Raw genomic sequence first — 288,358 nt, forward strand, 5'->3', positions numbered from 1 at the left:
GGAGTACTTGGTTGTACCATTTCTTGCACATTTGGTGCATGGACAGCTTGCTGTCTATCAACATATGCAGGTGGATTCACATCCTGGAAAGTGATTCTTCTCATTTCCACATCCCTCATGGGTGCCTTATGCATCTTCTTCTCATTGAAGACCACATCATGGCTGCATATGATCTTCTTTGCTTCTGGATCCCAGAGACGATAGCCCATCTCTCCACTTTCACCATAACCTAGAAAGATGCATTTCCTAGACTTAGGATCTAGCTTCTTTCGAAGCTCTTTTGGCACATGTGCATATGCTTCACACCCAAATATACGCAAATGAGAGTAAGAGGGCTTCTTTCCACTCCATGCCTCTTCAGGAATACCACCATCCAAACTCTTACTAGGTGATCTATTGATCACATGCACTGTAGTCTTCATTGCCTCAGCCCAAAAACCACCAGAAAGACTTGCATTGGAAAGCATGCATTGCAACCTTTCTTGAATGGTACGGTTCATCTTTTCTGCAATTGGATTTTGCTCTAGAGTACGAGGGGATGTAAGCTCCCTCTTAATCCCACGAGTATCACAGAAATGCTGAAAGTCATGAGAGAGATACTCTCCACCATTGTCAGTCCATAGGCATTTAAGCGTTCTACTTGACTGATTCTCAACCAAGGCCAGCCATTTCTGAAATACCTGGAACACATCACTCTTCCGAGCTATAGCATAAGCCCACACTTTCCTAGTTGCATCATCAATGAATGTCACATAGTATTCAGCCCCGCCTAATGATCGTGTAGGCATGGGACCACATACGTCTGAATGCACCAAATCAAGCATTTCAATCTCTTTCTTTCCTTTTCTTTTATGGGCTGATTTATCTGCTTCCCATAGAGACAATGCTCACAAAATTCAAAATCAGAGAAACTCAAATGCGGTACATAACCCAAACGGCATAAGAGTTTCATTCCATTCTGGCTCATGTGCCCCAGCCTGCAATGCCACAAAGAAGTGCTTGGCTGCTCGGTTATTGCAACAACATGATCAAATACCCCTGATACATGTAAGGGATACAAAGTCCCACACTTGGCACCCCTGGCCAAAAGCATAGAGCCCTTCTGAATTTTCCAACTTTGAAAGCCAAAAGTGGTGTGAAAACCAGCATCATCTAGCTGACCCACTGAAATAAGACTCTTGGTCAGCTTAGGCACATGTCTCACATGTTTCAAAACAAATGCAGGCCCATTTGCAAAAGAAAACTTTATGTCACTTGCTCCCGTTATGTCACATGTATAGTCATTTCCAAGATGCACACAACCTGTCTTTCCACTGTCATAAGTGGAGAACCATTCCCTATGGGGAGTAACATGGAATGAAGCACCAGAATCCAAAATCCAACCCTGGGAATATGCATCATCTGAAGTGGTAAGCAACTCTGCAAATAAACTAGACATGAAGAGAACATCATTGTCACTATCATGTGTGACTGCATTGATCTCCTCGATCTTCACTTTTCCTTTGTCCTTCCTTGGACTCTCTTCCTTTTGATTTGCACCCCAATTTGCATTCTTTTTCTTATCCTTTTGCTCTCTTTTCAGCTTGTAGCAATCCTTTTTCATATGGCCCTTCTTGCCATAGTGGTAACACTCAATGTTTCGTGCCCTGGATTTGCTACAAGACTTCCCTCTTTCTTGGGACTTCCCCCTGAACTGTGATCTGCCCCTTTGCACATTTAAGGCTGCATCTTGCTTGTTGCCATCCATAGACTTCCGTCTAATCTCCTCGGCCAACAAGCTACCCACAACATCATCAAATTTCAGTACTCCACCAGGTGCAGAGTTACTGACAGCTGTATGGAAGGTATCCCATGAGGATGGCAATGAACATAAGAGAAATATTGCCTTAGTCTCTGCATCAAAATTCATCTTCTGAGCCTGAAGCTGGCTGAAAATAATATTGAATTCATTCAAGTGAGAAGCAATGGAGACCCCTTCCTTCATCTGTAGCTCAAACAACCTCTTCATGAGGTAAACTTTATTAGAGGCAGTTTCCTTCTCATAAGTGGCACACAGTTTCTTCCACAAATCTTTCGTAGTCTGCTCATTTACTACTGTGAAATAAATTGACTCTGCAAGATGAAGTCTAATAGTAGACTTTGCTAATGCATCCAACTCATTCCAATCATCCTCAGACATATTTGCAGGCTTAGCTTCAATCCCTGCCAAGGGTTTAATCTGCTTCTTTTGAATAAGCACATCCCTTATTTGTTCTTTCCACAAAGAAAAGTTTGTCCCATCAAACTTTTTAATGCTGAAAAACTCCTTTTCAAGCATGGAAGAGGATGCCATGATGCAAATGAAACAAAATCCCAAATGCTAGTCCCTGCAAGAGAGAATCACACCAAATACTAGGTGCACCCAAATGTGTATGCCACAATAGACTGAAATATCACAAAAGACTCAAAGCTCAAAGCATCAAAAGATGCATCTGACTCAAGCATAAACACCATCCACTGGCATATGCATCAATAATATCTCATCCAAGAGAGCATAGCACTATCAGTGCATCACCAACAATGTGTCAAAGCTGTCCCTCAGCATAAAATAGCATCCATGTGCAAAGCGTCCATAAAAAATAGCATCCCACAAGGCAATTTGGGCCTATCAGCGCATCCAATAAGGACCGCAATGCATCCAAATGGCCTATAAATCATCCACTGCAACCCAATGCACACCACGAATGAGCGCACACTACTCAAACTACTGCAACCAGAGTGATCTGCATAAGGTATGCTCAAGAAATCATAGTCCCACGGTAATGAGCGCTACTGAAAATAGAACCTGAGATGCCTGAAAACATGGGCGCCATTGCATAATCGGACTCAACAAGAAAATCTGCAAATATCTCTCTTCTGCCAGAACTCCAAAATCCCAACCGATGAGTGAGAAATGGGAGTCAACACTTATCCACTGCCATGTGGCATAAATCTAAGGTTTCAAAACCTTAGAATGAAAAATGCATAACAGAGAGACGAAATCGAATACACAGAGATCTATAACTCTGAAAATCCTCCACCGAATTGCGCAAGAACTGACAGCTAGGGGTTTTTGGGCGTCCGGAACGCAATGGGACAAACGATTTTGGAAACCGTGGTCTCAATCACTGGGTCCAACACACGGACTGAAAAACGTTTTTGGAAACAGAGCTATTTGTAAACTCCACTGGAGTGCGAATGATGAGCAACATAGAAGTATTAGGACCTCCTGAGTCCACTGGAACTGGAAGATATGCAAATGGTTGCTCCAAACTTGAGTTCCAACACCCGGGCAAAAAATGCAGAAACTGACACAGTGAGTCAAAAATCCAATGAAATGATCCTAGATTCAAGAATGAAGGTGTTTCCAAGCTCCTGAAGTAATGTGGACACCAAAAGCAAGCAATAGTTGCCTCTACAAGTCAATACGAAGTCTATGTCATCGAACGGAATAGGGAAAAACCTCAAAAAACGACTTTTTCTTTGAAAGCTCTTAACAGGCTCTCAAAACCACTTCGCAAAGCCAAAGTGACTTTTACAAAGGTTTCTCCAAGGTCTCTGCACACTTGGATGCAAGTAAAGTCGCCCACAAAGCTTCCCACAGAGCTTCTCCTTCCTCCCACAGAGCTGCTGAGCTTCAAGCATTCACGCACGCTCAGCTAGATCACCCGGGCTCTGATACTAGTTGAGAGTGCTCTCAACGGAAGCAAGAACGGAAGAAGGAGAGAGAGAGACAGAGAGCCACACAAGTTTGGTGGGTGCAGAACCACCCTAATCTTCTTTTTCATTCATTTATATATGTGTTTGAGTATTGTACATAATCGGGGTTAAGGCACAGTGACCTTTAGCCCCCACAGCTAGTGAGGCAAGCAAAGAATAGAAAACTTACCCGAAAGAAGACAATGGCAAACCAAAGTCTGCACAAGGTCACGTCGATGTATGTGCAAGTTGTAGGGCGTTTGTGGGGCGGGGGTAGGTTGTAGGTACTCTGCAGGTACTTAATCTTCCAAGATTTGATGGGCGGGAGGCGTGAAAATTCAAAACTTGCGGGAGTAGAAAAATTTCAACCACCACCGATTTTCCTCTCCTCTGTCCGACGATACACGTCATTAGAATTGGATATTCAAAACAATCGCAATGTGGCCTAAAATTATTCAAAACACAAATAGGCCAAAGGGCACGCTATCAAGTTTAATGCTATGTATTATTAAATGCAATGACCTTTGGCATGCTTATGAGCCATATAGAAAGCAAGTGCATGGAAAAATAAACAATTCAAAATTGTAAATAGTGTTGGATTTATTAAAATATATTTTCACATGCGCAAATTGCACTTTTCTAACTTCTTCCATTTTAGGGTGAATCTAGATACCAATATCAACAACTATCAATGTTTTAAGACCACCATGCAATAGTCCCACTAGTTTGGATTCCAAATTTTCAATCCGTTTTGGTTTTCAACAAATTAAAAAGAGAATATGGAGTGTGCCCTTAAATGGGTATGCATCACTTTAGCACAACAATGGAGGCCCATTAATCCATGCCTAATGTTCTCATTTAGGTGTTTCCTTGGGTTGAGGACAAGGAGTGATTACTTGGTTGCATGTATGTATAGAACAAAATTTTGATATTTTTGAATAAATTGCTATATCCTACAGTCTTCAGGATGCGTGCTTCACATGCAACATAGCACTTGTAATGCTTTAACGGTCTCATTAAAAATCCTTATTCCATAATTTTTGGTTCTCATGTTAAAGTTTGAAATGTGTACTACAACTTGAAGATAAATTTTATCGAATTCCATTGAGCAATGCATATGGGTCATGCAAGATACCTATGTACAAAAAGTCCTTGAACCTCACCAAAAATGGCTACACCCAAACAAACAATGACTTAGGGGAGGAGAAGGATGAGGAGGTGTGTGGAAGAAGGGAGGAGGAGGAGTCGTGTGGAAGGAGGAAGGAGGAGGAGGGAGGAGGGGAGAGGGAGGAGGGAAGAGGAGGAGGAGGAGGAGGAGGAGGAGGCATGTGGGAAGATAGAGGAGGTCGAGGAGAAATGGGACGTGTGGAAGAGGAATAGGAGGAGGAGGGAGAAGGAAGGGAGGATGTGAGGAGGGCGGGGGGAGAAGGAAGGGAAAGAGAGGAAATTCAAATTCAAAATTCAAAATTTTGACTTTAGGAGAGGTGCCCCCTCCTAGGTGTAAGAGGTGGCCCCCTCCTAAGGTGCAAGAGGTGCAAGAGGTGGGCTCAAATTCTGGGCTTAACCTACCAAGGTAGGGGGGTTGATGACTCCCTTGGACCCCACAATAGGGCTTGCCTTATGCCTAATCCATTCCTTATGGGGCCCTTTTGAGACCCCAATTCTCCCTTAATGTGAAGATCACATATAAAAAAGGACATAAGAAACCGTTAGGGTTGGTGAAATTTGAAAATATTGCCCATTTGGATTGCATTCCACCTTCCATTCTCATTGTAATATGCCAAAAACCTCCTCTAATCTACATGTACACAGGGTTGAATAGAGATCATGTGAATAAGCTTGATGAAGAATTTGGTTTATAACTACAAGCCTCTTACTCTAGTGGAAGATTTAATGCCCTTTGATCCTTAAAAAAGAAACCCCTGGGAAAAATTGGAAGAAAATATCTGACCAAGTGCAACTCCTATATGCTAAACTACTATATACTATTTGGGAAACATCCAATATATTCTACCATGATATTCACATCCCAATTATGATAAAAGTATCACATAAAGAAAGAGATACTACCCTAGGATTGTGATGAATTGTCTAGAAGGAGATCTATTTTTAAGTATTACAGGAGGAGATTTATGACAACCAGCACATTGGCAAACAGAAGGAGATCTATGAAAGCCACTATGCTGGTTCTTGGAGTTATATATTTGTGTACCAAGGAAAATGTATTCCATTGTGCAACAAAGCAAAATGCAATTGCCGATATGGCCCTTGAGGGGTCCCCTCTAGGGGCAAGGGCCATATCGACATGCCATTTCTATCTAGTGGCATCTTGGATATTGTATAATGCATGTAGATATGGCCCTTGCCCCCAGAGGGGACCCCTCAAGGGCCATATCATCAATTGCATTTTTTGAAAGTTTAATTGTATTTTTCTAGATGTATCTCTATGCAACCACAACGGTGGGGTCATTGGAGTAATTTTAGTGCTTTTTTGGTCATAAACCAAGGAAATTGTAGTTCATCTTTCCTGGTATTTTAGTTCTTGTTATAGTAAATATAAATGAGGGCAAAAGTATAATTTATCGAGTGAAAATTGAGTAAAAGAGATAATAATGTACATCTACATCCAATAATAAGTTATATAAAAATTATCAACTTATACCAAGCAAAAATTGAATAGAGGATCTTGTTGGTAAATTGAAAGGGAAGCAAAGAGTGGACACAAAATCAGAATACTTGCATTATGGAATGAAGAAGAGTGAGGTCCTTAAGTAGGCACCTCATACATGCTCACTGACATCACTGATGACTTCAGAGCTCCATAATCATCTCCTCAATCTGCTCCTAGATTCTCTCAATCATCCTATGTGGCTTTCCACCACCTAACTGTGCTTGTGGGCACCTAACTGTGCCTCTAGCACTCAAACATAGAAACCAAGGTGTGCCTGAGGCATACACCTTGAGATATCCCATCAAACCTCCCCTCAAGGGAATGCCTCAGGCTATGTCAAGGATACATCTAGTCTCATAGTTTCTCATGCCATCTCATGGTGGTCAAGGATAAATCTATGGCTAGGTTCTCATGCTAGCAAGGGTTCTCTTGGGTGTAAGGTAAACAAAAGGGATACAAAAAGACCTTCCAATGGTTATCTCCCCTGCATGTACATGCACACAATGTCTGCAGGAGGTACCATGGAGCAAAACATACACATGGCCTACATCATAAGGTGACCAGAGGTGTTTACAAAACACACAAAAACACAATAGTTTATTTCATTCATTTTGGAGGACTATCCAGGCTGAGTACCTTGACATAAAAAGAGAGATCTGAAGCATACATAGAGATGATTTAAAATGCATAATCTTCAAAGGATGCCTCATCTTGTGGAGGCACATCAACTCTAAGTAGATTGTCTTTGAAGTTGCTTCCTTTTTGGCTCTACAAAGAAACATTGGTGTCAACTATGGGCTGTGTGAGGATCACCATGTCCATTACGTCTTTGGCAGTTGTATCATAGACACCACTAGAAAAAGTAAGAACACTTTCTTGAAGACCATCCGCTATAGCTTGGCACTGCTGTGCAACACCCATACCAGCTAGATACTTGGACTCTGCTTCACCTTTTGCCCGTTTTACTTGGAGAATCTTCTCAGAGTCTCCTTTATACTCAGATGCCACTCGTAACCTTTGAGCGGCATTGATTTCATTCATAGCCCGCCTGACTGCAGCATCAACTATCAAAGTCTGTTCTATGCTGTAACCGTATGCACCCATCTCAAGATCTTCTGAGACAGCTTTAGCAACTTCACGCTTTTGCTCAAAGAGATCATCTAAATTCATTTTCGGTACATAGGCTCTGACAACATCAGACACATATGCTTCACATGCGACTACTTTTGTGAAAACGAACTGCAGCAGCTTCTTGTGCTGTAAGGCGGACGTCAGGAAGCTTTTGGAGCTTGGGCGATCACAGAAGAGTTGACAGCTTCATACAGATATTGAGGCAATGATAGCTGTCTACGAACGTCCCCCTCTAATCCAACGATAGCATCGCTGTTGCACCTTCAACTGTTGCGTGCACATGTGTAGCAAAAGAACATATGCTTTGAACAATGTTCAGCATAGATTTATGCAGTCTTAATGGTCAATGAGAATCCAAAAGCAAAGAACACTGACAATCTTCAATGGAACAACTCAAGAATGGTGATGCCACAATAGCCAGGATAGGGTGCGTGGGCCTCAGGAGCGACTGCATGGGCAACAAGTGAGCAGGGTCGCCAGGAGAAGCATGGGTAGATGCAGCAAATGGTAGCTAAGTGACGGTAAAGATCATGCAACTGAACAAATCAAATCCACAAATGTGCGCAGATCCATGAATGGAACGAGTAGTTGGAGAGCAGCAGGAGCTCACGGACAATTAGCCATTAACGTTAAGTATCTTCTGAGTTGTTCTTCCACGTTGGATCATAGGAAGCTCTTGAATCAAGCTCTTGAAGGCGACAGTGAGTAGAGGTAGCGTGGATGACAGGCATAAGAAAGTGAATGACGGGATGCTGTACATAGGCAGCTCAAACTATGGGTTCCTTCCAAGGAGAAGGAAGGATAGAGGAGAAGCGCTCAAGGTGCACAGGCTAAGGATGAGGGAGGCTATGGAGGGTACTATGGCTTTGATACCATGTTGGTAAACTGAAAGGGAAGCAAAGAGTGGACACAAAATCAGAATACCCGCATTATGGAATGAAGAAGAGTCAGGTCCTTAAGTAGGCACCTCATACATGCTCACTGACATCACTGATGACTTCAGAGCTCCACAATCATCTCCTCAATCTGCTCCTAGATTCTCTCAATCATCCTATGTGGCTTTCCACCACCTAACTGTGCTTGTGGGCACCTAACTGTGCCTCTAGCACTCACACATAGAAACCAAGGTGTGCCTGAGGCATACACCTTGAGATATCCCATCAAACCCCCCCTCAAGGGAATGCCTCAGGCTATGTCAAGGATACATCTAGTCTCATAGTTTCTCATGCCATGTCATGGTGGTCAAGGATAAATCTATGGCTAGGTTCTCATGCTAGCAAGGGTTCCCTTGGTTGTAAGGTAAAGAAAAGGGATACAAAAAGACCTTCCAATGGTTATCTCCCCTGCATGTACATGCACACAATGTCTGCAGGAGGTACCATGGAGCAAAACATACACATGGCCTACATCATAAGGTGACCAGAGGTGTTTACAAAACACACAAAGACACAATAGTTTATTTCATTCATTTTGGAGGACTATCCAGGCTGAGTACCTTGACATAAAAAGAGAGATGTGAAGTATACATAGAGATGATTTAAAATGCATAATCTTCAAAGGATGCCTCATCTTGTGGAGGCACATCAACTCTAAGTAGATTGTCTTTGAAGTTGCTTCCTTTTTGGCTCTACAAAGAAACACTGGTGTCAACTATGGGTTGTGTGAGCATCACCATGTCCATTACGTCTTTGGCAGTTGTATCATAGACACCACTAGAAAAAGTAAGAACACTTTCTTGAAGACCATCCGTTATAGCTTGGCGCTGCTGTGCGACACCCATACCAGCTAGATACTTGGACTCTGCTTCACCTTCTGCCCGTTTTACTTGGAGAATCTTCTCAGAGTCTCCTTTATACTCAGATGCCACTCGTAACCTTTGAGCGGCATTGATTTCATTCATAGCCCGCCTGACTGCAGCATCAACTATCAAAGTCTGTTCTATGCTGTAACCGTATACACCCATCTCAAGCTCTTTTGAGACAGCTTTAGCAACTTCACGCTTTTGCTCAAAGAGATCATCTAAATTCATTTTCAGTACATAGGCTCTGACAACATCAGACACATATGCTTCACATGCGACTACTTTTGTGAAAACGAACTGCAGCAGCTTCTTGTGCTGTAAGGCAAATGTCAGGAAGCTTTTGGAGCTTGGGCGATCACAGAAGAGTTGACAGCTTCATACAGATATTGAGGCAATGATAGCTGTCTACGAATGTCCCCCTCTAATGCTCCAGTGATAGCATCGCTGTTGCACCTTCAACTGTTGCGTGCACATGTGTAGCAAAAGAACATATGCTTTGAACAATGTTCAGCATAGATTTATGCAGTCTTAATGGTCACTGAGAATCCAAAAGCAAAGAACACTGACAGTCTTCAATGGAACAACTCAAGAATGGTGATGCCACAATAGCCAGGATAGGGTGCGTGGGCCTCAGGAGTGACTGCATGGGTAGCAAGTGAGCAGGGTCGCCAGGAGAAGTGTGGCTAGATGCAGCAAATGGCAGCTAAGTGACGGTAAAGATCATGCAACTGAACAAATCAAATCCACAAATGTGCACAGATCCATGAATGGAACGAGTAGTTGGAGAGCAGCAGGAGCTCACGGACAATTAGCCATTAACGTTAAGTATCTTCTGAGTTGTTCTTCCACGTTGGATCATAGGAAGCTATTGAATCAAGCTCTTGAAGGTGACGGTGAGTAGAGGTAGCGTGGATGACAGGCATAAGAAAGTGAATGACGGGATGCTGTACATAGGCAGCTCAAACTATGGGTTCCTTCCAAGGAGAAGGAAGGATAGAGGAGAAGCGCTCAAGGTGCACAGGCTGAGGATGAGGGAGGCTATGGAGGGTACTATGGCTCTGATACCATGTTGGTAGACTAAAAGGGAAGCAAAGAGTGGACACAAAATCAGAATACCCGCATTATGGAATGAAGAAGAGTGAGGTCCTTTAGTAGGCACCTCATACATGCTCACTGACATCACTGATGACTTCAGAGCTCCACAATCATCTCCTCAATCTGCTCCTAGATTCTCTCAATCATCCTATGTGGCTTTCCACCACCTAACTGTGCTTGTGGGCACCTAACTGTGCCTCTAGCACTCACACATAGAAACCAAGGTGTGCCTGAGGCATACACCTTGAGATATCCCATCAGATCTTACATTTATAAAAACTCAGCAATTGCTGAGAGCCTTAAAGGCCAAAAGGTAGTGGCCATTACCATTCAAATACAAATATAAAAGTTAACAACAGTGCATATTGAGAGCCTCAAATTGAACAAAAAGAGATTACATAAATGCCTTAGAGACCAAAACATTGCATCTAGTGAGCCAAAAGATTGTTGAGAGCCCAAAATATTACATCCAACCATTGTTGAGAGCCTCCTCTGAGCAAGAGGAAATTTGTACAACTCTAGTCTAGTTGTTGCATTAAAACTTTTTAGATAGCCAAAGGAGGATACAATGGAGAGGCCGAAGACCATGCACATTGCCAGGACTCAGATTACGGACCCCCAACAAGTTGAGAGTACTCTGCTCTAAAAGTGTTGAGGTCTTCATCGACATCTAGGGGGAACCCATATAGCACAGCCATAAAGAGGCCCTCTATGAGCATGTTATCTAGGTGAGGACATTCAAATGTGTGGGGAATCACCTGTGGGAATGAAGGGTCTCCACTAGTGCTAGCATTTCTACTCCAGGTGAGTGCAAATGCAATTATCTTATATAAGAAGGCAGATATTATTGGGATCACATAGAATCGAGGGGGGTGGTACTAGGCATGCTAAAGAGTGGGTGAGCAAAAGATGAGCAAGGGAGCAGATGCAGTGATGAGAGTTGGAGGAGGGATCGTGGAGCAAAGTAGAGTAGGCACAGAAAAGAGCTAGAGAAGGGGTGTGGAGCAAAGTAGTAGAGCATGGGCGGATCATAGCAATGTAGTAAAATGCCAAATGCCACGGATCTTATATATATTACATAGTTCGAGCCACCACTGTGGTTGGAGTCCAGGGTTCCATCCATATTAATTGTAGGCCATTGCGATGGAATCCCCCAAAAGAAGATGCCATGTGGTGCCACTTCGGTGGTTGGTAATTAACTGCCAGGCCGGTGGAATCTTAGCCATGATAGACGTGGCTGATGAGACCCACCACTACTCTCGAGGGGGTCAGTCATCATATGTAACCCTATCACGTGAGTTCAATAGAATTGTATTTTTTATTTCTAAAATTTACGAAAATAAATATACATAAGGGACTATTTAAAATAGTTTTGGAAAAATTTTATAGATTTGTATAGAAAAGGGGTACATTTATCAATGAAAATTTTATAGATAAGGGATTTTAAAAATAGGCCTTGAATGCACGTGATATAGAGGGTTTATACATAGTTACCTCCCCGAGCCACCATTGGGCTGTAATTCTCATAACCATGTCTAATCACTCATTACCATGCACTCTAGTTCTCTTACTGAGCATGCGAGCCCGGTGACTGGTAATTTTTACTGCACTTGTAGTGATCATGCATGCTAAAGCGTGATGGTGGGTGAGTGGTGGCATAGTGGAATCATAGCCACGACAGACATAGCTGATGACAACCACCACCATCGGACAATAATTCCCACAAAAGTAAATCATGAAGCCTAATTATGTCTAATCCCTCATTACCATAATTTACTGCACTCATAGTAATCATGCATGCAAGCTCGGTGGTGGTAACTGGAAGTTGAGTAATTGCAGGCCATTGCGGTGGCTAGTAATTAACTGCCAGCCTGGTGGGTCTTAGCCACCATAACAGACGTGGCTGGGGATCTTAGATGACACCACCTCTAATCATTCATTACCATGCAAGTCAATACTGTTGCCTTGAATTATTCAAAATTCAGGCCAACCACTATGGTGGCTTTCACCTTGACAATAGTCGGGCTACAACCACTACAGTGGCTCTCACCTTGACAGTGTAGTCGGGCTACAAACTGCTATTCCATTCCCTTAACCTTTTTCTCTTCTATCCCTCTCGAACATTTCATTATCCCTTGCAATCTCAAGCCTCCACTATTCCATTTCCTTCACTGCTTCATCTTCTATGCCTCTCGACCATTTCTTTCCTCCTTGCACTCTTCTTGCAACTTCTATCCCCTCTTGTAATGGTAGTCTGGGAGCTCTTCACACAATCTTTCCTCCCCCTCTGCAACACAGTGCGAGCGCCCCTCCTCCCTTGATCTTGAAATCCTTACTATTCAAAAGCCCAATTTGGATGCCCTCCAAAACTTCACTAGGATGGTGCAGGAGGTGAACATGAAGGAGGGGCAACTAGTCTGTCAAGGTCAAAAGATTACCATCAATGAATGCGTGATTGAAAATGCTCTAGGAATTTTTGGAGATAGTTTGCAACAAGCACACTTTTTCAAGAAGTAATGGAAGAGAGAGGATATTCTACATGTATACCCCAATGCTCAAATTAGTAAAGATCTATGGTGGAGTCAAGATTTCGAGCTTGCAAACATGCCTCCAAGATGTGTTGAAGAAGACCATTCACTTCCTTCCTGATATGAGAGGAACCTCGAAGTTCTGGTAGGTTTAAGAAATAGTAGAGAAACTAAAAGGACGTGATGTATCTTTCTCAAGGGCAATCTCCAAGAGCATGTTAACCAACCTGAAGGATGGAAAACCCCAATTGTCATCTCAGTCCATTGGAGTTGCAATGCACCTGATGGCATCTACCCTCAAAGGGAATTTCGAGCAATACGAGAAGCATATGTCTAAGAAGGTGACTTTTCTACAAGAGAAAGCCACCGATGCAACAAAGACAGCGCAACTTGAGAAAAGTATCAGGGAAGGTGCATAAGCCAAGGTAGAGGACGCACAATCAAGGGCCTTCCAGGCACAATAGCAAGCTAAGGCCGCTACAAAATTGGTCGACATGGAAGGGCATAGAAGAGAAGAACCAGAGAAGCGCATGAAGGAGCTCCAAGATAGGCTCGAAGAAGTGAGAAACGACGGGGACATGGCAAACAAGGAGTGAGAAAATATGCAAAAGGACCTTGAAGATTAGAGAGCCAAAAAGGAGGATCTTTACAAATGGCTCTGCAACATGCAGAATGCATTGAACATTGAAAAAGACCAGACGATGGAGGAGTTGAAAAGGGAGAATGTAGAAACTAGAAAGATGATTCAAGAACTGCAAGAGAGCTTCAAGGCCAAGAAGGATGGGATAGAGAGCAGTCGGGGTAGAGAAGACAACGAGGCAGCTCCCCAAACCAGGAAGGATGCAGAGAGTAGTCACGGTGGAGCAAGTTCTAGCCACCATGGTGGAGCTAGTTCCAGCAATTGCGGTGCAGCAATTCGCAATAGCCACGGTGAGGGTTGTTTTTTTGAAACACTGTTGGAAGTCTAAAGAGAAAGCTACAAGACCCTACAAGAAGATCAGGAGATGTTTACACAAGCTTGCCATGGCTTTCAACAGTTATGAAAAGCAGTCCGTCGTCCCGCGAGATTTCCAAACTAGGGTGGAAGTCTTGGAAACCACCCATTTAGAAGTTTTTCACCAATTTATGTAGCTTCAATAGATGCTGAGGGATTCAGATGAAGCTATTACACAGAGTGAGCAAAAAGTGGAGGAGATGAAGGAGAACATCTGCAGCCTTAAAATGAGGGAGGAAGGAATCAAGAAGCAACTTTGTCATGTATAGAGCAAGACTGTGATCGATGGCCGCAATAGTTAAATCGAATGCCTATCCTGCTATGCAGCAGGGTCCAAAATGCATGGTCTGCCATAACCCCATCATAGATGATTGCTGTATCCAATGGCCTATGTGCTACCACCCTGTGCACGTTTTTTGCTTTGGAGTGTTTGTGCATACAAAATTGCAATGTAGAGAATGCCATTTGCCATTGCCCAAGTCATGGACAGGTCAAATGTGCCTACTTGCTATAGCTATTTATGACGAGAAAGTAGATGTTGCACCCCAATTTGGGGCAAAAGATCTTAAAGACAAGGAGCTCAAATTGAAGAAGGCCAAGACCGAACCTGACTGCAAGGAAAAAGAACCTGAAGGGAGGAACCGGCCCCCTTCAGGAAAGGAGCAAGAAGGGCCGAGCCTGCAACTAGGAAGCTTAAATCAAGGAAAGAGGAAGCAGCATGAAGGGAAGGGCCGAGCCCCTGCAGGAAGAAACCAGCCCCATTTTGGAAAGGAGCAAGGAGGGTTGAGCCTGCAATCAGGGAGAGGAGTCCTTGAGATGTAATCTATAGTAAAGGAGTATTTGAGATTGTAATCTATGTTGAATTGTTAATCTTCTCTAGTGTTTACTTGGGAAATGTTTTCTCAGTTAAGTGACTAGATAGTATCCTTTGATCCACACCACCGTGGTGATAATAATGAGATGAAAGATTTTGATTTGATAAGTAATGTGAGACAAAAGATTTCAATTAGATCACGAATGTGAGACCGAAAGATTTCAATTAGTGAACTTATGTGAGACGAAATATTTTGATTAGACAACTAATGTGAGATGAAAGATTTCGATTAGACAACTAACATGAGACTAAAGAATGAGGTCGAGCTCAATGAACTCTCTCCCTATTTAAGTGCAGAGTGCAGACACAACTAAGAGCCCATTATGAAATCTAGCCCCAAAACTCTGTACACCGATCCACCTACTGCGAATCTATGGCATACCCAAAAGACTTTGGAATGCTTTTGTACTATCTGAAAACGATGTTGGATGGCCTCGTAGAGACAAACCCGAAGAAGGAGGAGGAAAATAGCTGCAAGGAGGACATGCTTTGGTGGTGGGTGTTGTTATGGATAAATTTGTCTAAGGAAAAAGGCATAAATATGAGTGTGTGTTTGTATGTGTGGCAATAGTATAATAAAATATGGTGTGCATAGGGCCCAAGGTTGAGGTGGCAGGGCATGACCATGTGCCACCCTTCCGCATAAGAGGACCCATAAGGTGTGTTGTACATAATCCATGGTAGTAATATTATAAAATGTAAGGTGGCATGGCTCCTCCATGTGCCACCCCTCCACCTAGGCTGCATTTAGTGAGATATGGATCAAAGTCCATGGGAGAAGTAATATAAAATAGGTGGAGATGGATATTATATTGGGTTATTCCCTCCATATAGGATATGCCCATGTGGGGGAGGTATAGATAGTCCAAGGATGCAAGTTAAATAATGGGGAAAGTAGGATGAGGTGGCAAGATTCTTTGGTCCAACCCTCCACTTGTCCTCCTAGAGGTTTGAACATATTATAAAATTGGGAGAGACCAAGGGAGTATCATAGACTTGAGATATGGGGCTTGATTTATGTGGAAAAATGAGGCAAAGGGTTGTCGCACACAATTGACAGTGCGTAACCACCTAGCCCACATGGGAGACTTTTCCACACACACCATACATGTGGGAGGATGCATTTATTGGGAGAGAGCCCCTCTCTTGGCTATAAAAGGAGGGGGCTATTCCTTGATGAGACACGCTCATTCTTGTAAAGCCACCTAGCTAGTACTTTGATTTCTCCCTTCTCTTCCTTTCAAAATAAAGCATAGTCCTCTTCCATTGATGTGTCCATCTTTACATTCCTCCTCCCATCATGTACATGCTTCTCTTCCCCCTCTCCCTTTCCCCTTGTGCCATAGTCTCCCTCTTCATTCCCTCCCCTTCTAATGCCATTTCCCCTCCCATGATAACGTTTTGCCCTCACGTTCTCCTTTCCTCTATGGCCCTTGAGCATCGCCATGCTTAATGTCTAGCCTCTTGTCCTGATTTCTTTTCCGGCTAACGGAAATGGTGTGGCTGCTGGGATCAAAATCTCCATGGCTAGTGGTATAAAATCTGTTACTCCTATGACTAGGTGTGGCACTGCGGCCTCTTCCATACATAGTTCTCTTCTTTTGCGCCTCTAAACTGTGTGCCTTCCCTATCTCTACGGCTGCAAAACCTGGCAGCTTCTGCACTTTCAGTCTGCCTGCTTTTTGCTCACGGTTCCTACGTGTATTCTGGCCGATGAACCTTCTGCTCGTATCAGTCGCATCTGCAGAACTGTACCATCTGTGCTCCTTTTGAGTTCCCGTGCACGCACTCGCTTCGTGCATCTACTGTGTTCACCTGTGCGATAGTTTTTTGGGCTACTACGTCTTCTGGTCATGGATAGTTTTCTGAGTTTCTGCAAAACTGTAACAGCACATCCCGCGCCCCCCCTCTCTCTTTCTCTTTCTCTTCTCCTCTCTTTTTATTAAAGAGTAGGATTTGAACCCAAGACCTTGCCCTTCACAAAAGGGACACTTATCATTGGGCCAACAAGTTGGAAGTGATGAAAATGTAATGATTTTTGTTTATATATTGAAATCTCGGGAATTGTAACTCTCTAACCGTGGGGAGTTTACTCTTGCTGTAAAATGCAAAAGTACTTCATTTCATGTGCTCTATTCACATCTCCTGCTAGATCGCTGATTCGGAACTTTTCCAAGTCCACTTCACAGATGCACGCCACACGAGGAGGGTGGATATTTATGTCACTTCTCGATGCATTTAAGGATTTGGTGCTTGGTCCTCCGCGCCTTACGACTACCAATGCACGAGATCTCTTCCTTGATCTTCATGTCAACCTTCAACGGCTGATTGTCCAGTGCATTGTTCAAGGAGATGATGGGTGGGATGATACACCATGGATGATTCATGGCGAAGAACTACTGATACGCTGGGAGAACTTTGATTTTAATTCTACTCATTGTGCGGTGATCGAACTACTTGTTGCTTCAGAGGTAATTAAAATGGTATCCTTCTTCGAAGGGTGGGATGCTCCCCAAGCTTGGCGGGAGATTTGGTGCATCTTCTTGTTAATTCCTGTGGATAAGCTCGTCCTGAATGGTTTATTCTCAATCTCACTACAAAGGTTTCTAGGCCTCGTTGGTAATGTTTCGACCAAGGAATCCATTTGTATCTAATCAACCTTTTGTGCCTCATTTCGAGCTTCTACCTATCGTGGACTATCGAGAAACTTGGGATGTCCGAATTTTAGTCTTGTTGTGATGACATCTTGGATCCTTCAATTTGATGGAGGTTACAAACCTTCGACCAAGGCTGCTGGTGTGGGTGTGAAGCTCACTTCACCAGGTAGTGAGGAGTATTGTTATAGCAAGTTTGCACCTACAAGTACTTGCAATCAAGTTGAGTATTCGGCGCTCATTTTTGGGCTACAAAAGGCACAAGAACATCACGTCAAGCAACTTGAAGTGCAAGGAGATTCTCAACTAGTGTGTGAACAAGTTAGTGGAAGGTGGAAGGTGCGGAGCAAAGGCTTGGTTCCATGACATCAACAAGCATTGGAACTTTGCAACCAATTTGAAGAGGTAAAAATTCAGCATATCCCTTGAGCTTGAAATCTAGTTGCTAATTTCTTGGCACGTGAAGCTTGTACTTCAATCATGCATGACGCAAGTGGAAGCACCACCCCAACAAAGCTGCAAGCCACGAAGGAGGGTGATCATTTGTAAGGAATGCAAAGGTTGTGGTCGTCATGAAACTAAGTGTTGGGCATACTTGATACGAGTTTACCGACTTCAGAAGATCATCAGAAAGGTCCTCAAGGACATTGCTCAAAAGAAGGATGCCAGACCGCATACCCCTTGAAGAAATAGGCTGGCGACTACAAGAACTAGAAGAAGCTAAAGGTGATGTGCAAGCTCTCCAACTGTTGACATTTGTCATGGCATTCTTGTTTGCCTTGATGAACAACCTCATGCAGTGCCGTGTCTCTAACCCTCGCTTGTAAAGATGGACATGATATCATGAGGGTTGGTCCTTTTAAGATTGTCTATGTGCTATTCTATGCTGAAGATTCTTCATGTGTAGTATTTCACAATACACCAGTCACACCCTACCCTGCCTATGTGTGCTTTGTGGATGTATCTTCACTCGATTTTCAGTTCAAGCTTCCTCTTTCTATTGTTTGTCCATAGATAAGCCTCGTCTTGCCTCTCTCTTTTCCATCTTCCAAGCATGGCTGACATTCCCGTGTTTTGTGGATGGGTGGAAGAAAATCCAAATGAGTATCTTGTGGCCTTCAAGCGCCATTGTGTTTCTCTCAACTTTCTTATTGAAGACAGATGACTGTTGGTTCTTCCCACATTTTTAGAGGGTTTGGCTCAAGTGTGGTATGAGAAGTAGGTCAAAGACGTTTGCCAAAGATGGCCAAGGTTGACAGCACCGATGATTGAGTATTTGGGCAAAGAAGAGGAGCCGAAGAATGTGTACCTACAGGTGGCAAACTTGAAGCAGTTAGAAGGTGAGACAGTGCATCGATATGTGGATTGAGCGGCCGTGCTCTTGGACCGTTTCATTGCCATGCAGGAGGACAATGTCGGATTTCGAGCTGGAATGACTCAGCATGTGTTGGGCTACCTTGTAGCAGGAGCAAGTGACGAATTCCGCCTCAAGCTTAAATGGGAGAATCTAGAAACTATGGTGCTAGCACATGAGATTGCTCAAAAGTTTGATAAAATTTAGTCTGACCCCACTTCAAAGAAGATTGTCCCTCCGCGACCCCCTCAATTCTTGCAACAACAACCTGGGGGGTCTAACTCAGGGGCATACCCCCACCCCTCATCAGAAATGTATCCATCACCTCCACCTCAAATGTATGGTCCTCCCTTAGATGCTTACCCTCAATAAGGTGTATATTCTCACCCTCCGCCTCGAAGATTTCCCCAGCCTTGCCCACGAGCCCCCCTCCTTTCTACTCCCTCGGCCCCTCCAGCTAAAGAGGCTCCCCCTGCAGCAGATGCTGGAGTCAATGACCTAGCCAAGGCCCTGAATGATCTTCGGCTTGAGATGGTGGGCATCAAAAATCAAGCCAACCGCCCTCCAAGAGATCATGCTAATGTTGTATGCTATGAGTGCCACCAGAAGGGTCATTATCGCACAAAATGTCCCAATATCCCAAGGGTGAATCTTCTAAGTGAATCAGGCACTGAGGATTCTGACATAGAGATCCTTGACCTTGGGAAACGAAGTCATACCACCTCGGACCCCTCTCCAAACCATGGACCGGGCTGCCCCAGGAAGAAGGTGTCCTTCTCAGAGCCCTCAGATGCTGAGATGGCAGACCCACCAACAGAGAAGACTAAAAGATCCCACAGGAGTAAGTGGTCACCCTCGGATTTTCCCATCGGCTCGGGGCAAGAGGACTATTCAGTCATTCAGGACCTTGCTCATCGGTCTTTGAGCATCACGCTCCCTTAACTAATAGCATTAAGCCCTAAGGTGAGACGTGAGCTGCATCAAGGTCTCTCAACAAGGAAGAGCAAGAAAAAGGGAAAGGTATGAGAGGTATCTTCTATCTCTAAAGAAATTGATCGGCACTCACATACAGTAGATGTCATCATAGATAATTGCCGTGTCAAAAATGTGTGTGTTGATGGGGGAGCTGCATGTAATATCATGGTGCCCCAAATCATGAAGAAATTGAATTTGAAATGTGCAAGGCATTCCTCCACTCGAATCAAGGTAGCAGATGGTCGACGACTCGCCACCCTAGGAGTCATTGAGGATTTGCCCATCACTGTCAATGGGTTGACCACCACCATCAATTTCTATGTAGTGGACATCGAAGATACAGGCAGGAGTTACCCAGCCATACTCGGGAGACCATGGTTGAGAAAGATTGATGCAATCAGCTATTGGAAGACAGGACACATGCCTTTTGGTGCTTTTAAGGAGAAGATCCCGCTGCAACCAGGTGCCACGGAACCAGAAGAAGAAGAGGAGCAAGACAGTGATACTCTCTCGTCCTCAGCGTTTGAATAAATGGAAGGATCAGACGGGGGGGAGGAGTTCTCAGATGAGGAAGTTTACATGATGGGGATGTCTCCAACCTCACCACCTGCAGAAAAGGTAACAACTAGTCCTCAACAGGTTGAATCTATGCTTTCCCTAGACCTCACTCCAAGTGAGAAAGATGAATTCCTAGAAATGTTCAAAGATTTCCTTGACCTTTTGCAACTAGCTACCACCACCTTCGCCATGTAGTCCCATAGAGCACAAGATAGAGCTGAAGCTTGATGCGAAGCCTGTGGCTCAGAAGTATCAGAGATTAGGGCCCCTGCAAACCGATGCTTTGCGCTTAGAGTTGCAAAAACTTGTAGAAGCTGGGTTTATTGTTCCGGTTCACAATACTGAATGGGTTTCACCAGTGGTAGTCACCCCAAAGAAAAACAACAAGTGGCGATCTGTATCAACTATAAGAAACTCAATGTAGCCACCAAGAGGGATCATCATCCTCTGCCCTTTCAAGACCTCATTCTTGAGAAGGTAAGTGGTCATGAGATGTATACTTTTTGTGATGGTTACTCTAGGTTTTATCAAATCAGAATTGCCAAAGAACATGTGCTTACAACCACATTTTCCACACCCTGGGGGACATTTGCATTCAAAGTAATGCCATTTGGCCTCACCAATGCTCCTGCTACCTTTCAAAGATTTATGCAGATGGTGTTTGCTCCTTATTTGGGGGATTTCTTAGAGGTGTTTTTAGATGATTTCTGTATATTCTCATCACGTAAGGAGCACGTCATGAAGGTCAGATTGGCCTTCCAAAGGGTCAATGATGTAAATGGCAGTCTCAACCCTGAGAAATGCACCATTGGAGCCACTCAAGGGAGGTTACCGGGACATATTGTCTCATTCGAGGGTGTCAAGCCTGACCCCGAGAAGGTAGAAGCCATCCTCAAGCTCTCCCCGCCAACAACCAAATGTCAAGTACGCTCATTTGTCAATCTAGCAAGATACTATCACTGCTTCATTGATCAATATGCTGCTTTGACACGACCCATGACTATGCTATTAAAAGATGGGGTTGATTTCTCTTGGGATGAGGATTGTGATCATGGGTTTGCACAAATCAAGAATGCTCTAGCTTCAGAACCCATTCTACGCAATCCAGATTGGTCAAAGAATTTCTATATCAATCCTGGGTTTGGTGAGCACACTCTGGTAGGTATTCTTCTCTAGCAAGGGGAGGATCGGCTCATGTATCCTGTTTGATTTGCTTCTCGACAATTGCTCGACACTGAGCGATGCTATTCTGAGGCTGACAAGCATGCCTTGTCTTTGGTGTTCTGCATTCAGAAATTTAAGCATTATGTGGCTGGAAAGTCCTTCATTATACTCACTAGCACTGGTCTTCAAAGCAGGTTCTTCAATCACCAAATCCCATGGGCCGGTTGGCCAAATGGTTGGCAGTTCTACAAGAATATGATTTTTCTTTCAAAATTGTAAAAGGGGGTTGTTCCAACTTGAAGAATGCTTTGATTGATTTAGAGGAGTGCCTTAATGTAAACCTTGTAGCCGCCATAGAAGTTGGGGATCCTTGGTATGGTGGTATCTACAGGTTTCTAACTACTTTCTCCTTTCCTCCAGAAAGCACTAGCTATGAGAGAAAGAAGATCCGCAGAGATAGGAGGTGCTACACCCTCTTTGATGGGGTGTTGTACCGTCAAGGCATGGATGGGGTACTGAGATGGGCCATTGATGCAGATGAACTACCTAAGGTATTGAAGCATTATCATGATGGATTTTGTGGAGGCCACTATGCCAGTGACTATATAGCTAAGAAGATTTTACATGCTGGATACTATTGGCCGACCTTGTTCAAGGATGTCACTTTGTATTGCAAAACTTGTGAACCATGCCAATTCTTTGGTAGGAAGGATTTGCGTCCTGGGCAACATCACCCAGTGATGTCCATCCATCCGTTTCAGAAGTGGGGAATAGATTGTGTCGGGCCCTTGCCCATGACTGCCCGCAAAAAGAAGTATCTTTTGGTAGCCACTCAATATGTCACTAAGTGTGCTGAAGCTATCGCCCTCGCCATTGCAAAAGGTAAGGCAGTTTCAAATTTCATATTTGAACGTATCTACACAAGGTTCGGGACACCCATGGAAATAGTCTCTGACCATGGGAGTCCATTCTTAAATGAAGCAGTGGAGTTACTCATGGATCGCATGGGTATTGATCATCGCACTTCTAGCATCTATTATCCAACATCCATGGGTTAAATGGAGTGGACCAATGGCCTCCTTTGTAGAACCATGGGAAAAATGGCCACAGGGAACAGGAGCCAATGGGATCAGAAGGTCACAGAAGCCGTATGGGCTTACAACATCACTCATAAAACATCTACAGGTCACACTCCTTTTGAGTTGGTATATGGTACTGAGGCCGTTTTACCACTACAGATAGAGATTCCAGCTTTGAGATTGGCACAAGAACAGAGGATGATAGAAGATGAACATGTAGAGGCCCGATTGTGGTGCAACTTGAGAAGCTAGATGAAACCTGATGCCTTGCCCTACATCAAACAGAGATCCAAAAGAATCGACAAAAGGCCCACTTGGATGCTAAGATTCGCAAGGGATGGGAAAGACACTTTGATGAGGGGGATGTTGTGCTATGCTTTGATAACAGATTGGACCACCAAATGGATAAGAAGTTTCTGCCACTGTGGAACGGTCCATACAAAGTGATCAAGGAATGTAGCAATGGGTCTATACAAGTTTAGGAGCTACATGAACCATATGGCAAGAAGGTGATCAACAAGCATTACCTCAAGCCCTTCTTTGTGCATGATGGACCCAAGCTGGGGGTGGGGAACTGTTATGGATAAATTTGTCTAAGGAGGTGGCAAGATTCCTTGTGCCAACCCTCCACTTGTCCTCCTAGATGTTTGAACATATTATAAAATTGGGAAAGACCAAGGGAGTATCATAGGCTTGAGATATGGGGCTTGATTTATGTGGAAAAATGAGGCAAAGGGTTGTCGCACACAATTGAGAGTGTGTAACCGCCTAGCACACATGGGAGACTTTTCCACACATAGCATACATGTGGGAGGATGCATTTATTGGGAGAGAGCCCCTCTCTTGGCTATAAAAGGAGGGGGCTATTCCTTGATGAGACACGCTCATTCTTGTAAAGCCACCTAGCTAGTACTTTGATTTCTCCCTTCTCTTCCTTTCAAAATAAAGCATGGTCCTCTTCCCTTGATGTCTCCATGTTTACATTCCTCCTCCCATCATGTACATGCTTCTCTTCTCCCTCTCCCTTTCCCCTTGTGCCATAGTCTCCCTCTTTGTTCCCTCCCCTTCTAATCCCATTTCCCCTCCCATGATAACGTTTCGCCCTCACGTTCTCCTTTCCTCTATGGCCCTTGAGCGTCACCATGCTTAATGTCTAGCCTCTTGTCCTGATTTCTTTTTTGGCTAACAGTGTATTACTTGGAGTCGGCATAGATGGTGAATATTAATTTCCTTGGCTATTTTTTTCATGCTCCTTTAAGGTACTTGCCAAGCTCATGATGTAGGTTTCTTTTGGCAAGACATGACAGAGGCGCGAAGATGTATAGACTGCAAAGACCAGGATGAAGAGGACCCCTGGTGAAAGGAGGAGTTGCTTGACTCTGTTGGCAAAATCAAGCAAGCAGTGTGTAATCCGAGTGTGTGAAGAGGTCTGCCATTGTGTAGCAGACTGGCCTGAAGAGTTGGGAGATGCTTGCTATAGAGAGGTTGATAAGACTGTTGGGATTCTGAAATTTCCTTGAAAAAGCAAAATGTCATTGTGTTTTGAAAGAACAAAAATCTTGCAGACATTTCTTAAACTTGTGGATATTCTCATGGTGCTCCTAATACCTGAATTTGTATCGACCTGCTTCCTTGTTAGTACTTAAATGTTTTAAGTAGCCTGGTGGTTGAAAGACGGTTAACTATACCCAATCTAAAGGGCACTAGCACTATGCAACAAATTTTAGGATAGCACGGCAGTAGTGTAGGGATAGCATGGTAGTAGTACATGATTAGTGCATGATAAGTTATCACTAGCGCGGTGGTTGGTTGCACTAGAATATTAACAGCCACCAGTGCAATGGTTTTCTTCTATTATTATAAATTGAATGGATTCATTATGGGAAACCAACACAGTGGTTATTGGGATATACTAAAAGCAAGCATGCGATGAAATCCGACGGTGGTTAACGAAATGATAAACACTGTTTTAGTATAGCATTATGCAACAAATTTTAGGATAGCATGGTAGTAGTGTAGGATAAGTTATCGCCAGCATGGTTGTTGGTTTGCACTAGGATATGAACAGCCGCCAACACGGTGGTTTGCTCCATTATTACAAGATGAATGGATTTGTAGGATGTGTGGATTCGTTATGGAAAACCAGCATGGTGGTTGTTGGGATATACTAAAAACAAGCAAGGGTTTTACCATTTGGGATTTACAAAAACAATTTAATAAAACCAACACGGTGGTTGTTTGGGATATACTAAAAAGAAGCAGTCTCAATACAAATTCCATTTTGTAGGACAAGTGGACATATTGTTTCCCTGCAATGAAACTACATACATTTTCTGAGTACTATCTCAGTCGTCCTCATCCACCACTCCAAGACACCCTAAGATGTGCTCATGCATGTCTAAATCCAATTTGAAGACACTATTGCCCTTCTTTTGTTGCGGCAAAGGTTGCATCTGGAACTTAATAGATCTTACTAGATGAGAGTACACACATGTTTGTGGACTCTTATGTAGCACTTCCTCTCAAAAGTGTGACAACTGCAAAGTTATCCCCCTCTTCCAAACAGTCATTGAGGTCATCGAAAGTCTCCCCAAACTATGGCGAGTCGTTTGTCTCTCCATTGTTTGTTACTCTATCTGAATGTAGAGGGAAAACTTGAACTCGCTCCCATGTCTTCGCAATTGCAATGTTCTCACAATCGTCATGATCCCCTATGATGCACACACTATAGAAACAAGAAAGTTTTCTCGTTTTAATCAGTTGGTTGTTTAAAAAGCCCCATATGCTGTGCAGACCACGAACTCCTTTAATTTTCTCGCAATCGTGCTAGCTTCTCCTTTGCACTTCATCCACTTTCACTTCATGGAACACTCTGCATTTACAGTATTCATAAGGCTTTCTTTACTATATGTTGAATGCGTGCCTATGGAGAGGTTGGCTATAAGCCATGTTACAGCATCATGGGCATCATTGAGTTTCTCTTGAGGACATGCTAATTGGTGTTTAAACAGAGCTTGCTTAATAACAGCACCGCATCCATCATGTTCACCCTTGCCATGGCTAGAGCCAAAGAAATTCCACATCATGTCTAGACTAGTCAGGGATTTGAACCTAGAGATGACGTAGAATCCATGAGGCAGCACCATCTGACCACACCCAATGTTGTTTTATATTTTTCTGCATGGGGATTTTCATTTTTCAGCCATTCCCAAAGCATTGCACAAATCATGTTCCCTATCATCTAAAATGTAGAAATGGTACGTGCGTTGCACTGACCTAGACTCCTGTGAGTCAGCAAGCAGATTGGCATTAGGTGTGGAAGAATCAAGCAAATGACTATATGTGATATGCACAAGAATTGTTATCTGCTTGTTGTATTAGTGAGCACTTTGTATCTCATCTTGTTCTTGAAAATAATAATTTTTTGCAAAATCTATGATAGATACAATAGTGTCACGGGGAAAATTGGCAAGGCACATCCTGAACTGCTTATCCTGCCTGCTGGCCATGAAATTGTGAAGCACATATTTTGGGATGGATTGAACCACATCACCTACAAGTTCCCTTGGCTGGGTTCTCATATATGATAGTAGCCATCTCTTTTTTATCGGATCCTTCAACATTGACATTTTCAAATCTCCTCCATTTTAGAGCAATGTGGTTGTCTTCCCTCATTTCATTTGGATAGACATTGAATGTCTCCTTCAAACTGCAATGCTTGCATGTGCCACAAATGCATTCAATCCTGTGCCACTCATGGTCTCCCTTGGACAAACCACTGGCTCCCACAGAGACCTCAGGCTACAAAACCTGCCCTTGCTTGCAACATATGATGAGGATCCAGGTGGCCTACAGACTGCGCATTCATTGGGGAGGCATGGGCATTGATCCTCATGGAGCAATGCTCCAACACGACCAGATCTCAAGTCATTCATAGCTTGTCGGGCCAGGTCAAAGTCTATGTGTGTTTTGCAACAACAAACATTCCTGTCTTTGAGTTTCCTGACGTACCAAGTCTTACATGCTCAAAGCTCCTTTGCCCAATTGAAATGTTCGGATTTTGATCCACAAACTGCAATGCTTGCATGGCCACAAATGCATTCAATCCTGTGCCACTCATGGTCTCCCTTGGACAAACCACTGGCTCCCACAGAGACCTCAAGCTACAAAACCTGCCCTCGCTTGCAACATATGATGAGGATCCAGGTGGCCTACAGACTGCACATTCATTGGGGAGGCATGGGCATTGATCCTCATGGAGCAATGCTCCAACACGACCAGATCTCAAGTCATTCATAGCTTGTCGGGCCAGGTCAAAGTCTATGTGTGTTTTGCAACAACAAACATTCCTGTCTTTGAGTTTCCTGACGTACCAAGTCTTACATGCTCAAAGCTCCTTTGCCCAATTGAAATGTTCGGATTTTGATCCACAAACTTGAGATACAACTCTGTCTACTGACCCAACACGCGGGAACAACAGAACAATGAGTCCCCTTTTTGCTACTACTAAAAGAATACAAAACACAGTCTAATTAAAGTATATAATGAAGCAAAATAATTTTCAACCACCGCACTGGTTTACGACAATCACAATTTCAATCATCAGGATGGTTTAGGACAGTCAACCACTGGGTTGGTTTAGGACACATTTAGGACACTCACAATTTCAACCACCAGGATGGTTTAGGATACTGTCATAGTTTCAACCATTGGGATGGTTTAGCTTGACAGTCTCAACTTCACATATTAGACAATAACAAGTATAGTGCTTTTCATTTCTGAATTTTGGCATTAGAAAATAACAATATATTGCTTTTCATTTTTTAATTCCACAATTTAACAGTGGTATATGACCTGAATAGTAGGAAAATAAATTTAATGAATTTAAGTACTAAGAAACACAATAATTTCAGCCATCGGGCTGGTCAATAACTAATGTATGTTCAACCACGTTGGTTCAAGACAATCACATAATTAGTGATTGAGCTGAAGCAACCACAGTTGCATGATGTTCCAACCACCGGGCTGGTTTATTAAAATAACAATATATTGCAAAATATATTGCTGTTAATTTTTGCTCAACCATGCCACCGGGCTGGACAACAACTAATGTCCGTTCAACCATGCTGGTTCAGGACAATCACATAAATGGTGATTGGAGCTGAACTGACCTACCGTTGCATGATGTTCCAACCACTGGACTGGTTTAGGACAATCACATTTAGTCCAAGCCTAGTTTTACAAGTAAACTATCCCAAAGCTCAATCACAAACAACCACCATGATGGTTTAGGCACCACTAACTTGCATTGTATCTAGCATGTGTATGATGTGCTCCTCAAACATCTTGCATCCCATTCGCTTCTTACAGATGTCCTTTCATTTTGGAGAAACTCTCGTATTTTCGTGCCAAGACATCATCACAATAGCAATGACTTCTGCACTTAGGCTGTCTCTCCTTTTCTTGCATTTTGTTGAAGCCCACAGACTTCTCAGATCGGGAAGATCTTGCATTGCTTCTACTCTTTGTTCAACTGTTGGAGCCACGTTGGTCCTTTTGATTGACAGCATCTTCGACATTGTGCACCCAAGCTGTTTCTCCTTTGTTTCAGGGGACATCAAGCTAATGTCTACCTCTTTAGAGCTAGTTGATCTAAGCTGTGCACCCCTTTCACTTTTTGTAGGCCATTTATCAGGCTAGAGAGCATCGCCTCTTGGCCATGCATCTCTCGAGGTGTTGGTAGTGTTGTTACTCTACAAAGTTTAGGGTGCAGGCTAAAGCTTGTGAAGACTCGAGACTGGTAATCACTTGAATCGCCTGATGCTGCTGCCTCGAATGCTCCCACCAATCGTGACACCACATCTCATGCTCTTCGCTCTGATGGTAATGATCGAATGCATGCATCTGCAATGGCTTCTTGGTGCTGCTCTGCAAGGAGTCTTCTTTCTTCTTGTTGTTTCTCCCTTCGCAGATGTTGCAAAGTGTCTTTTGTTGCCAATTCGATATTGTGCTAGTGCTTTCCTTGACCCACACTTTGTTCCTTGTGCCTTGACCTGGATTTTTGGCTTTCATGTCTCGTAGCCTATGTCTACTTATCTTGCAAGCCATGATGAGCTGCATGTTTCCATTGATGCCATGGCCATGATCAGCCCAGAATAGACCCAGAGAAGCTAGTTGGTGAGGCAAGCAAAGAATAGAATACAACTTACCCGAAAGAAGACAATGGCAAACCAAAGTCTATGCAAGGTCACATCGAGGTGCGTGCAAGTTGCAAGGTGTTTGTAGATGGGGACAGGTTGCAGGTACTTAATCTTCCAAGATTTGATGGGTAGGACATGTGAAAATTCAAAATTCATGGGAGTAGTGAAATTTCAGCAACCGGTTTTCCCCCCCTCCAGCGATATGCGTCAGTAGACTTAGATATCTGAAACAAGTGCAATATGGCCTAAAATGCTTCAAAACACAAATAGGCCAAAGGGCATGCTATCAGGCTTGATGATAAGTATTATCAAATGCAATGAACTTTGGCATGCTTATGAGTCATATAGCAAGCAAGTGCATGGAAAAAGAAACAATTCAAAATTGTAAATAGTGTTGGATTTATTAAAATATATTTGCACATGCACAAATTGCACTTTTCCAACTTCTTCCATTTTTAGGGTGAATCTAGATACCAATACAAAAGCTACCAATGTTTTAAGACCACCATGCACTAGTCTCAATAGTTCGAACTCCAGATTTTCAATCCGTTTTGGTTTTCAGCAAATCAAAATAAAGTTACGGAGCATGCCCTTAAATGGGTATGCATCACTTTAGCACAACATTGGAGGCCCATTAATCCATGCATAATGATCTCATTTAGGTGTGTCTTTGGGTTGAGGAGAAGATCATCTAGTGTATTTTAGACTAATTACTTGGTTGCATGTATGTATAGAACAAAATTTTGATGTTTTTGAATAAATTGCTATACCCTAGAGTCTTTAGGATGCATGCTTCACATGCAATATAGCACTTTTAATGCTTTAAAGGTCTCATTCCAAAATCCTTATTCCATAATTTTTTGCTCTCATCTTCAAGTTTGGAATGTGTACTACAACTTGAAGACAAAGTTTGTTGAATTACGTTGAGCAATGCATAAGTTATGGGTCATGCAAGATACCCATATACAGAAAAGTCCCTGAACCTCACCAAAAATGGCTACACCCAAGCAAACAATGACCCTATCAGAAGATGTTAGAAGATCTATTTACATGATAAGTCAGATTGTGAGATATGCCTACTATCACATCACAGGTTATATTTGATTTAAATTTGAAGGAGTAACAAATTTTGAATCTTATCCTACCATGTGCAATAGATGGATCTCTTGAAAAGAGATCTCCTCATCGAGCATGGATAAGGATAGGGTGGAATCCACCAAAGATGTGTTCTTGCTTGAGAAGCAATTTCCCTCAAGCATTGTAGGTCTCCATTTGTAGATACCATTCATAGTCATTAGATAATTTTCCTTGAATGGTTTATGAAAACTTGCAAGGTATTTCAAGGAAAAAATTCAAGACCATGAAAAACACAACACTCGAGGGAAGCATGGCAGAGGGCTAGCTTGTGCAAGATTCATTGGTATATATAATTGAGCTTCTTGCATCCATGGATCTTGATATGCCACTCACTTGGCATAACAAAAATGATGATTGTATCATAGTAGCTGAGGTTTTTCAAGGAAAGGGGATTCAAAGAAAGATGGGCAAAGCATTGAGGGGGAAAATCATCAAGTTTTGTATCCTCAATAGCAATGACATCCAAAAGTGGACTTAGAGATATCAAGAGGCCTTTCTTCCTGAACAATGTGAAAAGTTATGCACTAATGAATTAAGCTAATGTATTTGTTTTTAAACAGTTGTAAAATGTTAATACTTAAGTGTACATTCATGTAATTTAATGGAATTTTCATCTGGAATACAGGTGGTCAAGTTCATTCGTATCGTTTTGATCCAAGATGGTGGTATGTGGTCCAAGTTTCTCCTTGAAGTAAATCGAGTTTCAAAATAGGTATTGAGATATGGAGATGCCAATGGATCTAGGGAAGAAAATGAAGATTAGAAGAAGTTAGAGATAATGACATTTTAAGAGAAGAAGGTGGAGATCATGACATTGCAAAAGAAGGTGTGGATCATGAATCACCTGATATTATGGGAAGTTGGTGCAAAAGATGAAGCCTTAATAGCAAAAGTGAGCTACACAATTGACACAAGATACTTTTCGATCCTTTAAGCCTCTTTAATATCCATTTTGTTGTTTTTGAGAGTCACACAAGCTGAATTTGAGAGTCCTATATTCTCAGAAAAGCATAAAGTACTATGGCATCAGGATCTAGATCAATCTTTTTGTCAAAAAAATCTTAGAAATGTTTTAAAAGAACTGATATAAATCCCCCACAAATTCATGATCATGGTCATTTTTTCCTTTGTAGGACTCACTTTCTCAGGATATTTTGCTTTGCCTTTCTGTGGAGCTAGTGTACACAATTGCTACTCTAAGAAACTGGGCAAGGTTGTGTACAAAAACCATAGGAGATTTTCTTCCCAATGGATCATTCACACCGCATGCATCTAAAAGTTGGCTATCTCTAAGAGTTGGATATTCCTTAAGTCGTGAAATATGGGGATCTCAGGTTGCAACTTCTAATCATTTAAGCAACCCAAAACCTCCACTCAACATGATCCAACTCTTTTACAATTTGTGTTATCATGAGCATTTGAAAGTCATGTACCTTTTGGATCCCATCATGGATGCCTTTATCGAAGGTATGCTTATATATTAATCTAAAATCTTGGCAAAAGTTTATCAAGCTAGCGATATTGATAGACAATAGTACACTTTTGTATATTTTCTTTTGAATTTTGAAGTAAAATATGTAAATCCTAGCGAAACTTCAAAAATGTTCACATTAAAGTTTCAAATCCTAGATAATGTTTCAAAGATTTATTTTTATATCACGGCATACAAACTTTTGACACCAATATAAAAGTTTTGCTTCTTACATGAAAAAGTCATCCCCGGATCTGATGCATACATGCAAGGCATATGATGGGTGATAGGATAGAGACACATTGAAAGCTTGTAAAGGATTGAAGAATGAAGAGGATCTTGTGGACAACACAATACATGGCAACGTGATGGAGACGTGATGTTACCAAAGGATTCATGGGTGTTTACCAAGTTAGAGAAGAAATACATGAAAAACATTTTGCAATATGAAAACCCTAATAGGGTATGCAGATTTCTTGAAGGGTGCCTCTACTACATAAGGGAAACTTAGCAATCTCAAGACACATGATTGGCACAAGCTATTGCAAGTTTTATTGTTTTATTTCAAGCTTTTGCTTGCATGTGAGTTTATGTTGGTCTCATAACTATTGATACTGGCTTTGGCATTCATAAAGAATACTATGTACTCCCAATTGCATTACAAGGTTGTTTAATTTGAAATTCTCATCTCTAGAGATGGGAATCATACAAGACATTTTCCAAGTGACTATTAGAGAATTTAAATTATTCATCTTTGATGTGAAATCAACTCAAGATCATATGAGGGGTGCTCGTGCTATAGTGAGGAAAGATTAGAATGGATTTCTTGCATTGAATCAACAAAATGTTGGGGCAGTCTTATGGAGACATTCATTTCACCCATGCATTGTGAAAAATTAAGCACTTTCTATCATATGGATGCATTTGTTCTATGCAAACATTGTGGATTGTTCTCTTACTCGAACTTAGCCTTGTGATACTCATCCAAGCCAATTGGCTTCTCCATAGGAGTGACATACTTGATAATGTATTTGTATTTTGATTGTATGTTGCTTAAAACTCAAGGTGAGAACAAGGCAAATGGAATAGATTTCCACTTCCAGACATGTACAAATCTACTTTGGTTACCCAACCATCCTATTCCATACTCTAGTGTGCGAAGACTAACAATGTTTAAATCAGGTCTGAGAACTTTGCTTTAGAATTGACATGTGGGTTCTCCAAAAAGGTCTAAGCATGTGCACTTAAAATGTCTGACCAATACCTGGATTCACACTTCACCACATGGGATGAGTTGAAAGCATCCTTTCTAAAAAGGTTCAAGCATGCAACAAGCAAGATATCATGTTGGAGCTCAATCAACTCAACCAATGGGTAAGAGAATCTATGTATGCCTTTGTGGCATGGATGCTCACCAATTAGCTAAATCACATGCACAAGAAAATGGTGTTGCAACCCCAATTATGCAGTGGCCTTGCCAATGGAGTATAGTTACACAACATGGAGATCACCTACCTAATAAAGACATATAATGAATTGCTCCAAAAAGCATTTTCGCTTGAAAAAAAGGGCAACAGACCTTGAAGAAGGAAGAACATGCTATTTTGAGAAGTGGATAGCAAGGAAGAAGAGGATATAGAGAAAGATGAGTTAAAAAAGGAAATGGGAATTGTAGTAGGCATCCCATAAAACGGTGAAGTATGGCACCATAATTGCAAGGTGGATGGCCACATGGTGTTGAGTAAGAATTGCACTACAAGCTCTTTTTGTTGTTTATTGGGAGGCAAGTTAGTATGTACATGTGAATTTAGGCATAACATCAACAACCTCTTTGACAAGCTTGAATCTAGGGAGTAGAGTGCTTGATTGGGTAAGTCTCCCACTCTTTCTTCTTAAACTAGTTTCTTTTCATTGTAACAATGCTACTTTACCTCTACTTTGCTTAAAAAGCTTCCGCTTGATCTCATGTTATAGGTAAATCCTCTTCAAGTATGCATGCTGGTCTAAACCCAGGGCACCTTCGCTATCAATTCCATCTCATCTTACTACCTTTCTCAAAATATCTCATTCAAAAATTTACAAACATGAATCTTTGATGTGATGCAATGTGCTATGTAAATAACTTAATTTTTTAATGAGAGGGGACACTAAAGACCTATGCTTGATTATAATTTACATAAGATTCTTCTGTGGTTCACACTCATGAAGCTTTAGTGTTGTACATAATTTGATTTATTAATGAGATAGGACACCAAAGTATTATACATAACTTCCATAAGATGCCCACGTGGTATGAGTATTGTGACTCATTCATAGTAGTTTCTCATTTCACAATACTTTCGTGGTAGGAATGAGGTAAGAGATCTTAATAGGAGTGCAATCTATAACGTTTTATATTTAAAGGCTATCATGAAATTATGAGATTTTAAGTGGGTTATTGTTAAACCACAATGCAAAAGTTTGACTTGAAAGGTGTCATTCATTTAGAAACATTCTTTCTAAAGCATAGAAAGTACTTAAAAATGGCACCATACAAGCTATGTGATTTGAATAAACTCTAAGTGAGTCTCATGATGCAATCTAGTGCAAGTACGTAAAAGGAGAAGTGTCATGACTCATGCTTTATAAAAGGGTCTGCCAACTCTAAAATGCATCTAAGGACAACTATGCAGGTATGTGTAAAGTCTACAAGCATGTATGTACATTTGGGAACTTTACATAAGCGCACTTTGTGAGGGAATAACGCTATAACATAAGACTCCAAATAACTACATAGTGAGTGTGATTAGGAAGATGCAATTTATTTTATAGGGAGAAGAGAGAAAATTTAAGAGCATCCAAGGCATGTTGTCAAAACTAAGTGCTATGTACAAATGATAATGAGACTATGACACAATTTAGTTGGCCATGAGAGACTTGATAGGGCCACAAGGTAGGCACATTAATGATACCAACATGAGATGAATGGTTATGTGCAACAGCTTGTAGATTTTATGCATTAAAGTTTAGTGCATGTGTGAAAGTGAAGGTACTAACAACATTTGCAAGGGCTGGAGCATGTGAGAATGGTGACAAGGGCTTGCAATGCTTTTAAGTGGGCTATGGTGCCATTGAGTGAGCGACAGCTAGTAAAGCCTAAGAACAATGGGGCTTCTAACCGTGTGACCCATGTGATCGTACCAAGTGAAAGAGCCAAAGACATATTGTGAAGGAGGGGAGGAGGCGCTTTGGAGGGACACTTTGATTTTGAAGGTGTGCTTTTGGGAGTTCCGCGTGAACACAAGCTTGGAAGGTGCCACGTGGACCGTTGTCCCTGGAGGTGACTGGACCGCCACCGTGTACACGCTCCTGCCCGCCACGTTGGTCACCTTCCTCTTCACCTCCACCACCCCACCTCCCTTTGCAACTGCGGTTCGCATGTCCACTGCAACGGACGCCAAGTTCAAATTGCTCGTGCTTCCCTTCCTCTTGCATGCGAACTCCGCAGATCCTACCATGCTCCTTATCATGTCTTCTTCGTACCCTGTGTCGCACAGAAAACGTACATAGTCTTCAAACTCAGCATCGTATACCAGACCCGGATCCGCTGCATGGGTTGGATTCATCTCTCCCGCACCCATCAGGAACGGCGTCGCTACCTCCCCCGTCGCTGCCATGATTGGATTTCCTTCGCTGTTTGTTACTAACGCTGGCAAACGGAGGAATGCACCTGTTAGAGTGCGTCCCATGAAGAAAGAAATGGGGGTAGGCAATGTATGGCCTTGGATTCCTTCTTACCTGTTGTCATGAGGGCGGACTTTATCGCGGCGGGACTCCAAGAGGGATGAATGGCTTTCAGGAGAGCTGCTGTGCCGGATACGTGCGGGCAGGCCATGGATGTGCCGGAGACGATGCTATACTTGACCCTCCGTGTATCGGAGGCGAGCTTTGTAGGGGAATTGTTCCCAGACCAAGCTGCCAGGATATTGAGCCCGGGAGCAGATATATCGGGCTGCCATCAAAAGCGTGAATCTCAGTGGCTACAAACACCACCAAGATCCACGCAGTAAAAAGAACGGAGTGCTCACCTTCATTATCTCCGGAATGAGTGAATTGGGGCCCCTTGATGAAAAGGCTGCAATGAACGGTGACGCCTTCACACCCAGATCAGTCTTCGAGTGACTCAATTTGGCGATAGGATTCCTGAAGTGCAGAACAGCTCCGTCGTTAAAGCGCGGAATTGCGTTAATTCATCACATGAAATGATTGGGATGCGATTAGATCTTATTACTTCGTCACCCGGAGGTACTCCACAACCTCACGTGAAACATCCACGCTGACTGCCGTGGCGGGCACTAGGTGGGCATCGACCGCGATTTCGATTCCGTTTGCCGGACGATTGCCGAGAACCATCCCGGCGCCGCCAACTCGGCGCACCTCCTCGCCTTTGGAAACGCGGGGAGTGACTCCTCTGAAACAGAGAACGATTTTTCCCTTCACCTTTGCAGGATCTAACGAATCGGGAAAACATAGTCTGCAGAGAATGGTCCAAGTTCAATAGAGGAGGAGCGATAGATGTAGGGATAAGCGGAAATCACTGAGAAAAAAACTTTTAAATTAAGGGGAACAATGCATCGGAGACTGACGAGGCTTGGTCGACGCTGGCGGAGGCGTTGGAGAGGGGGGCATCGGAAGCGGAGATGAAGGGGAAGAAAGTCGGATGAAGGGCAGCGGGGGTGACGGATTCGCCCTAGAAAACAAGCAGGAAATAAATAAGGGATCATCAAAAGCAGCGAGGTAGAGAACGGAAAGCACTGAGCTGGTAGTAATGGGCTAACCTGAAGAACGCGGCCGTTGCCGAGCGTGAGGGGCGCAGGGAAGCTGCGGTCCACGCTGGACGCGGCCACGGTGATGATCCACGGCGGCAGATTGGACACGGTGGTGGCGAGGGGGCCGTCGTTGCCACCGGAGCAAGCCACGAAGACGCCACGGCGGACAGCGTGGAGGGCGCCAATGGCGATGACGTCGTGGAAGAAGGGGGGTTGGGGGTTGTGGAAGCCGATGCTGATGCTGAGAATGTCCACGCGGTCAGCCACGGCGTCGTCGAAGGCGGCCAACATGTCGGCGTCGCTACACGTGTTATCGCCAGCTGGCGATTCGCCGGGAATTGGCCAGCAAACTTTGTAGACGGCGAGTCTGGCAAGCGGCGCCCCGCCGCTGGCAGTGCCCACCCCAAATCCGCCCAGCGCCGCTGCTTTGGTCACCTCTCGACCGGCGGCTGTGGAGGCCGTGTGCGTCCCGTGTCCGTCTTTGTCCCTCGCCGACCTGTACTCCCCCGTTGCCTCCCTGTTCAATCGCCCAAATCGCTCCTCGTACGCCTTGATATACGTCCTCGCTCCGATCAGTTTCCTGCACATGATGCAAGAGCGGTCTGTAAGGAAATAATTTCACGCGACAGAACTCGCTGCTGATGATCTCTCGTCGGCTGATCATCCATGAAATAGCTCCTGCGAAATATAGGATGTATGGTTCGAGTTGCTTTCCTGTGTACACAATTCAATTCAAGTTGTTTTCCTGTTTACACAATTGAAGACCTTGCTTCAAATTGCCTTTTTGCCGCCTAACTTTCTTTTTACCGGTGGATCTAGATCTTATTCGCAGGAGCTCTTTCATGAATCAGGATCCTTGAGCCAGCCTCGAGATCATTTGCGAGACAGATTGCACGCTTTCCGTCTTGTTCATCACTGGTGACGGTGTGCAGAATAGCACAATCTATTATCTGATCCGGCTGAGCGCCATGGTTGGCGAGTATTCCGTTTCCATATTCATCGAACTATGCCAACAATTCACAAGCTACGTATCATATTGCTCGTCTCATCATATATTAAGTCATTCGACGGTTTTCGACCCATGAACACCTTGTTACTTTTGCTGCGACAATGAGTTCATGCTTTGTGCTGTATGCAGTGGAATAAGGCCGTACGAGCGCTCTTGCCTGTTGCAATTGGAAGCATTGAACAAGTCCCCATCTTCACAAACACCTCTCCACCACGCGGGCACGGGACCCATGCCATCGTCCTTAAAGCTTTCCGACTCTGGCCAAATTCCTGAGCACGGTGTGGTTTTGATGGGACATCAGCATATCTCTCTCTGTCTCTCTCTCTCTCGCGCGCGCGCGCGCTCGCTCGCTCACAAAACTGCGCCCGTTTTAACTTTTATGCCTTTTATTCTAATATTTCTCTGGTGACTCCCCTTCTCGTATACTTAGATATCATTATTCCGTCGCTAATCTTCGCATACATACATAGGATGCATAAGTTTACAAGTTAAAATGAGTAATTTTTCAGTACTTAGAGTAATATATGCATAAATTTTAGTCAGACTAAATTCTGTTGTCGTTAGCGTGAACTTGTGGATAGCGAAGTTCGAACATGACCGTCTTAGTATTTACCCGTGTCCAGCACTCCAACAACCATGTCTTCCCCGTATGAGGCCTTTTCCCTGAGAGTTCTATCTGCAGAATCATTCCTTGCAACGTGCCTTTCTGTGTTCGTGTCATATAATCCAAGGAATTCCCAGCTGCGGGTTGTGTGCATCGTTCTTTGCTGGCTTAGGAACACGGATGTTACTTCCGGAATTTCTGTAAGAGGGCACTTTCACATGCGTTAGTACATGAAAGACATCACTACTGTAGTGCACACGATATCTTTTAAATTTCAACCCGGTAATCGAAGTCCGCTTGAACGACCTGCTTAACACGGACAAAGATTTGTTTGGACAAAAAAAACACGGACAAAAATTGAATTCTGAAAGCGTTCTTTACTTGATAACGTGGACGCTTCCTCTGAGGTCAGTTTGGCTGAGAAACCGCTGAAACTGTACTTGTAGCTGTAGAGCATCGACTCCATTGCTCCTTGGACACTGCAATGAACACACTCATCTACAAGATTAAACTAACCTCCCAAAGACGGACACGGGAGGAGTCACAATATAGGGCAAATTAACAAAAAAGATCGTGATACCTTCCTTTTACTGACGTAAGCAGTTCATGATGTCTAGCTCTGATCATTTCTGGGTGTAAATTTCCATGGTGGCCCAAGTACACAACGTAAACCTGCGCAAGTGAATTTCAGGTGTCGTTGAACATTCTACTAACAAAAGCTCTGAGAACTCTAGCCATTCCCACCAAAAGCGTGCACATCATGATATTCATACAAAGGAAATATCACTACGGTGTTGTTAAGTTTGGACCATCAAAAGGCGATAAATGTAGGTAGGCAATGAATTTCGGTCTACCTGCTGCTGTTGTGCCAAGGTTAGACCAGAAATTTCGGCAGACTGCAGGAAGAAAAGCTGTAGCAAGGAAAAGAAGAAGATAGTGACCATGGGGTTAAGGTGCGAGGTGAAGGGAGGCTTTCCTTGGAAAGAAAGGGGTTGGTGAGTTCTCATAGTTGAACTAAGGAATACTGAGCTGCGAGCTCTCACGTCTTAAATAGCAAAGTGTAAAGTAAAAATAACACCAAACAGTTTCCCTTACCTTAAGACATAGAAAAATACACAAATGATGAAGGAACATATCAAATTAAACGTCCTACATGATCACCCATCATTGTTCTTAGCTAGTTAATGAAAAGTCATGCGCATGAGGTGTCTTGATTTCATGTTATGTATTTTGTGTACATTTATACGAGTCCCTCTTCTCCATCGAATATTTTCTTGAGCAAATAAATAAAGCACGAACATGCCACTCCCTATCTATTTCCCTATGTTTTGCTAATCTATGTATGTTGGAATGAAATTGAAAGAAGATATGAGAATCTCTACATGTTGTCACAACTTTATTGTGAACATCTAGGCGTTCAGTATTGAGGGGTCATTGCACACAGTTTATATTCTCTTGTTTTCTCAATAGTAGTAAGACACAATCAATTCATTTTTTACTCTATACTCCGTTGTCATATATAAACAAATAAATAAATAAGTGTGTGTGTGTGTGTGTGCAAACCCCATTCTGTCCCACTAATTTTTTTCATCAAAATTCCATAGCATCGATATTTTCGTTGAGTGTTGGTGGAAATATCAACGCTAATACTGTTGCTTCCCGATGAAAATTCCGATAGAAATACTAACATTTTCACCCTTAGCAAAGAATAAAAAATTTATTTTCCATCAGGAATTGGGTCGGATAGTTATTTAAACCACATGACTTTGAGATCTACAAGCTCTACTATAATGGAGAGTGTCATATGTCACACATTTTGAAAGGTGTTTCTAAACACCACATTTATTTGATGGATGTCAGAGATCTACAAGAATCCTATAATCCTATTATAGAAACATATACATTTGTATTAATGTGATATACCCCTTACTAGATGAAAAGTTGCATCTCTAAGTCTAATTTACTTGACAAATCTTCCTGAAGCAACATCTCTTTAGCTTTTTGGCCCGTATAAGTTTGACACGACAATAACAAACAAATTTGAATCAAAGTTCAATCATCATTAGCTAAACCAACATATGTTTTGGCCATCAGCCCAAAACTTTCATCATTCAAAGAGTGGTCACTAAATCTTTGTTATTTATGCTATAACATAAGCTCCCAATGTTTAACATAAGGAATGTCACAACCTAGGAATTGCATCAAATATTCCATCGAAAATGTAACGTTCATGATATAGCCTCCCTAACATCATCAAAACTTCTGTCCTCAATGGATCCAATGTTCCAATCAAAAACATCATATTTTACTCTCGAAGTGGCTATATTTAAATTCATGGGAATTGTGATTTTTCCAAATAATATAATATGGTCTTCCCCAAAAGTATACAAAAAACAAACATGTTCTACATATTTGTGCTGAGAGAGAGAGAGAGAGAGAGAGAGAGAGAGATGACTATCACGAAGCACAACACACAAGATCAAGAGAAAAAGTGGGGATAAAAGAGAGAAAAAGAGAGAAGGAAAGAGAGCAAAAAATAGAGGAAAATAGAGTAAAAGAGAGGAGAAAAAAGAAAGGAGATAAGAGAGAAAAAGAGAGGAGAAAAGAGAAGGAAAGAGAGGAGAAAGGAGAGGAAAAGAGAGGAGAAAAAGAGAGAAAAAGTGGGGATAAAAGAGAGAAAAAGAGAGAAGGAAAGAGAGGAGAAAAGAGAGGAAAATAGAGGAAAACTAGAGAGGAAAAGAGAATCCCTTATTTCCTCACGAATGCAATCCCTTTCTTCAATTATTCTTTCCCTTTCCATCATTTATGTAATCCCTTTCTTCAATCATGCAATCCCTTTCCATCATTCATGCAATCCTTTTCTTCATTCATGCAATCACTTATTCCCATCATTCAATATGCAATCCTTTTCTTGGAAGTGGAAGGGGAGCCTTTGGGGAAGGGGAAGGAGAAGGGGAAGGGAAAGGGGAAGAGAAGGAAAAGGAAGGGGAAAGGGAAGAATACATAACAGACCGTCGGAGCGCGTCTATAGACGCATCTATAGGCACGACTGTTTGTTTTTCCAAAAGACAGACGCACTGTTAGATGCATCTATAGACACGCTCCAAAAGACACCTTTTTCAAAGAAATTGAAAAGGACATATGCCCGACCCCAAAAAGAACAAGACTAGTACCAAAAACATCTGTTCCTTGCATACGACAAAGGACGAAGCCAAAGAGAGCAACTTCCAAAGAAGATCAACTGCTAAGAGACTTACCTTGGATAGAGGTATGGAAGCTTCTTGTCCTTCTTCAAAACTGCTTCTCTTTCTTCTCTTCCTTGTTCACCCTCTTCTCTTGTGTGCTTGGCGATGATTTTGTAAGCTTGGAGATGAGTGGGTGCTTGGAGATAAGTGTGGATGCCCGGAGCTATGTTTGTTAATGGGAAAGCCTCGGGGGGGTCACTATGTATAAACCCTCTATATCACATGCGTTCAAGGCCTATATTTAAAGTCCCTTATCTGTAAAAAATTTCATTAATAAAATGTACCCCTTTTATATACAAATCTGTAAATTTTTTCCAAAACTATTTTAAATAGTCCCTTATGTATATTTATTTCTGTAAATTTTAGAAATAAAAAAAAATCCTTCTGTTGAACTCACGTGATAGGGTTACATATGATGAGTGACCCCCCCAAGGGGAAAGCAAGCCGCGCGATGCTAAAAGTATGTGAAGGAAAGCAAGCGTGCTAAAAGTAGGTTCGAAAATCAGCTCGCAGTCTGTGCATCTAAAAGCGTGTTTATCTACGCATCTAAAAGCGCGTCTATCTATGCGTCTATCAACGCGTCTAAAGTACATTTTAGACCCCTATCCATAGACACGCTCCATAGTACAAACGCGGTGTTAGACGCGCTTTTAGATGCTCCACAGAGTTTTGACATTTACAACTCATGCAAGAATAAAATTTTTAGGTTGTTTATATGTAGGATGTCTTCATCTTCAACAAGTAGCTCCAGTGAGGATGAATTTCTTCGTATCCACCATCACGAGATGTGGTTGGAGCAAAAAATCAAATGTATGTGTGATCGATGTCGAGGAAACATGTATCGTGCACGCAGAATTACACTCAATCACGTCTCAAAGTATGGAGAATGGGATGCGACCGTAAACATGATAAGTGTTAAAGAGTTAAGGTTGAGATCGAGATCCCGTTTCAATTTGATACAGGATGCAGTGCCACACCTGCATATGTTGCCCTATGCTCATCATGTGAGGAGGCGAAGTGTCAGCGATATGAGGTGGGATCTTTAGGAGGGACCGTTACGGATGCATGGAGTGATGGTGATAGTAGCCCTCTGCCATTACCTCATGAGGCCGTGGAGGAGGAGGTGTTTGATGATATGGTACGGGATTTATATGTCCATCAATCCTCAGGTAGGGATGATAGCATGGAGCAGGACGATCTTTTTACCACAACATTGACTCCACTATTTGAGGGGAGCACAGTCTCTGTTCTACATGCCTCCCTTGAGTTACTAAACTTGCAGACCACCTATGGATGGAGCAATGCAAGTTTGAATGCATTACTCAAGTAAGCTTTAAAGTCTATTTTGCAAACATGGTGAATTATGCTAGTGGCTCAATTACTCGAATGCTTTTTCTCATTTATGGTCTTCATGTGCAGGCTATTGTATAAAATGCTTCCAAGGGAGAATAAATTACCGACCTCAAGAGATATGGCAAGGCAACATGTGACCTCTCTTGGAGGATTAGATTACAAGTGCATCCATGCATGCGTCAACGATTGCATTCTGTTTCGTGGACCACATAAGGATGCAAGAGAGTGTCCTACTTGTGGAGAGGCAAGATATAGAGCAGATCTCAAAACTTTAGATGTGCCTCGTAAGGTTCTACGACATTTTCCCATAATCCCTCGCATCCAACATATGTTCAAGTGCAAATCCATTGCAGAGCTCATGTCATGGCATTCCTCCCATCGATCAACCGATGGCAAGTGGAGAACTAGACCTGCAGACACTCCTGCGTGGAAGCATATTGAAGACACATGGCCAAGCTTCAAGGAAGAACCTAGGAGCTTGAGACTTGGATTGGGTATGGTGATGGGATATCTCAAGGTGTATGCCTCAGGCACACCTTGGTTTCTATGTGTGAGTGCTAGAGGCACAGTTAGGTGCCCACAAGCATAGTTAGGTGGTGGAGAGCCACATAGGATGATTGAGAGAATCTAGGAGCAGATTGAGGAGATGATTGTGGAGCTCTGAAGTCATCAGTGATGTCAGTGAGCATGTATGAGGTGCCTACTTAAGGACCTCACTCTTCTTCATTCCATAATGCAAGTATTCTGAGTTTGTGTCCACTCTTTCCTTTCCTTTCAGTTTACCAACATGGTATCAGAGCCCTTTGATCCCCCTTGAGCCCATTTTTGCCACATCATCATCATCTTCTTCATCTTCTTCTTCCCCATTTTCCTCCTTCTTCCCAAAATCTTTGAGAGCTTGGTTCTCCGCCTACAAATGACCATTGCCCAAACCCTCTGAGATGAAAACTCCTCTAGTATGGGCAAACTTCCACCTGCAAGCAATTGAGAAAAAAACGTCTCTGTTGGCTGCCATTCTCCAAAGAGCGAATTTCTTCTATTGCTCAATACTCCCTGCCTGCTCCGCCATTGCCTAAGCCCTCTTAGTAGTAGATGGGCGACCTCAAGACGAAGATTTTGAGCCATTTTTCAGCTCATTTGGTTTAGTAACAAGGGAGAAATCGTCAAAACTCAGGTTCAGTCTGTAGCAACTCCCCCGGGCAAAAGTGCGCACCATTTCGTCCAACCTCTATGCTGGACCCTCTCTGGTATATGAGCTTCCTTTTGCTTCAGAAAGCCCTCTTTTCCTTGCTTTGAAGAGTGAGCTACAAGCCCTCCAAGTTCAGCCTTTTAGTTTTGACAGTTTTGGACAAGTTTTTGAAGATGATGCTACATAAAATGCTACTCTAGCATTTCTGGTTTTTTGAAACTTTCAATAACTTCAGTACAAGAGTGGCTTCAGTTTTGTTTTGAATTGCTAGACCTGGTTTTAATTGGAAAGTATTCATTTTAGCCACTTCTATGAAGCATGTAAGAAGAAGCATCATTGATTGAATATTGGTCACTAGTCTTTGCTACATCAAGTGCTCATATTTTGGAAGTCTTTCAGTTATTTTTTGCCTTGTAAGAGAGATAGACACTGCCCGATATCTGGGTTAGACCCTCTCATGGCTACCCTATTGAATCTAGAGAAGTTCAATGGAAAGGGCTTCCACACATGGCAGATGAAGGTGAAATTTGCATTGATGAGGGAGAACTTATGGGGACTTGTCAAACCTACTCCTACCGCTTCTTCTATGGCCTCCAATGCTGGAGAATCCTCAACTCTGACACGACCGGCAAGGGATCCAGCTAGAGAAGAAAAAGCATACGGTATCATTGCTCTTGCTTTAGGAGATGATTATATTCACCACATCTCTGACTTAGAGTCTCCTTCAGAAGCTTGGCAGAAGCTTGACATGATTTTTGGTGCTAGCTCTCACATCTCTAAATTATCACTTAAAATCACTTTCTTTGAATTGAAGATGGTTAGTGGCACTACTTTGGCAGCTCATGTCAACTACATGTGGAGTCTTATGACTCAATTAGCTTCTATCAATTCTCCTATTACTTCAGATGATGCTATGGCAGTGTTACTTAAGAGTATGCCTGAAGACTATGATCACATAGTTACCACTTTGAAAAATCTTCCGAATCCTAATCTTGAAGGTATTATCTCTACTCTCCAAGAAGAAGAAAGGCATATGGAGCTCAGGAAAGGCAATGACACTGTTTATGCTGTAAAAGTCCAGAAGGGCAAGTATACCCCTTGCAATCACTGTGGAAAGACAAATCACCTTTCAAAGGACTGCTTCAAAATTAATCCATGCAAGCATTGTGGCAAGAACAACCATAATGAGAAGTTTTGCAGAGCCAAAGCAAAGAAAAAAAATGCAAATCTACTTTCAGTTGATGAGCCTCCACAAGATGAGGCATCCTTTGAAGATTATGCATTTTAAAACATCTCTATGTATGCTCCAGATCTCTCTTTTTATGTCAAGGTACTCAGCCTGGATAGTCCTCCAAAATGAATGAAATAAACTATTGTGTTTTGTGTGTTTTGTAAACACCTCTGGTCACCTTATGATGTAGGCCATGTGTATGTTTTGCTCCATGGTACCTCCTGCAGACATTGTGTGCATGTACATGCAGGGGAGATAACTTTTGGAAGGTCTTTTTGTATCCCTTTTTGTTTACCTTACACCCATGGGAACCCTTGCTAGCATGAGAACCTAGCCATAGATTTATCCTTGACCACCATGAGATGGCATGAGAAACTATGAGACTAGATGTATCCTTGACATAACCTGAGGCATTCCCTTGAGGGGGGGTTTGATGGGATATCTCAAGGTGTATGCCTCAAGCACACCTTGGTTTCTATGTGTGAGTGCTAGAGGCACAGTTAGGTGCCCACAAGCATAGTTAGGTGGTGGAGAGCCACATAGGATGATTGAGAGAATCTAGGAGCAGATTGAGGAGATGATTGTGGAGCTCTGAAGTCATCAGTGATGTCAGTGAGCATGTATGAGGTGCCTACTTAAAGACCTCACTCTTCTTCATTCCATAATGCAAGTATTCTGAGTTTGTGTCCACTCTTTCCTTTCCTTTCAGTTTACCAACATATGGATGGTGTGAACCCATTTGGTCTTAAAAGCACCTCTTATAGTGTATGGCTAGTGATATTGGTGAATTATAATCTTCCATCCTCTATGGCAATTAAGAAAGGACATGTTATGTTATCCCTTCTGAGAAGATAAATTCATGACCTCCTGTGTAAGTCTCAATGGTGAGTCATGTGTCATGGGGATGTTGAAGAGATGCCGATGGAGCCTCCACTCCAATTTACTCCTTGTGAGAGCAATGCAAGGCACGAGCCGTATGCAAGTGTCACTCAAGCCTCACTCAAGCGGCCTCCAGATTGTTGCAATGTGTTTCCACATGTGTTTCCACAAGAGAAAGAGGGAATGGGGAGAGGGGAGAAGGAAAGGAGAAGGAGAAGGGAGGAGGGAAGAGGAAAGTGAAGGGGGATGGAGTGGCAAACACAAGGGTACTACAATGGAAACAAGAGAACACCCAAAACACTCTTGGAAGAGAAGAGGGCGCTTGTATTCAAACTTGTGCAAACAACAATGGAGATCAAAGTCAACACGTAGGCCTTTTATACATGTCACCTTTTGAAGGGAGGGCAAACCCTTTTCCTTTTAGCACTCTCCCTCTCTTTACAATAAAATGCTCTTGGGCCCATAGGGTGCCAAGGCATATTGCTATTCTTTCCATCTCTCCCTACTAGCGGAAACGGCGCTTGTGCTAATTCAAACACAAATACAATCATCTTATTTTCCTTGCATCGAATGTATCAAATATTTAAATGTGAGTATTTTTATATGTGTGTACAGTACCTGTTCACATTGTTGTAGTAGTACTAGTGTGTCCTTCTTACTTTGCCAAAACTTTGTGGAGTCAATAGTTACAAAGCCACTTGCATGGCATTTGATTGTTGCATTAGGGCCTCTTTCCACCATGTCCTTAAACCACTTTACATCCAAAACATACACAAAGAAGCATCGAAATTCAAGCTTAATGATATCTTGGATTATGCCACAATAATCATCCATGGCTCCATTGGGTCCCTCAAAGCTAGCAATGACGCCGCAATCTTGTGTGTTTCTCTTATCATCAATCAGTTGTGTTCAAATATGCTTGCCCTCACACCATATAGCATTGAACATAGTGCACTACACCAAGACAAAATCAATTAAATAAGCAATCTAAATTATTGAAAGCTTCTAACTTATGCATAACATTCTATATACCGACCTTGCTCATGCATCCCCTAGCATACTCCCATTCTTCCATTGTGATATGCATCCCCTCGTCTTTCTCTACTTTCTCCATTTTATCAAGTAGCCAATCCACATGAATATCCTTTGGAAGTGCTCTTAGAAACTGAGGGTATGGCACATGAGATCCGTGGTGTGTACAAAAGAGGGCCCTTTCTTCTTGTCTTCTTACCTTTGCATCCTCGTATCTTGTCACCCATCTTTTCATCACATCACTATTAAGCATGCAATAGAGGTTGATATTATTAAGCAACTCCGTGTCTATTACTTTGTTGCATCCTTTCCCTTGAGGCACAATAGAGGTCATCCTTAGGTCTTCATCATCTCTCCATAGTCATGGGAGAGAGCTATCCACAGCAACAAGAAACTCAAAAATATATACAAGTGACTCTTGTACCAACCAACCCTTGGCCATGCTACCTTTGGGTCTTGCATTTTGTCTCACGAAACCCTTCAAGGTCTTCATGAAGCGCTCGAGGAAGAACAACCATCATGCATGTATAGTACCACATCTAGCAATCTCATCCACCAAATGCACTATGAGATGTAGTTGGCTTGTGAGAATAGAACGTGGAAATGTCTCCTCCACTAAACAAACCACCTCCACTGACATAACTCGAGCATTCTCAAGTGTGGTGGGATCTATTTCCTTTGAGCTTACAATATACCTAGAAATGAAAAAGTACACCATATTAGCAATATGAATACCTTGCATGGAGCATTGGTACGCATCGCATTTTGTATCATATAAAGTACCTCACAAGCTTGCCCATCTTGTAAATACAATCCTTCACGTCCTTCGATGCACTACGAGAAATGCTAGTAGGTAGTATGAACTAAACACACGAGGAGGCAGTTGATTAGTTGCTTCTAATTCACTCACAAATTTGAAAGGAAAAAGATATTATGAACATAAAATACTTACTTGGAGCATCTTGTGCCAATCATGAGATTTCAAGCCATATAATGGCTCTACGCCTCTTTTTTGCTCTTTGTAAAGGCCCCCTTCAAACACCTCATGCATCCAGTGGGAGTACGAATTGTAGTAATAGCGCGCTTCACTACCACCATCTCTAGCTTTGATAACCTCCATGGTGCACGAGGTAAAAAAACATGCCCATTTGGTCTCTCTTGTGGCCAAGCTTCACGCATCCTCCCTGTGGTACGTAGATCCTCCCTTATGCCTGTGGAATCTCGTGTCCCTTTCAAATGTTCCCAAATGGAAGATGCCACATTCTTGAAGATATGCATGGGATCAAGCAGGTGATTGATCTTGAGGTGGGACCAATATGGTAAACGATAAAAGATGGAGTATCTAAACAAAAGTTGGTGTTAGCGAGCAATCTTTATTTCCAGCCAATATAGCACACTAGTTACAAACCCTTACCGGCTCATGCCAAGTGGTGGAGAAGTCATGGAACTGTCCCAAATTCTCATCCAATCTCCCGCAGTGAGTGATTGTGGGAGGACTTCATTCCAAGGGGCAACATATCTAGGATGATCAGGTGGGAGAAATCGATGGTGATTCTCATAGATGACCTTATTCAATGCGTCTGCCCGTGAGGCAACAAGTGAAGGACCACAAACAGGACATGCATGGTAACCCGATGTAGTGAGACCTGAACAATAGACGCAATTAAGAGTTGAAGGTGGGTTTAGGGTGCCACATCCTTTACCTACTCATAATTAGAAGTGCAATGCTTACCCAAACACTCGCCATAGCCTGGGAGGTCATGTATCATCCACATCAAGACTTCTTTGTAGTTGAAGTCTCGTGATGAGGGAGGCCTACTCACATCATGCACCTCGATACCTCTCCAAAGTATCTCTAGCTCGTCAATCAAAGGCTCCAAATAAACATCAGGATTTTCGACTTTATGTTTCCCTGGAATTAGAAGGGATAACATAACATGTCCTTTCTTAATCACCATAGAGGGTGGAAGATTATAATTCACCAATATCACTGGCCATACACTGTAAGAGGTGCTTTTGAGACCAAATGGGTTCACACCATCCATACCCAATCCAAGTCTCAAGCTCCTAGGTTCTTCCTTGAAGCTTGGCCATGTGTCTTCAATATGCTTCCACATAGGAGTGTTTGCGGGAGTTCTTCACTTGCCATCGGTTGATCGATGGGAGGAATGCCATGACATGAGCTCTGCAATGGATTTGCACTTAAACATACGTTGGATGTGAGGGATTATGGAAAAATGTCACATAACCTTACAAGGCATGTCTAAAGTTTTGAGATATGCTCTATATCTTGTCTCTCCACAAGTAGGAAACTCTCTTGCATCCTTATGTAGTCCACGAAACAAAACGCAATCATTGACGCATGCATGGATGCGCTTGTAATCTAATTCTCCAAGAGAGGTCACATGTTGCCTTGCCATATCTCTTTGTAAGAAAACAATACAACGTCTATGCTCACCAGATAACAGGATCTCATACACAAGAGAGAAGACAGATAGTATGGAGAATAAAAAATTTGATTACTGTAGAAGTGATACAATAGATGGCATTGCCTCCCAAACCTAATCGGTGGAGCCGACCAGTCAACCTAGTTGGTGGAACCGACTAGTCATCCATGGAATATTGTGTTGAGTCAAAAGATGTTCTTCCAACAATAGCTCACCCTTACTTTTGGGGCTAACCGATTAGCTCAAATCAATGCTTCCCCTCAGCCTTTCTTATTTCCAATGCTAGAGTACAACCTCACCTTTGACGTCTATATCTTTATTTTGATATGAGAAGATAAAGAGTGAGTGTCTCTTTAAGCTTCATCTAATACCCAAATCTCTTCTCTCTTCTTCAATTTGTGGGTTGAGATGCCAAAACCAAACCCCCAGTTTTGTGTCACAGCATCTCTTGAAGTTGCTTAAATTGCTCAAAATCATCAACATGGGCCATGTCTAAGACTCTCAGTCTAGTTTGGAAATATCTCACGATGATGGACTACTTTTCCAAATTGTCGAAAGCCATGGCAAGCTCATGCACAATCCTATTGTAATCTTGTTACAGGGTCTTGTAGCTTACTCTTTGAACTTACAATAGTGTTTCCAAAAAACAACCCCCACCGTGGCTGCTGCAACTTGCTCCACTATGGGGGCTACTCTTTGCATCCTTGCTCACCTCGAGAGTAACCTCATTGTCTTATCCACCTTGAATTCGGTCTGTCCCATCCTTCTTGGCCTTGAAGCTCTCTCGTAGCTCTTGCATCACCACTTTGGTTTCTGCATTCTCCCTTTTTAGCTCCATCATTTGATCTTCTTTAATGTTCAATGTAATCTACATGTTGCAGATCCATTTGTAAAGACCCTTCTTTCTCTCTGATCTTCAAGCTCCTTTCACATCATTGCTAGCTCCTTGTCCACGATGTCCCCATCACTTCTAACTTGTTCAAGCCTATCTTAGGGCTCCTTGATGTGCTTCTCTGCTTCTTCTCTTGTATGCCTTTCCATGTCGACCATTTTGTAGCAGCCTCAGCTTGCTCTTGTGCCTGCAAGGCCCTCACTTGTGCCTCCTCTACCTTGGCTTCTGCACCCTCCTTGAGAATTTTCTCAAGTTGCGCTGCCTTTGCTGCATCGGTGGCTTTCTCTTGTAGAAAATTTGCCTTATGAGACATCTTCTTATCTTATTGCTAAAAAATTCCTTTTAGGTTAGATGTCATCAGAGGGTCATCAGTGCCTCTAGGAATGCCTAGCACATTTTCAATCATGCTTTTAGTGATGGTAATCTTCTAACTTGACATACTATTTGTCCCTCCTTCACATTCACCTCCTATACCAACTTGGTGAAGTTATTGAGAGCATGCAAATTGGGCTTTTGAAGAGCGAGCGAGGAGCTCCTAGATGTCATGATTTCAAGATCAGTGGAGGAGAGGCTCTCATATTGTGCAGCAGAAGGTGAGAAAAGATTTTGTGAGGAGCTCTTGGACTATGCAGCGTCCATTACGAGAGGGGATAGAAGTTGCAAGAAGAGTGCAAGGGAGATATAAATAGTCAAAAGGGATAGAAGATGAGACAGTGAAGGAGATGCAATAGTGGAGGCTTGAGTTTGGAGTCCGAGTGCAAGGAAGAAAGAAATAGTCTAGAGGGATAGAAGATGAAACAGTTAAGGGAATGGAATAGCAGAGGCTTAAGTTTGTAGCCTAAATACACCCTCAAGGTAAGAGCCACCACGGTGGTTGGCCTGAATTTTTATTAATTCAAGGCAACAATACTACCTTGCATGGTAATGAGTGATTAGAGGTGGTGGTGTCTGAGATTACCAGCCATGTCTGTGGTGGTGGCTAGGATTCCACGAGGATGGTAGTTAATTTTATGAGCCAGCATAGTGGCCCACAATTACTCACCTTCCAGTTACCACCACTGGGCTTGCATGCATGATTACTATGAGTGCACTAAATTACCAGTCACCGGGCTTGCATGCTTAGTAGAGTACTACAATATAGTGATTAGAGGTGATTAGGCTTCATGATTTACTTTTGTGGGAATTACTGCCCGGTGGTGGTGGCTCTCATCAGCCATGTCTATGACCATCAAGATGGCAATTAATTACCATCCATCACAGTGGCCCGTAGTTACTCACTTGCTAGTTACCACCATCGGGCTTGCATGTAGCATTACTACGAGTGCAGTTAATTACCAGTCACCGAGTTTGCATGCTCAATAGAGTACTAGAGTGCATGGTAATGAGTAATCAGAGGTGATTATGCTTCATGATTTACTTTTGTGGTAATTACTACTTGGTGGTGGTGTCTCTCATCAGCCACGTTTGTGGCCATCGGGTTGACAGTTAATTACTAGCCACTGTAGTGGCTCGTAGTTACTCACCTACCAGTTACCATCACTAGGCTTGCATGCATGATTACTACGAGTGCAGTAAATTACCAGTCACTAGGCTTGCATGCTCAGTAGAGTACTAAAGTGCATCGTAATGGTGATTAGGCTTCATGATTCAGTTTTGTGATAATTACTACCCGGTGGTGGTGGCTCTCATCAACCACATTTATTGTGGCTAAGATTCCACCAGGCTAGCAGCAGTTAATTACTAGCCATCGTAGTGTCCTACTCACCCACCACCAAACGTCTACTTCATGATTACCATGCCATCTAGGGTGGCGCCTAACATTCCACCATGGTTGCTTGTAATTAATATGGATGGAAACCCGGGCTCTAGCCACCACGGTGCCTTGAACTTTATGATATATAAGATCCATGGAATTTGGCATTTTACTACATTGCACTCATTCGCCCCTGCTCTGCTACTATGTGAAAGGCGTGAATTGATAGGGCTGATTTGCCTGAATGGGATGGTTGGGATGAAACATAGATCTCAAAAAGACGAAGATTCCGATATCAGTTTCATTCAAAATGGAGCTTGGAATAGAAAGTTATGATGGTTTTACGAAAGTTTCTCGAAACTGCTTCAAACAACAGACCCGACCACTCAGATAACAATAACTTTTGTTCTACTAAATGGAACAAATATCTAAATACATCAGTAGATAAATATTGAAAAAGAAAATATTCTGATATAAGCAATCAAAACGGAGCTCGGAGTAGAAAGTTATGACCATTTTACGAAAGACTATCAAAACTGTCCATACCCACGACTGCAGTTATGGAAAGAGCAACGATCTCCTTCAGCAAAGAAGTAGCTTCCAAGATACATGGCAAATTGAGGTCACCCAGGGGAGTAGAGAATACCCTTAAAACAGATCTAGAAATGACTCACTCATGTGGGTACACTAAGCTTTAGAGCGAGGAGAGAGGAGATGAAAGGAGAATGAGGAAAAAGAAGCATGAACTTTATTCAAAACATCAAAAGCAAGAAGAGCGATACAAAGTGAGATCCTAATGCTCTAGGGAGAAGGGAAGAGATAGGCAAAGCTAGATACAAGTGATGGCATAACTACAATGAGAAGAACCAGATGCGGAAAGGGAGGAGAGAGGTCTCTTTTATAGAGCAATTCTCACCCTCCTTCACCTTGTTACATTTTCAGCTAGCAGATTCCTTCACCCCCTGGTGACATAAGGACATGGGTCACCATCAAATGTCCTTTTGGGCACATTTCGACAAGTGTCCCATCACAAGATCCTCATGACTCTTTAAAAATTGAGAAAGTCAAGAGTCTTTCCCCTTGGAGCCCATAGGGACCCTCTCTTTTCCATATGTCAACATCCTCCATATACTACTTTGGAATTCTAGAAGGATTCCTCTTGACTTTACACTATTCCACACTCCTCCACATGCCATCCATGTGCTTGGCATGTGATCTCCATATTATTTTAGTACATTATGGAGGCCATGTAGTCATCTGGCCCACTCAAAATACATGACTCATTTCTATTTTCCTAATTACAAAGAAAATAATATATCTCCCAAACCATTCTATCCCTATACCAAGGTATTTATAATTCATACGCGTGGTATTTACAATGATGCCTTCCACTCATAATCACATTTGCAATCATTTTCACTAATTAGTCTAATTAGTGTCAAATCCACATTAATGATTACATGAAATAAAGTAGTCGACATCAAAAGATTGACAAGCCGCAACGAGTAGCCGCAAAGAGCCATCTCCCACCACCACCTTCTCTGTCACGCTTCTTGGTTCTTTGTCTCCATGGCTAGCTTTTGTCACCTTGCGGGCCCCACAAATCCTCCCACTGGTTTTAAAACAAAATATCATTTTTTGTTGTCACATCTTTCCCCTCCCAGCAAATCCCCATGCTTGGCATGGGGGTCTATTGGCCATGGTATCTGCGGATAAAACACTTTTAACCTGTACTCATTGGCACATCCAGGGACCTCTTGACCATTTCCATCTTCCAAAAGGTAAGTGTTATTTCTTCACCCTGAAGGGACCTTCCCAGTGCCGAAGGAGTTTCTTGCCTAGCCGCTTCACACGACCATCAAACTTCATGACCACAAGCTTCCTTCTTTGAGTTCTGGCTTCTTCTTCTTCTTGGTAAGAGCATCATACCTTGCTTTGCGATGTTGTTGTGTTGCCTCCAAATGTTGAAGTGCTTGAAGCCGCTTCTCATCCAAGGTCTCTAGCTATACTAGACGTTGGGCATGTGTTTCTTCTTCATTGCACAATCGAGAAAAAGACGTGTGAAGGCTTGAGATTTCCAATTCTATTGGCAAGATGGCCTCCACTCCATAAACTAGCTAAAAAGGTGTGAAAACAAGGGAGAGCTTATGAGTGGTTCTATAATCCCACAAATCCTCCGGTATATGCACATCCCACTTCCCTTTCATGGTGTCTACTAGCTTAGACAAGGGCCCACAAAGCAAACCATTAGTTTTTTCCTCAAGACCATTGCATTGGGGATAATATGGAGTTGATATGACATGATTTATTTTCAATTTGTGCACCAAAGATTCAATCAAGTCATTCCTAAAAGAGCTCCCTTCATCTGTAAGGATTTCCAAAGGGCAACCAAAACGGGCACATATAAACTCCCTGATAAATGATGCCACCCTTGTTGCTTTGTTGTTGACAGTAGCTTTTGCTTCTACCCATCTAGTTGCATAATCAGTTGCAACTAATATATAATGCTTCCCTTGTGAAGAATGAGGAAGGGGGCCAACAAAATCCAAACCCCACCTCTCAAGTGGACCATATGCTAGAGTGGGATTCAAGGGCCCAGGAACCAATTGCTTGCGTCCATATGCTTGGCATACCTTGTTGAGAGTTGTGGTGCTATGAGCACATGTAGAGCAAAGGTATGAGTAAAGGGCAAGCTGCCACATGGCATGGAGGACATATCCCACATGTGAGCAAGCATATGGATGTAAGTACCCTCACCTATAAAAGGGAGGTTCATTTGAAGTAATATCAATCAAGCACTTTGCACTATCTCAAGATTCTCTTTATGAATCCAAGCTAATCTATCTTGGAGCCTAATTGACTTGAGGTACATGTCATGAGCACTCCCTTCATCATGTTTCCACACAGGTTCCATCCACCTTAGAGCGCTCCATAGATCCTGAGGCATGCATGTTTTCTCATGGTATCAGAGCATAGGTCTAGTCTCCTAGGTTAGTTCTAGATTTAGATTGAGCGAGAGTTCCGTCCATCTGAGATTGAAAGGTTTCCATTAATCTTCTTCAATTCAATTCATTGTTTCTTTGAGAGACATTGTGTGTGTGAGAGAGAGAGTATCTTCTTCTTCATTTTGACTTGAGAGATGTGAGAATGAGATTTTCAAAGTTTTGAGAGGTGTAGTGTGAGGAGTTTTGCTTCTCTATCTTTCAAACTACAATTAAGGTGGCCTATCTACAACAACTAAGCTCCTATCTACAAAGGAGGAGTGACTAGCAGCATGACAATGCAGGCAACAACAAGCACAAATTTTCATAATCCTCATGAGACAACACGTGAAGGTGATCGTTCCAAACTCTAAAATACATCGTAGATGATGCCCTTCCTTCTACTTCGGTGCTAGGAGAGCCATTAGACTTCATCCGCCCATTGCAGAGGTGCCTCTCTTGAGAGACAATAGAGATGCTAGAAGAAAGCCCCTCCGATAAGCTTTCTGCCTCCTTGATCGTGCTGTTGGCCTCAGAGGCTGCAGAGCGCACTACAGAGCCGCAAGGAGATTTCTGCCATTCAAAGAAATTGTGACGGATCTCAACAAACAAGCCTCTCAATAGCCCATAATGCAAGGCGCACCCAGCGGTGGTTGCTCCTACTCCAAGCTTCCAAAAAGCCCAATGGTCGCTCCACTACATCGCATCTCCTGCGACTCATCTACGACAGCAACCAGGCTCCCACCAGCCTGCTCTCGCTCCATGCAAATCAAGCCTTCCCTAACCCAAAGGCAACCGACGAGCGATCTCCCACAGCATTGCTAGTGGCAAGCTCTCAAGAGGCTCGATCAGTGTATCAAGGCGACTTCAACGAGCTCCTTAACTGACTGAGCCGACTCCACCATAAGAGACACGCCTCTAAAACGGCATGCCAATGACCAGCGAGCGGCCTCCACAAGGAGCTGACTCTATCTGCATAAACTTCAAGGCAGCAAAGCTCCACAAATCTCAACGTTCAGCTCTTCCGACTCACGATGTCTTGCAAGCTCAGTGCAATGCCCATGCCCTCAATGGCTCTTGCAACCTAAAGCAACTCCAACCAAACACACATCTCCATCGACATCGTCCTCGCTCTATCGCTCTCTGCTCAAAATCTTTTCACAAAGTCTCCTAAGGTCTCACAATTGACACATGGCATTTTTGGAACCACCCCTATGAGATAGGGTTGCTTGAGTTATTTAACTGTAGTTAGGTTCAGTTGCCTGGGTTAGTTGGATCATGGTTGAGTTTGTGTAACCTAGGGTTAACGAACTTGGCTTAGAATATTGCCACATCATCATAAGTGCCAACTAAGCACACAAAATCCCTTTCTAAGCACAACCTTGCAAGCAGCATGTGAACAACCAAGCCACATCATCAAAGGCCCCTCTTCTTGTTCAAAACTTCAACAAGCCGTAACTTCCAATTCAAGAAGAATTTGGACACACTCCAAAAAGGAAAAGTGATTGTCTTTTCAAGCTCTACATCTTGTTAGATAAAAATCATTATTAGCAATTAAACACTGCCAATATTGAAAGAAATTAATTGGTAAAACCTTTACAAATCGAAAAGCAACGCATGAATGCACAAGGCATGCCAAAAGCACAAGTGCATGAGATGACCATAGCACAGAACATGGCATCCACACATAAAGCATCAAAGCACATGGAAGAACAAAGCATCATGCATGAAGCTACACCAAGCAAAGAAGTGAATGCCATCATCATCAAGCCATGAGCCAAAAGGTGACATCAATGGAATGTATTGAGAATTTACAAAAACCTTGCCAACCTTGCCTATATTTTGTAAATCAAACTTGACCACCTGAAAGTAGCTATCAAAGCACCCAGGGGAGGATTTGATCTATAACTCACATCTGACCACCTTGTAGTAGCCAAAGGATCATGGCACCAAGGGGAGGTATTGAGAGTTGTGGTGCCATGAGCACATGTAGAGCAAAGGTATGAGTAAAGGACAAGCTGCCACATGGCATGGAGGACATATCCCACATGTGAGCAAGCATATGGATGTAAGTACCCTCACCTATAAAAGGGAGGTTCATTTGAAGTAATATCAATCAAGCACTTTGCACTATCTCAAGATTCTCTTTATGAGTCCAAGCTAATCTATCTTGAAACCTAATTGACTTGAGGTACATGTCATGAGCACTCTCTTCATCATGTTTCCACAGAGGTTCCATCCACCTTAGAGCACTCCATAGATCCTGAGGCATGCATGTTTTCTCATATCTCACAACTTCGGCACCACTCATGGACATCTTTGTTGAGTCGGGGCCAATAATACCCTGTGTTAAGGATCTTTCGAGTAGTGCTAGTTGAAGCAAAGTGACCTGAACATTCATGACATAGCTCCATAATCCTTTTATATTCTTCCAAGCTCACTGTTGAGATATTGAGCTCCACTCATGATATGCCAGGGTGACCGTTGTGCATTTATGTCACCGACTTGTTAGCTGCAGATGCGGTTGGTACACCGCCCATGAATAATAGCTGGATGACAGCTATCCTTATCTACTCTAGTTCATGGCTCAGTTAGTATGCCACCTTAGTTAGCTGAGTTTGGTTTGAGACCCACATATAGGGTTCTTCTATTTCTTTGTACTAGAGTTCTTTTGTCTTTCACAACTAAGAAGAGGAAAACTATTTTCAGCCTCCACCTTTGTGTGTATTCCCCCATTGTGTATGTGAGAAAGCCGCAAGTGAGACTCCTTCCCCCTCTCCCACTATCTTCACATGGTATCAGAGCCTGGTTCATGGTAAGGAGCTCAAGAAAGCAAACCAAGTACACGGTGTCCTGGTAAGAGGACTAGTGTTGCTTTCCTTTTTCGAGTTTGGGAGCAAATCTCTGCAGGTAGCACAGCCGGAACTGCAAAAGTGCACTGTCTCAGATTGAGACGCCCTTCGCAGTGTGGCGAGAGGGTAGTATATGCTACGGGAATGGGCGAAGCCCTTGGTGGCTTTATTTTTCTGATTCCAGGCCATTTCGGGGCCCGTTTTGAAGGCGAAAGTTCTTCGCAGGAACTCAGAAAAAGGCCCTATTTTTGCTGTGCGACCACTGCTCTGCTGGTCGGTGAAAAGTTACCGTAGAAATTGCATCATATGCCTGTGTGCAAAGATATTGGGAGTTGCAGAATCATGTTTGTTGCCTGTTGATGCAAAATCGTCACTAGGAAATGACTGTGTGGTCGAACACCACTTTCGTCAGTTTTGCAGATCTGCCCATGTGAGGCAAAAGCTATGTTTTTTGCAGTGACAGAATATTTTGCAGTGTTCTATAATGGCGTCTGATTCTCTTTCACAGATTGTCACTGAAAATCTTGACAAGAACAACTTCCAGGCATGGAAGTTTAGAATGACGAATTTCCTTATGGGAAAAGGCTATTGGGAGTTCATTATAGGAAATGAAGAAGAACCAGTTCTTCCTAATGTTCCCAATCAACAGGAAATGCAGGCATTTAAAGGATGGCATGAGAGAGCCAGAAAAGTTATGTACTGGCTATCTATCAGTATTTCGGATTCTATGATTGTGCATATTCAGGATGCAAGTATGCCAAAGGAGGCATGGGATACTTTGGCAAAAATGTACAGCACAAATACGCAAGCCAGGAAAATGCAGCTCAAGCAGGAGTTGCACAATGTGCAGAGAGAAAATATGAGCATCAATGACTACCACATGAAGGTGAAGAAAATTGCAAATGCACTTGCTTCCATTAGGTCGCCAGTGGAAGATGATGATTTGGTTTCTGTGGCCTTGAATGTTCTAGGAAAGGATTATGCACAGTTCCGGACATCCATTGCCGTCCATGAAAAATTTCTTGATTTTGAGGAGCTATTTGCTCTTCTAATTTCTGAAGAGTAGAGAAATGGTGGTGCATCTACTTCAAGAGGAACTTCAAAAGAAACTATCTTCTACTCAAATGCTAGAAGAGGTAGAGGTAGAGGTAGAGAAGGCCGATCTGGAGGCCATGGTAGAAATCAGAATATGCATCAAACTCAAGAAAACCAATCCTATGGAGGAGGACGTGGTAACTCTAGAGGCAGGGGGAGCCAAAGAGGCCGTGGTGGATGGTAGAGAGGTCAAAATGCAAACAGCAATGTTGAATGCTACTATTGTGGTAAAATGGGTCATATGGCTAAAGACTGCTACAAAAAGCAGAATGACATTATGAATGGAAAATTGCAACAAGGCAATTATGCATCTTCTAGTAGACAGGGTGATGACAGAAATGAGCATCTATTTATGGTGCAGCACATGACCAATTCAGTGACAAGTGTAGAAGAACGAAATGATGTGTGGTATGTTGACTCAGGTGCGTCAAACCACATGACAGGTCATGCAGAATGGATGCAGGATGCAAGGAAAATGGAAAAACCAGGATTTGTGGAGGCTGGTGATGATACTGTACATCCTATTGTGCAGATTGGTGAAATTCCTTTGTCTATGCAGGATGGGAAGAAGAAATACCTGTCTGATGTATTTCATGTCCCGAATATCACCAAGAACCTAGTTTCTATTGGTCAAATGGTTGAGCAGGGCTTGCAGGTCAGATTTAATCCTCATGGATGCTTTGTTGAGGATATGAAAAATAATGGTCGCTTGATAGTGAAAGGAAAGAAGAAGGGCAGGATGTTTACGTCGGATGAGGACATGCCTGAATTGAGTGCAGCAATGTTTGCACATGGGACCGGTGTAGTTGCAGATATTGATATCTAGCATAAACGCATTGGTCATGTTAATGTACAGCGACTTAAAATCAATGCAGGCCCAAAATATTGTTGCAGGATTGCCTAAATTCAAGGTTGCAAAAATGCATAAGGTATGTGAAGCCTGTTAATTTGGAAAACAGGCAAGGAAACCATTTCCTAGACATGTTCAAGAGAGCAAGAAGCCATTGGAATTAATCCACTCTGATGTGTGGACTACTAAAGCTGCATCTATTGGAGGGTGTCATTATTTTGTCACTTTTATTGATGACTACAGCAGAAAAGTTTGGGTGTATTTTATGAAAAAGAAAAGTGAAGTGTTTGGGCACTTCAAAGCTTTTAAAGCTATGGCTGAAAAAGAAACAGGCCTGCAAATAAAATGCCTAAGTCAGATGAAGAGGGAGAGTACCTCTCAAATGAGTCAGCAAGGTTCCTGCAGGAGCATGGCATAAAGCAACAATATTCATGCAGTCATACCCCACAGCAAAATGGACTTGCAGAAAGGAAAAACAGGCATATTGGAGAGGTATCTCGGGCCATGCTAAATGAAAAAGACCTTCCAAATTATTATTGGGCTGAAGCAGTTGCTACAGCAGTTTACATAATGAGCAGGACTCCCACTAAAGCAATACATGGCATGACGCCGGAGGAGATGTATACTGGTAGGAAACCAGATATTTCTCATTTGAAAATTTTTGGGTGCATTGCCTATGTTCATGTGCCAGATGAGTTGAGGTCCAAGTTGGATCCAAAAGCTGAGAAATGCATCTTTATTGGTTATTCTCTGCAGCAGAAAGGGTATAGATGCTATAACCTTTCTACTCGTAAGTTTACAGTGAGCAGAGATGTTGTTTTTGATGAGATGAGCAGCTAGTATAAACCAATAAATGTGATGATTGATGTAGATGCACAAAATGGTAATGCTGCCCAGAATTCACAACAGCAATCACAAAATATCAGTGGACCTGCAGTGTCCTTTGGTAGTGGTTCACATACTTCGCCATGGACAGGTAGATTGAGATCAGGAGAATCTCATCAAAGCAATGCAGATAGTGGTACGCAGGTATCACGAAAAGGAAAAGAGAAGGTAGATCAGCCCATGTTTGATGTGAATGTAGGTCACTCTTACATGGATGGTGAATCCAGTGGCTCAGAACAGAGCATTGATGATGAGTTGGGTATTCCTTCTGTTGTTACACCTGGAGTAAGGAAGACCAAGGATGTTTTGAGAGCACCTGGAAGTGAGCCTATTTTGCGCAGGTCTACCAGAGCTAGGTATTCTGTGGATAGGCTGAAATATGATGGATTTACAGCCATTCACTATGCCTATATGGTCAAAGTGATACAGGAACCAGAACCCACTTCTTTTGAGCAAGCCATGGGAAATGAAAAATGGGAGAAAGCCATGGATGAAGAAATGGATGCCTTGGAAGCAAATGCTACATGGGAATTGGTGCCTTTTCCTAAAGACAAGAATGCAATTAGCTGTAAGTGGGTTTATAAGATCAAGCACAATTCAGATGGTTCTGTGAACAGATACAAGGCAAGATTAGTTGTTTAGGGGTATGCACAGACATATGGCATTGATTATGAAGAAACATTCAGTTCGGTTGCAAGGATGGCAATTGTAAAGATGGATGTAAAGAATGCTTTCTTGCATGGTGATTTGCAAAAAGAGGTCTTTATGGAGCAGCCACCAGGTTATGTTCATGCTGTTCATCCTGAGTTTGTTTGCAGGTTGAAGAAAGCCTTGTATGGCTTGAAGCAAGCACCTAGAGCATGGTCTAACAAAATAGGACAATATCTTGTCACTATTGGCTTTCAGATTTCCAAGGCAGATTTCTCACTTTATGTGAGAAAAATAGAGAAAGGTATTATGCTACTTGTCATCTATGTTGATGATTTGATCATCACAGGTGATAGTGATGAAGATATCCTTCATGTGAAAATGCTATTGAAGCAGAAGCATCCATTTCTTCTTCCTCCCCCATTGCCACCATTCCCATGCCACATTTCCACCACGTCCCATACTCCTCCCATTTCCCAAAATCCCATATTTCCCCATCTCACCCTCCTCTTTTTCATCCCCTAGTAACTCCCCTCACTCATTTCACTCCCTTATTATCCTACTCCCCTATTACCTCCCCCTCTCCCATTCCATTCTTCCCTCCCCACTCTCACTTCCACTTCCCATTACTCACTTGCCATTTGAAAACTATTAATATATTATTATACTATTTTTTATACTTATTATCATACACCCCTATTACTTCCCCTCTCCCATTCCACTCCTCCCTCCTCACTCCTACTTCCACTTCCCATTACTCACTTGCTATACACATTTGCAAACTATTAATATATTATTATATGATTTTTTATACTATTTGCAAACTTACATGTGGGCAAAATCACAGGTGTCAAAGCGATCCTATTGTGGTCATACAACAACTGTGCTTTTATTCAAGGGTGTATTTATCCTCATCAACAAGCTTATTTCATCTTTTATTTTCAAGGACCGTGTTTTTTTATGGTTGTGCATGACACTAAGGCAAAAATGGTGTTTTATGCTTGATCGACAATGCAAAGCATATCCGCCGATGGGCACAATACTTTGCACATACCTCAAACTAGGTGGAATTTGACTTACATGCAAAGTGGCATTCCCATCCCATAAGTACTTGATCGGAGAACATACCTAGCAGTGTGTTTTTTTCCGGATGTGCATGACACTAGAGCAAAAATAGTATTTAATGCTCGATCGACCATGCAAAGGATATCCGATGGGTACAACACTTTTCCTACGCCTCAACCTAGGTAGTATTGAAATCTTCTCAAAGATGCACACCCATCTGATAAGTACTTGGTCAGATAACACACCTAGAAGGGCGTGTTTTTTTGCGGATGTGCATATCACTATATAAAAAACGGTGTATAATGTATGATCGGCCATGCAAAGCATATCCGATGGTGACAATACTTTGCATGCACCTCAACCTAGTTGAAAAGGACTTGCGTGCAAAGTGGAGCCCCCATCCGATAAGTACTTGTTTGAATAACACACCTAGGACCATGTTTTTTTATGGTTGTGCATGACACTAACGGAAAAACGGTGTTCTACGCTTGATCCACAATGCAAAGCATATCCGATGGGCACAATACTTTTCACACACTTTCAACTAGGTGGAACTGAATTACATGAAAAGTGGTATTCCCATCGCACAAGTACTTGATCGGATAACACACCTAGCAGCGTGTTTTTTTACGGATGTGCATGACACTAAGGCAAAAAATGTATTTAATGCTCGATCGACCATGCAAAGCATATCCGTTGGGCACAATACTTTTCCTATGCCTTCACCTAGGTGATATTGAAATGTTCCAAAAGAGGCACACCCATCCGATAAGTACTTGGTCAAATAACATACGTAAGGGCGTGTTTTTTTGTGGATGTGCATATCACTACCGAAAAAACGTTGTATAATGCGTGATCGACCATGCAAAGCATATCCGATGGTGACAATACTTTGCACCCATCTCAACCTAGTTGAAACAGACTTGCGTGCAAATTGAAGCCCCCATCCGATAAGTACTTGTTTGAATAACACACCTAGGACCGTGTTTTTTTATGGGTGTGCATGACACTAAGGCAAAAACGGTGTTTTATGCTTGATCGACAATGCAAAGCATATCTGATGGGCACAATAATTTTCACACACCTTCAACTAGGTGGAATTAACTTACATGCAAAGTGGCACGCCCATCCCATAAGTGCTTGATCGGATAACATACCTAGCAGCGTGTTTTTTTACGGATGTGCATGACACTAAGGCAAAAATGGTATTTAATGCTCGATCAACCATGCAAAGGATATCCGATGGTCACAACAATTTTCCTCTGCCTCAACCTAGGTGGTATTGAAATGTTCTCAAAGAGGCACACCCATCCGATAAGTACTTGATCAGATAACATACCTAAGGGCGTGTTTTTTTGCGGATGTGCATATCACTAGGGGAAAAACGGTGTATAATGCGTGATCGGCCATGCAAATCATATCCGATGGTCACAATACTTTGCACGCACCTCAACCTAGTTGAAAGATACTTGCGTGCAAAGTGGATCCCCCATCTGATAAGTACTTGTTTGAATAACACACCTAGGACCGTGTTTTTTTATGGTTGTGCATGATACTAAGGCAAAAACGGTGTTTTATGCTTGATCGACAATGCAAAACATATCCGATGGGCACAATACTTTGCACACACCTTCAACTACGTGGAATTGAATTACATGCAAAGTGGTATTCCCATCGCATAAGTACTTGTTCGGATAACACACCTAGCCGTGTGTTTTTTTACGGATGTGCATGATACTAAGGAGAAAATGGTATTTAATGCTCGATCGACCATGCAAAGCAGATCTGATGGGCACAATACTTTTCCTATGCCTTAACCTAGGTGGTATTGAAATGTTCTCAAAGGGGAAAACCCATCGGATAAGTACTTGGTCAAATAACATACCTAAGGGCGTGTTTTTTTGCGGATGTGCATATCACTATAGGAAAAACATTGTATAATGTGTGATTGACCATGCAAAGCATATTCAATGGTGACCATACTTTGCACACACCTCAACCTAGTTGAAAAGGACTTTCATACAAAGTGGAGCCCCCATCCGATAAGTACTTGTTTGAATAACACACCTAGCACCGTGTTTTTTTATGGTTATGCATGATACTAAGGCAAAAACGGTGTTTTATGCTTGATCCACAATGCAAGCATATCTGATGGGCACAATACTTTGCACACACCTTCAAATAGGTGGAATTGACTTACATGCAAAGTGGCATTCCCATCGCATAAGTACTTGCTTGGATAACACACCTAGTAGCGTGTTTTTTTACGGATGTGCATGACACTAAGGCAGAAATGGTATTTCATGCTCCATTGACCATGCAAAGCATATCCGATGGGCACAATACTTTTCCTATGCCTGAACCTAGGTGGTATTGAAATGTTCCAAAAGAGACACACCCATCCGATAAGTACTTGGTTAGATAAGATACGTAAGGGCGTGTTTCTTTGTGGATGTGCATATCACTTCTGGAAAAACGTTGTATAATGCGTGATCGACCATGCAAAGCATATCCGATGGTGACAATACTTTGCATGCACCTCAACCTAGTTGAAAAGGACTTGTGTGCAAATTGGAGCCCCCATCCGATAAGTACTTGATTGAATAACACACCTAGGACCGTGTTTTTTTATGGTTGTGCATGACACTAAGGCAAAAACGGTGTTTTATGCTTGGTCGACAATTCAAAGCATATCCGATGGGCACAATACTTTGCATACACCTTCAACTAGGTGGAATTGACTTACATGCAAATTGGCATGCCCATCCCATAAGTGCTTGATCGGATAACATACCTAGCAGCGTGTTTTTTTACGGATGTGCATGACACTAAGGCAAAAATGGTATTTAATGCTCGATCGACCATGCAAAGGATATCCGATGGGCACAACAATTTTCCCATGCCTCAACCTAGGTGGTATTGAAATGTTCTCAGAGAGGCACACCCATCCGATAAGTACTTGGTCAGATAACACACCTAAGGGCGTGTTTCTTTGCGGATGTGCATATCACTAGGGAAAAAACGGTGTATAATGCGTGATCCGCCATGCAAAGCATATCCGATGGTCACAATACTTTGCACGCACCTCAACCTAGTTGAAAGATACTTGCGTGCAAAGTGGAGCCCCCATGATAAGTACTTGTTTGAATAACACACCTAGGACCGTGTTTTTTTATGGTTGTGCATTACACTAAGGCAAAATTGGTGTTTTATGCTTGATCCACAATGCAAAGCATATCCGATGGGCACAATACTTTTCACGCACCTTCAACTGGGTGGAATTGAATTACATGCAAAGTGGCATTCCCATCGCATAAGTACTTGATCAGATAACACACCTAGTAGTGTATTTTTTTATGGATGTGCATGACACTAAGGCAAAAATGGTATTTAATGCTCAATCGACCATGCAAAGCATATCCGATGGGCACAATACTTTTCCTATGCCTTAACCTAGGTGGTGTTGAAATGTTCTCAAAGATGCACACCCATCCGATAAGTACTTGGTCAGATAACATACCTAAGGGCGTGTTTTTTTACGGATGTGCATATCACTACGGGAAAAACGTTGTATAATGCGTAATCGACCATGCAGAGCATATCTGATGGTGACAATACTTTGCATGCATCTCAACCTTGTTGAAACGGACTTGCGTGTAAAGTGGATCCCCCATCCGATAAGTACTTGTTTGATTAACACACCTAGGACCATGTTTTTTTATGGTTGGGCATGACACTAAGGCAAAAACCGTGTTTTGTGCTTGATTGACAATGCAAAGCATATCCGATGGGCACAATACTTTGCACACACCTTAAACTAGGTGGAATTAACTTACATGCAAAGTGGCATTCCCATCGCATAAGTACTTGATCAGATAACACACCTAGCAGCGTGTTTTTTTACGGATGTGCATGACACTAAGGCAAAAATGGTCAAAAATGGTATTTAATGCTCGATCGACCATGCAAAGCATATCTGATGGGCACAAACTTTTCCTATGCCTTAACCTAGGTGGTATTGAAATGTTCTCAAAGAGGCACACCCATCTGATAAGTACTTGGTCAGATAACATACCGAAGGGCATGTTTTTTTACGGACTACCGGAAAAAGGTTGTATAATGCGTAATCGACCATGCAGAGCATATCCGATGGTGACAATACTTTGTGCACATCTCAACCTAGTTGAAATATACTTCCATGCAAAGTTTAGCCCCCATCCGATAAGTACTTTTTTGAATAACACACCTAGGATCGTGTTTTTTTATGGTTGTGCATTACACTAGAGCAAAAATGGTGTTTTATGCTTCATCGACAATGCAAAGTATATCCGATGGGCATAATACTTTGCACACACCTTAAAAAAGGTGGAATTGACTTCCATGCAAAGTGGCATGCCCATCCCATAAGTACTTGATCGGAGAACATACCTAGCAGCGTGTTTTTTTACGGATGTGCATGACACCAAGGCAAAAATGGTATTTAATGCTTGATCAACCATGCAAAGCATATCTTATGGGCACAATACTTTTCCTACACCTCAACCTAGGTGGCATTGAGATGTTTTCAGATAGGCACACCCATCCGATAAGTACTTGGTCAGATAACACACCTAAGGGCATATTTTTTTGCGGATGTGCATATCACTAAGGAAAAAATGGTATATAATGCGTGATCGGCCATGCAAAGAAAATCCGATGGTCACAATACTTTGAATGAACCTTAACCTAGTTGAAACCAACTTGCATGCAAAGTGGAGCCCCCATCTGAGAAGTACTTGTTTGAATAACACACCTAAGACGTGTTTTCTTATGGTTGTGCATGACACTAAAACAAAAACGGTGTTTTATGCTTGATCGACAATACAAAGCATATCCGATGGGCACAATACTTTGCACACACCTTCAACTAGGTGGAATTGACTTACATGCAAAGTGGCGTGCCCATCCCATAAGTACTTGATCGGATAACATACCTAGCATCGTGTTTTTTTACAGATGTGCATGACACTAAGGCAAAAATGGTATTTAATGCTCGATCAACCATGCAAAGCATATCCGATGGGCACAATACTTTTCCTATGCCTTAACCTAGGTGGTATTAAAATGTTCTCAAAGAGGCACACCCATCCGATAAGTACTTGGTCAGATAACATACCTAAAGGCATGTTTTTTTGCCGATGTGCATATCACTACCGAGAAAACGTTGTATAATGCGTGATCGACCTTGCAAAGCATATCCGATGGTGACAATACTTTTCACACACCTCAACCTAGTTGAAACAGACTTGTGTGGAAAGTGGAGCCCCCATCCGATAAGTACTTGTTTGAATAACACACCTAGGACCGTGTTCTTTTATGGTTGTGCATGACACTAAGGCAAAAACGGTGTTTTATGCTTGATCGACAATGCAAAGCATATCCGATGGGCACAATAATTTGCACACACCTTTGACTAGGTGGAATTGACTTACATGTAAAGTGGCATTCCCATCGCATAAGTACTTGATCGGATAACACACCTAGCAGTGTGTTTTTTTATGGATGTGCATGACACTAAGGCAAAAATGATATTTAATGCTCGATCGACCATGCGAAGCAGCTTCAACTAGGTGGTATTTACTTACATGCAAAGTGGCGCACCCATCCCATAAGTACTTGATCGGATAACATACCTAGCATTGTGTTTTTTTACAGATGTGCATGACACTAGAGCAAAAATAGTATTTAATGCTCGATCGACCATGCAAAGGATAACTTGGCGTGTCCATCTGATGAGTACTTCATCGGATAACTTCTCCCACCAATAAATTAAGTACTAATTAAAAATTATAATAAATGAGTAGATTATTAAAAAGAGACTAATATTTATGTAATTGTTGCTACTGCAGCTTGCTTGCAAAGGACTCTCACAAAGGAGATGGCTATAGATTTTGTTCCAAGGATGGATGTGATTTTATGTAGCAAAAGAGAAGTAGTTGCATTTGCTACAATCCATGATAGTGATCCCAATTCAGTTTGCCACTTTCAAAGACGGCGAAGATAAGGTGGCAGTTACTGTATCAAAGATTCTTAGCGCACATGTTGAGCTAAAGTATAAATGTGGAGATATGGAAACACTTGGAGATGTTATGCCCTACAATACATCCAACAAATCATTTATAGCATGGGACAAAGATGAGACTTATGCAACAGACATTATCAAGAATACAAAGTGCACCACCTTGGATTTTACTATAGGGGACATTTTACAAATGAGATCATTTGCAAATAAGACTGTAGCACAAGGTGAAGTATTTGGATTTGAACAAGTGGAGCAATGGTCATTTGCACAGATGAGGATTCTAAAAGTCACTGATGATGGTATGGTTGATAACATAACATCCTTATGTGATCCCTACTATGAGGTAGGCAATAATATGAGATGGAGCATGAAATTTTTAAACATGAGAAAGAGGCACGTGGTTTTCAATGATAAAGACAAGGTATACTAAAATATCAAAGGACCTAAAAAGAGTGCCCATGTGTTAGGCTCTATCACTTCAAATGTGGATGATTTCAATGTACTCAATTATAGAAGTGACATCTTATCTGGAGTGGATGAGTTCATTGGTTCTGAGAAACAAAATGATTTTAGAAGTGAAGCCTTATCTGGGGTGGATGAATTCTTGCACAATGAGAAGGGCAAAGGTTTCAATAGTGATGTCTTGTCAAGTGTGGATGAGTTCATGCATATTAACAAACCTAGTGTCAATCAAGATTGTGGATTTGTGAAAGCCATACATATATATATGTGTATGTATGTATATATGTATATACATATATACATACGTACACATACATACATACATACATACATACATACGTACGTACGTACATACATACATATATATATATATATATATAAGGTTCTCAATACTCTCATAGAATATTGAATTCATTGAATGGTCCTAAGAGTATGTTAAAAACGAGGATGAGATCAACAGAGGATTATTCAATATTTAACTTTGATTGTGATATGCCCAAGGATGCAACGACCAATCATGGATGCTTGGTTACAAACAAATGTGAGGAGAAGAAGTGCATAAATAAAGATAACAACGTGCACGATGAACGAAAACGGTCATACATATGCATGAAGAGAAAGCGAATCCAGGCAGATCCACAAAAGCAACCAAAGAGGAAGAGAGTAATGAAGGAGGAAAACATGTTAAATGCATTGGGATATCTATGTTGCAAGCGAAGATGTATGCACTTCATTGATCTTGCAGACATCAAGGAATGTAGAGGACACGTGTGGCAAAGAAGAGGAAGCAAAAGAAATGAATACCTTCTCACAAGTCTCTCTTGCTTTCTTCAGAATGGCAATAAAAGGCTAAATTTAAGACAAAAGGTAAAACCTCTCGTAAATGGAAAAAAGATTTGCAATAAGGCATATCGCACTATTACTGGATTATCCCATGGTACATATTGGGATTTAGTCACCAAGGCAAAGGGCGGCAACAAATTTAGCATTCACGGTAATAGAGGAAGGTCCAAATCAAGAATCTCAACTGTCAGGGCAGCAACAATTTTGCAAGACTTCATACATGAAAATGCTTTACCTCAACCCCATATATCTACCAAACTCCCTAAGGGTGACGCGATCATTGAAATGCACCTTCTAATGGGCTTGACAAAGCTCAAAGTATTTGACTCTATTGCAAAAAAGCAAAGGCAAAGAGGGGATGCCATAGCTTCTTCTCATACTTTGTATACTCTTTGGAAGAAGAACTTTGGATATGCTAAAATCCCAAGGAGACAGAAAATGTCAAAGTGCAATGTCTGTGATGATTTAAAGTGAGCGATTGAGAGTGCAACATGTCCAAATCAAAGGGAATTATACAAAAAAACCAAAAATCTCATCATGACCTTATTCGACATTCCAGACAAAAATATTCATTTTGGAAGGAGCAAGCTATTTCGCATCCCGATGACTACATGTGCCTTATTGTAGATGGCATGGATCAGAATACAACAACATTGCCTCGTTTTGTTGCCACTCCACCTAAATTACAAGGAAAGCACTTTCTAAAGACACATCTATGTGGAGTGTTAGTGCATGGAATTAAGTTCTTTGCAGATATATGGATTGATTCCTTGCATATACATGATAGCAATCAAGTTGTAACATCTATTATGAAGGCAACTCGCAATGTACATGCAGAAAAATGTCGCCTACCACCGACTTTGAGAATACAAGCTGATAATTGCTGGTGAGAAAATAAGAATGTACTCATGTTTGCATTCTGCTCCATGCTAGTTGCTCATCGAATCTTCAATGAGGTCGAATGTGGATTTTTGTATGTTGGGCATACACATGAGGATATCGATCAGGTTTTTAGCACAGTCTCAAGGGAGCTTAAATGCAAGGATGTGGAGACAATAGATGACTTGGTAAGAAGATGTGTAGGCAAGTTGGTGGTCGTAAGGAAAGTACAGTATGTGAGAGGCTCGAAAGAATGTATGATTGGAAGAGCTTCATTCTACCTTTCATACAAACGGGTGGTGATGCATTGACAAGTCATACCAATCCACACTACTTTCGTTTTTTTTTTAAGATGAAAAACCCGTAATGCAATGGCAACAGTATTCTCATGATACAAAATGGGAACCTAAAGAACCTTACAGTCTCTTAACTTCAATTCCTAGCAAGGAAAGGTATCCAACATGGGCTCCTATACAAGAATTCAATGAGAGGTCTAACTGTGAAATAGAAGGATTAAAAGCATTTATTACATACAAAGAGGAAATGCTCTGGAGATATCCTTATTCGAAGCCTACTTGGATAGAACACACTACCACTATAATTAACAAGACATGAAATTTAATAAAGGACCTTGAGAGAATGCGAGGCTCAAAGGATGTCAAGGAAGAATGCAATATGTTTTTGCCAAATATTCATAACGATTTGCGCCCAGCTCCCCAATCTTTGAAAATGAATTTGTATCGTTACTCCCATGTCCATATTGTGGACCGAAGAAGAGAGAGTTGATGCCACAAGTAGATATAGAGGTTGATTGTTTTGTTGTGGTTTAGCCATCGGATGATGAATATGAGAATGTGAAGTTTTTGGTTGCAAAAGTAGTTGATGTGCAAAGAGATGACCAAGGGAGAGCTACAACATTTACAGCGGTATGGTATGAGCCAAAGGGTAGGAAGGAGAATATGGATAACAACACATTGTATACTAATTGTATAATGAAGGAGTGGGTCCCAAATGATGAAGCGCTCTCTCAAGTTTCGACGGAGACAATCATAGTGTCTTGGCATTCAAGGGCAAAGAAATCAAAGAAGCACATGGGATATGAGGTAGAAGGAAAAATAAAAATACCACAGCAAAGTATTTCTCATATACACGAATTTTTAAGGATGCTTGCCATGGAGGAAGTAGAAGGAGATAGCGCAAATGAAGAATGTCCATGATTAAAGCTTTGTATTGAAGTCCATTGAAGGATTTTATTTGGGTACTAGGCAAGAAGCCAATTCAAGACAATTATAATCAGAGTCATCACCTCCTATGTCAAATGAGAGTCAAAATATGCACTGGATGTCACCCAAGGGTCAAGGCTTGTTGGCAAGACAATAGGGAGTTAATGCAGATGGCACCTGGCAAGGGACTGTCACATTGAGCAATAAGACAATGGGGAGTCAATGCACCCAAGGGGCAAGGCTTGGCAAGACAAGTGGGAGTTAATGTAGATGGCACCTGGCAAGGGATTGTCGTGAGATTGAGCAATAAGACAATGGGGAGTCAAATTATGCAGATGGCACGAATTGAGGCTCTTTAAGAGCAACAATTTAAATTGTAAACATATGTTCAATCTATATCATTTTGGATATAAAGACTCTAGCTGAGAGCAACGTCTCTCAATGTAATCATATAATGATAGCTATAATTGCTATTATAATTCTTTGGTTCAATACAAAACTTGGGTCTTATGGCATCATGTCTTTTTTCTATTTATTAAAAGTTTTAAAAATTTTGTACATATTGCGAGTGACAATGTTATTTTCATGAAATATTTAAGTCTCCTTTCATGGATTTATAAATTTATCATGTCAAGGAAAAATATTAAAAATAATTAAATTAACAAATAACTTAGGTATAGCTAGAATTTCTAATATAGGATTATTTCAAATTCTTGCATGTTGGTGCAAAAGTATAGATTGAAAAAATAATATTTTTATGTGAATATGATAGTGAACACTATATTAGAGAATTTGGGAAAATCCCAATTCCCACGAAATAAAATATAGTCACTTCAAAAGTAAAATTTGATGTTTTTTATTAAAACATTAGCTCCATTGAGGACCATGCACAATACTTTCCCAATTCCTAGAAACCCAAGCAAAAATCTTCCGTATGTTGCTATGGCAAAAGTCCTTAATAGATGTGAACATGGCTCCATGGCCAAAACATTTGTTGATTTGCTAGTGAAAGAAAGATGTTTGTTGTTTCGTATGCATCAAAACCACAAACAAAAGCCAATTTATAGATGTTGCATTAGGAAGATTCATTGGAGTAAATTAAATTGCAGTATTGATATATGCAATAGGATTGTTATAGATCTTTGACATCCATCATATAAATGTGGTCTTCAAAAACAAAATTAAACTTGCAACAACTGTTAATTTTTATTTGGTATATTAGATGTATCAAATTAATGTCAAATGCATATGTTTCTATGTTGATAAATTGCAGTATTGACATATGTAATAGGATTATGGTAGAGCTTTGACATCCATCATATAAATGTGGTGTTCAAAAACACCGTTCCATCACAATAGAGAGCTCATGAAACTCTCCATCACAATAGAGCGCATGAAACTCAGAGACATGGTCTTCATAAAAACCTTTTTTTTAATTACTTTCTTGTACTAAATATAATCAAAACCATTGACACATAGCCGATTTTGCACCACATCGTTTAACATAATCATTAACAATTCCATACTAGTATTCATACTCACAAAGTAGCTCATCTCCGAAGGAGATATCCTTTATGGTTTGCACAGTAATGTAGCCATGGGCACTCAAATTTCCTTGTGACTTTTGAGCCCAAGGTGGCAGTTTAGGGATGTATACAAATATAACATTTGTTCTTTCTTTATAATACATTGAGCTATTTATATATCTAGCAATGTTTCCATACAATACATCTCCCACAATACATTTCACATCTGTCAATGGTATGGATCTTCAAACATTCCATAAGTCTTCATCCTTGGGAAAAACTTGAGGAGAGATCTCCAAGTATCATAATCATACTTTGGACCATTATATACCATTAAATCTTGTTTTTTCTTGATGCTCACGTATGTACAAAAAGACCATATCCTGCCCCAGGTATTGTTGATTTCTTTACTTCATAACCATTCATTTCGAACACGTGCTCAATGGGTATGGGCAATTTATGTTTCCATAAGCCATTGGATGCAGGATCAAAATTTGTAATAAGATAGCTCTTCAACTTTTCAGGACAATCTGCAACACCTATCATATGTTTAAAATCAAAGAATCGTTCTTTTAGTGGAGGAATACAAACTCACATCACAAAGCACATAGCATGTTTTGGACAAGGTACTAACTCAATGTCTATTAATTCTTTCACAAAACAAATTGAAACATAATGTTTTGCAAATCGAATCTAACCAAATAGTGTCCAAATATAAATCAGAATGTAGGTACAAATGTTTTAGTTGAGCATTTGTGTCTGCAACTCTAATTAACAAGATCACTCACATTCCCTAAGTGTTGTCTATGCAATAAAATCGAATCAAGTTGGCTAAGAATGCCCTTGCAGCATCGGCAGTGATTCCCCTTTCCTTGCATCCAAGAACCATAGCAAAGCGTTTTGCCTCACTATCTTTCAATGGCAATTTTTCCTAGCATGCATTCTTCCTCTTCATTCAATGTAACATGTTGAGCATGCACCATACTTCTTGTAGTAGGACAAGTCCCTCTCACTCTAGTTTTGGTTATAGGTGAAGTAATACCTTTCTCTGTGTCTTTTTTTGAACTACGAGTAGACATATCAGATTCGACATTCATCTTTTCGAGAACTTCTTTGTTTTTTTCTTTGAATTCAAGGATCACTGGTTGAAAATAATAGAACATATCATGCCCTTGGTGGAAGCAAGTAGTAGTTAAAATAATCATTAGGGCACATAACTTGCATATCCTAGCACTTCACGAATTGAAAATAATCAGAGCTTGACCAAATCTGTTAGAAGAGATGGCACTGCGCACATCTATTGCATCATCTAGCATCTGTAGGTATGGTAATAACTCATGAAGCAAAATAGAATCACCACAATCTATATCAAATTTTGTAGGGAAAATGCAATTTTCTACTAGATTAACACAACCCGTATAAGGCGAAACATCAATGAACATTATTCTTGCTGGTTTGCATTCCTCTTTAAAACAACACCACACTCTCATTAAATTGTTTAAACTCTGCTTCCACATTCATCCTATCTGGTCGAATGATTCTACTCTTTGTATGCTTGTGGCATGCCATCGCATCCCAAACCATGAAGAAATGTAACTTTCTGTTAACATGATGCTCCAAAGTGTCCAGCATATGTTGCACCATGTCCTTTTCTCCTCCAATGGACCAAATGCCAACATGGTAGTGATTGAGCAACCATTGTAGAAACTCTAAACACCCAGGATGGAGAACAAGCCAATGCTTCCCATTGTGCAAGATCATATATTTATTTGACTTTGAAAAACAACGCTCGAGCAATAACCCTTTCAAATCTATTATCACTGCTAGTCTTATTTTTGTTATCACCTCTTTTGACATTATTTCTGAGGGTGACATTATGTCTTCTCCTTTACCTTCTAAGATTTCTTCCTACACCTTGGCTTCATACAATGACATTGCATCTTCTCCTTTACCTTCTAAGCTTGCATTCACATTTATCAATGGAACATTAACTGCAGACATTGCATCCTCAACATTTTCAATCAACCATGTTGAGCTTGGAACTTGCATGCTAATGTTCAAATTAGGCACATAATGAATCATTGGATCAGGTGTCACATGTACAGGCAATGCTTCTAGCGATGTGAAATTGAGATGGCCAATATCTGTTGATAAACAAGGAAATGAAATTCATAAGTAGAAACAAACTGAAGATTGAGATGGAAAACCAAATTGTCAAACTTTAGGTTGTGTGCTCTCAATGCAATTTGTTTGTGTGAAAGCATTCATGTTTTTCTTTTTCAAAACAAAATTGGAATACTAAAAAAAAGAAAGCATTCATGTTCATATGCTTAGTATACCCCCTAAAGTTGTTGAATCTATACCCTTTCAAGTTATTTTAATCCCCAAAACTACATATCCTTACAATGCCAAAAACCTTTGCGTAATAGATAGACTGGAGTCCAACATTATCTAGCATTGCCCGAGTGTTCCCACTAAGAAAAGATTTGGCCAAGCGGCCAAAACATATCTGAGCATTCATATGAAGTGAATAAGGATAGAAACAACAATTTACACTAATTCATTCATCATGATCAAGACTCAACACACTTTTTAACATTTAATAAATTTGGATGTGTATCACACTCCGAAGGTATTACAACATGCAAACACATCTTTTCATGAAATATAGAAAATTAAACATATTCAAGAATACATATGAATGTTTGAATTATGGCAATGAGATATAAGAAATTTTCAAGTAATATTAAAAGATCTTTGGAACAAAATTAATACATCATATGGAGAATATAGCAAGATAACATATGAAAAACACGAACACCGTATAAAAGGACAATTTCAAGGACCTGTTGCTTCCTCTTCTATTTCCCAAAACTTTGAAGCGTGTTTTTGTAAATGCTCACGCTGCTCTTCATTGAAGGGTTGAAGCTCTTTTTGTCCTGGTATGGTATCAATTTCTTTATCCCCTCCACCTTCAATTGTATCATCTTCTTTTGGTACCCCCTCTATTGCCAATATTGGTTCTTGCAAGCTAGCCCATTGTCGAATTTCATGATTACTGTAAGCATATGTGCAACATATACTTTCAACCTTTGCCAACTCCTCATAAGTCTCAACAACTGAAACAACACGCCTCTTACAAGAAAGAGACTCTATTGCAGCAAGCCCCTCACAGAACAAGTCCAATACATACTCATCTTCTCGACAGAAACCCATGATCATGTCTTTCATGATACTTGAACGTTTTCTTTTCAAGGACAATTCAATGTCAAATTCATCATCATCATCCTCGTCATCATCATCCTCATCACCTGATTCTTCTGCACCACTTGATTTTTCATATTTTTCATCTGCAACATATATTGATGGCTTACATTGTGCATTGGTATAGTGCTCAATATCGTTGAAATGCTTTTCCTTGCGTACCAGTACACAGGCAATTAAGCCATCCATAGATCCAGTGACAAATATATCTGCAGTTTCAAAATTAAGGCAACCGAAGTGTATTTTATATTGTCCGCATGTCTTATTTAATGCATTCTTCAAACATGATACATGATCCATGGTCAAGAACACCACAAGAAAGAATTGCACTGGGGGAGAAGCGATTGTCATCAAGCTTTTCAACAAACACTCAAAGCGATCCTCATTCCAATTTCTACTTCTGCTTGGTCCATACATTACATCCAAAAAGGCAACCCCTATTGCCATTGGCTCTTGGTACACATTATGTATAAATTCCATTCCCTCCATGTTTAAACTGGCTGTGTAGAACCTCCAAGGCCGGGTGGAATTTGGTCCATGACTTGCACCTTCACTTTGTCCCATAATCCACCTCAGATACCTCTTTGCAGCATCAGGCAATGGTGGAGTTTCCTTGCCCTGTTGAAGCTTCACTTTTAACCATGAGTCAGAGCAACCACGAATCTGATGATACAATTCTGGAGTAATTTTAAAATGTAATCTGCACTCATCCCAATTTTTTAACATTAAAGAAGGCAGTTCTGCCGATATAAACATATAAAGTTCTTCTTGTAGTGCAGCATCTCTCTTGATCTGCATAGCTCGTCCTCCAATATCAAGAATCATGGCATCAGTCTTTGTTTTAGCTATGACTACTCTACCTTCTTTAATGTCATTTTGAATTTGACCAATTTGATCATCACTCAATCCATGCAAGCATCTAAACATTGAGACTGTGGGTTGCCTACAGCATTTTCCATCTTATGAATATTTGTCTGCAATGTAATCCTCAAGGATGGAGATCTAACCATCATAAATGGCATTGCTTGTGATTATCATATGTACATCCTTCATGGCAAAGCTATTGCCCAATGTTACCTTGCCAGTGTCAATGAAAGCCTGCAAAATATATGAATCCATTAGAATGCAATAATTAAGAAAACCGACTTGTAAAAAATGATTCATAATTAAAATCTGTACTTACATCCCAATTCTCACAATCTGGATGTCCTTTTGCAAGCCCTTGTTGTGCTTTCTTGGGTCTGTTAAAGAGAATCCATTGTCCCCTCACTTGCTTAAGTATATCAATGTATGGAGATTGTCTCAAGATATTTTGAGACTCCAGGTTTGCCATCTTTGATATCTCCACACAAAAGCGTGCGGGACAATTCACTACAATCCTCGCCTGGCGGGTGCGGTAGTAGTTCTTTCTTTGGGCCGTGCTATTATCATCATTAGATGTGAATATTTTAGCAGCATATATTGAATGTTGTCCAGATAGTATCTAGTAGTGGCACTTGGTTAAATCCTTTTTATCTACCCTTTCCAGGGGCTGCTTTGTTTCAGGATCGAAAGGCATTAAATCCGCTACAGCAGCAGGAGGCCTAGAGTTATAACCGAAGTCTGCAGCAAGCTTCTCCACATCCTCTTTGTTCAACCCTCTATATACATAGCTTAGAGGAGCTTTTTGACATCTTGCAACTGGAATTGAAAATGTTGCATGCAACCCGAATGGGTAGTATTTTTCATATTCCACCAAGCCTGATGGTTTATTTTGCCCTTTTTTTCCATGACCTTTCCACTTGGCTCTAATTCACTACCACTGCTTCTTTCCACAACTGCTAGCATACCCTCTGGAGGTGTTCCTTCTTGCGGTACATCAACTATAGTTAGCTTTCCTTTCTTTGCCCCTTCTCCGCTACCATCTGGTGCTTGAACCATAGTCAATTTTCCTTTCTTTGTTCCTTCCCCACTATCTTCCCCACTCTTACGCTTCTTTAATGTTGCTGAAACTTTGCGATATGATTCAATGATTGTTGTCACTGTGTGAATTTCATTTCCATCAATTGATTCAACACTTATCCAGCCTCTTGAGTGCATGTTGTCATCTACATCAGACTTCATACGAGATGCTTCATAATCGCTAGGATCCAAGAGAAACTTCTTATTTTGATTTATAATGATCAAGAATCCAATATCTCCCTCTTTTCCAACCACATCTTCAGTGATTTGATGTACCGATCCAACACAAGTGTATGCACTTTTATTAGGTAACAAAACAAATAAGTGAACTCGTGTCAACTGTGCTCCCTCAATACTATATATGTCAAAGTACCAAGGTATGCTTTTTTCTGCAAATCCACTTACAACTTTCTCAACCTTCTTCACATTTGTGTCTTTCTTGTAAAAAACCCAAGCAATATACAAACTATCATCTTTATAATCTTTAATGTTAGACAAAACACATTATCGATAAACATATCTGAAATAGAATCTAGAATTGACGCTAGACATAGTAGTAGATTTGAGAAAGCACTAGATTCTAGGGAGATTTGGTTGTGCGGCCAAATCTTATGGGCTTCTTTTAAAGCACTGGAAGGGGAGGTTTGGATGTGTGGCCAAATCATATGGGATTCTTTCAAAGCACCAAAGTTTGGGGAGATTTGGCCTTGTAGCAAGATCTTGTGGGCTTCTTTTAAAGCACTAGGGTCTGGAGAGATTTGGCTGTGCAACCAAATCTTGCTAGCTTCTTTTAAATCAGTCAAATCTTTCTAGCTTCTTTTAAATCACTTGGGTTTAGGGAGATTTGGCCGTGCGGCCAAATCTTGCTAGCTTCTTTCTAATCACGAGGGTCTATGGAGATTTGGCCATGCGACTAAATCTTTTCAAAGCAGCAGGGTTTGGGGAGATTTGTGTGCGGTCAAATCTTGCTAGCTTCTTTCTAATCACAAGGGTCTATGGAGATTTGGCCGTGTGGCCAAATCTTTTCAAAGCACCAGGTTTAGGGAGATTTGGCCGTGCAGCCAAATCTTTTCAAAGCACCAAGTTTAGGGAGATTTGGCTGTGCAGCCAAATCTTGCTAGCTTCTTTCTAATCACGAGGGTCTATGGAGATTTGGCCATGCAGCTAAATATTTTCAAAGCACCAGGGTTTGGGGAGATTTGTGTGCGGTCAAATCTTGCTAGCTTCTTTCTAATCATAAGGGTGTATGGAGATTTGGCCATGCGGCCAATTCTTTTCAAAGCACCAGGTTTAGGGAGATTTGGCCGTGCAGCCAAATCTTTTCAAAGCACCAGGTTTGGGAAGATTTGGCCATGCAACCAAATCTTTTCAAAGCACCTGGTTTGGGGAGATTTGGCCGTGCAACGAAATCTTTTCAAAGCACCAAGTTTGGGGAATCTTTTCAAAGCACTAAGGTTTGGGGTCGAGATTTGGCTACGATGCCAAATCTTTCTAGCTTTTTATAAGTCATGAGGGTTTAGGGAGATTTGACTATGCGGCCAAATCTTGCTAGCTTCTTTCTAATCACAAGGGTCTAGGGAGATTTGGCCGTGCAGCCAAATCTTTTCAAAGCAGCAGGATTTGGGGATATTTGGTTGTGATGCCAAATCTTTCTAGCTTCTTTTAAATCACCTGGGTCTAAGGAGTGCGGCCAAATCTTGCTAGCTTCTTTCTAATCACGAGGGTCTAGGGAGATTTGACCATGCGGCCAAATCTTGCTATCTTCTTTCTAATCACGAGTGTTGAGGAAGATTTGGTTGTGTGGCTAAATTTTTTCAAAGCAGCAAGGTTTAGGAAGATTTAGTTGTGATGCCAAATCTTTATAGCTTCTTTGAAATCACCAAGGTCTAGGGAGATTTGGCTGTACAAATTTTGTATGTTTTGAAAGAAGCCAGAAGATTTGGCCGCATGGCCAAATCTCCCCATTTGAAATTTAAAATTCAAATCTTAATATTCAAATTTCAAATCTGAAAATTCAAAATCTTAGATTCAAAATTTAAAATTCAAAATTCAAAATTCAAAATCTTAGATACAGAATTCAAATTTTAAATTTGAAGATATGAAAGTCAAATCATATACTAAAGATCCTACTTTCAAATCACACTTCGAGATTCCTACTTTTACAAGACTCTTTCTTTCAAATCGTGGTGTTTAGAAATGGAGAAAATGGAGAACATGCATGAATTAGGTACACTTTCGATTTCTTTCGTTTTCTTACTTGGATGATTGAGTAGCCATTGTTGTTTGTGAGCTTGTGCTCTTTGGATTTCAAGCAATCGTAGGAGCTGTAGAGAGAGTAGCTGTAGCATCAAGAGAGGATTTCGTCCAGCAGAGGAGTGGAGCTATAGCTATACTAGGAGAGAGGAGCGTCAAGAGGGGATTTCGTCCAGCAGAGGAGTGGAAGGAGAACTGAGGGGGTTTTGTGCAAGAGGAGAGGGGATTTTGTCAAGAGGAGTGGAAGGAGAACTGAGGGGATTTTGTCCAAAGGGGATTTCGTAAAGAGGGGATTTCGTCAAGATGAGATCTCATTTGGAAAGAGTGGTCGTAGGAGGAGACTATCATGGCAGAAGCGAGGAGCAAGTGGGAAAATTAACTCGGAAAAGGAGAAGCTCTAGACTATTGTTGATGACACAGAAGCGTCGCTAACAGTCACGTTGGTGAAGAAGAATGGGTCTGCTGAGGGGTGCGAAGAAGAAATAGATTTGTCCTTTGTGCTTACCCAAGGAGCGTCGTCGATCGAAGGAAACGAGTATGCCAAAATTGTGCGAAGAAAGAAGAGACAGGCCAAAACTGTGCGGAGGAAGAAGAGACAGGCCGAAACAGTGCTTTGCAGAAAGAAACAGGCCGAAACAGTGCGGCACAGAGGAGGACGAAATAGTGCGGGTGGAGGAAAAGAGTGCGAAGGAGGAAAAGAACGCGGAGGAAAGGAACGCTCTCAAGACGTGGAGGACGAGGAAAGGAACGCTTGCAAGATGTGGAGGAGGAGGAAGGAAGGGCAAGAGATAAGCATGCCCCAAAAAAGCATACTTTGGGGGGAAGAAGCAATCCCCCCAAAAAAGCATGCTTTGGGGGGAATTGAGCAATCCCCCCAAAAGCATGAAGAGCCAAAAAAAAAAAAAGACCTCTTTCTAATCCAACTATTGTTGTGGAATCTATGGAGAGTTGAATTGGTAATGGAAGTTTAAAACCTACATAGTTAAGCACACATTGTTAGGACAAAACTGGGATGGGGAGCCTCCCGGGACCTCTTATTTTGACATAGTTTTGAACTTTTTTGCTTGCAATTAGCTAAGCAAGGGTGGAGGAGTGTTTTCCAAGAACTACCCCATCTAAGACATTGTCCTAAAGCTCTCAAACCACCCTAGGTACACATTGGAGATCTAGGAAGGGAGAGAACAAGGTGAGCCTAGCACTTGATCCCCCATGAAGACGAATTCAATTCCTTCTCATAGGTTTACTTTTTATGCTTGGTTTAAAAGGTTTGTTTAGCTTTGCCTTTTAAAGTTTTGGTTTTTTGATAGTTTTAGATTTTCTAGTTTGCTTTTAAAGTAATAGTATGATTTTAAAGTGTAATAGCGTGAATCATGAAAAGCATGTACGATTTTTTTGAAAGTAGGATCTCTAGATTTGAATTTCAAAATTTGAAACTTGAAACTTGAAATTTGATTTTTTTATTTTAAATTTTGAATTTTGAATTTTGAACTTTAAATTTTAAATTTTAAAATCTGGATTTTCAATTTTTAAATTTAACGTTTGAAGATTTGTCCATGTGGCCAAATCTTCCTAGTGATTTGAAAGAAGCTAGCAACATTTGGCAGCACGGCAAAATCTTCCCAAACCCTAATGCTTTGAAAGATTTGGCCACATGGCCAAATCTCCTAGAACCTAGTGATTTGAAAGAAGCATGCAAGAGGAGGTTGCACGGCCAAAACTCTCCATACCCTAGTGCTTTGAAAGAAGCCTACAAGATTTGGCCACACGACCAAATCTCCCCAAGTTTGAAAGAACGCCACAACCAAATCTTCTCAGTGCTTTGAAAGAAGTCACCAAGGTCTCGAAGGATTTGGCCGTGCATCCAAATCTTGCTAGCTTCTTTGAAAGCACCAAGGTTTGAGCAGATTTGGCCGTGTGGCCAAATCTTATTGCTTCTTTCAAAGCACTAGTTTCTTAGAGATTTGGCCATGTGGCCAAATCTTGTTGGCTCCTTTCAAAGCACCAGGGTCTAGGGAGATTCAACCATGTGGCCAAATCTTGTGGGCTTCTTTTAAAGCACCAAGGTCTAAGTAGATTTTAATGTGTGGATAAATCTTGATGGCTTCTTGAAAGCACCAACGTCTCGAGAGATTTGGTTGTGTGGACAAATCTTGCTATCTCCCTTTCAAAGCACCATGGTCTGTGAAGATTTGGCCATGTAGCCAAATTTTGCTGCTTAAAATTCAAAGCACCAAGGTTTAGGAAGATTTGGTCTTGCAATGAAATCTTTCATATATCAATATTGAACTATAACAAATGCTATGTACTATGCAGGTGCCACATTGAAAGTGGGGGTTAAAGTCAACTTGCTTGTTGTCAGTGGAAAGATTGTTGCCATTGGGACAATATTCTCTACATCACATGATGACATGTGCCAAGGTGTGCCCTTGGGAGAAAACAATGTATCAGTGGCGATCGATATTTGTATGGATGAAAGTGCACTTCTTCCATTTCCTACAATGGATGCATTCTCAGTCTATGGGGCTTTGGGTAGTGTTGTTTGTTGGAAAGCACGATCAATGAGCTGTGTGGACAATGTCAATGGAGCTATTGTACCAATGAATGATATAACATAAGATACCATTGACGTTGAACCTCTATGTGAATATGATGAGTTTTCCATTCGAGAATCATGGAAGGACAAGAAAGTCTTAGTATGGGATGAGCAGAAAACCAAGAGCATTGCAAAGGGTGTTGTTTTGTATGTCTACCCATTTGAACCTATAAATTTTGAGATACTTGGTGAAGGTAATCTAGGTGTGGGAATTGAAAAGTATCATAGTGATGTATCAGGCATCGATACCATCCACTTAATAAAATGGCCTATTGCACAAATAACCTTTTTAGATGGAACTTCATTAAGAATCGATGACACCATGAATTCTTCAAGTGGTTCTGGGAAAAAGCACATGGAAGATGAGGACCCAATGGAAAAATCCACAAAAAAGAGGCGACACTGCATGATAAAGAGAAAAGCTAAAAAACATGGCATGCCATTAGCATCATCTAGACTCACAAGGGATGCAGTCATAAAAGTATCTATGATTTATTGTTGTAAACAAAATTGTTGTCAAATTTCTGATCGTCAAATGATATCCAAATTACGCATAGAGTATTGGGGCCAAAGTTTGGAGGCTCGCACCAATTATGTATATGACACTCTTGGGGTTGCTTGTCGAAAAGATGACAATGGGCAGTTCAAATATGTCTTTTCATTGAATGGTATTCAAGTTTTTTGTAGAGCAAGGTATGAAATTCATGGTATTCCAAAAAAAACATTTTATCGATACAGGGAGCAATTTGAAATTGGTATACGAAGGTGCATACATGGTAATAAAGGAATCGTGTGGAGAGGTTGGGACCACACAGAACTGGGTAGAGCCATAATCCAAGATTTTGTGGATAACAATTCTGAGCGTATGCCACACAAAAGTAGAACACTTCAGGATGGATCAAGGGAAACACAGTTGGTGATACCGGATGTATACAAGTAGGTTGATATTCTCTATGAAGTTAACATGCAATTAAAGCATAGTTTGGGTTGTAAGGAGATGTCAACTTCCACATTCAACCGCATATGGAACTCTGAATTCAAGCATGTAACTTTGTCAAAAACAAGTGAATTCTAAGTGTGGTTTATGTAGTGCAATCAAGGCTCAGCTTGCAGCGACAAAATGCCAAAATGAACGTAATAAGTTGATGGAAGATAGAAGAAAGCACATATTACAACAAAAAAGTTGTAGAAATGTGTACTACACTTGGCGCAGATTTTCTGAAATGTATCCTCAGACATACTTGTGCATTATCCATGATAAGATGGACAAAAAGAAGATAGACATCCCTAGATTATGCAATCGTTCAAAGGACACAGACAAATCCTTTCAGCTCCCAGTGGCTTTGACTGGCATGATAACACATGGACATGGTCAAGGACGTTATGGTCACTTTTCTTTATCCTTGTGGCCGTCGGATCCTAACTTCACAATTGGTTCATTGGCTTTGTGTTTGAGAAATCTTGAAAGATTTGATAACCATGCACTTGGAGATTTGGTACATGATGGGATGCCAAGGTCTGACAACGCTTTGCTAAATGCACTAACCTCAAGAGAAGCATTGGATTCTCACTATGTTTCTAATGGCAAGCAACAACTTCATCTTGGAGCAGTGGGTGGAACATTCAAAGACCTTGGACTTGGAAGTTCCCATCAAGAAAATCCTTATAAGAAACTGCCCGAACACCTATTGTTGCAGTTGGATAATTGTGGTTCTGAAAACAAGAATAGGTACTTGTTTGCATACCTATCGTTACTTGTTGCTCGAGGGATTTTCAAGTCAATTCAATTGGGATTCTTGATGGTTGGGCATACACATGAGGATATTGATGCAATGTTTAGCAGGTTTTCAAAGAGGTTAAGAACTAGCCAAACATTGACATTTGCACATCTCATGGATACTTTTAGACAATGTGAGGAGTCTTCTCCAATGCCATTTTTGGTAACGGAAGTCCCTGATTTCAAGAGCTATGTTGATGGATCCCTATGCGATGGGAAAGATTCTTTAGTGGGACACTCAAAGCCTCTCCAATTTCGGTTCTTTATGCGAAATGAAGTTCCTATCATGCAATATAAAGTGCATCCACGATCATTAGATTGGCAACCAAGTGAAGGTGGCATTGAGTTGTGGAAGAGACATCCGGATGGTCATCCAATGCTACCAAGTGGAGAGCCGGCTTATGTAACCATGTTCAAGTATGTGAAGAATCACTTAGATGTGATAGTTGGTGTCAAGGAGTATGTATGCTTTTGGGAAAAATGGGCACACCTGCAAGGTCCAGAAGCATCTTTCACAAAGTTTTACAAGCCAGTAGTGAAGTACTGGAAGAGCATGATTGATGAGCTTGATAAACCAAACAATAGTGTAGAAGGCATGTACGAGAGATTTTGGCCAAAGACGCAACATATTGATTGTGTGCAAGTAGTTGATAATGAAAACGATGAGTTTCAAGGAAATGAAGAGTTGAATGATCATTACTGTGGACCTCAAAGGAAAAAGCCAAAACAATCATTTGATCCAATGGTTGATGTACAAAAAGGACACTTTCTTTTGGTCCGACTAGCAGAAAAAATTTACCCAATTTGGCTAGGCATTGCTCAAACTGATGTACAAAAGGATAATAAATCTAAAAATTTCAAGAAGGTTTTCATACAATATTGGGCACCTATATGCAAAAGACACAATGCAAAATTGAGGAGGTGTATGAAGATTGTTGGAACAAGATTTGGATGTGCAATAAAGGTGATCCTCCACATTGGGAATCTGTTGATGCTATTGTATGGTCATGGGTTCCAAAATGTAACCTCTCAAAGAAGGTTTCCTCGAAGAGCAGCAACCTCCCCATCAAGGTGAAGATACCAACCATTGCACACAAGTGAGCTTTATCCAATTTGTCTCATAGAACAGATTTCGACTTTGATGCTGACTCCACAATGGAGTGAAGGTACTTGAAAAGCATGACTTTTTTTTCCTTGCACAACAATAATTTAATTGAATACTGACAAATATTTGGAAGGTATGACATTGATCTTTTTTCTTTATCTTTTTTTTTGCAGACCATTGCTTTGTGGTTGCAAGTTCTGCACACTCGACAAAATATCAAGGACTAGTGTTGCATTCTTACTTTTTCTCCAACTAAACTAAAATGGTGTTTTTGAACACCACGTTTTTTCGAGAAGAGGCAAAAAATGCTTCGTTAAACTCAAACTTATGATGTTTTTTTCTCGGCTAATGCAGAACACGCACACTCCAAATTGTGAGTTTCATATACACGGCCAAATCTAGGGAGAAAGTCAATGGAGTGCACTCAATGCATTGTAATTGTAACCCCTCAAAAAATACCATGCATTGGTCGAAACCTCAACATTTGACATTTTATTTATGTTGATGCAAACCATGCACATTTGCGAGATTTGGATGGACTACCAAATCTATGGGGAAAATCAATGAAAAACATTGAATGTTACATAATTACAACCCCTCAAAAGTTCCCAAATTATCAAGATTTTCCCAAATTCTCTAATATAGTGTTAGTGCCACAAAGTGAACTTTTGATTTGGGAAGAATATTTTTAGAAAGTAAAATTTTGATTTGGGAAGGATATTTTCACAAAGTAAACTTTTCATTTGGGAAGGATTTTTGGGCTTCGTCCAAAAACAACAGAAAAGGTCCAAAATTAATGAAATAGGTGTTTATTGCCCCAAGATGATATCCGCATGCGTCATATGCATAACTTGGAAATCCAACGCCATCTCATGACCTTGGATAACCAAAGGAACACCTTGGACCATCGTGTCCCATACATCTTTATCAAATCCATTTACTAGCGAAACCACATACTGGTAATCGCTAGGACTTTCCTCCATTTTAAACTTCTTGACCAATTTATAATTCAAGGAGTTGTGTGTTGCATTATCATCGATCATGACCCGCAATTTTCGGCCATGAATGGTCCCATGCATACAAACCAAAGCATGTGGACCAAAAGTGGGAAGCGACATCAAAGACGTAACAAAACACTCATGGGAAGCATCAAAATGCTCAACTCTTGCCTAACGACACTTACACGAAGTCTCAAGGGGTAACACCTGAACGGTGTGAACTGCCTTCTTAGAGCCTTTTCTTTTATCTTTGTTTGGACTTGCCGAATCCGACTTTCCCATTTGCAATTTAAGACATTGAGCATGTTTATGCCCAATTTCCATACAATTAAAACAACTTTTCTCATTTTTAGCCTTCTCGAAATCAATAGACTTCAAGAAGTGATTGGGTCCCTTAGGCTTCTTGCCTTGATTAAACTTTTATTGAGGTTCTTTGCGTTTTTAGGAACCGCCACAAAATGTAGAACTGCCAGTTGCACCTTACGACTACTGAGGGACAAACCCCCAAGTACGTTGGCCAACCGTATCATCATAGATCTGTGCATACTTGATGGATTCTTCTAGCATCTTAGGTTCGATTTGCTTGACATAGTTTTTATAGGCCGTGTCAACACTGCAAATAAATCCATGTAACTTTTGAAATTCATCAATGCTTGTAAGCTTTAATGTAACTTCTATGTAATTGGCAATATATTGGGTCAGTGGAAGAGTATGCATCCTACACTGATCCCAATCATCCCAATTACGCTCTAATTCATTTTCAGGAAAAAAATCCTTTAGAAAGAGTGTTTGAAATCCTGCCCAAGTAGTGGGAATTGACTCTTATAAGCTTTGCCCCAAGGGACAAAATGGCTTCCAAAGCCCGAATATGGCTAGGAGTTTGACGTGAAGCATGCACATCCTACCACTTCCATAAAAAATTGGTCACTGCATCTTTGTTATGGTCCTTCTGCTGACTATTTTTTTAATTGTTTTATTGTCAAACCCAAGGTTTTTGTTAGATATCATGCAAAGCTTGCATGATATTATCATATTTTATTTCTAAACAGCTATGCCGATGTTCCAAATCTCGAAACATCGCCATACCAACCAACTGATCATCCAAAAGATCAACTTCTTTTTCAGCCTCATGCATAGACACATCTGACTGAGCGGAACTAATGCCCGCATCCAAACCACTAGACACTGGAATACTCGGAGAAACCATAGGACTAACGATAGCCATAGTCACAAGCAAACACGAATCCTCCATGATGAAAAAAAATGCGGAAGATTAAAAATAACTCAAAAGAGAAATCAAATAATGGAATTGCAACACCTAGAAGGCTCTCCTGCAACCGTAGAGTCTGCAATCCGTCACTCTACAACCACAAATACCACAACCGTGTCACGGAAGTGCCTCCATCGATGAAGACCTCAATCCCGAACAAACAAGCCAAGGAAGCAAGCAACCACTTGCTGTTTTTTTTTTCTGAGATATGGTTGGAAACTGAGGAAACCAACTAGTACTTCAAAGATAGCCTGCTCCTTTGGCAACCCACGGGCTCTGGGGAACCCACGGGCTGAAAGGAGATAAAAAACAGCAATAGGTGGCTGAAATCACAAGCAGGGAGATGGCAGGAAAGAGAACTCAAGTGGGCGATGCAAGAAACAGCCTCCGCAAGCTGAATATCAGCTTCCCCAGGGTGGGCGATGTGGAAAGAGGAGGCGTTTTGCTGGAAGACAGTCCTGCTAGAGTGTTCATGGAAGGTGGGCGATGGGATAAAAGAAGGGACCTTGCCCAGAAAGAGGCCCAAAAGCCAAGAGATGGCTCCAAAAACGTGATTTGCTGTTGTTTTTCTAGCATGCAAGGACACCTTCTGCTAATTTGGGCAAAGGAGCCACCTTTGGCTAATCACCCCTGCTTTATGTGTGTGTGCACACTACCTTAGTGTACACCACCCCTTGTGTCCACAACTTAGCGAGCCGAACTAATGAACCCACTCAACCCCGAATAATGGACACCCACGTAATAACTTAACGACCGCAGTTCATTTACGTGCCCATTATCGATCATGCTCTCACTTGGATTTCTAGAATTAACATTGTCGTAATAACAACAATTAACCAGTGGCTTCATTTTTCTTTCTTTTTCTCGAAATGAGCTATAGGTTGCAAGCATGCACAAAAACTCTCATTGATGGAATGAGAGGAGGGGGAGGAGGTGGATCCTCTATTTCTAGATTAAAAAAAAAAAAAAAGCTAAGTGTTAAGGGCTTTCGCTACTCAACTGTTGTGGGGACTTGGGACAAGTGCCGATGGAGGCCTCATGTCCATCTAACCTTTGGTTATGGGAATCCTTCGCTATGCGGTCAACAGGTGTCAATCCGTTGCTCCCGGTCTTGCTTAACACGCATCCACAACTAAGCAAACAAGGGAGAGAAGAGGAAGAGAGGATACAAGACTTGAGCGTGGTGAAGGGTGATCATCAACGTGGCACGCATGAAGGAAAGTAAACAAGCATAAAAGCAACAACATCCAACAACAATGCAACAATGGAGGAGGAGGAAGAGCTTGAGCTTGAACTTTCTATTGCAAGAAGTGTGAGCCAAAGGCTAAAAAGTTGGCTTTTATACATGACCTTTTGAACGGCTAGTCTAACCCTAATTCCCCAAGCCCTAACCCTAATTAGCCCATTTTTCCCTCTATGAGGCCCTTTTTACAAGTGAGTGTGTGAGTGAGATGTGAGATGTGTTCGGTGGTGGTGTTTTCTATTGTTGAGTGGGTGTCGGGTCAGTGGAGGAATTAGGCTGGTGAGTTTCCAAAAATTATGTTTTGGGGGGATTAGAGGAGCTACTAGGTACGCGTTGCTGATATTTGAGTGAAAGCAAAATTGTTTCAACAAAATTGGCTTCTTCAATGTTGGGTGAATTTGGATGGATATGCCATGTGATCATTATTATAGATGAATTGATCTTGTCCTTGTCTATTATGAAAAGCTTTGATAATGCAGGAGTAGAGTACCACAATCCCATTTGGTTGATAAACCATTGAATTATGGGATTGGAGGGTAGTTCGTACTTGGTGGGCCAAGCACCGGCCTTCCGTCTCCATCCAACCCAAGCCTTCGGCTAAATTAGGTCCTAGGGTACAGATAAGTCGATAATACCCTCCACATTATAATCATTGGATACGGCACCAGGCTCGAAAGTTTAGCAAAACTGGGTGGGCTGATAATTTGTATATCCTGGGAGATCCTATATGCAGGCTATCGGACGCAGATAGAGGCCATGAACACGGAATTTGACAACCTGTCCGTAAGGAAATGGACATAGCACGAACGACGCATCATCACGCTGGAGAGCTGTGGATCCGGCCTGGAGTTCCCTTTTTTAGCTCTTGCATTTGACGGCCTTTGTTGATTGCCTCGCACATCCTTCAGTGAGCTGTTGAGCTTGAGCTTGGAGCTGAGTGGCATGCATGTTGGCGGTGGCGAGGGCAGCCTGTTGTTGCTCGGTGGCAGAACGAAGATATCACAAGTCTTCATTTCGGCATTGGAGGGTGCTCGTTGGCACTTGCTGTAAGAGCCTGAAGGCTGTGTCTTACGCGCGTGGCGGAGAGCGGTGGGGTCCTGAGTTTTGGTGGAGAGGTAAATGGAGGGGTCAGAAAAGGTAGCGGTAGTGAAAGCCAAGGGGGTTCTGAGGAGAGTTTGGAGGTGATGCTCTGGAGGGGGAGGCTATTGGTGGTGAGGTGGTTGTTCAATTGGTGGATTTGATGATCCAGCCTACTGAGGGCTGTTCATGTGGAGGTCGGGGATGTCCTCAATGTGTGTATTCGAAGTCATTAGAATCCTCGAGGTCCCCTTGAGCAGACGGAATGGGCGCGTCTGGTTCCTGGCATTGGCGGAGTCGCTTCATTAGTTCCTCTATTTTCCGCTTTCGTTCCAGTTGCTGGACTTGTTTCGCATGTTCGAATGTAGTGCAAATTTGAATGCCGGGTTCTTCCTGCTCTGTCGTGCTAGCATGGCTCTGGCCTCGGCTTTGTACTCGGGATTCTTCTTCTTGTGAGCTGGGCGGGCCACTTCAAGCAGTGCTGTGGTTTCTCTTTCCTGGCGTTCCTGGTAGTGCTATTTGGCGGATGACGAGAGGGGTGCGAAGGTAGTGCGGGAGCTGCTGCGTGTGGCTGGTTTCTTGGACTCACCTTCTACGAGTGTGTTGGCTTTGGTCTGTGCTGCCGAAGCTGCCATGTTCAGTGGTACATCAATGGGGATGTTCCACTTGGCCACACTGTAGAGCGACACCATAATGATCCTGGGGTTGCCGATCACCCCTTTGTGGTAGCTGCATACGCTGATGATTTCTTTGAAGAAAGACATGGCCCAGTTGGCCGACTGCTTGTGGTACAGTTTTGGTAAGCAGATCCGCTAGGATCTATTGATCGGTGATCGGTTGGTAGGGGGAGTGCTTTGGCTGCTTTGATGAAGGCATGGTGTTTGATTTCTGAGAAATATACTCCATTCTTAATGGATTTTTAGATCCGAGGTGGGGGTGATCAATCCTGCCAGATCCTTCTTGATGTTTCTGAAGACTTTGTAAGGTTCGGAGATGGTTTGAAACCATAGAGCTGAGCGGACACTCTCGATGGTGAGGTGTAGATCTAGCCAATTGATGCCATCTACTGCCCGGACTTTGTTGGTGTGGCTATTGATATTGAACTGGGACACAAACTGGCAAACCCTGTGCAGTGTATTCGCAAGGTTCCCCAGTCCCATTGCTTCGAGGTGAACCATGACCTCGAGGTTTTGGAGTGCTTGCAGGCATTCCGGAGTACGGTATATGAGCCGGAAAGATTCCTCGGAGTCTTGATGGTACGTGATGTACTCCAAGCTAGAATGGACCACATGCCCTTTCGTTTGCTCGATCCATTCCTCCCCCAATGCAACTCCTTTCTGAATTGATAGTTGCTTTGTCATTCATCACCAGCTATGGCCCGGTATTGCTGGACCTTCTTCATTTTTTTGGCTGGCCGCTTGGCAGATCTCGATCGGCGGATGGGCAGGGTTGCTGGTACTATCGAGGCTATTTGGGAGCTGTGGAAGCTGTAGGTGGGGCGGCGGAGGTCGATGGTGTGGTTCGAATCTCTCCTTCCTCAGAGACTGCAAGAAAGATTTCCTCCATGGTGATGGTTCTGCGGACAGGGGGTCGATGGTGATTTGTGAGAATTATGGGAGCTGGGGTTTGAGGGTTTCAGGAGTAATTTTGGCAGAGTTTCAGTGTACTGTCAGAATCCTCATGAGGATGAAAATGAGTCGCGCGTGGCTACGAAGAACTTAGTGAAAAGTACTCCATTTTCTGTGCTCTTCTGCCCTAGTGTGATTGTGCTCTTCTGGCCTAGTGTGATCATGATTAGAATTGATGTGATTATGTAGCCACACGTGGCTACATAGGTAGCTGATCTAATGATTCTAGAGCCAGTTTTGGGTGTCTTGGAGGTGACTCAGACCCTAATGGATGAAAGTATGTAGCCCCTAATGGATGAAAGTATGTAGCCACATGTGGCTACACAGATAGTCTCTTCTTGACTACTAGGTGATTTCTTGTTATTTTTTGAGTTGGAGCTCTTACAAAAAAAGTGAAGCAGATGCTTGGGGTTGGAGCTTGGTTTGGTCAAGGTGCCAATTGGGTAGGTTCTTGTAGCCACGTGTGGCTACACACGTGGCCACACGTGGCTACATACTTGGCTATAGCCACACGTGGCTACATACCTGGCTAGTTTGAGTGCTAAGAACTAGTTTTGGGCCAAGCTGAGGTGTCCTAGAGAGTTGAAAGCCATGTTCTCTCGTGCCCATGCGTGGCTACGTGTAGCCATGTGTTTAACAGTTAATTGTTCTCTGTGGGTAATTGTTCTCTGTGGGCTTTATGGTGGGGTGGCCATAGGGAAAATCGATGTTCTTGTCCTAAGGTGAGATCCTATCTTGTTGTATCCAAAAGGTGAGTACTTTGTGTAGCCACACGTGACTACCTTCTTGACCAATATGGTGATGCCAAGGTCATTAAGATGGTGAAATGTGTGCTCTGAAACTTCTGGCATTTTTCATGTAGCCATGCATGGTTGCATGTGCCCACATGTGGCTCATCGTAGCCACACGTGGCTATGAAGTTAGACAGTTTTGTTGTCTTATTTAGACTTTGAGAACCCTAATACATTTTGCCAATGTTGTTTCTGATGGAATCTTGCCCCCTTGGATGATGATGGCTATGTTTGAAGTAGCGAGTTAATCTTGCTTGTTGCCCATCGAGAGCATGAACTAAATGTGGAGGTTAAGCTTGGAGTGATTCTGGAAGGTTATTATGGAGCTTCCAAGCTCACTTTGGTGGGGGTGCCTTTTGGTCCAAGGGATAACATGTTGAAAGATATATCTGATGAGTTAGCTTGCTTAGTGCGTTCTTGTGTGACTAACCCTTTTTGGGGGCTAGGTTCTTGTGTAACTACTAGGTTTTCCTTGGATGGAACAATTACCTTGTGAGTAGGTTCTTGTGGTTCTACCCTTGGATGGAACAATTACCTCGTGAGTAGGTTCTTGTGGTTCTACCCAAGGCAAGATTGTGGTGAGATTTGATGCCTTGTCTTTGAAGATGGAAGGTTCTTGTGGAGCTTCCATGGAGAGGTTGTTTTGTATTTTGTAGGCAATTTCTTGTGTGACTACTAGTTCACTTGAGGATGATGCTATGGGTCCCATGGTGTTTTGGTTAATCGTTGGTTGAGTAGGTTGTTGTGGCACTATCCCTTTTTTTAGATGATGCGGAGGTGAAGGAAAACGAACACGAGAGAGGTTGTCATTGTGAGGGGAGGAGAGAGGGGGGACGAAAGATGAGGGGAGGGGAGGCAAAGCAAGGGGAGGTGTCGAGTGCTAGCAAGGGGAGAGGAGCCCAGAGGAGGGAGGCAAGGAGGGGGGTTGCCAAAGTGACGAGAGGGCCGCTCGTATGGGAGGAGGGGTTGGAGAGGGGAGCAAGGGGGTTGCTCGAGAGGGTGGGGGAGCAGAGAAGGGGTGAGGGGATGGTTACAAGGCGAGGGGAGTGAGGGGTGGTTGCAGCAAAGGAGGGGGAGCGAGGAGGCCAGTTGCAACAAGGAGGGGAGCTTGTGGCCAAGGAGGGACGGAGGAGAGGAGCGAAGGGGGTAGCGACAGTAAGAAAGAGGGCAGATAAGGATGGAGAGGGGCGACGAGAGAGAAGGGGTGGTGCTAGGGGTTGGCATTGGAGGCAATAAGGACGACGAGAAGGAAGGGGGAGGTAGAAAGGAGCCAGCAAGGGTGGAGAGGTAGAAAGGATGGGGAAGGGTGGCGAAGAGGAGAGGGGAGGCGGAATGGAGGGAAGGAGGCGACGAGGAGGGGGTTGGTCGGAGGAGGTCGAGCAAGGGCGGCGAGGTGTGGTGTTAGGGGTTGGCACTGGAGGCACCAAGGATGGCGAGAAGGAAGGGGGAGGCAGAAAGGAGCTAGCAAGGGTGGAGAGGTGGAAAGGAGGGGGAAGGGTGGCGAAGAGGAGAGGGGAGGCGGAATGGAGGGAAGGAGGCGACGAGGAGGGGGTTGGTCGGAGGAGGTCGAGCAAGGGGCAATAGCACAGCAACAACGTGCTCCTTTTGTAAACCAAGTTAACTTTTTGTTCTTTGTTACTTTTAGACTTGTTAATTTTTCATGAATTCGTCTATACTTTTGTAAAATTATTTTTTGATAGTCATCTAATTAGTTTTGTGTTCATGTCCTTCCTTATAGGAGACATTGAAAGTGTCCCTCCTCGAAAGAAGCTGATTATTTTTTATATGAATGGCATATTGATAAAGAGGTGGTGGAAGAATGCAAGCCCAACAAAGAAGTTGATTATTTTTTATATGAACGGCATATTGATAAAGAGGTGGTGGAAGAATGCAAGCCCAACAGCCCAAGGAGGGACATTTTTGTGGTGGAAAACCATGTCGTGTCCTTGCGACTTGGCCGAACAAAATTTTTGGCAAACTTGTGGACTCGTTTTGAGCTTGCTATGTGGAGTAGCATGACGAAGAGGAATATAGAACCATTGGTTGTTGCTTTGATAGAGAGGCACATGGCTTAGGAAGGTGAACTGAGTTGTTTCAAATTTAAGTTAAACTTTTCACAAGACGAATGTTGCACTATGAATGAATATCACCATCCCACTCAACTGAATGATTTGTGTTACTTGAAGTCCTTAAGTGCAATAGCTGCTCACGACATTGACTTCCATCCAATGCAAACATTGCTTATTGATGACATGCCTTTGAAGGCAATTCTAAACCGATTCGAAACATGCAACACTCTAAAAGAATTTGATGGAGATCCCAATGATGAGGAGCTCTTAAAGAATGAGGCAAGCCCGAGGCACATCCATATAGGGTTTTTATGGGAGGAGTCGGCCCAGGGCCGACTAAATGTTGGCCATATTTGGCCGACCCAAGCAACCATAGGGCTGCCTATTTGGTTGCCCAATTAGGGGGCAATCTGCCCCAACCTAAGGGGGGACTATATACCTATTTAAAGAAGCCCCCCTCCCCCTCCATTTCATACAATTCCTCAACCCAACAATTGCCCACCCTCAGCTCTCTTGTGCGTACTGTTCCTAGCCCTCTGGCAATGGTCTATTGACGCTCTATCGGTCGTGTGGAGTGCTCTTGCTTTTTATTTCTAACAGCCTGGATCTTTCTGCCCTACAGTAACTAGAAGTTGAGAGTATGTTTCCAAGAAGATCTAAAACACCTCGAAGAAATGGTGCAACAAACCTGGTCCAAATTTTGTTCTAGGTCTACTACAAAGCTGCTCCAAAAAAAGTTCAAGAGTCCTGGAAAGAGTACTTGAGAAGTATGCAAACATATTTTGTACATACACACCTAATAAAACCATACAATGGCTTCATCGACCATGGAAAGCTATAGCACCATATATGACTCCTCTTTCCATTTAAGAGACATCTACAATATGTCAATATTCTACCATATTTAGTATAGAAGATAGATAATTCTCAAGGATTTGAAAACATACATAACAGATTTTAACAAGATCTTTCTACATACATGCTACCAAAACATGGTACTTGCCACCAAAAGAGATTATTTATAGCTCTTCAATACAATGCTTCCATACAAAAGCCTCATTCAATTATGAATGCTTGGAATACATTTGTCCAAGAAGATTTAGGACAAGTTCCAACAGTGGCACTTCAATGTAAACTCTTGCAAAATGTGCCTCTCAAAATAGAACAAGTCCTTTCAGCTACTGCTAGACCTTTTATAGAATTCAACCTGAACTAAACAAGCATCTAGGACATAAACAAATCAGAACTACGGACATTAAAGTGCTACCAAAAACATGAAGTAATTAGGTACATAGTTTGAAAACAACCTTCCAACACATGATGCTTTCAACACAATCATGGTATTGAGAACAAGCTTTGGAAGCACCGAGGTTTGAACACATGATACTTTCAATAGAGGATGTCATACTAAGTGGGAAATAAGGGGGCACTATGTGCCTCAGTGATATTATTACAAAAATGACAAATCTTTTTGATGTAAGCTTTCCATGCTTGCCTCACTCAATGACCTCACGCTTACTGATAGTGATGCAATCCTTCTATTTGCCCACCACAACTTGCGAGAGACATCTTGTAGCTCAATCTTTGATTGTGCCATCTGTTGTGAGATAATCCAATCTTCTTCCATCTCTAGTTCCTTGTTCACCTCTCTTTACACATGAAAGTCTCTCTCTATAGAGCCTCATTCGAAAATCATTACACTTAGGAATATTCATGCAAAAGTGACACATAAAGCTTGGAAAAGGTTGCCCAATTTTTGACATACGTACACATTCAAAGTGTCAAAAGCAAATTTTGATAGAATACTTCTCAAGGCCATCAATAATTTTACCTTGTGTATGAGGCTCACAATACCACTCTCATCCATTTTTTTGGTCATGTAGCAATGATTTAACATTTACAGCCTCACCTCCTACAATTGTTGTCTCATTCCAAAACCCCCAACACAGCATGATCAAAGGATCCACCAAAAAAGATGATGTATGTGTGGTAAAATGAAAATCATACTCACACTGCTCATTAGAGGAGAAAGTGGGCTTGGCACTTTCAGATGCCAATGTGGAAACCAAGTATTTGCTCAAAGATTGTTGATTTGAGTCTCTCCCACTATCTTTGCATGGGCCGCCAGAAAGTCCTGTAATGACTGGAACTATTGGATTCTCTCCTTTTTTTTATGGCCTTTGCATGCAACTTTGACAAAGTGTGTTGTCTCATAATCGTTGGCAAATCTGATCGTGGAGGACACAACGGAAACCATGCATTGTCATGAGTGCACCTGATTCTTACTAGCTTCTTGTCCTTGCAATCATGAAGTGTCCCTCCAACCAACTCAAAGGATGCACCTGCACAACACAATTACCACATAAACAAAGAGATAAATTTTAGAGGAACAATAACGTGGCTCTAATTATTTCAAGTTTAAAAACATGTAGCATCTTACCATCCATTTCAGCATTGAATCTCTCCACCAGCTCTAATGAATGCTGAATGCAAACTGCATCGTCCTCCTTTGCCACATCCCGTTTCACATTTTTCTTTGTTAGACCTCGTTTTGATTGTATCTCTTCTCATGGCTTTTACGTAGGATGTGACTTCGAAAAAAGTTGGAGAGGCAATTCTAAGCTATGAATTTTCCATCAAAGGAGCCCAATCCATATGCCTATCCACATTCATTGCACCATACTCGTATGATTCCTTTTCCATCCAACTACTTTACCTTGAGTTCAAAGCTGTCATCCCTTGGGACTGTAGTCTCTGTGCCAACATGGACTTAGGTAGAACAGAATGTCTGTGTAGAGTAGCAGCAAAGCTCCACTTGTACTTACATGAGACTGGAAATAATCCCTCTTAGAAATCCAACTTTCGTGTTCTACATGCAAGTTCTACATACGATTTCTACATGCAACTCCTAAATGTGAGTTCTACATGCGAGTTCTACATGCAACTCCTACATGCGAGTTCTACATGCAACTTATACATGTTAGTTCTACATGTGAGTTCTACATACAACTCCTACATGCGAGTTCTACATGCAACTCCTATATGCAAGTTCTACATGTAGAGAGAGAATGTGTTACAATTTCTACATGCAGAGAGAGAAGCTCTCCAACTTGTATAAATACCCCATAATGTAATGAAGGCCACACTCTTTGGGGCATTGCGTTGAGTTCTACTTTGGTATTCCAAGCAATTTCCTCAAGTGTCCATGCTTCCTTGCACTCCATGTCCAAAAGCATGTCCTAACCTTGCAACTCCTCCTCCCCTCTCCTCCAACCTTGCAACCCATCCTCTCCCTCTCCTCCTCCCTCCTCCTCCTCCCTCCTCCTCCTCCCTCTTCCTCCTCCTCCTCCCTTCTCCTCCTCCCTCCTCCTCCTCCTCCTCCCTCCTCCTCCTCCTCCCTCCTCTCTCTTCTTTCCCCCATGCTCTTACACCTTCTTCCTCTCCCACTCCTATGCTCCCCCAAAACTCTTAGTTTCTCAACCCTTAAACTCCATGATCTATGAGGGAGATGAGTTCTCCACCATGTACTCTACCCTAAACCTTGGATTCTCCTTCTAACCTTGGAACCTCCTTCTAAACCTTGGAACTCCTTCTAAACCTTGGAACCTCCTTCTAACCTTGGAACCTCTTCTAAACTCTGGAACCTCTCTCTAAACCTTGGAACCTCCTTCTAAACCTTGGAACTCCGTCTAACCCTTAAACTCCTCCTAAACCCTGCAACCCCCAATGAAGGCAAAAGCCTTCATGACCTCAACCATGATGATACACGTTCCTTTTACACATGCATGCACTATGTTTGCTTACCACACTTAAGCCTATGTCTCTCAATGGAACACGACTCGAGGTCCTAAGCTACACGTACACTACAAACGACAACCCCAATATATCTATAGGTGACAAAAAGCCTCGGAACCCTGCATACTGAGAATACCCTGCTCTTCCTATGGAAGCTTTAGGAAAGAGCCAACATTTGGTGCCACTGCAGGGGAGACTAGCATCTCAAGTAACGAGTAAACATACGCAGGTATGTGTAAAAAATAAACTACTTCGAACTTTCACGAACATAACACTCAAGGGTAAGGAGAATATATATTTTTTCCATTTCTAGCCAAACATATCAACCCCAAGCATCGACCTTGGGTTACTACCTTAAGAAATTTTCTTTATTTCTTAAAAAGAAGCCACTTGATAAACAATCAAGCTAGGTAGTGGACATGAATGCGTAGAGCTTGCAATTTCGATCATTTCACCTTTTTGCAGAAGAGCAAACTGAGCTATCTATAAAAAGTTACGGCTTGGGAAGAGTTTAGGGTTTAACCCTAAACCTAAACCCATTTCCTATAAAAACCCACTCCACCCCCTCATTCTTCATCTTTCACATCTTGCCTCCATCCTCTTTCCCATTCCGAGCCCTATGCAAGACACTCCTCCCTCTCCATCGACCACCACCCTACTCCCATCCTCACATGGTAAGTGACTTTGAGCCCATCCCGCAGCGATAACCTAGCCATCCACCCACCCTACATTGGTCCTGAACAATCCCTTTACATCGAGAAAGACTTGGAGAGCGTTCAGGTGACCACCTCTTCCTCCCTTTGGATTTCCGTCAGTTTTTTTTCCGTCTGTCAAGTTTTTTTTTCTTCTCTCTTTCCCCCCCCCCCCCCTTCCACCACCACCAGTTCCCCCCTTCCACCCCCTTCCCCCCTCCCCCCTCCATCTCCATCTCCACCACCCCCTCGCCCCTTCCCCTCTCCATCTCCACCACCACCACCACCACCACCACCACCACCCCCTCCCCCTTTCCCCCCCTCCATCTCCACCACCCCCTCCCCCATTATCCTCACCAAGGTAGTAGAACCACAACGTTCTGATTGGGCAGAGGTATGGACATACAGAACCACATTCAAGGTCAGTACAAGGAACACACCTTTTCAATTGGTGTACGGCCTTGAAGCTGTGGTCCCACTCAAATTTGTAATACCAAGTCTACGCATAGCAGTACAGGAATGCATGGGAGACCATGAATCCTTGCAAGAAAGGATCTATCAGTTAGAGAAGCATACAGAGACAAGACTAGTCACCTACCATTACAATAGAAAAATGCAGAAGAAAGGCATGGTTTGACAGAAATATGAAAGCTAAAGACATCAAGGAAGGCGACTTAGTCCTGTTATACAATGCCAAAGCACACAAGGGGAAACTGAAGTATCTAGGTCAAGGACCCTACTGAGTACGAAAGATGAATCCCATTGGAGCTGTGCTACTAGAAACATTGGATAGAGTCCAATTCAGCACAACAATAAACGAGAGCCACTGAAGCGCTACTACATCAACATGCAAGCCATCCCCGATAAAAACGAAAATTTGAAAAACTAAGTCTTCCTTAGTTAGGATTAGATTGTTTCATGAGCACTCACTTGCATATATACGTCTTCACACATATAGATAGCATCAATTGATTTTAACCTAGGGCTCAAAAGTGATGCTTGAGTTCTAGCTGCCCTATGAAAATCCCAGCAAAAAAAAAACAGCATATAGTTAGTCCCTACCTAGCTACTAGGTCACGTGCACTCACACACTTTCGTTTAGACACATAGATGATTGCATGAATAATTGTACCACACACTTTCATTCCACACTCTCAAAGAATGTATAAAAATAAGATCTCTCACACTCACACAGAAAGGTCATACCGGCATGCCAACCAATCTAATGATTAACGGTAGACCACATGCACATGGATGCAGGTTCAGAAAAGATGCCGCCATTAAAGAGGATGCACAGAAAGAGCCCACTGCCTCAACCACTAGACCCCCTCTAGAGTTCGCAGCCATCTGCATCCTCTCAACCAAGGCATCCACAGCCATTTGTGGTCCAGAGCAATAGCTCCAAAGAGGATTTAGTGCATGACCAAGAAGAACAAATGCCACCCCAGTCACCACTGGCCTAGACAGCCATTAACATGGCCCAATCATTGGAACTTGTTTGGCCACCCACATCGACTTATGCTCTTTTCCAAAAAGCAACATCTTACTTAGAGCAAAGGGGTCTAGGCAGTTTGCATGAGAGCCTAAAATCCTTGGAAGACAGTCCTACAATGACCACATACATCAAGGACTTTCTCAATTCTTACCACTCCAGCAATGCAAAGGTTGCCCATTACGGTACAATCACTGTATATCAGAGCCCACTAAACATTATCCTCGATAGTACAGTCATTCAAAGGGCTTTCTCACTGCCAACACAAGGTACCAAATACCCTAAACGGCCTGCCAATGCAAAGTTTCTCAAAGTACATTCTCTCCTCACCAAGGGCACACTGATCCATAGAGACAGCATATTGCTTTGCACAATCTTTGACCATCGCCCCAAGGAAGCAGCCCAATTCCTATCCACAATCTTGGGGGTTAAGTGCGGCAAGAATCGATCCCTTCCACTCTGCACATTTGTCTTGCTGGGCAGGAAGCTAAAACAAGACTAGGTCCAGCACTTCGTCAGCTTCTTTATAAAGAAACTAGATGGTTCTTCAGGCCAAAAATGTAAAATTCCACACTTATTGGCTATAATCATCAAAAAAGAACTACAAGAAAGAGAAATGATTCTGCCCCAGTCACCAAAACCAATTGAGGAGTTGGACATAGCCTTCTCACCAGTATGAAAGCCGTCACCAACTTCTCCTACTATCACATTGATAAGTGCAATTGCCTTAGAAGAAATACCTATTTTGGAGATCAAGATTGCGGCATTGCCCCAAGAGATGCTACAACTCGGTGCACAACTGCAACCGATATCTCATAGCAGCAACCAGAGCTCAAGGCAAGATCGGAACCCAAACCTAAGGAAAGATCGGAACCATAGCCTGAGGCTACATCGCCCATTGATGCCATGCCAATCGATGAGCCAAAAGGGGAGCTAGTGCTAGATCAACAGTATGACTATTGTACACAAGGGACTAAAATACCATTGGAACAACCTCCCCTAAGTACTATAGAATCATCGGGTTAGCTACATGGGCACCACTTGTATCATCAGTATCGCCAGACCTCATCACCATCTGTCATTCTCCAACATCAAGCTAGCCAAATGATCCAAATGTCAAAACCTAGATTATCATGTGTATGATCAGGAAATGTTGGCTGTCCTCCATGCATTTGAAAAATGGCACCACTACCTATACGGTAGCAAAATCAAGGTTAAGATAGATCATAGGACACTCAGGTATTTTCTTATGCAGCTGTCTTGATGAATTAATGTGTTTGAATGGGGCCAAGACTAAGCCCAAAGAGATCTCTCTCCATGAACACCTCCACCTTCTCCATCAGTGTTTTGAAATTTGTAAGTAGGGATTCTAGGTTCAAGTTGAACCCCCTAAAGTGGAAATTTCATGTCATAGTGGAACCCTTCTTAGCCACATCTTCAAAAGGTTATCGCCCCCATAAATGCCACCCCCCATCAGTCTAAGTGTGTGTGGGGTACCATAGGAAGTTTATCCAATTACTATGCCTAAAGAGTGGTACACATGTTGAATTGCTTCAACAAGATATCATGTTTTGTTGAACATTAATATTATTTTGATTTACTTTCCAACAAGTTGTCTTCATGCTCTTGTTTTGTTGTCTCCATATTGTTCTTGGTGGACTTTTTCTAGTGAACTCAATATTGTGTTTTTTATTTTCTTACATGAAATCACACATCTATCATTAACGATAGTGCCCTCCTTGCCCTTCATTTATCAATTTGATAAGGATGAGGATAGAACAAAACCATTTTCCAATGCCACCTACAAACAAGTGAAACCAATATAGATGAGAATTTTCCATGTCTCCAACTCCACCCACTGATAATGTAGAGCCCTCTGTTCATTGGGTTTACAAACTCTTTAAGCACTCAATGGTGGACAAGACAATGAAAATGGAAGACATCATTATATAATGTGAAGAGAGTGGGAGAGAAGTAAGGAGTCTCACTTGCAGCTTTATGGTTCACATACATAATGGGGGAATACACACAAAGGTGGAGGCTGAAAACAGTTTTCCTTTTCTTAGTTGTGAAAGCCAAAAGAACTCTCCAAGTACAAAAGGAATAGGTGAACCCTATATGTGGGTCTCAAACCAAACTCAGCTAACTAAGGTGGCATATTAGCTAAGCCACTAACTAGAGTACATAAAGATTGCTGTCATCCAGCTATTATTCATGGGTGGTGTACCAACCGCATCTGCAGCTAACAAGTTGGTGACATAAATGCACAATGGTCACCCTGGCATATCACGAGTGGAGCTCGACATCTCAACACTCCCCCTCGAGCTCAATCCCAATTCTTGCACACCAAGCAGGTCTCTGAACTTGCGTAGCTTCTCTGCGCCCAATGCCTTCGTGAATATGTCAGCTACCTGATCCTCTATGCTGACATAAACTAGATCAATAAAACCTACTAGAACCTTCTCCCGCACATAGTGATAATGCACCTCAATGTGCTTTGTTCTAGCATGATAGACTAGGTTATTTGCCAACTGTATACTGCTCATGTTGTCACAATAAATGACAACTGGCCCATCTGTAGACTGATGCATATCATAAAGTAGCATATGCAACCAAGTTGCCTCACATGCAGCCATTGCTCCACCCTTGTACTTAGCCTCTGTGCTCAACAAGGCAACTATAGACTATTTCTTGCTATTCCCAGTGACTGTAGCACTCCCAAAAGAGAACACATATCCACTGGTAGATCGTCTATCAAAAATACTACCAGCCCAATCAGCATCAGTGTATCCATGCAATTGTATCTGAACCCCAGTCTCATAAAATAGTCCATACTGCAATGTGGACTTCACATACCTCAGTATGCATCTAGCCACATCTAAATGCGGTTTCCTTGGACCCTGCATAAACTGACTTACCAACCCAACAGCATAGCTCAAATCTGGCTTGGTAATAGTCATATAAATCAAACTTCCTACTATGTGTCTGTACATAGTAGGGTCTTCCAAAAGCTCACCTGCATCTGCGCTCAACTTCACATTCTACTCCAAAGGAACTAAAATAGGCTTACAGCCTATCATCCCATATTTGGATAGCATGTCCAATCCATACTGCCTGTGTAAGAGCCATATCCCACATGTGGATCTAATCACCTCAATGCCCAAGAAGTAACGTAGCGCTCCCAAATCCTTCATCTCAAATTTCTACTTCAATAGCATTTTCACATGAAGGATATCTTCATCACTATCACCTATGATGATCAAATCATCAACATAAAGAAGATTTCTATAAAAAGCAGAATGACATCATGAATGGAAAATTGCAGCAAGGCAGTTATGCATCCTCTAGTAAACAAGGTGATGACATAAATGAGCATTTGTTTATGTGTTGGGATATCTCAAGGTGTATGCCTCAGGCACACCTTATGTTTCTATGTGTGAGTGCTAGAGGCACAGTTAGGTGCCCACAAGTACAGTTAGGTGGTGGAGAGCCACATAGGATGATTGAGAGAATCTAGGAGCAGATTGAGGAGATGATTGTGGAGCTCTGAGGTAATCAGTGATGTCAGTGAGCATGTATGAGGTGCCTACTTAAGGACCTCACTCTTCTTCATTCTACAACCAAGTAATGCAAGTATTCTGAGTTTGTGTCCACTCTTTCAGCTTTCCAACATTATGGTGCAGCACATGACCAATTCTGTGACAAGTGCAGAAGAAAGCAATGATGTGTGGTATGTTGACTCAGGTGCATCAAACCACATGACAGGTCATGCAGAATGGATGCAAGATGCAAGGAAAATGGAAAGACCAAGATCTGTGGAGACTGGTGATGATACTGCATGTCCTATTGTGTAGATTGGTAAAATTCCTTTGTCTATGCAGGATGGGAAAAAGAAATACCTGTCTGATGTATTTTATGTCCCGAATATCACCAAGAACATGGTTTCTATTGGTCAAATGGTTGAGCAAGGCTTGCAGGTCAGATTTAATCCTCATGGATGCTTTGTTGAGGATATGAAAAATAAAGGTCGCTTGATAGCAAAAGGGAAGAAGAAGGGCAGGATGTTTACATTGGATGTGGACATGCTTGAATTGAGCGCAGCAATGTTTACACATGGGACCGGTGTAGTTGTAGATATTGATATTTGGCATAAACGCATTGGTCATGTTAATGTACAGTGACTTAAATTAAGGCAGGCCCAAAATATTGTTGCAGGGGATTGCCTAAGTTCAAGGTTGCAAAAATGTATAAGGTATGTGAAGCTTGTCAATTTTTGAAAACAGGCAAGGAAACCATTTCTTAGACATGTTCAAGAGAGTAAGAGGCCATTGGAATTAATCCACTCTGATGTGTGGACTACTAAAGCTACATCTATTGGAGGCTATCATTATTTTGTCACTTTTATTGATGACTATAGTAGAAAAGTTTGGGTGTATTTTATGAAAAAGAAAAGTGAAGTGTTTGGGCATTTCAAAGCTTTAAAGCTATGGTTGAAAAAGAAATAGGCTTGCAAATAAAATGCCTAAGGTCATATGGAGGGGGAGAGTATCTCGCAAATGAGTTTGCAAGGTTCTTGCAGGAGCATGGCATAAAGCAATAATATTCATGGTCATACCCCACATCAAAGAGGACTTGTAGAAAGGAAAAACAGGCATATTGGAGAGGTATATAGTGCCATGCTCAACAAAAAAGACCTACTAGATTATTATTGGGCTAAACCAGTTGCTACAGCAGTCTACATAATGAACAGGACTCCCACTGCAGCAATACATGGCATGATGCCAGAGGAGAGATATACTGGTAGGAAACCAGATATTTCTCATTTGAAAGTTTTTGGTTGCATTGCCTATGTTCATGTGCCAGATGATTTGAGATCCAAGTTGGATCCAAAAGCTGAGAAGTGCATCTTTATTGGTTATTCTCTGTAGCAGAACAGCATAGATGCTATAACCCTTCTACTCCTAAGTTTACAATAAGCAGAGATGTTGTTTTTGATGAGATGAGTAGCTAGTATAAACCAGTAAATGTGATTGATGATGTAGATGCACAAAATGGTAATGCTGCATAGAATTCATAGCAGCAATCACAAAATATTAGTGGACCTATAGTGTCCTGTAGCAATGGTTCACATACTTTGCCATGGACAGGCAGATTGAGATCAGGAGAATCTCCTCAAAGCAATGCAGATAGTGGTATGCAAGTATCACAAAAAGGAAAAGAGAAAGTAGATCAGCCCATGGTTGATGTGAATGCAAGTCACTCTTATGTGGAAAGTGAATCCAGTGGCTCAGAACAGAGCCTTGATGATGAGTTGGGCATTCCTTCCATTGTTACACCTGGAGTAAGGAAGATAAGGGATGTTTTTAGAGCACCTAATAGTGAGCCTATTTTGTGCAGGTCTACCAGAGTTAAGTATCCTGTGGATAGGCTGAAATATGATGGATTTACAGCCATTCACTATGCCTATATGGTCAAAGTGATACATGAACCAAAACCCACTTCTTTTGAGCAAGCCATGAGAAAACAAAAATGGGAGAAAGCCATGGATGAAGAAATGGATGCCTTGGAAGAAAATGCTCCATGGGAATTGGTGCCTTTGCCTAAAGACAAGAATGCAATTAGCTGCAAGTGGGTCTATAAGGTGAAGCACAATGCAGATGGTTCTGTGAGTAGATACAAGGCAAGATTAGTTGTCAAGGGGTATGCACAGACATATGGCATTGATTATGAAGAAACATTCAGTCTAGTAGCAAGGATGGAAACTGTAAGAGTAGTCATTGCTATGGTTGCATCAAAGGGATGGTCTTCACATTAGATGGATGTAATGAATGCCTTCTTGCATGGTGATTTGCAAGAAGAGGTCTATATCGAGCAGCCACCAAGTTATGTGCATGGTGTTCATCCTGAGTTTGTTTGCAGGTTGAAGAAAGCCTTGTATTTTGTTTTCGTGTTTATGTCTATATTTCTCCAATTCCCACGTCGCATGTCCGACGAGTATGAAAACCCTTATAAGAGGAGACATCATAATCTCTATTCTCCAGAGGACTTTGATTCCACTTAAGTGACACCTCAGGGGCCTACCCCTGCAACTACCCTTGGCCCACTGACTCCTCTCGAGCATAGCACTTTGACTACCCCTCGGGGAACTCCTTTGCTAGTAGCCCATGGCTTTGTCGGGAGTCTTGACGAGTTGGTCGCACAAATGACCGATGCGGAGGTAGCAAGATTCTTCTCTCTGCTATCCTAGAGGACCTCAGCAAATCCCTCCCCTACACCGATGGCTGGACCTACTATCCAGCCATCCCCTCTAGCCCGTTTGACTAAGGGGTCATCACCTAAGCATGCCCATCGTAGGGAAGGAAGAGTAGGAGGAGTCGCTTATGTTGTGCTAACTCAAGAGATGTAGATGAGTCAGCACACTCACATCCCTATAGGTCTCCACTTGGTCCCAAAATCCAGTACCAGTCACATCCTTTGCCCTCTCCTACTCCCATTGCTACTCCTCACTCCATAAGCGCTCGCACAAACACCACTCGCTCTGAATCTGCCACTACCATGACTCTGCGCTAGCTAGCAGTGATGGGCATAGGAACCCTCTCTTTCCCTCTCCTCTTATTCCCTATTCTTCCCCTCTTTTCCTCTTTTCCTCCCTCTTTCCCCCCCTCTTTCCCTCATATGCTCATGCATACGCATAAGCATAATCTTTCTCTCTTTTTCTCTTATGCATATGTTTTTCCTTCTCTTGTGCTTATGCTCTTTTCCCCTCTTCTTTTTTCCTTCTTTCAATCTCTTTTCCCCTCTTCCTTCTCTTATTTTCCACTCTCTTTTTTCCTCTCTTTTTCTCCTCTTTTCATAAGGATATGTATTTGCCTATATGCTTATGCATGAACATATGCTCGTATGCTCATGCATAAGCACAAGCTTATGCTTTCTCTCTTTTTCTCTTATGCTTATATGCTCATGTATAAGCATAAGCATAGGCTTTCTTTCTTTTTCTCTTATGCTTATGCTTTTTTTCCCTCTTCCTTCTCTTATGCTTATGCTCTTTTCCTCTCTTCTTTTTCCCCTCTTTCGATCCCTTTTCCCCTCTTCCTTCCCTTCTTTTTCCCTCTTCTTTTTCCCATCTTTCAATCTCTTTTCCCCTCTTCCTTCTCTTATGCTTATGCTCTTTTTCCCTCTTCTTTTTTCCCCTCTTTCAATCTCTTTTCCCTTCTTCCTTCTCTTCTTTTCCCCTCTTCTTTTTCCCCTCTTTCAATCTCTTTTTCCCCTCATTCAATCTCTTTTCCCCTCTTTTAAACATATGCTTTCTATATTTTCCTCTTATGCATATGTTTTTTCTTCTCTTATGCTTATGCTTATGCATGAGCATATGTCTCCTTCTCCTTCTCCTTCTCCTTCTCTTCTTTTTCCCTCTCTTTTTCTCTTCTTTTCATAAGCATATGCCTATGCTTATGCCTATGCCTATGCCTATGCCTATGCCTATGCTTATGCTTATGCTTATGCATGAGCATATGCTCATATGGTTATGCATAAGCATAAGCATTTGCTTTCTCTCTTTTTCTCTTATGCATATGCTTTCTCTCTTTTTTCTCTTATGCATATTTGGTTCTTTTTCCCTCTTTCAATCTCTTTTCCCCTTTTCTTTCTCTTCTTTTCCCCTCTCCTTCTCTTATGCTTCTCTTATGCTTCTCCTTCTCTTATGCATATGCTTTCCCTCATATGCTTTTTGCTTCTTACGTGCTCTTGTTTTTTGTTTTTTGTTTTTGTGTTTATGTCTACATTTGTCCAATCCCCCCAAATAAGACATGGGATCACGTCGCACGTCCGATGAGTATGAAAACCCTTGTAAGAGGAGACATCATAATCTCTATTCTCCAGAGGACTTTGATTCCACTCAAGCGACACCTCAGGGGCCTACCCCTACAACTACCCTTGGCCCGCTGACTCCTCTCGAGCATAGCACTGTGACTACCCCTCGGGGAATTCCTTTGCTAGTAGCCCATGGCTTTGTCGGGAGTCCTGACGAGTTGGTCGCACAAATGACCGATGCGGAGGTAGCAAGATTCTTCTCTCTGCTATCCTAGAGGACCTTAGCAAATCCCTCTCCTACACTGATGGCTGGACCTACTGTCTAGCCATCCCCTCTAGCCCGTTTGACTAAGGGGTCATCACCTAGGCATGCCCATCATAAGGGAAGGAAGAGTAGGAGGAGTCGCTTATGTTGTGCTAACTCAGGAGATGTAGATGAGTCAGCACACTCACATCCCTATAGGTCTCCACTTGGTCCCAAGACCCAGTACCAATCACATCCCTTGTTCTCTCCTACTCCCACTGCTACTCCTCGCTCCATAAGCGCTCGCACAAACACCACTCGCTCTGACTCTTCCACTACCATGAGTCTGCCTTACTCGATCGAGGACCTGTCCTATGAAATCACAATTGCTGGAGAGATAATAGAAAATAAAAAGGGCTCAGTAGCAATGATGGCCACCATGAGGCGGTTGATAAGTCACCACTTCAGGAGTGGCATAGCTATTGACTGGCGGTACCAAGATGAGGGAAAGAAGCGAGAAGTCATCGATGAATTGAAAAGACAATATCATAACCCTCCAAATTGGGAGTTCAATTCGGATTACATGAAAGAGTGCATGGGGGTCCTCTTGAAGCATCGTAGGTCAACCTTGCGTACTTCCATCACAAAGGGAAAGGCTAAATTTAGATGGGCATACAAAGCTGATTGGAAGTTTTTCAAGAAGCAGTATAGGGACCATCCTGAACTAGACTCCGTAGGTACTTCGCACTTTGGTGCAGGCGGACGGTTGGCATTTGAGGCAACTATGGTAAGTCTACTTCTTCTCATTTAATGTATTGTTATATTTGTTTTACTACATATTGCATGCACTTTATCTAACTCATATAATTTGGAAGTTTTTGAGCTATGCCTCCCCCAAACTTATTGTACCAGCTACTGTCGAGTTGGGTGAGAGCTCTAAAGCACGAGAAGGTGTCATACACCTTGATGACACAAATGAAGCTGATGTGGTGCCATAGGAACAAGGACCTAGTCCTGATGAGGAGAAGCCACAGGAACAAGGACCTGTTGCTGATGTTGTTGAGGAGAAGATGGAGCAGTAGAAAACAGATGCTCTAGGGGTAGTAGAGGAGACAATGGAGTAGCACCAACATACTGTACAGGACAGGATGGAGCAGCAGAAAATAGATTCTCCAAAAAATGATGATACGGAGAGCTTGGACCATGTAGAGTAGCCTCTGGATCAAGCTGTAGATAAATAGAAAATGGTTGTCAAGAATATGTTCTACATGTACAATTAAACACTTCTGTACAAAATTTTACTTTATTGAATACAATACCTTTGTTTATGGAGTCTATGTTATCTCAATTTTCAAATTTTCAATGTCTGCATTTTATTGAGCTCTCTCTTCTCTTGAGCACTTGCAAAAAAGCAATATGAATCAATAGGATAAAGTAAACTAATAGCAGTGCTTAATAAGATGCTTAATAAGACTAGGATAAATCAGATGGTGTACCTTTTTATTGTTGTAGATAAATAAAAAGTCATTTGAAATAGAACTTTTTGTCTCAAATAGAATGTCATTGTGCAATTGAGCTAGGGAGCAACATTCTCTTAATGAGATATTGACTAGCACATCACCATTCTCAACAACATCAATATCAAGAATTTTATTTTCTGCACCAAAAGAATCTTCATCTTGATCCATTGGGACTAGTTTTGTGCCTACCATTCGACTGCGCTTATAATAAAAAGAAAAAATAAAATTTTGTGATGCAACCATGTACTTTAGTTGCATAGAAGGTTGGACAACCTCACAAAACACTGAACTACATGTCTTCTTATCCCAACCTTTATCCAAAAATTGTGGCATGCATGCCAAACTTGTTGCTTTAACTGTGAACATTGTTTTTGAAACCTTCACTGGAAAGTTATTAAACAAGTCCACAAAAACTGTGAGAGGCATGCATAAAGAAATTTTTATTATCCTTGTGGCAATATTGGGCCTTAGAGCTTTCTATACTTCATTGAAAAGCTTGGCCCTATATGCCTCTGTAACACTAGAATGTGGGTGAGGCCAATCCACTAAACTCCATGCCAGAAGGTCTTGTTTCCTTAACACACCATGTGTGTTAGCATTGTCCAGCAACTGATAAAAATGATTAGTAAAAAATATACCTGATTGAGCTAGCTCTCTTGCACATCGACCTTGGTATTGTTGTTCTCCTATCGATCCATGCAAAACATCTATAAATCCTAGAATACAATCGATGTTTTGCCATGTCTCATACGATGAAGGGTATAAATATGAAATAAAACAACACAAGAATGTCAATAAGCAAAGAAAGAAAGCTTCATCTTAAAAATCCATACACCTCGTAAAGAAAAAAACCACAATAGAAAAATATACAATTAGGCCTGTGTTGCGAAAGATCATTTGGATAGTCTCGCAAGACAAGTTCTTTATGCATGTACACATGCTGAATCAAAACTTCTTTCACTAATATCTTCCCTCTGGTGATTTTAAAATCTCGTACTCTTCCCTTCCATGATGCCAAGAAAATGTTTTTTGTCTGGGGTCTTTTTCTTTTGCTAGGTTGCATGAGCACCCATGCTTCTTTCGAAACACTAAACCTTTCCCAAATTCCTTCCGTTTTGATTGTACTTGAATTCTCTACCGAAGAAATAGAAGAAGCAGGTTGAGGGGTAAGGATGTGTGGTATAATTCTACCTTCGTAGCATTATCATCCACAGAGCGTTTTCCACAAGAACAGCCATGGTTTTTATTCACCATGGAGACCTTCTGAATCTGTAACAATAGCAAAGTAATGTAAACAAGATAACAAATTGAAGTTTCAAGAAAGAGATACCATTAGATTGTTTTCATCACTTGTCATGAGTACTAACCTCAATTGGCATTATGTATTTGGGTCAAAATAGTTTTTAGTATAGGATATAATGGAGCAATACATTTATGTAATATCTAGTGATCATAGTTTTTAATATAGGATAAAATGGAGCATCGAGTAATCTTGTCATTCAAAAATGATAATATACCTTCCTTGACCATATACAAGTATCATGCATTCATAAAAAAAGTTAGTCATAAACTACAATATAATGTGCCCATAATGCATGTACATTAAATCTTCACATGTTAGAATGTGAGAAAGGGAATAATTCAACTATGAAATCAGGGATCAATGTAGGAAATGGTCTTCTATGCACACATATATGCTAAGGGTCCATCTAATACAATATTGGAAATTGATGTGAGTATAGGTGTATGCATCCATCGGTGATGTATATGAGTGTATGCATCCATTTGTGATGTATATTGTTGTACTAATCCATGGTGCTTTACCGTTTGAGTTGTTTGTAGCCCAATTAATCACAACAACGTTGTATTTTTTAAAAGAAAAATGCCATAAAAAAACACACAAAAAAAAAAGGCATTTGTAGCATTAATCCAAGCATTTCCTACAAGCAATCTCCATCCCTCCCTTTCCTGCATACTCTTTTGGCCACCTCCACCCTCTTGTTGCCCTTCAAGACTGCCTCTTGCCTCCTCGCCTCCTTGCTTCCTCACCTCCTCACCTCCTTGCTTCTTTGCCTTCTCACCTCCTTGCATCATGCTTGTTGCTGGCAATTCCAAGGCTGTCCCTCCCCTCATTGGCCAGCTCCTCTACTCCTCATGTCATCCTTCTCCTCATTTTGGTGTCTCTAATGAATAGCTTGGGGATCTTGTTTTTGGAGGGGAGAAGCATAAGAATGGCAACACCTTAATGCGCTGTCATTTTTCGTGCTTTTGCCACCCAAAAACAAGACCTGCAAATCCCTTGCTTAAGCTTGAATGAGCCTCTTGATTTTGGGCGTGTTAAGCCATTTTTGACCATCATACCCCCAAAATCAAGAGGCTCATTCAAGCTTAAGCAAGGGCTTTGCAAGCATTGCAAGTCCTGTAAATGAAATCAATTAGATTAGGAATTGGCAAACTCAATTTGGGAATGGTCAGAAATACTTTGTCTTTGAATAATGCCTTGGATCATGGGATGGGGTCCCATGAACTTGCTGCCTGTGATGACGAATGGTTCTGCCCTCGACTATGATGTGTGTAGTAGTAAAAGGATAGCCCTCATGGAATCTCTAAGGGGTCTTGATTTTGGCCATGATTTGCACATTCTAGCACTTGAGCCATACATCAATATCCAACACTTGAGGCATATAGTGGCTTTGCCCACGCAACGTTTCCAACTGCAATCCAAGCATCAAGCAATCTCATATTCTATATCCAGAGACATCATGAGGGGTAGAGCCTCTTTTTGGTAGTCTCACTAGCAATATGTATTGAAAAAAAAATGTATTCAATTATTATATTCTTCCTTGCTATATGAATGCTCTTAATGCATCCAAATTGTAGAACTACTTCAATACTACTTCTTAGTTATATTGTATAGTAACCTCCATATGTATGCTCGTGAGACAACAAAAAGAGACCTGGCAACCCAAAAATGATAGCGCATTGATGCGCTGCCATTTTTGGGCTACCAGGCCTCTCTTTTAATGTCTCCTGAACATAAGAACAAGCACTTGTGTTCCTTACCTTTCTTTCCAATGGGGGTCTTGATTTTGGGGGTGTATGCCAAAAATTGATAAACAACATTATTTGATGCATATAGCTTTATTAAATCGATAAAATAGGCATGAAAACATCTAAATTGTCTCTTGCATTTGATTTGATGTATGACATGAGCCCATTTGGATTTGTAATTCCAAAGATACGGGGTCTTACTTTTAGGGCTTGAATGCCTGAAAAAGTAAGACCCCATTGTGTTGCCAATGGGGTCCTACTTTTGAGGCCTAAATGCATGAAATAGGCAGCGCGTTAACGCGCTGCCTATTTTAGGCATTCAGGCCCTAAAGTAGGACCCCATTGTGTTGCCAATGGGGTCCTACTTTTGAGGCCTAAATGCATGAAATAGGCAGCGCGTTAACGCGCTGCCTATTTCAGGCATTCAGGCCCTAAAAGTAGGACCCTGTATCTTTGGACTTACTAATCCAAATGGGGTCATGTTATATATCAAATCAAACGGCAAGAGCCAGTTTAGATGATTTTCATGTCCATTTTCTCCATATATCAAAATTGTATGCATCAATATATACATATATGCATCAACATATACATACATATATATATATATATATATAGATGTATGTATGTATGTACATGCATATCTATACATACATACATAAAAATTAGGACCCCATTGGTTTCCCATGTCATGCATTTTGTTGTCTCATGAGCATAAGGACAAGCACTTGTGTTCCTTACCTTTCTTTGCAATGGGGGTCTTGATTTTGGGGGAGGTATGCCAAAAATTGATAAACACCATTATTTGATGAATATAGTTTTAGTCGATGGAGAAAATGGACATGAAAACCATCTAAATTGGACGTTGCCATTCGATTTGATATATGACATGACCCCATTCGGATATGCAAGTCCAAATATGCAGGGTGCTACTTTTAGGGCCTAAATGCCTAAAATAGGCAGCGCGTTAATGCACTCCCTATTTCATGCATTTAGGCCTCAAAAGTAGGACCCCATTGTGTTGCCAATGGGGTCCTACTTTTGAGGCCTAAATGCATGAAATAGGTAGCACGTTAACGCGCTGCCTATTTCAAGCATTTAGGCCCTAAAAGTAGGACCCCATATCTTTGGACTTACAAATTCGAATGGGGTCATGTCATATATCAAATCAAACGGCAAGAGCCAATTTAGATGATTTTCATGTCAATTTTCTCCATATATCAAAATTTTATGCATCAATATATACATATATGCATCAACATATACATACATACACACACACACACACACACACACACACACACACACACACACACACATATATATATAGATGTATGTATGTATGTACATGCATATATATACATACATACATACATACAAACATCAAAAGTAAGACCCCATGGGTTTCCCATGTCATACATTTTGTTGTCTCATGAGCATAAGAACAAGCACTTGTGTTCTTTACCTTTCTTTGCAATGGGGGTCTTGATTTTTGCGGGGTATACATACATACATGTGTGTGTGTGTGTACATACATACATGGATGCATGCATGCATGCATACATATATACATACATACATACATATTGATGCATATAGTTTTACTAGATGGGGAAAATAGGCCCCACTTCGATTTTTGTGGAGAGACACAACTAGACAAATAGAGCAAGTCCAAGGGGTTGCTAGGGACACCCCCCCAGCAAATGGAGATGTCTGGTATGCAATTTTAGCACCAATTTTGGGATGTAAGCTGCATAGTCATGTCGAAAAAAAGTTGTCAATTCTTGCATTAAATGTAGGGTGGTGAATATATCCTATTCTGTCATGGGGCCGGAGAAGACGGAGGCAAAAAATTGAACCTCCAAAAAGACTTCTTTTACCGGTCTATGGGGACCGGCTCTTACTAGTGTTGAGAGTGGACAAGACAGCTACCATTGGTGTGATATGGGAATCTCCCAGTCTGCAATTTTAGCACCAAGTTTGAGATGTAAACTACATAGTCAAGTCCAAAAAAGTTGTGTCAATTCTTGCATTAAATGTAGGGTGATGAATATATCCTATTTTATCATGGGGCCTGCAGAAGACGGAGGGAAAAAATTGAACCTCCAAAAAGACTTCTTTTACGGGTCTATGGGGCCTAGCTCTTACTGGCATTGAGAGTGGACAAGATAGCTACCGCTGGTGTGATATGGGAATCTCCAAGTCTCAAGTTTTGGGGTACATGAAATTAGATCATGCTAACGGTAACTCTAAGAGGTTCCAAAGGTAGGCAACATTCTTCATCATAGCTAACTCAAATGCAAGGCAGTGAAAATGCTAGGAGAGTTGCTAGGTAGCATTGATTTTGGGAAGGGATATGATGATACTTTGTTGTGTTATGTAGGATATTAATTTCCATTAAATTTGGGACATGTTAGATATAACTTCATAAAATCCTAAGTCATGAAATTAATACATTACAAGTTCAAGCATAAATAATAGTCGTGAAGTTAATGCATTAAATATTCAAGCCTAAAGAAGAATTAATCAAGACCTAATGCACTGTACCAGAGACTTTGGCCTTACCCTCATTCCATAGACTTGCCAACATAAGGCCAAAATTTTCATTCTTAAGAATATGTGAAAAGACCTTACATTTGGCCCACTTTTGGCGAAAAAATTTCATTCTAAAGAATAGGTGGAGTGAAATTGTGTTTGATAAATACAAATCAATGCTCAAGTTTGGACATAAATAAAGGTATTTTTTTGAAGATATTGGAACACATGAGAGAAATAATATTGAAGATACATGAATTTTTAGACATACTATTAAAGACAAATGAGCATATAATGGATGAAATCCTATTGATGATACATGAATTTTCAATAGAACTGTTATTCAAAGATTTGATGGATTGAATGTAGCTTTAATACATTATCCCTTTTACAAGGGTGTTTGATTTTGAGGCTTGAAACATAAGAATGAATCTGTGTTGAAGCCTAGTGGTTTGTTAAGGATATGTGAAACTTAAAGTAAAAGTACTTACAATGGAAGGGATTATATCAAGATCCTATTAAGGACATGTGAACATATAGTAGAATAATTCTACATAAAATCAGTGGATCAAACTTAATGGCTCAAAAGCAAAAAAGGATGATGGTGCAACCTAGGGGCTACTCTACGGCACTATGGCAGCAATCTTTGTAGTTACTATCAAAGGTAGTGTAACTTTTTTGTCAAGGAAAGAGACGCGAACCACTCCACATGACCTAGATCTGTATGACCTAGGTTGCACCGACTTGTTTCTTTCATGGATAAAAAGTGACCCTTAGATGATGCTATAGCACTCCCTTTTTTGGTCCATTATTATAGCACAATTGGGGCCTTTTGACCTAATACTAGCTACCCATCAAATATTTGTTGTAGATGTTAGGGGTAATTACCAAACTACTAGTGGTAGTTTTATCACCACCATTAGTAATTTTATTTGAGTGTTCCTTAATGGTAGTTCTCCTACTACTACATACAATATTACCAATAGTAGTCCTAATCCCAATGATAGTACACATAATATTATTACGACCATCCAACTTTAATCATCATTATATCTATGAATGCATATATATAGGTCTATCTATATCTATACCTATTTATTCCTCATCCAATATGTTTGCATTTATTTTTGGTGCTTTGATTACTTTGAAACTAAAGATAATGTGATTTCATTATTGTTTGCATTCTTGTCAAACATGAGGAGCTGGAATGCATAAGAGATGGGAGGCACATTATAATTTATGTGCAGATTTGAGCCATTGAATAGCCTATTGATTCTGATTGTTTTCTTTCTTATTAAATCCTTAATTTGGTTATTTCACACCGAACATCGCCATATCAATTCATATTTTTTTTGTTCTAGTAATGTCCTATCGCAGCATAGTCTAGGGTTGATCATACAAGATAAATGGGTGCTCACATTTAATATATTTTTGAGAGTCAGAGGATAGTGGATGTAGACTACAAAATCATCACTTTGAATAAATTTGGCAAGATTCTTCTGATAGAAGGAATAATTTCTATTGCACTAATGATGAAAGAAAATTATCAAAAGGTTGATACAAGGCTCAAAATCACACTGGTGCTACTAGGCTTAATAGTCATAGGCTAGTAGTAGTACTAGTGTATTTACTGAGTAGTGTGCGTGCCTCTCCTCATTAAAATTCATAGTCTTCAAAAATGTATAATACATAAGTCAAAATATTCTAATTAGTTTTATCATCCTAATGTTGAAACTGACTTAAATTCATAGTCTTCAAAAAGGTATAATACATAAGTCAAAATATTCCAATTAGTTTTATTGTCCTCATGTTGAAACTGACTTTCTCTTTCTTTGTCTCCTATGAGCTTCAAACCTTTAATCCATTAATCTCTCAAATAGTAAGAATGGTCTTGTATTAAGAGGCGATGATATCTAAAGTGATCTACAAATACTAAGAATGGTCTTATATTAAGAGGTGATGATATCTCAAGTGTTATACAAACCGTAAGAATGGTTTTGTATTAAAAGGTGATGATATCTCAAGTGTTCTACAAATAGTAAGAATGGTTCAAGTGTTCTACAAAAGTATTAGGTACCTCTTAGTGGCTGAAGGGAAGGAGTGATGATATCTCAAGTGTTCTACAAATAGTAAGAATGGTCTTGTATTAAGAGGTGAGGATATCTCAAGTGTTCTACAAATAGTAATAATGGTTTTGTATTAGGAGGTGATGATATCTCAAGTGTTCTATAAAACTATTAGATACCTCTTAGTGGTTGAAGGGAAGGGGTTGGAAGTATGGGCAAAATCTCTAGGAACTACAGGATGGTTGCAAGAACAATTTTGAATGTCATAAATGACACTTGGGTTTTTCAACATACGGGTGAACTTTCATGGTTGATAACACTTTTAATAAGAAGAACCATTTTGAATGTTATAAGTGTTGATGCAATCCCATGCTATGAAGTCTACAGACAGTTTTTTTCCCTGCATATGGGTGAAGTGATGTTTACATTACTAAGTTCAACATATCAAGCAACACATTTGTTTTGATTATTGAAGGAGTTTGATAATAAGACCCATTTCAAATGCAAAAGATTTGTTGTATCAGTAATGGAATCCGCTTTGGAGTGGAAATTCGGTTTCTTTCAAACCCACATATTATTGTTGCATAATGTGAGTATGGCTCCAATTGGAAGTTTAGATACACTATAATTCGCAATATTGGTATAGTTACACATAGTAACATAAGTTTTATTTTCGAGAATCTTCCCAAATAGTGGTTTCCACAAAGCTATGTCGAATACCTCGATAAGGAAATTGTAGAAAAGCTCGCTCGCTTTTTTGGGCCCGCTCGCTTTTCCTCGCTCGCTCTATCGACTGCCTCTTGCACAATGAGGCAGTGGTGTAGAATGGTAGACCTTTCGAAGGAAAGGAAGCACAACATTTCAAAGTTCAAAGGAAGGTGGAAGCGGGAAGGCCCTTGTCAGATAAAATGTTAGACTAGATTCTATCTTCATGTCCAAAGATCTTGTCAGAATAAAAAAGAAATCTCCACATTAATGTAGCACGCTTGTACCTACATAAAGTATTGTTTCTTTTTTCTATTTTCTCTTATTTTCGTGAATTTCCAACGTTATGTTGGCCCTCTATTGATTGGATGAGAGCTTATTTTTCCAAACCATAAAAGGCCCCAAAATGAGCTCCCTTTTTTCCTAATGCCAAGAACATTCTAAGAAATTAGACTCAAAGATAAAAAATGAGACTCAAAATTTGCTTTTATTACATCATTGGTAACAAATTTATGCACAAAGAATTTGTATATATAAAGAACTTGTCCTGTATTACTTGTTCGCAAGCTTTAGAGCAAGAATCATCTCTTGGATTGGTTGGAAAGAAAACTTCCATCATAAATGAACACGAAAGAGTTCTCGCATTATATCTTCAAGTGCAAGCTTGCTTGATGGGTTTTTTGTCATCATCCTATGACTAATGTGTAACACAATGGACTGCAAAAGTAATTGTTCAAGCATGCAAACACCCGATTTGAAACTTCGAAGGCATCAAAGAAAAAGTACACCATTTTGGTGACAATCCAACCAAGGGAAATCATGTCATATTGTGAAATCTATCTCTCTTATAGTGAAAAAATTCATTACTCTAGTGCAAGCCAGTGTTTTTGAGCATGGTTTTGAATCTATGCCCAATCCTCGCCATTCTCGCCTTACAAGAGTTGAATCAATTTTTTGAATGCCTTTCTATTCTCCTTTGAAATATCTTGTGCCCTTACCCAATAAAATGGAAATTTACCAATTGAATTAATATATACCAAGATGTATGGGACCATTGGGCCAATTGCAAGTGTGCTAGGAGAGCAGGGGATGAAATGGTGCACATTTGCACAAAAGAAATTGTTCTCTACATCACATGTACTCCATTGATTGCATCCTGTAGATCTCCTTCTATAGCCTTCTAGCTTTGCCTTCATTTTTTTTCAGTTCTTCAACTATGTAGCAATGTAATTCTTGAAGGGACCTTCATCAAATGGCAACCCAAGAAAAATTTAAGAAAGGCTCCTAGCATTGGAGTATGGTGTGATGGTCTCGATGGTCTCCTCTTGAGTTGTAGCAATAACTCAAATGAGGAATGAGGTGTGCTATTTCCATGGGCACATCTCTTTATGCTTCTTGTTCTTTAAGATGTCCTTGTACTGCTTGCCAGCATATTATGTCTATTTTAATAGGCCAAGATAGCCTATTAGATGGATGCAATAGATAGCCTTGTTTGTTCCATATCCAACCTTTTCACCAAGCCATATCTATTTCTATATGATGAATGTCACAAAAGTAACATCTCTTGTGTGGATAGCTTTCTCTACTATAGAGTTTTCATGCCATCTCACTGCACCTTCCCTTTCAAGATGGTAGTGATTGCTTAGCTTGCATGGTCTAGTATCATGGATTGTATAATGAGTTGGTTTGGAAACTATGGAAGTTGGCCTACAAGGACTAAATTAGGAATTAACTTTTTTCTCAAGATAGAAAATCATATTTATTATATTAATCTAATTGAATTTACTGAAATAAGGTAACTTTGGTAGCTAGCTAACTTAGAATAGTGCAACACTTTAGGATGTAAGACTAGAACCAACACACACTATAGCTAACCTCTCAAATAGATAGAAAGAGACAAAAAGATACATATGACCCAAAGTTTTGGAGCTAGATTGATAGGGGAATAGACTACAATAATAGTTCAATAGGATATCCATAGTGACAAGATAAATATAAGTGGCAAGTTCAAGGTCTGCTAATTGTGCAACTTGCCGCATGCTTTTCAATAAAATAGTATATAATGCAACTAATTGGGAACCAGATGCATTGGTCTAACTATCTCAAAGAACTATGATGAATAAGAGCATGTTAATATGGTGATCACGATGCCTGATCAAAATCCCAAGACCAATGTAAAAAATTAGCATAAAATTCTAATCTAAACCTTTCCCAAGTTCCTTCCGTTTTGACTATACTTGAATTCTCTACCGAAGAAATAGAAGAAGCAGGTTGACGGGGTAAGGATGTGTGGTATAATTCTCTCGGGGGGGTCACTATGTATAAACCCTCTATATCACGTGCGTTCAAGGCCTATATTTAAAGTCCCTTATCTGTAAAAAATTTCATTAATAAAATGTACCCCTTTTCTATACAAATCTGTAAATTTTTTCCAAAACTATTTTAAATAGTCCCTTATGTATATTTATTTCTGTAAATTTTAGAAATTAAAAAAATCCTTTTGTTGAACTCACGTGATAGGGTTACATATGATGAGTGACCCCCCCGAGATAATTCTACCTTTGTAGCATTATCATCCACAGAGCGTCTTCCACAAGAACAGCCATGGTTTTTATTCACCATGGAGACCTTTTGAATCTGTAACAATAGCAAAGTAATGTAAACAAGATAACAAATTGAAGTTTCAAGAAAGAGAAAGTGGGCAGATAGACAATTGACAAGAAACATCTTACTCTATGCCAAACAGGATCAAGGGAGCAGTTTTGGAAAAGAAGAGGCTGTTGCACAATGAGGCAGTGGTGTAGAATGGTAGACCTTTCGAAGGAAAGGCAGCACAACATTTCAAAGTTCAAAGGAAGGTGGAAGCGGGAAGGCCCTTGTCAGATAAAATGTTAGACTAGATTTTATCTTCATGTCCAAAGATCTTGTGAGAATAAAAAAGCAATCTCCACATTAATGTAGCATGCTTGTACCTACATAAAGTATTGTTTCTTTTTTCTATTTTCTCTTATTTTCGTGAATTTCCAACGTTACGTTGGCCCTCTATTGATTGGATGAGAGCTTATTTCTCCAAACCGTAAAAGGCCCCAAAATGAGCTCCCTTTTATCCTAATGCCAAGAACATTCTAAGAAATTAGACTCAAAGATAAAAAATGAGACTCAAAATTTGCTTTTATTACATCATTGGTAACAAATGTATGCACAAAGAATTTGTATATATAAAGAACTTGTCCTGTATTACTTGTTCGCAAGCTTTAGAGCAAGAATCATCTCTTGAATGGGTTGCAAAGAAAACTTCCATCATAAACGAACACCAAAGAGTTCTCGCATTATATCTTCAAGTGCAAGCTTGCTTGATGGGTTTTTTGTCATCATCTTATGACTAATGTGTAACACAATGGACTACAAAAGTAATTGTTCAAGCATGCAAACACCCGATTTGAAACTTCGAAGGCATCAAAGAAAAAGTACACCATTTTGGTGACAATCCAACCAAGGGAAATCATGTCATATTGTGAAATGTATCTCTCTTATAGTGAAAAAATTCATTACTCTAGTGCAAGCTAGTGTTTTTGAGCATGGTTTTGAATCTATGCCCAATCCTCGCCATTCTCACCTTACAAGAGTTGAATCAATTTTTTGAATGCCTTTCTATTCTCCTTTAAAATATCTTGTGCCCTTACCCAATAAAATGGAAATTCACCAATTGAATTAATATATACCAAGATGTATGGGACCATTGGGCCAATTGCAAGTGTGCTAGGAGAGCAGGGGATGAAATGGTGCACATTTGCACAAAAGAAATTGTTCTCTACATCACATGTACTCCATTGATTGCATCCTGTAGATCTCCTTCTATAGCCTTCTAGCTTTGCCTTCATTTTTTTTTCAGTTCTTCAACTATGTAGCAATGTAATTCTTGAAGGGACCTTCATCAAATGGCAACCCAGGAAAAATTTAAGAAAGGCTCCTAGCATTGGAGTATGGTGTGATGGTCTCGATGGTCTCCTCTTGAGTTGTAGCAATAACTCCAATGAGGAATGAGGTGTGCTATTTCCATGGGCACATCTCTTTATGCTTCTTGTTCTTTAAGATGTCCTTGTACTGCTTGCCAGCATATTATGTCTATTTTAATAGGCCAAGATAGCCTATTAGATGGATGCAATAGATAGCCTTGTTTGTTCCATATCCAACCTTTTCACCAAGCCATATCTATTTCTCTATGATGAATGTCACAAAAGTAACATCTCTTGTGTGGATAGCTTTCTCTACTATAGAGTTTTCATGCCATCTCACTGCACCTTCCCTTTCAAGATGGTAGTGATTGCTTAGCTTGCATGGTCTAGTATCATGGATTATATAATGAGTTGGTTTGGAAATTGTGGAAGTTGGCCTACAAGGACTAAATTAGGAATTAACTTTTTTCTCAAGATAGAAAATCATATTTATTATATTAATCTAATTGAATTTGCTGAAATAAGGTAACTTTGGTAGCTAGCTGACTTAGAATAGTGCAATACTTTAGGATGTAAGACTAGAACCAACACACACTATAGCTAACCTCTCAAATAGATAGAAAGAGACAAAGTGATACATATGACCCAAAGTTTTGGAGCTAGATTGATAGGGAAATTGACTACAATAATAGTTCAATAGGATATCCATAGTGACAAGATAAAAATAAGTGGTAAGTTCAAGGTCTGCTAACTGTGCAACTTGCTGCATGCTTTTTAATAAAATAGTATATAATGCAACTAATTGGGAACCAGATGCATTGGTCTAACTATCTCAAAGAACTATGATGAATAAGAGCATGCGAATATGGTGATCATGATGCATGATCAATCCCAAGACCAATGTAAAAAATTAGCATAAAATTCTAATCTATTGCAAGCGATTAGTTAGTACAACAGTACTCAGCGATGAGGCTAGATGTCTAGAGCATGTCCACTAATCTCTACAATTCTCTCTCTCTCTCTCTCTCTCTCTCTCACACACACACACACACACACACACACACACACACACACATGCGTGCATGCGTTCCCTTCCCTCCAGTCCCTGTTGACACCTACACCATCATGAGGTCACATTCTACTTATGACGATGATGTGGATGACACCATGGATGCTATATGACTATGTATTCTTAAGACTTAGCATTTAGCATGGGTGATGATGCTTGCTTAGTAGCTCCACACTTATACTTGTTTGTATTAGGTTTTTATTAGTCTCATAGACCCATCGGTCTTTCATAGACTTTAATAAGATTCCTTTCTTTGTTTGTTTCTTTCTCTCTCTCTCTCTCTCTCTCCCCCCCCCCCACACCACCCCCCATGTGAGTGTCCCAACATGCAGTCTCATTCTAAGGGGTTCACTCAACCAAGCAAGTAAGGACCTATAGGCAAAGATGTCAACCTTGCTGGGTCACAAAGGCCTTACTCTACGAGCCCAAGTGTACTACGGTGGCAACTCACAACTCTGGGCACCAAAGCTGTCACACATCCATATGCAATTGTCCCCTTCCTGTTGATTGGTCATTGCCTCCCATCTTGCCCATATGGCTTCTCATAGATCATTGCCATTGGTTTTGGTTGGTTCATAGTTGAGAAGTTCTTAGAATTGTGGATAATTGGTTCACTTTTGGAATATTTTGGCCCCAACAAGCTACAAGTTATTTTAGTGCACCTGAGCTTTTGCCAATGGGCTTATCTATTATTTTCACAATCCATTTGTTTTGAAGACTTTGGCTTGAACACGTTGATGACTCCCACAACGCCAATCACCATGATATAGCAACAAACAATACATTAGAGAGATAAGAGAAAGCTAACAACTTCACATCCAAAAAGTGATGAATTTTTTGACAAAGCCGTAAGGGAAAAACACAAGTGTTGTGGAGGTGCTGTGACACATCCATTGTGAGACTAAGAGAGAATAAGAGGGAGATAACTAGTGGACATCTCAAAATTGGTGATCTTCTTATTGCTGCAACACATCTACTGTGATGGGAATCAACAACCTGTGGATACTAATGAAAAGGGATTCAATTCAGCACAGGGTAGGAGGATGACACAACAACACAAAGCAACTATAGACGCACTTGGTAGATGCGCAAAATAGCAGGCGCGTCTATAGGTGTTGCTTTAGTAGAGAAATTACGGGCGCGTCTAAAAGCTCGTCTATTTGCGTGTAAATTACCGTGTCTACGTGCACATCTAAACTGAGAAAATACGGGCCCGTCTAACATCGCGTTTATTAGCGCATCTATTTGCGCGTGTATTAGCGCGTTTATTTGCTCGTTTACACTGAGAATCAGACGCGTAGATAGACGCAAACCAGAGAATATAAAAAGTGAGATTTTGGTGTACATCATTTCTTTCCAAACATTGCCCATGATTACCAAGGCACATAATTTTTTGCAAGCCCACATATACAAGAATTAAGTGAGATGAGGAGAATGAGACAATATGTAAAATAGTTTTGCCAATATCAATTATGGGGCTACGGTTCAATCTCATCCTCAATGAGATCAACCCTTGCCAAACTATCTACTTCAAAATCCAAACAAGTGTTTAGATCTACAAATACATTCAACCCACTACTACTTGTGCCACTCATGTGCTCATCGAAATCAGCATCTCAAATGGTAGGCTCGTCCTCATGGGTAATGGCCTCAATATCTATATCCCCTATCTCATGATCATCCTCCTCTCTCGTATCACGGTCATCATCACGTCCATGGCCATGATCATCCTCCATACGCTCCATATTAGTAAATGTACTATACATCACTTTGGAACGTGGCATAATAGGTATGACATGCCACCATCCATTATTATCCACCATTGGTTGATAGACAACCTAATTCAAACACAAATACAATCATGTTACTTTTCTTGCATCAAATATTTAAAAGCGAGTATTTTTATATGTGTGCACAGTACCTGTTCACATTGTTGCGGTAGTACTAGTGTGTCCTTCCTACTTTGCCAAAACTTTGTGGAGTCAATAGTTACAAAGCCACTTGCATGGCATTTGATTGTTGCATTAGGGCCTCTTTCCACCACGTCCTTAAACCACTTTACATCGAAAACACACACAAAGAAGCGTCAAAAGTCAAGCATAATAATATCTTGGATTATGCCACAATAATCATCCATGGCTCCATTGGCTCCCTCAAAGCTAGCAATGATGCCGCAATCTTGTGTGTAATTTCTCTTATCATCAATCCATTGTGTTCGAAAATGCTTGCCCTCACACCATATAGCATTGAACATAGTGCACTACACCAAGACAAAATCAATTAAATAAGCAATCTAAATTATTGAAAGCTCCTAACTTATGCATAACATTCTATATACAAGTTGCTTCTCCAAACTCCTTCTTCTAACTAGTTATCTGAAAAATGGTATGTTTCCTCTCTTTTGTAAACAAGAAACTCAGAAATATATACAAGTGACTCTTGTACCAACCAACCCTCGGCCATACTACCTTCGGGTCTTGCATTTTGTCTCACGAAGCCCTTCAAGGTCTTCATGAAGTGCTCCAGGAAGAACAACCATCGTGCATGTATAGTACCGCATATAGCAATCTCATCCACCAAATGCACTATGAGATGTAGTTGGCTTGTGAGAATAGAACGTGGAAATGTCTCCTCCACTAAACAAACCGCCTCCACAGACATAACTCAAGCATTCTTAAGCGTGGTGGGATCTATTTCCTTTGAGCTCACATACCTCACATACAATCTTTCACGTCCTTCGATGCACTACGTGAAATGCTAGTAGGTAGTATGAACTGAACCCGCGAGGAGGTGGTTGATTAGTTGCTTATAGCTATTCACTCATAAATTTGAAAGGAAAAAGATATTATGCACATAAAATACTTACTTGGAGCATCTTGTGCCAATCATGAGATTTCAAGCCATATAATTGCTCTACACCTCTTTTCTTGCTCTTTGTAAGGGCTCCCTTCAAACACCTCATGCATCCAGTGGGAGTACGAATTGTAGTGATAGCGCGCTTCACCGTCGCCATCTCTAGCTTTGATAACATCCACGGTGCACGAGGTAAAAAAACACGCCCATTTGGTCTCTCTTGAGGCCAAGCTTCACGCATCCTCCCTATGGTACGTAGATCCTCCCTTATGCCTGTCGAATCTCGTGTCCCAATCAAATGCTCCCAAATGGTAGATGCCACATTCTTGAAGATATGCATGGGATCAAGCAGGTGATTGATCTTGAGGTGGGACCAATATGGTAAACGATAAAAGATGGAGTATCTAAACAAAATAAAGTGTTAGCGTGCAATCTTTACTTTCAGCCAATATAGCCAATCTTTACTTCCAGCCAATAGTTACAAACCCTTACCGACTCATGCCAAGTGGTGGAGGAGTCGTGGAACCATCCCAAATTCTCATCCAATCTCCCGCGGTGAGTGATTGTGGGAGGACTTCATTCCAAGGGGCAACATATCTAGGATGATCAGGTGGGAGAAATCGATGGTGATTCTCATAGATGACCTTATTCAATGCGTCTACCTGTGAGGCAACTAGCGAAGGACCACAAATAGGACATGCATGGTAACCCGATGTAGTGAGACCTGAACAATAGATGTAATTAAGAGTGGAAGGTGGGTTTAGGGTGCCACATCCTTTGCCTATTCATAATTAAAAATGCAATGCTTACCTGAACACTCGCCATAGCCTGGGAAGTCATGCATCGTCCACATCAAGACTGCTTTTTGCAATTGAAGTCTCGTGATGAGGGAGACCAAATGGGTTCACACCGTCCATACCCAATCCAAGTCTCAAGCTCCTAGGTTCTTCCTTGAAGCTTGGCCATGTGTCTTCAATATGCTTCCACGCAGGAGAGTCTGCGGGAGTTCTCCACTTGCCATCGGTTGATCAATGGGAGGAATGCCATGACATGAGCTCTGCGATAGATTTGCACTTGAACATATGTTGGATGCGAGGGATTATGGGAAAATGTCGCAATACCTTACGAGGCACGTCCAAGGTTTTGAGATCTGCTCTATATCTTGCCTCTCCACAAGTAGGACACTCTCTTGCATCCTTATGTAGTCCACGAAACAAAATGCAATCATTGACACATGCATGGATGTGCTTGTAATCTAATCCTCCAAGAGAGGTCACATGTTGCCTTGCCATATCTCTTGAGGTCGGTAGTTTATTCTCCCTTGGAAGCATTTTACACAATAGCCTGCATGTGAAGACCATAAATGAGGAAAAGCATTCGAGTAATTGACCCACTAGCATAATTCACCATGTTTGCAAAATCGACTTTAAAGCTTACTTGAGTAATGCATTCAAACTTGCATTGCTCCATCCATAGATGGTTTGCAAGTTTAGTAACTCAAGGGAGGCACGTAGAACAGAGAATGTGCACCTCTCAAACAGTGGAGTCGATGCTGCAATAAAAAGATCATCCTGCTCCATGCTATTATCCCTCCCTTGATGGACATATAAATCCCGCACCATATCATCAAACACCTCCTCCTCCATGACTTCATGAGGTAATGGCGGAGGGCTACTATCACCATTACTCCATGCATACGTAACGGTCCCTCCTAAAGATCCCACCTCATATCGCCGACGCTTCGCCTCCTCACGACGAGCATAGGGCAACATATGCGGGTGTGGCACTACATCCTGTATCAAATTAAAACGGGATCATAACTCAAACATATGAACACCCATAGGTATCTCAATCAACCTTAACTTACAAACCCTTACCTTGTTTACAGTCACATCCCATTCTCCATACTTTGAGATATGATTGAGTGTAATCCTGCATGCACAATACATGTTTCTCGACATCGATCACATAGACATTTGATTTTTTGCTCCAACTACATTTCGCGATGGTGGATACGGAGGGAGTCATCCTCACTGGAGCTACTTGTTGAAGATGAAGACATCCTACAAACAAACAACCCACCAAATTTGCTCTTCTTCAAATGTTTAATTTAAACTCTGTGGAGTGTCTAAAGGCACGTCTAAAAGCGCATCTAAAATCGCATCTAAAAGCGCGTCTATAGGCACGTCTACTCTGTGTATTTAGACGTGCCTATAGATGCGCTATTAGACGCGACTATAGACGCGGCTTTTAAACCTGCTTTTTAGCGCGCCGCTCGCTTTGCTTTTCTTCACATTACTTATACTTCGCGCGGCTTGCTTCCTTCCTTATTAGCAGATCCATAGTTTCGACGCTTAAGAGGAAGGCTCCCATACTTACTTCCAAGCTTACACTCAAGAGAAAGGCACCCACACTTACTTCTAAGCTTAAAAGAGAGGAGGACGAACAAGGAGGAGAAGCAACTTTGGAAAAGAAAGAAGAACATTCCATACCTCTATCCAAGTAAGTCTTTTTGCAGTTGATCTTGTTTGGAAGTTTTCTCTCTCTAGATTTGTACTTTCTCGTATCCAAGAAGCGCATGATCTAGGTATCAATGTCACGTTTTTGTGTCGAGCGCAATGTCCTTTTCTACTTTTTAGAAATCCTGTCTGTCGGAGCATATCTATAGGTGCGTCTCATAGCGCGTCTAAACGCGCATCTACAAGAGCATCTAAACACACGTCTGGCCTGTTTGCAAACACAGATAGACGTGTCGATAGACACTCTTTTAGACGCTCTGTTAGATGCTCTGTTAAACACTCTATTAGATGCTCTGTTAGACGAGCTGTTAGATGCTCTGTTAGACGCATCTATAGACACGCAAATCAGATGCATCTATAGATGCGCTCTGACAGTAAGCCTCTCTTTTCTTCCCCTTTCTTCTCAGCTCATCAGTAATAGATTTTTTTCCTTTTTTCCAGTTCAACATGTGGCCAGAAAGTGCTTCCAGCTCACCTGATCCTCCGGAATCTATTTGGAAGGACTTATATAACCTTTTAGGGCACCCTCCTAGTCCTGCGGAGTTATATGGGTATATGACGGGTACTCTAAACACTCCCTAGGAGTCGACACTACAGACTCCAAGCCACTCCACACCGCCTGAGATCACCCCAGTGGAGTCAGCACAGCCGTCTTATGCCCCTTCTTATGCCCCTTCCCCCGTACCATCTTATGCCCCTTCCTCCATGCCGTCTTATGTCCCTTCTGCCATCCCATCTTATGCCCCTTCCCCCATGCCGTCAGGAGGTCTTTCTGTCTCGCAGAGCCGTCGACGTACTCCTATGCCGTCGAGACTCGGTTCTCCAGCTACGAGTGGTCAGCGTTGTCCCGTGCATTCTCTAGCTACGAGTGGCCACCGTACGAGCTCGACACGACAGGGTAGCAGACGTAGTAGCAGGGAGAGGGGTGGGGGATGCATGGCACAGTGCTTTGGGCCATGTGGCGGTGGGAAGGATGATGATTCAGATGATTTAGACGTGCCTCTAGGTGATGGTACGATTTATTATGACATCACTCAGACAGGAGGCATCTTGATGGATGTGCGGGGGAAGGACATCATGGCCTTCATGCGCTCTGTAATTGCTAACAATTACAGAGATTGCTTTATCCACTACAAAGACCACCCAAAGAGGTTGGCTGATGAGACCCTCGCTACTGTTCGCTCTAGGTATCCTAACCCCCCCAATCACCAGTTCACAGATAAATGGGCCAAGTCAAAGATTGTTACGATACTTGGCAATAAAAGATCTTCGCTGAAGAGGCAAGCACTAGTGGAGCTTGCCAGGCTTGAGGCAGGTCAACCACCAAGGGGCCCGCCCCACACCGCTCATAAGCGTGAGTGGAAGAAGGCAATGAAGTCAGCGAGGGAGGACCCTAGTCTGCAGCACGTGGAGGCATGGAGGATCTAGATGGAGGAATATGGAAGCGCGCATTTTGGAGCAGGGGGTGTTGAATCATGGGAGGCCCAATTTGTAAGTATCGATCTCAAATTATATTGCTTATGTAGTTTATTAGGAGGTTGTTTCTTTGTACTAATCCCTCCGCAAAGTGTGTCGCGGTCATGCAGCTTGAGATCGTGGGCAAATACCCTACTCTTGTGGAGATAGCCTACCACCACCACCATCGCAGAGGAGATACATGGAGGCACTTCTATGATGACGGGTTGATTACTGAGGAGCAGTATACCCGAGCTACTGGAGTGGCCCCCCAGGTATTTGAAAGTAATTAAATAATGCCAAAATTATAAGTAAAGATTTGATTTTTCATACATTAATATATGTTGTCCCTTGTTTACAGGCCCGTGCACAGGACGATGAGGAAGAGGAGGAAGGAGGCACAAAAGGGAGCGCAGAAGGGAGCGTGGAAGGGAGTGAGGACCTGGAGAACATAGATTAGTCGTACAGGTAGTGCTAGCTACTCTTTTTTGTACTTAAAGCCACTGGCTTGGCTTTGTGCCTCTTGTATATACACTCCTCTTATTTTTTGTACTTGAAGCCACATGACATGGCTTAGCTTCGTGCTATATGTATATACAAGCACTTTTTGAGCTTTCAATTTTATTGCGTTTTGGAGTTGTAATGTTTTATTTGGAATTGTAATTAAAATGCGGTTGGTTGTAAGAATTGAATTACACAATGTGGATATGGGATTCTTGTAACTATATAGCATACACAACATACACAGCATTCTGTAAAATTTTTTTAAAAAAAATAAAGCGCGTCTATCAGTGCGTTTAAAAGCGTATTTATATACGTGTTTGTCTATTCGACTTGCGTCTATATGAGCGTCTATAAACGTGTGTATAAGCGCGTCTATTTATGCATCTAATTGCGCGTCTATACGCGTGTGTCTGATATATAGACGCGCAATTAGATGCGGGTCTCCATATGTGAAAATAGACGCACCCGTAAGTCTTTTATTTAGTTCATGAAATGCGTCTGTGAGTGCGTCTATGGGTGCTTTGTCTTGTTGTGTGAGTGTAACGTTTTGTTGATGAGAGAGAGAAAGAGAGAGAGAGAGAGAGAGAGAGAGAGAGAGAGGGAGGGAGGGAGGGAGGGAGGGAGGGAGAGTGAGACCATGTGGGAAAGAAGATGGTATGTCAAGTATTCGATTGGTCTATGAATCCTAGTGATGCACATGGTAGGAGGAAGAGTATACCTTTGTGTGTGTGTGTGCATGCGCATACGCACACACGCGTGTGTGCATTTGTGTGTGTGTGTGTGTGTGTGTGTGTGTGTGTGTGTGTGTGTGTAGATTTAACTCGGGGGGGTCACTCATCATATGTAACCCTATCACGTGAGTTCAAAAGAAGGATATTTTTAAAATTACTAAAAATTAATTTACATAAGGGTGTATTTAAAATAATTTTGAGAAAAAAATACAGATTTGTATAGAATAAGGGTACATTTTATCAAGGAAAATTTTACAAATATGCCTTGAATGCACGTGATATAGAGGGTTTATACATAGTACCTCACTGAGAGATTTAATAATCTCATCAATAAATGAACCATACAATTAATTCAATCATTTGGATAATTATAAAAAGATGCATTTGAGAAATGGATTGAAATTCTTTAAGAAAACTAAATTGAAATAACTTTTGACAAAATTGTAATCCAAAAAATTGGTATGAAAAACAACAAGAATGGCAATAGATTTTTTCTTTATATTGAGTTTGCAAACTTAAGCAAAGAATCTGTACAACAATGTCAAATCTGTCAGGTAGTCTAGGCTCTGATGTCAAGGTCTACTTACCTATGCCACCATCCAAGAAAAATGAGGTATTAGAATATCATCATTTCAAATGGGCAGACAGGTAATGCCTATATCTCCTGGCATGTTATTGCTTTACCAAGGAACATAGACAACCGTCTAGATTCACAAGGAAATTTTTGAAAATACCATTAGAACATAATGCCGAAGTAGCATCACGTGTCACATGAGGGGTATTCTATATCCATAGTTGATAGACTTTTTAAATTATCATAAATAAATGAATAACCTCCTATACCTAAAGGAAAATTTTCCAAGAGATACAAGAGCAAAATTGAAACCAACCATGGGAACCACCACAAAAAAAATTATTGAGGGGGGTAGTCCACACCCTTAAATTTAGGAATGAGAATCAAGAAGATTCAATTATCAACATTTCACAAGGAAGGTGATCTTCATCCTTGAAAGATAAATCACAATTAAATGCCAGGAACAACTATAGAAAAAGTATTAGTGACTAAGAAAAAATAAAGTAATTAATTTAATAAAGTAAGCAATAAATTTTAGTAAAAAAAGTTAGCATTAAAGATAACTTAAAAGGAGAATTAATTGTGTGAAAAAAAGGGGGGAATCTGGAATGTAAATACGGAATTTTCTTAATAAAACAAATTAAAGACTAAAAGGTAAGAAAAGATATATACACGAGAGTCTTATAGAGAGAGCCTTTAATTATAATTCCATAAACAAAAGAGAGAATTATAACGAGAGCCTAATAAATATAATTAAGCATATAAATTTAAGAAATAAGAAGAAATAAACTAGTGGAACAAACCAAGGACTCTAAGGGGAGTTACAAGTAGGTGACTAAGGGTCCGCGATCTGTGAAGCAACAATTAGATGATAACTACAAAAAGCTAAAGGAAATACAAAAATGTGAGGGGGGTCATCCATATACTCCCTAAAAATAACCTACAAGCACTAATTAAGGAACGATCTTTCATCAACGTTTTACCACATTATTATAATAGGTTATACGTATATATTAAAAAAGTGAAAGAAGGAAAAACTTTTAACTCCAAAGGGAGTTTAATGATTAAAAGAAGGAAAAAAAGGGGCAAAAAACGAGTCAACCTTATAGTTGACTGCATAAAAGAACCTTAAAAAGGGAAGAAAACTAAAGCAAACTTTTAAGAAAAGGTTTTTTTAAGGGAATTACACGTGTCTTTAGTAGGTGAAACCATGCCTAATCACACGACATCAAAGAAAAACAAGACTCAAGCCCAGTTAACACATAGGCCTAAGAAAGTGAAGAGGGCGATGGACAAGGAGAGATTGTGCACTAGCTAGGAGAAGCCCGCTACCTAGCAGAGTTGTTGTAGAGGTAAGTGAGTCCGCAAAGGTTGGAGGACGACAAAAACAACAACTACTATGAATAAAGGAGATGCAAGCAGGGAAGGCGATGCAAGAGTAAAGGAAGAGCAAGGCAGCTAACCGAATTCTGGAGGGCAAGCGTTTGCTTTGCAAGGAGAGCAGCTTGAGAAAATAGTGTGGTAATACATTTCCATAAGTGGGAACTGAGGCAATCGACCATGTTGTAAAGGAGCTGGCGCAATCAAATGGTGGGCCAATGAGACAACCAAGCTACCAGCAATGAGACCCATAGTACTAGTAGTAGCAAGCGAAGGAAGAAGGCCAAGACCTTGTGAGTTGAGTGGCGAGCTTGAACGTGCAGTACGTATCCAACTTGCAAAGGACAGAAGGCAGTAGCCAAGAGAAGAAGAACCATGGCAAGGTTGGCGCACTTGTGTTGTAAAAGGGAAGCAACAGAGCCCGTAACCTCAGGTACCATCAAAGGCAACATGCAAAGGGAGCTGCAACCTATGTAGAGGCTAATAAGTTGTGCTGGGAGGTAAGGGTCATAGTAGATAAAGTGAGTAGAAGAGCAAATCACGGAGGAGCCAGCACAATGGAGAATTAGTGGATCACATGTAGTAAATGAAAGAAGGAGAAAGCGGTCAGCTCATGATCACATGTAGTGATCAAAGTAAGGGAAGGTGGTGGCAGTGGTCGTTTAGATAGGGAGGGTGATTTGGCATAATGACATAAGGGGTAAGTGCCACCAACAACTTAGGTAGATATTTAATATGATAGTACAGTGTTTAAATAAAGATGAGTAAGCCAACAAAGGGGATGTTATGAAGGTTTAAAATGAACCAAGTATGCAGATAATAGAAAATCATATAAACCAATCACCTCTTAGTTATCCATCAAATGTACAAACAAATTCCTAAGGTAGAAACACTTAACATGGGAAAAGAAGGGAATTTTTTCTTTGGGTTTATTACACAATAATGGAGATTTTTTGTTAAAAATAAAAGGAGAAATTTTATTAAGAACATGTGTGCATACTTTTATTATATATATATATATATATATATATATATATATCATAAGAGTGATGGGGAAGGGGAGGAGGGGAATAATACCACATTATTTTTCAACAATATTTCCAACTGGGCAAGTTTATGAGTGTTTTAATTCCAGGGCATACATAATTATAAAGAGAAAGGGGATGAGTATGCTTCATGTGTAACAAATTGAATCATAAAAAGGGTGGTTATTATGTGCATGTGTAAGGGGATTGTGAGTGTGTGTTTAGATTTAAAAGTCCCATCAATAAATGAGCCATACAATTAATTCCACCATTTGAATAAAAAGTTGTATATGAGAAGTACAAAAATAATTACAACATCTAAGTTGGAACATGAAAAAATTTGAAAGTTTGCAAAAATTCTAACAAAATTGAGAATTTATAATCATATTGAGTTTGAAATAGAAACACAAGATTGGAAAAGGGCATCGAATCCATCAGGTAGTCCAGGTTCCAAGGTTAGGGTCCACTTACCTGCCACCATCCATGAAAAATGAGGTATTAGAATATCATCATTTCAAATGGGTAGACAAGTAATGCCTGTATCTCCTGGCGTGTTATTGCTTTACCAATGAACCTAGACAGTCGTCTAGATTCACAAGTAGATTTTTGAAAATACCATAAGAGCATAATGCAAAAGTAGCATCACATGTCACATGAGGGGTAAACCATATCCATAATTGATAGACCTTTCAAATTCTTGTAAATAAATGAATAACCTCCTACAACTAAAGGAAATTTTACCAGAGTTAATAGAGATAAAAGAGCAAAATTGAAACCAGCAATGGGAACCACTACACAAAAAATATTACTGAGGAGGGTAGCAAACATAAGCAGCCAAACAATATATAAAGGTATTGTAACAAGAAAAGAGAGGTTAACCATATATATAACCAATCCACTATAGCCATGTCATAAGATTAAATGTTAAGGCTATAAATACAATTATGAAAGACAAAGAGCTAAACAAATGTAGAATTATGTAGACAGGAAAAAGGTGCCTAAGGGAAAATTTGCTAGCATAAGGAAATAAATAAGGGCATTAGAAGGAACAGCAAATATTGAACCTACATTAAAATATATATATATATATATATACATAACGTATATAAATTATATATATATATCATGGGAATAAAAGTCAAAAACAAGTTTAATTAGGTTACAACCCGTATTACTCTGAGGGGGTTAAAGGGGAGTTAAAGGGTTAGGAAGGAGCAAATGCGTGTTTATATATATATATATATATATATATATAATTATGTAAGACAAAGAAACGTCACAACGGGGATGGTCGAAGCACAGAGAAGCATGTAGTGGGCTACGAAGGAACAAGAAACCATGCAGAGTGCATGAGTGTGAAGCAAGGTCACCAAGAGAGCCTGCAGCCAAGAGGCGCAGCCAAAGAGCCACAAAACCCAATGCTATAACCCAGCGATTGAGAGCTTGCTGGCGCACTGAGTTGGGAAACCTGAGGAAAAAAGACAAGAGCCAGAGCCCAAGGTGGCCAGTCACGTCAACACTGCCAACCTGAAAGCCGTGAAAGCTCAGGTAGAGCAAGAAAGCGAGCCAGGAAGCGGAGAATGAGGAGGTGACGTTGAAAAACGTGGACCTGCGAAGTAGGGCTAGGAGAGCTCAGTAAACCAAGAAAAGGTGCTCAGAGTTGTCGAAAGGGAGGCAACTAGCGTGGAACAAACGATGGACTACGAAGGAAAAGTCGAGAGGAGTAGAGGAAAAGGCAACAGAACAGGAAAAGTTATAAATGATCAACGGTTACCGTAAGAAACTAGAAGAGAGGAGGGTCGTAGCAACCAAAGAGCCGAGCTAAGTCACCTCTGCCAGCAACCCATGGAGGAAAGTGATAGTGTCGACAAGAGGTAACAACGCAAATGAGATCCAAAGTCACAACCAAGAAGACTACTAAGAGTAGGAGGCAGCTCCGTTGGTATACGGCTTTGCAAGGCAGCAAGGTAAACATTGTGCAGTGTGAGCTAAAGCAGCACCAGGTTTTACAAAGGGAATCATGCACGTTTTGGAGAAAGCCTAAGAAACGTGAAGAGGAAAAAACGCAGAGTCGTTGCGGAGCTATGAAGGCCAAAGAAAAAGCCGTGATCGATCGATAGACCATGCAAGTGTCTCGCTGGCTATTATAACGGCCAAGGTTGTGTGGGGTAAGAGGTGGGCTTATTATAAACAAAGGTGGCAAGTGCATAAAGGTGGCGGTGCCTAACGGTGTTAGGTTGGTGGGGAAGGCGTTAAAAAGATCGACATGGGCGGTGGTACAAAAGTGGGAAAAGGGGAAAAAAAGCTTAGGTTAGGTTTTAAGTATAAGTGTAGTTGAAAGTGGGTGATGTAGGGTAGTTGGGTTGGGAAAAGAAATGGGTGGGGGAATTACGTGTAAGGGTTAAGGGGAACTTACTTAGGGGGTTGAAATAGTTAAGGGAGCTTAAGATAAGGGGGTTTTTTGGTTTTAGGGTTTGGAATGGTAGGGCAAAATTAATGGGGGGTTTGAAAGGTTAAATGTTGTTTAGATGAGGTTTTATAAATGAGCACGCCCATCATCGCACAAATCAACTAAAAGCCAATGCCACAAATTCTCACAAAAGAACCAAAAGTGCCAATAAATTAAGAAGGGAACTATTAGCAAAAAAATTGAGGATAAGTAAGCTAAAATCAATATGTGATCAACAGATTTAATAGTTCACCCAAGAAGCTCATGCAAACTTGAATAAGTGATCAACAATTAATAATTAAAGGCCATATAATTATTTTAAGAACAATTACATAACTACATAATTAAATATCTATATGAATACATATAATTATATATATATGATATTTATAGATATAAAAGAAATTAAAAGGGATAAAGTAAAAGGGTAGCTTTTGTTAAATTACACGGCACAGTAGAACTGAAACTGAACAAAGAATAGAGAGTACACAGCAAACTGGAGAGGAATAAAGTTTTCCTTCAATACTGATGTAGTACAGATGATGGCTCCGTCCACCTGTGCTCTCCCATAGTAGAGCATAGATGGTGATCCAGACAGATACTAGGTGAAGAGCTACTAGCTGGAAGATCTGATTGTGAAGATAGTGGGAGAGAGGGAAGGAGTCTCACTTGCGGCTTTCTCACATGCACAATGGGGGAATACACACAAAGGTGGAGGCTGAAAACAGTTTTCCTCTTCTTAGTTGTGAAAGCCAAAAGAACTCTAGTACAAAGAAATAGAAGAACCCTATATGTGGGTCTCAAACCAAACTCAACTAACTAAGGTGGCATACTAACTGAGCCACAAACTAGAGTAGATAAGGATAGCTGTCATCCAGCTATTATTCGTGGGCGGTGTACCAACCCCGTCTGCAGCTAACAAGTCGGTGACATAAATGCACAACGGTCACCCTGGCATATCGTGAGTGGAGCTCAATATCTCAACACTCCCCCTCGAGCTCAATCCCAATTCCTGCACACACCAAGCAGGTCTATGAACTTGCACAGCTTCTCTGCACCCAATGCTTTCGTGAATATGTCAGCTACCTGATCCTCTGTGCTAACATAAACTAGATCAATAAGACCTAGTAAAACCTTCTCCCGCACATAGTGATAATGCACCTCAATGTGCTTTGTTCTAGCATGATAGACTGGGTTATTTGCCAAGTGTATACTACTCATCTTGCTAATCACCTCAATACCCAAGAAATAATGCAGCTCTCCCAAATCCTTCATCTCAAACTTCTGCTTCAATAGCATTTTCACATGAAGGATATCTTCATCACTATCACCTGTGATGATTGAAAATCATCAACATAAATGACAAGCAGCATAATCCCTTTCTCTGTTTTTCTCACATAGAGTGAGAAATCCGCCTTGGAAATCTGAAAGCCAATAGTGACAAGATACTGTCCTATCTTGTCAGACCATGCTCTAGGTGCTTGCTTCAAGCCATACAAGGCTTTCTTCAACTTGCAAACAAACTCAGGATGAATAGCATGAACATAACCTGCTGGCTGCTCCATAAAGACCTCTTCTTGCAAATCACCATGCAAGAAGGCATTCTTTACATCCATCTGGTGTAAAGACCATCCCTTTGATGCAGCCATAGCAATGACTACTCTTACAGTTGCCATCCTTGCAACCGCCGGACTGAATGTTTCTTCATAATCAATACCGTATGTCTGTGCATACCCCTTGACAACTAATCTTGCCTTGTATCTGTTCACAGAACCATCTGCATTGTGCTTGATCTTATAAACCCACTTACAGCCAATTACATTCTTGTTTTTAGGCAAAGGAACCAATTCCCATGTAGCATTGGCTTCCAAGGCATCCATTTCTTCATCCATGGCTTTCTCCCATTTTTCATTTCCCATGGCTTGCTCAAAAGAAGTGGGTTCTGGTTCCTGTATCACTTTGACCATATAGGCATAGTGAATGGTTGTAAATCCATCATATTTCAGCCTATCCACAGGATACCTAGCTCTAGTAGACCTGTGCAAAACAAGCTCACTTCCAGGTGCTCTCAAAACATCCCTGGTCTTCCTTACTCCAAGTGTAACAACAGAAGGAATACCCAACTCATCATCAATGCTCTGTTCTAAGCCACTAGATTCACCATCCACATAAGAGTGACCTGCATTCACATCAAACATGGGCTGATCTACCTTCTCTTTTCCTTTTCGTGATACCTGCATACCACTATCTGCATTGCTTTGAGGAGATTCTCCTGATCTCAATCTGCCTATCCATGGCGAAGTATGTGAACCACTACTAGAGGACACTGCAGGTCCACTGATATTTTGTGACTGTTGCATTGAATTCTGTGCAACATTACCATTTTGTGCATCTACATCAATCATCACATTTACTGGTTTATACCAGCTGCTCATCTCATCAAAAACAACATCTCTGCTCACTGTAAACTTACAAGTAGAAGGGTTATAGCACCTTTACCCTTTCTGCTAGAGAGAATAACAAATAAAGATGTACTTCTCAGCTTTTGGATCCAACTTGGACCTCAACTCATCTGGCACATGAACATAGGCAATGCAACCAAAAATTTTCAAATGAGAAATGTCTGGTTTCCTACCAGTATACATCTCCTCTGGCATCATGCCATGTATTGCTGCAGTGGGAGTCCTGTTCATTATGTAAACTGCTGTAGCAACTGCTTCAGCCCAATAATAATCTGGTAGATCTTTCTCATTTAGCATGGCCCTAGATACCTCTCCAATATGCCTGTTTTTCCTTTCTGCAATTCCATTTTGCTGCGGGGTATGACTGCATGAATATTGCTGCTTTATGCCATGCTCCTGCAAGAACCTTGGAAACTCATTTGAGAGGTACTCTCCCCCTCCATCTGACCTTAGGCATTTTATTTGTAGGCCTATTTCTTTTTCAACCATAGCTTTAAAAGCTTTAAAGTGCCCAAACACTTCACTTTTCTTTTTCATAAAATACACCCAAACTTTTCTGCTAAAGTCATCAATAAAAGTGACAAAATAGTGACAGCCTCCAATAGATGCAGATTTAGTAGTCCACACATCAGAGTGGATTAATTCCAATGGCTTTTTACTCTCTTGAACATGCCTAGGAAATGGTTTCCTTGCCTGTTTTCCAAATTGACAAGCTTCACAAACCTTATGCATTTCTGCAACCTTGAATTTAGGCAATCCTGCAACAACATTTTGGGCTTGCATTGATTTAAGTCACTGTATATTAACATGACCAATGCATTTATGCCAGATATCAATATCTGCAACTACACCAGTCCCATGTGCAAACATTGCTGCACTCAATTTAGTCATGTCCGCATCCAACGTAAACATCCTGCCCTTGTTCTTTCCTTTTGCTATCAAGAGACCGTTATTTTTCATATCCTCAACAAAGCATCCATGAGGATTAAATCTGACCTGCAAGCCCTGCTCAACCATTTGACCAACACAAACCAGGTTCTTGGTGATGTTTGGGACATGAAATACATCAGACAGGTATTTCTTTTTCCCATCCTACATAGACAAAGGAATTTTACCAATCTGCACAATAGGATGTGCAGTATCATCACCAGTCTCCACAAATCCTGGTTTTTCCATTTTCCTTGCATCCTGCATCCATTCTGCATGACCTGTCATGTGGTTTGATGCACCTGAGTCAACATACCACACATCATTTCGTTCTTCTACACTTGTCACAGAATTGGTCATATGCTGCACCATAAATAGATGCTCATTTCTGTCATTACCCTATCTACTGGAAGATGCATAATTGCCTTGCTGCAATTTTCAATTCATAATGTCATTCTGCTTTTTGTAGCAGTCCTTAGCCATATGACCCATTTTACCACAGTAGTAGCATTCAACATTGCTGTTTGCATTTTGGCCTCTCTACCATCCACCATGGCCTCTTTGGCTCCCCCTGCCTCTAGAGTTACCACGTCCTCCTGCATAGGACTGGTTTTCTTGAGTTTGCTGCATATTCTGATTTCTACCACGGCCTGCAGATCGGCCTCCTCTACCTCTACCTCTACCTCTACCTCTTCGAGCATTTGAGTAGAAGACAGTTTCTTTTGAAGTTCCTCCCGAAGAAGATGCACCCCCATTCCTCTGCTCTTCAGAAACTAGAAGAGCAAACAACTTTTCAAAATCAGGAAATTTTTCACGGACGGCAATGGATGTCCGGAACTATGCATAATCCTTTCCTAGACCATTCAAGGTCACAGAAACTAGATCATCATCTTTCACTGGCGACCCAATGGAAGCAAGTGCATCTGCAATTTTCTTCACCTTCATGTAGTAGTCATTTATGCTCAAATTTTCTCTCTGCACATTGTGCAACTCTTGTTTGAGCTGCATTTTCCTGGCTTGTGTATTTGTGCTGTACATTTTTGCCAAAGTATCCCATGCCTCCTTTGGCATACTTGCATCCTGAATATGCACAATCATAGAATCCGAAATACTGATAGACAGCCAGTACATAACTTTTCTAGCTCTCTCATGCCATCCTTTAAATGCCTGCATTTCCTGTTGATTGGGAACATTAGGAAGAATTGGTTCTTCTTCATTTCCTGTAATGAACTCCCAATAGCCTTTTCCCATAAGGAAATTCGTCATTTTAAACTTCCATGCCTGGAAGTTGTTCTTGTCAAGCTTTTCTGTGACTATCTATGAAAGAGAATCAGACACCATTACAGAAGACTACAAAATATTCTGTCACTGCGAAAAGACACAGCTTTTGCCTCACACGGGCAGATCTGCAAAACTGACGAAAGTGGTATTTGACCACACAGTCACTTTCCTAGTGACGATTTTTCATCAACAGGCAACAACCATGATTCTACAACTCCCAATATCTCTGCACACAGGCATACGATGCAATTTCTGTGGCAACTTTTCACCAACCAGCTGAGCAGTGGTCGCACAGCAAAAATAGGGCCTTTTTTTGAGTGCTTACAAAGAACTTCCGCCTTCAAAACGGGCCCCGAAATGGCCTCGAATCAGAAAAATAAAGTCATTGTGGGCTTCGCCCTTGCTCGCATCATATACTACACTCTCGTCACACCGCGAAGGGCGTCTCAATCTGAGACAGTGCACTCTTGCACTTCTGGGTGTGCTACCTGCAGAGATTTGCTCCCAAACTCGAAATAGGAAAGCAACACTGGTCTTCTTACCAGGACACCGCGAACTTGGTTTGCTTTCTTGAGCTCCTTACCACGAACAAGGCTCTAATACCATGTGAAGATAGTGAAAGAGAGGGAAGGAGTCTCACTTGCAGCTTTCTTACATGCACAATGGGGGAATACACACAAAGGTGGAGGCTGAAAACAGTTTTCCTCTTCTTAGTTGTGAAAGCCAAAAGAACTCTAGTACAAAGAAATAGAAGAACCCTATATGTGGGTCTCAAACCAAACTCAACTAACTAAGGTGGCATACTAACTGAGCCACAAACTAGAGTAGATAAGGATAGCTGTCATCCAGCTATTATTCGTGGGTGGGCGGTGTACCAACCGCGTCTGTAGCTAACAAGTTGGTGACATAAATGCACAACGATCACCCTGGCATATCGCGAGTGGAGCTCGATATCTCAACACTGATCTGATCTAAACTAATGTGATACAATGGACTGGGGAGGTCGCCTCTTCATAGTTATGACGTCGGTAGTCTGATCAACCTAGTCAGTGGAGCCGCGACTAGTCAACCTAGTCAGTGGAGTCGACTAGTCATCCATGGAATATTCAGGGAATAAGGGGCTCCTACACAATCACCTTTCTACCATCAACAGTCTCATTGATGAGACCTCAGCTGACATGCAAGTCAGGATCCAAGTCAGGATCCATCTAGTGTCTCGGGCTCACACATGGCTTCTCCTCATATGGGGGCCTTACAATTTGAGCACCTTGAACCACTGGTGGTTACCAGGAGGGTGGGGCATTGAGCATATCTAACACCCCCCCTCAATGTCCACCCATAGGTGAACTACCTTCTCGGCCCAATGCCGAGTCTCTAAAGATGATCCTAAAGCTGTCTTCCAGAGTGCCTTGGTGAAGATATCTACTCCATTTTGCTCTGTTAGATAGTAGATCAATTAGACTATCTCGTCCTCGATCAAATCATGCACATAGTGATAATGAATCTCTATATGTTTTGTGCACGCATGAAACACTGGATTTTTAGCAATGGCCATACAACTTTGATTGTCGCACCTCAGCACAGTTGCCTCATCCTCTTGCACTTCCATGTGCCATAAGATCCTCCTCAGCCACACTACTTCACAAGCGGCAAAACATGCTGCCTTGTACTCAACCTCAGTAGAAGACAATACCACTGTTAGTTGTTTCTTACTAATCCAAGAGAAGATACCTGAACCTAAAGAGAAACAATATCCAAAAACTGATTTCCTGGAATCAACATCTCCAGCCCAATTCGAGTCACAATGACTAGCCAAGGAAGTGCCCGTACCATAAGTGATGCCATAATCAAGAGTGCCCTTCACATACTTGAGCACCCACATCCATGCATTCCAATGATTCTCCCGGGGCTTATTGGAGAACCTGCTCAAAATGCTAACAAAACTGATGTCCGGTTTGGTGTTGTACAGATAGATGAGACTGCCGACCAACTTCCTGTACCTCCTGATGTCTGCTGGTGGTGAGGCATCCTCCATAGACAACCTCACATTTACCTCCATAGGTGTAGCTATCTCCTTGCACTCGGACATACCAAATGCCTTCAAGATCTCCCTTGCATATTTCTGAGAGATGATCTTGCCTGGCTCTTGCCAGACTTCAATCCCCAAACAATAGTGCATCAAGCCTATCATCTCAAACTCAGTGCTCAATGCCTTTCTTATTTGCTGGATCATGTCTTCATAGTCACCTATAATAAGGAGATCATCCACATATAGAACAATAATAGCAAATTTTCCACCTTTCCTGTACACATACAAGTGTACACATACAAGTTAGCATCTGAGGCACATCTTTTGAAGTTTAATTTATGAAAAAATTTGTCTATCCATTTGGTACCATGATCTTGGGGCCTGTTTCAGCTCGTATAAAGCCTTCTTGAGCATACATACCTTGTTCTTAGAATGGGGGGCCTCAAACCCTGGTGGCTGAGCCATGTACACCTCCTCCTTGAAGTCACCATTTAAGAATGTTGATTTAACATCCATTTGATAAACTAACCACTTTTTATGAGCAACCACTAATAGTACTGTGCGAATAGTGGTCATTCTGGCAGTCGGAGCGAAAGATTCTTGAAAATCAAATCCTTCAACCTGTGAAAATCCTTGTGCAATCAATCTGGCTTTGTACTTTTCCAAAGTCCCATCGGCCTTGTACTTTACCTTCCAAACCCACTTGGTGCCAATAACCTTTCTGTTAGGTGGTCGATCTACCAGCTCCCAAGTTTCATTCTTCATGATGTTGTCATATTCTACTTGCATAGCGTTTTTTCAATCTCGGTCTGCAAGTGCTTCCTCCAAACTCATGGGCTCCTTTGCTTCTGCAATAATCTCAGCCATCAAGGCCATATTGACTATGTGAGCAGAAGCACTCCTTTGCTCCTCGATTCTTTGAGACTGCCTTGGTCCATCTGCATGCTACTCAACAAACATAGGCATTTGGTTGTCATGGATGATTTTTTCAAGTTAGTTTCATTAAGAAGCTAAACTTTTATATTTCCATCGAAAATTTGTATAGCCTTACTTAAATAAAAGTGTGAAACATTCGCCAAGATTTGAAACTTTTATGCAAAAAAATTTAAAGTTTCGCCAGCATTTACATTTTTGCCTTCAAAATTCAAAAAAAAATATAAAAAAGGGTACTACATTCTATCAATATTGTGAAAAAAAAATGAGCTTGAAAACTTTTGCCAAGATTTTATATTAATATATAAGCATAGCTTCGATAAAAACATCCCTGCTGGTTCAATGGTCATAGAGTTGCCTTACCCATCGCGCCAATGGCTTTTCCGGTGGTGTAACAACAGGTTGGTGACTTATACCTTCATCATCTGATATTTCCTCCTTTATAGCTCCTGGGACAGGTCTATAGTGAATTACCTCTTCGCTTGATGATAAAGTGGAAGAGCTCTTCTTTGCCTCCACTACATGTGGCTGCTCCCTGAACACCACCTCGCGACTCGTTATGATCTTTTGCCTCTCAATCATACAACTTATAGGCTTTCTTCTCATCAAAATAGCCTAAAAAGCTATATTTGGTGCTTTTTGGTTGTAGCTTGTTTCTCTCTTTGTCTAGTACATGCGCATAGCATTCACACCCAAACGTTCAAAAATGGGAGATAGATGGCTTCTTACCGATGTAAGCCTCATGTGGTGTTTTACCTTTGAGTGCCTTTGTATAGCTGCTGTGATTAAGGATGTAAATCGTAGTATTAGCAGCCTTAGGCCAAAAGTAGTTTGGCAGTCTAGCACCTTTCGACATACACCTCCCCATCTCCACAGTGATTCGCATTTGGCGTTCAACAACTGAATTTTGCTAAGGCGTATGTGGTGTCTTTGTTTGTCACTTGATCCCTTTGCTCTTGCAAAAATCTCCAAACTCTGTAGGAACAATCTCACCACCACCATCCAATCTGATTTTCTTCACTTTTCTCCCTGTTTCATTTTCAACAAGCTATAGCCATTCTTTCAATTTACCAAAAGCTTGAGCCTTTTCGTGAAGAAAGTACACCCACATCCTCCTACTATAGTCATCGACAATCAATAAAGATCCCCCCAAGGCCTGTGTAGGCATCTTACCGCACAAGTCAACATGCACCAACTCTAGAGGAGCGTTTGCTCTATTCTTGCTTTCTTGTGGGAATGCGTTTCTCTGTTGCTTGCCCATCATGCAAGCTTCACATCGTTCTTTGATTTTCGCTACTGCAAGTAAGTGAGCAACCATACCTTGCTTCTGCATCTCCTTCAACACTGCAAATCTGGTGTGGCTGAATCTTTCGTGGCAAAGTCTGCTTGTGCCCACTCTAGCAGTGGTTGTAAGAGCACTTAGCTCATACAGGTTGTTCCTTCTTACTCCTATGCCAACAAGATTGCCAGCACTATCCAGAATTTTTGCTCCTGTCTTATTGAACCTCACCTCATGGTGGTCAAGGTCAGTTATGGAAGCAGCTGATGGCAAATTTCTCTTGATTTGTGGAACATATAACACATTAGATAGTTTCTTAACATCTCCATTTACAGAAAGAAATGAAATCATACCTGTATTCTCAACACGGCATTTTACGTTCTTACCAACCGTCACAATGATGGGTTCCTATAGAGGCTACATGGAATGATATAGACCCTTCTTGCAGGTCATGTGACGGGAGGCACCACTATCCAACACCCATGAATCAGTGGTTGAAGCTTCTTGAACTGAGAAACACTCTTCCTCAATGGCTAGAAATAGATCCAACTCTGCTTCCGCTGTGTTAGCTGTCTCTTTTCCCTTATCTGTCTTCTTCAGGGTACCATTCTTTTCATCTGCTTTCTTGACCTGGCAATCTGCAATCACATGGCCCTTCTTCTTGCAGTAGAAGCATTCTCCCTGAAACTTCTTCTTGCCACCCTTCTTCTTTTTGTCACCACTAGTAGAGGACTTACCTTTGGTGGAGGAACAACTTTGCCTTTTGCACTGGTAGAGAATGCAGCATCCCCATTGCCGCCTCCATCTCGAGCTTTAAGCCTCAATTCCTCCTCTATAAGGAAAGCACAGAACGCCTCAAATGACAATGGTTGGGGTCTCACCTGAGTGTTAAGTGCTGTTACCAGTCCATCAGACCTTGGTGGACATATTCGGAGACACCGTCGAGCTAGCTCTTTGCTAGTCTTTTGTATCCCAGCGCCAGCCATCTGGTCACACAGATTTTTGATTCGGGTTATGAACGCCTCTGCTATCTCTCCTTCATTAAACTTCTCAGCTGTGTGAGCTGATTCTCCAGGTTCTAGATCCTTGTTTGATTTCGGACTCTTCAATATGTTCTAGGCCACAGTTGCCTTAGATGTATGCTGAATCAAGGTCAAAACACTATCAGTAGTACTTCTAACTAGGGCACACAGAGCATCTACGTTCTTGCATTTCCAAGCTCATAGAAGGTCGGCATTAGGAGGTATCGTACTCCTCGGATTTGTTGGGTGGGTCGAGGGTTCCTTGTGGTTTTGGGTCAGTCCCCAGTACTGTCTCCAAAAGCTCATATGAATCCAAAATAGCAGTAATTTCAAACTTCCAAAGAGTGTAGTTCGTACCATCTAGCTTGCCTTTAATGAAGGCTAGTGGGTGAATCCTCAACGCCTGGATTGTTGGTGCAACCAGTGCTGAACTTGAGCCACTTCTTGTTGCCACATCACTCTGTATACTGTTAAAGCCCTTGCCTCTCTTCTATTCTTCGATCCTTAGAGTCGCCTGGGCTCTGTTAAATTACACGACGCTGCGGAATAGAAACTGAACAAAGAATAGAGAGTACATAGCAAACTGGAGAGGAATAAAATTTTCCTTCAATACTGATGTAGTACAATAGATGGCTCCGTCCACCCATGCACTCCCACAATGGAGCTTAGATGGCAATCTAAATAGATACTAAGTGAAGAGCTACTATCTAGAAGATCTGATCTAATCTGAACTGCTCTGACACAATGGATTGGGGAGGTTGCCTCTTTATAGCTATGAGGGCGGTACCTTCCTTTCCTAGTTCCTCACATTAATTATTGCTAGCATAGCATGTTTAGGCAAGATCTTTTCCTCACTCATCTGTAATTTTGCATGAATCTTCATTTCTACAGGATGGGATTGTGAGGTATCTTTCACTCCCCACTTAACTTCATTTCCTGCATTCACCTTATCAAGAGCTTTAAGAATAGCTTACCAAACTCTATTTTGCTCATTCCAATCAATTGGATGCTTACCTTTTACTACCCTAGAAGAAATTTCTATTCAACTGGGACAAGTCAAATGGGACAGGACCCTTGGATCTTGTGATGCCATGAAATATTCAGGGAATATTTCTTATACTGTCGCCTCGGGGGCTCTCGCCCCCAAACCTCCACCAGGGGGGCCAACTAGTCCTTAGGCCCCATCAAGAATAAGGGGCTCCCACACAATCACCTTTCTACCATCAACAGTCTCATTGATGAGACCTCATCTGAGATGCAAGTCATCCAGTGTCCCGGGCTCACACATGGCTTCTCCTCATATGGGGGCCTTACAACTTGAGCACCTTGGACCACTGGTGGTTACCAAGAGGGTGGGGCATTGAGCATATCTAACAGCTTGCAAGTGGGGGAGTAAATCATAAGTGGGGGGTGAGGGAGTGGGTGTGGGGACCAATTTGTAAAGTAAAGAAAAAGTGTGTGTGTGTGTGTGTGTGTGTGTGTGTGTGTGTTGCCTAATAGAACAGTAAAATCTATATCTCCCTTACTATAGTCCATTGGCTCCTAAGTACAAAATTGCCCTTTTCTTATTGCCACTTCAATCCCATGCAAATAATACAACCAATGTTGCAATTTATACCAATAAACCTACATATGTTAAAGGACAGCTTCAAAATAGAGTTCATTATATTATATTACTATTGTTTTAATCCATCTGCCATCAACTGAATTTTGCAAAAAGAAAATTCTATAGTTTTTCTGCTACTTTGAATAGCCACATGGAATACTTCAAGGGTATCTAATATCTCTGCCCTGTTTTTGTATTATAAGAATTACAGCAGATATTCCACCCCTCATCCAACTACATCTAACAGGGAGTCTCCCAAAAAAAATGTCATGGGGAGTCAAAATGGAATAAGTAGCCGGCTCTGTATGAGAGCCAATCCTGCCTTTGGAATATCGCATAGTGGACCAAATCTTGCAGGTGTGTCAACTATCCTCCTTCTCCATCAACCAAAAATCTGAGATAGGTAGTTGGACTCACCTGTGTCAATCAAGGTAAAACAAAAGTTAGAACTATCATTTTACACTTGTAACTGTAAGCTTCAATGCCCAGCCATGGTTGTCGTCCCTGTCCATCTAAGTAAATTAGCAATAAGAAGAATAATGACGGAGGATGAAAAAGGTGTACAAATAGTTCCAGTAAGCCTTAGTCCGTATGAGTTTCAAATTCATTCAGAAAATTCCATGGGAGCCTCTAACTCTGTTAATATAGTGCAGATATAGTGTGCTTATGAGCAAAAATATGTACACAATCCTAGGGATGTTACCAAGATACATAGATTGATCCTGCTAGTCTTTGCATGCAAAGTGCTTAGATTCAATTACGTCCTTCTTACCATGCCCTTCCAAAAAATTGTGTAGAGAATCGATGCAAATATTTTCAAAAGAAATGCGTCTAAGTTCTCAATCTAGTGCATTTGTCAAAAACATAGTGGAGCTGATCTGTAATCTATCATGTATTACATAAATTGGCATGGGGAGGAAACAATGGTTAGCTTCCCATTTGTTCGGGATATAGACATTTATATTGGGCAAATGTATAAATCTACTTGTTGGACCTGTAAGGAAGGACAAGTATTACAAGCGAAGTATGGCGCAATTACAGATATGAACTAGGGCCAAGAAACGTCTAGCAAACTCCATCAGTCTTGAGCTAGAAGTAAGGAAATACTTGGAAGTAAGAAAGTGTTATTAGTTTCCAGCAATGGAAGCGCAAGATAAATGAAAATGCCTTAAGCCCGTCCATGCTACATCACAGTTTAAAATTCTTGTGAGGAGCTTCTTCCATCTCGTGGGTTATCTCTGCTACAAGTTCTTTCCTTGCATACGAATGTTCCAGACCTTTTCCTATTGCAAGGTAATAGGCCTAGTTGTACTCGGTTTCGTTATTTGGAGACAGGCATATGATAAATACGCATATGATCCTCTTTACAATCGGATGTCCATGCAGTCCTGACCCGTCTCGACTGCTACAAATGATACGTTCAGGTCTGGGCATGACTGTATTCGACGTAGTGATCAGAGAGCTAAATGGGGTAGTGTAATCTGGGGGGGGTTTACGAATCTTGTTATAGGCATTCTGTTGACCGACGGAGAAGCTTCACAAAACGACGTGGTGAATATAAACATTGGAAGAGTGTTATTAAAGAATAGTTTAATGATACGTATAACACGCAAACGAGCGGGGGACTAAGATGAGGCTACATGTGTTTCAGGCAATATTTCCACAGCCCCATCCAAGGAATCCCTGTGCTCTCCATTATCTCCGTGCAGCTTCCTCCTGCTATTCCTAGCGCTCAACGCCTCGAGGTGGCCTTCCGCATACTCGGGTATCTCAACTCAGAATGAGGAGGACCGTGCCTTATCTGCATCTAGACGACCAGTCCTGGCACGGTATGCTCGTGCGCATGCATTCACCGTGAGCCAAACTGCGTTTTCGGGTAGCAACCGCAAGGGAGAGCTGTAGAGTCCTGCCGCCAGTAACGTTCCATGCTATATGCATTCCCAAATCTTAATGGTGGTCATACAGTGTAGGAAAACAACGGGTTCTCGTCAATTTTTTCTTTTATTTCTTGGCTAGTCGAACTCAAGAGGATAGCCGGCTACGCAGCAAAACTCAAGAAAATGTCCTAAGCATGGGACTCGAGATTGGTCCTCCTGGATGTGCTGTTGATCGAAGCTTCCCCGGGCTCGTTTATGCCCTTAGCCTTCGTAAGCCAGTAATCGACGCGCTACATCTACGCAAACCCTTCTGGGTCCATTCACCCTCGAAGGCTTCCTTATGCTCTGTTGAGCATTTGGCCGATGGCTTCTTCCTAGTATCCTTCCGTCGTGCATTATCAGTGTAGGGATTCTACCAAGACAGGCTCAATACTAGTGAAGGGCGGGAAGTAGGAGGCGTGGAGCTGTCCTTTGGTGCTTCTCAAACTGGAGGGAGCTATGCAAATGCTATTAATCATCACTGACCTGGGCGGCCTCCATGGTCTTGCAGGGTCGGTGGTGCGAGTAAGTAAATGTATAGTGTCTTTTCTACGCAGCTCCGTGGAATCTCCGCTCCCTCGTTTCTTGTGCACCCTCTTCAGTGGTTCTCCCTCCTTGAGGGGGCGCCTCGGATACTCTTCCTCGCACTTTGTGCTATGTATTGCCTGTGGGCTCAAGTCCCGAGTATTCTGAGTGCGCTGGATAGAGGGGCTTCCTGTCTTCCTCGAAGTTGGAGCGTGTGCATTTTACTCCCTTTCCTTTGGCGGGGAACTCCTTGGCATTGAATAGCCATATCCACAACCATATGTCCTCTCAATCCCTGCTCGTGTGAGTTCCCCTCAGCCGTGATGGTGGGGGCTCGATGCTGCGGGCATTAAGTCCCAATTCTTTAAAATTTATCTCATAGGGGTTCTTTTTAGATATATGCTCGCATGTGCATATTCCCCTAGTCCAAGGGGGGTAAATCTCTTTTCGAATATCCTTCTCCTTTTGAACCTACATATCCATGTCTCCCATTCTCCAAAATTATTCGGGGATTTTATATCCCTTATCTATCCCTTTTTCCATCTATCCAATCACCCCATTCAACCACTTGGGGATTCTCCCTATTCTATATGTTTTGCTTCTAGGGGCGTATATCCAATTATTTATTCACACATGCCCGCCTGCTTTCGTGGGTGTGGGTTGCATACCACATAGTCCCATGGGTGTGGGGTGCATACCACACAGTCCCATTTGGGGTATTGTATATCATACATTCTCTTTCAGAGTATTGTATGCTCTAGCACATTTTGGGTTCCAGTCGGAGAGTTCCCCTTGGCTACTCCAATATTTCTGCTTCAGGAGCAAGGGGAGGAAGGTGTGTGTGTGTATGTGTGTGTGTGTGTGTGTGTGTGTGTGTGTGAGAGAGAGAGAGAGAGAGAGAGAGTCCATGCTTTAGTGGGTTGTAAATGCCTACTTTCAAAAGTTTGAAAAAAGAACTCATATATGGGTGATAGTCACTCAGTTCAAAAATCGGCTCAGTTTGAATTCTTTTTGGTGCGAAAGTAAATGTCATGTATATGTAAATTGGTTTTGGTTAAAAGTGGTATTGAAAAACCACTCTTGTTGTTTGATATGCAAGTTCTAAGTCATATATTCCTTAGTGAGACAACTTCCTTGATGGAGTGCCAAGTCTACGAGACCTCATTGACTAGCCAAGTCTACGAGACCTCACCCCCACCACGCGTCCACTAACAACTTCCAAGTTTGACTGGTTGCTCAATTATTATGGACCCGACCATGTGTCCTCTGCCTGGTGACTAGCGATTGGCCATGGACAACCAATTGCATGCCACAATCCTCCACAAACCACTGAGAGCCCTGGTTAGCCATCGCAGATCGGATTGCCTTGACCAAATTGAAGGTCCAGTTCGAGGTATGTTTGAGCCATCACCTATATTTATAGCATTCCCATTGATATTAGTTAAACATCCTATCAGTATCTAGGCTATTACCTCCAATTGTCCTACAACTTGTAGAATAAAGAGTACTTGCCTTTCTTGCAAGCCCTTTGTAAGTAGGAGATCAGTGGTGGGAAACGAAAAGATATTACTTTCAATAAATTATACACTATCATCAAGATAATCATTTACTAGTGGTATTTATAGCATTCCCATTTATATTAGTTAAATGTCCTATAAGTATCGAGTGTATTACCTCCAATTGTTCCATTCTTTTGATAATGTTGAAATGACTGGTAGTATATTTATTTATGTTACCATCGATAATGTTGATATTATATTGTTACCACCAATGATGTTGAAATTATTGATAGCATATTTATTCAGTTTACCGATTGTTTTTTTGGCTACCAACATCATGACATTATTCTCATCTTGTCGATCCCTAGCGTGTTACCTCCAATTTTCCTATTATTAGGTCATCGATGATAAGTTTGAAATTATTGGTAGTATATTATTCGGTCTATCGATTGTTTTTTTGGGTTACCAACATCCTTGCATTATTCTCACAATATTTTGGACCAAAAATGGAATTCTAGAATCACGCATTAATGTAAATGTGGAAACACGAACAAAATCTCTCCACATCCTTATGGATTTTATCTTCATACATGCATCATATCTCATTCTATGTCACATTTCCCATAGGGACAATATCAAGCGTCTCCAAATGAACTTATATTGTACTCATTTTTTATAGTTGTGGGCTTTACCTTGGTCTTCCAGCAATAGCTTCTTACATATATATTGAAAGTTATTGATGACTAATTCAAAATTTATGATTAGGCATGCATTTAATAATGTGGGCAAGGCAAACATAGCCCCATTTAAAGAAGTATGGATTTATGTCCACCTTTAGTCTACAATTGCAAGGTGATTTATTTCTCCATTTTTACAAGTTCATGGATTCTTTTACTGACATATTGCTTCCTACATTTTCCAAATACTTTGTCCATGACAAAAGCATATTGATCAACCATCCATAAAACAAGCATAAATGCTCCATGCCTTATTTTATTTTTTGACATTTCTCCAAACAGAACCAAACGATAGAAATGTGTGCATCTATTTCCAATAGCCATATATTTTCTTCTTAATAATCAAATTTGCCATCATGCAGTCTCAACAACCTTCTTCGCATGCAACCATATATTTTCTTCTTAATAGCCAATTTTGCCATCATGTCTCAGTTAGATCTTCAAGAGATAATACCATTTTTGAAACTAAGATCTTGAAGAGTTAGATAATACATGTAAAAGCCCTTTACTTGGGAATGCATTAAAAGAGAAAAGATAAGAGATGTGGCTCTCCTCCCAAAAAAAATACATCAAGTTCAACTGGGGTGGGTCCTTGATTTGTATAGTCCATCAATACCATAAATGGATTAGGTTGTCTATAAACTTATCGCTTCAAGTGATCTTTCTCCTTCTTTGGAAAGTATAAATGCCAAAACCATTGAATGAGTCGTTTGCTTACAAAAGTAGTGATGGATTCAAAGCCTTGATTGTGAACGTTCTTAATAGTGAGAGTGCTAATGTTGGTAATGAAACATATAGTTATGTGAAGAGAGTGGGAGAGAAGTGAGGAGTCTCACTTGCAACTTTCTCATGTACACAATGGGGGAATACACACAAAGGTGGAGGCTGACAACAATTTTCCTCTTCTTAGTTGTGAAAGCCAAAAGAACTCTCTAGGTGAACCCTATATGTGGGTCTCAAACCAAACTCAGCTAACCTAGGTGGCATACTAGCTAAGCCACTAACTAGAGTACATAAAGATAGCTATCATCCACCTATTATTCATGGGTGGTGTACCGACACAACAAGACAAAGCACCCATAGACGCGTGCACAAACGCGTTTCATGAACTAAATAAAAAACTTACGGGCGCGTCTATTTGCACGTCTGGAGACCCGCGTCTAATTGCGCGTCTATATATCAGACTCACATGCGTATAGACGCACAGTTAGATGCATAAATAGACGCGCTTATAAACACATTTATAGACGCACATATAGATGCAAGTCGAACAGACAGACGCGAATATAAACGCGTTTTTAAACGCACTGATAGACGCGCTTTTTTTTTTTTTTAAATTTACAGAATATTGTGTATGTTGTGTATGCTATATAGTTACAAGAATCCCATATCCACATTCTGTAATTCAATTCTTACAGCCAACCGCATTTTAATTACAATTCCAAATAAAATATTACAACTCCAAAACACAATAAAATTGAAAGCTCAAAAAGTGGTTGTATATACATATAGCACGAAGCTAAGCCACGTCATGTGGCTTCAAGTACAAAAAATAAGAGGAGTCTATATACAAGAGGCACGAAGCCAAGCCAGTGGCTTTAAGTACAAAAAAGAGTAGCTAGCACTACTTCTACGACTAATCCTCACTGCCTTCCAGGCTCCCTTCTGCGCTCCCTTCTGTGCCTCCTTCCTCGTCTTCCTCGTCGTCTTGTGCATGGGCCTGTAAACAAGGGACAACATATATCAATGTATGAAAAATCAAATCTTTACTTATAATTTTGGCATTATTTAATTACTTTCAAATACCTGAGGGGCCGCTCCAGTAGCTCGGGTATACTGCTCCTCAGTAATCAACCCGTCATCATAGAAGTGCCTCCATGTATCTCCTCTGCGATGGTGGCGGTGGTAGGCTATCTCCACTGGAGTAGGGTATCTGCCCACGATCTCAAGTTGCATGACTGACACACATTGTGGAGGGATTAGTACAAAGAAACAACCAACCTCCTAATAAACTACATAAGCAATATAATTTGAGATCGATACTTACAAATTGGGCCTCCCATGATTCAACACCCCCTGCTCCAAAATGCGCGCTTCCATATTCCTCCATCTGGATCCTCCGTGCCTCCACGTGCTACAGACTGGGGTCCTCCCTCGCTAACTTCATTGCCTTCTTCCACTCACGCTTGTGAGCGGTGTGGGGCGGGCCCTTTGGTGGTTGACCTGCCTCAAGGCTGGCAAGCTCCGCTAGTGCTTGCCTCTTAAGCGAAGATCTTTTATTGCTAAGTATCGTAACAATCTTTGACTTCCCCCATTTATCTGTGAACTGGCGATTGGGGGGGTTAGGATACCTAGAGCAAACAGTAGTGAGGCCCTCATCAGCCCACCTCTTTGGGTGGTCTTTATAGTGGATAAAGCAATCTCTGTAATTGTTAGCAATTACAGAGCGCATGAAGGCCATGATGTACTTCCCCGGCACATCCATCAAGATGCCTCCTGTCTGAGTGATGTCATAATAAATCGTACCATCACCCAGAGGCACGTCTAAATCATCTGAATCATCATCCTTCTCACCGCCACATGGCCCAAAGCACTGTGCCATGCATCCGCCACCGCTCTCCCTGCTACTACGCCTGCTACCCTGTCGTGTCGAGCTCGTACGCTAGCCACTCGTAGCTGGGGATTGCACGGGACTACGCTGACCACTCGTAGCTGGAGAACCGAGTCTCGATGGCTGGGGAGTACGTCGACGGCTCGCCGAGACAGAAGGACCTCCTGACGGAATGGGAGAAGGGGCATAAGACGGGATGGCAGAAGGGACATAAGACGGCATGGGGGAAGGGGCATAAGACGGTACAGGGGAAGGGGCATAAGAAGGGGCATAAGACGGCTGTGCTGACTCCGCTGGGGTGATCTCAGGCGGTGTGGGGTGGCTCGGAGTCTGTAGTGCCGTCTCCTGGGGAGTGTTAAGAGTACCCGTCATATACCCGTATAACTCCGCAGGACTAGGAGGGTGCCCTAAAAGATTATATAAGTCCTTCCAAATAGATTCCCGGGGATCAGGTGAGCTAGAAGCGCTTCCTGGCCACATGTTGAACTGGAAAAAAGGAAAAAAATCTATTACTGATGAGCTGAGAAGAAAGGGGAAGAAAAGAGAGGCTTACTATCAGAGCACGTCTATAGACCCGTCTGATTTGCGCGTCTATAGACATGTCTAACAGAGCGTTTAACAGTGCGTTTAACAGTGCGTTTAACAGTGCGTCTAACAGTGTGTTTAATAGTGCGTCTAACAGTGCGTTTAACAGTGCGTCTAACAATGCATTTAACAGTGTGTCTAACAGGGCGTCTGTGTGAGCGTCTATAGACGCGTCTGTGTGTGTCTGCAACAAGCCAGACGCGTGGTTAGATGCACCTATAGATGCGCTTTTAGACGCACCCTGAGACGCGCCTATAGACACGCTCCGACAGACGAGATTTCTAAAAAATCAAAAGGACGTTGCGCCCGACACAAAAACGTGACGCTCATACCTAGATCCTATGTTTCCTGGATACGAGAAAGTACAAAACTGGAGAGAGCAAACTTCCAAACAAGAACAACTTCAAAAAGACTTACTTGGATAAAGGTATGGAAGGTTCTTCTTTCTTTTCCAAACTTGCTTCTTCTCCTTGCTCGTCCTCCTCTCCTTTAAGCTTGGAAGTAAGTGTAGGTACGGTCCCTTTCTCTTGAATGAAATCTTGGAAGTGTGTACGGGAGGCTCTCTCTTAAGCTTCGAATCTATGGAACTGCTAATAAAGAAGGAAGAAAGCCGCGCGCGAAGTTTAAGTAATGTAAAGAAAAGCAAAGCGAGCGGCGCGCCGAAAAGCAGGTTTAAAAGCCGCGTCTATTAGCGCGTCTATAGGCGTGTCTAAATACACAGAGTAGATGCGCATTTAGATATGCCGTTAGACGTGATGTTAGACGCGACTATAGATGCGGTGATAGACGCAACACAGAGTTTAAATTAAACATTTGAAGAAGAGCAAATTTGGTGGGTTGTTTGTTTGTAGGATGTCTCCATCTTCAACAAGTAGCTCCAGTGAGGATGAATCCCTCCGTATCCACCATCGCGAAATGTGGTTGGAGCAAAAAATCAAATGTCTGTGTGATCGATGTCGAGGAAACATGTATCGTGCACGCAGGATTACACTCAATCATATCTCAAAGTATGGAGAATGGGATGTGACCGTAAACAGGGTAAGGGTTTGTAAGTTAAGGTTGATTGAGATACCTATGGGTGTTCATATGTTTGAGTTATGATCCCGTTTTAATTTGATACAGGATGCAATGCCACACCCGCACATGTTACCCTATGCCCGTCGTGAGGAGGCGAAGCATCGGCAATATGAGGTGGGATCTTCAGGAGGGACCGTTACGGATGCATGGAGTGATGGTGATAGTAGCCCTCCACCATTACCTCATGAAGCCGTGGAGGAGGAGGTGTTTGATGATATGGTGTGGGATTTATATGTCCATCAAGGGAGGGATAATAGCATGGAGCAGGATGATCTTTTTACCGCAGCATCGACTCCACTGTTTGAGGGGTGCACATTCTCTATTCTACGTGCCTCCCTTGAGTTACTAAACTTGCAAACCATCTATGGATGGAGCAATGCAAGTTTGAATGCATTACTCAAGTAAGCTTTAAAGTCGATTTTGCAAACATGGTGAATTATGCTAGTGGGTCAATTACTCGAATGCTTTTCCTCATTTATGGTCTTCACGTGCAGGCTATTGTGTAAAATGCTTCCAAGGGAGAATAAATTACCGGCCTCAAGAGATATGGCAAGGCAACATGTGACCTCTCTTGGAGGATTAGATTACAAGCGCATCCATGCATGTGTCAACGATTGCGTTTTGTTTCATGGACTACATAAGGATGCAAGAGAGTGTCCTACTTGTGGAGAGGCAAGATATAGAGCAGATCTCAAAACCTTGGATGTGCCTCGTAAGGTATTGCGACATTTTCCCATAATCCCTCGCATCCAACATATGTTCAAGTGCAAATCTATTGCGGAGCTCATGTCATGGCATTCCTCCCATCGATCAACCGATGGCAAGTCGAGAACTCCCGCGGACTCTCCTGCGTGGAATCATATTGAAGACACATGGCCAAGCTTCAAGGAAGAACCTAGGAGCTTGAGACTTGGATTGGGTATGGACGGTGTGAACCCATTTGGTCTCAAAAGCACGTCTTACAGTGTATGGCCAGTGGTATTGGTGAATTACAATCTTCCACGCTCTATGACTATTAAGAAAGGACATGTCATGCTGTCCCTTCTAATTCTAGGGAAACATAAAGTCAAAAACCCTGATGTTTATTTGGAGCCTTTGATTGATGAGCTAGAGATACTTTGGAGGGGTATCGAGGTGCATGATGTGAGGAGGCCTCCCTCGTCATGAGACTTCAACTGCAAAGCAGTCTTGATGTGGATGATGCATGACTTCCCAGGCTATGGCAAGTGTTCAGGTAAGCATTGCATTTTTAAATTATGAATAGGCAAAGGACGTGGCACCCTAAACCCACCTTCCACTCTTAATTGCATCTAATGTTCAGGTCTCACTACATCGGGTTACCATGCATGTCCTGTTTGTGGTCCTTCGCTAGTTGCCTCACGGGCAGACGCATTGAATAAGGTCATCTATGAGAATCACCATCGATTTCTCCCACCTAATCATCCTAGATATGTTGCCCCTTGGAATGAAGTCCTCCCACAATCACTCACCATGGGAGATTGGATGAGAATTTGGGACGGTTCCATGACTCCTCCACCACTTGGCATGAGCCGGTAAGGGTTTGTAACTATTGGCTGGAAGTAAAGATTGGCTATATTGGTTGAAAGTAAAGATTGCACGCTAACACTTTATTTTGTTTAGATACTCCATCTTTTATCGTTTACCATATTGGTCCCACCTCAAGATCAATCACCTGCTTGATCCCATGCATATCTTCAAGAATGTGGCATCTACCATTTGGGAGCATTTGAATGGGACACGAGATTCAGCAAGGATAAGGGAGGATCTACGTACCACAGGGAGGATGCGTGAAGCTTGGCCTCAAGAGAGACCAAATGGGCGCGTTTTTTTACCTCGTGCACCGTGGATGTTATCAATGCTAGAGATGGCGACGGTGAAGCGCGCTATTACTACAATTCGTACTCCCACTGGATGCATGAGGTGTTTGAAGGGAGCCTTTACAAAGAGCAAGAAAGGAGGTGTAGAGCAATTATATGGCTTGAAATCTCATGATTGGCACAAGATGCTCCAAGTAAGTATTTTATATGCATAATATCTTTTTCCTTTCAAATTTGTGAGTGAATAGCTATAAGCAACTAATCAACCACCTCCTCGCGGGTTCAGTTCATACTACCTACTAGCATTTCACGTAGTGCATCAAAGGACGTGAAAGATTGTATTTACAAGATGGGCGAGCTTGTGAGGTATGTGAGCTCAAAGGAAATAGATCCCACCACGCTTGAGAATGCTCGAGTTATGTCAGTGGAGGCGGTTTGTTTAGTGGAGGAGACATTTCCACGTTCTATTCTCACAAGCCAACTACATCTCATAGTACATTTGGTGGATGAGATTGCTATATGCAGTACTATACATGCACGATGGTTGTTCTTCCTCGAGCGCTTCATGAAGACCTTGAAGGGCTTCGTGAGACAAAATGCAAGACCCGAAGGTAGCATGGCCGAGGGTTGGTTGGTACAAGAGTCACTTGTATATATTTCTGAGTTTCTTGTTGATGTGGATAGCTCTCTCCCACGACTATGGAGAGATGATGAAGACCTAAGGATGACCTCTATTGTGCCTCAAGGAAAAGGACGCAATGAAGTAATAGACGCGGAGTTGCATAATAGTATCAACCTCTTTTGCGTGCTTAATAGTGATGTGATGAAAAGATGGGTGGCAAGATACGAGGATGCAAAGGCAAGAAGACAAGAAGAAAGGGCCCTCTTTCGTACACACCACGGATCTCGTGTGCCATACCCTCAGCGTCTAAGAGCACTTCCAAAGGATATTCATGTGGATTGGCTACTTGATGAAATGGAGAAAGCAGAGAAAGACGAGGGGATGCATATCACAATGGAAGAATGGGAGTATGCTAGGGGATGCATGAGCAAGGTCGGTATATAGAATGTTATGCATAAGTTAGGAGCTTTTTATAATTTAGATTGCTTATTTAATTGATTTTTTCTTGGTGTAGTGCACTATGTTCAATGCTATATGGTGTGAGGGCAAGCATTTTCGAACACAACGGATTGATGATAAGAGAAACACACAAGATTGCGGCATCATTGCTAGCTTTGAGGGAGCCAATGGAGCCATGGATGATTATTGTGGCATAATCCAAGATATCATTATGCTTGACTTTCGACGCTTCTTTGTGTATGTTTTGGATGTAAAGTGGTTTAAGGACGTGGTGGAAAGAGGCCCTAATGCAACAATCAAACGCCATGCAAGTGGCTTTGTAACTATTGACTCCACAAAGTTTTGGCAAAGTAGCAAGGACACACTAGTACTACCGCAACAATGTGAACAAGTACTGTGCACACACATAAAAATACTCGCTTTTAAATATTTGATGCAAGAAAAGTAACATGATTGTATTTGTGTTTGAATTAGGTTGTCTATCAACCAATGGTGGATAATAATAGATGGTGGCATGTCATACCTATTATGCCACGTTCCAAAGTGATGTATAGTACATTTACTAATATGGAGCGTATGGAGGATGATCATGGCCATGGACGTGATGATGACCGTGATACAAGAGAGGAGGATGATCATGAGATAGGAGATATAGATATTGAGGCCATTACCCGTGAGGACGAGCCTATCATTGGAGATGCTGATTTCGATGAGCACATGAGTGGCACAAGTAGTAGTGGGTTGAATGTATTTGTAGATCTAAACACTTGTTTGGATTTTGAAGTAGATACTTTGGCAAGGGTTGATCTCATTGAGGATGAGATCGAACCGTAGCCCCACAATTGATATTGGCAAAACTATTTTACATATTGTCTCATTCTCCTCATCTCACTTAATTCTTGTATATGTGGGCTTGCAAAAAATTATGTGCTTTGGTAATCATGGGCAATGTTTGGAAAGCAATGATGTACACCAAAATCTCACTTTCTGTATTCTCTGGAGCACGTCTATTTACGCATCTAAATGCACATCTGATTCTCAGTGTAAACGTGCAAATAAACACGCAAATACACGTGCAAATAGACGTGCTAACAAACGGGATGTTAGACGGGCTCGTATTTTCTCAGGTCAGACGCGCAAATAGACGCAGTGATTCACGCACAAATAGACAAGCTTTTAGACGCGCATTTAGACGCGCCCGTAATTTCTCTACTAAAGCAATGCCTATAGACGCGCCCGCTATTTTGCGCATCTACCAAGCGCGTCTATAGTTGCTATGTATTGTTGTGCAACCGCATCTGTAGCTAACAAGTCGGTGACATAAATGCACAACAGTCACCCTGGCATATCACGAGTGGAGCTCGATATCTCAACACTCCCCCTCGAGCTCAATCCCAATTCCTGCACACCAAGTAGGTCTTTGAACTTGCGTAGTTTCTCTACACCCAATGCCTTCGTGAATATGTCAACTACCTGATCCTCTATGCTGACATAAACTAGATCAATAAAACCTACTAGAACCTTCTCCTGCACATAGTGATAATGCACCTCCATATGCTTTGTTCTAGCATGATAGACTGGGTTATTTGCCAAGTGTATACTACTCATGTTGTCATAATAAATGACAACTGGCCCATCTATAGACTGATGCATATCGTAAAGTAGCTTACACAACCAAGCTACCTCACATGCAACCATTGTTGCACTGCTATACTCAGCCTCTGTGCTCGACGAGGCAACTGTAGGCTATTTCTTGCTACTCCAAGTGACTGCAGCACTCCCAAAAGAGAACACATATCCATTGGTAGATCAACTATCAGAAATACTACCAGCCCAATCAGCATCAGTGTATCCATGCAACTGTATCTGAACCTTAGTCTCATAAAATAGTCCATATTGCAATGTGGACTTCACATACCTTAGTATACATCTAGCCGCATCCAAATGCGATTTCCTTGGAGCCTACATAAACTGACTTACCAACCCAACAGCATAGCTCAAATCTGGCCTGGTAATAGTCATATAAATCAAACTTGCTACTATGCATGTGTAGAGAGTAGGGTCTTCCAGAAGCTCATCTGCATCTGCCCTCAGCTTCACATTCTGCTCCAAAGGAGCTAAAATAGGCTTACAGCCTGTCATCCCATATTTGGATAGCATGTCCAATCCATACTGCCTCTACAAGAGCCATATCCCACATGTGGATCTAATCACCTCAATGCCCAAGAAGTAATGTAGCTCTCCCAAATACTTCATCTCAAACTTTTGCTTCAATAGCATTTTTACATGAAGGATATCTTCATCACTATCACCTGTGATGATCAAATCATCAACATAAATGACAAGCAGCATAATGCCGTTCTCTGTTTTTCTCACATAAAGTGAGAAATTTGCCTTGGAAATCTAAAAGCCAATAGTGACAAGATACTGTCCTATCTTGTTAGACCATGCTTTGAGTGATTGCTTTAAGCCATACAAGGCTTTCTTCAACCTGCAAACAAACTCAGGATGAACACCATGCACATAACCTGGTGGCTGCTCGATATAGACCTCTTCTAATTGCAAATCACCATGCAAGAAGGCATTCTTTACATCCATCTAATGTGAAGACCATCCCTTTGATGCAGCCAAAGCAATGACTACTCTTACAGTTGCCATCCTTGCACTGAATGTTTCTTCATAATCAATGCCATATGTCTATGCATACCCCTTGATAACTAATCTTGCCTTGTATCTACGCACAGAACCATCTGCATTGTGCTTCACCTTATAGACCCACTTGTAGCCAATTGCATTCTTGTCTTTAGGCAAAGGAACCAATTCCCATGTAGCATTTGCTTCCAAGGCATCCATTTCTTCATCCATGGCTTTCTCCCATTTTTCTTTTCTCATGGCTTGCTCAAAAGAAGCAGGTTCTGGTTCATGTATCACTTTGACCATATAGGCATAGTGAATGGCTGTAAATCCGTCATATTTTAGCCTATCCACAGGATACTTAACTCTGGTAGACCTGCACAAAATAGGCTCACTATTAGGTGCTCTAAAAACATCCCTAATCTTCCTTACTCCAGGTGTAACAATGGAAGGAATGCCCAACTCATCATCAAGGCTCTATTCTGAGCCACTGGATTCACTTTCCACATAAGAGTGACTTGCATTCACATCAATCATGGGCTGATCTACTTTCTCTTTTCCTTTTTGTGATACTTGCATACCACTATCTGCATTGCTTTGAGGACATTCTCCTGATCTCAATCTGCTTGTCCATGGCAAAGTATGTGAACCATTTGTTGAGATATCAAGCTCTACCCCCGATATATCTCCTGGATGACTATCATTTATGTCACCGCCTATGTTAGTTGTACTCGTGGTGTAGTTAGACTACCACGTATGTTTTTGGTTTGGGTTCACATATGAACCACGTATTCTAGGGTTTGACATATAGGGTATTTCCCTCTTCTATTGTATTGTTGTTGTGTGCAAAAGTGAAAAAAAGGCTTCACCCTCCAACCTTGTGTCCTCTCTCTTTTGTGTGTTGTGAAGAAAGCTGAACTTGAGTCTCCTATCTCTCTCCCTTATTCTTTACATGGTATCAGAGCCTTGTTCGTGTAAGGAGCTCAAGAAAGCAAGCCAAGTTTATGGTGTCCTAGTAAGAGGACCAGTGTTGCTTTCCTATTTCGAGTTTGGGAGCAAATCTCTGTAGGTAGCACAGCCAGAAGTGCAGGAGTGCACTGTTTCAGATTGAGAGGCCCTTCGCGGTGTGGCCGTTTCGGGGCCCGTTTTGAAGGCGCAAGTTCTTCGCAGGCACTCAGAAAAAGGCCCTGTTTTTCGCTGTGCGACCACTGCGCGGCTAGTCGGTGGAAAAGTGCCACAGAAATTGCATCGTATGCCTGTGTGCAGAGATATTGGGAGTTGCAGATTCATGCCTATTGCCTGTTGATGCAAAATCGTCACTAGGAAGTGACTGTGTGGTGAAATACCACTTTCGTCAGTGTTGCAGATCTGCCCCTGTGAGGCTTTTTGCAGAACTTTTGCTATTTGCCCTTGTGAGGCATTTGCTGTGTTTACAGGTTGCTGTTGCAATTCGTGATTTGTAAAATGTCTGAGAATCTGTCTACCATTGTCAGTGAGAAGCTTGACAAGAACAACTTCCAAGCATGGAAGTTCAGGATGACAAACTTCCTTATGGGAAAGGGAGTTTGGGAGTACATCAGTGGTGAAACTGCAGAACCAGTTTTGGGTGCTGCTCCCACTCCTGCTGAATTGAAGGCCTTTAAAGAATGGCATGAAAAAGCCAGAAAATGCCTGTATTGGCTGTCTGTTAGCATTTCAGATTCTATGATTGTGCATATACAGGATGTAGAGACGCCTAAGGAGGCATGGGATACATTGGTGAAGCTGTATATAGCACAAATACCAAAGCACGAAAGATGCAGCTAAAGCAGGAGTTGCACAATGTGCAAAGGAAAAATCTGAATATAAATGAGTATTCCTTGAAGGTGAAAGGCCTTGCAGATTCTCTTGCCTCCATTGGAGCACCTGTTGATGATGAGGACTTAGTGTCCGTGACCTTGAATGGTCTTGGGAAAGATTATGCACAGTTTCGGACATCCATTGGAGTCCGTGAAACATTTCCTGATTTTCAGGAACTTATTGCTCTCTTCCTGAGTGAAGAGCAAAGGAATGGTGGTTCAGCCACCTCAACTTCTCAAGAGACTGCTTTCTACTCGAATACAGGTAGAGGCAGGGGTAGAGGAAGAGGCCGTTTTGGTGGCCGTGCAGGAAATCAGAGCCAACAGCAACAACAGGAAAACCAGTCCTATGGAGGAGGACGTGGTAGTTCTAGAGGCAGGGGGAGCCAAAGAGGCCGTGGTTCATGGCAAAGGAACCAGCAAGTAAATAGCAGCACAGAATGCTATTATTGTGGAAAGCCTGGACACAAGGAGAATACATGCTATAAAAAGCAGAATGACATCAAAAGTGGAAAGCTGCAGCAAAGCAACTATGCATCATCAAGTGGGCATGGTGACGACAGAAATGAGCACCTTTTTGTGATGCAACATATGGTTAACTCCATGTCAGGAGATGCTGCAGCTTGCAATGATGTTTGGTATGTTGATTCAGGTGCCTCTAACCACATGACCAGTCATGGTGAGTGGTTTCATGATGTTAGAAATTTGGATAAGCCAGGTTATGTTGAAACAGGTGATGATACTGCGCACCCAATTACGCAGGTTGGTGAAGTGCCATTGGCTATGCAGGATGGAAAAACGAAGTACTTGGCAGATGTACTTCATGTTCCAAAAATCACTAAGAACCTGGTTTCAGTTGGCCAGATGGTTGAGCAAGGTCTGCAGGTTAGATTTAATCCTGATGGATGCTTTGTTGAGGACTTGAAAAATAAGTGCCGCTTGGTTGCAAAAGGCAACAAAAATGGCAGAATGTTCACCTTGGATGTTGATATGCCTGAGGTGAAAGCTGTGGGGGTTAAAGGTCACTGTGCCTTAACCCCAGTTATGTACAATACTCAAACACATATATAAATGAATGAAAAAGAAGATTAGGGTGGTTCTGCACCCACCAAACTTGTGTGGCTCTCTGTCTCTCTCTCTCGCTCTCTCTCCCTCTTCCGTTCTTGCTTCCGTTGAGAGCACTCTCAACTGGTATCAGAGCCCGGGTGATATAGCTGAGCGTGCGTGAATGCTTGAAGCTCAGCAGCTCTGTGAGAGGAAGGAGAAGCTCTGTGGGAAGCTTTGTGGGTGACTTTACTTGCATCCGAGTGTGCAGAGACCTTGGAGGAACCTTTGGAAAAGTCACTTTGGCTTTGCGAAGTGGTTTTGAGAGCCTGTTAAGAGCTTTCAAAGAAAAAGTCGTTTTTTGAGCTTTTCCCTGTTCCGTTCGATGACAGAGACTCCGTATTGACTTGTAGAGGCAACTATTGCTTGCTTTTGGTGTCCACATTACTTCAGGAGCTTGGAAACACCTTCATTCTTGAATCTGAGATCATTTCAGTGGATTTCTAACTCACTGTATCAATTCCTGCGTTTTTTGCCCGGGTGTTGGAACTCAAGTTTGGAGCAACCATTTGCAGATCTGTCAGTTCCGGTGGACTCAAGAGGTCCTAAAACTTCTATGTTACTCATCATTCGCACTCCGGTGGAGTTTACAGATAGCTCTGTTTCCAAAAACGTTTTTCAGTCCGTGTGTTGGACCCAGTGATTGAGGCCACGGTTTCCAAAACCGTCTGTCCCATTGCGTTCCAGACGCCCAAAAACCCCTACCTATCAGTTCTTGCGTGATTCGGTGGAGGATTTTCAGAGTTATAAATCTCTGTGTATTCGATTTCGTCTCTCTGTTATGCATTTTTCATGCTAAGGTTTTGAAACCTTAGATTTATGCCACATGGCAGTGGATAAGTGTTGACTCCCATTTCTCATTCATCGGTTGGGATTTTGGAGTTCTGGCAGAAGAGAGATATTTGCAGATTTTCTTGCTGAGTCCGATTATGCAATGGCGCCCATGTTTTGAAGCATCTCAGGTTCTATTTTCAGTAGCGCTCATTACCGTGGGACTATGATTTCTTGAGCATACCTTATGCAGATCACTCTGGTTGTAGTTTGAGCAGTGTGCGCTCATTCGTGGTATGCATTGGGTTGCAATGGATGATTTATAGGCCATTTGGATGCATTGCGGTCCTTGTTGGATGCACTGATAGGCCCAAATTACCTTGTGGGATGCTATTTTTCATGGACGCTTTGCACATGGATGCTATTTTAAGCTGAGGGACAGCTTTGAAACATTGCAGGTGATGCACTAATAGTGCTATGCTCTCCTGGATGAGACATTATTGATGCATATGCCAATGGACAGTGTTTATGCTTGAGTCATTTGGCACTTATTGGCATTTTCTTTTGGGCCAGATTTGCTCATATGGATGCATAGTATATGCACATGAGTCAGATGCATCTTTTGATGCTTTGAGCTTTGAGCTTTGGTGATATTTCAGTCTATTGTGGCATACACATTTGGTGCACCTAGTATTTGGTGTGATTCTCTCTTACAGGTACTAGCATTTGGGATTTTGCTTTATTTGCATCATGGCATCCTCTTCCACGTCTGAAAAGGAGTTTTTCAACATTAAAAAGTTTGATGGGACAAACTTTTCTTTGTGGAAAGAACAAATAAGGGATGTGCTTATTCAAAAGAAGCAGATTAAACCCTTGGCAGGGATTGAAGCTAAGCCTGCAAATATGTCTGAGGATGATTGGAATGAGTTGGATGCATTAGCAAAGTCTACTATTAGACTTCATCTTGCAGAGTCAGTTTATTTCACAGTAGTAAATGAGCAGACTACGGAAGATTTGTGGAAGAAACTGTGTGCCACTTATGAAAAGGAAACTGCCTCTAATAAAGTTTACCTCATGAAGAGGTTGTTTGAGCTGCAGATGAAGGAAGGGGTCTCCATTGCTTCTCACTTGAATGAATTCAATATTATTTTCAGCCAGCTTCAGGCTCAGAAAATGAATTTTGATGCGGAGACTAAGGCAATATTTCTCTTATGTTCATTGCCATCCTCATGGGATACCTTCCGTACAGCTGTCAGTAACTCTGCACCTGGTGGAGTACTGAAATTTGATGATGTTGTGGGTAGCTTGTTGGCCGAGGAGATTAGACGGAAGTCTATGGATGGCAACAAGCAGGATGCAGCCTTAAATGTGCAAAGGGGCAGATCACAGTTCAGGGGGAAGTCCCAAGAAAGAGGGAAGTCTCGTAGTAAATCCAGGGCACGGAACATTGAGTGTTACCATTGTGGCAAGAAGGGCCATATGAAAAAGGATTGCTACAAGCTGAAAAGAGAGCAAAAGGATAAGAAAAAGAATGCAAATTGGGGTGCAAATCAAAAGGAAGAGAGTCCAAGGGAGGACAAAGGAAAAGTGAAGATCGAGGAGATCAATGCAGTCACACGTGATAGTGACAATGATGTTCTCTTCATGTCTAGTTTATCTGCAGAGTTGCTTACCACTTCAGATGATGCATATTCCCAGGATTGGATTTTGGATTCTGGTGCTTCATTCCATGTTACTCCCCATAGGGAATGGTTCTCCACTTATGATAGTGGAAAGACAGGTTGTGTGCATCTTGGAAATGACTATGCATGTGACATAGTGGGAGCAGGTGACATAAAGTTTTCTTTTGCAAATGGGTCTGCATTTGTTTTGAAACATGTGAGACATGTGCCTAAGCTGACCAAGAGTCTTATTTCAGTGGGTCAGCTAGATGATGCTGGTTTTCACACCACTTTTGGCTTTCAGAGTTGGAAAATTCAGAAGGGCTCTATGCTTTTGCCTAGGGGTGCCAAGTGTGGGACTTTATATCCCTTACATGTATCAGGGGTATTTGATCATGTTGTTGCAATAACCGAGCAGCCAAGCACTTCTTTGTGGCATTGCAGGTTGGGGCACATGAGCCAGAATGGAATGAAACTCTTATGCCGTTTGGGTTATGTCCCGCATTTGAGTTTCTCTGATTTTGAATTTTGTGAGCACTGTCTCTATGGGAAGCAGACTAAATCAGCCCATAAAAGAAGGGGAAAGAAAGAGTTTGAAATGCTTGATTTGGTGCATTCAGACGTATGTGGTCCTATGCCTACACGGTCATTAGGCGGGGCTGAATACTATGTGACATTCATTGATGATGCAACTAGGAAAGTGTGGGCTTATGCTATAGCTCGAAAGAGTGATGTGTTCCAGGTATTTCAGAAATGGCTGGCCTTGGTTGAGAATCAGTCAGGTAGAACGCTTAAATGCCTACAAACTGACAATGGTGGAGAGTATCTCTCTCATGACTTTCAGCATTTCTGTAATACACGTGGGATTAAGAGGGAGCTGACATCCCCTCGTACTCCAGAGCAAAATCCAGTTGCAGAAAAGATGAATCGTACCATTCAAGAAAGGTTGCAATGCATGCTTTCCAATGCAAGTCTTTCTGGTGGTTTTTGGGCTGAGGCAATGAAGACTGCAGTGCATGTGATCAATAGATCACCTAGTAAGAGTTTGGATGGTGGTATTCCTGAAGAGGCATGGAGTGGCAAGAAGCCCTCTTACTCTCATTTGCGTATATTTGGGTGTGAGGCATATGCACATGTGCCAAAAGAGCTTCGAAAGAAGCTAGATCCTAAGTCTAGGAAATGCATCTTTCTAGGTTATGGTGAAAGTGGAGAGATGGGCTATCGTCTCTGGGATCCAGAAGCAAAGAAGATCATACGCAGCCATGATGTGGTCTTCAATGAGAAGAAGATGCATAAGGCACCCATGAGGGATGTGGAAATGAGGAGAATCACTTTTCAGGATGTGAATCCACCTGCATATGTTGATAGACAGCAAGCTGTCCATGCACCGAATGTGCAAGAAATGGTACAACCAAGTACTCCCACAGGTATACAATCAAGGGTAGATGATGGATCATCTATTGGTGGAAATGATGAGCCAAATGTGGCTGATATGCAAGTGGGACAGCAAGCTGAAATGCCCTTGAGAAGATCATCTAGAGTGTCTAGACCGCCTAATAGGTTTGTTCCAGGGGTAGACTATGTGATGCTTACTGATTGCGGGGAGCCTTCTTGCTACAGAGAGGCTATGATGCGTGAGGATCAACGCAAGTGGGAGTATGCTATGCAATCAGAGATGAGTTCACTTATGAAGAATAAGACTTGGGACTTGGTTTCTTTGCCACATGGAAAGAAAGCATTGCCATGTAAATGGGTCTACAAAATGAAGGTCACAGGTGATGATGTGCCTAGATACAAGGCCCGTTTGGTTGCTAAAGGGTTCAAGCAAGAGAAGGGTGTGGACTTTGATGAGATATTCTCTCCGGTTGTGAAGATGACCACACTTAGATGCATCCTTGGACTAGTGGCAGTAGAGGATATGGAGCTTATGCAAATGGATGTCAAGACAGCTTTCTTGCATGGGGATTTGCATGAGGAAATTTACATGGTGCAGCCGGAAGGCTTTGAAGAAAAGGGCAAAGAGCATTTAGTTTGCAAGCTGAAAAAGAGTCTCTATGGTCTTAAGCAAGCACCTAGAGAATGGTATCAGAAGTTTGATGCTTTCATTCGGTCCCAGGGTTTTAGAAGGAGTGAAATTGATCACTGCCTCTACACTAAAAGGGCTAAGGATAGTAGCCTAATAATCCTGGCACTATATGTGGATGATATGCTATTGGCTAGCAAGAATACTTATGAGCTAGATGCATTAAAGGCCAAGTTGCATGAGGCCTTTGATATGAAGGATTTGGGACTTGCAGGTCATATTCTTGGTATGCGCATCACGCGTGATCGGAGTAGGAAACTCCTTTGGCTTTCACAAAAAGAGTATGTTACAAAAGTATTACAGCGTTTCAATATGGAGGGGGGGAAGGCAGTGAGTACTCCATTGCCTCCATATGTGAAACTGAGTCATACAGATAGTCCTAAATCAGATGAGGAGAGGGCCATGATGGCCAAGGTTCCTTATGCATCAGCAGTTGGGAGTCTTATGTATGCTATGATAGCTACTAGACCAGACATTGCATTTGCAGTGGGAGTTGTTAGCCGGTATATGGCTAATCCAGGAAAGAGGCATTGGGAGGCAGTTAAGTGCATCATGAGGTACATGAAGGGTACCAAGGAGATGTGCATCTGCTTTGGTAAAGGAGACATGCGTGTACTTGGGTACACAGATTCAGACTATGCAAGGCATGTGGATAGTAGGAGATCCACTTCTGGTTATGTGTTCACCTTTGCAGGTGGTGCAGTGTCGTGGATGTCTCGCGCACAGAAGTGCGTTGCTTTGTCTACCACAGAGGCTGAGTATGTTGCAGCCACAGAGGGTTGCAAGGAGGCTATATGGCTTGATCGGCTAGTGGGAGATTTGGGGATTCATACAGGTGTACCGACATTGCATAGTGATTCCATGAGTGCTATTCAGCTAGCACGGAATCCGGTCTTTCATGCAAAGACCAAACACATTGAGGTCAGGTACCATTTCATCAGTGAGGTACTTGAGGACAAGCGCATAGAGCTTGTCAAGGTTCATACAGATGATAACCCTGCAGATATGCTGACGAAGAGTCTACCTAGTCAGCGGTTTGAGTATTGTCGTGTATTGATGGGCATTGGATAGTATGCTCACTGGTTATTCTCCCTTAAAGGCACATTGTCCTTTAAGTGGGAGGTTGTGGGGGTTAAAGGTCACTGTGCCTTAACCCCAGTTATGTACAATACTCAAACACATATATAAATGAATGAAAAAGAAGATTAGGGTGGTTCTGCACCCACCAAACTTGTGTGGCTCTCTGTCTCTCTCTCTCGCTCTCTCTCCCTCTTCCGTTCTTGATTCCGTTGAGAGCACTCTCAAAAGCTACTATGTTTGCGCATGGGAGAGGTGTCATTGTAGATATTGAGATATGGCACAAGCGCATTGGGCACGTGAATATACAAAGGCTGAAATCTATGCAAACGAAAAACATTGTTGCAGGTTTGCCTAAATTCAGAGTTGAGGGAATGCAAAAGGTATGTGAAGCATGCCAAATGGGTAAGCAAGCCAGACATGCATTTCCCAAAAATGCTAAGCTGAGTAGAAGACCTTTGGAAGTGATCCATTCAGATGTTTGGACAACCAAAGCTGCTTCTATTGGTGGATGCCATTATTATGTGACGTTTATTGATGACTACACTAGGAAGGTGTGGATTTATTTTATGAAGCACAAAAGTGAAGTGTTCAGCCATTTCAAGGCTTTTAAGGCCATGGTTGAAAAAGAGAAAGGTGTGCATATTAAAGTGCTAAGATCTGATGGAGGGGGAGAGTACTTTTCAGAAGAATTTTGTGAATATCTGAAAGAACAGGGAATTCAAAGGAAGTACTCATGCAGGTCTACCCCTCAACAGAATGGGGTTGCAGAAAGGAAGAACAGGCATATTGCAGAAGTAGGACGGGCGATCCTAAATGAGAAAAACATGCCTGATTATTTTTGGGCTGAAGCAGTAGCAACTGCTGTTTATATTATGAACAGAACCCCCACTGCAGCTGTCCATGGCATGACGCCTGAAGAAATGTATACAGGCCAAAAACCAGATATTTCTCACTTGAAGGTATTTGGTTGCATAGCTTATGTTCATGTTCCTGATGAGAAGAGAACAAAGCTGGATCCAAAGGCAGAAAAATGCATCTTTATTGGATATGCTCTGCACCAGAAAGGGTATCGCTGTTATAACCCTTCCACCCACAAAATGCAAGTGAGCAGAGATGTTGTTTTTGATGAAATGAGCAGCTGGTATGCACCAACTGTTATGGTAGGAGATGCAGATGCAGGAAATGGGAATGCTGCAATAAATGCAGAGCAGCAATCTCAAGCCTTGAGTGGACCCAGAGAGTCCTCTACTAGTGGATCTAATGCATGGACAGGGAGATTGAGATCTAGTGAATCGTCACATGGCAGCCCTGATAGTGTTGTGCAGGTATCACATAAGGGAAAAGAAAAAATAGACCATGCTCCAGTGTTTGATGTGTCTGCTGGTAGCTCTCATGTTGATGGAGAGTCAAGCGGCTCTGAAATGAGCCTTGATGAGGAACTTGGGATTCCTTCTGTTGCTACACCTGGTGCAAGGAAAAGCAGGCATGATTTAAAGACTCCTGCAACTGATCCAGTTGTACGGAGGTCCACTCGTATTAAGTATCCAGTTGACAGGCTGAGATATGATGGGTATACAGCACATCACTATGCTTATATGGTCAAGGTTCTAGAGGAGCCAGAGCCCACATGTTTTGAGGATGCAGCAGGGCATAAAAATTGGGAAGCAGCTATGGATGAAGAGATGGCCGCCTTGGATGCAAACCACACTTGGGATTTGATGCCTTTGCCTCATGATAAGAAGGCTATTGGCTGCAAGTGGGTTTACAAAGTAAAGCACAATGCTGATGGGTCTGTTAGTAGGTACAAGGCAAGATTGGTTGCCAAAGGTTTTGCACAGACATATGGCATTGACTATGAGGAAACTTTCAGCCCAGTTGCAAGGATGGCAACCGTGAGAGCAGTAATTGCTATGGCTGCTGCAAAGGGATGGTCTTTGCATCAGATGGATGTGAAAAATGCCTTCTTGCATGTATGTTGAAACATGTGATGACACGACGCACAGGTTGGCACTTCAAGACAAATATATTTTCACACTTGGACACCTCAAAGTGAGCAACACACTTCAAGACAAATATATTTTCACACTTGGACACCTCAGAGTGAGCAACACACTCATACATTGTGTATCCTGGTGTTGCTACATGAGGATACACTCTGGGTGTATCTGGGCTACCTGGCCTCACAAAAATTATTTTTGACTAATCCCAAGTGCTAGGTGCCTCAATACACACTCAATCTTAGAATTTGGCACCTCAAGGTGAGCAACACACTCACACATCTTGTATCCTCATGTTGCTACACAAGGATACATCTCGGATGTATCCACACTACCCCATCGCCATCCCAACAATGCCCAAAAAGTGCTCTTTCACATAGGCACAGTAGGATACAATGGGACATCACCCCCAAGGCCTCAGACCATTCAAAACCTTCACCAAAAGTATATCCTTGTGTTGCTACATGAGGATACAACTGCCTGCCACCAATAGTTGCCCAAACCCACATGTGAAGGTCAAATTTTCACCAACCAAAAAACTAGGGCATCTTGCATACACTGTTGCCCAACTTTTGACACCTCTAGGAAGTGATCACCCTCACATATTTTGTATCTTTGTGTAGGTGCATGAGGATACACAGGCTAGGGTCTCCAACATCCTGCTAGGTGCACTTAGTGACTTGTGGATACCACTACTTACACCTCCACTTAACCATATCTTCTGGAAGCAGTTGAGTTATCCACCCCTTCTATCTGGTTGAGTCCTAGACATTGATCCAACTCCAGAGGATAGTGCCTCCAACTATACCTTTTCTAGTTTTCTGCCAAGCTTTACTGCACTAAGATCTAGAAGTTCCAAGACTAGTTCTTACTCTATGCAGGACTTGTACAAGTCAATCAATCCACTTCTAATGACTCGATGAGCATGGAGAACAACAAAGAAAATCTTCAAGAGGCACCAGTCTCTATGGCTCCAAACACCACAGGGACCAAGCCCCAATCACCCACACAATCCATGGCAAGAAGATGGTATGGTAGACTGTCAAACTTGAGAGAAGGTTGCTTTGTATTATTAATCCAATCACCTGATATGGAGACAATGTTTAGTGTGGTATGTGCTCTGGAAACCATGTGGCCAATGAATGTCCAACCTTACAACTGAAATAACTATAGTTTTGTGCTCATCACCAAAGATGGGGAAACCATATCACTTCCCAATGTCGAGCACCTAGAATGGAGGTACAACTGCCCATTTATCCATCGAGACCACAACTCACTCTGCTTGCACCTCCAGGGGCTCCTACCCAAGGAATAGCTCTAGGTGCTACACAGTCTGTGTCATCTCCATATAGACTGCAAACCTTGCCTCTACCTCCTCCAGTTCTTGGACCTCAACCACCTCCTCCAAGGATTACACCAATGAACCAAGTTATGGTGGAGGAACTACCAGCCGACTAGTCTAAACCAGAGATGGACTCGGATGCTTGTCTTAATGTTATGATGCCTATGGATGAACCCATGGAACCAGTGTCTGTGCTCAGCCACCACTATGTCATGCATGGGGATCAATATATTCTAGTGTATCAGACTACTATCATAAATCCTAGAGCTCGCTCGTGACATGAATGTAACTCAAAATAAAGGACCAATCCAATGTTACACATGCAAGGGTGCACATAAAAGAAGTGAATGCCCCTACTGTGTGATAGGTGCCCAACCAATTCAATGTTATACATGTAAGGGATTTCATTTACAAAAGAGATTGCCCTTATCGAACCACAGTAGGTAACTCCCCCACAACTGTTCCTATCAGCCCGATAGGAGATAGGGGTTGTCTTGGACAATGCTCTCTAGCTACCATGAGTTCTCATCCTCAGGGAGCCCCTACCACTTGATAAGATACTCAATGTAAACTTTGTTTCAGAGTACGTGATCCCTGAAACCCATGATGCACTCTAGAACATATAGTATGTGGCCCTCCTCATCCGTAAGTGGTAGCTCAAGAAGGACTTGCACATGCTGTCTAGACATGTGGCTTCAGCAAGGATACATGGAAAACATTATGAGTCCTAGAGGTCTTGGGTAGCTCCAACTCATACGCCACCTCGCCAACTTTGCAAATAATCCTGTAGGGACTGTAATACCTGTGAGCAAGCTTCGTGTTGGTGTTACCCTTCAACGAGGCATAATGGTTCTTATGGAGGTGTAAGTGCACATAATCCTCTTATTCAAAAGATAGATACCTCTTGCATTCATCCGCATACTTCTTCTTCTTGGCTTGGGCATCCTACATATTTTTTTAGCCAATTGTAGAAGGGCATCCATACTCTCCAAGTCATTTCTTGCTTGCTAATTTTTCATAGCCATGTCTGCAACTAAAGATGGCATACCCACTGTGCATCCATACATAGCATCGAACAGGCTCATGCCAATAGAGATGTGCTTGGTACCGTTGTAACAAAATTCAGCAAGCGCCAACCACTTATCCCAGGACTTCTGTGTGTCATGACATAAATGCCTCAAATACTCCTCCAGCCATTTATTCACCCTTTCTGACTGTCCATCCATCTCAAGGTGGTAAGCAGTGCTAGGTATAAGAGAATTACCCACTACTGTAAATAATTCCTACCAAAAGTGACCCATAAATTTTGCATCTCTGCCACTTACAGTCTCCCAAGGGAAACCATGATGTTTAAAAACATGCTCAATGAACTAACCATCAACCTGTGATGCTGAATAACGAGTCTTAATGGGTATGAAATGGGCCTGCTTTGTCATTCTGTCAACCACCACAAAAAAGCTATCCCATCCCCGCTCTGTGAAGGCAAGCCTGTGATGAAATCCATAGCGATGTGAGTCCATTTGCCTTCTGGAGGAATAGGTGAAGGCTGCAAGAGACCTGTGGGTAATCGGCTGCCCACTTTGTTTTGCTACTGGCACGGCAAACATTCACTGACAAACTTAAATACATCCCACCACAAGCCATCCCAGATAAATCTCTGTTTGACCTTTTCATATGTCTTAGTAATACCCGCATGTCCTGCCATAGGAGATGAGTGCATTTCCTATAAGACTAGTAGTTGGTACCACAACAACCCATTATGCAGCTTAAATTCAGCATGCCCCTGGCTCGATGGCCTCTGTAACTCCACAAATATGGAATCTGCCTTAGAATCGTGCATATATTCTTCTTGAATATGAATCTACTCCTAGTAAATGGTAGAAATGGTAGACAAACTACAAGCCCACATACAGGATAAGGCATCTGCAACCATGTTTTCTTTCCCTTTCCTATACTCAATGTTAAAATCATAAGATTGAACCTTAGCCAGTCATCTCTTCTGCTTCATTGATAAGTTGGGCTTCGATTTCTGTTGCAGTCTATCTTTCCAATTCTCTTGCATATTCTTCCTTGGCCAAGCTAGTGAATAGTTTTGACATTTGGATCAATTGGCTAACTTGATGTTGGAGAATGACAGATGGTGATGAGGTCTAGCGATACTGATGATACAAGTGGTGCCCATGTAGCCAACCCGATGATTCTATAGTACTTAGGGGAGGTTGTTCCAATGGTATTTTAGTCCCTTGTGTACAATAGTCATACTGTTGATCTAGCACTAGCTCCCCTTGTGGCTCATCGATTGGCATGGCATTAATGGGTGATTTGAGTGCTGATGTAGCCTCAAGCTCTGGTGTCGATCTTTCCTTAGGTTTGGGTGCCGATCTTGCCTTGAGCTTTGGTTGCTGCTATTGTTGGAGAGATATCGGTTGCAGTTGTGCACCGAGTTGTAGCATCTCTTAGGGCAATGCCACAATCTTGATCTCCAGAATAGGTATTTCTTCTAAGGCAACTGCACTTATCAATGTGATAGTAGGAGAAGTTGGTGACGGCTTTCATACTGGTGAGAAGGATATGTCCAACTCCTCAATTGGTTTTGGTGACTGGGGCAGAATCATTTCTCTTTCTTGTAGTTATTTTTTGATGATTATAGCCAATAAGTGTGGAATTTTACATTTTTGGCCTGAAGAACCATCTAGTTTCTTTATAAAGAAGCTGACGAAGTGCTGGACCTAGTCTTGTTTTAGCTTCTTGCTCATCACTGGGCTGGACTTTGCGAGGGAGCCATGCAACTTAGATCTTGGGCTTGCCATGGATGGCGTGAATCCTTTCGGCTTATGCTCGACATCTTGGTCGACATGGCCCATAGTCTTGGTGAATTACAATATCCTACCATGGCTAACAATAAAGGAGGGACACCTCATGCTTGCACTACTTGTGCTAGGGAAGTATAAGGCCAAAAATATGACATGTACATGGCACCTTTGATAGAGGAGTTACAGATCTTATGGAGACGAGTGTGGATCTTTGATATTTCCAGAGCTCCTAGACATACCAATGATATTTTGGTCAGGGGCATCTTAATGTGGGCCATGCATGACTACCCAAGGTATGGAGAGTGCGCAGGTACATGGTTGTGTCTTTATATGTATAATATAGGATTATGCTTTTATGACTCTCTTTCACATGCATGTCTTATACTAACACATTCATGCACACGTGCAGGACTTGTTACAAGTGGGTACCATGCTTGTCCTATTTGTGGACCGGGTTTGAAATCTCTTGCACGATACTCCAAATGTTTATGAAGGTCATGCTCGATACCTTCCGCTGGACCATCTCGCACGTGGAGGTCAGCCTGATCCACCACCACCATATTTGAAGGCAAGTGACTGGATTTAGGCTTGGAGGGCAAATGGAGAGGAACCTCCTCGTGGTATGAAGAGGCTATCGATCTTTCACGAGTATTGGGGTCAATTACAAATCAATCATCTCTTGGATCCCATGCATACTTCAAGAATGTGGGGGCTACTATTTGGGCACACTTGGTTGGTTCCAAAGGCTCGAGAGGAGTGTGAGAAGACTTGCATGATATGAATAGAATGTCTCGTTTGTGGCCCCAAGTGCGTGCTTCGAAAAAAGTTGTCCTCCCAAAAGCAACATGGATCCTCTCCACGAGAGAGGAGGTAGCGATCAAGGCACACATTGCCTCTTTTCAAACACCCATAGGGTACATGCATTGCTTGAAAGGAGCATTTTCAAAGGACAATAAACTGTGGGCTCAAGTCCCATGATTGGCACAAGGTCTTACAGGTATTCTAAGCTGTAGGATTAGTGTATTGATAATCGTGATGTGTTAGTGTAATTATGATTATGTTATATTATTGACATGACTTCTTTGTTGCTTTGATAGTTCATCCTCCCAATTACAATAAAAGGGTGCTTACAAGAAGATGTTAGAAATGCTATATTCAATATCAGTGGTATTGTGAGGTATGCTTACTATCAAATCGCATTGATTGCATTTTCTTCAATTTAGGTTGAATAGTCTGTAGAGTTATTATGAATATATCTTACATGGGCATGCGAAATAGGTGGATATTTCAAAAAGAGATCTCCATATCGAACATCGAGAAGGCTAGGGTGGAATCCATTGAAGCCGTATGCTTGCTTGAGAAGCATTTTCCCTCGAGCACTATGACAACTCAAGTGCACTTGCTTGTGCACATAGTTGATGAGGTGGCCATTGCAGGTACCGTTCATAGTCAATGGATGTTTTTTCTCGAGCGGTTTATGAAAACTTTGAAGGGATTTGTAAGACAAAGAGCAAGACTAGAAGCAAGCATGGCAGAGGGATGGATTGTGCAAGAGTCATTAGTATATATCACAAAGTTTCTTGCATCCACGGATCCCGATATGCCACAAGCTTAGCATAACCAAGATGATGATCGTATCATTGGTGAGGTTCCCCAAGGAAAAGGGATTGAAAGAAAGATGAGCGAAGAGTGAATGGAGAAATTCAATAAGTTTTGTATCCTCAATAGCAAGGAGATGCCAAAGTGGATTGAGAGATATGAAGCGGCTAAAGCAGAAAGAATAAATACAAGGACGAGATTCAGAGTAATGTACAGGCGATCGCAACCATATCCATAGGGTCTCACCCTTCTCCCCACTCACATGTCACTTGATTGGCTACAACTAGCTCTACGTAAAGCTGAACGCAATGGAGAGACAATAAACGAGCACGAGTGAGAGTTATCATCTGGATGTATGATGCATGTAAGTTTCTTACCTCTTGATGTAATTAAGTAATTATTTGTGGCAATATATGCATCTTCATTGTTTTAATATTGCTCTTTTGCAGTACAAAAAGTACAGTGCATTATGGTCATATGGACAACATTTTCACATGGAACGCATCGATTCAAAGAGAGTCACGTATGATTGTGGAGTCATGGCTAACTTCACACAAGATAGCTGAGCAAGTGCTTCGGATACCAATCTTCTCTCCTCACAGTTGGATTATTATGGAACCATATGCGAAATCTATGAAATTGATTTCAAATGATTTAATATTTTCATTTTTGATGTAAAATGGTTTAGAACTATTTACAACGGTCCCCATGCGACAGTGAGAAAAGACAGTAGCGGTCTCTTTGCAATAGACTCCACCAAACTTTGGACCGATGAAAGTGATACTTTTGTTCTTCCTGAGCATTATGAGTAGGTGCATACTAATGATTTAATTAATCGAAGCTTTTGTTTTTAAGATCCATTGATACATGTACTTAAGCATAATTTTATATATGTAATTGATGGCATTTGGCACCCATCTTCAATATAGGTGGTTTTTGATCTGGATCGTTCTGATCCAAGATGGTGGTACGTGATCCAAGTTGTACCACGAAGTAAGCAAATTTTTGAAGATAGAGATGTCGATATGAAGATGCCACTACCAATGTCGGATCCAATTGATACGGATGGATCTAGTGAAGAAGATGAAGATCACAATATGAGCCAAGAGGAAGATGTGCATAATGACATTGTATGGGAGAAAGATGGAGATCACGATATTGAGGAAGAAGATGACGATCATCAAGAATCACCACACTTTATCAAAGAAGATGATCAAGTCTTAAGTGACGATGCTAGAGTATGATGATGATATAGGAGATCAACTCAGTATAGAGTTAGAGATAGACTTGTTTGGCACGTTAGGCTTGGCTCAGGATGAAGCCGTTGATGTAAATGCTCTTCATTGATTTTTTTCATCTCAAACTTGGACATGAATACATGAGCTTCAAAGGCTTGATGTACATGCTCTTGTACTTTTATTCTCTCAAAGGATCAAACATGTATGAAAAGGAAAAAAATATTATCATTGGGAAAAACTATCCTTTAAAGTCGGTATGTGAAAAAACACTCTCTATAAAACGTTGCTATAGGAAATTGTCTCAGTGTTGCTACATAGCGACCATTCACAAGTCTAATAAGTGTTGCTATATAGAGACCATTCAAGTCTAATAAGTGTCGCTATATAGAGACGCCCTTTAGACATCGCTATATAGTGACACTTGCCTAAAGTTGCTATATAGCGACACTTAATGAATCCTCCTTGGTTACCAAATGATTGGTGTCCCGTGCACGCTAAACATCGATGCTTAAGCATTAGAATAGGACCTGTGTGTAGTAGTGTAGCCCTCATGAAATCTCCCCTTTACACTCTCTTTTTAACCACCCCACTCACCAAGCACACTAATCCTCCCATACCTCATCTTATCCCTTCTCAACCCATACAACTCATTCGTTCCTTACTCTACTTATGACATAAAATTTTTTTCAATTATCTAAGAATCTATATGGTTTTCTATATTCCTAGGTAAAGTGATAACAAGCCAGGGAAAGCAAGCATTACCTATCTACCCAAACGTAACTATGATGTTCTAACACCTAATTTGTTTGGATGGTGACAGGAAAGTGGAACCTGAACTCGGAACCTGGACTATGTGAGGATTCGACATTATTTTCAATATTGTGTTCGTCAAACTCGACATTATTACAAATTCTTAATTTTGGTGGAAATTTTTACAAACTCTAGTTGTTGCATTTTACAACTTAGATGTCTCAAACATTTTTTCATTTAATTTTGAAATCCTTTTCTCTTCCCATCACCAAGTTTTGAATCCTTTTTTCTTCCTATCACTTAAAAATATCACCAAGTGTTCAACTTTTCTTTAGACATTTAAAATGAGTAGTCATCATCACCCAATCACATATTATTTATAGTAATCATAGCTATTTACAAAATAGATTCACGTAATGTATATATTGGAAAATAGAGTACCTTACACATCAAAACTGATGATGTGATCTTCAAGGGATTGATATGCACCACTTATTTTCATCTAGCTGTGCATGTTGTTTTGATCATGTGTGTGTGTGTGTGTGTGTGTGTGTATGTGCGTGCATGTGTGTGACACCACACATGCATGCTGTATGCATGTGTATGCACACACAAATATGCATGCATGCACACTATAAGGATTACTATAGCCTTGTACAACTTACTTCAAGACACACATGTGTGCATATACACATCTGAGCCCGAAATGCTGGAAAAAAAAGACAAATTATCAAGGCAAGAGAGAGAGAGAGAGAAGGATTTAAAGTAAAATTTTTAAGCCCAAAAACGTACATGTTGTCATGTTTTACTACCTTAATTCATATAAGATGTGTTATTAATTCATATAAGGATGCACGCAAGTGCACATCTGTGCATGTGTATGTACATGCACTCATTCACACATGCACGTGCCCATGCACATACACATACATTCATAGACACGTGCACAAGTGCACACATGCACATGCATGTGTGCACAGACAAGCATATGTCCGAGGATGCATGCATGGATGTGGTACACTTGTACAAGAAATTGTATAGCAATGTATAACTTACTTCGAAATACATGTGTGCATATACACATTCTATGCATATTTATGTATGCAAGAATTCATATGAAGTCATGCTTTTGTGTCTTCATTCATATAAGAAGATTTACTAATTCATATAATTAAAATCATTACTAAGGAACAAAAATAGTCTTTAAAGTTTAATGACAACTATAAATCAAGTGGACTATAATACGTCATGTTTTGATAAATAATTCAATAAGAACCTTTCCAAATAAACTTTTGATAGTGAAAAAGGAGAAATGAAAGATGAATACATCCCAAAATATCATCATGTTAATATTTGATGGGACGGTTTCATGTTAATATTTGATGGGACGGTTTCACATGCAAAAGAAATGTATAATGAATTATATTTGATGGGATGGTTTCACATGCATAAGAAATATAAATTGAATTATCTTTCTCAATAATTTCCTATAGTCATCTAAAAATCTAGGTACAATACTGACCCAAGATATTTGATAATCACAATGAAAGAAAATTAGCCATCCTTGAACTCATGTACTGTTGTAACGGTGATGTTCTCCATTTGAAGATAAACATGACATACGATGTAAATAAATAAAACACAACAACACAAAGCAACTATAGACGTGCTTGGTAGATGCGCAAAATAGCGAGCGCGTCTATAGGCGTTGCTTTAGTAGAGGAATTACGGGTGCATCTAACTATGCGTCTAAAAGCTCGTCTATTTGCGCGTAAATAACCGCGTCTATGTGCACGTCTAATCTGAGAAAATAGGGGCCCGTCTAACATCCCGTTTATTAGCACGTCTATTTGTGCGTGTATTAGCGTGTTTATTTGCGCATTTACACTGAGAATCAGACGCGCATTTAGACGCGTAAATAGACGCAAACTAGAGAATACAGATAGCGAGATTTTGGTGTACATCATTGCTTTCCAAACATTGCCCATGATTACCAAAGCACATAATTTTTTGCAAGCCCACATATACAAGAATTAAGTGAGATGAGGAGAATGAGACAATATGTAAAATAGGTTTGCCAATATCAATTATGGGGCTACGATTCAATCTCATCCTCAATGAGATCAACCCTTGCCAAACTATCTACTTCAAAATCCAAACAAGTGTTTAGATCTACAAATACATTCAACCCACTACTACTTGTGCCACTCATGTGCTCATCGAAATCAGCATCTCGAATGGTAGGCTCGTCCTCACGGGTAATGGCCTCAATATCTGTATCTCCTATCTCATGATCATCCTCCTCTCTTGTATCACGGTCATCATCACGTCCATGGCCATGATCATCCTCCATACGCTCCATATTAGTAAATGTACTATACATCACTTTGGAACGTGGCATAATAGGTATGACATGCTACCATCTATTATTATCCACCATTGGTTGATAGACAACCTAATTCAAACACAAATACAATCATGTTACTTTTCTTGCATCAAATATTTAAAAGCGAGTATTTTTATATGTGTGCACAATACCTGTTCACATTGTTGCGGTAGTACTAGTGTGTCCTTCCTACTTTGCCAAAACTTTGTGGAGTCAATAGTTACAAAGCCACTTGCATGGCATTTGATTGTTGCATTAGGGCCTCTTTCCACCACGTCCTTAAACCACTTTACATCCAAAACATACACAAAGAAGCGTCGAAAGTCAAGCATAATAATATCTTGGATTATGCCACAATAATCATCCATGGCTCCATTGGCTCCCTCAAAGCTAGCAATGACGCCGCAATCTTGTGTATTTCTCTTATCATCAATCCGTTGTGTTCGAAAATGCTTGCCCTCACACCATATAGCATTGAACATAGTGCACTACACCAAGAAAAAATCAATTAAATAAGCAATCTAAATTATTGAAAGCTCCTAACTTATGCATAACATTCTATATACCGACCTTGCTCATGCATCCCATAGCATACTCCCATTCTTCCATTGTGATATGCATCCCCTCGTCTTTCTCTGCTTTCTCCATTTCATCAAGTAGCCAATCCACATGAATATCCTTTGGAAGTGCTCTTAGATGCTGAGGGTATGGCACACGAGATCCGTGGTGTATACGAAAGAGGGCCCTTTCTTCTTGTCTTCTTGCCTTTGCATCCTCGTATCTTGTCACCCATCTTTTCATCACATCACTATTAAGCACGCAAAAGAGGTTGATACTATTATGCAATTCCGTGTCTATTACTTTGTTGCGTCCTTTTCCTTGAGGCACAATAGAGGTCATCCTTAGGTCTTTATCATCTCTCCATAGTCGTGGGAGAGAGCTATCCACATCAACAAGAAACTCAAAAATATATACAAGTGACTCTTGTACCAACCAACCCTCGGCCATGCTACCTTCGGGTCTTGCATTTTGTCTCATGAAGCCCTTCAAGGTCTTCATGAAGTGCTTGAGGAAGAACAACCATGGTGCATGTATAGTACCGCATATAGCAATCTCATCCACCAAATGCACTATGAGATGTAGTTGGCTTGTGAGAATAGAACATGGAAATGTCTCCTCCACTAAACAAACCGCCTCCACTGACATAACTCGAGCATTCTCAAGCGTGGTGGGATCTATTTCCTTTGAGCTCACATACCTCACAAGCTCGCCCATCTTGTAAATACAATCTTTCACATCCTTCGATGCACTACGTGAAATGCTAGTACGTAGTATGAACTGAACCCGCGAGGAGGTGGTTGATTAGTTGCTTATAGCTATTCACTCACAAATTTGAAAGGAAAAAGATATTATGCACATAAAATACTTACTGGAGCATCTTGTGCCAATCATGAGATTTCAAGCCATATAATTGCTCTACACCTCTTTTCTTGCTCTTTATAAAGGCTCCCTTCAAACACCTCATGCATCCAGTGGGAGTACGAATTGTAGTAATAGCGTGCTTCACCGTCGCCATCTCTAGCTTTGATAACATCCACGGTGCACGAGGTAAAAAAACACGCCCATTTGGTCTCTCTTGAGGCCAAGCTTCACGCATCCTCCCTATGGTACGTAGATCCTCCCTTATGCTGCCGAATCTCATGTCCCATTCAAATGCTCCCAAATGGTAGATGCCACATTCTTGAAGATATGCATGGGATCAAGCAGGTGATTGATCTTGAGGTGGGACCAATATGGTAAACGATAAAAGATGGAGTATCTAAACAAAATAAACTGTTAGCATGCAATCTTCACTTTCAGCCAATATAGCCAATCTTTACTTCCAGCCAATAGTTACAAACCCTTATCGGCTCATGCCAAGTGGTGGAGGAGTCGTGGAACCGTCCCAAATTCTCATCCAATCTCCCTCGGTGAGTAATTGCGGGAGGACTTCATTCCAAGGGGCAACATATCTAGGATGATCAGGTGGGAGAAATTGATGGTGATTCTCATAGATGACCTTATTCAATGCGTCTGCCCATGAGGCAACTAGCGACGGACCACAAACAGGACATGCATGGTAACCCGATGTAGTGAGACCTGAACAATAGATGCAATTAAGAGTGGAAGGTGGGTTTAGGGTGCCACATCCTTTGCCTATTCTTAATTAAAAATGCAATGCTTACCTGAACACTCGCCATAGCCTGGGAAGTCATGCATCATCCACATCAAGACTGCTTTGCAGTTGAAGTCTCGTGACGAGGGAGGCCTGCTCACATCATGCACCTCGATACCTCTCCAAAGTATCTCTAGCTCATCAATCAAAGGCTCCAAATAAACATCAAGGTTTTTGACTTTATGTTTCCCTGGAATTAGAAGGGACAGCATGGCATGTCCTTTCTTAATAGCCATAGAGGGTGAAAGATTGTAATTCACCAATACCACTGGCCATACACTATAAGATGTGCTTTTGAGACCAAATGGGTTCACACCGTCCATACCCAATCCAAGTCTCAAGCTCCTAGGTTCTTCCTTGAAGCTTGGCCATGTGTCTTCAATATGCTTCCACGCAGAAGAGTCCGCGGGAGTTCTCCAATTGTCATCGGTTGATCGATGGGAGGAATGCAATGACATGAGCTCTGCAATAGATTTGCACTTGAACATATGTTGGATGCAAGGGATTATGGGAAAATGTCGCAATACCTTACGAGGCACGTCCAAGGTTTTGAGATCTGCTCTATATCTTGCCTCTCCACAAGTAGGACACTCTCTTGCATCCTTATGTAGTCCACGAAACAAAATGCAATCGTTGACACATGCATGGATGTGCTTGTTATCTAATCCTCCAAGAGAGGGCACATGTTGCCTTGCCATATCTCTTGAGGTCGGTAGTTTATTCTCCCTTGGAAGCATTTTACACAATAGCCTGCACGTGAAGACCATAAATGAGGAAAAGCATTCGAGTAATTGACCCACTAGCATAATTCACCATGTTTGCAAAATCGACTTTAAAGCTTACTTGAGTAATGCATTCAAACTTGCATTGCTCCATCCATAGATGGTTTGCAAGTTTAGTAACTCAAGGAAGGCACGTAGAACAGAGAATGTGCACCCCTCAAACAGTGGAGTCGATGTTGCAGTAAAAAGATCATCCTACTCCATGCTATCATCCCTCCCTTGATGGACATATAAATCCCATACCATATCATCAAACACCTCCTCCTCCACGGCTTCATGAGGTAATGGCGAAGGGCTACTATCACCATCACTCCATGCATTCGTAACGGTCCCTCCTGAAGATCCCACCTCATATCGCCGATGCTTCACCTCCTCACGACGGGCATAGGGTAACATATGCGGGTGTGGCACTGCATCCTCTATCAAATTAAAACGGGATCATAACTCAAACATATGAACACCCATAGGTAACAAACCCTTACCTTGTTTACGGTCACATCCCATTCTCCATACTTTGAGATATGATTGAGTGTAATCCTGCGTGATACATGTTTCCTCGACATCGATCACACAGACATTTGATTTTTTGCTCCAACCACATTTCGCGATGGTGGATACGGACGGATTCATCCTCACTGGAGCTACTTGTTGAAGATGAAGACATCCTACAAACAAATAACCCACCAAATTTGCTCTTCTTCAAATGTTTAATTTAAACTCTGTGGCACATCTATAGCCGCGTCTATAGTCGCGTCTAAAATCGCGTCTAAAGGCGCATCTAAACGCGCGTCTACTCTGTGTATTTAGACGCGCCTATAGATGTGCTATTAGATGCGACTATAGACGCGGCTTTTAAACCTGCTTTTCAGCATGCCACTCGCTTTGCTTTTCTTTACAATACTTATACTTCGCGCGGCTTGCTTCCTTCTTTATTAGCAGATTCATAGTTTCGATGCTTAAGAGGGACGCTCCCATACTTACTTCCAAGCTTATACTCAAGAGAAAGACACCCACACTTACTTCTAAGCTTAAAGGAGAGGAGGACGAACAAGGAGGAGAAGCAACTTTGAAAAAGAGAGAAGAACCTTCCATACCTTTATCCAAGTAAGTCTTTTTGCAGTTGATCTTGTTTGGAAGTTTGCTTTCTTCAGATTTATACTTTCTCGTATCCAAGAAGCGCATGATCTGGGTATCAGTGTCATGTTTTTGTGTCGAGCGCAATGTCCTTTTCTACTTTTTAGAAATCCCATCTGTCAGAGGCGTCTATAGGTGCGTCTCAGAGCGCGTCTAAAAGCGCATCTACAGGCGCGTCTAAACACGCATTTGGCTTGTTACAAACACAGACAGACGCGTTTATAGATGCTCTGTTAGACGCGTCTATAGACGCGCAAATCAGACGGGTCTATAGACGTGCTCTGACAGTAAGCCTCTCTTTTCTTCCCCTTTCTTCTCAGCTCATCAGTAATAGATTTTTTTCCTTTTTTCCAGTTCAACATGTGGCCAGGAAGCGCTTCTAGCTCACCTGATCCCCGGGAATCTATTTGGAAGGACTTATATAACCTTTTAGGGCACCCTCCTAGTCCTGCGGAGTTATACGGGTATATGATGGGTACTCTAAACACTCCCCAGGAATCGGCACTACAGACTCCAAGCCACCCCACACCACCTGAGATCACCCCAGCGGAGTCAGCACAGCCGTCTTATGCCCCTTCCCCCGTACCGTCTTATGCCCCTTCCCCCATGCCGTCTTATGTCCCTTCTGCCATCCCGTCTTATGCCCCTTCCCCCATGCCGTCAGGAGGTCCTTCTATCTCAGGGAGCCGTCGACGTACTCCTGTGTCGTCGAGACTCGGTTCTCTAGCTACGAGTGGTCAGCGTAGTCCCGTGCAATCCCCAGCTACGAGTGGCCAGCGTACGAGCTCGACATGACAGGGTAGCACGCGTAGTAGCAGGGAGAGCGGTGGGGGATGCATGGCACAGTGCTTTGGGCCATGTGGCGGTGAGGAGGATGATGATTCAGATGATTTAGACGTGCCTCTGGGTGATGGTACGATTTATTATGACATCACTCAGACAGGAGGCATCTTGATGGATGCGCGGGGGAAGGACATCATGGCCTTCATGCGCTCTGTAATTGCTAACAATTACAGATATTGCTTTATCCACTACAAAGACCACCCAAAGAGGTTGGCTGATGAGACCCTCGCTACTGTTCGCTCTAGGTATCCTAACCCCCCCAATCGCCAGTTCACAGATAAATGGGGAAAGTCAAATATTGTTACGATACTGAGCAATAAGGAATCTTCGCTTAAGAGGCAGGCACTAGCGGAGCTTGCCAGGCTTGAGGCAGGTCAACCACCAAGGGGCCCGCCCCACACCGCTCACAAGCGTGAGTGGAAGAAGGCAATGAAGTCAGCGAGGGAGGACCCCAGTCTGCAGCACGTGGAGGCACGGAGGATCCAGATGGAGGAATATGAAAGCGCGCATTTTGGAGCAGGGGGTGTTGAATCATGGGAGGCCCAATTTGTAAGTATCGATCTCAAATTATATTGCTTATGTAGTTTATTAGGAGGTTGGTTGTTTCTTTGTACTAATCCCTCTGCAAAGTGTGTCACGGTCATGCAGCTTAAGATCATGGGCAGATACCCTACTCCAGTGGAGACAGCCTACCACCACCACCATCGCAGAGGAGATACATGGAGGCACTTCTATGATGACAGGTTGATTACTGAGGAGCAGTATACCCGAGCTACTGGAGCGGCCCCCCACGTATTTGAAAGTAATTAAATAATGCCAAAATTATAAGTAAAGATTTGATTTTTCATACATTAATATATGTTGTCCCTTGTTTACAGGCCCATGCACAAGATGACAAGGAAGACGAGAAAGGAGGCATAGAAGGGAGCACAGAAGGGAGCGCAGAAGGGAGCGTGGAAGGTAGCGAGGATTAGTCGTAGAAGTAATGCTAGCTACTCTTTTTTGTACTTAAAGCCATTGGCTTGGCTTCGTGCCTCTTGTATATAGACTCCTCTTATTTTTTGTACTTGAAGCCACATGACGTGGCTTAGCTTCGTGCTATATGTATATACAAGCACTTTTTGAGCTTTCAATTTTATTGCGTTTTGGAGTTGTAATGTTTTATTTGGAATTGTAATTAAAATGCGGTTGGCTGTAACAATTAAATTACACAATGTGGATATGGGATTCTTGTAACTATATAGCATACACAACATACACAGTATTCTGTAAAATTTTTTTTTAAAAAAAGCGCGTCTATCAGTGCATTTAAAAATGCGTTTATATTGGCGTCTGTCTATTCGACTTGCATCTATATGTGCGTCTATAAACGCGTTTATAAGTGCATCTATTTATGCATCTAACTGCGCGTCTATACGTGCGTGTGTCTAATATATAGACGTGCAACTAGACGCGGGTCTCCAGACGCGAAAATAGATGTGCAAATAGACGCGCCCATAAGTTTTTTATTTAGTTCATGAAACGCGTCTGTGCGCACGTCTATGGGTGCTTTGTCTTGTTGTGAAATACCGCATTAAATTGAGAGTATACCATATCAAGTTCACTTTAATTTTTATAATTAAAAGCAACATACCAAGTACATTGCTTGCAAGTGTTGAAGTAAAGGAAATCATGACATTTGTACTAGATATTTAGATTGGTCTTATCAAGAATAAAATTCAAACTAATATTTGTATTCATGGTTAGGAATTTTAAAGTTTATTTTGAGAATATGGTACCTTATAGATCTATTTGTAAGCTAGCAAGTACATTGCTTGCAAGTGTCAAAGTAAAGAAAAGCATGATACATTTCTACTAGATGTTTAGTTTGGTCTTATCAAGAATCAAATTATAACCAATTTTTGTATTCATGGTTAGGAATTTTAAATTTTATTTTGAGAATATGGTACCCTATAGATGAGATAGTATATATAGTCTCCCATTTAGCTCTTGGGTTTGCAAACTTATGAAGAAGAGATTGATGTTTTTACTAGACAATTAGTTTGGTTTCATCAAGCATAAAGCAATACCTAACACTTGTATTCACGAATTAGGACTGTTTCATATTTATTTTAAGAATTAAGTACTCTATATGTGTTGTGTGGACATTTCTTCATATGTAAATTTATGTGCCTAAATGATTTCCAAAAGCCAATGCATTGTCTATTATATTACCTATAGGATGGTATAGAAGCTTTAATGTGTAGGAATTGCAAATTGAAAAAGATGGTTTGTATTTTAATCTTCATGTCCATGTATGAGCTTCAACTACCATTCTTATTACATGCATTGGAACTTTGACTAAAGTTACAAGTTGAATGATTTTTCCTCATTCTTGGTTTCAGTAATATAATTATCCAAAATTCACATATTGAGGACAAATATAAAAAATTTAAGCCAAAGATCACACCTATGCTTAGAATCTAGAGAACACATATTGATAATGGTTGTCCTAATTCCTTAATTTAGGAAGGAGATATGGCCTTTACACTTTTAGTATCCACTTTTAAAGAATAGTATAGATTCTATGAAAGAAATACGTATATCTTTTAAAGCACATTTCTCAAATCCATAGAAGAAAAAGATCCATGAGTTGTACTTTAGTTAGATGCAATGGACTTTTCGACTTGATGATTAATAGACTTTTGGTATAATAGTGTTAATGATATGGGCTTTTCGACTTGATGATTAATAGACTATTGGTAGTAATAATAGTGTTAATGATATGTCAATCTTTGATACTAAGTATAGATAATTCATGCTAGTATTTACCTTGGTATTATACTATAGGGATGATTCTTGAATCGCTAATTGAAGGAGAAAGAGATTCCAATTTCGAGCCGATTTCAAGCTTTTAACGAAATGAGCACCATTGTATACTCGTTGTATTCTATTTCTTTTAGATGTTTTAATTATCATTAGCTAATAACTTTTATGCTTTAGCATTAAAAGAAATAAATAATGAATGGTAGAATGGATTTCTGTGGGAAATTATTTGTCATTAGAGAAGCTTCCACATTGTTTTGGTCTTATAACACTATTAGTACACAATTGGACTCTAATTGCTTGAGTTAGCATCATTAATAGGAGTATCCATCTAGGTTGTGACTTAGTGGGGTCTTGTTCCAATTATATTTCTTGATAGCTGGCTATAAGGGTTTTCAGGGGTCCACTATGGAATATGTAAGATAGGACGTGCAATCATCAAAAAGGGTTTTCAATTTGACAATTTACTAATTTTTTGTAGAACCATACTTAAAGAAGGAATTTCAAAATGGAATTTACAAAAACATTAAAAGTTTATCAAGGGTTAGGAGTACATATATAAGATAAGGGTTTTTACATTGGTTTGAATGCATGTGCTATTTAGGGTTTTACTAGTAATCGGGTTAAGACTAGTTAGTCACACTCATATGAATGGATGAAAAGAGCGATCTTAAAAGAGTGCAATCTATACTATAAAAAAGCTTCTTGTCTTAAAACTATTGCTGCAAAGGCCCTTAAAGTTTTTGCCTTAGTGGATTAAACTTTGCTGTGAAATTAGACCATCTATCGACTCATTGGACGCTTGTCATATCCCACAGATTGAAGTCTCGAAAGCGAAAGGGAAAGAGGCATGTTTCAAAAGTAATTGAATGGTGGATTTGCCATACTTCTAGCCTTGGTTGCAAGCAAAAGGACAAACAGTTTCGTGTCTGATTTTGGTTGGCAAAAGGAAGCAGGTTACGGTGGATTGATAAACTTCTAGCATTGCTTGAACTGCGTGCCGTTATGGCCACACACAAAAAATGCAAAGACCTACGAGAAGAGCAGATGGTCTCGTGACTGACTTTCTTCTGTTGGTAGGCAATGGCATGGGTTTCACATGATCAAAAGGGCGATAGGCTGGCCGGCACCGCTGTGTTCAAACCAACTTTTGTCGCATCAAATCGTCTAAATCGCCGTGGCTCTCAAATCGTATCGAATTGTCGTGGCGCTTGACATCTTTTGACTTAGACGTTAGTCAAGGCGCCCACACTAAATGCCAGCGGCAAGGATGTCTCAGCTTCGCTTCTACGTACTGGGCAAATTATAGATGCAAACTGTATCTCTTGCAATTGCAAGTCTCTATTCTTGTGCGTTGCGGAGTCCGGACTTCTACAGGGACCGTAGCCGAGGTTCCTACATCATAGAAAACGTGAACAAAAGCTTTGGGTAGTGCGCCAGATGACAGAGAGAGACTCGCTTTTTGCGCCGGCTGACAGAGAGAGACTCGCTTTCTTTCAGGAGGTCCACCCTCGATCTTCTTTGGACGATCATGCGTGTGTTGGATCATGGACCCTGGTTCCTGTGCTGAGTTGTTCGTCACGCTTCCGCATGCAGGATTTAGCACGATTCACACACGTCCTCACAAGCCGAGGGTGTCAGCACGATTCACAGATGTTGTCCTGTCACACATCTGGTTGACGATCTCTCTTCATGAAATGGCTCTTGGCAAGGATCACAGGCTCAAGGGGGGCGTTGAATATTATGTGCACAAAATAATAATTGGATGAATTTCATGTCCATCACATTTGTTAGCACTACCCCGTCACCTATAGAGCTCTAGCTACTAGGAACTTCCTATTTCAGATGCCCTTTGAAAGCGTAACAACTACAATTTTACTCAACCACATGGGGGTAGCGCTTTAGGCATGTGTGCCTCTTGTTTTCGTCGCGCCAGAGTATGGATAACCCATCTCATGTTGATCCACTCAAATTGGGTAGAAGTTGCTACAATGAACGGTCATGTGTGCCACCCAAACATCATGTCCCAGCCCAAGTGTCTAGATATGTGTGAATCCTGCCTTATTATTTCCTTGAGCTTATGCTCTGTAGATTGGATCATTATGTCATGCACCAAGGGAAAAAAGTTCAAAATATGCTCTTCTAAGGGAAAACATCCAAAATAGCCATCCTATTTCCCCCCCTTTTTATTTCCATGACTTATCTCTCAATATTTAAGATGTAATTTTCCACATGTTTTCTTTTTTCTATGTTTCATAATAAGAAACTCGAGGTCCACCCAAAAATGTATAAGTATTTAATGTGGGTTCAAATGGAGAAAATTTTTAATCCAAAAATCTATGTAAATGTATAAATATATTTTTATGTTAATTTAGAAAATAGGTAATTTTATCACAACTTGCCATGCCCCTCATCCAGATTTTAGCATTTAGAGCGAGTGCCCATAAAACAAGGATCCAAAGAAAGTACAGAGGATTTAGAGCTAGGTGGGCTAGCATAACACATCCCTAATCAACCCCAACAAGCCCTAATTCTTTATTGAGGCATGTTCCTTCTGCAGATTCAAATCCATTTGAGAGAGTTCAAGGGGTGGGCTGAGGCACCCCTTGGCAATAAGAGAAAAATCATAGGCTCTCCTGTACCAAAAGAAGAAGAGTTAGTCTATGAAACATGGAGTTACAGACGTCCATGGGGACTGATCTAGATTGCAAAAAATGCAGTCGTAGCATATAGAGGGACCAGTGGTTCAGTAGAGGTGGCAGCTAGCAATTGAGAAGGTGCCTAGGCAATGCAAGAATTCAATCCATGGGGACTAGCTGCCATAAGGGAAGGAGACAAGCAAACTTGATTTGAACTTAGGAATTGATTCAACCTCTCTTCCTCCTATCTGCCCATTAAAAGTGACTTTAGGAGCTTTAGCCAATATGCTTGCAACCTTCAGCATCCAACCCTCCCAAATGGTGAGCCTCTAAAGAATTGGCCTAATGGTGAGTCTCCACGGAATTGGCCCAATTATTTGGGCTAGAGGGAGAGGTATGTTCAAGCCCACTCTTGGGAGGCCTACACTCAAACAATGTGGGTGCTTTCGTTCCGAGCATGCCATGGGGGCGAGTTACAAAGGGAAAAAAAAGAATTTTGATGGTATATGAATGTAATTAGGATGAATAGGGAACCAGTGAAACAACTCACATGGACTCCTTGGTATAGAAAGTGTGAAAAGGTCCATTATTATTCAGCTATAGACATAAGGGGAATATGATGCTTATGTTTCCTTTCCACAATCTCAATACCATCAATTATGAGTCAATTATGAGGGTCTTACATACTCATTTGCCTAACCAAATAATGTGTAGCCATATAGAGAAATGGACCCCTTGGTATTTTAAAGGGGGTCCTCGCCACTGGGTGTTTATTTTTTGCGAGCATTGATTGTGAGCTTTTCTTGGGATAAGCTCAAGGGACTTGATTTTTTTTAATCCCATTTTTGAAAAAATTATACAACACCACTCTTAGGGACTTCGCATAATATAAGACTCACACATGTTGAGCAACACTTGATCCGTGATCACTTGAGAGGTAAGGTTAGTTGGCAAGGTTCTTAGACATGAATTTAGAGGAGTGAGAGATCATGAAAAGAGGGTAAGGGTTCAAAATGATAGATTCTTGTGCGGTTGCATATTCAGAGTATTCTAAACATGCATTAATCTTCTAAACAATGTAGTGACTGGAAGCATTTGACTGATTGGAAGCATGCACATCTTCAAAGCAATGCAATGATTGGAAGGATGCATTTTTTATTTAAAGGTAATAATTTCAAAATTGTATTCTAAAAGAAACCTTCAAATCATTGATATTCAAACTAATGCAATGATTAGAAGGATGCCTTTAAAGCATCTTTTTGGTCATGCATAAAAAGCATCGTGTATAGATCTCAACCTCCATCTAGAAACATCTTTATTTCTTTGGTTGTACCTTAGGTTATGAGCCCTTCCTTTTCACCCCTCTCATTTTCTCCCAATAAATTAATGGAATTTTTCTCTCATTAGCCCCCCTATCTCTCTCCACCCCCTTCCTCCTACCATTTATCTACCTCTCTCTATGCCTCCTTCCTCTCTCCACCTCTAATCTCTCTCCACCCCCTTCCTCTCTCCACCCACCTATCTCTCTCCACCCTGTTCCTCTCTCTCCCCACCATTCCCTGACCTCTCTCCACTCCCACCATCCCTCTACCTTCCTCCACCCCACCATCCTCCTACCTCTCTCTACACCCCCTTCTTCTCTCCACCCCACCAACTCCCTTTCTCTAGTCCCCCCACCACACACCTCTCTCTACTCCCCCTACCCCTAGCCTCTCTCTGCTCTCCTTCTACACCCCCTCTCTAACCTCTCTCTACCCTCCCCCCTCACCACTCTCCCCCCTCTATCTGGCCCCCCACCCCCCTCAAATCCTCCTTGGGCACCATAGCACGGCTACCCATGAGAGTCGTGCGCCCTTGGTCAATGATCCTCAAGCACATAGCACCTTGGGTGCCGCCCGCAATGCGCACACATTCGAGCACTATAGTCTACCAACCTCCATCCATGATGCCATCACCTTGACCCCGATGCACACTACTATGTACCTGCCCACACCATACATTGAAATCCACGTTGAATTTCACCCGCCATCACCCATAGAGGAGAGAGGGGAGTGTGAGGTCGAGAGAGTGAGAAGAATTAGGGGTAGTGTGAAGAGAGAGAGAGAGAGAGAGAGAGAGAGAGAGAGAGAGAGAAACATGTGGTAGGATCAAAACTAGCCTCCAATTAGGGATAATTGTAGGTTAGAATCAACTAACTATACTTAATTAGGCTTACCTCAACTAACTTGGGGTTTAAATAATGAACCTTAAGTTTGTGCAATCCAACTATAGTCACACTAACCAAATTGCACTCCCCCAATTCATTTAGCTTAAACAAATTGTGTTGACTTTTCTTAGGACTAGGGTTTGGTTTATTATCACTTAGTCTTACATGCTTAAAGTCTCTTCACATTGAAGATTAAGTCCAAAGATCCCTTAAGAAACCTAAGTTTCACCATATATTTAACTAACCATATCTTTGTCAAATTGGTGCCCAAACTAGACCAGATTAAAACCCACCTTTCACACACTAAAAGAGCATAATGTGCATACAAATTTCAATACATTTGATATGAATATGGACATTATTCACATGGCCAATAATTGCACCAATATGAGGCTCATTTTGAAGGAAAAATCATCACAACTTTAACAAAACATATTAGAATTGTTTGTAGTCTTTAGTAATAGGTTTAGCCATTAAAAGGAAACATCTCTACAACAATTCTAAAGATCATTGGGCAATTTGTTGTACTACTCAAATGACAACACTTCATTAACAAATTGGCATTGTTCGATGATGTCATCAATTGAAGACTTTCAACATGAAGACCCAACGAGATCAAATGACCACTCAATTGGCTCTTCAAGCATTGTGACAATCCATTAGGAATAAAATCAACAAGCTATTACCTCAGCTATACTCTATCGGTTCGAAGCATAAAGGCAAAAAAGTATCAAATAGAAAGAACATGCATTTCTAATAATAGGAAAGTTGGCATGTGAGACTCCTCTGAACTCGAGATATTAGGGTCTAGAGCTACTTGCTTCGAGGAGCAACTTGGACCACATACCACCATCTTGGATCCAAACGATCCGGATGAAAGACCACCTATGTTGAAGATACAAATTAGGTGCTAGTAATTATATTCATTTATGCTTAAGCTTTAAAAATATATATATTATATGAACATCTCCCAACATTTGTTTGAAATGAAGATATTAGCTTTTAATCAATTCATTATTAGTAAGTACCTGTTCACAATGCTCTGCAAGAACAAAAGTATAGGTCCAGGTCTAGTGGAGTCAATGGCAAAGAAACCACTGTTGTCTCTCCTGGCTATAGCATTGGGACCATTGTAGATAGTTCTAAACCATTTGACATCAAGAATGAAAATACTAAATCATCTAAAATCAACTTCATAGATATCACGTATGGTCCCATAATAATCTAACTACAAGAAGAGAGGATTGGTATCAAAAGCACTTGCTCGGCTTTCTTGTACAAAGTTAGCCATGAGTCCACAATCATATGTGACTCTCCTTGAATCGATGCATTCCATACTAAAATGTCGTCCATGTGACCACGATGCATTCCATATGTTAGCCATGAGTCCACAATCATATGTGACTCTCCTTGAATCGATGCATTCCATACTAAAATGTCGTCCATGTGACCACGATGCATTGTACATTTGTACGACAAAATAACATGATTAAATCAATGAGGATGCATCTTGTAGTGATTGTGATCATAAATACCCAAATTAAGTAGAAAGGTTAAACAATTACATGTGGCAGACATCCGACTGCAACCTCCCGCTCTCAATCGGTAGTTACATCCTCTCCATCATATTTGGCTTCACAAAGAGCTTCTTGTAGCCAATCATGGGACATGTGTCTAGGGAGAAGAGCAAGGTTTGGTGGATATGGAACCCTCCACTTGTGCATGACTCTAAATCTCATCCTCTTATTTATTCTTTTTGCTTTGGCCTCTTCATATCTCTCCACCCATCTTTGCATCTCTGGATTATTGAGGACACAAAACTTATTGAATTTCTCTCTTTGATCTTCACTCATCTTTCTTTCAACCCCTTTACTTTGGGTAACCTCCGCAATGACACGATCATTATCCTCGAAGTTCCAAGAATGTGGCATATCAGGATCCATGGAAGAGACTATGTGATGTATACTAATGACTCTTGCACAAGCCATCCCTCTACCATGCTTGCTTTGGGTCTAGCTCTTTGCCTGACAAATCCCTTCAAATTTTTCATAAACCGTTCAAGGAATAACATCCAACGACTATGAACACCTGTAATGACAACCTCATCAACTACGTGTACAAGCAAGTGCACCAAAGTCGTCATGATGCTTGAGGGAAAGTGCTTCTCAAGCAAGCACACAGCTTCAATGGAGTCCACCTTATATAATGGTCATATGAACTTGGCAATGCCATTGATCTTGTAGTAGATAGCTTTTCTAATATCTTCTGATGATAAGCCTCCTCTAACTTTTATTGGGAGAATAAACTACCCAAGCAACAAAGGAGTTGTAACAATGTGTCATAATCATATAAGTTACACAAAAGTATCACAATCTTAGTTCATGACAAAACAAAGTACAATCATTAGGGCAAGTATGGATGGTTGCATAATCTATCCCAACCATCTTAACATCTTCTTCAATTAGTCTCTGGAATTTGGCATGGTATTTGGGACAGGTAACATCTTCTAAAGCAACCTATTACAATTTGCATATCAAAGAAACCATGTGAATGAGATACTAATCAAACTAAAACAATTAGGAATGAGATACTAAGATCAAGGCTCCAAACCTCATGAAGGCTAAGACACTTGTGTTAATAGAATCCTCCAGGATTTCATGATCTGTCTTGTCCTGGTTGGAATAATCCATGTCAATGCCATATATGGAGGGACACATATGTGCCCTAAGGAGCAATGGCACATCTACCTCCCCATCCTTTATATAATACTGAGACGGTACAACTCCTCCAAGTATGCTATTATAGCTTCTTTTCTTGGGGACATTGGGAGTAGATATTGTAAGAGAATTGGGGAAGTAGCAGTCAGGAGAGGAGAAGGGAACAACGAGAGGAGTAGCAAGGTAGGAGAGGAGTAGTTGAGTAGGAGGGGACCGATGCAACAGGAGTAGCATAGTGGAAGGAGGGTAACGATGAGAAGGGAATGATGAGAGACTGACGAGGAGTTGCAGAGTGGAAGGAGGGCAACGATGAGAGAGAGAAGAGAAGGGAATGAGAAATAGACCGGAAGGGAACAGCGAGAGATATAGTAGGGGAGTGGTGTGAGACAAGGAAGAGAGGAGTATATTGTTTATGAATACTCTTTGGAGAAAAAATTTGTATATGAACACTCTTTCGGAGATAAATTTTGTATTTGAATACTCTTTTTGGTACATATGGTAATGTATTTTATGGAGATATATGATAATATATGATAAAGTCCTTTTATGAAGACCAATGTTGTTATTAATACGAATTTCATTTGTCAATACAAAATTTTCGTAGTTTTAGTAAATTGAACTTGACTTTTAAGTAGTAAATTGTCTTTTAAGTAAAGTGTAAGTATTTATTGCTTTTTTTGCTTCTTACCCACTCTTGTGTTTGTGTTTATGTTTGTTTTCTTGTTTGTGTCTGTGTTTGTCCAATCCCCCCAAATTAGACATGTCATCACGTCGCATGTCCGGAGAGCACTTACCCCTTGATCATGGGACCCCTCATAGGAGGAGACGCCATGGGCTCTACTTTCCAGAGGACTTCAATTCCACTCAACTGACTCCTCAGGGGACTACCCCTAGGCGGCACTCCCCAGGGGCCACTCCTTAGGGGATTACTCCATCGGGAAACCCCTTTGCTAGTAGCCCATGGCTTGGAGTCTTGATGAGTTTATAGCAACCATGAGCGACACGGAGGCAGCAAGATTTCTATCTTAGAGGACCTCTACTGTTCCCTCTCCTACGCCCCTCAAGGGTAGATCAGGGACATTGACAGCTTTACCTACTCGTCGACAACCATCCCTTGTAGCCCCTTTCAAGGGATCATCACCTGAGCATACCCATCGTAGGTCTAAAAACAGTAGTAAGGGTTGAGCTTGTTGTGGTGGCATGGGAGATGTAGATGAGTCTGCACACTCCCACCATTCTAGGTATTATGAGATGCAATACCAGTCTGGTCCCTTGCCCTCTCCACTCATAGGCCACAGCACCCTAGAGATCTCACGCTCCCCTACTCCTCACTCCTTAAGCACTCGCTCCACCCCTTTGTCTAGCTCTGCTACTCCATCCACCACGCATCCTTCGGACTTTGTTTTGCTCGAGGTCCTATCCTACATAGTGAACAACGTTGGGAAAGTTTTACAGGATGATGACAGGAAGGTCACAAGATACATGAGGAGGTTGATGAGCACCCACTTCCCCAAGGATATATTCAAACCTGGAAGCAACATGACAATAGAGCCAAGGAGGCTGTCATAGATGCCCTCAAGAGACAATTTCCAAACCCCAAAGCTCCCCTAGAGGGTATGAGTTTGATCAAAATGCCATGCTTACATGCATGGGGGAGCTCCTTAAGTCTTGTAGATACAACTTAAGGAACGTTGTTGAGGAGGGTAAGCACAAACCAGGGTGGGCCAACCCGAAAGACTCGGGGGGGTCACTCATCATATGTAACCCTATCACGTGAGTTCAACAGAAGGATTTTTTTAATTTCTAAAATTTACAGAAATAAATATACATAAGGGACTATTTAAAATAATTTTGGAAAAAATTTACAGATTTGTATAGAAAAGGGGTACATTTTATTCATGAAATTTTTTACAGATAAGGGACTTTAAATATAGGCCTTGAATGCACGTGATATAGAGGGTTTATACATAGTGACCCCCCCGAGCCGAAAGATTGGAGGAGAGCGAAAAAGAAGCACAAGGATAATCCAAGTGCATTTGAGGATCAGCAGAGGGCAACAAGGATATGGCTAGAGACCGTAAGTCCTTCACACCTCGAGAGTGGTGGCAAACTAGGCAACGAGGCATGGTTGGTAATTATATATTTATCTTCTAGTTATAACTATTCACTCACAAATTTAAAAGGAAAAAAATATTATGCACATAAAATACTTACTTGGAGCATCTTGTGCCAATCATGAGATTTCAAGCCATATAATTGCTCTACACCTCTTTTCTTGCTCTTTATAAAGGCTCCCTTCAAACACCTCATGCATCCAGTGGGAGTACGAATTGTAGTAACAGCGCGCTTCACCGTCGCCATCATAACATCCACGGTGCACGAGGTAAAAAAACACGCCCATTTGGTCTCTCTTGAGGCCAAGGTTCACGCATCCTCCCTGTGGTATGTAGATTCTCCCTTATGCCTGCCGAATCTCGTGTCCCATTCAAATGCTCCCAAATGGTAGATGCCACATTCTTGAAGATATGCATGGGATCAAGCAGGTGATTGATCTTGAGGTGGGACCAATATGGTAAACGATAAAAGATGGAGTATCTAAACAAAATAAAGTGTTAGCGGGAAATCTTTACTTTCAACCAATATATCCAATCTTTACTTCCAGCCAATAGTTACAAACCCTTACCGGCTCACTCCCGGCTCATGCCAAGTGGTGGAGGAGTCGTGGAACCGTCCCAAATTCTCATCCAATCTCCCGCGGTGAGTGATTGTGGGAGGACTTCATTCCAAGGGGCAACATATCTAGGATGATTAGGTGGGAGAAATGGATGGTGATTCTCATAGATGACCTTATTCAATGCGTCTACCCGTGAGGCAACTAGCGAAGGACCACAAACAAGACATGCATGGTAACCCGATGTAGTTAGACCTGAACAATACACGCAATTAAGAGTTGAAGGTGGGTTTAGGGTGCCACATCCTTTGCCTATTCATAATTAGAAATGCAATGCTTACCTGAACACTCGCCATAGCCTGGGAAGTCATGCATCGTCCACATCAAGACTGCTTTGCAGTTGAAGTCTCATGATGAGGAAGGCCTGCTCACATCATGCACCTCAATACCTCTCCAAATTATCTCTAGCTCATCAATCAAAGGCTCCAAATAAACATCACGGCTTTTGAATTTAAGTTTCCCTGGAATTAGACATCACTCAGACAGGAGGCATCTCAATGGATGCGCGGGGGAAGGACATGATTCATGGCCTTCATGCACTCTATAATTGCTAACAATTACAGAGATTGCTTTATCCACTTCAAAGATCAGCCAAAGAGGTTGGCTGATGAGACCCTCGCTACTGTTCGCTCTAGGTATCCTAACCCCCCCAATCGCCAGTTCATAGATAAATGGGCCAAGTCAAAGATTGTTACGATACTTGGCAATAAAAGATCTTCGCTTAAGAGGCAAGCACTAGCGGAGCTTGCCAGGCTTGAGGGAGGTCAACCACCAAGGGGCCCGCCCCACACCACTCACACGCGTGAGTGGAAGAAAGAAATGAAGTCAGCGAGGGAGGACCCCAGTCTGCAGCACACGGAGGCACGGAGGATCCAGATGGAGGAATATGGAAGCGCGCATTTTGGAGCAAGGAGTGTTGAATCATGGGAGGCCCAATTTATAAGTATCGATCTCAAATTATATTGCTTATGTAGTTTATTAGGAGGTTGTTTCTTTGTACTAATCCCTCCACAAAGTGTGTCATCTTGCAGCTTGAGATCATGGGCAGATACCCTACTCCTGTGGAGACAGCAGCCTACCACCGCCACCATCGCAGAGGAGATACATGGAGGCACTTCTATGATGACGGGTTGATTACTGAGGAGCAGTATACCTGAGCTACTGGAGTGGCCCCCGAGGTATTTGAAAGTAATTAAATAATGCCAAAATTATAAGTAAAGATTTGATTTTTCATACATTGATATATGTTGTCCCTTATTTACAGGCCCGTGCACAAGACGATGAGGAAGACGAGGAAGGAGGCACAGAAGGGAGCACAGAAGGGAGCGTGGAAGGGAGCGAGGACCTGGAGAACATAGATTAGTCGTAGAAGTAGTGCTAGCTACTCTTTTTTGTACTTAAAGCCACTGGCTTGGCTTCGTGCCTCTTGTATATACACTCCTCTTATTTTTTGTACTTGACTCCCACATGACGTGGCTTAGCTTCCTTATTTTTTGTACTTGAAGCCACATGACGTGGCTTAGCTTCGTGCTATATGTATATACAAGCACTTTTTGAGCTTTCAATTTTATTGCATTTTGGAGTTGTAATGTTTTATTTGGAATTGTAATTAAAATGCGGTTGGCTGTAAGAATTGAATTACACAATGTGGATATGGGATTCTTGTAACTATATAGCATACACAACATACACAGCATTCTATAAATTTTTTTTAAAAAAAATAAAGCGTGTCTATCAATGCATCTATAAACTCGTCTATATACGCGTCTGTCTGTTCGACAAGCATCTATTTTTGCGTCTATAAATGTGTTTATAAACGCGTCTATTTAAGCATCTAAGTGCGCATCTATATGCACGTGTGTTTGATATATAGACGCACTGGTAGACGCGGGTCTCCAGACACGAAAATAGATGCGCAAATAGACGCGCCCGTAAGTTTTTTATTTAGTTCAGTAAATGCATCTGTGTGCGCGTCTATGGGTGCTTTGTCTTATTGTGCAAGAAGACGAGGAAGACGACGAGGAGGGAGGCGGAGAAGGAAGCGCAGACACAACAACACAAAGCAACTATAGACGCGCTTGATAGATGCACAAAATAGCGGGCGCGTCTATAGGTAGTGCTTGAGTAGAGGAATTACATGCACGTTTAATAGCGCATCTAACAGCTCGTCTTTTTGCATGTGTATTAACACGTCTATTTGCGCATTTAAACTGAGAAAATATAGGCCCGTCTAACATTGCATTTATCAGCGCGTCTATTTGCGCATGTATTAACACGTCTATTTGCGCGTCTAAACTCACAAAATATGGGCCCGTCTAACATTGCGTTTATCAGCGCGTCTATTTGTGCATGTATTAGGGCATTTATTTATGCATTTACACTGGGAATTAGACGCGTATTTAGACACAAACCAAAGAATACAGAAAGTGAGATTTTGGTGTACATCATTGCTTTCCAAACAATGCTCATGATTACCAAAGCACATAATTTTAACAAAAACATCAATGCTTTTTTGCAAGCCCACATATACAAAAATTAAGTGAGCTGAGGAGAATGAGACAATATGTAAAATAGTTTTGCCAATATCAATGATGGGCTACGGTTCAATCTCATTCTCAATGAGATCAACCCTTGCCAAACTATCTACTTCAAAATCCAAACAAGTGTTTAGATCTACAAATACATTCAACCCACTACTACTTGTGCTACTCATGTGCTCATCGAAATCAGAAAATATACCGACCTTGCTCATGCATCCCCTAGCATACTCCCATTCTTCCATTGTGATATGCATCCCCTCGTCTTTCTCTACTTTCTCCATTTCATCAAGTAGCCAATCCACATGAATATCCTTTGGAAGTGCTCTTAGATACTTAGGATATGGCACATGAGATCCGTGGTGTGTACAAAAGAGGGCCCTTTCTTCTTGTCTTCTTGCCTTTCCATCCTCATATCTTATCACCCATCTTTTCATCACATCACTATTAAGCACGCAATAGAGGTTGATACTACTATGCAACTCCGTGTTGATACTACTTGCCTTTCCCTTAAGGCACAATAGAGGTCATCCTTAGGTCTTCATCATCTCTCCATAGTCGTGGGAGAAAGCTATCCACATCAACAAGAAACTCAAAAATATATACAAGTGACTCTTATACCAACCAACCCTTGGCCATGCTACCTTCGAGTCTTGCATTTTGTCTCACGAAGCCCTTCAAGGTCTTCATGAAGCGCTCGAGGAAGAACAACCATCGTGCATGTATAGTACTGCATATAGCAATCTCATCCACCAAATGCACTATAAGATGTAGTTGGCTTGTGAGAATAGAACGTGGAAATGTCTCCTCCACTAAACAAACCACCTCCACTGACATAACTCGAGCATTCTCAAGCGTGGTGGGATCTATTTCCTTCGAGCTCACATAACATGCATTCAATCTTGCATGGAGCATTGATACGCATCATATTTTGTATCATGTAAAGTACCTCACAAGCTCGCCCATCTTGTAAAGACAATCTTTCACATCCTTTGATGCACTACGTGAAATGCTAGTAGGTAGCATGAACTGAACCCACGAGGTGGTCGATTAGTTGCTTATAATTGTTCACTCACAAATTTGAAAGGAAAAAGATATTATGCACATAAAATACTTACTTGGAGCATCTTGTGCCAATCATGAGATTTCAAGCCATATAATTGCTCTACACCTCTTTTCTTGCTCTTTGTAAAGACTCCCTTCAAACACCTCATGCATCCAGTGGGAGTACGAAATGTAGTAATAGCACGCTTCACCGTCGCCATCTCTAGCTTTGATAACCTCCATGGTGCACGAGGTAAAAAAACATGCCCATTTGGTCTCTCTTGTGACCAAGCTTCATGCATCCTCCCTATGGTACGTAGAACCTCCCTTATGCCTACGGAATCTCGTGTCCCATTCAAATGCTCCCAAATGGTAGATGCCACATTCTTCAAGATATGCATGGGATCAAGTAGGTGATTGATCTTGAGGTGGGACCAATATGGTAAACGATAAAAGATGGAATATCTAAACAAAATAAAGTGTTAGCGGGCAATCTTTATTTCCAACCAATATACCACATAATAGTTACAAACCCTTACCGGCTCATGCCAAGTGGTGGAGGAGTTGTGGAACCGTCCCAAATTCTCATCCAATCTCCCGCAGTGAGTGATTGTGGGAGGACCTCATTCCAAGGGGCAACATATCTAGGATGATTAGGTGGGAGAAATCGATGGTGATTCTCATAGATGACCTTATTCAATGCATCTGCCCGTGAGGCAACTAGCGAAGGACCACAAACAGGACATGCATGGTAACCCGATGTAGTGAGACCTGAACAATAGACGCAATTTAGAGTTGAAGGTGGGTTTAGGGTGCCACATCCTTTGCCTATTCATAATTAGAAGTGCAATGCTTACCTGAACACTCGCCATAGCCTGGGAAGTCATGCATCGTCCACATCAAGACTGCTTTACAATTGAAGTCTCGTGACGAGGGAGGCCTGCTCACATCATGCACCTCGAGACCTCTCCAAAGTATCTCTAGCTCGTCAATCAAAGGCTCCAAATAAACATCAGGGTTTTTGACTTTATGTTTCCCTGGAATTAGAAGGGACACCATAACATGTCCTTTCTTAATAGCCATAGAGGGTGGAAGATTATAATTCACCAATATCACTGGCCATACACTGCTCATACACTGTAAGAGGTGTTTCTGTGACCAAATGGGTTCACACCGTCCATACCCAATCCAAGTCTCAAGCTCCTAGGTTCTTCCTTGAAGCTTGGCCATGTGTCTTCAATATGCTTCCACGCAGGAGAGTCCGCGGGAGTTCTCCACTTGCCATCGGTCGATCGATGGGAGGAATGCCATGACATGAGCTCTACAATAGATTTGCACTTGAACATAGGTTGGATGCGAGGGATTATGGAAAAATGTCGCAGAACCTTACGAGGCATGTCCAAAGTTTTGAGATCTTCTCTATATCTTGCCTCTCCACAAGTAGGACACTCTCTTGCATCCTTATGTAGTCCACGAAACAAAACGCAATCGTTGACACATGCATGGATGCACTTGTAATCTAATCCGCCAAGAGAGGTCACATGTTGCCTTGCCATATCTCTTGAGGTCAGTAATTTATTCTCCCTTGGAAGCATTTTACACAATAGCCTGCACGTGAAGACCATAAATGAGGAAAAGCATTCGAGTAATTGACCCGCTAGCATAATTCACCATGTTTGCAAAATAGACTTTAAAGCTTACTTGAGTAATGCATTCAAACTTGCATTGCTCCATCCATAGATGGTTTGCAAGTTTAGTAACTCAAGGGAGGCACGTAAAACAGAGAATGTGCACCCCTCAAACAGTGGAGTCGATGCTGCAGTAAAAAGATCATCCTTCTCCATGCTATCATCCCTCCCTTGATGGACATATAAATCCCGCACCATATCATCAAACACCTCCTCCTCCACGGCTTCATGAGGTAATGGCGAAGGGCTACTATCACCATCACTCCATGCATCCGTAACGGTCCCTCCTGAAGATCCCACCTCATATCGCCGACACTTCGCCTCCTCACGGCGAGCATAAGGCAACATATGCGGGTGTGGCACTGCATCCTGTATCAAATTAAAATGGAATCATAACTCAAACATATGAACACCCATAGGTATCTCAATTAACCTTAACTTACAAACCCTTACCATGTTTACATTCGCATCCCATTCTCCATACTTTGAGATGTGATTGAGTGTAATCCTGCATGCACGATACATGTTTCCTCGACATCGATCACACATACATTTGATTTTTTGCTCCAACCACATTTCGCAATGGTGGATACGGAGGGATTCATCCTCACTGGAGCTACTTGTTGAAGATGAAGACATTCTACAAACAAACAATCCAAAAAATTTTGCTTTTCTTCAAATATTTAATTTTAAACTCTGTGGCGCATCTAAAACCGCGTCTGTCTGTTCTGTGGTGCACGTCTACAAGCGCATCTGTCTGTTCTATGGTGCACGTCTAAAACTGCGTCTAATTTGTGTATTTAGACGCGTATATAGACGCACTATTAGATGCGTCTATAGACGTGGCTTTTAATTCTTTTAGCACGCTCGCTTTGCTTTTCTTCACATTACTTATACTTCGCGCGGCTTGCTTGCTTCGCTATTAGTAGAGCTACAATTTCGACACTTAAGAAGAAGGCACCCACACTTACTTCTAAGCTTATACTTAAGAGGAAGGCACCCACACTTACTTCCAAGCTTAAAGGAGAAGAGGGCGAACAAGGAAGAGAAGCAACTTTGAAAAAGGAGAAGAACCTTCCATACCTCTATCCAAGGTAAGTCTTTTTGCAGTTGATCTTTTTTGGAAGTTTGGTCTCTTTGGATTTGTACTTTCTCCTATCCAAAAAACGCATGATTTGGGTATCTGTGTCACGTTTTAGTATCGGGTGCATGTCCTTTTGTACTTTTTAGAAAAGTCTGTCTGTTGGAGTGTGTCTATAGGCGTGTCTCAGAGCGCGTCTAAAACCGCATCTATAGGCGCGTTTAGACGTGCGTCTAAGCCTGTTTGCAGACACAGACAGCGGCATCTATAGATGCACTGTTATACGCAAAAATAGACGTGCTAATCAGACATGTCTACAGATGCGCTCCAACAATAATCCTTTCTTCCCTTCCCCTTTGTTCTCAGCTCATCAGTAGTCGTCTTTTTTTCTTTTTTCCAGTTCATCCTAGAATTCCAAGAAAAGATCCAGAGCTGGAAGTGGATCTAAGCCACGGGGAAAAACGTATAGAAAAAGGCACACAGGACAATCAAGAAGGGGGAAAAACCATAGGGAAAGAAGGAAAACACCAAGAAAAAGAAAAGGTAAAAGAGTGGACAACAGTAGCAATGAATATGAGGAGCGGCCCCTCGACGTTACGTCCACGGTTCATGGTGTTTCTCACGGATGTGTGTCAATGATCCTTCCTCAGGTTCACCTACCGAAACCTTGTTACGACTTCTCCTTCCTCTAAATGATAAGGCTTAATGAACTTCTCACAACGTCACCGGCGGTGAACCACCGGCGTCGCCGCAATTTGAAAACTTCACCACAAAGGGTAGGGACGTAGTCAACGCGAGCTGATGACTCGCGCACGATCGCTTCAAAGTGCTCGTACTGGAGGATGGCAACGACGACGATCTCAAGGACTTCTGCGAGCGCTTCGAATCATGTACCTACGTCGCCAGAAGGTACGACGTTAAGGCAAACTGCTTGACGAAGCACGATATTTAGCAAGCAATCAGTAGAAAAAAATTGGTTTGGATTGGCATGCAACGCCAGATGTGCAAGAACGTAAACGATGGCACTATTTTGGTCGCCCGCAGATGGAAGGCGTCCCGCATCATTTCAAATGCGGGAACTTGAACTACGGGCTGAAGAATTGCGACGGAGACTATGTTGTAATGATGGACGCCGATATGATCCTTCACCCTTGCTTCCTGCGCAGAGTGTTGCCTCATATCATCACCTCCCCAGATGTAGCCTTTGTTCAGGTTCCTCAGTACTACTACAATCTGCCGATTGGAGACCCTCTCAATGCGGCCTCTGTTTTCAGCTACGAGAGAGTGTTGGCGCACAGGGATAGTCTGGGATCCGCCAGCTGCATAGGCACCGGTGCGATCTTTAAGCGCAAGCTTGTCGATAAGATTGGAGGCTTCCGGCCTGAATCGATCACGGAGGACACAGTAACTGCCTACGCGTTGTTCAGCCGGGGATATAAGTCTGTTTATTTGAGGGAGAAGCTGCAAATCGGGTTGGCGCCTTGGACGTTGGAGGGATACATAAAGCAGCGACAGAGATGGGGGCAAGGAGCGTTTCAGCAGTTTGCCACCACATGGAAGAGCATGCTATGCAAGGATAGCAAGCTGAATTTCTTGTTGAGGGCGTGTTTCCTGTGGCAAGCAGGGTACTACTACCTTTCTGTAGTCAATGTGACGATGGCGATGATCATGCTCAGCGCTCTCGCCTTCTGCCACAACTTGACCGTTGGCAGTGCCGAAGACAACAGGCAACTCCTCGTGTATCTTGCTACTTCGATGTTGGTATGGCGGTTTAGTTGGTACGCGCTGTGGGTGGAGATGCCGGGCTCCATCCAATGCCGAAACCGGGAAGAATCACAGTTCTGGTGGATGACTCCCTTCTTCTTCAAAATGGTGATGCAATGCACTTTCGCCTACGGGAGCACCTTCAAATTTGTACCCACCAGTACCAACGATCGCGTAGCAAGTGGCAAAGCTAGTCATCACTCCGCTCTTCTGAAGCAACTGAGCCAGCTGAAGCATGTGCGAGTGCATCTGGCTTATGTACTTCTCGCGATGGCCGTAGTGAGCGGACGAGTTTACGTCGTCGTGGCCAGCTGCAGGTACTAATCAGCCCAAAATTGCTCTGTTTCTTTCACATAAACCGATCTTCCTCAGGTACGAAGAATCGAAGCGCTTCCACACTCGAGCTTCTCAATAATCGCTAGCTTTCCCACAAAGCGAAAGACTGTATCCTTGACAACACGGTAGTCTCGTAATATAAATCAATGCTTCCTTGTAAGGAGAAATTTTAAACCTGACGTTGTCACGTTGAACATACTGAGCATGATGCATTCTCAAGCTCCAATGTAGATGTATACCGTCCGGTGGGAGTAACTAGAGCGTTTTTGGTGGCTTTTTGGCGGGTTTTTGGTAGGAGTATCACTTAGTAATGTCTTACGCAGATGTAGAATCTCACGCCAAACTCCGGATTGACGGAGAAGCTGGTGAAACAGAGTATCTATATACATGTTGTCAGATTGACATTTGGCAATTTGCTTCATATAGAAGTACTGCCACTGTGACAGGAGTATTTGATCGGTTCTCACGAGGCTGAGCATGAATTCTTGTGCAGGTATGGACAGGCGGAGGACTGCAAGGAGATGGCAATATATGTGGCGGGACTATCAATGTTCCTACTATCGACATGCGCCCATATGTTGGTGCCGGTGATGTATATCTTGTGGCCGACCTGCAATTCGAAGGCGGAGCAACTGCTCCGACACGATGCGCATGGAGCGTTGCAATTCAGTGATGCTGATTGCAGAGCAAAATGGCATTGGCCCGTAATTTTGTACGAGCTCTTGTCGTGGCAACAGTGGCGTCCTGGACAGCGGCGCTCTGCTTTGCTTATTATTTTCACAAATAATGTAGCCCATCCATGAGCCACCTCAGGAAATCCATGTTTAATGATATAGCCTCATACTAAAGAAACTACAATGCTTGCATTCAATCCACAGCTCAAGAAAACCCCCTGAGCATGTAAAATTCGCAGTTTGAAATAGAAAAACCCCAGCTCCAATTGAAGGTTGGTTTTAATTATAAGGGATAGATCTTACATCTTTTAGTTATAAAATCCTTGTAATTGTATTAATTTTAGGGATTTTTATAATTCAATTCCTTAATGTTACCTCCATTTTTGTCGAGCACTAATTCAATGTCGTTTTTTACCGGTTTCATTGGTTTGACTATGAGTTGAAGTCTTTGACATTCGAATGGATAGTATCTAAATTCACTCAAGAGCATGAGGCGCAACATTTTAGGAGTTGTAATCATCATGTAGTGTCATGGTGCTCCTTACATAGCATACGTATAGTTTGACGTATCAAAAGTATTCTTTTAAATTTTAGGTTTTTAAAAAAAGCTTGTTAATGACAAATTAAATACATTTTTGGCATGCCCTCAATGGGTAGGCCTTAGTAATCATTTGGCCTCCAAAGAGAAAAATAAGTATTTAGTTCTTTTTATGTTCACTTTTTTTTGGCATCCATTGATTAGAGGAGCATGTGAGAATCCGATTAAATTCTCCACACCTCTCTCTCTCTCCTCTTCTTCTTCATCCCTTCAATCCTCCACTTTTTTCTCCACCCCCCCCCTCTCTCTCTCTCTCTCTCTCTCTCTCTCTCTCTCTCTCTCTCTCTCTCTCATCTTCTTCTTGACCTTCTCTGTCTCCCACTCTCAGCTTCCAATTTGTCCCCTTTTTTGCTCACCATCTAGGGCACGCCACATGAATGAAATTTATCTTGTTAGAATAGTATTCTTTTACAATTTAATGTATCAAAGGTGAATCAAATACAAATTCAAAATATTATGGAAGTCTAGCCTTTCAAAAAGAGCAAATTTAAATGAGCATTAGAGTAAAGACAAATCTATGGTAGCATAGATACTTCAATGAAAAATACCATCTTCATTGAGTATCAATCTTGGATTTATGGCACAAGAAATTTAAATTGTTCTCTTCATGACACAAGAAATCATTGTGATGATATTAATCCTAATGGCTTTTTTTCGATGGCCGCAAGTCAAAGTTATATTTGTTATCATCAATGTTCAAGAAAGGCACATTCCTATGGCCTAGAATTAGTCTTGTTTGCATGGTAAATCTATATGTAGCTTTTCTCTTTCTCACCACCACAATGACTTCATAATCAACATAACTTCTCTATGATCTCTATGAAAGACACCTTTTAGTATGGTTGATTCTCTCAAAATTGTGCTTAAATTTTCATCAAAGAATGCTTTTACTATGGCCCACATGTTTGAGATTACTCCTAGCTCTTCACAAGATGGAGCATTTTCTTATGTGCCATGTGTTGTCAAACCATTCAATATGATTGCCATGTGTCATTACCTCATTCAGCTAGCTTCTTTTTAATATGAAATAGATGTTGATCAAGTCTCTTTTACTATTGAAACAACATATGATTAATTTGGAGGAGGCTTTAAATAATAAAACCTTACTAATGTCTATGATCCTCCTATGATCCCAAGGCCAATGATGGCCTATGTGAGTGATGAAAGTCATTAATTATAGTAATGATATGAAATGGGACATTAAAGACGATGGAACACAATGCTTATGGCTTGAGGAAGGATGAGAGCAGGTCACAAATGCACATCCACAATCTAAGTTCACTCTTAGGATTTGTATTAAAAATTGTACTATTGGCCAACACAACATAATTTGTTTTCAGATTTTAGGCATTGGGCCCATGGGCCTTGCTTGTCTAAGCCAGCACATCTATGTAGTTATTGTTGTAGTTGTAGAGATCAAGTAGAGAATATAGACACTACTATGGGAGAGTGGGCAATGAAGCCATCCAGATCCTCAGGTCATATTAGAGGCTCCCAATAAGTCTTGACTTTCAACTTTGCTTAAGGGACTATAAAACATCAAGGATCTATATGGTAGGACTTATAGCAAGCAACATGGAAAGACAGAGTAAAAGAAGTCATAAATGGACTTTCAACAGGGAGTTTAATGGTGTGTCTTCATTGCATATAACTTGTGGTACTTATATCACTACTACACACGGGCCTTGTTCCGACAATTATGCGCCGACGTTTAGCGCGCACAGTGCACTAATCATCGATATGTACAACAGGATTAAAAAGGTCAGTGTACACCAACCTTTTATAGAAGTGTTAATGGTAGGTATATACTGACTCAATATAAGGTCGATATAACTTTAATAAAAGTATAATGGTCGGTATATACCGACCAATGACAGAAGTGTAAAGATCGGTATATACCGACTCTAAGACACTTTCCTATACCGACCTTTAACAGAAAGTGTTTTGCCTTATACTGACCTTAAATAGAGAGTGTTTCCCAATGACAAAAAAAATTCTTTTCATACATGTTTGATCCTTTAAAAGAATAAAAACACAAGAGCATGCACATCAAGTTTGAAGCTCCTATATTCATGTCCAAGTTTGAGATTAAAAAATTTAATCAAGAGCATTTACATCAACGGCTTTATCCTGAGCTAAGTCGTGCACACTAAACAAGTCAATCTCTAACTCTATTATTACAAGTTGATCTCCTATATCATCATCATACTCTAGCATCGTACGTTCTTTAAAAAATTCGGGTGATTCTTGATCGTCATCTTCTTCCTCAATATCATGATCTCCATCTTCCTCTCGTAGGATGTCATTATGTGCATCTTCTTCTTGGCTCATATTGTGATCTTCATCTTCTTTGCTAGATCCATTTGGATCAATTGGATCTAGCATTGGTAGTGGCATCCCCATATCCACATCTCTATCTTCAAAAACCTATTTACTTCATGGTGCAACTTGGATCACGTACCACCATCTTGGATCATAACGATCCGGATAAAGAACCACCTATATTGAAGATGGGTGTCAAATGCCATCAATTATATGAATTTATGCTTAAGTACGTACGAACATGTATCGATTGATCTTTAAAAATGAAAGCATTTGATTAATTAAATCATTAGTATGCACCTACTCAGAATAGTTGGAAAGAACAAAAGTATCACCTTCTTTGGTGGAGTCTATCACGAAGAAACCACTACTGTCTTTCCTCACTGTAGCATGGGGATGGTTGTAAATAGTTATAAATCATTTTACATCAAAAATGAAAATACTAAATCATCTAAAATCAATTTCATAGATTTTGTGTATGGTCCCCAATAATCCAACTACAAGGAGAGAATATTGGTATCCGAAGCACTTGCTCGGCTATCTTGTGTGAAGTTAGCCATGACTCCACAATCATATGTGTCTCTTTTTGAATCGATGTGTTCCATGTGAAAATGTCATCCATATGACCATAATGCAATGTACTTTTTGTACTGCAAAAGAGCATCATTAAAACAATGAGAATGCATCTATTTTATAGCATATATTGCCACAAAAAACTTAATTATGTCAAGAGGTAAGAAACTTACATACATCATACATCCAAATGAAAACTCTCACTTGCACTTGTTTATTGTCTCTCCATCATGTTTGGCTTTACGTAGAGCCAGTTGTTGCCAATCAAGTGACATGTGAGTCGGGAGAAGGGTGATATCCCGTGGATATGGTTGCGCTCACCTGTGCATGACTCTGAATCTCATCCTTGCACTTATTCTTTCTACTTTGGCCACTTCATATCTCTCAATCCACTTCTGCATCTCCTTGCTATTGAGGATACAAAACTTATTGAATTTCTCCATTTGCTCTTCACTCATCTTTCTTTCAATCCCTTTTCCTTGGGGAACCTTGCCAACGATGCGATCATCATCCTTGTTATGCCAAACCTGTGGCAGATTGAGATCCATGGATGCAAGAAACTCTGTTATATATACTAATGACTCTTGCACAAGCCATCCCTTTGCCATGCTTGCTTCTGGTCTTGCTATCTACCTTACAAATCCCTTCAAAGTTTTCATAAACCATTCGAGAAAAAACATCCACCGACTATGAATGGTACCTGCAATGGCCACCGTATCAACTATGTGCACAAGCAAGTGCACTTGAGTTATCATAATGCTCGAGGGAAAGTGCTTCTCAAGCAAGCACATGGCTTCGATGGAGTCCACCCTATCCTTCTCAATCCTTAATATGGGGATCTCTTTTTGAGATATCCACGTATTTCACATGCCCATGTAATCTTCGTAATCTTTCTATGGATTTTCAACTTAAATTGAAGAAAATGTAATCAATGTGAGCTGATAGTAAGCATACCTCACAATACCATTGATCTTGAATATAGCATTTCTAACATCTTCTTGTAAGCACCCTTTTAATGTAATTGGGAGGATGAATTATCCAAGCAACAAAGAAGTCATGTCAATAATATAACATAATCATAATTACACTAATATAATGCATCACCAATATCACTGGCCATACACTGTAAGAGGTGTTTCTGAGACCAAATGGGTTCAGACCGTCCATACCCAATCCAAGTCTCAAGCTCCTAGGTTCTTCCTTGAAGCTTGGCCATGTGTCTTCAATATGCTTCCACGCAGGAGAGTCCGCGGGAGTTCTCCACTTGCCATCGGTTGATCGATGGGAGGAATGCCATGACATGAGCTCTACAATAGATTTGCACTTGAACATAGGTTGGATGCGAGGGATTATAGGAAAATGTCGCAGAACCTTACGAGGCATGTCCAAAGTTTTGAGATCTTCTCTATATCTTGCCTCTCCACAAGTAGGACACTCTCTTGCATCCTTATGTAGTTCACGAAACAAAACGCAATCGTTGACACATGCATGGATGCGCTTGTAATCTAATCCGCCAAGAGAGGTCACATGTTGCCTTGCCATATCTCTTAAGGTCGGTAATTTATTCTCCCTTGGAAGCATTTAACACAATAGCCTGCACATGAAGACCATAAATGAGGAAAAGCATTCGAGTAATTGACCCGCTAGCATAATTCACCATGTTTGCAAAATAGACTTTAAAGCTTACTTGAGTAATGCATTCAAACTTGCATTGCTCCATCCATAGATGGTTTGCAAGTTTAGTAACTCAAGGGAGGCACGTAGAACAAAGAATGTGCACCCCTCAAACAGTGGAGTCGATGCTGTAGTAAAAAGATCATCCTACTCCATGCTATCATCCCTCCCTTGATGGACATATAAATCCCGCACCATATCATCAAACACCTCCTCCTCCACGGCTTCATGAGGTAATGGCGAAGGGCTACTATCACCATCACTCCATGCATCCATAACGGTCCCTCCTGAAGATCCCACCTCATATCGCTGACGCTTCACTTCCTCACAGCGAGCATAAGGCAACATATGCGGGTGTGGCACTGCATCCTGTATCAAATTAAAACGGAATCATAACTCAAACATATGAACACCCATAGGTATCTCAATTAACCTTAACTTACAAACCCTTACCATGTTTACAGTCGCATCCCATTCTCCATACTTTGAGATGTGATTGAGTGTAATCCTGCGTGCACGATACATGTTTCCTCGACATCGATCACACATACATTTGATTTTTTGCTCCAACCACATTTCGCAATGATGGATACGAAGGGATTCATCCTCACTGGAGCTACTTGTTGAAGATGAAGACATCCTACAAACAAACAATCCAAAAAATTTTGCATTTCTTCAAATATTTAATTTTAAACTCTGTGGCGCATCTAAAGCCGCGTCTGTCTGTTCTGTGGTGCGCATCTACAAGTGCATCTTTCTGTTCTATGGCGCACGTCTAAAACCACGTCTAATTTGTGTATTTAGACGCGTATATAGACGCGCTATTAGACGCATCTATAGACGTGGCTTTTAAATCTTCTTTTAGCATGCTCGCTTTGCTTTTCTTCACATTACTTATACTTCGCGCGGCTTGCTTGCTTCGCTATTAGTAGAGCTACAGTTTCGATACTTAAGAAGAAGGCACCCACACTTACTTCCAAGCTTACACTTAAGAGGAAGGCACCCACGTGCTTACTTCTAAGCTTAAAGGAGAAGAGGGCGAACAAGGAAGAGAAGCAACTTTGAAAAAGGAGAAGAACCTTCCATACCTCTATCCAAGGTAAGTCTTTTTGCAGTTGATCTTTTTTGGAAGTTTGGTCTCTTTGGATTTGTACTTTCTTGTATCCAAAAAACGCATGATTTGGGTATCTGTGTCACGTTTTAGTATCGGGTGCATGTCCTTTTCTACTTTTTAGAAAAGTCCGTTTGTTAGAGTGTGTCTATAGGCGTGTCTCAGAGCGCGTCTAAAACTGCATCTACAGGCACGTTTAGACGTGCGTCTAGCCTGTTTGCAAACACAGACAGCCGCATCTATAGACGCGCTGTTCTACGCAAAAATAGACGCGCTAATCAGACACGTCTATAGATGTGCTCCGACAATAATTCTCTCTTCCCTTCCCCTTTCTTCTCAGCTCATTAGTAATCGTCTTTTTTTCTTTTTTCTAGTTCATCATGTGGCCAGGAAGCGTTTCGGGCTCACTTGATCTCCGGGAGTCTATTTTTAGGGACTTATATAACCTTTTAGGGCACCCTCCTAGTCCTGAGGAGTTATACGGGTATATGACGTGTACTCTAAACACCCCCCAGGAGTCGGCACTACAGACTCCAAACCACTCCACACCAGCTGTGATCACAAATTATATTGCTTATGTAGTTTATTAGGAGGTTGTTTCTTTGTACTAATCCCTCCGTAAATTATGTCGTCTTGTAGCTTGATATCGTGGGTAGATATCCTACTCCTGTCGAGACAGCCTACCACCGCCACCGTCGCAGAGGAGATACATGGAAGCACTTCTATCATGACGGGTTGATTACTGAGGAGCAATATATCCAGGCTACTGGAGCGGCCCCCGAGGTATTTGAAAGTAATTAAATAATGTCAATATTATAAGGAAAGATTTGATTTTTCATACATTGATATATGTTGTCCCTTGTTTACAGGTCCCTGCACAAGACGACGAGGAAGAAGACGAGGAAGGAGGTGGAGAAGGGAGCGTAGAAGGGAGCATGGAAGGGAGCGAGGATTAGTCGTAAAAGTAGTGCTAGCTACTCTTTTTTGTACTTAAAGCCACTGGCTTGGCTTCGTGCCTCTTGTATATACACTCCTCTTATTTTTTGTACTTGCAGCCACATGACGTGGCTTAGCTTCGTGCTATATGTACATACAAGCACTTTTTGAGCTTTCAATTTTATTGCGTTTTAGAGTTGTAATGTTTTATTTGAAATTGTAACTAAAATGCGGTTGGCTATAAGAATTGAATTACACAATGTGGAAATGGGATTCTTGTAAGTATATAGCATACACAACATACATAGCATTCTGTAAATTTAAAAAAAAATATTAGCGCGTCTATTAGTGCGTCTATAAACGCGTCTATATATGCATCTGTCTGTTCGAGAAGTATCCATTTGTGCATCTATAAATGCGTTTATAAGACCGTTTAAAAACACATCTATACACGTGTTTAATGATGCGTCTGTCTGTTTTTTAAATTTTTAAGCAGAGCGTCTATTTATGCGTCTATACGCACGTGTCTACTATATAGACGCACTATTAGACGTGGGTCTCTAGACATAAAAATAGATGTGCTCATAAGTTTTTTATTTAGTTCAGTAAACACGTCTGTGTGCGCATCTGTAGGTGCTTTGTCTTGTTATGAGAAGGGAGCATGGAAGGGAGCGAGGACGTGGAGAACTTAGATTAGTCATAGAAGTAGTGCTAGCTACTCTTTTTTGTACTTAAAGCCACTGGCTTGGCTTCGTGCCTATTGTATTATACACTCCTCTTATTTTTTGTACTTGAAGCCACATGATGTGGCTTAGCTTCGTGCTATATATACATACAAGCACTTTTCGAGCTTTCAATTTTCTTATGTAACGTTCTATCAATTAATGCCTTGTGAACTAAACATTTTGGAGTTGTAATATTTTATTTGGAATTGTAATTGTCGGCTATAGACGTGCTTGCAAGAGTGCTATTTAAAATGCGGTTGGCTGTAAGAATTGAATTACACAATGTGGAAATGGGATTCCTGTAACTACATAGCATACACAACATACACAGCATTCTGTAAATTTAAAAAATATTATGTAGCACGTCTATCAGTGCGTCTATAAACGTGTCTATATATGTGTCTGTCTGTTCGGGGAGCGTCTATTTGCACATCTATAAAAGCGTCTATAAGACCATTTATAAATGCATCTATACACGCGTTTAACGATGCGTCTGTTTGTTTTTTAAATTTTTTAGCAGAGCATCTATTTATGCATCTATATGCACGTCTATACGTGCGTCTGTCTATTATATAGATGTGCCGTTAGACGCGGGTCTCTAAACACACAAATAGACGTGCAAATACATGCACCTGTAAGTTTTTTTTTAGTTCAGTAAATACGTATGTGTGCACGTCTGTGGGTGCTTTGTCTTGTTGTGACTAATAAGACTAATGACATCAATATTGCATGAAATCACCCATATTACTATCTATATATCATGGGAAAAAACACAAGCTTAGTTAAGCGTCCCAAACTAAATATTTTCTCAAACCCTCATGGCATTATGGATTACTTTGCCAAAATTTCCAACTATGACTTCATATGAGGAATTAATTACCTTAAAGAAGAAATACAAAATCACAAATGTGAAAAGAGTGATCTCTCTTTCATTCTATCCTGATCTCTACTCCGCCTGCCCACTTGTGAAATCTCTATTTCACCGCCGCTTGACATTCAGTGTATCGAACGAAATATGATTAGGGACCTGTTAGGCAACGAGGAAGGAGACGGAAAAGAAGGGGGCATCGACTGGGTCACGGGTGGAACTTCGAATACTGAAGCTACTGTGCGATCGAGGACGACGGAGGGCCATGGGAGAGTATGTTGGTGCCATGATGACGAGCAATATAAAGGTCGGTGGCCGGCAAGTCCGTAGGCTAGGCAAAGAGTCGACGAGGACTGCGGTAGGGGGCCAGCAGCCGAATGTGAGAACAGTACAGCACGAGATGTTAAAACAGTATTGGGCCATGGTCTGATTTGGCAATGGGCAAATGGAAGGGAAGGCATCATCTGAGAGCTAGATTCTGGAGGGCAGGTACGTAGCCACGAAGGGAAGCAGCGGTGAGGTTCTGCGATTTTCAGCGGCAGGTGATCAATACTGATGATTGATGAAGTTACATGGGGAACAGAGTCAACAGACAATCAGTGCTCTATGGAAGACTATGGTAGATAGTAGATACTGCTCATGATCGTTGCGATGATGAGGGTGATTCAGAAACATCATCTACGGCAACAAGGAAAGATCAGTCGTAGAGCCGTCACCTACAGTGATGCTGAGTCTGCAAAATGCGCACCATCAACTTTTACGGCAATCTCTTTTGCGACAAATCAGTGATGGATGGTAGGTAGATAGCTATAGATACTTGTGATTATCGTTGTAGCATTAATCACAGATCATCACTTATAGCAGCTGCAAGGAAAGAAGAGTTCGTAAAGCCATCAAATACAGTGATTCTTATCTGCAAAATGCGAATCATCAACTTTTGTCGCAATCTCTTGTACAAGACCACCTAAGTCCTCCACTGTAGAAGCTGCTTTTGCTCAGTCTCCTATCCACAGCTGCTTCCGGCCAAGCTTTCCCTCCCTTTATATAATACCCTCAACCTCGCCTTACCAATCACCCTCACCCTCGCCTTACCAATCTTCATCCGGAATCAATTCCTTTCTCATTAGTCTTTCGTTACCATTCCGGAATCCGTCCTCCTTTCCCGTTTTCCTCGCTTCTCCTTTATTCTGTTCCCACCTCCTTCCAACTTGCATTCTTCATCACACGTCCTATCTCTAGTCATCGCGCGCCGTCCGTTCCCTCCTCGATCCGGCCAGTACATGATTTGCCTTCATTTTTGACGCGTGAATTTTCGTTTGCTGCCTTCCACAGCCTCGTGCCCGTTCCTTGGGTTCTCTCTCCGGTCCAGAAAACCAGCCGTGGTGGAATCTTGCTCCCTGGATTTTGTTATTTAGCTCAGCGAACCATGCCGCCGTTTAAAATCTTGAACACTTCACCCGACAATGCGGCACAGCAATTCGATGGAAGTAAGCATAGCCAAGGATATGTAAACGATCTGGCCCAAGATGGCTCCGTTGACATGCAAGGCCGGCGTGTTAGCCGCTGCAGGACGGGTGGTTGGAAGGCCTGTGTTTTTGTCATAGGTAGACTTTGAGAAGATCAACCAATTCGTCTCTGATAACTTATAAGCTTCTTTATATTGCAGTCCTTTTAGATATCCAAAGCACTTTCGAAAATTATTAAAAAAAAGGCGCGGAGGCCCTAAATGTACAGCATACAGCGAATCAATTTTTCTTCGTAATGAATGTCAATTAGCATGCAATGTGAGACATACAGAGTCTAGTGTTTGAATTCAAACGTCTTTTATTGTCTGCGTGCAGTGTTCGAGCTAAGCGAACGGCTAGCCTACTACGGCATTGCAGCAAATTTGATAATCTATCTGACGAAGGAACTGCACCAGGGCTTAGCTCCATCAGCAAGAAACGTGAACAACTGGGTAGGAGTCACCTATATCGTGCCTCTGGTAGGCGCTTTTGTTGCAGATGTATTTTGGGGACGATATTGGACTATCGCAGCCCTTTCGATTGTCTATGTGCTGGTAAGAGCCTCAATCTAGATTGCATCAGAGAATTCAATTGGCAATACACTCGAGTGTTTGACCTACTCGGAGATGAGTACTCACCTGTTTCATCCTCTTGCCATCCGCAGGGACTGGTTTCTTTGGCTCTCTCAGTATCAATCCGGAGCCTGAGGCCCCCGAAGTGTACGAATCTAAAGGCAGCATGCCCAAAAGCAAACTCAGCGCAGCTGGGCGTGTTTTTCTTCTCTTTGTACCTCATCTCCGTTGGCACGGGCGGAGTGAAGCCATGCCTCGAGGCCTTCGGTGCAGACCAGTTCGACGAAGCAGACCCCTCCGAGAGAAGAAAAAAGAGCTCATTCTTCAATGCGTGGAATTTTGGAATCACGCTTGGGGCGCTGGCAGCGTTCAGTGGGCTCGTTTACGTCGAAGACATAAGCTGGGGGTTAGGATACGGGATATCGGCCGGAGTGATGGGGTTAGCGGTGTGCATCTTTTTCGCCGGAACGCGACGCTACAGACACAAGAGACCCGGGGGGAGCCCGCTAACGAGAGTACTTCAGGTGTTCGTGGCCGCCATTCGGAAGTGGAGAGTGCAGCTACCGACGGACGGAAGCCTGCTGCATGAAGTGAGCGCGGACGAGGAGTCTTTGAGGATTGGGAGACGCCAGCTGCTGCATACTTCCGGCCTCCCGTCAGTATTCTTTTCTACCTTCCATAGCTCTGATGCAGTGGAGTACTGGAAGGGTCGCCGCTCACAGATAGCTAGATAGATCGAGAGAGAGAGAGAGAGAGAGGGGGGGGGGGGAGAGATTTGTTTGGCCTCGTGAACATCCACGCTGGTGAATTAGAAGCTTTCTCATCATCCAATTGAGCTGTTGGTATGGCTTTCTCTGTTCAGGTTTCTCGACAAGGCAGCTGTGAAAGAATCCGAGCTCGATGGAACCAAGAATGGCGCAGCAAGCCGCGACATCAGTCCCTGGAGATTGTGCACAGTGACACAGGTCGAGGAGGTGAAGCTCCTCGTGCGGATCGTTCCCATATGGCTGTCCACCTTCATGTTTGGAGTTGTAGTGGCGCAAAACAACACGTTCTTCACGAAGCAGGGCAGCACCATGGACAGACATTTGGGTCCGCGCTTCATCATCCCCCCGGCCTCCGTCCAAACCTTCATCACCATCGTGACCCTCGTCTCCCTCCCCCTCTACGATCGCATTTTCGTCCCGGCCGCTCGTCGCCTCACCGGCCACGAGCGCGGCATCAGCATCCTGCAACGCATTGGCGTGGGCTTGTTCATCTCCGTGCTGTGTCTCGTCGTTGCAGCGGTGACTGAGGTCAAAAGGCTCAAGGTCGCTGCTGATCACGGGTTGTTGGACAACCCAAAAGCAATCGTGCCGCTGGGCATAGCGTGGCTACTACCTCAGTACGCATTGATGGGATTGAGCGATGTGTTTGCGATGGTCGGGATGCAAGAATTCTTCTACGATCAGATGCCGGATGGGTTGAGGAGTTTGGGGATGGCGCTGTACTTATGTGCAGCGGGGATGGGGGGGTTCTTGAGCAGCGTTCTGATAAGCATGGTGGAGAAGGTGAGCAGCCATGGCGGCAAGCAATCTGGATGGTTTGCTGCAGACAATCTCAACAGATCTCATCTCAACTATTTCTACTGGTTGCTCGCTGTACTCAGTGCTCTCAATCTGCTGACTTTCCTGTTGATTGCCAGCTTCTATACCTATAAGAAGCCAGAGAACTTGACTCTCACATATTCTTCATCTTCTGGCTATGATCCAGCTGCTCCTCAGGACCTCCCTTTGAACCACAAACACTGATCACCCTCCCAATCATTCACTAAAGAATATGTAATATAGCACTTAGCATTCAATAGAAGGGCTTTTACGTGCCTTTACACAAAATAAGTTTGTTGCTAATAAGGATCTTCTTTTCCATCACAAAGCTCATCGCCCTTAGAGTCCACTTCTCAATATATATGATACACTTACATTAAATACAAGGGGTTTTATATTCTTGTGCAGTCACAAAGCATATGTGCTCTGATCAGCTCAAGCGTAAGGGTTTGATTTTTCTTGTGGAGTTACAAAGAATATACTTCCTATGAGCTCAAGCCTACATTGCTCTCTCTTGAGGACCTTGCTTTCAACCATAAACATTGATCATGATCACCCTGGGGTTTCACACGAGAATATGTAAGAGAGCACTTGCATTCAATGGAAAGGGTATGTAAGATAGAACTTGCATTCAATGGAAGGGGTTTAGCTCTCTTGTGGCAATTACACGAGGATTACACATAGTATATAACCGTGATATATAAATATCCCCTTGAGCACACTCATGCACTATATAGGATTTTTACATGTGAACCGCCAATGACTCATCATCTTTTAAGCACTATTGTAGTTGCGACATCCCAAATTTGGACTAGTCACTTGATTTGATGAACATCCTAATTCATCGCTCCTTAGTCTCAAACTTCCACTTAGGGTTTTTTCTATAATGTTTCTTTTTTTTTTTTTAATTGTATTTAATTCCATAAATCCCGAATTAATTCTTTAAAAATGTTATTTCTTATCAGGTCAAAGAAAACCTAAAAACTTACTACCTTCCACAAGGGCTTTGCAAATCCCTTACGGGATCTGATCTAATCATATAAGGGACCTCTAAACTCATCTATGGGACTTCAAATCCCTTGTGGGGCATGGATCAAATCTCATAAGGGACCCAAAACTCCTATGTGGGACTTCAAATCCCATGAGGGACCCCGAACTCCTATATGTAACGTTAAATCCCTTGTAGGATATGGATCAGATCTCATAAGAGACTTTGAAATTCCTATGTGGGACTTGAAATCTCATAAGGGACCCAAAAACTCTTATGTGGCACTTCAAATTCCAGTGGAATTTAAATATCCCATTAATTCAAATATTTCGTGTGAGATATTGGTTTACTCCCAAAGTGGACTTCTAAACTTTAAATATGATGTTCAGGACTTCAAACAAACATTCCATGTGGGATACTGATCCATTCTTATATGGAAGTACCAAACTCAATTAACCCTTTAAATAACAAGATTTCAAATCTCTTTAAATAACCCTTTTGGAAATTCAAATATTTCATGTGGGACATTTATTTGCTCCCAAATTGGGCTTCTAAACATTTATGCCAGAGTTTAAATTGATGTTTAGGACTTCAAAGATTCCATGTGGAATATTGATAGACTCCTACATGGGAGAACCAAAGTGATATGTGGGACTTTAAATGTTATGTTAAACAAGATTTAAAATATTCATGCAGGATTTTGATTTAATCAATCAAGGGCTATTGGCTAAAGACTTCAAATATTCACACCGGATATTGATTCAAATGTTATGTTTAAGAGTTCAAATATACATGCGGTATGTTGATTCAAATTTCATGTTTTAGACTTCAAATTTTCACGTGGGATATTGATTTAAATGTCATGTATGATGTTTAAGACATCATATATGGGGGCTTCAAATTTCATGTTCAAGACTTCAAATTCATGTTTAAGACTTCAAGTGTTCACATGGTATAGTGATTTAGTCCATCAAGGGCTATTGGTTTATTTCCATAAGGGAGTTCTAACTACCATGCAAGAGATGACACAAAAAGGAAGAAATCCCATGAGGGAGCTTGAAGTCCCATATGGAAGCTAGAAATGCCTAAAAAAGGATATATTATTCAGAGATTTTTTTGTATAGGGAGGTTTATTTCCATAAGGGAGTTCTAACAACCATGCAAGAGATGACACAAAAATGATCAAATCCCATGAGGGAAGTTGAAGTCCCATATGGAAGATAGAAATGCCTAAAAAAGGATATGGATTGAATATATTATCTAGGGATTTTTTGTGTTGAGAGGGCTTAATATTTTATTTATTTTCCCCTTCAAACGTTTTCAATTCTTGCAAGATTATAAAGAACATACTCATACAAATTATATTACCAAGCCAAAGAACGAAAAAGTATAAGTACTTGATAAGGAGCTTATGAATTGATTCAATATTTTAAATAAGTCATTCTAGTTGATTAACCATAATAGTTGTATTGGTTATAAAAAAACCATCAACAATATCATGTATAATACATATAGCAATGCTTGGATACCAGAAACCTATATGCTCATTATCAGACGTTGTTCGGTTTGTTGGCAAAGGACATGCTGGATTGCTCGGTTATTGCAATCCATTGAACCATTCTCAAACATTGGCTATGCAAGCAAGCCAAGTACAGAGAGCCCAACAAGAAGAACTAGCACATTTGGAAAATATTACTATTGTGGCAATGCATAGTAGTATGCAAGATCTCTAATTGCAAAACAAGGAACTCAATGAGACAAAGCATGTGCACTAGACTTGGAGCGATAGGAATTGGAAGAATCAATCCATAAGCTCGCTCTGAAAGCAAACAAGATTTAGAAAGGTCTATCTATGGCCAAATTCAACGTGTTGTGGAGAAGGAATGAGAGAAGTCGATAAAACAAGTACAAAAGTTGAAGGGAACACCTTTGGGACTGAAGGAGAGGAAATGACAATTGCAATCTATTGATGCATTGTCAACCAATAGTGGTGCCCGAAAGAGAAGACTCTACAGGCTACAAGGTTAGTTCCCCAATTTTTCAATGAAATTTCTTACTCCAAAATATTCGTGGTGTTGCATTGTTTCCACTAAGACTCATTTGTACTCTACTTTAGGAATTTCATGGAGGGTGTGATGGGAACAATGGAAATGGATGCATTAGGGGAGAATTGGGGTCTCAAAAGGGCCTCCAATTAGTGTTTCCTAATTTCAAGGGATTAGAGAGAGATTTGACGTGTACCAATGAGAGTGCTAGAAGGTGTGGGGCAATGGTATGTTGAGGTGGAGTGTGGGCAGGCCTACAGAGAGCCCCTATTGGTTGCTCCCCTTACACTAGGGACCACCCAAACCATCCCCCACCTCTTAACCCATGTTTGACCCTCCTACCAGGTGCACCTCCCCCACATGAGCCCAAATTTGCCTTCAATGGGATGGTAGGGCCCTTGTGGCAAATTTTTCTTCTCCCCTCCCTCTTTCTAGGACCTCTACCCCCCACTGTTCTGGTCCAGCCTGCCAAATCACTCAGATTTGAACCAAATCCCACGCATTTTCCCTCTCCCCCTCTTTCCCTGCTCCCTCCTGCTCTGGCCTGCTGCTTGCTACAGGTCCTCTCTCTCTCTCTCTCTCCCCTGTGGGAGCTGCTTTGTCCCTCTTCTTCTCCCTCTCCTGTGCCTCTGTTGTTGTTGCTCTCTCCCTCTCTTTCTCCCTCTCCTGTGCCTCTATTGCTGCTACTTTGTCCCTCTCCTTCTCCCTCTCCTGTGCCTCTGTTGGAGCTGCATTGCCTTGTGTAGGAGTCCCATTCTTGCTGTTGCAACCTCTGCAAGCATGGTGAGGAGAAAGGCTATAAGACCACGCAATGCTGTGACCTCTTGTGTCTTCGACAACACCAGAAATGCATTGGATGAGTGGATCCCTTGCACCTACAGCTTAAATGATTGGATAGTGATGAAAGGATCAGCAAAAGGTCCACATAAGCTTCCCAAGAGTAAGAGAGGTGACATCTTGCATGAGTGGAAGGGACGCATCTTGAAGTTCAAGTTTGGGAAGAAAGGATGTCTCGCAAAAGTGCAACATGTTTACATGGGAAAAGATAAGCAGCTTCCTCCATCATTCAATCAATCTAGGATACCATCACATTGTGAGCCTTTCTATCTATGTACCTTTTTCACCTGTAAGTGTAATGAGTCCATTTGGAAATTTTGTGTTTGGTTTCTAAGAGCTCTTATTCATGGTGGCAGATGTTTTCCCTTCGGACCTTGAGGAGTGGGAACCAGTTGAATCATTCATAGGCAAGTTCAATGCGATTCATGAGGATTTAGGTAAGCAAATGCATGCCGGGGAGAAGTTGGCCTCCTTGCGAATGAAGAATGTGTATTGGTATAATGCAACATACATCACTCTAATGACATCATCAAGCTATGGCCGTCTGCAAACCATTGCACCACCACAACTTCAAGACATGGATTACAGCAATGTGGACTCGAGGACATTGTAATCGTATAAGGACAAGTTTGCAAAGGATGTGGGCATGGCCATGAAGCTTACATTTGGATCCAAATGGGCAAGGTTATCTTGGTTTATACCGAGCTACACATTTTTGCTTCTTCATTTCAGAATATACATATGCATAGAACAAAAACTATGTGGTCCTACAAGCGTGTAGATGAAAGTGCTCTTGAAGATCTACTTGGGATGAATTGGGGAACCAAGTCAGGTGACCAAAAGGGTGATGTGTCTCAATGTCACGCATGTAAAGACAATGTGGTTATTAGATACCATTTGTCACGCCAAATGTTGTATTTAGCTTTTTAGTACAAGCACTAGAAGAAAACAAATGGCCGGTGGCTTCCCCTAGACTCTAATGATGAAGACAATACGGGGGTAAGTTTGTCTATTGATGTTGAAGAGGGAGATGTCAAGAATGTGAATGTCACATCACAATGGACATTAAGGGATATGCAAGAACACCTATTGGTCATGGAGGATGGCATGTCAGAGTCCTAATTTACCTTAAATGATGGTAAGATCAGCCACCATGTGGAGAAGTGCATGCATAGTGCCAATTTCATTCCTCCTGCAACCTTGAAGATTGCTAACAATGTGTTTGACTAGTGCAGCATTTATTTTTTTTCTGTCAAGTCCTAGTTATTGCTTCAAAAGATGATGGACAATTAAATTAAAATGTTATTTCTTTTAATGTTTTCTCCTTTCAATTCATGGTGGTAAATGTTTTTCAAAAAATTTGGGGATTTTATGATTAATTTTAATTTTTAGGGTTTTGATATGTATTAAGGGGTAAGAGACCCTTTCACATTTAGAGAGCCATAGAAACTCCCGTCCTCAGAAGTTACTCCCTGCATCAACTGCCATGATTTGATGCATTACATGAGAAAATATATATTTTGAAGAGGAATCTTTAAAAAACAATTTCTATGTTTTCTTAGTCATGGAGGTTGGCTATGTCCATGTATCTTTTATTTTAATTTTTAGGTTGGCTACTATTTCACCTTGTAAAGGATTGATGCACTTCATGATTTCCTATGAAGAAATATAGATTTTGAAGAGGTAGATGAAGGAGTTTGACAACTTCGGCCATTTTGATGTCCATTTTTTGCAAATAAAGGAGGAATTTGACCATGGCGCGAAAGGCAAAGTTGGTCAGGACATCATGGGGTGTCCAAAAATGCACAAACCCACCATGGTGCAAATTTGGCCATCTGGACAACATCAAATTCGCGCCGTGACGGGTTTGTGCATTTTTGGACACCCTATGATGTCCTAACCAACATTGCCTTCTGCGCCATGGTCAAATTCCTCCTACATTTGCCAAAAATGGTCACCAAAATTACCAAACTTGGTCAAGAGTATTATTTTGACTTGGAATATTCATAATTTTTTCCTAAATTAATTTTGCAAAAATATATATACAAGTAATAGAATTTAATTGCATGGAATATGAAGAGAATAGTAAAATAGCTATAACTTTTGCACTATAACTCCGATTGCAAATTTTTTTAGTTCAAAATCGAGAGCATGAGTAGCTCTATGATATTTGACTGGAAAAATATTCCTCGAATGTTCAAATTCAATGTAGAAGACATTCAAAAATCAATCACAAGTTGAGGGGGTCATAGATTTGTAATTACTTTCAAAACAAATGAAGGAAAAGGGACAAGTTTGCATCTAAAAGGTTCACCTCTCTACACAACAAAGTTGGAGGTGGTGTATTCAATACTCTACAATTCAAAGCGACATTACCTTATATTGAATTAACAACACATTCAAAATTCCAATCATGACTCAATCAAAATTATTGCTTATGACATGGTATCTTGCAAGGAAGAGAATGTGATAAAATGTACATTTTTGTATTATAACCTCTCCATTAAAATACAAAGAGTCTTCATAGCATGTACCTCCCCTTTGCTACCTCTAATACATAGAAAAAAGAGGCTTTTGAAATCCCCAAGTAAGATCCTAATACTAATACCATTAAGGCTCTCCTCTCAGGGTAGCTGGGCACAAAGTTTTTTACACCATTGCCAATGGGATACAATGCAATAGGGGAAGCCATGTGATGTGGATCACAATGATCAAGCTGTCAATACTTTGATGCACTCCAGTAGTTAAGTAGGCCATTCTAAAAATTGGATGTGGAAGACCACAACGTATCCTCTTGCTCAACTAATATAGTGCACCAATGAGAGATTTCAAATGCCTCTTGCATAAATTCAACAACCATTACATTAGCAAACCTAACAAAGCACATTACATTAAAAGACCATAAAATATAAATCAATACATAGGATCCTTACCATCATGGCATTGTCTCCTTTAATGATGCAAGTAAGGAGAATAGGTATAAACTGTAAACTTTAGACATGAAAACTTTAGGCATGAAAACTTTATACATATTACCTGAAAACTTTGGACACGAAACCACACAAAAACCATCAAAATAAAATTCATCAATGCTTTTAATGTCCTCCAAGTCATGAAGAAATCCTATGCAAATTCCAAAATGCCCAACCTACAATTTATGGACAGCTTGTACTAGTCAAACACATTGTTTGATGTTGCACGAGGGATAAAATGGACATTTTCATGCATTTCTCTAGATTCTTGCCTGCTATTTCACCATTTCAAGTAAAGTTGAAGGACTATACATTTCATTTTCCATGACTAAAAGGTATTCTTGCACATAACTTATAGACAGTCCATTATCAGTTATATCAAAGATTCCACTACTTCCCACTCCTATGTTAAAATAGGATCTTGTAAAGAAGATACGCAAGGAAGGTACATAGTCTAAGAAATACATCCTTCCTCTTGGGAAGCTTATGTGGACCCTTGGCAAAACAATCCATGACTATCTAGTTAGTCAATCTGTAAGTTCAAGTCATCCAATGCATTTTTCATGTTCTAGAACACACTAGAGCTTACAATATTGTGACCTTCTATCACTTTCTTCCTGACCATGCCTCTAGAACACACTAGAGCTCACAATATTGCCATCTTTGGCCACTTTGGTCACTTTGTTATTGGTCACCATGCCTCTACAACACACTAGAGCTCACAATATTGCTAGCTTGTGTCACTTTCTTTCTGACCATGCCTCCATAACACACTAGAGCTCAGAGCATTACCACATTGTGTCATTGTGTTCCAAACCATGCCTGTTGGGAAAACAATAGCTGTAGGAGAGGAAAGAGCAGTTGTATCCTATATGAGAAGGAAAAGAAAGAGGGAAAAAGCTCCTGTAGGAGAGCAAAGAGTTACTGTAGCAGAATCGCAATGAACTTGCCTATGAATGATTCAACAGGTTCCCCCTCCTCGAGTTCCGAAGGAAAACATCTGCCACCATGAATAAGAGCTCTTAGAAACCAAACACAAAATTTCCAAATGGACTCATTACACTTACAGGTTAAAAAGGTATATAGATAGAAAGGCTCACAATGTGATGGTATCCTAGATTGATTGAATGATGGTTTGCATGTTTCCCATGTAAACATATTGCACTTTTGCGAGCCATCCTTTCTTCCCAAACTTAAACTTCAAGATGTGCCCCTTCCACTCATGCAAGATGTCACCTCTCTTGCTCTTGGGAAGCTTATGTGGACCTTTGGCAAATCCTTTCATCACTATCCAGTCATTTAAGCTGTAGGTGCAAGGGATCCACTCATCCAATGCATTTCTGGTGTTGTGGAAGACACAAGAGGTCACAACATTGTGTGGTCTTGTAGCTTTCTCCTCACCATGCTTGCAGAGGTTGCAACAACAAGAATGGGACTCCTACACAAGGCAATGCAGCTCCAATAGAGGCACAAAAGAGGGAGAAGGAGAGGGATAGAGCAACAACAACAGAGGCATAGGAGAGGGAGAAGGAGAGGGATAGAGCAGCTCCAATAGAGGCACAAAAGAGGGAGAAGGAGAGGGACAGAGGAATAGCAGCAATAGAGGCACAAGAGAGGGAGAAGGAGAGGGACACAGCAACATCAATAGAGGCACAGGAGAGGAAGAAGGAGAGGGATAGAGCAGCTCCAACAGAGGCACAAGAGAGGGAGAGGGGGCAGAGAGAGAGAGAGAGGAGCTACAGCAAGCAGGCCAGAGCAGGAGCGAGCAGAGAAAGAGGGGGAAGAGGGAAAATGCATGGGATTTGGTTCAAATCTAAGTGATTTGACAGGCTAGACCAGAACAATGGGGGCAGAGGCCCTAAAAAGAGGGAGGAAGTGCCCTACCGTCCCATTGAAGGCAGTTTTTGGCTCATGTGGGGGAGGTGCACCTGGTAGGAGGGTCAAACATGGTTAAGAGGGGGGGATGGTAGGAGGGTCAAACATGGGTTAAGAGGGGGGAGCAACCAATAGGGGCTCTCTATAGGCCTACCCACCCTCCACCTCAACATACCATTGCCCCACACCTTCTAGCACTATCCTGGCACTATCATTGGTACAACTCAAATTACTCTCTAATCCCTTGAAATTAGGAAACACTAATTGGAGGCCCTTTTGAGACCCCAATTCTCCCCTAATGAATGCCTTTGGATCGAACATTCATGGCAGGGCATTGACGGCAACAACTATGTCTTTGGCAGCAGGAGAGGAGGATGTTAATGTTCTTGCAGCTAGATTTATATCTAGGAATCCACTAGGGGATTCAAAGACCCCTATTCTCGATATACTCAAACTAGCCAAGAAGAAAGATAGCCTGTGAGGCCTTTTGTATATATAAACATATATTTAAATGGATATTTCAATGGATACATGACTACATGTCTTTATTATTTGTTTTAAGTTATCATTGCTCGTCATGAATTCCATTGTATTTTGTTTAAGTCATTGATGATATATTTTCTCCATCATTTTAATTGTGTTAATTTAATCAATTTCTAGCCAATTTAGTATCATTTTCACCAATTCTGGGTATCAAGAGTTTATTTCTATCAAATCCTGAAGGAATTTCACTGTGGCAGGTTTTGGGCTTTTTGGGGTCCTGGCGATGTGCCAGACACTTTTCCCTTCTGCGTGACGGTGAAATTCCTTCAAGACTTGACAGAATTCAAAACTTAACTTAAAATGATCATTTACTGCAAGCATTGAAATGGAAAATATACAACAATGCAAGAGTGTAGAGAATGTCGATATATTTTATTTAAAAAAATCAACCCTTGGGCCTTAGATACAAGATAGTGCCTTCAAGGGCAAAGGGTGGTGTAAGTCCTAAGAGTGAGCTATAAGAGAATCTAGGGCTTCAAACTTGGGTCACTCCGTAGCCGCTTCGCTAGAGCAATGTCCTTGTCCATGACCGTGATGCACTTTGCATGGATGGCACACAAGTTAGCATCCTCAAACAAAGCGGTGGTCACTTGCTCTACAGCCTCCTGGAGTGCCCCCATAGCTCCTGTGCTGAAGCACACATCATCCTTGTATCCCTGTGTGATCTCCCATACCACACGTTGGAAGGGAGCATGTGGGATCAAGTTGTCAGTGGTCTTCTGCATTTTCTTAATCTCCCTCAGGGCCTGCGCTCTTGGTTTTACTTGGTATAGCTTCCTGACTCTTAGTGGGGGCCTTACAGGTACTCGAACACCTTCCCACGACCTCCTATCTACCTTAAACTTCTTCTACTGCTCTTGCCTGCATTGGTCCTCCTCCGAGTCCTCCTCTCACTGACGTCTGGAGCTTTGGCCTTCTTTGGGATGGGGCTTCCTCGGAGTTTGGTTTACCCTCCTCATGGGCACAGGGGTCATCTCTGCCATGGGGTGTATCTCCGGGAGAGGGAAGATAGTGCTCTTCCTGGTAGTCTGTTGACCCTCAGGAATCCTCTCTATATCCAGGAGGTTATCGAACACATTTTGTTCGATCGAGAGAGGGATCTCATGGGGAGGGGAAGGCCGAGGGGAAGGCTAAGGGGAAGGTTGAGGGGAAGGCTAAGGGGAAGGCTGAGGGTCAGGCTGAGGCTGAGGCTGAGGCTGAGGCTGAGGGGAACGCTAAGGGAAAGGTTGAGGGTCATGCTGATGAGGCTGAGGGGAAGGCTGAGGGGAAGGTTGGGGAGAAGGCTGAGGGGAAGACTCATGCTCTTGGGGCTAGGAAGTGGGCTCACAGGACTTGGGAGGAGAAGAAGGCTCAGGAGACTAGGGAGTGGGCTCATGGGACTTGGGGGAGTTGGGGGAGGGCTCACGAGAGTCGAGGGAGGCACCGTCGGACCCGGATAGGTTCATGTGCACAGATGCCATGGAGGTGGTGGAGCTAGAGGAGGAAGGGTGGAGGCGGCATCCAGTGGGTCTAGTAGTGTTCTTCACTCTTGCCATTGAATAATGAGAGTTAGGGGTTTTTTTTACTTTTTATAAGGGCCCATCATGTTTTGACATCCCTTTTAATTACATTTAGGGTTTCATCGTGCCCCTTGCCCCTGCCCTCTAACCCCTCCAACCCCAACCCCACCCTCGTCGCCCTCCTGCGCCCTTGCCCTCAGGCCTACTTGCCCCGCCCACACCCATCGCCCTCCCCCATACCCCCATCCCCCCCTCCCCCCACCCTTGCTACCACTCCACCCCTCCCCTTGCCCCGCCCCACACCCCTCCCTTCTCTCCCCCCTCCTTCACCATGTCCCCACTTTCCCCAATGTTGTGTGACTACAAAAATTGTGGTCAAAATAAGCAAGATATTAAAGAGTGAGTACACAAATTGTGGTCAAAATAAGCAATATATTTATTTCATATTTGTATACAATTACACCATAGCTTTTGTTGGTGGTTGGACCCATCTACTCCCTTCTCTCACTCTAGCTTGCAACCAATGTGCGACTCCTTGACTCCCTATGGATGCTTTCCAAGCACTATGTCTTCTATTCTTTGATACAATTTGAACTGCTTTTGCAAGTTCTGATGCCTTTGCCTTTTCAAACTTCAAAGTCCTTCCTAGTAAACATCTAAAAAACCAGTCGAACATCTCATGCAATGCATTGTTGTGAGTGACACCACCACCGTTTCTTGAGTTCTTGAAGTAGGCTGCCTTTGCTCTATAGTGCAACTTCTCCATGCCTTGTGTATTCCAAATTGACAAAGGACCCCAATTTTGTACAAACCATGGTCCGTATGCATAGAGAATATGCTGCAAATAGGATGAGAATCAAATCAGCAAGAACAACTGTTTATAAAGCAAGTGCTAAATATTACGATGGTGACAAGATTACCATGTAATGTGTAATCTGCGACTCCCCCCATGCTTCCACCATTAATTGCATAAACTCTTCACAGCCTTTCATAATACATCTCATCGATTTGAACCTGGCGAAGCAATTTTATCAACGCATCTACCTTTGTCCATACTTTAGCTCTCAAAGTCGCTACTTGAGGATGAGAAGCCTTATTGGTCGTGCATTCACACACTGCTTTCCAGTATTCCCAACCCAAACTACTTTGAGACAATGTATGTTTGTCTTTGTCGAGATTGTGGTTTGATAGCAATCTCCTTGCCTTCCCTTCACCCATGGACACTTTTACAGGAAGATTCTGTGTTGCCCTAGACATTAACTTATCCTCCTTAAGTTTGACATGTCCTCCATGGAATCCCATCTCTGACAACAACTTCTCAACTTTTGCAATGCACCGTGTGGATACTTCTTGTGGAATTAAATTCCAAGCATAAACAAGATGCAAATACAATAACTTATCAAGTACGTGTAGTTCTACATGAAGTACATATGTGTACTCTCTCAAGTGGGATGGGCAAAATGGGATCCCAATTTGGATCCTTCTTGTTGCGATTTGGAGCTTGCATTTGGCTGCAAGATAGAATGACATTCTCCCATTATAAGCCAACCTTTTGCTTACGTTGCAAACACATGCAATAAAGGCATGTGTTTATTGCATTTGCCCCTATATCACAACCATGCAAGCACTTGAGGATTTTCAAATCACCAGCAAGATGCCATTCAACTTGAAAGGTTCCATGGCCATCGACTGTCAATGTTTGCCCTTCCTCTTGTCTTCGGATGGTCGATGGGATTCTTATTCTATCTAGAACCCACTTCAATGTCTCATGGCACTCTTTCGAAGTCTCAAATGCTGCAAGCCACCATATATCTTTCTCTGATTGCACTAAGAAATCTTGCTCTACTTCTTCATCCCCTTGAACAAAGGCTAAGGCTTTATTCATAATGCAGATGCTCACTCTCTCTAACTTGTATTCTTTCACCAATTGAGCTTCATCCATTTTAATGACAAATATGAGCTTTCCATTGCAATCTGTACAACAAAAGAGAAAAATCGTTAGGATAAACATGATATAGGAAATGAACTAAGTAAAGTGCAATGCTATAATGGATTGCCTCTTACCATCTTCTCTCATGCCATAGAATTTGACCATTGCTTATTGCAATTTCTCAACATCTAAGTAGACATTGTTGAAAGCATTCATCTTAAAGGTTTGCAAGCCAGATTTCTTTTTACTCTTCCAAGTCATTGTGCCCCTTATGCAATGGTACCCTCCAAGCATTTCTCTTGCACATTGGTTTGTTTCTCGCGGTGCACATCTCATAGACCAAGGTGTGGGTAGGGGCACTGTAGACTTCTTATACTTTCCCAAAATAGCAGACTTGAAAATTTTAAAAATGGATGTGTAAGCTTCACGACTTACACCGACAATATCACAAGCTGCAAGCATCTCCTTTGCATCCACAATATCCTTAAAGTCCTTCATCACTCCTTAGCAACTTGCACATGCAGGTGCTTGTGTCTTGGGTCCCTTAGTATCCCAATGACATCGCTTTACTTCAATAAACTAGCTAAAGCATATGAACACTCAATATCATCCCCATCCGTTCTTCCCATCACATCTTCCATGAAGTTCCTAAAGAAGAACACAATATAAACTTAGTCACAAGCAGTGTAGCATAAAAGAGTGTAATCTCATTGGAACATTTGATAACCAACCTTGTAGCCTGGACTCTCCTCTTTCTAGCACCACCAGTGGGTGCCAATGCATCCATGTTATGTAAGTACCTTCTTTTCCTCTCCTTCAAATCCCAAAGGTGTTTCTTTCATCTTTTGCACTCGTCCTTCTGCCTTCTCTTGTTCCTTCTCTACGGCTCGTTGTACTTAATTGTATATAGATCTTTCCAAGCCTTTTTTAGACTCAACTAGCTTATAGAGTGACTCTTCTAATTTATGTCGCTCCAAGTCCAATGCTTTGGCTTTATCATAAAGATCCTAGTTCCCCTTTAAAGATCCTGCATAGAGTTATGCATTGCAACAATGGTGCTATTTCTTGAATTTGCTAGCATCTCTCCTTGGGCTCTGTGCATCTCGCTTGCTTGCATAGCCATTGACTTAGCATTGTTTAACCAATTGCAATAACCAAGCACCCCACATGTCCATTTCCAACAAACCGAACTAGCTCATGCATTGTATGGAAAGGAGGGCTCTTTTTGTTGGCAGGATCTAAAGGATACAAGGAACCTTCTACCCAAAGGTCAAGATGCTTCTTTCCTTGCGAACGAAGACTGTGGATTTTAGAAGCTCCCCTCAATCGTAGACTACGTGTGCTTGCATATTCAGCCTCCAACTCTAAGTGAACCTGGTACTTGTTGGAGACATCCTTGAATGTTGCCATGACTAAAGGAGTGTAGAGAAGGAGAAGGTGTGGAGATGCAGGCTTGAAGGAGTAGCATGCAAGAACAAGGAGGGCGAGGAGGAGGAGGGATGGGGGAGGGAGGACCAGTAGTTAAAGAGGAGGAAAGGGAGGCAGACCAGTAGGTGTGGAGGGTGAGGAGGAGTAGGCGTGGAGGAGAAAGGAGGGAGGAGGGAGGGGGGAGGAGGAACAACAGTGGAGGAGGGAGGGGGAGGGCAAGAGGAGCAGGTGTGGGGGAGGGAGGGAGGGGGAGGGCAGAAGGAGCAGTCATGGAGGAGGGAGGAGGAAGGGGAGGAGGAGGAAGGGGGAGGAGGGAGTGAGGAGGGGGAGGGGAGCAGAGGGGAGGGGGAGGAGGGAGGGAGGGAGGGAGGGAGGGGAAGGAGGGAGTGAGGAGGGGGAGTGAGGGAGGGGGAGGGAGGAGGGGGAGGGAGGGAGGGAGGGACGAGAGAGAAGGAGGGAATTCAAAATTTGAATTTTTGAATTTTGAATTTTTTGGTTCCCACCTAGGAGTAAGAGTTACATAAGAGGCGTAAGAGGTGGGGTCACTTGTGGGCTTAACCCACCTAGGTGAGGGGGGGTTAGGACTTTTTGGGACCTACCTTGGCCCTTTCATTAGGACTAATCCATTTCTAAATCCATTCCTTATGAGGCCCTTTTGAGACCCCAATTCTCCCCTAATGATAGTGATCCTCTATATGTTCTAAGAAGTTTAATAAAGCCAAATGATGCCATTGAAGTGTTGAAGGACCCTAGATAAAAAGGGCTACGTGAACAAGTTGCTAGAGAGGTAATGAAGGACTTCAAGGGCCATATGCAAGAAAAGGAGGTGCTTGGAGCTTGTGATGTTGCTAGTGTAACTCGTGAAACTTACAACTCTGTTTTTAAAATTTTCAAGTCTACTATGGAGGAAAAGTATAAGATAGCTACAATGCCATTGCCAACATTCTGGTCTCTGTAAGACTTGCACACATCAAGAAACAAACCAATGTGCTAGCGAAAAGTTTGGAGGATACCATTGTGTAAGTGGCACAATGACTTGGAAGAGTTAAAAGAAATCTGGCATCCAAATGTTTGAGATGAATGCTTTCAATAATGTTTATGTGGATGTAGAGAATTTGCAAAGAGCCATGGTCAAATTCTATGTGATGAGAGAAGAAGGTAAGAGAAATTTCCTCTTCGCATTCAACTTTACTTCTTGTCATTTCTTATCCTTACTGTATTTCTCTTTCATTGTACAAATGGCAAGCTAGTATTTGTTATAAAATTGGATGAAGCTCAGTTGTGGTAAAAGAGCACAAGCTAGAGAGGATGAGCATTTTTGTATTATGAACGATGCCTTGCATTTTGCTCAAGGGGATGAGGAAGTTGAGCAAGGATTCTCAGTCCAATCTAAGAAGAACATATGGTGTCTTGCAGCCTTTAAGACCCCAAAGGAGTGCCACGAGACATTGAAGTTGGTTTTGGAGAGAAACGGCATCCTGTCGATTATTCAAAGACAAGAGGCAGGAAAACATTAACAATGGATGGGCATGGAACGTTTCAAGTTGAATGGCATCTAACTAGTGATTTGAAGACCCTCAAGTGCTTGTATGGTTGTGATACAAGTGGAGATGCAAAATGAACATGCTTGTATTGCACCCACTCTCAGAAGATGGCCTACAGTGGGAAAATTGTGGGGGTTAAAGGTCATTGTGCCTTTACCCCGGTTATGTACAATACTCAAACACATATATAAATGAATAAAAAAGAAGATTAGGGTGTTCCGCACCCACCAAAACTTGTGTGGCTCTCTATTTCTCTCTCTCCCTCTTCCGTTCTTGCTTCTGTTGAGAGCACTCTCAACTGGTATCAGAGCCCGGGTGATCTAGCTGAGCGTGTATGAATGCTTGAAGCTTAGCAACTCTGTGGGAGGAAGGAGAAGCTTTGTGGGAAGCTTTGTGGGTGACTTTATAGGCATCCGAGTGTATAGAGACTTTGGAGGAACCTTTGGAAAAGTCACTTTGGTTTTGTGAAGATGTTTTGAGAGCCAATTAAGTGTTTTCAAAGAAAAAGTTATTTTTTGAGCTTTTCCCTATTCCGTTCGATGATAAAGACTTCGTATTGACTTGTAGAGGCAACTATTGCTTGCTTTTGGTGTCCACTTCACTTTAGTACTTGGAAACACCTTCATTCTTGAATCTGGGATCATTTCATTGGATTTCTGACTCACTGTGTCAGTTTCTGTGTTTTTCTGCCCAGGTGTTAGAACTCAAGTTTGGAGCAACCATTTGTAGATCTGTCAATTCCGGTGGACTCAGGAGGTCCTAAAACTTCTACTTTGCTCATCATTTGCACTCCGATGGAGTTTACAAACAGCTCTATTTCCAAAAACGTTTTTTAGTTCGTGTGTTGGACCTAATGATTGAGACCATGGTTTCCAAAACCGTCTATCCCATTGCATTCTGGATGCCCAAAAACCCCTACCTATCACTTCTTATGCGATTTGGTGGAGGATTTTCAGAGTTATAGATCTCTGTGTATTCGATTTCATCTTTCTATTTTGCATTTTTCATTCTAAGGTTTTGAAACCTTAGATTTATGCCACATGGTAGTGGATAAGTGTTGACTCCCATTTCTCACTCATCGGTTGGGATTTTGGAGTTCCGGTAGAAGAGAGATATTTGCAGATGTTCTTGGTAAGTCCGATTATGCAATGGCACCCATGTTTTGAGGCATCTCAGGTTCTATTTTCAGTAGCGGTCATTACCGTGGGACTATGATTTCTTGAGCATACCTTATGCAGATCACTCTGGTTGCAGTTTGAGTAGTGTGCGCTCATTCGTGGTGTGCATTGGATTGCAATGGATGATTTAAAGGCCATTTGGATGCATTGTGGTCCTTATTGGATGCACTGATAGGCCCAAATTGCCTTGTGGGATGCTATTTTTATGGACGATTTGCACATGGATGCTATTTTATGCTGAGGGATAGCTTTGACACATTGTAGGTGATGCACTGATAGTGCTATGCTCTCTTGGATGAGATATTATTAACGTATATGCCAGTGGATGGTGTTTATGCTTGAGTCATTTGGCACTTATTGGAATTTTCTTGTAGGCCAGATTTGCTCATATGGATGCATAGTACATGCACATGAGTCAGCTGCGTCTTTTTTTTTTAATGCTTTGAGCTTTGAGTTTTGGTGATATTTCAGTCTATTGTGGCATACACATTTGGGTGCACCTGGTATTTGGTGTGAATGGATGGGCATGAAACGTTTCAAGTTGAATGGCATCTAACTAGTGATTTGAAGACCCTCAAGTGCTTGTATGGTTGTGATACAAGTGGAGATGCAAAATGAACATGCTTGTATTGCACCCACTCTCAGAAGATGGCCTACAGTGGGAAAATTGTGGGGGTTAAAGGTCATTGTGCCTTTACCCCGATTATGTACAATACTCAAACACATATATAAATGAATAAAAAAGAAGATTAGGGTGTTCCGCACCCTTCAAAACTTGTGTGGCTCTCTGTTTCTCTCTCTCCCTCTTCCGTTCTTGCTTCCGTTGAGAGCACTCTCAACTGGTATCAGAGCCCGGGTGATTTAGCTGAGCGTGTATGAATGCTTAAAGCTCAGCAGCTCTGTGGGAGGAAGGAGAAGCTTTGTGGGAAGCTTTGTGGGTGACTTTACTGGCATCCGAGTGTGTAGAGACTTTGGAGGAACCTTTGGAAAAGTCACTTTGGTTTTGTGAAGTGGTTTTGAGAGCCAATTAAGTGTTTTCAAAGAAAAAGTCATTTTTTGAGCTTTTCCCTGTTCCGTTCGATGATAAAGACTTCGTATTGACTTGTAGAGGCAACTATTGCTTGCTTTTGGTGTCCACTTCACTTTAGGACTTGGAAACACCTTCATTCTTGAATCTGGGATCATTTCATTGGATTTCTGACTCATTGTGTCAGTTTCTGTGTTTTTCTACCCAGGTGTTAGAACTCAAGTTTGGAGCAACCATTTGTAGATCTGTCAATTCCGGTGGACTCAGGAGGTCCTAAAACTTCTACGTTGCTCATCATTTGCACTTCGATGGAGTTTACAAACAGCTCTATTTCCAAAAACGTTTTTTAGTTCGTGTGTTGGACCCAGTGATTGAGACCATGGTTTCCAAAACCGTCTGTCCCATTGCATTCCGGATGCCTAAAAACCCCTACCTATCAATCTTATGCGATTTGGTGGAGGATTTTTAGAGTTATAGATCTCTGTGTATTCGATTTCGTCTTTCTATTTTGCATTTTTCATTCTAAGGTTTTGAAACCTTAGATTTATGCCACATGGCAGTGGATAAGTGTTGACTCCCATTTCTCACTCATCGGTTGGGATTTTGGAGTTTCGGTAGAAGAGAGATATTTGCAGATTTTCTTGGTAAGTCCGATTATGCAATGGCACCCATGTCTTGAGGCATCTCAGGTTCTATTTTCAGTAGCGGTCATTACCGTGGGACTATGATTTCTTGAGCATACCTTATGCATATCACTCTGGTTGCAGTTTGAGTAGTGTGCGCTCATTCGTGGTGTGCATTGGATTGCAATGGATGATTTAGAGGCCATTTGGATGCATTGTGGTCCTTATTGGATGCACTGATAGGCCCAAATTGCCTTGTGGGATGCTATTTTTATGGACGATTTGCACATGGATGCTATTTTATGCTGAGGGATAGCTTTGACACATTGTAGGTGATGCATTGATAGTGCTATGCTCTCTTGGATGAGATATTATTAATGTATATGCCAGTGGACGGTGTTTATGCTTGAGTCATTTGGCACTTATTGGAATTTTCTTTTAGGCCAGATTTGCTCATATGGATGCATAGTACATGCACATGAGTCAGCTGCGTCTTTTTTTTTAAATGCTTTGAGCTTTGAGTTTTGGTGATATTTCAGTCTATTGTGGCATACACATTTGGGTGCACCTGGTATTTGGTGTGATTCGCTCTTGTAGGCACTAGCATTTTGGATTTTTGCTTCATTTGCATCATGGCATCCTCTTCCATGTCTGAAAAGGAGTTTTTTAGCATTAAAAAGTTTGATGGGACAAACTTTTCTTTATGGAAAGAACAAATAAGGGATGTGCTTATTCAAAAGAAGCAGATTAAACCCTTGGCAGGGATTGAAGCTAAGCCTGCAAATACATCTGAGGATGATTGGAATGAGTTGGATGCATTAGAAAATCTACTATTAGACTTCATCTTGCAGAGTCAGTTTATTTCACAGTAGTAAATGAGCAAACTATGGAAGATTTGTGGAAGAAACTGTGTGCCACTTATGAAAAGGAAACTGCCTCTAATAAAGTTTACCTCACGAAGAGGTTTGAGCTAAAGATGAAGGAAGAAGTCTCCATTTCTTCTCACTTGAATGAATTCAATATTATTTTCAGCCAGCTTCAGGCTCAGAAGATGAATTTTGATGCAGAGACTAAGGCAATATTTCTCTTATGTTCATTGCCATCCTCATGGGATACCTTCTATACAGCTGTCAGTAACTCTGCACCTGGTGGAGTACTGAAATTTGATGATGTTGTGGGTAGCTTGTTGGCCGAGGAGATTAGATGAAAGTCTATGGATGGCAACAAGCAGGATGCAGACTTAAATGTACAAAGGGGCAGATCACAGTTTAGGGGGAAGTCCCAAGAAAGAGGGAAGTCTCATAGCAAATCCAGGGCACAGAACATTGAGTGTTACCACTGTGGCAAGAAGGGCCATATGAAAAAGGATTGCTACAAGCTAAAAAGAGAGCAAAAGGATAAGAAAAAGAATGCAAATTGGGGTGCAAATCAAAAGGAAGAGAGTCCAAGGGAGGACAAAGGAAAAGTGAAGATCGAGGAGATCAATGCATTCACACATGACAGTGACAATGACGTTCTCTTCATGTCTAGTTTATCTGCAAAGTTGCTTACCACTTCAAATGATGCATATTCCTAGGATTGGATTTTGGATTCTGGTGCTTCATTCCATGTTACTCCCCATAGGGAATGGTTCTCCACTTATGACAGTGGAAAGACAGGTTGTGTGCATCTTGGAAATGACTATGCATGTGACATAGTGGGAGTAGGTGACATAAAGTTTTCTTTTGCAAATGGGTCTGCATTTATTTTGAAACATGTGAGACATGTGCCTAAGTTGACCAAGAGTATTATTTCAGTGGGTCAGCTAGATGATGCTAGTTTTCACACCTCTTTTGGCTTTCAGAGTTGGAAAATTTAGAAGGGCTCTATGCTTTTGGCCAGGGGTGCCAAGTGTGGGACTTTGTATCCCTAACATGTATCAGGGGTATTTGATCATGTTGTTGTAATAACCGAGCAGCCAAGCACTTCTTTGTGGCATTGCAGGTTGGGGCACATGAGCCAGAATGGAATGAAACTCTTATGCCGTTTGGGTTATGTATCGCATTTGAGTTTCTCTGATTTTGAATTTTGTGAGCACTGTCTCTATGGGAAGCAGACTAAATCAGCCCATAAAAGAAGGGGAAAGAAAGAGTTTGAAAATCTTGATTTGGTACATTCAGACGTATGCGGTCCCATGCTTACACGGTCATTAGGCAGGGCTGAATACTATGTGACATTCATTGATGATGCAACTAGAAAAGTGTGGGCTTATGCTATAGCTCGGAAGAGTGATGTGTTCTAGGTATTTCAGAAATGGCTGGCCTTGGTTGAGAATCAATCAGGTAGAACGCTTAAATGCCTACGGACTGACAATGGTGGAGAGTATCTCTCTCATGACTTTCAGCATTTCTGTGATACACATGGGATTAAGAGGGAGCTCACATCCCCTCGTACTCCAGAGCAAAATCCAGTTGCAGAAAAGAACCGTACCATTCAAGAAAGGTTGCAATGCATGCTTTCCAATGCAAGTCTTTCTGGTGGTTTTTGGGCTGAGGCAATGAAGACTGCAGTGCATGTGATCAATAGATCACCTAGTAAGAGTTTGGATGGTGGTATTCCTGAAGAGGCATGGAGTGGCAAGAAGCCCTCTTACTCTCATTTGCATATATTTGGGTGTGAGGCATATGCACATGTGCCAAAAGAGCTTCGAAAGAAGCTAGATCCTAAGTCTAGGAAATGCATCTTTCTGGGTTATGGTGAAAGTGGAGAGATGGGCTATCATCTCTAGGATCCAGAAGCAAAGAAGATCATATGCAGCCATGATGTAGTTTTCAATGAGAAGAAGATGCATAAGGCACCCATGAGGGATGTGGAAATGAGGAGAATCACTGTCCAGGATGTGAATCCACCTGCATATGTTGATAGACAGCAAGCTGTCCATGCACCAAATGTGCAAGAAATGGTACCACCAAGTACTCCCACAAGTATACAATCAAGGGTAGATGATGGATCATCTATTGGTGGAAATGATGAGCCAAATGTGGCTGATATGCAAGTGGGACAGCAAGCTGAAATGCCCTTGAGAAGATCATCTAGAGTGTCTAGACCGCCTGATAGGTTTGTTCCAGGGGTAGACTATGTAATGCTTACTGATTGCGGGGAGCCTTCTTGCTACAGAGAGGCTATGATGCATGAGGATCAACACAAGTGGGAGTATGCTATGCAATCAAAGATGAGTTCGCTTATGAAGAATAAGTCTTAGGACTTGGTTTCTTTGCCACATGGAAAGAAAGCATTGCCATGTAAATGGGTCTACAAAATGGTCACAGGTGATGATGTGCCTAGGTACAAGGCCCGTTTGGTCGCGAAAGGGTTTAAGCAAGAGAAGGGTGTGGACTTTGAGAAACAAAAACCTTGCCAACCTTGCCTATATTTTGTAAATCAAGCCTGACCACCTAAGAGTAGCTATGAAAGCACCCAGGGGAGGTATTGACATGTAAAAGCCTCACATCTGACCACCTTGTAGTAGCCAAAGGATCATGGCACCAAGGGGAGATGTTGAGAGTTGTGGTGCCATGAGCACATAGATTAAAGGGCTAAGGTATGGTATAGGAAAGAATTAAAGTAGCCACCCTAGGATGTGGACTACATGATGTGGAGATGTGGACTAAGGATATCCATAAGGAGGGATGTGGATGAGAAAATCCCACAGATGTTGACTATTCAAAGGGCACCTTCTATATAAGAGGCCTATCATGTATTGTTGAGTACAAGGAGAAATGCACATTCACTCAAGATTCTGTTTATGAGTCCAAGCTGATCTATCTTGGAACCTAATTGACTTGAGGTATATGTCATAAGCACTCTCTTCATCATGTCTCCACATAGGTTCCATCCACCTTAGAGTGCTCCATAGATCCTGAGGCACACATGCTTTGTCAAACTAGACATTGCATTTGCAGTGGGAGTTGTTAGCCAGTATATGGCTGATCCAGGAAAGAGGCATTGGGAGGCAGTTAAGTGCATCATGAGGTACATGAAGGGTACCCAGGAGATGCATCTGCTTTGGTAGAGGAGACATGCGTGTACTTGGGTACATAGATTCAGACTATGCAGGGCATGTGGATAGTAGGAGATCCACTTCTGGTTATGTGTTCACCTTTGCAGGTGGTGCAGTGTCATGGATGTCTCGCGCACAGAAGTGCGTTGCTTTGTCTACCACAGAGGTTGAGTATGTTGCAGCCACAGAGGGTTGCGAGGAGGCTATATGGCTTGATCGGCTAGTGGGAGATTTGGGGATTCATACAGGTGTACCGACATTGCATAGTGATTCCATGAGTGCTATTCAGCTAGCACGGAATTCGGTCTTTCATGCAAAGACCAAACACATTGAGGTCAGGTACCATTTCATCAGGGAGGTACTTGAGGACAAGCGCATAGATCTTGTCAAGGTTCATACAAATGATAACCCTGCAGATATGCTGACGAAGAGTCTATCTAGTCAGCGGTTTGAGTATTTTCGTGTATTGATGGGCATTGGATAGTATGCTCACTGGTTGTTCTCCCTTAAAGGCACATTGTCCTTTAAGTGGGAGGTTGTGGGGGTTAAAGGTCATTGTGCCTTTACCTCGGTTATGTACAATACTCAAACACATATATAAATGAATGAAAAAGAAGATTAGGGTGTTCCGAACCCACTAAAACTTGTGTGGCTCTCTGTTTCTCTCTCTCCCTGTTCCGTTCTTGCTTCCGTTGAGAGCACTCTCAAAAATGACATCCTTTCTCGCAACCAAAGTGTAGCCACTAATTGTTAGAAAAAGGATCCTAAGTGGGACCCCATTCTATCGATTCCATTGGAGCGGGTACACGTGTGTACTTTGCATGCTGATTTGCATATACTTGATAAATTACTCCATCTCCATCTAGGTTATGCTTGGAATTTGAGGCCACAACAAGTCTCTACACAATGCATTGCAAAAGCTGAAGAACTACTCTCACTAATGGGACTTCATGGAGGCAATGTGAAGCTTAAGCAAGACAAGAAACAATCAAGAAAGACACAAAATCTTCCTCCTAAAGTGGCTATGGGTCGAGGAAAGGCAAGGAGGTTCTTGTCCAACCACAATGCTAATAAAGAAAAACATACATTGGTCAGCACACTCACATCCCTACAGGTCTCCACTTGGTCCCGAGACCCAGTACCAGTCAAGTCCCTTGCCCTCTCCTACTCCCACTGCTACTCCTCGCTCCGAAAGTGCTTGCACAAACACCACTCGCTCTGACTCTACCACTACCATGAGTCCTCCTTACCCGATCGATGACCTGTCCTATCAAATCACGACTGCTGGAGAGATAATAGAAGATAAAAAGGGTGCAGTAGTGATGGCCACCATGAGGCAGTTGTTGAGTGACCACTTCAGGAGCAGCATAGCTACTACTGACTAGTGGTACCAAGATGACCAAAAGAAGCACGCAGTCATCGATGAATTGAAAAGAAAATACCCTAACCCCCCAAATTGGGAGTTCAATGAGAATTACATGCGAGAGCGCATGGGTTTGTTGGTCTTGAAGCATTGTAGGTCAACCTTGCATACTTCTATCGCAAAGGGGAAAGCTAAACCTAGTGGGGCAAACAAAGCTGATTGGAAGTTTTTCAAGAAGCAAAACGGGGACCATACCAAAATGTTCGAGGGTCAAAGGAGGGTTGCAAGGAGACGGCTGGACTCCGTAGGTACTTCACACTTTGGTGCAGGCAGACGGTTGGCGTTCAAGGCAACCATGGTAAGTCTACTTCTTCTCATTTAATGTATAGTTCTATTTGTTTTACTACATATTGCATGCACTTTATCTAACTCTCGTAAATTAGGCCCATAGCAAGCTGCGATGGGTCACCTTCCTACAGACGCAGAGACGAGATGCACGTTTTGTGTAGGAACAAAGCCGTGGTTTATTGAGTAGGAGGCAATGGGAGCGACGGTCGATTGGGCTGAGGTGGCTGCTCGCACGGTATAAGTACTTTTGTAATCTCACTTTGTAAATTGTTTTCTTTAAGTTCCAATCTAATTTCCAATTAATATGGTTTTACTCTTAAAAACGTCCCATCAACAGAGGTGAGCAGTGATGATGAGGGATTAGGCTTACACGGCTTCGATGAGGGCCAGGGATTAGGCGCATCTCATGAGGACCAGGGAGCAGACGTAGCTCACAAGGGCCAAGGATCATGCCAGCAAGATGAGGATGAGGATGACGACGATGGTTCGGATGAGCAGTAGTAGTAGTAGTAGTAGTATTAGTGGTGGTTTGCAAAATTTAAAAAAGGCTGATTATTTATTTTTTAATTGCACATGAGATATCTAAAGTCAATATCATGTTGTCAAAATGTGTTTTCAAGTAGGGCACCTTCCAATTAAACTGAAGTACCTTATGGTACTTCAAAAGATCCCTTATGGTATCCCAAATAGTCCCTAAGGGACCCTAAAAAGTCTATTATGGTATCCCAAAAAGTCCCTTGTGGGATCTCAAAAGTTTCTTATGAGACCCCAAAAATTCCATTGTGGTACCCCTAAAATTCCCCTATGGTACCTAAAATATTCCCTTGTGGTACCCTAAAAAGTCCATTATGGTACTCCAAAAGTCCCTTGTGGTACCCCAAAAGTCATCTTATAGTACCTAGAAAGGCCCTTGTGGAAACCTACAAATTACCTATTGGTACCTCTTTAATGTACCTGATTGTACCTTTCAAAGTATCTTATAGAGTCAAAGTGCCCCAACATACCATCCAAAGTACATCGTAGAGTACCCCAAAAAGTCCCTTGTGGTACCCCTAAACCTTCCTTATGGTACCTTAATAATTCGTTACGGTATCTCAAAACTTCTCTCATGGCACCCTAGAGATTCCCTTATGATACCCCAAAAAGTCCCTTATAGTACCCTGAACGTTACCTTGTGGTATCCAAAAAAACCCCCAATGGTAATCTACAAATAACCTCTTAGTACCTCTTCAGGTACTAGATTGTACCTTTTGATGTACCTTATAGAATCAAAGTACCCTAACATACCATCTAAAGTACCCACCCTCTTGTATCACTCAATGGAAAAACTCATGTTAAGTAACACCACATAACAAATTCCAAAGATATAGGTGCATAGTTCCAAAAAGTAATCAAGTGATACCCATACGTTCTAGCACTAATCATCTTAGTAGATAGACAAACACAATCCAAACATATAGTGAAGTGCAAGTGCTCATTGAGTGAGCAACCCTTTTGAGTGAGTGTGTAGCCCCTAATATATGGAATTGGAAATAACAAGCAAACAAAAAACTTGACCCTCTCATTAGGAATGTGGATGTTTTTATTGATGCTATACTTTTATATTAATATAAAATCTTGGCGAAAGTTTATCAAGCTAACTTCTTAAGTTTCACAATATTGACATAATATAGTATGATTTTATATTTTTTCTTTTAAATTTTATGGAAAACATGTAAATCTTGGCAAATCTTTTAAAATTTTTGCATAGAAGTTTCAAATCTTAGCGAATGTTTCAAAATTTTAGTTTTATTAGGGCATATAAAATTTCGATGCCAATATAAAAGTTTCACTTCTTAACGAAACTAAAATGAAAAAATCATCCATGATTAGGACTTAACCCTAATTGCAACTCCAACATAGTTTTAAGTCACTACTAATTACATTTGTGTCTCTTGCTTGCATGAATTTGTTGTTGAAAAGATACAAGAAGACCAAAGTCCATGGTCATTCATGGTTGATCAATTATTTCAATGTGAAAGTGATGCCATAAGCCCAAAACTACCATACACATGTGCGTGTACTAATATTAAAGAATGTAAGCTATAAGACAGAATGTAAATTATCATAGACCCAAGTTAAAAGACGAATGTAAATAGAGAGATGTGTAAATAAACAATTTGACTTACATGCCAATCATATCCTAATGACGTCTCTTGCGTGAATTGCTTATAGCATATTGGCACCAATTAGAGTACCACTGTTTGGAAGTATATCTAACTCAAGACGATATCTAACTTTCCTTCTACCCATTTTCTTTTTTTGATCCTTTTTCTCTCTTATAGCATCATATTTGTACGGAGATCTATCCGTTTTTGCATATTCTTTGAATTATAATGTGGAAATTTTCTCTTGAGTTTCATGAGAAATTGTCTCCCTTCCTTTGTCTATTAACATAGGACCTATCACCTTCTTTTCATCTTGGGATCACATTTGTCTTGTAACATAGGACCTATCACTTCTCGTCATCCTCATCATCCCATATCCTTGGAGATTCTCGGTCTACTATATTTTTCAAATATTCGATAACATAAAATAGAGATTCATGAACAAGCCATTCTTCTTCCATAGACCCTTTTGGTCATGATTTTGGACAAACAATCCCCTTAATGACTCTCATGAATCTCTTCAAAAAGAACGTCCATCAACAAGTGACAACACCTAGAGACATCTCATCCACTTGAAACCGTCCACTTATACAATGCACATGTTTGCTGATTGGTCAAAATAAGACATGATGGAAAATAAAATAAACAATTTTGGTTCTCATATGTAACCATATTACCACTCTCATCATACTCTCTACAATGCCACTTAGACACTAATGAGAAATGGGTCTAGCCGTAGTAAAAAGTCTGCGAGACACTAAGGATGGCCAAAACACTTCCAACCACCTTACCTATAATGATTAGGATATAGTCTAGCAAATGTACACAAAAAATGGTTCATGATCATAAAAGCATCCAACCACACCAAAAACCCTAGAATGAAACATTTCAAGTACCAACAAATCAGCACCACGTGCACGCATAAAATATCAAAAGCTGAAAATAAGGGGTAATTAAGCAAACCAAAACCATGCAGACCTAACTGGATCCCAAAAATCTATAGACCACAAGATCTAGAAGTTAAACTTCAATTTTCAAAAGATAAGTTAGTACTATTGATGGAGCTAAATAGACTATAAGTGGGTGACATTGACATCTTCCAAGAGGTAGGAAAAATTAGACAAAGATAGAAAGCAACTCATCTAGTGGAGTAGAACTAACTCTAAAGATATCATGGAAGAGAAAAAGTTAGGAAAGCCAAATATGACCATTAGCACTAAAAACCTAGCCAAAGTCTCACGATCTAAACTTAGGTACAAAGGAAGGACCTTGGAGCGGAAAAGGAAGTCAGCATGGAGAGGTTCTTGTTGGAAGATAAAGGTCATGTTCATAGACTTCAAGGATGTCTTTTCATGGGACTACACTAACCTTTAAGGAGTATCGCTTTAGATCTATCAACATAGAATCCCCTTGGTGCATTAATATTGATGCACACGCTTGGTGCCAGACACTAAACCGGTGCATCAATAGAGATGTAGGATGATTCACAATTATGTTGAATAGTTAAAGGACAAGCTTAAATAGATGATTATAAGAAAGATTCATTCATGCAATCAACAAAAGTGATTGGTTATTTTTTATTATGGTGGTTCCAAAAAAGAATGGAAAACTCCAAGTCTATGAGAACCATAGAAATCTAGATGAAAACACTGTCTCAGGGTCATTTCCTTCATGGATAACATCCTGATCAAGTAGAAGGCCCTGAGATGGGTACAATGGGTATAAAAAAATATCATTGGCCCCTAAATGCTAGCAAAATATGTCTTTGAACGTCACCATGTGAGGCACATATGCATGTAAAGTCATGCCTTTTGGATTGAGGAATGTGCCATGAACTTTTCAACGATTTATGGTAGAAACCTTTAAGGAGTATTTGACTGAGTTTTTAGTAGTCTAATGGTTTTTGCTCGGTTTTTGTGTGGTATATACAAATGAAACTAGCCATATATATCGCCTAGAAAAGATCTCCAAGAAGTTTTGAGATGTGGGAATCTCACTAGGAATGCCTAAACTTTTGGGTATATAGATCATGCTTAGAGCATCATGCTTTGTGGTGCATTAATTATACTCAAGATGTGTCATTATTCAGCTAGTGTGGTAGACCAAGTAGTTCAATTTTCCATCTAATTGTGCCAAGATACTCCCAACATAATGCCAACAGAATAAGCCAAGGCATCAACATGCACATGAAAAAATATATCCCATCTTGGTTGGCAGGACAATGGGTGTTGTTGATGCTCCGCTCTTTAAAGCTTGGAATATCGAAGCTAGTGAAGGTAATCATACTATCAAAGAAGCACAATTGGGACAAATTTTTTGGTTTTGATCATCTTATCTATAGCTATGATACTCGATTGCTCAATTTTGATTCCTTGCTTAGAGATAACAAGCCGAGCAAGATTCTAGTACTCATACAAAACACCTCTTTGGCCAAAATTATTGGAAACCCCTTCATTTTTAATGTTGAACACTAAGAATTGATTTATCTAGTCAACAAAATAGGCATCCAAGGAATATCAGTGTGTTGTATGCTATTACGGTAGGAATTCATATTTTGAATAATACATAATCCCTAGAATCCATATGTCAAAGTGGACTTGTACCTCTCTAGACTTTTGAATAATACATAATCCGAGGAATTACATGTCAAAGTTGATTACCTCTCCAGAAATTTGGCAAGCAGAGAGGAATGACGATAGTGCGTTGAGATGCCAAATGCACATCTATTTGTGGTCAACATCCATGAGAATTAATATGAATAAATGCTCCAACACCTCTCATGGTTAACATTTACTGACATCATGCCCCAAGATAGATAGAGTTGTTCAATTAGTACCGTGTCTCTTAGTAATACAATCTTGTAAAAGGTGTGTTTGATAAAGGCTTCTATTTCTTTATCATGTGATGAAATGCATTACTTCTCTCTCATTTGGCATTGAGGGAAGGTGTTGAGGGAGTAATCCAATCTTCAAGGTGATTTGAGGTTTATATATTGGATAGAGATTGAATAAAATTGTGGAGACTTGGCTGCCTATCTATTAATAGGTAGAACCTTGGTGTATTGTGTGGAGCACCTAGGAGCATTATCATTACAAGGATGATAGCTAATGTAAATTGGTCTCTTGAATTTATCCTCTTTGTGTGGTCTCCTCCATATTCTTCCTCATCTCACTCTTCCTTGTGCATGATCTCTCCTCTCTTCTTCTCTCATTCTCAATAGGTTCGCGTTTTTACTTCGCAAGATGCTATGCAAACCATGTTGTTTCACATTATTGACATCAAATGAGACCCAAAATTTGATAACCCAAGTCTCTAAACCCTAATTTGGATCAAAGCATAGAGAGCACAAAGCCAATAAAGCATTGTATCACTTGTCTTCCCTTCCATCATAGCCAAAGAAGCATATAATCATGGCATGCCATCTTAGCACCACACTTTGTTGTTTTCTACTCTAACCTAATTCTAGACTAAAATATAAAAACATTACCTTATACAACTCTTGATGTCTTGTTTGGTTTCGAGTGCCTTGATTTGTTGTTGCAGGGTATCCCTCTTTGTGAAAACTTTATCAATTTGGGCCTAAGATCACCCTTGCTCCTCCTCTATTTTGTCAATGTTGCCACTCACTTTTTTTAAAGGATGGCCACACTCTCTTCGACATCTCTTATCTATTTCTCATACTCTACAAGGGTTTCCCTACATGAATTAATCATGTTTATCATCTTAGCAAGCTTCTTTTCCATCACAAACATTGATTTGCACATTGCTATAGATCAATTTTTCTTCTAGGGCTGGATTCGAGATGCTTCTTCCTCGTACTCAACCTTGTTTTAGGATGACTTGAATTTTTGTTTGTCATCTTGGCCTCTAAACTTCCAAGCATGGGTACTAAGGAACATACCTACTTCCTGGAGCTTCCCAAGATACTTTTCATTAGATTGAACCTCTTCTTGGCACCATTTAAGAAAGGCCTTGCTCATGGTGGCGCCTTTCAAACTAAGGCTTACTCCATGTTTTTCATCAATTTATTATCCCAATGACACGAATCAAATGCCCTTTGTACGTTTCTGAGGAACAATTCAAATTATTCATTGGACAGGTCCTCTCGGGGCTTTGTTATCAGACAATTCCTCATTAGACTCCACATTAGAAGTAGTAGATGAATTATCTCAACTTGCTTCCTCCTTTTCCTGTGGATTACCCTATTTGGTGAGAAATAGGAGCAACTCTACCAAATAGGCATTCTCCCGAGTTATCAGCTTGGGAGAATCAAGAGTGCACCTTAACCAACTCATAGCCAGCTTGTGACCAATTTTCTCAAGGGCCCTAGCTTCATTCATCACAACCTAATTTGTCTTTATTACACATTCATCTTTATCAAAGATGAATCTATAGGTATGTCCTATCATTTGTCCAATTAACAAAAGATTCTTATTAAGTTTGCGAACATAAAGTACATCTTTCACTGACTCCTTTCATAATGGTTGCAGTATTCATAGGGATTATTTGAGCTAGATTTAGTGTGTTCTCTGTTGTAATGATAACATTCTTGGATCCTTCCAATGGTTTGATCTCTGTAAACCATTTCATGAGGTCATGTCATGTGAGATGATGCACCACTATAAATGTACCATGGATCTTGATCTGCATGGTTAACATGATAACAACATTCTTCTTTAGAATTGTTGTCAGACTTTTGCCTTCCCTCAACCACATGATACATTGTATCAAGTTCATTGGCATAACAACTATCTTTGATGTCCACCTCAATTATTCCTATTCCACATAAATTTCCCCGATTGCTACTAGATTGACGTCCTTTGTCATACTATTTCTTACAGCATGAATCCCTTTCATAATCTCCTAACTTGTGACACAAGTTGCACTGTACGTTTGACATATTGGTAGATGCATTACCTCTTCCTTGAAATTCTCCTCTATTAGAATGATTTCATCTTGGATGCTACTGATGATGTTGATGTTGATTCTGCTACTGATGTCCATATGCTTTTCCTCTTCCTCTACCTCTATTTGAGGCTATGAATGCTTGCTCATTGGGTTGACCTTTCCTTGCTTGAATGGCCTAAGTCCTGAGTTCCTCACTAAGTAACACTCTTCATTTAGTCCATTGAGGATGACTTTAACCATCTACAGGCTTGATAGTTTCTCTTGCTCTACAAGCTGATGGTTGATGCCTTTGATCCTTGGTACACAAGCATGACCATATTCATTAGTGTTGCAAAAACTCTGATTGATATGGTTTCTCAATGTCTTTTGGAAGTAATATTGAACACATAAAGAGTTGAGAACATATGCCACGATGCCTTTGATGTCTTGACCACATATAGAGTTGTCCAAGCATGACGTCTTGAATATTTTGCTTGATCAAGACCGTGTAGAGTCGTCCAAGCATAATATCTTGAACATTTTGCTTGATCAAGTAATAGGCATAGTAGTTTTTCTCCTTATGAAATCGGGCAATGGTGGGATCTGCTGGCAAGGCTGGCAGCACATAACCTAGCTATAGACCCATCTACATAGTCCTACTTATCTTGGAGTACAAGTACGGTCTCAGTTGGACACTTTCGTGTACTATAATTACAATTGTCTAGTGGCAGATGCCTCTAGATTGAGGTTCCTAGATGTAGAAATGATGCAAAAAGAGCTCAAAATAGCTTGCGAAAATGAGATCTGTATCAACGATATAATATGCTCTGGTAGTGCAGATAGAAATTGCAATGTATCTAATCTATTACAAGGCTTGAAATGATAATAATATCAAGAATAGCCTAGGAAACTTTAGGTGGCTCAAAAGTGTACACAAATGCTAGAAAAATAGTAGATAAGGCTTTACAATGAAAGTGTGAAACCCCATGTGAGCAGAGGGACCGACTCCAATAGAAACTAATTGAGTGGAGTTGAATTTCCTTTGAGATAAACTAGTTTATGGTATACTAACTATCATAGTGCTTAAAAGCAAGAAATAGTTTCTTTTTTTTGTTCTTTCTAATGTGCTGGTTCAATGAAGAGGCTTAAAGAAGAGGCTAAAAATTATCAAATCCTGGTGTTGAAACTTGCATGTGATGTGATGACCATGCATAGCTCAAAATTGGATCTTTTTCCTTTTGGACCACCCTCGAATTCTTCTTGGATCAAAAGTTATTGCTTGATCAAGAAGAGGGGTCAAAATGGTGATGTTGAAGCTAGGTGCACATGCAATGTGTGCCTAGTGTGGAGGTGTGTTTGTGAAGCACAGTGATGATGTGGCAAGTGTATGCCCATGCAAAGTGCACACTGTGCCTATCAAGGGGTAACAGTGCTTAGTTAGAACGGTGTGGCACATGGCATTGATGACATGTTAGTTGACACGTTCATGATAACATGGCCTCATAATGTGGCCTATGCTGACATGGCACTATGGCCACTTGTGCTCTGGTAGATAAGGGAAATGTGATAGTTGTGCCACATGTCGAGTTCCTAACCAAGCCTTATCTTGGGTGAACCTTATCCTATCTAGGGTGACCAATTTGCCAAGTGGTGGTGGCCAAGTGGCTCATCCTCTCTTGGAGCTTGTATGTGCCTAGAGGTGGTAGAGAATCCCATCAATGCAGATGTGTGCCATTCCGTTGACTGTGTCATTTGTTCATTCAGTTAGCTGAGTCGTCTTGCATTATTCTACAATAGTCAATGTAGAAGCTATATTGTCTACTTTCCATTGATGTATGCTTCATTTAGCTTGTCACTAGAGTCTGGCTCCGATTGTCCATTGTTGGGCTATTTTTCACTTGTTCATCATGTCTTGGTTGAAGTCCACTGCTCCTATGTCGTTTTACATCTCATTGTTGCATGCATCACATCATCTTGCTGCCTTACATCGTCGAGGCTTGTGCTAGCTATTCTATCCTACCTATTAGTTGTAGGATTCATGTTGCATTTTTTCTTGTAGTGTTCTTTCGCATCAATTGGGTCTTCTACTATATCGCTGAAGTTGGAAACATTTGTTGTAGTCCATTGCAGTTTGTTTCCCTTGATCGCCTATCTCTACAGCTTTGTTTTATGTTGTTCAAATTGCCTAGGTTGTCACACGAATTTAACTTAGAAGTTCTCTCTCTATCTCTATTTTTATTTATTTATTTACTGAAAAGTGGAATAAGCTAAAGAAAATTTTAAAAAACTTCCTTCTCTCTCTATCAATAAATGAAAAAACTCTCTCAAGAATCACTCAAGAGAAAAGAATAGATAGGAGAGGGACAACTATCATATCTCTCACAAGATGATAACAAAAAGAAATGTATGAATGGAAATCTCTTCAACCAGAGTGAACTCTAAAGAAGGATCACTCACGAGAAGCTCTCAATTACCTACTCTCACAAGGATCTCAATGTCTCAACGAAAGATACCAATGAAAAATATGAGAAGGAAGAGGAGGAGGGAGAAGATGAGAAGAGAGTTACTACAACTAAAGAGCACACCACAAACGACTAACTGTATGCTATATAAGCTTGAAAATTTAAATATTTACATACTCCTCTAGGGTTGGGGTTTCCAATCCTTGTGCCCTTTAGCACTCTTCGTGTTAGTGCTATGCACAATATGAACACAAGACATTGAGATCAATCCTCAACAAAAGATTTGGAAGTGACAGCCAACCCCCAAACTAGGTTGTTGACACCATTGAGAAGATCCCATTTCCACAAACCAAACACGATATTATTGTGTACATGAAGATTACAAAGGAACAATACTAAAAAATGCACCACACTTCAATAGTTCTAGTAAGTTTTAAGTAGCACTCTATGTACTATTAACTAGTGCTAGCATGTGCTAACTAGCAAACTATCTTCTATTAAAAGGTGCTATATAGCACTTCAATATTGCTAGCAATTGTTAAGTATTACTCTATGTACTGTCAAACAATGTATTTTGTGCTAGCATATGCTAAATAGCAATACATATTTTGTTAAACGATGCTATGTACCACTTTAGTAGTGCTAATAAATGTGTCAAAAGCATTTCAATGTCAGACTAATGGCACATATCCTACTTCACGAGTAGGTGCAAACAACTGTAGATGCTATGCCGTATCAGAAGGGAAATTCAAGGAATGAATGAGAGGTGGATAGGATCATCCCTATTGCTATTGCTATTGCTATTGCTATTGCTATTGCTATTGCAAGTAATGAGTGTGTTGTGCTTCATCAAAGAGCCAATTGTACTACCAGTCTAAGAATATAAAAAAGCATGCATGCCATTCCATGTTCACATTGTTGACTTCGTAATAAATTTTGAAGAAACATATTGGACAGGTGTGCCTCCAAAAATCAAGCAAATGAATACAACACACTTGCTTCACGATCTCACTAAATGTCAGGGGATATCAATGCAAACCCCTCACATTGCTTCAACTAAAAGATCCTTCAAAGATAGCCGATACATAAATTTCCGAACTGCCCACAGATGAAGTTCCATACTCCAGCCATAAATACAGCCTTGTTTTGTGTACTCCATGCAATGGCCACACTAAAACCAGGGAGAAACTGCATTTTCAACGCTGACCAAAGCACATTCCCTCATATTTCCCTTGATTATTTTTCATCATTAAAAAGTCATCTTAAAAGTCTTCATCTAGCCTAAATACATGGTTGCCATTAACATTCCGTAAGCCTGCCATCACGGATGCCTTTTGATAATCACCAACCCTCCTCTCAAAAAAATTCGTTTTCCCCCTGCATGCATTCATACTTTTAGGCGAGAGTACTTGAATCATAAAAGCTAATCTGCAAAAGAGGAGATACGATGCTTACTGAAGGGATATGAGCTCCATCCAATCAAAGGGGTTCTGGGCTCTGTAGACTTTAGAATAACCAAGTGCCACCTGTACAATGTGTTAAAACCATTGCAGCACTTACAAACCTCAGAAGATAATGAAATTTAATGTAAGCAAGGCTTCAGTTACCATCAATCGATCTGCAACAAAGTCGATGTACTGGCTCATGAGGCTGGCATTCATGCCAACAAGATCACAAGATAGAGCCTCACAAACAAACTCTCTTTCAATGTCCACAGCATCGACTACAATCTCTCTTACTCTCCCTTCAGAAAGCCTAGTAGACAACAACCTGAAAACATAACAATTGAAAAGTCAAACAATAAAACACACAGTAGGATGGATGCTTAAGTCAAAGATCTCATGGGAAAGATAACGAGGCTTGCCTGTATATTAAGCAGGCAAAATCGCAATGCAAACCCTCGTCCCTCGATATCAACTCATTCGAAAATGTCAGGCCAGGCATCAATCCTCTCTTCTTCAACCAAAAAATTGCACAGAAGCTGTGTTCACAAGGGCAACCAAGGTGAGACACATTATTTAGTCTTCTCTACAATACGTAACGAGTTCCATGTGTCATGGGTCATTTAAAAAACATGCTTCCTGCATTGCACTCTCTCTCTCTCTCTCTCTCTCTGTGGAGCTATCATGTGTCGTAAGTGCAAGCAAAAAATGCCATAACTCAAAATGCCTCCCACCAATTCATTGCGCCATTTGCATCCTTTTCTTTTCTTTTCAAGGACAAATTATATATCTCTTGATTATTGTTGTACCGTTCTATAATTGTCATCCATCCATTCTGCACCTCTCCAGCTACCTCTTGTCCCTTTCCTCTCCAAATAGGGTGGGGTGCGCAAGGGAGGATGCATCATGTCCCACTTGTCCACACAATGAGCCTTTACTCCTATCAACTTCTCAACATCAACTCCCTCCATTTTCTCTATTTTCTCCACCATCCTATCCGGAGCCTATTGATGAGTCCCACTCTTGCTCCCTTCTTGTCAGCCAGCAATCCAAAACTAATGAAAATGGACGCTGTATTTCAAAACTTGTTTTACTTCCTACCAAAACAAATTTTCCAAAATTCTCTGTGCTTGTGGCTCACGTGATGTCTTCAAAAGATCACATAACTACCAGTTTCCTCAACCCATTAAAGCCCCTCTTATCCAACAAATTAGCTAGTACTATGTAAGTGTCTGCAAACCTTGCCTCAACTGGTTTCAAATGTTCCTTCTTGCTATGATTGCAGAACATAGCCAAGCCCTTCTACTTCCTGATGCTAAAGGTAATAATTTTCTTTCCTTTCTTTAACATACTTGCCACCCACTCTACCCTCCCAATGTCCTCAAACAACAGGTCCAAACAAATAGCAAGTACAACGAGTGTGAAAGATAGATGGCCATGTTTCCTCTCTAAGCGCATTATCCATGCATACTTAGACTACATTTTCAGGCCCAATCTCAAGAATTCTCTCTTTCGAGATGCTAAATATAGAGCAAGAACATTGATGATGGGTCTTCCCCTAGTTTTAGACCAGCTGAAACCGGCCTCTAATCACTCAGAGGGCAGTGGAACTAACCTTTAATCACTTCAGCACTTATTTACAGCTCACAAAGCATATATCACAACCATTAACCATTGCATGATCACCATTTGGCATTTACCCATTTGTTCACAAACAAAACCACTGAAAAAGGGATGGAGGCTAGAATGCCCCTGCTCAACAGACATAGACAAGTGCACCCGATTGGCCCCAAACACCGTGGCGCCCCTTTCGGTATTTCTTTATATTTCACAGTGAAATGATTACAAGTTGCATCTGGGAGACCTTCCCTGCAACTGAGCACGCAGCCCCAATTCACTAAGCCTTCGCAAGGCTTTCAAGCATATAACACCATCACATAAGTGCACTTAACCCGTAGGCTCAACCCAAAGGCATTCTCTTTTCCGAGTGCAATTCCATTGGCTGTCCAGATGCAATCACACTGATGCAATCACACTGCACCCCAGCTGCACTCTCTTTGAGTGGTTTCCAGATGGCATTCACAAAGCTTTTCAAAGCTCCAAAATAAAATCAGCAAAGTACCCAACCAAAGAATGACTCATATAGCACTGCCTGGGCACTTGTGAGCCAAGAAAGAGGCGGCACACGAGGCCAACCAATAGCTTATGGCAAAAAGAAATTGCAGTAGCAAAATCACAACTCACCAAGCCCTGAAGACTCAAACCAAGTCCTCAATCGCCAAGAGGACATAGTAGCCAATGCCCAATTGCATTCTCAGCCAAAGAGGAGTGCAAAGGCACGAAGAAAGAGCATTTACAAGAGCCAACCAGCAAGAATTCCACTGAAAAATGCGAAAAGAAGCACTTCTGTCGCGAAGAAGTGGAAGTTCTTGGGCTCAAAAGAAGCGTGCTTCAGAGAGGAATGCATTGAGAAGGTTTTGGAGAAGTTTCATCGCCGGAAAGTCCTCCAAAACTAAGAAAAACCTGTCAACCAGCGCGTCGGACCACTCGAAATTCAACAGAAAGCTGTAGCTTTGCAAGAGGAGAGGCCTAGGAGGCGGTAGAAGAAAAAAAGTCCAGAAAAAGCCACTTTTGCAAATTCGACCAGCAAAAGAAGTGCTCAGCTCTGCCCGTTCTACCAAACGCACGGAGGGAAAAGCATATCACTACGAAGGGGAGGCAGAGGGGAAGCCATCGGGCCAAACGGAAGTCGAGGAATCCAAACGGGTGAGGAGTTATGAAGAAAAACGGAATTCAGCTGAAGGAGGCTGAAAAACCAGTCCAAAATCTCAACAAAGGGAGAAGATGAGAGAGAAAACCACGCATGTGAAGTTTAGAAGACCCAGGAAGGTCCAGGAATGGCAAAGGAGCATGTAGAAGGCACTAGAGCCACCTGGAACTCTAGGGGGGCCACTAAAGGTACATGGCCCTCTAGGGGGCCCATTAAAAATGCCACATCATCATTTCCCAACAACCACTCTTTTAATTCCTTGGAATGCCTTTGGGCCTAGGGATTAATTACGCTTATGTGCTAGGCACCATGCCGCGTTTAATTACACATTATTAAGCCCACGCTTGGACTTTTAAAACCAAAGTTGTCACGGTCTTGTAGTACATTAAAGTACTTAGAATTTCACGCCCCCGTGACATACCCCTCTCTTGAAACAGCAAACCACAGTTTGCTGCCCCAAAACACAGGAGCGAGCATGAAATATAGCATAAAAGAGTATACAAGAAAGCCGCAGCTATAGTATACAGAGACAGTGAAAATATGGCTAGGAGAGGCATGCATCCATACATATATACTGCTCAAAATCTATGTGATCCTCGGCGATCAATAGTCAAGATGCATCAATATCATGAAGTCTCACAGCAGAAATACTGTCAGCTCAGTATCTCGGATGAAACATATAGTGTCATCAAGCGACCTCATGATATCATAGTGAGCCTGTCTGTACTGAGGGAGTGGAGATGCTACCCCCCTCTCGAACATCAGGTAATGCTCCAGACGCTCGCTCTGCTGAACTACCTGTAGGAGCCCGGGCCGCAGTCGGCTCTAATTGGAAAGCATCAAGGTAAAGCTGCAATATCCCAGGTGAATCTGCCAGTTCACCTTCCTCCATCCATTTCGCATCAAGTGATGGGTAATTTTGAAATTTTACCAAGTAGCGACGGATAACTTTACCCTTGAGCTTTCTATCTCTGTGTGCCAGAATCTGCTCTGGGACCAGAAGTTCACCCTGTTCTTCCACTTCAGGCTGCACCTCATCAGGTACATCCTCGGGAATATCTCCATGATATTGCTTTAATAAACTCACATGAAAGGCATTATGTATCTTCCAATGCGGAGGCAACTTCAGCCTGTAAGCTACCTCGTTTATCTTTTCAGAAACCTGGAAAGGACCATAGTAACGCATGTTCAGCTTTGTGTATAACCTTTCCTTGCCTTTCTTATTTTTCAGCCTTGCCTTCTGAAAACGCAGCAAAACCCAATCACCTTCTGTGAATGCCAATTCCCTGCGGTGCTTATCTGCTGCTCTTTTCTGCTTGTCTTGACTTCTTTGCAAGGCATATTTGATCTTCTTGTAAGCCTCTTCAAGGCTTTCCACAAAACGATCAGCTTCGAAGATTTTCTCTTTTGTATGCAAAATGGGAGGTATCTTCCTGGCACCTTCCACTATTTCAAAAGGTGCTTTACCTGTGGATGTGCGCACCGTATTATTGTAAGCATATTCCAGCAAAGGCAAATAATGCTCCCATTTGCTTTTGTGGTCTGAGACATAGCATTTAAACATATCCAAGATGGTAGAGTTTTCCTGCTCCGATTGTCCATCAGACTGAGGGTGAAAAGATGACGAAAAATTCAGCATAGTGCCCATATTTTCAAACAGTCCTCTCCAAAAGAGGCTGGTCATCCTCGGATCTCTATCACTGATTATGGATTCAGGCATCCCATGATACTTGAAGACATGCTGCAAAAACAATTTGGCCATTTGATCTGCTGTAATTTTCTTTCTTACTGGCACAAAGTGGGCTTGTTTGCTAAACCTGCAAATTATTGTCCACAATCCATCATGTCCAGTAGGAGTACGTGGAAGATCAAACACAAAATCCATAGCTATGCTTTGCCATGGTCTATCCGGAATTGGCAAAGGGTGTAACAACCCAGGTCCCTTCTGCCTGTCAAACTTTACTTTCTGACAAACCATGCATGTTCTCACATATTCTTCCACATCTTTCCTCAAAGATGGCCAATAAAAGTATTGCTCCACTGCTGTAATTGTTGCTGTAATTCCCCTATGTCCTGCATATGGAGGAGCATGACTTTCCATTATGACTTTCTGTCGCATCTGATCAGTGACACAGAGTCGTCCATGCATCAAAATGAAACCCTCTTTCAACATATAGTGATCATGCCTTTGACCATCAGAAAGCTGTTCATAAATAGTTGAAAAATCAGCATCATTAACATACTGATCTTTCATCACATCTAACACATTGTTATAAGCAATGCTCACTGCTGAAACACTGGGTTTCTTGGAGACTGCTTCAGGCTGTCGTTTCCTGGAAAGTGCATCAGCCACGACATTTTTGTTACCCGGCACATGTACAATTTGAAAATGAAACATTGAGAGAAAGTTAGCCCATCTCATGTGCTTTTCAGATAATTTTCTCTGCGTGAGAAAATATCTAAGTGACTGATGATCAGTTTGCACATAAAAATCAGCTCCAAGAAGGTAATGTTTCCATGTGGTCAAAGCATGTATCACTGCTAACATTTCCTTCTCGTATGTCTGCAAGTACAATTCAGCATCTTTGAGAACTCTACTCTCATATGCAACCACTCTGCCATCCTGCATCAAAGTGCCTCCTATGCTGTTCCCACATGCATCACAAGTTACAGCGAAGGATTTTGCAAGATCTGGCAAGATAATAACGGGTTCAGAACACAATTTTTGCTTCAGCTCTTCAAAAGCTGCATTTTCCTTTGTTCCCCACCGAAACGGTACAGCTTTGTTTTGTAGGAAGCAATTTCTGCAAAGTACTTTATAAACCTCCGATAGTATGAACACAACCCAAGAAAGCTTCTGACTTCATGCAGATTCTTCAAAATTGGCCAACTCCTTATGGCCTCAACTTTTGCAGGATCCATCTTGACTCCATCCTTTGACACTATATGACCGAGAAAATGAATCTCATACATAAAGAACTCACTTTTCTTGGTGTTTATTAATAGCTTGTGTCTTTTCAACTCTTGAAACACAATAGTGAGGTGTTTCCTGTGCTCCTGCTCATTTTTAGAGAACACATGATGTCATCGAAGAAAGTGCCCACAAACTTTCTGTGTGCTCTAAAAATTATGTCCATCATTCTATTGAAAGTGGCAGGTGCATTAGTCAAACCAAAAGGCATCACAAGGAACTCATATAAGCCAAATGAAGTGCGGAAGGCAATCTTGTAGACATCTTCAGGCCGTATCCTTATCTGATGGTATCCACTTTTAAGGTCAATACGACTGAACATTGAGGAACCTTCCAACCGATCCAATATATCATCAATGCGTGGAATTCGAAAACGGTTCTTAATTGTGACTTATGTATCAATGGACTTTAAAAACGAAAGCTTCGACTAATTAAATCATTAGTATGCACCTGCTCACAGTGCTCGGGAAGAAAATCTGAAATAAAAGCAGCCCTTTCTCTATCTAAAGCAGAAAGAGTAGAGCCTTCCTGAACTGGTTGGCTGTCCTCTTTGACAAAAATCAAGTACGCTGAAATATGACGCTTTATTACATTGGAAATACAAGAAGCTGAAACTACAGGGATGGACTCCCCTTTCAACTTTACATCAAGTACATGATTTTTGCCTCTATGAGTTAAAGAAATCTTCTTGTTTCTCATATGCACATCAGCCCCCACCCTGTACATCCAAGGCATCCCAAGCAAAGCATCGCACTCTGGCAAAGGCATAATGTAGAAGTCCTCTGCATCCTGATATCCCTGGATATGCATCCTCAACTTGCCAATGATAGGAGTGACAGGTGTGTTGAGTTCAGGGTTGGCCATATCACACATGCCAGATGGCCCCATTTCCTCAGGCTCGATGCCAAGCCTTCCTGCCATATCAGGAATTATGAAATTAGCCTTTGCCCCAGAATCAAAGAAAAACAAACAATTCTGATTTCTGATTTTTCCCCATGCTCTGCACATCTCAGTCTTTTTCATTTCCTCTTCATCATGTGCGTGTGGCAAACTCCCAATCACATAGAAGTCCTGCAGAAGGTTTAGGCTTTTTGCCCTTCCGATCAGCCTGTTTATCACCATTCTTATCATCATCTGACCTGTCTCTTTTCTCGAATGGGCAATCATAAGAGCTGTGTCCCTCTCCTTTGCATATAAAACATTTGTTTTGCTCCATGAGTGACTTTTTCTCTTCATCAGATAACTTGGTACGGGGCTGTTTATTAGGCTGTCCACGCCTTTGACCAGCTTTGAATTGGGCTTTTCCTCCCTTTTGAAACGGTCGTTTGCCATAATTTTTATTTTCAGATTTGATGTCCTTATCCTGGTGTTTGGCAGCCCGTTTGTTGTCTTCTTTCTTGCTGTCCATAAAGCCCAAATTCTTCTCCTGCATCCATGCATATGCTGTCCTTGCATTCTCAATTAATTGAGTCATAGAACCCACCTTGGTTTTGATGCAATAATCACGTAGCTCACTAGGCAATCCACAACAGTACCTCTCTATTTGCTCTTTCAAAGAAACATGCCTGTAAGAGCTCAATGGCAGCAAAACATCCCAAAACCTCTGGGTGTAATCATCAAGATTCTTGCAAAGTTTGTATGACAAGTCATGCCAGTGTGAAAGTACTTCAACTTCAAAAGTTGGAGTAAGCCAAGTAGAAGAGAATACTTGCTTAAATTCCAGCCAAGTAGCAGGTGCATCTCCATGAAGCATAAGGTTAGTGTACCACTTAAGTGCATTGCCTTTCAAAAATGTGGCAACCTTCCTCATCTTGGATGCCTCTGTAAACAAACCCCCAAGAAATGCAGCATCAAACTGTTGAAGGAATGTGAGGGCTTTGTACCTGTCCTGTACTCCAATATATGTATCAAACTTGACATGAGAACCACCATCCTTAAATTCTTTATATACATTTGATATTGGTTGTCCCAAAGATGGCTGTATATTTGCAGCATTCCCTTCACTAGGGAGAGCCATGCTTGGCTGAACATTAGGCATGGGAGCATATGCTGTGGCTTGCATGCCTGGCTGCATTCCCACATTGTCATACATGGCTTGCTTTCTATGCCCAATTGGTGGTGAAATCAACATAGCATCAAAGATAGAATCTGTACCAAAATATTCGGGTTGCCGCCTCAAATATGGCTGAGGTGGTTGAGCCACATTTATGGACTGCACATTATTATTTTGAGGAGTAGAAATACCCAAACCAAGGCCTTGTGCTGGCTGCTCATACTGTTGCACTGGATGTACTTTTTGTACCTCTTTCTCAAGTGCTCTTTTGGGCGATTCCTCTCTCTTGGAAGTCACTTTCTGAGTCATTTTTGATGGCTGTCCCTCATGGGAAACTGATGCATGAGTGTGCGGTCCGCCATGAGAAGCTGATACATGTGTGTACTCACTCTTTCCGTGCTTGTGCTTTCTTGATTTCTTCTTCTTCTTGGCATTTGTTTGCACAATCTGAGCCAAATTTTGAGCCAGCTGAGTCAAAGCAGTCACTGCACTTGCAAGCTGTGCATTCAACATAGTAGCATCATCTCACTCACTGCTAGAACTAGTATCACCGTTGAGCTCAGTTGTAGCTTCATGTGTGGCCTGCTCAAAAGGCATTTGTTGTGCTCCCTGCAGCTGTACACTAGCTGGATCAATAAGGCTTTCCTGCCTTCTCCTTTGAGGAGTTGTGGAGCTCTCTTGCTCATGGGTACTCACCATGTTTATGGTTGTAATATTGAGCTGTCAAAAAGTGCAGCAAAGATATCCTTCCACCAAACTACCAAGGCCCACCTCTTGAGAAAGAGTGTGGTATCCTGGCAATGGAACCAATGAAACCGGCCTCTAATCACTCAGAGGGCAGTGGAACTAAACCTTTAATCACTTCAGCACTTATTTACAGCTCACAAAGCATATATCACAACCATTAACCATTGCATGATCACCATTTGGCATTTACCCATTTGTTCACAAACAAAACCACTGAAAAAGGGATGGAGGCTAGAATGCCCCTGCTCAACAGACATAGACAAGTGCACCCGATTGGCCCCAAACACCGTGGCGCCCCTTTCGGTATTTCTTTATATTTCACAGTGAAATGATTACAAGTTGCATCTGGGAGACCTTCCCTGCAACTGAGCACGCAGCCCCAATTCACTAAGCCTTCGCAAGGCTTTCAAGCATATAACACCATCACATAAGTGCACTTAACCCGTAGGCTCAACCCAAAGGCATTCTCTTTTCCGAGTGCAATTCCATTGGCTGTCCAGATGCAATCACACTGCACCCCAGCTGCACTCTCTTTGAGTGGTTTCCAGATGGCATTCACAAAGCTTTTCAAAGCTCCAAAATAAAATCAGCAAAGTACCCAACCAAAGAATGACTCATATAGCACTGCCTAGGCACCTGTGAGCCAAGAAAGAGGCGGCACACGAGGCCAACCAATAGCTTATGGCAAAAAGAAATTGCAGTAGCAAAATCACAACTCACCAAGCCCTGAAGACTCAAACCAAGTCCTCAATCGCCAAGAGGACATAGTAGCCAATGCCCAATTGCATTCTCAGCCAAAGAGGAGTGCAAAGGCACGAAGAAAGAGCATTTACAAGAGCCAACCAGCAAGAATTCCACTGAAAAATGCGAAAAGAAGCACTTCTATCGCGAAGAAGTGGGAGTTCTTGGGCTCAAAAGAAGCGTGCTTCAGAGAGGAATGCATTGAGAAGGTTTTGGAGAAGTTTCATCGCCGGAAAGTCCTCAAAAACTGAGAAAAACCAGTCAACCAGCGCGTCGGACCACTTGAAATTCAACAAAAAGCTGTAGCTTTGCAAGAGGAGAGGCCCAGGAGGCGGTCGAAGAAAAAAAGTCCAGAAAAAGCCACTTTTGCAAATTTGACCAGCAAAAGAAGTGCTCAGCTCTGCCCGTTCTACCAAACGCACGGAGGGAAAAGCATATCACTACGAAGGGGAGGCAGAGGGGAAGCCATCGGGCCAAACGGAAGTCGAGGAATCCAAACGGGTGAGGAGTTATGAAGAAAAACGGAATTCAGCTGAAGGAGGCTGAAAAACCAGTCCAAAATCTCAACAAAGGGAGAAGATGAGAGAGAAAACCACACATGTGAAGTTTAGAAGACCCAGGAAGGTCCAGGAATGGCAAAGGAGCATGTAGAAGGCACTAGAGCCACCTGGAACTCTAGGGGGGCCACTAAAGGTACATGGCCCTCTAGGGGGCCCATTAAAAATGCCACATCATCATTTCCCAACAACCACTCTTTTAATTCCTTGGAATGCCTTTGGGCCTAGGGATTAATTACGCTTATGTGCTAGGCACCATGCCGCGTTTAATTACACATTATTAAGCCCACGCTTGGACTTTTAAAACCAAAGTTGTCACGGTCTTGTAGTACATTAAAGTACTTAGAATTTCACGCCCCCGTGACACCAGCCATCAAATACTATTGAGCACCCATATTTGTTCCACTTTTCCTTCACTACCAACAAATCATTGTCCATGCATTTAACTCTCGCTCTCAACTCCTTTCCCGCAGCTCATGGTGGTTGGAAAGCTAGATCCCGCTTCCCCTATGGCCCTCACCATGTCAAGAAAGTAAAGAGTCTTCAACTTATAATGTGATATATCGTTAGCATAAAAATATCTGCAAAGGGCCATTCTTGCCTTTTCTCTTGCTTGCTTGCTTTTTGGCATATAATAGAAAATGTATCCCTTACCCTTCTTCAAAGTCAACATGAACATTTCTTTATGTTATAGTAAAGGCCACTCTTGCATGCAACCTCTTGCAAATATCCTTCACATTCTGGAAGATTAAAGGACATTTCCAAACCACATGCCTTCCAAGAGAAGTAAATACGCCCTTTAAGTAATCTGCCACTATCCCACTCCTGCCCACAATGCTCTTGCCCAAGGTTCCACGAACATCCACATACTTTCATTTAGAACTCTTTTTCCTTCCCATCTGCAGTTTCAAATTTCTATGAAGATATATAATAATCTACAGTCAAGATTCCAAAAAAAGAAATAATCATTTGCAAATTGCAATTTTGTATAATTGTAAAAGAGCTTGAAACTTGGAGCCTGAAGCTTGGGTCTCAACTCCTGAAGACAAACCATTGGCAAATTGTTCACTAGTGTTTGCAGGCTGCAGAGATTAGTCTAGATGCTACAGACTGTCTCACTTGAAACCCTCAGCGCTCAAAGGCTCACCTTTTAACCTACTTTCACAAATTAGAGTCCAAATAAGATAGATTCAAAAGGCACCAAGCACATATTCAAACCAAATTGCAGTTTTCACCACAAATTAGAACCCGAAAGAGAGACTCAGAAGGGAGCGAGCACAAATTCCAATGAAAGTGCCGTGTTCACCAAAAAGGGGCACATGCAATTTTGCATTCCCAAAGCAAAGGAAGCATGAGCTACTATTGTACAGAATAGGCCGAACGTGCGACCAGTCCCTATGCATCATACAACAAACCACATGATGTAACAAAACGACATACAGTTTGGTCGTCAGAGCCTCGGCAGACTGGAGCAGCAGATCAGCACCTATAGGGCCTACATCCAAGAGGTGTATGGGAGACTGAAGAGCTGCAGACAAGCTGAGTTAGGGCTGCACACCTAGGCTGACATCCAGGGCAGCAAGGTGTAGAGATCAAGTCTGGACAGAGTCTACAGACGCTCGACAAGGAGAGCACACGGGCTCAAGTCTAGAGATAGCCAACAGATAGGAGAAGTACCTTGTGGTAAGATCAGAGGACCACACCATTGGTGGGACTCTGGATCTATCTCTTTTGTATTGTGTACATAGTTTTGGATGGAAATATATTATTTTGGTGGTTTCTCTATCTGGCTGGTTCATTGTCTATTGATGAGTCTGCACATCTATTTTATGCACATAAGTTAAGAAGTTTGTGATTCCACATCCCACACCACACCGTGTCAGCTCTTGGGCATTACTATCAGTCTTCCGCTGTGCGTACCCTCTGTTGGGTAATTTCTAACAGCTTATGCAAATGCCTAGGGAAACATGGAGCAAAGGTTTCTTACCTTTGCGGAGTGGGCAATCTAACCTACATCGACGGTCATGGAGCAACTGTCACGGGGGCGTGAAATTCTAAGTACTTTAATGTACTACAAGACCGTGACAACTTTGGTTTTAAAAGTCCAAGCGTGGGCTTAATAATGTGTAATTAAACGCGGCATGGTGCCTAGCATATAAGCGTAATTAATCCCTAGGCCCAAAGGCATTCCAAGGAATTAAAAGAGTGGTTGTTGGGAAATGATGATGTGGCATTTTTAATGGGCCCCCTAGAGGGCCATGTACCTTCAGTGGCCCCCCTAGAGTTCCAAGTGGCTCTAGTGCCTTCTACATGCTCCTTTGCCATTCCTGGACCTTCCTTAGTCTTCTAAACTTCACATGTGTGGTTTTCTCTCTCATCTTCTCCCTTTGTTGAGATTTTGGACTGGTTTTTCAGCCTCCTTCAGCTGAACTTCATAACTCCTCACCTGTTTGGATTCCTGACTTCCGTTTGGCCCGATGGCTTCCCCTCTGCCTCCCTTTCGTAGTGATATGCTTTTCCCTCCGTGCGTTTAGTAGAACGGGCAGAGCTGAGAACTTCTTTTGCTGGTCGAATTTGCAAAAGTCGCTTTTTCTGGACCTTTTTGCTTCTACCAGCTCCTGGGCCTCTCCTCTTGCAAAGCTACAGCTTTCTGTTGAATTTCGAGTGGTCCCACGCGCTGGTTGACTGGTTTTTCTCAGTTTTGGAGGACTTTCCGGCGATGAAACTTCTCCAAAACCTTCTCAATGCATTCCTCTCTAAAGCACGCTTCTTTTGAGCCCAAGAACTCCCATTTCTTCGCGACAGAAGTGCTTCTTTTCGCATCTTTCAGTGGAATTCTTGCTGGTTGGCTCTTGTAAATGCTCTTTCTTCATGCCTTTGCACTCCTCTTTGGCTGAGAATGCAATTGGGCATTGGCTACTATGTCCTCTTGGCGATTGAAGACTTGGTTCGAGTTTTCAAGGCTTGGTGAGTTGTGATTTTACTACTGCGATTTCTTTTTCCCATAAGCTATTGGTTGGCCTCGTGTGCCGCCTCTTTCTTGGCTCACAGGTGCCCAGGCAGTGCTACATGAGTCATTCTTTGGTTGGGTACTTTGCTGATTTTATTTTGGAGCTTTAAAAAGCTTTGTGAATGCCATCTGGAAACCACTCAAAGAGAGAGGCTGGGGTGCAGTGTGATTGCATCTGGACAGCCAATGGAATTGCACTCAGAAAAGAGAATGCCTTTGGGTTGAGCCTATGGATTAAGTGCACTTATGTGATGGTGTTCTATGCTTGAAAGCCTTGCGAAGGCTTAGTGAATTGGGGCTGCGTGCTCAGTTGTAGGGAAGGTCTCCCAGATGCAACTTGTAATCCTTTCACTGTGAAATATAAAGAAATACCGAAAGGGGCGCCACGGTGTTTGGGGCCAATCGGGTGCACTTGTCTATGTTTGTTGAGCAGGGGCATTCTAGCCTCCATCCCTTTTTCAGTGGTTTTGTTTGTGAACAAATGGGTAAATGCCAAATGGTGATCATGCAATGGTTAATGGTTGTGATATATGCTTTGTGAGCTGTAAATAAGTGCTGAAGTGATTAAAGGTTTAGTTCCACTGCCCTCTGAGTGATTAGAGGCCGGTTTCAGCAGCGATGGAATCTCGCAGATTTACAAATATTGCTTGCCCAATGCCATTACACGTGTGGTTAGGTTAAATAGCAACAATGAAGCGTTCATAGAACATGCAAATGGTTTCTTCACATCTACTCACAAAGTTCAGTTGGTGTCACCTTGAAACAAATGGAGGAAATTTGCAGTAGTGTTGATATGGCCTTGATTCCAACCCTAAAGCTTGATAAATTCTGTGGCAGCCAAGACCATGCACAGGGGTCAGATTCCAATGGCGATTGTAGGGGATTATCCTGTCGAGAATCGCTTGAGCTAGCAGGTTGAGCATCGTTGGTGTTAATAGGGATCCTGTGTGTGGTTGTAGGTCAAATTTATCATGTTCACACATGATGGTCAAATTACCCTTTATAAGAAAAGTTTCTTAAACCTTTCATTCTCAAACGGACGAAACTTTTTGAAACGAAACATCAATATACATTTCTAAGTTTCTACCTAGAAACAATCTGGTAGCCATGGACATAGAGGAGTGAAACTGCGAGGTTTGGGAGAGAAAGGACTGCCCCATGGACAGTAATGAGGCTGCCACATGGGCAGCAGACAGCATGTCCTTGGTTTTGTATTGAGCCCTTGCTCAGGGCCAAGTGCTCCACGAGACACTGTCATGGAGTATGCCCACATATGGGGCTGTGCATTGCCCTGAGGTAAAGCACAAAAGGCTGGCATGAAAGGCCAGCAACTGGCTACCAGCTGTATAAGGGACCAGCCGCCCAGCAAAGAAGAGGGGACACTTCCCCACTGTTAAAGGAGGTCATAATCTTCAAGCAGCCACCAAGAGCCTTCCAGAGGCAACATGGCCGGAGTAGACAGCATCATCATAGCTCCTACACATCTGTCTATTTTGAGCAGCAGATATATAGATTGATTTGGCTGTCTACTTAGCTGTCTATTACTGCATGTCTCCAGTATTGCTTGTTTGTGCATGTTGAGTTAGGATCTAATCAAGTATGATCTGTGGATTTTTGTTCAAGTCTTATCTTCACGTAGAGAAGTAAGTCCCCATCAGTTATCTAACAAAATTTGCCTCATATATTGCATCACCATCATCATCTCTCTCTCTCTCTCTCTCTCTCTCTCTCTCTCGCTACACAGTAGTGCTTGTTTTCCTCTTTTTTTCCTATTTGGAAAAACACGCCTTCGTAATGCTAGCTCTAGTCCATGATTCCTCTCTCTCTCTCTCTCTCTCTCTCTCTCTCTCATAACAGTTCAAACATCCCATATACAATGGCTCTAGAAATTAATTCATGCAAACGAGAGACCTTAACGAGAAAGCTACATGTACCTTCCAGAGAAGAAAATCCCTTCGACACAGGCATAAGCTACAACCCTTTCTGCAAAACTGGTGGAGCTGTCATCCCAAGACTAAAATCAGGGACCAGTACCCCGTGTTGAGTCAAATTCCCAAAGCAATTGTAAAATCTTTTATCAAACCTTACCTGCCAATCCAACGAAAAGCCCAGTTTGCCTTCTTTGCAACACACGGTATTGTTTCTATGGCGTTAAATAACCTAGCTTTCTCTTTCTGATCTCTGATATAAGTTTCCAAAAGCAAGCTGTACATTTCTGGCAAAACAATACTGCTACAAAATGTTAGCATTACGTGAGCCATGTAAGATTTACACTAAAAGATTGAACTAGAGAAAAGGGGCATGTACCCGAGTGAATGTTCTCAATTGCTATTTGGAACCCATAGAAGGCACGGGCCTGCGCAGTATTGCAAGTATAGTTCAGAGATTTTTCATTCCTAAACTGCTGCATATAGGACCCACAAAGGGGAACCAAATAGCGTACCTCTGGAACCTGGACTTCATTCATAAAGCGGACCGCCAGATTCTCGAGCACGATGCCATCAGACGCAGCAAAAAACGCCAAAACGTGGCTTATAAAATGCCGTTCACCGTCACTTAAATTTTCCCAATGCGTTTGGTCAGCTGACAAGTCGACTTCTTCGGCTGCGCATACGGTAGAAATCAATAGGGCTCCAAATCAAAAAGCGAAAGAGTTGGGGAGGATCAAAACGAAGAAACGAAAGGGATGTCCTGACCGGTCCAAAAGCTGGCTTGGGCCTTTTTGTACATTTCCCAGATCTCAGGGTATTTGATGGGAAACATGCAAAATCTCTGCGGATTGTCTGCAAGGAGGGGCTCAGGCCTGTCGATGATCGAAGGCATGTTGTTGTGATTGAGGGCAGTTAAGGGAAGGCCTGTTGGAGATGGAGATGGAGAGGGCATGGTAAACATGTAACAAAGTAAGTTTGGATAAAACCTACACAAAGTTCGAGACTAAACCCCTCAAACTTATCCAACTGCTTTGCATTTCATTTTTGGCTTCCCCATCACGCAACCCATGACATTATTGTAAAACCTTCATCTTAGGGTTCTTTGTAGGGTTTCCCTTCTTTCGCCATATCGTTTTGAGTGCACTCGACGAGGTCCTATCCAGTCGAGTACATACCACGGACACTTGATGCCAACTTATTGTAGCTGTGGGAGTTTAACATCAGCAGGGTTATTGTGATGCGAAGTGTGCTGTGATTTTACAACGTGTTTCTTACAATAGGTGAAAGAGTGCGTTTGTTTTTATCAAGGAGGCAAGCCTTATCTAGCACGGAGTCTAAGTATGATGCCTTAGCTTATGCTGCTTGAGAAGGGATTTGGTTACAAACGAAGAAATGCACCAAGAGAGAGACAGTATGGAACCACTTCACCATTTTTCAGAGAGCCAAGGCACAATATCTTGTTTTACTCAAAATGGTATATCCCACAAGAAGACCAAACATATGCAATTGAGGTATCACTACATCAGCAAGGTTCTACAAACACAAGACCTGAAGCTGGTATATCACCCTGGTAACGTGACTTTAGCTTATGTACGAACTAAACATTTGGGTAAAGATCGACATAGCGCAACTATGTAAACCAATGGGTTGTTTGTTGGATAAAAGATTCGGTGCACCAAATAACCCATGAAATGGTAGTGAAAGTGTTAGTTGCTAGATTGAAGGGTTTTTTATAGAGTTTCTTTTGTTAAGTTTGATGGCACTGGTGACTTAGAATCTAGGCTAGTTCATATACTGGAAGAGCATCTATATAGTTTTATGTATTTGCCTAAATTATACACAGAGATATTAAGATATAATTGTGTGCTCAGTGACTTCACAATTCCTTTCGCTATTGCTCCTTCATTTAAGGCATTCGGTCATGACTAATGATGCTCAGTTGCATGAATCTACCATTCATTAGATGCCGATTTCTTTAATCTATTAGGATCGTATTTTCCCACAAAAGGGACATAGGATCGTATTTCTTTAATCTATTAGGATCGTATTTTCCCACAAAAGATACATAGAGCTAGTTTAGGCAAAGCCTCTATTGATGTGTGGCACCTAGTGAGCATTTATTGCACCTTGGATTCTTGGGAGGAATCTAATGTTCGTTTGGCAGGATTTTAACTCAGAATTCTCGACCCATGGTGAATCCTAGCTATCAACAAGCACCAGTCAAAACAAGCTAATAACATGTGGCAAATGCATGGCAATACGTTGGTGGTAGCATTGCTATAATTGGTTTTGTGTTTTTTAGGGTAGTGTGTGTTCTTGTAGCTTGCATGGTAGCAGGATTTTGAGTTTCAGGCAAGCTTTAGTGCTCTGATTTGTTGGGCATCAATGGTAGATTCAAACATAGTTTTGTGGTTATAGGTTGCAAGTACATAGAAGGAATTGGTGTGAGTGGCCAATGAACAACTTGGCCACAAACTTTTGCTATAAGATACATGAATGGGCACTGAGCTTACAATGGCTTTGCCCATTCATGCACTCTTTTGACTATCTTCTATGTCAAGAAGGGATTATTTTTGTGAGTGCAATACTCTTCCCACTAAGGGAATTTTTTGGACAACAATTTTCAGAATTGTTGGGCTATTTCATTGGAGTTTATGCCTCAAATGCTTCAGGAAAAGTTGGTGATTGGCAGTTTGCAGTCGTGGCATCACTAAAAAGTGAGCAGGTGGCTGTTTTCAGAAGTGAATATCAGAGAATCCATGAGGAATTGTCTTCTGAGTTGAACTAAGAAGTTTGAGTTTTTTGGACAATCTACAATCTTTTTTTTGGTAGCATTTCAATTCGAGATTTAGAGAAAAAGTTATGATGCCCGGTATGGCCATGATTTATAGTTTTGACAGTTTATGACAGTAGCTAGAAAAAGTGAGCAGGGGGCTGCTTCCAGTAGTGAATATCAAAAAATCCATAATGAATTTGGACTTGTAGTAAACTAGAAGTTTGTAGATCTATTGGTTGTCTACAACTTTGGCGTTTATAGCAAAGGCAACCGAGTTACGGTTGGGAAGATATTGACAGTTCAAAATAGGCCAAAACTATTGTAGATTGCTATTACAGCAGTAAAAGTTTGCAGGTGGTGGTCTCCAACAACAGATACTGTAAGGATTTTGGACTTGCTATAAACTGAGAAGTTGTAGAGTTTTCTACAAGCTACATTTTTTCTGTTTACACTTTTTGTATCGGAGCTACCGTGCAAAAGCTATTGGCTAGTTTTGGGATGCCCTGAGGTCACTTACAGCAGAACATGTATTTGTGATAGTGACAGTGTGGCTGTTGTCATTGCAGTTGATATTTTTGGGCTTGAGTTTGATACATTGGTGCAGTGTATCTTAGTTGTTCTGTCATCCATTGTGATGGCTTCGGCATTAGAGAATGCATTGTTTAACATTGAGAGGTTGGATGGCACAAACTTCTATTGGAAGGAGCAAATCTACAATGTTATGGTGCAGAAGAAGCAAGTAAAGCCTATAAAACGCAAAGGCATAAAGCCAGAGGATTGGGAAGATAATGAAGAGTGGAAGGAATTGGATGAGCTTGCATGCTCCACAATCATGCTCACACTTTCAAAATCAGTGTATTTCAATGTGAAAGTTACTGCAGGTGCTTATGGTGTGTGGACAAAGGTGCATGATCTTATGAGAAGGAGAGTGTCGCTTGTCAAGTGTGTTATCTGAAGAAATTCATAGATCTTCGCATGGAAGAAGGGACTTCAATGTCTAGCCATTTAAATGAGTTTAACACAATTTTCAGTCAACTTTCAGCTCAGAAAACTGCCTTTGATGACTCAGTTAAGGCAATGTTCTTATTAGTCACCCTTCCTGAAAGTTGGGACACTTTTAGGACTGCTATAAGCAATTCAGCCCGTGCAGGAGGCCTGACAAGTAGTAATGTTAAGAGTAGCCTTCTCACTGAGGAGGTAAATAGAAAGAACAATGTTGGAACTAAAAGTTCAAGTGCTCTCAATGTGAGAGGGGGGTCATATTCCATGAGAGAATACAAGCAAGTCTAGAAGCAAATCTAGAGGAAAATCCCATGGCAAAAAGGATTTGGAATGCTTCTATTGTGGGAAGAAAGGCCATTTCAAAAAGGATTGCTACAAATGGAAGAACGATAAAGGCAAAGGCAAAGCTAATGTGCAGCCCCAGAAGAAAGAGAAATCCACGGTTAATATAGAGGAAGTGAATGCCATAAGTAACAATAGTGATGAGGGTGACATTCTTTATGCCTCTATGTTTGAGCATGCTTTTCTTGTGACTAGTGATGATGCATTGTCACAGAATTGGATACTAGACTCAGGAGCACCTTTCGATGTCACTCCACATAGGGAGTGGTTTACCATTTATGATGCAAGAAGGAAAGGAACCATGAGATTTGGAAATGATTATCCATGTGACATTGTTGGAGTGGGAGATATCCACTTGTCTCTTCCTAATGGTTCTACATTTCTACTCAAGAATGTTAGGCATGTTCCAAATCTAAAAAAGAGCTTGATAAGTACGAGATAGCTTGATGATGATGGCTATCCTGTGTTTTTTGGCAACAATACATGGAAAATTAGCAAAGGGTCACTTGTGATTACTAGAGGTTCCAAGCATGGAATGTTGTACTCAATGCATGTGTCAGGCATAAGAGATAATGTAATCAATGTGACCGAGCAACCATCCGTCTCTTTGTGGCATCGTCAGTTAGGACACATGAGCATGACAGAAATGAAGTTACTTTCTAGTTTGCAGCATGTTCCCGTGTTTAATTTTTCAGATTTTAGCATGTGTGAGCATTGCATGTATGGGAAGCAAACACGGTCTTCACATAAAAAATCTTTGGGCAAGAAGAGGCTTGAACCATTGGAGTTGGTTCACAGTGATGCGTGTGGACCTATGCCTACTATCTCATTAGGTGGTGCTTCTTACTTTGCTACTTTCATTGATGATGCTACATGGAAAGTGTGGGTCTATCCTCTCCGGAAGAAGAGTGATGTCTTTCATGCATTTCAAAAGTTCTTAGCATTTGCTGAAAATCATTCGGGCAAGAAGCTCAAATGCTTGCGCATTGATAATGGAGGAGAGTATACCTCTCATGCATTTAAGAATTTTTGTGAGCTACGTGGCATTAAGCGGGAGTTGACTACTCCTGAGAATCCTTCTCAGAATGGGGTTGCTGAGAAGATGAATAGAACTATTCAAGAAAGGAATATAAGCATGATTTCTAATGCCAGTCTACCTCATGGCTTTTGGGCTGAGTCTATCAAGACAATAGTACATCTTATCAATAGATTGCCTAGCAAGGCACTAGATGGGAAAGTGCCAGAAGAGGTTTGGTCAGGCAAGCCACCATCTTATGGGCATCTTCATGTATTTGGCTGTGAAGCTTTATGTTCATATCCCTACGGAAAAATGTAGCAAGCTTGATCCAAAGTCAAGGAAGTGCATTTTTCTTGGATATGGTGATTCAGGCAAGATGGGATACCGATTGTGGGATCCAGAGGCCAGGAAGATAGTACGCAGCCATGATATTATCTTTAATGAGGACAAGATGCACAAGAAGCCAAAAAAGACTATTGAGATATGCAGAATGGTGTTTCAAGAGGATGGACAACCACCATATGAGAGGGATGCACAACCTGTTCCACATGATGCAAGGCATAGATAGCCCATAGATTGTAAGGTGGGAGAGCCATATCTAGGTGGATGACCTCAGGTTATGTAGGAAAATCAGTTAGGACAGCAAGATGCTCATGGTGAGCAAGTGTTGAGACGTTCCACTAGAGTCTCACGACCTCCACAGAGATATGCTCCATCTCTAGATTATGTCATGTTGACAGATTGTGGTGAGCCTTCATGCTTTGAGGATGCTATGTCTAGGAATGACAAGCATAAGTGGGAGAAGGCTATCAATTGGGACAACAAGATGCTCATGGTAAGCAAGTGTTGAGGCGTTCCACTAGAGTCTCACAACCTCCACAGAGATATGCTCCATCTGTAGATTATGTCATGTTGACAGATTGTGGTGAGCCTTCATGCTTTGAGGATGCTATGTCTAAGAATGACAAGCATAAGTGGGAGAAGGCTATGCAGTCAGAGATGGATTCTTTGATGAAGAATGCTACTTGGGATTTGATTTATTTGCCCAAAGGAAAGCATGCATTGCTATGCAAATGGGTTTACAAGCTGAAGATGTCTCCATCAGATGCATTGCCTAAGTATAAGACAAGGTTGGTAGCCAAGGGTTTTAAGCAGGAGAAGGGTATTGACTTTGATGAGATCTTTTCCCTAGTGGTGAAGATGACTACCCTTCATATAGTGCTTGCATTGGTTGCCAGAGAGGACATGGAGCTTGTCCAAATGGATGTAAAAACAGCTTTTCTACATGGAGATCTTTATGAGAACAACTATATGCAGCAACCAGAGGGTTTTGTTGTGTAGGGCAAAGAACGGATGCTATGCAAGCTTCAGAAAAGTCTTTATGGGCTAAAGTAGGCTCCTGGGGAGTGGTACCATAAGTTTGATGCATTTATGCGATCCCAAGGGTACACATGAGTGAGACAGATCATTTCCTTTACACAAAGAAGGCATCAGATGGCAGCCTTCTTATTTTGATTTTATATGTTGATGACATGCTTATTGCTGGGAAATCTACTTTGGATACGGATGCCTTGAAGAAAAGGTTGCATGAGACCTTTGACATGAAGGATTTGGGTGATGCCAGTCACATATTTGGCATGAGGATTGTTCGGGATAGAAACAAGAAACTCCTTCATTTGTCACAGAAAGAGTACATTAGCAAGGTACTTAAGCATTTCAATATGGAGAGGGGGAAGTCCATAAGTACTCTGTTGCCTCCATATGTGAAACTCAGCCAAGCAAACAGCCCTAAGTCATATGAGGAGTAGGCTAAAATGGCAAAGATACCTTATGCATCTGCAGTCGAAAGCTTGATGTATGCCATGGTTGCTACACATCCAGATATTGCTTTTGCAATGGGAGTTGTTAGCAGATATATGGCAAATCCTGGCAAGAAGAATTGGGAGGCAGTGAAAGGTATCATGAGATACTTGAATGGTACAAAGAACATGTGCATTTTCTTTGGGAGGAAGGACACATCTGTTGTTGGATATGCAGATGCTGATTTTGTAGGGAATGTACACCAAGAGGTCTACTACAGGATATTTTTTCTCATTCACTGGAGGTGCAGTTTCATGGGTCTCTCGTTTACAGCCATGTATGGTTTTGTCTACCACTGAGGCAGAGTATGTTGCAGCCACTAAGGCATGCAAGGAAGCTATATGGCTTACTCATCTAATGGGAGACTTGAGCATTACAGGAGAGGTTCCAGTTTTGCACTGTGATAGAGTGCCATCCAGTTGGCACGGAATCATGTCTTCCATGCGAAGACAAAGCATATTCATGTGAAGTATCACTTTCATTAGAGAGGTGATTGAGGACAATGCATCCAGCTTGTCAAGGTTCACACAGATGAGAACCCCACAGATCTTCTTACAAAGACTCTTTCCTCATAGCGATTTGCACATTCCAGAGTATTGATGGGTGTCGGATGACATTAGGATGCCCATTTTCTCCCTTAAAGGCACATTGGCCTTTAAGTGGGAGGTTGTTGGGGTGAAGGCCAATGGCCTAGTATATACCCCTTTGTACCATACATACATAATAAGAGTTTACCTTAATCTGGGTGAGTTAGCACCCACAATTTTTGGTGTTCTCCCTTTCTTTGTTGCTCTCCGATAAGACCTCCTCTCCATCAATCGCAAGTAGATGGAAGAAAAGGATTGCAAACATTGTAAACCCAAGATAGCACGTGCGATCAAGTGGTATTAGAAAACCCCCCTATCTACAGATTTTATAACCTATATACACTCCTTCTATAAATTTTGAGATGATCAAAGTATCCCCTATGTATGAAATTTTTCACATTATGAAGTAAAAAACCCGTTATGTATGTATATTTTTTATAGCTTCATAAAAATATGAAACCCCATCTGTTGATCACACGTGCTATCTTACATATTTATTAATGACCCGCCCCCTTGCCCCCGATAAATTTGAAGGACTTAATATTAATGGATATCTTAATGACCCCCCTTGCGAGAAATTTGAATATGACTTAATATTACCCATGTTTGTAGCCATATAAATTATCATACCCAATGGATATCATTTGCATGGTTGGGCATGCATAATTCCTTGTTTCTTACTACCCCCGTCATGCATGAGTGTCAAAAACACGCATCGAGGTACTTCTATCTTATGTGCACAGGTATGATACTTTTTCACATGTCTTGACTTTTTCTAGTGAAAGGCTTGTGCAAAGTATCATATCCATTGGATATTATTTGCATGGTTGGGCATGCATTTTTCCTTCTTTCTCACCATGGGTCATGCATGAGTTTCAAACATATGCATCAGGTTGCTTCTATCATGTGTGTTTATCTTTGATGCATCTTATACTTTGCAAGGGCCTTAATCTCACCCACTTTAGGTCTTGTGCAAAGTATCTTACCCATCGGTTGTCATTTTTATGCTTGGGCATGCATATGTCCTTATTTTTTACGAGGCATCATGCATGAGTGTTGAAATATGTATGGGGTGCTTCTATCCTATGTGTGGTTCTCTAATGGGTGTGATACCTTAAACACGCCTTAATTTACTGGCATTGAGACCCACTGAAACTATCATTTCAATTGAATATCATTTTCATGTTCGGGCATATTTCCTTGATTCTCACAATGCATCATGTATGAATGTGGAAAAACACGTATCGGAATATTTCTACCTTAAGAAAATATGCATGCCAAACCATGCAAATGATATCCTATTGGTATGCTAATTATCATGGGTTTTTAAGTGATGAATAGTAATTGTGTTCAAAGTACCATATCCATCAAAGACACACACATAGGACATTAGGGAAAAAGGGAACTCATTTTGGGGCCCTGTAAGAAATTCACTATTTTTTTATTTATTTCTCTCCTAAAAGACCTCAAAAATAGTAAAATACGGAAATGTGGCTCAGAACTGTCAGTAAGGACTACAGAACTGTCAATTCAAAAAGGAATAAGATAATCTTTTGTCTGACTAACACGATTTTGTATTAAATAGCCTCTTAGATTTTTTTTTGTTTACCAAAGATTCCGCATCTCTTTGGCCGACGTGTGCAGGCCTTTCATAAAGAGTCCATCACTGAACTTAGTGATTGCAAGTTTTCAAAATATTCACATGGATACCACCACACTTCCACGATTCATGTTACAAAACGACTATGAGATTGAAAAACAAACTTCGCAACCTGAGAAGCACAAAAAATGGCCGATACTAGTGAGTCACTATCTGAGAAGAAGCGATTACACCATCTTCACATCGACTTAGAAGAACAATATGCTCCAGCACAAAAAAGACGAAAGGATACGGTGCTGAATGCTCAACAGCGGGAAAATATGAGAAGAGAAGGGCTTCAACATATTGACTTATGGTGCGATGGAAGCATATATCCAGAATGTCAAGTAAAAAACTCTACACCTCCATTTGTCAATCCCACCACATTACTGAGGTTTGCCGGCGATGGACAAAATGGACTTCTTGGTTATATTTCAGCACAGTCTGCATTTGCGGAAACGTATAAAATGATGTACCTACAAGAAAAGGGGGCCAAGATGGAGGAGATAGCCATTCGTGCAAAATTGGAGCAGCAGTTGCAGAATGAAATTGAGGAGCATTCAAAGAGTAAAAAAGAGTTGACGAGAGCAAAAAAGAAGAGAACCGTGCTTGGAGACAGACTACGTAGCGAGAAGATTAAAAACATTGCAAATTTGAAGGCTGGGACTGGTGGATGCAAGCGACGAATTCAGGAAGCAAGGTTAGATTGAAATTTATCATTTTGTATACTCAAAAAGGCTCTCTTCCAAACTATATCTATTTCGTTGATTGTCGCAAAATAAGAATGGAGGTGCTGAATGATATAGTCATATTGTGTTGTTACTACAGGAAATTATTGGAGCCTGCAAAAGAAAATATGGACCCGAACCTTCTTCCTGTTAAACAAATGAAAGGATTGCTTTCTTGCGGTGTAGCAAAAGGTTTGATTGAGGAAAAAAAATACAAAACAGTCAAATGCAATGTTGTAGAGGACTTTGTATCCAATAATCAAGTTGATGGCACTATAATCCAAGAGGCTCTTGATGTTAGTGGAGTTAGCAGGAAGGGATATAGTTCAATTTTCCATGCGATATCCTCAACTTTGAAAGATCAAAGGATTAAACGAGTTTTACTGCCAAATCCAGCAACCGTGTGGAGGATAAGAGGTCATTTGAATGAAAGTATAGATGAATTTATTGGGCAATATATCCATATTGAAGAAATATTTCATGATGTTAAAGGAACCACTGTGTATGATCCTTGGAACAATATATTTTTAGATCTGCAACAACTTCAAAAAAGAATGGTCGAGTTTTATGGAATAACATTTGAGGAGTGCAAAGGCATTTTGAAATTTGTTATCAAACTGGATGAGTGTGAGGTTGTAAAGGAAAAGAAAATGGAAAGAGTTACTATTACATTGATGAATGGAGCAATTGATACATCATTGACTGAAGCGAGTTCGAAGTATTTTAGTGTGCAGTCAGAGAAACACATATGGTGGTTAGGCTCTCGTTCCAGGTATGATCATTTTTTGTTTTATACTTGATTTTGGTCATTGTTTTCAAATCTGATATAGTAATACTTTTGTCTTCTATAATCTCGCAGGTGAAGACCGAAGACCATGAAACACTAGATTGGGTGTTTCACCACACGGAAATACCAAGAATAATCAAAAGACAAGTGCAAGGCGAGAATCTCCATGTTGCAGGAAAAGGTGATTTTCAAGTAGAGTTGCACATGGCTGGGGATCTTAAAACACTTAAGTGCATGTATAACATTAGTAAAGGAGGCAACTCAAAGTCTCCTTGTCTTTACTGCAAAGAATCAGCTCAAGTAATGGATTCAAAATGGTGGAAGAGAGCACCTAATAGAGATAAAGTTGACCCTGACTTCAAGGCCATTCTGGACATTCCACTATGTAATGTTCACATCTGCACATTGCATGGTCTATGTCAAATTATTGAGAAATTGGTATTTTTATATATTGGATTTGCTTGGAAACTCCGTCCCGAAAAAAATAGAAAGGATGCTCTTCAAGCATTGGAAAAAGTGTTATCCGATATAGGTATGCATGGAGGAGATGTTCAAATCACAAAGGATTTTAAAAAGTCTACCAATGGCAAGGAGGTACCAATCAAGCCCTCTATTGGTGGTGTTAAGGCAAGAAGATTCTTGTCTCGACCCAAACATAGTAAGCAAGTAAGGCAAGGTAGAGCAGTTTCAAAGATTAATTATGGATTGTGGAAGCAAGTCCATAATGCTGTGAAAGATCATGAGGCAGATGGGGAAGCACGAAATAGGAAGGCAGAGGTGTGGAGGTCTCTTGATCAACTCTTCATGTTATGTGACAAAGTAACATGGACAAAGAGTGATTACAAGAACTTTGAGGAGGCAATTAAACATTTTGGAAAGTCAATGAAAGACGCATGGACAGCCTGCAATATAACTCACTACATGATAAGGTTATGTCTTTTTCTTTTACTTAAGTGTGATCCTCTTTAAGTGTGATCCTCTTTTTTTTTATTACTTACTATGCATTCTTATGTCTTACAGCATATCATATACAACCACCTTCCCTATTTTGTCAAAAAGTATGGATGCCCAGCTATTTGGTCTACCCAAGGCATGGAGAAGTCTCACTACATGGCACGTAATGCATTTTTTAGACACACACAACACTATGGAGGGAGTCAGAAGGCGAATAGTCTGAAGGAAGTCTTCCAATGGTTTTACCAAGGCATACTACAGAGGCTGCATGCTAAAAGAAAAGTTGCTAGCTCCAAAATCAAGCTTGCTTTTCTTCTAGCCCAAAAGCAAAGACGAAGACAAGCTCTAGACAATTCAATTGCAGCAGAGAGACATAGACAATGGAGGGAATCGAAGATATTTAGAAACCATAAATGGACAAGTAAACATGAATAGGACTCATTTGTAACTTATTGGTGTTATGTCCACATGTTTTCAAACTCATTCAATAGAAATTTTTTTAGTGGAACAAGTGACTCTTGGTGTTATGCATGAAAAGTATTCATGAACATATGATCTGAACTTAATACAATTTGTTTATAATTTCAATATATTGTTCATTTAATATTTAACGACACCACTCTATGTAAATGTACAAATCATTTCATCATCAACTTATTAATCATTTATACAAGATCATACCAGATATCAAAGACTTTATACAAATCAGTTCAAATTTAATATAATGTTTGTGCTATACTCGATGACTAAATCCTATTTCTCCCAGGGCCTGCCGATCGGAACTCTCTTTTTGATCTTGATTGGAGTCTTTTTCTTCTTTATTGGCTTGATGTCGACTGTCTCTTTATCCTTTTCTTCAACTCTCTCCACCTATTCCTCTTCTTGGACTGTGTGGCCTGATGCAATCATGGGTGGCTCTCGAAACCTTACGAGCTGGTGTTTTCCATAGCCCTCTAAATATTTGGGCTCCTTAACACCACATGCTAATGCATAAGAAGTGTAAGACAAAAAGTAAGTAGCCCTAGAGGCCTACTTATTCACATAATCTCCAAATATATCTATGGCAGACAACCTCTCTATCAAAATGATCTTTTCCTTTTGCCATGAAAGAACATGTCCACCTAAAGCCCTGGACAAACATTTTAGGAAGTAAACAATGGCTTCTCCATTGTTGCTCAACTGCCTACGGTAAATCAAGATCTTGGCACTGCCTAGATCATGAATATAATGAGCTAGGCCTGACATTTTGCGAAACCCAACCTGCCTGCTTCCACTTGATCTCCGGAGGAATGTGTCATCCTCAATTTGTAGCTGCCACATATCAAAGGATTGGAGTGAGACAATACACAACCTACAAAAACAAAGTTAAGCAGAAGTCAAAGTATATGATTTGAAGTACCTTCTCATTTTCATCAGCAACAAGCAGTTCATCTTTCCAAAGATTTATCCCTCTCCCCTCTTGTCCAGCCTCTTCTTTAGGCTTTTCTGTGTATAGTGCTGAGAGATTCATAGCTTCCTGTGTGAGCTGGAAGGCAGCTTCATCTGGCTCTTGGAACTTTTCAGCCTCTTTGAAACAAAATGAAAGGGCCTCTACAGGATCAAACATTGTTTCCAAAGCCAGTAGTGAATGGTCATCCTCTATGCCAACCTCCTTGTCAAGCCTTGAAGCCTGGGCAATAATGGAAATGGCATAGTCCTCCCTCAAATCAAACATACACTCTATATCATGGAGGAAAACATAATCCTTTCCACCAATCAACACACCTGGAAGCATGGGCACTGCATAGTTGCTGCTCTGAACATCAAAATCTTCAACTGGCTCTGCTCCCCTCAGAGTTTTTGTCCTCAGTTCCTCAGTTGAACAAGGTTAAGAGCAGCCACTTGCAGCCCCTCATCCTGAAGGTTGATATCTTCTTCTTGCTCTGCCATTTCTGTGACCAAAGAAACATCCTCCTTTTCCTCTGCTTTAGATGTGTCTTCTTCTTCTTCTATTTCCTGCCCTTGTTCATCCAAAGACTCCTGACTGAAGACGATGTACATAAGAAAGGCCATGCTCTCCTCCAGCACTCTGCACTTTCTGGTGTGCAAAGTACAGTTGAATTTATAGTGATCAGGTAGGCTCTCAAATCTTCTGTTCACATGGTACCTCAGCCTGTCATTGGAGACAATATGATTTATGTGCACAAAAACCTTTTCTCCTTCCACAATTCTTCCTGCCTCTGTCAGTTCTTTGAAGGTATCCCAATAGTCTGAAAGAAAATCTTTGTGATGCTCCAGTACAGAGCTCATTGTGAACTCCATGTTGAAAATACTGTGGTATATATGGAAGTTACTCTGAGCCTTGCATTTGTGAAGAAACTCAAATAGGAGCAAATCTGGAGAATTGTCCTCTTCTGGTTCCATTTGTTTTTTGATGGAAGAATCAGCACTCTGCTCCAGTCTCTTCTTTTTGCCTGTTCAAAAACTTATATACTATGAATTCTATATGCTGACATATGCAATCAGTGAATGCATTGTATATCACCAGATAATTCCTTCATGACATCTCATGACTCACCTGGTGATTGCTGTGGTCTAATAATAGCAGCAGAAAAGTCCAGCTTCCTCTTGAAAAGTGGGGCCTGGGAGCCAGCTATTCCAAAACAAAAATATTTCTCATCATCAAGGAAGATTTCCACAAGGCTAAAGAT

General features: G+C 41.6%; 3 protein-coding genes and 3 pseudogenes across 3 annotated transcripts; 2 read left to right on the forward strand and 4 right to left on the reverse strand.

Annotated features, from left to right (window-relative positions):
* Positions 1–7,156: 7,156 nt before the first annotated feature.
* Positions 7,157–8,143, reverse strand: LOC147893871 (hypersensitive-induced reaction 1 protein pseudogene; annotated as a pseudogene).
* Positions 8,144–9,146: 1,003 nt separating this feature from the next.
* On the reverse strand, positions 9,147–16,666 carry LOC147893872 (protein PPLZ12 pseudogene; annotated as a pseudogene).
* Positions 16,667–34,100: 17,434 nt separating this feature from the next.
* Positions 34,101–38,824, reverse strand: LOC147893873 (subtilisin-like protease SBT5.6). The gene is made up of 11 exons (XM_087385708.1): positions 38,679–38,824; positions 38,405–38,496; positions 38,206–38,303; positions 37,834–38,022; positions 37,378–37,489; positions 36,221–36,791; positions 36,029–36,132; positions 35,674–35,916; positions 35,471–35,585; positions 35,181–35,394; positions 34,101–35,091 (listed from the first exon to the last, which is right to left on the reverse strand). Exons 1-11 carry the CDS (start codon positions 38,766–38,768, stop codon positions 34,529–34,531), a joined length of 2,391 nt encoding a protein of 796 aa, XP_087241834.1. The 5' UTR covers positions 38,769–38,824; the 3' UTR covers positions 34,101–34,528.
* A 49,935-nt stretch (positions 38,825–88,759) lies between these two features.
* LOC147893874 (uncharacterized) lies at positions 88,760–211,661 on the forward strand (annotated as a pseudogene).
* Positions 211,662–221,253: 9,592 nt separating this feature from the next.
* On the forward strand, positions 221,254–224,623 carry LOC147893875 (protein NRT1/ PTR FAMILY 8.1-like). Its single transcript, XM_087385870.1, has 4 exons — positions 221,254–221,959; positions 222,197–222,414; positions 222,525–223,087; positions 223,295–224,623. The coding sequence occupies exons 1-4, from the start codon at positions 221,782–221,784 to the stop codon at positions 224,220–224,222; spliced, it is 1,887 nt and encodes a 628-aa protein (XP_087241996.1). The 5' UTR covers positions 221,254–221,781; the 3' UTR covers positions 224,223–224,623.
* Positions 224,624–258,670: 34,047 nt separating this feature from the next.
* Positions 258,671–275,020, reverse strand: LOC147893876 (ribonucleoside-diphosphate reductase small chain-like). The gene is made up of 9 exons (XM_087385549.1): positions 274,741–275,020; positions 274,488–274,648; positions 274,352–274,400; positions 274,133–274,259; positions 273,979–274,044; positions 259,618–259,734; positions 259,361–259,523; positions 259,209–259,279; positions 258,671–259,130 (listed from the first exon to the last, which is right to left on the reverse strand). The coding sequence occupies exons 1-9, from the start codon at positions 274,934–274,936 to the stop codon at positions 259,016–259,018; spliced, it is 1,065 nt and encodes a 354-aa protein (XP_087241675.1). The 5' UTR covers positions 274,937–275,020; the 3' UTR covers positions 258,671–259,015.
* Positions 275,021–288,358: the final 13,338 nt, after the last annotated feature.

Source organism: Dipteris shenzhenensis, chromosome 15, assembly GCF_047967505.1.
Source record: "Dipteris shenzhenensis isolate YYH24624 ecotype China chromosome 15, Dip_SZ_1.0, whole genome shotgun sequence".
Lineage (NCBI taxonomy): Eukaryota > Viridiplantae > Streptophyta > Polypodiopsida > Gleicheniales > Dipteridaceae > Dipteris > Dipteris shenzhenensis.

What these genes read in the sequence shown, in the direction of transcription:
- LOC147893873 (XM_087385708.1), bottom strand. Translation starts at nt 38,768, where the DNA reads ATGGTCACTATCTTCTTCTTTTCCTTGCTACAGCTTTTCTTCCTGCAG. An exon ending in AATGCTTCCAATTGCAACAG is followed by an intron (nt 36,792 to 37,377) that starts GCAAGAGCGCTC and finishes CATCATGTGCAG; the next exon opens with GAAACTGATCGGAGCGAGGA. An exon ending in TCATTCCGGAGATAATGAAG is followed by an intron (nt 35,395 to 35,470) that starts GTGAGCACTCCG and finishes TTTTGATGGCAG; the next exon opens with CCCGATATATCTGCTCCCGG.
- LOC147893875 (XM_087385870.1), top strand. Translation starts at nt 221,782, where the DNA reads ATGCCGCCGTTTAAAATCTTGAACACTTCACCCGACAATGCGGCACAG. An exon ending in GGCCTGTGTTTTTGTCATAG is followed by an intron (nt 221,960 to 222,196) that starts GTAGACTTTGAG and finishes GTCTGCGTGCAG; the next exon opens with TGTTCGAGCTAAGCGAACGG. An exon ending in CTGCATACTTCCGGCCTCCC is followed by an intron (nt 223,088 to 223,294) that starts GTCAGTATTCTT and finishes TTCTCTGTTCAG; the next exon opens with GTTTCTCGACAAGGCAGCTG.
- LOC147893876 (XM_087385549.1), bottom strand. Translation starts at nt 274,936, where the DNA reads ATGTTTACCATGCCCTCTCCATCTCCATCTCCAACAGGCCTTCCCTTA. An exon ending in ATGAAGTCCAGGTTCCAGAG is followed by an intron (nt 274,401 to 274,487) that starts GTACGCTATTTG and finishes AATACTGCGCAG; the next exon opens with GCCCGTGCCTTCTATGGGTT. An exon ending in GGGATTTTCTTCTCTGGAAG is followed by an intron (nt 259,735 to 273,978) that starts GTACATGTAGCT and finishes TTGTGAACACAG; the next exon opens with CTTCTGTGCAATTTTTTGGT.